Source organism: Pleurodeles waltl, chromosome 12 (assembly GCF_031143425.1).
Source record: "Pleurodeles waltl isolate 20211129_DDA chromosome 12, aPleWal1.hap1.20221129, whole genome shotgun sequence".
Lineage (NCBI taxonomy): Eukaryota > Metazoa > Chordata > Amphibia > Caudata > Salamandridae > Pleurodeles > Pleurodeles waltl.
In genome coordinates, this window is record NC_090451.1 from 687730399 (window position 1) to 687976218 (window position 245820).

A 245820-nucleotide genomic window follows, 5' to 3' on the forward strand; every position below is an offset into this window, starting at 1 on the left:
TATGAGTTTCCCTCTGGGTCAGTGGGCGGAAACTCAGCTTCTACCCACTGGACCGGAGGGAAACGGCCTACAGCATTGTGTCAGGCTCGTAATAAAGCCGGCAGAAACGCTGTAGTGCGTAGGGTGCACCAGCACCTGTCTCAATGAACACTGCAAAGGGGCTGGCAAGGGGTCCCCCTGGGGCCCCCTGGGCCCCCTCTCCATCAACCTTTTCATGGCAGTGCTACCGCCATGTAATCACTGGCAGATTAGGACCGCCAGCACCGCCAGGCCCACGTTAAATCGTAATCTGGCGGTCTGACCGCAAACCTACCACCGGAGTCGTAATATGGCGCTCGGACCGACGCATTGGTGGCGGTCCGACCGCCACCCTGACCCTGGCGGCCGTTTGACTGCCAGGGTCGTAATGAGGCCCCAAGTCTATGAAGTCACCAGCGATCAAAAGGTTTGGGGTGGCTGCTGCTAAATGGTGCATTTTGTTGAACACATTTTAGTGCACAGGAGGGCGCAAGACTGCAACAAACAGTGTCAAAAAATGCATTGTTCCCTGGGGAGAGGAGCCCCTAAAGGCAAAATGCAATTTTGCCTGAACCTTCGAAAATCCTTGCACTGGAGCAAGTCATGTTTTAATATCTGATTTAGCACCCCAGGCTACATTTTGTTTTAGGCTTGGTTACGTTAATTAGCAACTGAATCAAAATTCGAAAACGAAGCAAACTTACTTCAATTCAGAGGAGGGGCAAAGTGTAAAACGCGTTCAAAAAAATTAGTTGCACAGTTTTTCAACTTACTCTCTAAATTACGTCCTATTTTTGAGAGTACACTCAGCCAGCCACGAAGAGCGCTGCATGCACTCAGTTCTTTGGAGGAATTTTGCAGGTAACTCGCAGGTATTCCGGTCCACACCCACCACCCGTATGATGGTTTGACGAGTTTAACTCTCAGCCGCTGAGATATGCATCTGTGGGTCAGGCGTTCATATAATGAGAAGCCTCAACCCTTCCCGCCCCGTTGAAATGAGTATCACTAAACTGTGTAATAGTAACACCTGTTCTTTACAGCACTTAGAAAGTGCAGAAGTGCGGTATAAAGCGCTATGTAAAAAAAAGTTAGTATTAACGCCAACGCTTTCTTTCAGCTTAAAAGTATTTTGAAAAACAGCCGATTGCTCCATATATTTTTCCAGGGGCTAAGGCATGACTTTCCCCTTAAACTATCACAATACCTGCAATTTGCAGATAACTAGATGATCCAACTCTGAGGCAACGATTAAACTTCAGAAAATTTCAGAGCCAATATAAATGTCAGATTTGGAATTTCAACCAAGGGTGGCCAAGGAGGAGCGGTGATGTCTCAGTTGGTATTGTTTACCGAGCAGTGGGCAGGCAATAGGTTCATTTTACACTATTCTAGGGACAAATTAAAGTGAAGGAGTCATAGCTGCCAAGTTTCCCAGGTGCATGGGTGATGTGCTGCTCCAGTGCAGGTTTTTTTTAATGAATTCTGGGACTTGTAGTCCTGATTTATAATGGAATAAATAAAACAAGTCCCAGAATTCAAAGTAAAACCCTGGACTTTAGCAGCACTTCACGCATAACCCGCCTTAGATGTTGAAACCTTCAACTCATCCATGAAAGTTACTTCTGGATCGATCGTGCCATGCCAACTCTCTGGAAATTGCAATAGGAAAATATGTATTTTGTCTGACACTTTCCAAGTTTGTATTATTAATCCTCCAGACGTTTTAACTTTCCTCCTCCTGAGCACTTTTTGTCAGAAATATATTCGTCTTGCAACGTGTAGGACTAGCGGCCATTTTACATTGCAAGTGGTTGATCCACAAAGGCTGCGTTCGTTGTCTGTGGATGGGGAGTGGCCCCTTTTCAGTGTTCTCGGAAGGTCAGAAACATGGAAATCACTAAGGACTGAGGACTAAATGCAACTTAACTTAGGTCTGTTTTCTATCACTCCTTGGCTCTCTTAAACCATGTATAATATTTAAATCAATAGAAGTAAACTAGGATTGATGATGTCTGTTGCATTTATTTTTGAGTGACAATATTGTTACCAGGAGGGGGGACTCGTCTTAGGGATGTGTGTGGCTGGACACTGCCCCCTACTGGACGAGCGATGGTACCGGAAGTCGTGGGCAGGAACAGGACGCAGTGGGCAGGAAATAGGTTATTTGACTTCTTCTGTCACTGAGCTCTGAATTAGGGGCATGAGCGGAGGCAAAATGCCTGGTAAGAAGTAGATTTAACTTGAACTTGATATAAGAAAATACATTTTATATTGAACAAACACTAGGGCCAGTGTTAGGTGGTGGCAAGACATCCATGAAAAATTGACAGATATCCAGTTTCCCTTTATTCATCTAGAGCAGTGGTTCCGAACTTGTGGTCCGGGGACCCCTGGGGACCGCGAAGCCTCCTCAGGGGGTCCGCGATTGCTTAGAAAATTAAATAATATTAACAAATTAGTTGTCCCCAGATTCCAATAATGATTCAGTGGGGGTCGCCGACTTCCAGTAATGATAAAGTGGGGGTCCACAGAAATTAAAATGTTGGGAACCACTGATCTAGAGGTTTAAAGAATGTTGTGTTTCAGCTTGCTCTGCTCTTGGAAACAGACCCATCTGTAGGAATGATATCAGAGATCCACCTACTTCGGGACTTTGCACTGATTTATCTTCTGCCCAGCTTTTTCATGCAGAGGCCTGCCATGCCCACCAAAAAACACTCACACCGTAAGGGACGTTTAGTTATTTTCCAGAAACAAAGTGCGCTTTGATGTATTATTTTTGCAATAAACATGATGACCAGTCATGGCATGCAGGCTGGATTGCTGGCATTGGGATGTTTTTGTAGACCCACTTTTGGCTACAATGTTGTCCTCCAGAGGTGCATGAGACTAAAGAGGGTGCACTTGTTGCAACCGGAGAAAAGGGGGTCATGCCCTATTGCCTCAGTCGTTTGGCCACCCCTTCTCTGACTCTCATTCTCGGATCTGGTATTGTAAAGTGGAGATTCAACCATACCCAAAAGAGTCCGCATGGCATAGGCCATTCTGCCAGCTGATGCCCTCAAAGCCAAACATCCCAGAAACCCTCAAGACAACAAAGATGTCGCCCCCTTTACTATGCATGCATTTCCAGGTCAGATATTGAATACCAAGCACTAATGGCACCTTTTAAATCAGGGGCTGGCGCCATTACATACTGTATGGGAATGATGCCACTTTGGATCCAACATTTTTCAAGGTATTACGCTATTCTCTGACCACTGCATCCACCAGAGATGTTAGCTGATAGGAAGTAGGGTCGTGGTTTGTGATTGGACCTGGCTGTTGTCTCTTCCAGAAGTAGTTATAATAGGAAGGAGTCTATTACAGACAACCTCTGACACTCCTAAGTCTAATTGAAAGCAGCTGACATAAGGCAGACAGTGGAACCTGCCTTCTTAGACACAACGGCTGTCCTTCACAGTAAACCTTTACTCTGAGGGGATTGGTCCAATGCTCTGCTTTCACTGGATTCCCTGGAGCACTCTGGGCCTCGTCAGATTGGTGCTGGAATATGCTGGTTCCCTCATGTCTGCTAACCGAGTGCAACCAAACCACAATTTTTAGAAAGGTAAGTTAATAAGCAAAATACCGCAGCAATGGAATATAGTGATCAGAGGTTACAGCAAAATGAACTGCAAGGCCCATTTGCAAAAATCAGTTTTAGAAAAGGCAGAAGACAAAATTAAATGATCAATGTGTTTTGCTAAATCAGCCACGAAGAGGTAGGGGTGCATTCGTTTTTGGCACTGAAAGAAAGCATCGTCCCTGAGGAAACTTGTGGTTGGAGAAAGCATATTTAAAAACAGTTTGAGCCCTTGTAAAAGCAATGCTGTTTCAGCTGAAGTTCTCGTTAAAAATCACCCCATGAACCAGTGGCCATCTCAACAGAGCCAGTTGCTCAGAAACCAATGCATGTATGAGGTATTTGTAGAGCAAACCTACCCAAAAAGTTGTAGAGTGATGTGCAGTGTCAAAGGCAAAGATACCGTAAAGAAGTGTAAGAGGTATCGGAGGTCTCGGAGCAGAAAGGGACAGTTGTGCATCATGTAGTGCTCTTTAAAGCAGAGCCTCTTCAGATCTTTCCTACATTAGGGTAGGACTGGTGCAGTCACAATGGATTCGGTGTTGTTGTTTCAGATCTTGGCTGCATGGATGGAGAAGGCCTGTTGCTTTTTTTAAGTTGTACTTTTTGTCTCCAGTCGGCTGTAGATGGTGAGCTAGTCGGCAACTTATAGGGGGGTATGGTCCTAATTGCTTTGCATATGGTGCAGGTGGTTTTGACGATGGTTTGAGCAGAGAAAAGAGGTAGTGGAGTGCCATATTTCTTGGGGCGTGGGTGAGACGTGGTGCACTTGTCAGATGCCCTTGAGGGGGCCAGTATGGAGTAGGGGAAACCATGTAGAAGTGTGTTGCCACCATCCAAATGCAAAAGTACAAGGGCTTGACCAGAAGCTCTGACGTTTCTTTATGGGAAGATAGATTTTATGCTGGCCAGTTTAGAGATGGTGCCAGGCAGTCTTTGTTTCCTTGGCAATGTGTTCCTGGAGTTTGAGGATGGGGTCCAGGGAGGATCCGATTTACCTGGCATTGGATGAAAAGTTGGCCTGAATCTGTCCAGGTCCATGTCAGTGGCCAGGCTCATGCAGTTCTGCTGTGTTTGGACTAGTGGTTTTAAGTTGCAGGGGGCAACAGACTAGGGGGCAGGTTAGTGTGGGGATGATGAGATCCAATGAGGAAGTCAACCTGTTTTTGGCAGGAAGAGCAGGTCCAGTGAGTGGTCATTTAGCAGATCCCACATTCCGGTGGTTTGTTTACTGAGGGAGCAAGTGTTGAGGAGCATGCAGACAGGCCCGGGTGTGGTGTAGTGGGGTCCAGTGTTTGGGGTCGTGTGTGTTGGGTGTATGAGGTGCATAGTGGAGTGAGGAGGGTGCGGGAGGGTGTATGTAAAATGGTAGCTGACACAAAAGAACGTACATTCAGTGCTGGGTGATGAGTCTCACTAGCGGTGCTGGGAGAAATGTGATGGGTTTTCAGGGCGCAGAGGGTCACAGTGAAGTAACAGGGGGTGAGGTGGGTGGGAGGAGCACCACAGGTCTTGACGCTGGGCGCGGGAAGAGCGCAGTTGGCTTGCCTTTGGCAGGCCGGTGGCATGTCTGCTGCACAGCAAGTGATGTCACTTACTAAGGAGATTACTGATGGGAAATTCATCTATATCACTTCCTGTGCCGATGGATGATGGGAAGAGTCTAAATAATTGTGCACTTACAAGCAAGTCTGCTGGTTCTCTTCCAGATGAACATGGCATCCAGGGCCTAATTTGAGTGTGAGGAGGGGCCCACCGGAACACCTTTTTAGGAACTGGAACTTATTTTCACAGTCAGATTTGAATCCACTACAAGACATAGAAAGAAGGAGGAATAGAAAGGGAGAAAACAGCGTTAAAGGGAGAAAGTAGATATGGAAATGAACCTGAAAGGATGAGAAAAAGGAGCACGGAGTGTCCAGTGGTGGGTGAAAGAGACATTAGGTGGACTCAAGAACAGATGCCTTGGTATTCAGACCCTCACCCTTCACCAGCACTGGTGGCGGGCTTCTGTGGAAAGCTTTGGGCATCAGCACTTATTGTTATCCAAATCAAGCATTGATGGCTTCTGTCTTTTGGACCTTCTGTCCTGCCCATCTTCAGGAAAGAAGTTTCCCAGGGCAAACAAGCTTTGCAAGACAACTTGGATCCCTAAGTCCAGAGACACAATTCTCTGCACAGTAGTCTGTCAAAAAGATGGGAGAGAGTTGTTCTTCCAGTATCAGCTGGCAAGAGATATGTGTCAAAAATGAGCCATTCAGAGTTTTTTTTTTTTTTTTTAAAGAGAAAACCACTCTGTGACTGGCAATCATCCCTGATCCAATCACACTGAAATTTCACACTCTCATATATTTAACAGTATGACTAAGTTCCTGCTTTGGAAAGATGCTTTACTGAAATACATATCCCAGTGTTCTTTGCATTACAACAGTAGCCTCTTGTCTCTTCAACTTTTTATTTGAACCCTTCTCAAAGATGGCCATTTTCTGACAAAGCGAGAAAATATCCACCATCTGAGGTCCCATACACTACCATCCTGGGCGTCCATGTTTTCACTCGACTGAAGATGGACCATCTACACAAAAAGGACAAGAGACAAGTTTACAAAAAAGTGTGAAAGTGCAGATATTTAAACCTCTGCTTGAACACACTATTACACTACACAAACCTTTTCAGGAGTAAGATTTGAAAAAAAATCACCAATCACGGGGTTTCAAGGGTGCTCCATGCGATTGTTTTCAGGTTCAAGCTTTTCCACAAAGTGGGATGGAATGCGCAGTACAATTCTGCATTGAACTTACAATTGCACAACCAAGCAATGATTTTGATGACATTTCAATGGAGGGGGGCTGTGGTAATTCATCCTCATTCAAGTTCTGGCATTCTCTTTGATTTCTGTTTTTGATTCCGAATTCTTGATTATGAAAAAAAGGCTTGGTTTGGTCAGTAAACTGCATTCCAGCTCCAATTTTCTCACGTGACCTCCTTACATCCTGGATTGCACAGGAATCCTGCCATTTTACATTGTGAATGCTGATAACTGTTAGCAATATAGATATTTAGGGGCGAGCGCAAAGCACTCCATCCCTCTTCTAATCTCTCTTTAGGCGGATTTTAACCACTCCCATGTTACGTCAGTCACTTTCATTGGTTCGTGTGCTTGCCTTTTAAAATCCGCTTTTTTTCATTCGTGAAAGGCATACATACATCGTGCCTTTTCTGGTGTTTACCCCTCCTCAAGAGCACTGGTGAACTACTGGAAACAAACGAGGCTCCATGTTTTCCGTATGGTTTCTGGACTACTTTTTCTCGCAGCACGAAACACAGAGCGATTGCGCTTGTTTTTTTTTTTTTTTTTTTTTCATTTGATGTGCAAAAAAAGTCCGGTTAGGAGTTTACAACACTAATAGCTCTAACTCAATGTAATGCAAGACCCGTTGCATTGCAAATGCTTGTTTTATTTTAAGGTGTCTCGCTGGAAGTTCCTTCACATGCTTTGGGGGCCTTATCTTCCGAAAGCATATGGCCAGTAGCTTTGGAAGAGACACTCTACTTTTTGGGTTCATTTCCACTTCAAGTTCTCTGACATGTCTAAAATCTCCCTCAAATTATATTGCAGTCCTCTGCCCCCTCATGACAGTGCAATCCCTATGGATTGCCTAACCCTCAAGTCCCTAATTGCTTCAAAATATTTTAGAGGTTGCAGAACAGTATACACCTGCAAATAGGCCATTGTTATGTTGAAAAAAAATATAGCAAATGAAGGAATGTACGACGACATTTACAAAAATGGAGGAGTCAAACATAATTTGTTTGGGGATGTGGGCTTAATTCCACTTAATACTTTCAGAGTTTTTGATTTTGGATATTCTGAGTTTTTGGAATCTCTGATGTCAGGCAGCAGGATGGAGCATCAGTCACTGCAATCTTCTGCTAAAATGGTTATGGTTGTTTAACATCAGTGCCCGCTTTTTAACACTGGGACAAATTCTTTGCTGTTGGTATTAGTGGCCATGCACGGTTAACAGGTGAGCACATGTGCACATATATTTGCACAAGTGTGCATACTTGGTGAGGGTGACTGCTGGTTTCTGTACACAGGTAGTCTGTCACATATGGGGCCCTGAATAAATTAGGTATAGGCAGTGAAGACCTTATATATATATATGGTCATCCAAAAAGTTTAAGAATGTAGTGCTTCAATTTATTTACACTTTGGGGGAAAACTACACAATGTAATTTAGGAATGGCTCAATATAGAAAAATGATTAACAAACAAAACAATAATGGCCATTTTTAGACTCCTTTATGTTTTTTGGGTTGGGTTTTGCAACATTCCCAGAGACTGCCTTAATGAGATTGAAGTTTTGAAATATCTTTCTAGGCCAGATTAAGTACTCTGCAGTTATGGGCAAGCTGTGAGTTCAAAAGACTTTCCTGGAGGAGAGACAGGATGTGTGGGATTAGACCTTTCCTGGGAGAAGAAGGGAGTGCAGAGAAATCTGTATAGGATGATTAGATGACACTCGCTGACAATCCTTTAAATGGCTTCTCATAGAGACAAAGGGGTAGCAGGCAGAAATCTGTAAAAAGTCACACCAGGATTCCCCTTCGAAGTCTAGGAGGGAAGTAACCAATTTTGCGGTGTCAGTTAGGGGCCGAGCCAAGCCCCAGGGATAGGTGTTGCAGCCCATAACTTGCTTTTACCATTTTGGAAAGGCCCAGATGTTGCTTAGGTGGTGGGCCTGCTTATGGGCTGCGCAGAGGAAATATTTGTCATGAATAGACGGGTGATGTGGCATCACTGAATTGGGAAGAGATGTCCATCTTCTAGAACTCTCCACCTCCATCTTTAAATCCCGGCATAAGGGAGAGACTTTGAGAGTGGACCACTTAAGAGGTAAGGTGGTGGATCCACAGTGTGGAGACATCCCTCTCAGGAGTGGCGGGACACTCTGGGCATGTGTTCTTGGATTCCAAACAACATGGTTTCCAAGGCCTGTGGCACTGGCCTACCCCGCAATAGAATGAAGCAGACTATATGATAGACAAAAGCCCCTTGGCAGTGGAGTGCTCCATAAAGCCATGTGGGCCTGCATACTTATCAAGTGGTTCCCCAGTGGGAGCGGGGCACCACCACTGTGTAGGGTTGGCACTACAAGGCTGGTAAGAGAAGGGCAGGCTCCACAGGGGCTCCTCCTTACCTTGTGTCTGGTCACCCCAAGCCTTCTGGGTGAAAAAAGCCAGACCCTGCACCCAGGCCTAGCGCCCAATGCCACTGTGGTCCACCAACACACACCCTTTTAGTTTTTTTTGTAGCCCAGCGGATCCATGGTGCCACCACGATTCTCCAGGGGGCCACGATGGGAATTGCGGTGGATCCAGAGAATTGTGATAAGAAAAATTGTACAATTATTTTGACACCCTCAGAAAGCCCAGGGGATCAGAATACCCCCACCCTGTCCCCTTATATCTTACTTCATTTTATTTTTTAGGACTCATATGAAGTATGATACCTTTCTTTCATGTTGCAGCCAGTCAATCACAATGGGCAGTTGACCTTGCAGATTCACCTCAATTAATCTTGGTCATCCTACCAGAAAGAGGGAGCATGCACATCGCTATATATACATACTTTTTAAACTTTAATTTCTCCAAAACACATGGCCAAGTTTACTCAAAACCACACTTTCTGAACAGATTTAGTGTAGTTCTATTCACCCATTTTGGTTGTAACTGCATCTAATTTTCATAAGGAAAATTGTATGGGTATAATGCATTTTGGGACCCTCCACTCACCCCCCCCACCTCACACACACCGCCACAATTTTTCTGGATTTAGGAAGATTCATCGAATAGTGCCAAAGTTATTAGGAAAACAAAAAAACCACTTTGTTATGGAAATGTGAGTCTAACTAGTTTCTCAGAGACAAAAATAAGTTTATTGTATTATATTAGAGACACAAAGAGCAGAAGAAAAAAGTCAAAAAGTCTACACTTTTTTCATTTTCCTCCTCTCTCCTTTTATTGTTTAACTGGTCTATGAATTGTAATATGTTTACCCCCATCTTTATCCCAGCATTTAGCTTAACTTTCGTGCCTGTCTCATATCTTATCTTTTTTCTTTCTTCGATAATTTTTTGTTTCTTCGCCCTCCTTAGTCTCTCAGGTTCAAGGATTTCAGGATTCTGTGAAGAAAGAATGCTTGCTTAGTGTCTGTTCTCTCGAATGGTTCAGTTCTCTGTATCTGTTTTCCACAACCTAGACACCGGCATAAAGTTCTTCAACCAAATTCCTCATTCACATAGTAGAGTTCACCCAAACCAACATTGCCTTGATGACTAACAAATCGCTTAAAAAAAAATCCCTAACAAATGCCATTCTGCTCATCATGCTTCATCTGGAATCTCTTTCTGCATATTCTCCAATCTGTGTCCTCTTGCCCTCTTTAAACTTTTGTTCTTCTGTACAACCTGGCAACAAACACCACATGATTGGCACAATCAATACCAGTACCTACTTCAACCTCTTTGTAAAAAAAAAAAAAAGACTTCTACCATGATTTTTCTTCACTTTATAACCTTTTCAACCCCACATTTCTTGTAGCCTCTCAAGTGCAGAGATGGTCTTGTCCTCAGCACAGCCAGCTCCAACGGTGCTGAGGTCAAGAACAACTGGTCTTTAGCACTAAAGGGGTTAAAAGCATGGATCAGTTCCTACATCGTCAGTGCACTCTTCCTAATAACTTATTTCTGTCATTCCTATCTTCTTTTACCCATTATCTTTGTTCTGTTGTTATTCTTAAACTGTTTCAATCCACCAATTTTCTTATAAACTTTTTCTTCTTCTATGTTCCTCCTGATTATGCATCTTCAGTTTCAGCTTTTCTCTCCCAGATCTCTCTGTCAATCAACCCTTTATCCACTGCTTCCCTCAAACCACTCCCCCCAATAGCAAAACTTTTCCACTACACCAATTCATGTGTCCTAGAATTAACCATGCAAATCCTACCATAAAACGAATATTTAAAATGTGTCTCTTCTCTATCACACTCGTTGTTACTGATTGATTACCCCACATAAGCAATTTATTTAACCCTGAGATGCAGTTTCTTCTACAACCAAAATAATATTTTCAACTTCCACTCCAGCGTTCCCTCCTTATTCCAATTCCCAGGGTTTCATAGCACCATTGAGCATCACCTCACTGACATGTCTTCTTTAACCTTTTCCTAAACAATGACCCCTTCCAACAGTTCCTTCCATCTGCTAACAAATGCACCCTTGCCATGCTATTCTCCTTAGTATTGACATTATTCAAGGCTATTGCAATCAAAAAATATCAACAAGCTTTCACATTTTATTCTGCAACTTACTCTTATCCAAAAACATCTATCTTACCTGCAATCTTTCTACCCCGAGCAAGACCCTCTTCCCTGAAATCCTTCGATTAACATTTACACCTCACTTCTACCCACTAACACTTAAAACTATCCCTTCCACCTTTCTATTTATTAGTCAAATGTTTCCAACCTCTTCCCCATGCCACTTGTTGTTGCATAAAGAGGAGTGACACACTTTCTGTCTATGCTGAGATTAAGGGTCATGATGGGGATCCCATCTAACAAATGATCATTACATCATCAGATGAACTTGCTAACTTTCAGTTCAATTGACTCCTACCCCTAGTGTAAATATGATGGGGAATATTGAAAGCATCAGAATCCTAGCACCACATAGGATCAGGTACTAAATTGGACTATAATCTTTTTCTTGCTGTAGGATTTCATATTAAGTCATCATCGGGCTCTAGAGGTTGTCCATCCCTCTTTTGGGTGCATGTCTCTTGTCCCTCTCCTTTGCTTTCCAACATCTCCTACCACTGTGTAAACAAGCCATGTTTTTGGTGCATCTCTACTGCTCAAGTTCAGTAGAAGGATACACAAAATAGGAATCTGAATATGGAGAAAAGAATACTGTTCTCTCCCGTACACTGTTCACTACAGCCTTTGGATCAGTCTCCTTCATCATTTCCCTAGTTGATCATACATTTAATGTAATGACTAGTATTTCTATTGCCTCTGCAGAAAATATTTAATAAAAGTTTATTAGAAGAGATAAGAGACTTTGAGGAGATTTAAATGTTTTAATATGTCTGAGGAAAAGTATAAGACTCACTAAAGGGGCATATCTAAATGTGGGTCTTTGGAGAAGGTTAATCAGAAGTAATCAAAAAGGAGGTACACAACACTCATTAATCTATCTCCAAGGTAATGAGGTACTTATAACAGATTACCAAAGACCTCTGCACTAGTCAAGACACACTAGTTTATCTTTAAGAACTATACACACACGTCCTTTAAATATTTTCCTACGCAGGGCCATTCAAGTGCCAAACTCAGTTTTAAAGAGGTCTTTTTGATAATAAAAGTTAAAAAAAACCATAAAAGTAATTGCACATAAGCTGAGCGTTCAGGATGGATCCTATCTGTTGGCTGATTCTCCCAGTGCTTAAATCAATGACAATATTATTTTAAACACAATCCTTTAGGGACACACAGATTTCACTCTTTACTTTGAACGTTTGACAATTCAATTTAAGGGTCTCCTACCAGAGTAGCAGATGGAGGGGAGTTTGGCCCCACAGCAATTGTCAGCCCAGCTAAAATTCCTTCCATGCTCTGCAGACACCATGCCACATTTTTCCCATGATTGGTTGCTGGGCTCTCCCTCACTCCAGTAATTGAAGTCAAACGATTGGTCATTGACCCAATACCAGTTGCCATGGAAGCGGTTTCTTCTGAGCCCAAGCCATGCTCCAGGGCTCGTGGAGCCAGATTCCACAAGCAGCGCAGCGATCACGGTCTGTACATCTGTATCCGGGACGCTGGCCAGGTCAGTGTGTTCACTCCTGCAGTGGTTACGGGCCTCGTTCCATGACTTCAGATCGAGGGCAAGGTGAAACTTGAGGACTGGAAGAGAGAATCGAGTGAACAGGAGCATTAGAGACAGCAGGGAACGGTGGAACTTTTAATGGAAGGAGGAAAAGGTTCACCTTTCTTGGGAGAGGTGGTTCCAGAGGCAGGAGTCAGTGAGGCGGCATTGGATGGCACGCTGTTCGAGAGTGTAGGCACATCATTTTCTGCCGAAGATTGAACACTGACCCTTTTCACAATCATTGATGTTGGGCTGAGGGATCCACCGATGTTATTGGGGTAGGAGTCACGGTTGGTGAAGCCTGCGGGGGGAGAGAAGATTCCATTAGGCAAACTTGCTGCTGGAGAAGAGTTTTCAAGTTGGGGTGATGTCGGGCTGACTTGGTTGGAGGGTCCTCGGAAAGGGTAAGAAGCCTGTGTTGTGACCCTGTATGTTGGGGAAGAGGCGCTATTTTGAAGAATGTTCAAACCATTTTCCCTTTGCTGTTCGGTGAAGAGTTGCATCTTTATAGTGATTGGTAATGCAGAGAACCTAGGGCCATATGTAGGAACACATTTTACCATAGAGACAGAATGGGTAAAACCCTTTGATACATCTGGCCCTTAGTGTTTGTTACTCCCATGGTAGGAGAGGGAGTCGGGTTGAAGATCACCAAAGAGGAGGTGTCTATGATACCTACAGAAGAGAAGGTGGCAATGTTCTTGACCCCTGAAATAGCAGAGGTGGGACTTTTGGGGATCCTTGCAAAGGGCTCTGAATTAATGTAATCAACCCCGTTAAGGAGCACAGATACGTGTTCTGCCTCTGTGGAAGCAGAGGGTGTCCATCGCACAGTGGTCGTTGCCCTTGGTCCTGCATGGGAAAACAGAAAAAGCCCAGCATCAGTCATATTCCCACAGCACATTCATGACTGTTTGAGTAGGAGATCCCACCACCCAAAGAACCATCCTTAAACTGGGAATACGCAGCACACGGATAAAGCCGGTCACACTTATGCACCCCACCAGTGATATCTTAATTTCGAAGAGTCACCCGCCACATGTTGCAAACACTGGCAGAAAGCCAAGCTTATGTTCCTTTATTGGAAAAGTGTTCCTCAGGGCTTGACTATGCAGAGAATGTTTGAGCAACTATACTTAAATGTGTTAGGGTCAGGAAGAATTGCTTATTTTTTTCTGCATGGATTCTGTGATATTGCGCATAATTATGTGTGTAGTGCAACACGCAGTTTGCCAAACCGTACATGTTTTTGATGCAAGAGGATATATTGTGTTTAAAAAGAAAAGTCACGTGAGATACCAGCACAAGATTCATTCAACCAAAAAATACATCTCTTGGTGAGACATTTTCTGCAAAAATGGTTTTCTTTTGGGTGAAAATTAAGGGGTGTGCCTTCAGGGGGTGTTTGAGGTGTTACACCCACACAATATATATATATGTGTATCTATAATATATGTGCTTTCAGTAGGGTATTGTGAGATGCCAGTTGGATTTCACCAGAAATTTTACATACCCCCAGACAAAAACACGACACACACACACACTCCCTCTCTGATTTGAAAGTCCTCAAAATGTTTGTTATTTTACAGAATATTGTGTTTTGTCTCTTGGTAGTCCTACCACTCTGCATTCCTGTCCCGTTCCACTGCCCCTTAAGCCCCATTCGTGCACCTTGCTTGTGGTATAATGCATTTTAAACATTTTATGCCAGCCTCGTTCTCAGGAAGTGTGAAGCTCACACCCCTCTAACCTTACTGACCAAGCTACGCCCCTTTGAAGATTATCAGCAATTACAAGAACTTTCATGTAAAGAATTTGTAAATTTTATGTCAAGACTGGAGGCTCCGATCATGTGAAGTCTACTCTATTGATTTTTCAGTGCAGTACCTTAGCAACAAAAGAACACTAGGACAAACAAAATGCCACTTTATTGGTGTTTCCCGAGTAAATAAATTGCCCTTTCTCTGCTTCTTGTTCACTCGGCGTATATATGTTTAGGAATAAAGAAATCTCAGTGACATTGTGCTGGGATATTGACCTATGGTTGGCACCAATGAGAGGAACAATGCATGTAGGCAATCATTGTTTGAATCGAGTTGGTTTTACATGTGTTTGTTTTGATACGGTTTGTTTTGCCCAAATTGGATATTTTGTCTAAGCATGATGGATGATTGACAGCAGTTTTTTTTTGCATGCAGTTTGGAGTGCTGTTGGTGGTTTATTTTTGGCAGAGGAAAACGAGGTCTTTTGAATTTGCCAAAAACAGGGCGAGAACACACTGCCTTGACACCCCAGCACCCAGTTCGTTCAGACTTATTCTAATAAATGCAGTGCTTGGTAACACTTCATTTAAATAAAGAATCCTTAGTTTCCACCGTGGTTGGTGCAACCAGGGCTGGGTATCTCTAGACACTTGACAATCAGCAGAGAGTAACACATACAGTTAGAGGTGCTGGAAATACTGCTCAAATGTCTTTTAATATCACAGTACCACTCCCTGAGTGCAGATGAATCACTAAAATCGTGTCAGTTCAAGGGAGTCTTATCCCACAAAAAAAGTGTGTGGGCGCACACTGCCTTGAGATCCCAGCGCACAGATGCAACCTGGTAAATGTAGTGAATGGTAACACTTCCTTCTGAGTTGCTGGACAGAGTGGTTGGGATGACTGCTTCTGGGATGCACCTGTGCTCCCGGAGTGGTACTAATCCTGAGAAGCCTCTGAGCAGCTTTGCCAGTACACCCAAATGTGTTACTCTATTGAAGAAGGACCACAATCCTGAAACACGAATCCATCACTGGTTTCCCCAACAATGGTGAATACTAAATATTTTCAATAAAAGTGAATGTTTACCTTGCACTGTATTTGCCACAGTGCATCTGGACTAATTGTGTGCTGGTATGTCAGGCAGTGTATTCCCTCCTTTTGTGATTGGCTCTTTTGAAGTTGCCATGTCTGTGACAGGTGGTACTTACATTTGGCCGTAGCGCTAGATCCAAATGCTCATACAGTAAGCCAATCTGGAGATCATTGAAGTAGCTCGAGCCATGCAACTGCACAGTCACATTAGTACAGTTATATAGGATCTTCTGAGGCATCTTCAGGTGAATTTGAAATTCGTGGACATAGACATGGGACTAGTGTCCTACAGTCAGCAGCCATTTTAAGTTGGAATATTTATGGGTATTATGTAAGGAGGCCGTTTTATAATGGGAATCTTGGGTTGATGTTTGACTGACAGATTGATGGTAATTAGCTTTGGCCTTTCTTGCTTTATGGCAGGGTCTGGTGCTAGTGTTTAAATGGTACAGAAACGATGGACACTTTGTGCTCCACAAGTGGTATCATCAGAGAAAAATTAAGGAACATATTTGCCTCAGACTTTTTGAAGATAGTTTCTAACACTGTGAGGGCAGCTTTCACCTCCAAGCCACTCAAGAGGAAATTATCTAAAAGTAAAGTTTTTGGAACAGCCAGAGGAGGAGCAATAATTTTTGTTGTGTGACTTAGGAGGAAGATGCTATAAAAAAGCTGGTAAGGGAAACAGGGTGAGGGCATCTAAAGGATTTCGGACCTTGTAGTACAGTCTTTGCCAGGCAAATATGATATATTATGAAAAAAAGCAAAAATGTTTTTCTGCAAAATAGGTTCAATAGAAAGGTAAGAAACTGCCCACAAGGCGGGGATGAGGGACTCCTTGGGTCACCTTCTGGGGAGATGTTATCAGATAAGAGGAAAATTACCCTATCTGGATCAAATGAGGATTTTCTTCAGGACATTTGTGGCTGCAAACCCCTGAGAAGGAGAAATGTTTGAGACTAGGGTATCGAACACAAGCAATGTAGAAAAATGGTGGCACATTGACAGCAAATTGAAATATATGCATCCTCAAATGTGTAAGCCTCTGAGGTCAGAGAAGATAAGTGTTTTAAGATTAGAATTTTCTAGTCCAGTAGTACGTGAAAAGCATGTGTTACCCCTGAAATAGACCTCAAAATGGCAAAGTTCATGATGAAGTTAGGCAAAGACCCAAAGAAAGGTCTAGAAAAGTTTTTGATAAATAGCCAAGATAGTCCTGTAGCGAGGATATTTTATATGACAGAGGAAGCAGTAATTAAGTGCTTTAATTTAGATCTAGACTGTTTTAAGACGTTGGATTTAGCGTACTGTTTGTTCGGCAATGCATATGTTTCAATTTTGGTAGAAAGACAAACATCTGTTCTAATGAGAATAGATACAAAATTTGTAGATATGGTTTTCACAAAAAAGGGTCCTAAATTGTTTGGAGATAATGTTCTCAAAGATTTGGGAAAGTGTGCAGATACCTTTACTAATCTGGGTAAGGATCAGTAGGCCGTGAAGAGAGTGGAGATGCTGTTTTAGGAAGGGCAAGGCAAGGAGAAGGCTCTTTTCTTGAGCAAGCCCCGTTCAGACCTCAGTATTATCAAGGACAACTGTTGTCAGAGGCAGGGTACTTCTGGAAGTTTCTAAATCTCAATAAGTTTCTAACCACAAAGATGACGAGGTGGTAGATTAGGAGAAAACTGTGGTAGAGGACAAATGACAGACAATGTATCAGATCAGTGTAATTTTACTTGTCAGTTGTTCCCATCCATAAGTAGGAGGCAGATAAGATTATTTGTGCACACGTGACAGAGGATCACACAAGATCCATTGGTTTTAGAAACAGGTGATTCAGAATAGATCTTATACAGGAATCAGTTCAGTTTCATGTGCCATCCAAATTCCAGTTTTGTTTCAGGAGAAAGGTTTGATAGGGAAGGAAATTCAAAGGTGCAACAGAGGTGGTTGGAAGAGACCTGGTGTTTTTCCATAAATTAAACTTTTTAGTGAAGAAAGAAAAAAAGGAACTCAAATCAAGGAATCAGACTAGTCATATTTAAGAGAGCTGAATTAGTGGGTAGTGTAAAGTCGTTTCATGGAAGGGATCCATCATCTGAAGGATATGCGCATGTGCAGAGACTGAAAGGTTCATTTAGTTGTCAAAGATACCTACTTTACGGTTCCTATTCACAAGGATCGTCAGAAATATCTGGTTTTCAGCTAGAAGAATAAATGTTGACAATTTACTTGTTTGCTTTCTGAGTTTTCCTCTGCACTAAGGGACTTTACAAATTGTTGAGACCTGCGGTAGCTTATTTAAGACAACATGCAGTATATTTAATTATTTACTTAGACATCAATTTAATTATGGAACAGCAGCAAAAGAGGATGTTGGAGCATTTGGAAATGATGATAACTTTGTTGGAAGGTCTTGCTTACATTGTAAACAAAGAAAGTCAGTTTTAGAACCTGTTCAGTTTCCAGAATTCCTGGGATGTGCAATAGATTCCAAATGATCCCAGTTAAGTTTTCCAGCAAATGAGATAAGGCAGGTCAGGATAGAATAGCAGAACTCCTTTCCTTGGAAAGATTTAGTTTGGTTAATAGGTTTGTCATCAACCATCTAAGCCATTTTTCCTGGTTCCCTTCATTATTGTTCTCCAAAGAGACTGAAGGGAGAATATTTTCAGAAAGGCAAGTGGTATCATCAGGTAATCTGGAAGTTAGAGAGGAGAGGATCTGCTGATTGAGAAACGTGAAAGCCTGGAACATCAAGGCAATTTTTGGAGGCAAGGTGCTGTAGACTACAGAGTCAGATGCCAGCCAAACAGTATAGAGAGTGACTACTGGTCAGAGCTCAACAGGAAGAAAAAGGTCAATAGGGGAACAGAGTTTACATATCAACTGTTTAAAACTGCTAGAACGCTGTTTTACACTGAAAAAATTGCTGAGGGGAAGGAAGAGGTCAATTCTTGTGAAAATGGACATTGTGTTAGCCGTCTGATTCAACCGTTTGGGAGGTACGAGGTCAATGAGATTGACTGAGTTAGTGCGTGAACTCTGGTATTATTTGGAGCATTTGATTGCTGTCAGAGTTGAGAATGTTCCAAGAAGTTTGAACTTAGAGTTGGATTGGAAATCTAGGGTTTTGACATATTCAAGCAGATGTATGTTGGACAGGAACGTGTTTTGATTCTACAATAAATTGGGATCCAATAGAGGTGGATCTATTTGCTTCAAGACTCCCAAGACAACTTCAGAGATATGTGGAGACCACATCCGGAGGACAAAGCAATATGTTTTTGTAGTTTTGGCCAAAAGCTGGGGTATATGCTTTTCCCCTTTTTCATTGATTCCAAGAGTTTCATTGCAGAGAAAGAGACCAAGTACATCTTGATTTGGTACTTTTTTTGTGCTTGAGTGTGCATGTTTCTCTGTTACTTCCGGTATTTCATAAACTGCTGAGGATCGCTCAAGGGAAGTTCCATGAACTTATTCTGATAAGACACATGATTTCAGAGGTCCCAGGAGAGCCAGTTTTCTTTGGAGAGAGACTTCACAATTGGTCAAAGAATCCTAAACACCAAGACCAAGAAAAACATATTACTCAGCTTGAAAGTCATTGAATGTGGTTTCAATTCCGTGGAGGCACCTGTGGCGGAGATGTTGCATTTTATGGCAAATCATTTTTGAAAATGGTTTCAGTTACCATACTGTCAATATCTACAGATCAGCGAACCCTGCAGGCCATTCTTTAGTGGACAGAATTTCTGTGGGAAATGCTTGTTTGATTTGCAAGTTGATAGAAGACCTCCAATGGCCAAGTATTCTGTTTTGTGGGATCTGAATGTGGTTTTACGATTGTTTATAAGTTTTTAAGGTAATAAGGATTTATCTTTGAAACAGTTGTCTTGAAAACCTTTAACATAACTTTTGTTTGTTTTGTTTTGCGAGTTTATAACATGAGTTGTCTAGATTTATCAAATATGTTCGATGTACCAGAGAGGGTAGTTATAAACATAAGTGGAACAAAAACATGTTGTACAGTGGCGAAGTAGCCATGTTTAGAGAATAACCAAAATTGTGCATGAAGAGATGTGTTAAGGAATATTATATTAGAATACGTGATGTCAGATTGTGTGGTAGGGATCAACTTGTGATTTCATATGTGAAACCTTTCGAACTGGTAGTAGTACCTACTATTGCAAGTTGGTTTAGAAATATAAGAGAACCTGGTGTGAATGTGGAGGAGTACACATTCATCAAGAGGTGTTATGTCTCCTAAATATATATTTCCCGTAACACCGATGCTCCTCTTTTCAGCGGCTCTCCTGCTTTGTGGGCAAGATAGATACAAAGAGGAAATACATCCCTTCCATATTTCTTGTATTATAGGTCAGAGCTGAACTGAAAGCAAGAAGCGTTTCTGGAAAACATTTTAATCCCAATCTCATCATCATCTTTATTCAGATAGCATATTTCACCACAAAAGCACATAATAGCATGATCAATCATCACCCACACCAAAAAACAATAATATATAACTATAAGCAGATACTAAAATAGCTAAATAAAAAAAAATCTATCACATTTAAATTCATTATATTTAACTTTTTCCCCACCGCCCCTTAGAAAAAAATGTCTTCCACAGCCAGAGAGAAGATTTTAAAAACTAACCAACCGAGCAGCAGACATTATTATAAACAGAATATTAAAAAAGTGCAAGTTTGCCTTTGTTGCAAAAGAGACAAAGTGCAACAGTGTTTCATCTGAGCTTTGATCACAGGCACAATTGAATCAAGACTATCATATTGGTCCAAAGGGAAAGACAAGTGTCACTTTATGCTATCTACATGGAATTGTGTCAATAAGTTTCTCTCCTACACTCGATGAACCAGGAAAAGAATAAGGTTCTATACTGGGGTGGGCTGAATAATTACAGCACAATGGGTGTAGTCTTCTCTGCTCTTTCCCTATTCATCCCCACCCTTTCTCAATAAAGCTCCTTAATCTATGCATTCTCTTTCAGGATTATGTTTGTGGGTGATGCAAGCCTGACGTCAGGCCTCCCAAAATTGTTACACAATTGCTTCACATGGTTAATCCAAGGAATTTTGTACTCATGGTTGCATGCCAAGCAAAACGTGGCCTAGTTAATTTGGTCCCAAACATATCTAAGTCCTAGCTCCCCATGGGCAAAATGAAGGGAATTACTGGGTGGTAATACTAGCAGATGTCTACAAATTCTGTTTTCTTCAACTTGAAAACTGTTAATTGTCCTTTACCCCCAAATGGCTGATCCATAGGTCAACATTGGAATAGACTTGCATGCATACATTTTGATGATGGCCTGTATAGGCTTAGACCCACCATGCTTAGCAAGGTTAAACAGAGACCCAACTGATTGATAAAACTTGTTAGACCTATTTAGCATACACAGGGCCTAAATTAGATTCTTGCGGACAGGTTGCTCCATCACAACGATGACCTATATTGCATCCGCCAAAATATAATTCCGATTTTATCCAATAAGAATTAGATTTCAGCTGACAAGTTATTTGTCACTTTTATGATAGAGTAGCCCATTGTGACAGAGTAACCCGTCTACCAGGATCTAAATCATGCCCACGGTACCCAGCTGCATAAAAATAGGTGACTCCAAGATAAGGGATGCTATATGCCCTTTCAGCAGGCTTACCCTAAATATAGATTGGTGTGATTTTTAGAAGGGCTAGTCTCCACTGCTATTTAGTTTGTTTTAGATTGTTTGTCTCCAGTCATCAATGTAAGCCACAAAATTATCAATGAGACCCTTAAGATCTAAAGACATTCGGAAGAGAAACAGCATTGTCTGCATATAGTAAAGCTGCTAGGAGAATTTCTTTTTAAACTATCGGCATGTCTTTTCTCAAATATGTTAGGGCAGTGGTTCCCAAACTTTTTAGACCCGCTGCTCCCTTCACCTATATTTGCCATTGCCCGCGGTTCCCCATTATGTTACTTTTTTTTTTTTTCGGGTGGCCGATGTAAGCCCAGCCTCGGGAGTACTTTAATGATATCAACGAGCATAACATGGATGTTTTGTATGTTTCCTCCTCCCTGCTAGACCACATCTCCTCCAATTCAACCTCTCATTCTAAAACGTCTAAAAAATGTAGCCACATCTCCCCCCTGTGTCACACTTGCTGTCCTCCATGCACGTATTTTCTTCTCTGTTTACAACATCATTACATTGCCTTGACCACACACACATCTCACACCTCACCTTTGGTGCACACATTCTGCCTTCAATCTGGACACTTTCTCCTCTAAAACTACTTAACAGTACTTGATCATTCACCAGTGCTTAATTTGTGCTTGTTGTTTCCGGTGCTAAGCAAGGAAGAGAAAAACGAAATAGTGTCACAATGGGAAAAAACAGAAAGCTGCAAGAGTGAGCTGAAGGGGCAGGGAGTGGCTTTAAAATCATTGAAGAGGCCCGAGATGGCTTCAGTATTACACTGCCTCAGTATTCCATTTTCGCACATTTAATTGCGGCAGCCACATGTTTAAAAGGAGGACTTTGGGCACCGGCACGTTTTTATTTACAAATTAAGAATTGAGGTTCACACTCCCACTCTGTAGTTTCTTGAGAATTTAGGAGGCACTGCTGCCTTAAATTATTTCAAAGGCTTCAGCTTTTGATAACTGTGCTTTCCAAGTTCCACTTGGTCTGTACCTCCCATAGCCGTTTTTCTGGCATCCCAACGAAAATTGCCTTCCCCTGGCAGTAAGACTCAGTAAGTAATCTGATTTGGGCATGCAAGCGAGGGAGGACTGTGGTCCTATAATTTATTTTTAACAATTTACTAGCATTTAGTAAACACAAATGGGGAAAAAAGGAAAGGTGTGCTTAATAATGAGAAAAGGGTGGAAGGCTAATCTTTCACAAAGCAGAAATGCTGCAATTTTCCCCTGGACTTGTCATCAACAAGGAACTAATAATTCTAATAATGTCTTCTAACCTAAATAAACAAACTCAACTTCTGTGTGTGTGCTGAATCAAGCTGTTAGCAGTTTTCTCCTGTCCGGAAACTACACAGGGGCCTCGTGCTCACCCCTGGGAAATATCCATCTGTTTTAAAAACAGAACATTAGTTATTAATAATACTATAACTACTATATCGGCGCTGCTTAGGAGAATTTCCTGCACATTCCTGTGATCTCCGGTCCTGCCGTGCCCGCTCTCTCACCCTAGATTAGAAACCCTAATAGTAATAATTATAATTAGCTGATTATTGTAAATTCAACAAGGAACACGTCCGATGTGCGCACTTCAATGAGGATCCCACGGGAGCAATAACATTCCAGTGCTCTCTTCTGAATTTCCGACCGGCTGGCAATCACGTTTGGTGAAACCATGCTGCAGACGGCAAGACCTTGACAGGTGGGGCTTATGTAACTCCCCCACATAAAATGCTAATGAGTTACTCGGCCGCAAAACACTTTTAACTCGTCATAAACAGGTCATTTATAAAATGCACGCATAAATCTTTTTTAAAATGTTCATATCATGTTTCCAAAATGTGCGGGGCGCCCCTGGCAACTTTTAACGGCGCACCAGGGTGCCGCGGCGCACAGTTTGGGAACCACTGGCCTAACTGGTAACTGAGTAATAGAAAATAAGAGAATATTTTAGTAGGGAAATAGTATATTTTAAAGGAGAAGTAGGATTGGAATTGGATACAGCAATAAAAGGAGATATCTGGTAATAAAGAAAAAAGTGTCGTGAAAAAAATGTCATACATGGAATGGGCACTAACTTTGTGATACATAGAGACCAAAAGGGTTTAGAATGGGCAATGGTTTTGGAGACCTTGGAGGGAGCTAAGGTCACTAACGAGACAAGTCTTTATTTTATTATTGGGATGGTTAATCTGCACAGGACCCTTAAGGGCCTTGAACACTATGCAGAGGGCTTTTAAGGTGATCCTCTGCCTAATCAGAAGCCAGTGAAGCTCCCTTAGATCCTCCGAGGAAGAAGATCGCCTGGGCCTATCCAGAGCCAGCTTGGCTGCTACAACCCGGACTCAATGTCATCTATGCAGTAGATAGTCAGGGCCTCCGAAGAGGAGCTCATTGCAGTAGTCCAACCTGCTTAAATTCTCACTACATACAAAGATTTGATGGATGAGGGCAAAGGGAAGGATTTCCCGCAAGCCCTGTAGCAGTGGGAAACATGTCCCAGCTAGTTTAGTGACATGGGCTTCCAAAGATAATTTATTATCAAGTGTCACTGCTAAATTACGGACAGAGTCTGAGGTGGAGAGCTCTGCCTGAGTTAGTAGAGGCCAAAACTTTGTTGGGAGATTAAAAGGAGCTTTATTGACTGAGCAACATAGAAGCTCAGTTTTGTCTCCGTTAAATTGAAAAGAATTTGCGTTTAGCCAAATGACAATGTCTTCCATAAAATTATGAAAGATCGTGGTCTCAGCCTGATGGTCGCTATCCAGCAACAAAATGTATTGTGTATTGTCAACATAATTCACTATACAGATGTTATGAGTTTTAATAAGGGTCACCAGTGGTCTCATTTAGACATTAAACAGGATAGGGCTAAAAGCAGACCCCTGGGGGACACTTTGCTTCACACTCTTGAAGGCAGACCGATAAGGAGGGACAGCAACAGCCTGGCTGCGTTCTGACAAGAAGGATTACGACATGCTTAGTGCAACACCATTTATTCCGGCTATAGAAAAGTCTTTCTAAAAGAATATTATGACCTACCATGTCGATGTGAAAAAAGTGCACTGAATTCGTCTAGGTTTGCTAGTATTTCAGGGTTATTAACTGCTATAACAGCACTTCTTAGTGATAGAAGAAAAGAAGAACATCTAACGTCAAAGTGTGAAAGGAATCAGTCTCATCCAGTGCTTAATTTGTGCCAGTGTTTTCCGGTGCTCAGTACCACACTTACATCTAAACATCAGCATGCATGCCTCAGAGCCTTTCACAAGGTGGCACTGGGTGTCTTTCTTTGCTTTAGAGGCAGCTGTCCACCCACTTCTATGTTCATTGAAGGGGGTATTACCCTTGAGGTGTAAGGGGTCATCCGTAGAAAGTTGTCATAATCCAACTCTAAACCAAGCTGACCTCAAACAAAGCAATACTCTAGGTTTCTTATTGTTGGTGGTTGCTAGAGATGCAGGAAGGGGATAAGAGAACTGTTTTAATGAATCTTTACACTGATGGTCTTTTAAGGCACAGTCCAGAGGGGCTCTGCTTTAGCAGCAGGCAGAGAACTCCAGGACAAAGCACCCTTAAAGAAGTTCACTCCCTGGAGTACTATATGGCAAAAATCCTGAACATATTTATATATTTTATTTTTGTCAGGCGGAAGGGTAGGAGTACACACTGTAGACCAGTGGCCTTCAAACTTTTAATGTTGCACCCCAAGTGAAAATAAATAGCATTGCCCCCCCCCCCCCTCCAAATTTTTCCTAATTATTCTATTAAATTTGCAATGTTTAAATATACATAGACGTAATTAAACATTTCATTTAAGTTCTGATACGGTTTTAAAAATGCAATAAAATAGATGATGTCAAATAAACTATTCGGGGCAGGCAGGCCTTACTAAGGTGTAAAAGTATTCCCTGTGTGAATATTAGAAGTGAGAGTGGGGGTTTTGGGGGTTGTGAAGAGAATTTGGAGTGCCTTCCCTTTTCACAGACACTCCCAGCTTGGATATAAATGACAACACATGTCAATGATGGCTCATTACAGAGGGGTTTACTGTTGCTCGTTTTTTTCAGCTTACAACAAAGCCCTGTTAGCAGCATAATGATTATTTTAGCCAGAGCCTGGCGTCCCCCCCCCATACCCGGGATCACGTGAGACGCCCTATGGGGGGGGGGGGCGCCCCCCAATTTGAAGACCTCTGCGGTAGACAGTTGCCCATGGGTCTGATTAAGTGTAATTTGTTGGCAGTGTGATGTTTTTTGTTGTTTGCTGGCTTTCATTCGCTTTGTGCATGTCAGTTGTAGTGTGAGGTGTGTTTACATATGCATTTATCGAGGTGTAGTCAGGGTTTTTTTTGCTTTATCACTGCCGTTTGCTTTTTCCTTGTGCAAAGGGAGGAGAGCCTGACCTGTAAAGGCATACTGTCATGTTTTGACATTTCCGTGTGCGTGAGGAATATATATTGCGATTTCCAGGCTGTAGTCACGCCCTGCTTTGTGTTATGACATCTTTTGCGGTGCTGGCTACTGATTCCATGTCAGGTGTGCAGGAGTTTGTGATGCCAAATATCAAATGTCATCAGTTATTAGGAATGAGATCACAATTTGTGTATTTTTAAATACGTATTATTACAATGCAAAATTCTATGGAGGTGCATTTATTTCTGGTCAGCTGCAAAGTGTGCAAGCATTGACAATGCCAATGGGTTTGACTTTGGCGTGGTGCATGCAAACAGACACGCATTAATGCTCACATTGTCATACAACACACAAATATGAACTTGCGCAGAGAAAGCAACAACTGCAGACACCCACCAAACAAAAGAGACCAACAGAATCACATGAGCCCATGCAAACAAGCCAACATGCAGAGGCACATACAGACCCACGTACTGTCCCAAACAAAATACAGCCAGGCTTTCAGACAACTGCAAAGAGGTCAGGCAGACGCTCAATGTGTGCTTGAAGATTCGAGCTCCGTTTTTTTTTTTACTATTTATCAAAGGAGGTGAGGAACATTGTGAAGATTCCGCTCCTCCTTAATCTCATTAAATTAACAGGCATTATACTGGTTTTAAAAATTGCCTTTTATCAAACGAGACATTGCACGTCACTGGAAAGCCTCCACACCCCTTCCTTGGAGGTTTGGACCAGGGCCATAGACTAGTGCGGTAAACGCCAGGTAATGATTTACACAAAATATGACCCTGTTTGGAAGAAACAGTGGAATTACTATGGTCTTGGAAATTAGTAAATACCAAACTACTTGTGATGTATGTTTTTGAGACAGCTTATTTGTTCCTAAAGTTGTGCCTCAAGAGAGGCGCTAGGTGTTCTTGTTGTGACGATAAAGTACAATGCAGATGTTTTGATACTTACACTCAAATGCAAATAAAATATTTCTATAACAAAATTGTATTTTATTTATTTTCTTAGTGCCTCTTCTGTAATTCTATGCAGATGAGCGCCGTCATTCTGCGCGCTCGGTTGATGTAAAATTGTAGTCCTCCTGTTTTATGAAATGTCCTGGTTTTTGATTTTAAAAATCTGGTCACCCTAATCATGAAGGTAAGAATGGAAAAGAAAGAATGAAAAGGTGGCCACATGTCAGGCAAGGTCTACTCAGCCTCAACCATGTCAGGAAGGTAGTGTGGGGAGGGAGGTTCAGACTCAAACAATGCACACATTTATTGACTGTTCAGCCTTTGTTTTTGTTTTTTTGGGAAAAAGGGAAGTACTTTAATCACACCGGGCAATTATATGCACATGGAATATTGCTAAAAAGATGAATATATAACTTCTACAGAGAGGCCTGTCTCCATCTCTCCACACTTTGAGCTCTAGGGCTATACCCTCCAGTTCAAGAATGTAGGCAATGCACTTGCATTGTCTGAGGCAGCTGTATCACAACTTCCACTCTTTGCCCTGTCAATCCAGGGGCAAGCCAAAATTGATCCCCACTGACTTCAGCATTGATGCAATTGCAAAGACTATTGTGTCCTGCTAGAATTCACCATGCACACACTCACTAGACACATACATACCCAGGGATATTAGCTCAAGATCTGGGCATGGAATGTGATCAGAACCTAACATGAGTTTGGCTGTAGGCCTCCCTCTCCCAATCAGGTAAAAGGCCTGTCAGATAGTACGGATTTAAAAACAGTATGCTGCAACCTCTACTTATAGTACATGTTCGTAATTACACAAATAGTAATTTTGTCCACTGGAGAGTATGCAGCTTTGTGTGCCTCTGCTGACAAAGCCAAGCCCAGGGGCTTGTGCTCAATTTCAGGCATTGGTCTCAGCATGGGCAGAAGTTTTCATATGTGCAGGTGTCAAAAGAAAATCAGGATACAGGTTTCACATGCATTTGGGGTACTCAGGGAAGGTGTGTGGGTCTATTTACCATTCAGGATACATTCTTCTCCCTTTCGTCCATCAATGGAAAGAGTGAGAAGCAATACTAAGGGAGACCCTCAGTTTCCGAATCTGATCTGTTACAAAAGAGGATGCTCCTCTATATTTTCATTCCTTTGTTCCTATGTGCCAGATGAATCGGGTGGCAGGGGAGACCACCCTGAAATCTCTGATTGCATAAAAGGTCCCTTACCCGCTAGTACCAGCCGTGGCATGCTTCATCATCGGATCCTCGCCCAGTGGTGCTCTTATCGCCATGGGACCTGTGATTAAAATCGCCTGCAGTTTTCCCATAAATGCCTAGTCTCTTTACGAGACAGGATGTTAGTAGGGTATATTCTGTATCCCAGCACCATAGGCCGACATGTTTCAGACAAATCCCTTGCCCAAGAGGGTGAAATGGCCTTCTTCAGGGCAGAGTCCTTCTCAGATCCCAAGGTGTTCAGTAGTTATTTGACACTGTTTTAGTGCATTAATCAGTTGTGACACTCCCATAAACCCCAACGCATGCAAACCAGTACCAACCATTACTTGCAAATTTCTCTATTTTTTGTATGGCAAATACATATCTATTTTTCCGTAGGGTCTTAGAGATAGGTGAGGAAGAAGGGGGGAATCATACTGAAAGGGAGAAAGAAGCACGGGAGACAGGAGTGGTGTGTGGAGTGCAAGAGAGGAGAGAGGAGCAAGGTGGGTAGAATATAGAGCAAAACTTTGAGGTACTGGGGGAAGGGATCAATGAAAGTTGGCCGGGGGACAACTCTGAAAATCGCAGAGCTGGAAATGTGTCTGCTGCAAAAGTACAGGCTTGGTTTCCATTCCCATATCTAAATTCTCTTGTGCTAATCGCCCCAACCCATGGATAAAAACAAACAAATTACTTGGTGAGGGAGCTGAGGCGAGGTAAACTTAGGCTGGTGCATACAGGTTTGGGAGATGGCCAGGCATATGTGGATACTCTGCGAGTGTTGGGCTCAAAGATAAAAGAGAACTGGTGGACCCAGGTTTGGGAGGACTGACACCAAAAGGAGCTCTGTAGAAAATAGCAAAGGTGGTGTGAAGGGTCTCTGAGTGGGACAGATGTGGGACGTTCAGGAGGCAGCTCTATGAAGTTGAGACATCGTGGATATGCATACATTAAGTACAGGTTTTACAGGAGCTTCAGTAGCATTGCATATACCCCATCATAAGGATGAGCTTCCTTCCTTTGCTCTAATCCTTTGGGTGTAGTTGCTCAGAGATGCTGAGGCAGGAAGAACACCTTGGCTCTGAGCCTCAAGTATAATATAGTTCCTGCTGTCAAACACTACCCTCAAGCAAGGAGAATCCCCACCTCCCAGCGTGATTTCTCAATGCGGGCAGTAGCAGATGGTGGCAACCACCCGCGTTGAGAAATCTTCTGTTCGCGTTGAGGAGGTTACCGCTCGGGTAGAAAGCACGGGACAAACACCCAGCACTAGAAATCAGTGTGAACAGCAAGACCTAGCGCACTCCGCCGCTTGCAGAACTCAGTGTAGCGTGGCAGATGTTTTTTGTCACTTCACAAACTCTGCCCAGGCCTACTCTGCACACTGAGCGCCTGCTGTCCAGTGCTCAGAGTATATGCTCTGATCCCTAAAACATGGAAACTGGCTAAACCCCGATAGCCACAGTACATGATGCGAAAATGCACCCATGGCAGGAAACGTTAACTGCCTCCACTGTAGCACTTATTGTTCCCTAATAATGTGACCAAAAAAACAGACTCAGGCCTGCCCTGTGTAGCCTCACTGCAGAAGTGTAAAACCTGTAGTGCCACCTGACCCTGTTGACAAGTATAAACCTCCCTTTTAAATATTAGTAAGCCATTAATAGGCCATGTAGTACACAAGGTAGGGTGCATGGTATTTAAAAGTTGGACATATAGAAAATTAATATTACCATCTCCCTTCAGCAACAGGGCCCAAAAAGCTAGTTTCACTGGCGGCAGGCCTATCTTTCCTATGTAAAAAAACCTGAGTGCAGATGCAAATACTAATACTGCTAACTCTGGAATGAAACCGGCTCGAAAAATAATTGAACAACTATTTTTAATAGTTATTAAAAATCCAATTCAATGATGCAGGTGAAGCTTTAATTAATATTATGGAAAGACAACTTTTAAAAGTCATCCTTTCCCTGCCTCGAGTTCCTGGAGGCTAATTTGCATTAGCTCTCCAGCCGTTTCCAATCTGTGCTCAACCTTGAATAGGCCTAACAAGGTGTGAAATACTGTATACCTCCCAGGAGCAAACAATAGACTGACCTGAAAGGAAAGATATGACTCCTCTGAACTCCACAGAATATTCTGAGTGAGGGTTGTGGACATCCTGTGACACCACACTTTCAAATCCTACTTGCCAAATCTGTTGCGTTTGTGCAACACCTGGAACACACTTGAAAGAGAGAACAGGATGCTAATACAATTCTTGTGTATCCTTCATCAGGCAGCTAAGAACCCTGCTTTTTTTCTTACCAGACATCTGTGTCTAGGTTTCTAGCGCGTATAGTGCCCCCAATGGGGCCTAGTTCATGCTATATAAAACAACACTATTAGACAAATATACAAGTCTCCTGGAAGAAGGGATCATACCTCCAGAGCAGATGAAGATGTGCCGATTGGCGCAATCCGTGCTGTACCATCTGAGGCTTTGCAGTCGGACGCATGACGGCGTCTGGCTAGGCTCTCCTGTGGACCAATTAGTGAAGTTTAAGCTTCCTCCATCACTCCAAGTCCAGTGACCATTAGAGTTCACGCTCAGTCCAATCCAGGCATCAATAATTCCAGGCACGGCAGCCAATAGGTCCAGGTCAGCCTGGCTTTTTATGCTTGCCAGGTCAGTGTACCTGCTGCGGCAGTAATCTTGAGCTTCTTGCCATGCTTTTCTCTCTGCCACAAGGAAATATGGGCCACCTCCAATAACAGCAGGCAGCCAAAGAGCTGAAGGAGAAAAGAATACCGGTTACTTAAGAGTGGAGATGTGCTTGAGTGCAATGGAGTACCTTCATAACCCCATACTTTGGCATCTTGATGGATCAATGAATGAACAGCAGGTTTGTGTGTTTCTTTACACTCTCAAGGAGTTCTTCTGGCTTATCCATGAGACAAACAAGCCCGTAAAGCATTAAACCTGTCCATCCAACACCCGGCAACGTCTTTAACATTAGCAACTTTCTTTCAGATCCATTTTACAGTAGGCCTGCTGCAGACATCTATTGTTGCAATTCTGTCTGGAGCTCGGTGGCAATGCCCTTCCCTGAAAGAAGTGCCTGTGAACTTTCAGGTAGAGGAATTGTTTTTATTGGCATATGTGGGTGCAGGTTTTTATTTGAGGGAATATTCTGAAGTTCATGACTGTTTGTATACTTGTATCAATTTGAAGCCTGCTTGCACATCAAGAAAATGCAGTTGGAAATTGGGTGGAAAGCAGAGAAGCCTTCACCAGGACAAAGTCTGGACAAGGCTTTGTAAGTACAAAAAAGCTGTATGTATGTGGTGTTTCTATCACACAAAATATCCAAAAAGAGTGCATGTTCATATGAAGATTATAGAGTTTGAGGATCAAAATCCTCAGTGAATGCAGGGTAAATTTTTATGAGTTTCTTTTTCTGATGTACTTGAGGATATGATTCCTAAACTCATATCTTCATAATAAGGTCTTGACAGTTGAATGGGGATTAGGAACCTCACATGATCACCAAAATGTGTCAACACAACTAGTGAGCAGAGCAGCCATAGGTAGAACACTAAAGACTGATTCAATCAAGCACTTTGCTGAACGCACCTTGTTAGAATTGTCTTGATATCCTTTTTACTTCCAATGTCTCCAATGTATGGCACACTGCACCTACCATGGACATACTTTTATGCAGGAAAATATTCAAGGAAACATTCTGTTAAACTGGAGATGCAAGCTGTATGGTTAGGTGTTTTCCAGATGTCACACGGCACACGATTTGAGACACAACGTAAAGATTCTGGATTAATTATAACTTCTTGTCACATTCATCGACAAAAGTACCCATTTGATACCTAAAACTAAAAAACAGATTTCTATGTACATGCACTCACAGCCTGGAAGTCTTTTCCAACCGTTCTCACATTTCTTTAGCAACTGACAAGATCAACACATTTTTCATCTTGCATTTTAGAGCGGAAGTGGACAGATCAGTAAAAATCTTTCTTCTGGACACAGTACCCTGAGGGACACTGCCCTCCAACCACAATATTTACATTTGTAAAGATTCCCTTTAAAACAATCTATTATGTTGCCTCATTAATATATATACGGGTCAGTGGCCCAAGTGTCCATGCTGATGCACACAAATCAAGTTTCCTGGGAGCTATTAGAAATATTACGATAAATATAAGTCATCTTGAGGCGTTTCCTCTGAATCTCTACTGAACCTATATTTTTAATTTATTATAACAGGTTGTAAATATTTTTAAATGCACTATTTAACCTTCCCAACCTGCGTTTTAGACACAGGTGTGCATAGTATGCTGCCCCCCTCAGTGATGCAGAACCTCAGGGTGCAAAAGATTTGCCTTATAGGATATGTTATCCTTCATTAGGTTTGCAATACAACAAAACTACTATTAAGTGTGATCTTCTGAGTTTTGACACAGGAAGTATAGTTGAAACAGAAATGACCAACTGTGAGGTATAACTGTCCTGGATATATTGCTGAAATCTCATAGGACAAATCAGCTTGCTGTATACAGTGGTCATAAATAGTCACCAACATAAATTCTGAGTATGGTAAGTCAAGTTTTTTTCCAGCTTGTAGAGTCATTACTTATTTTTCACTATGTACAACCATCACAATTTACATGGAGATCAAGAACAGGAAAATGTGCCTGAAGGTCTACCCTAAACAGGGCAGGCTTTCCAGCATGCTAATCCATGCTATCTCCTTTCATGTCTGCTATAATACCATGTAGCGCAGACCTGTTAAATAAATTCACAAACCGAGGCAGAGAGAAAATAACTGTTCTTTATTTCCCACTTAAAATGGGGGCAACCCTAAAATAAACGAGCCCGAACATGCCCCTTTTCCAGACACAATTCTTTCCTTTAGAGGGGGGCAACTGGCTCGTGAGGTGGGAGCTAACCATCACTACTTCATGGCTATTATGTACCATAACCTTGTAGCCCACTACTGAGAGTTGTGGCAGTCGTTAGAGGCCTTGAACCCAAGTCACATGTGAGAGACTATAACGAGGGAGCAGGCCTTTAACAACTCATATGGCATAAGGCGGAAGCGCTATAAGGCTATTAGAATATTCTACCCGCTGATGGTAGAATGTTCTAAATTAAAAAGGGACAAACATGTCAAACATTGGAATGTTGGAGTAGAAGGCTTATACCACCTATCAAATACTCTAAAAACTGTGCATGAAAAATTGACCTTGACTTCTTACCCCCTGATTCCTCTAGCTTATGACTTCAGAGTGGCCCTCTCTTATATTTTGTGCTCCTCATGCATTCTATTCCTTGGTATAGCCTCCTCTCAGTCCCATGTTTGTCTGCCTTAATCTCTTATTGTAACTCCGCAATTGGCCGATACCTCATTCTGTAGATCACAGCCTCTCCTACTTTAAAGCGGTCTCCCTGAAACCTAACACTATTGAATCTCCACCAACCATTCACCTGAAACCGCCCGGCCCCCACTAATGATTGCATCCAAGTGGTATCAATATAATCTATCACGACGTAACTGTAGTAAACCAATGCAGTGTTTGTTGAATGCACATGACTAATCACAATAATTAACAATAACCACTGGATTAACCACTAGCCTTGGGTTCTGGAGTAGCGTGTTACTCGCCGTACAGTACTTCAATGTCTCATCAGGGGTAGTAAGTGCTATATAAATGCAATTACAGTTACATTTAGTCACACTATGGCACCTACTTATCCCAATCTTTATTTTCCCAGTCAGTGGCTCCTAGTCCTTCAGATTTGGCCTCCTCGTCCCCGTACTCACAAAAATAACTGCAATCTAGAATATTTTTACAGGAACTATAAAACTGAGTGCAAAGAGAAACCACGAACCCACACCCACGGGACATCACTCTTAGTCCTCAAATCCCTCAAATGGGGCTCAAGTGGATGTGCAAAGAAGAATAAAACAAGAGAAAAGCATGAATATACCATGAAACTCATTACCTCTAGAGCGTTTTCACAGAACAAAGCATGTACTTTGCAATGAAAGTAATTGCAGCCAAGAAAAGAAGCTGGAGTGGGACTGAGACAACTTGTCCGAGCTGAATGGGGCGAGCCCGACACCATTCCTTGCTCAAACGGTGGCAACTGATGGGGATCCCAGACTAGTGGTAATGAAGTGAAAGCCTGGACCGAATGTTTCAAGGAGAAAGGACCCAGATTCCACCACCCTTAGTTTTATTATATCAACACTCTTACAAGGTAGACTCAACTTTAAAGAACCAGCTCTTGCACTTTCTAGCTTAGAACCACCAATCACACAAGGGCTGCCTCTTGACTTTGGTCACAGTACAAGACTTCTCGGATATAGCTATAATGTAGTACAGTAAATGGACACTTACCAAGGCAAGCAGAGAGAAGAAGCACCTTCAACACCATCCTTGGATCACAGGCCAGCTAAAGGAAATAAAATGAGTTATAAAGCACTGCTAGGTCAGGTTGCAGGGATGTAGCTTGGTCAGTACGATTGAGAGGTAGGGGGCGTATGTCCTTCAAATTTTCCAACAGTAACTGGCATAAAGTCAAATACATTATATGACAAGCAGGGCACGTGAGAGGGGCTAATGGGGTAGTTAAAGGGAGACGAATGCGGGTAGGGGGTACTAACTGAGAGAAAACAATAGTTTGAAAAATAGCCAATTTTTTGAAGACTTTCAAAGCAGAGAGGGAGAGAGTTTGGGTACGTTTTTGTCTATGTTAAAAATCCGTGTGAAATCCGACAGACACCTCGCCATACCCGACTGAAAGCAACTGTACCCAACTATTTTACAGAACATACATTTATTAGGGGAGGTGAACCACCCCAAACACCCTCCTCAAGCTGTGCCCGTTGCACCAAATACTCCCAATAGTAAGGAGAGAGGGTAACAAGGAATTACTCACAGACCCATAACTTATGGCACAGTAACCCCTCGCCTGGGAGGCCCTGGTCTGATATAGGTGCTTTCAGCAGATACGTTACCAAACAAGCATTGGTGAAGCCAACAGCTGTGGATTTAATGTGTTAATATGAAAACATGGGCTGGTCTACATTTGCACAGAGTATCTGTGCCTTTTCCATCTCAGCAAACTTCTTTCGTCTGCGGCTTACCTTTTGTTCCCAAGTTTGCAATGCTGCATTGTACCAGCATTGCAACTTTAGGGAACAAACAACAGCACCGCAAGCCAAGGGACGAGACAACACGGTACACATGTAGGCGGAACCAAAAGAGACAGGTTGCAGAGAGACACTGCACAAATAATCTGTGTGCACTTGTGCATGCCTGTGCTTGCGTGTGTTAACACATTAAGACCAGACTAATTGGTTCTGCCAAAGCTTGTCAATATATTTAAGGTCCCAGGTTTTACCACTTACACCACAAGTTTAGCATGGGTAGGGGAGTGAAGGTCAGGGAAGTTACAAGGAATAAAGCATTGGTCTGATCAATCCAACATGAGACGTTGAGGGATACTTGAATGGAAGTCAGGTCCAAGGTAAAGCACTTGCCATGGATAAGTAATGGACAGTGTTGTCAGTCATTGAGCAATAGGAAGCATTTGTGGGCATCTTCATTAGTTTTCCTGTGGTGGGTTGAAGTCTCCCAGAAACATCCGATCATAAGGAGGCGTGAGCTAAGCAGGAAAAAATTAATGCAACAATTAGCAACGTTGCTGTCAAGTGGGAGATATAAGATGCCCAACCCACGTACTTTATGTTTTGACTTTGTAATCTCCCAGTGAGGCACTTGAACAAGGAGTTTGTGGAAGTAATCACTTTGCACTTGAGGCTTATTATGTATAAAGGTAACATCTCACCAGTTCTTTCTGCCCTATCACTATCAAGGCGGAGGGCATTGCACTCTAGTGGGAGGATAGTAGAGGTCAAGTCCAAGTGCATCAAGGTTAGTCTCCTGGATAAGGGCAGATATGGACGTTTCAGACACTGCAGACCTATACTTCATCACATCAGCTTAGGCGACCCTGCTGGAGATGGGTCCCTAGGACTAGGGGAGGTGATTCTTCCTAGTTGGTTGGGAGACTGAGCTTTGTGTTTAAGGCATCTAACTTTGGAGATTGTGCCAATAGGACGTGTTGTGCAATGTGTGGTCATGGAGTATTGCGTGTGGTGTGCTTTTGAGGTATTGTACGTGGAGGAATTTCCCCAAACTGTGTTTTTTGCGGTGTGCTATGCAAACGTAGGTGTATCAAGTTATGAAAGCAGTCTCTAAAAGAAGGGAACTTTAGAGAGGAAGAGTTGGGGAGTACTTTGCAGACTGTGTATAACCTTATGCAGGTGATCCACTTCAGTTTGTTATCACATGCTTCTTTTTGAGGCCCTCATAAGAGATCTGTGCTGTGGTCAGTCGTGACTGAAACGAAGCATGAGGCAAGTAATCACACCACTCATGGGAGCCATGTCAATGAGTGACTGCCTCCTCCAGTGGAGGGCCAGTTTGCATGCTGCTGTTTTGTGGTAGCTGGACTAAGTTGGTAAACCAAAAAGGAGGCATAAAGCCGCAGAGCTGGCTGCAAGGAGGGCTGTGGGTTTATTACTTATTACCTCGATTTATGCTGCCATTTTTGTCTCCGGTTTAAATCCTCTATTTGTTTGTGGGTGTTACTGGGTACATGCGATTGGTGGGGAAGGGTCAGCTAGTGGTGGCAGTATTTAGTAGAGATGCTAGGTGGGGGCACCAATGTTAACATCCCTATCCCTACTGGATACTTTTAGGGTCTCCACTGTATTTAATTATTTGGAGACCATAGGGCAGATGATATCTGGGGGCTCACTCATGCCCTTTGCTTTTTCAGACAGGGAGATGAGTGGGACTGGTTATGGTAACCTAAGGTAGTAAATTTTTTCCTGTCAAAAGAATGTTTTGTTGTCTGAGACCAAGAAGAGGAAGCCCGGCACATTGGTCTGAGTAATTTTGCCTTCATTTATGTATTATTTTTAAGTAAGGCAATTTTAATGAAACCTAGTGTGCATCTGGTGTTGTCACCGAATAAGGTATCCAGGAAGGATATCAGGGATCAGTGTTTCTGGCATTTGAGAGCATTTATGGATGAGCCAGGGGAACAGGATTTGTGAGCTGTGGGTACCTTCAACCTGTAACTGGGTCAGATATGAATCTCTCCCAATTTTATCTTTGGAGGCCAAAACCAGACCTCGTGAAACAATGTGTAGGCTATTGAACTTCAGAAACAGATTCAGTAAGGGAGACCAGCACTATGAAGCCACTGGGTATCACTCAATACAGAGAGAGTAAAATGCCTTCCGATGGATAGTAGGATTTCACATCAGATGTAAAAGGTGTGCATCACTATACCCTTGACTTTAAATTTACAGGATACGGAAGTGCATAATCGCCAATGGAGCAACATTAGCCTCATTGTTACATACAGGAATGAGCAATACATTTTTCTCCGCTGGCAAAATTTTGCCCTCTTGTAACGAGGATTTGGGGGCAAAATCCACCAACCACTGCCTGGCAGAGTTTTTTCTCACATGCAGCTCTCCAACGATAAGTTGGCAAGTGAAAATTGGCATCCCCTAGAGTGATTTTTGGGAGCTAGGACAGCACCCAGCGAGATTTCCTCACCATAAATGGTCGCAACCATTCGTGGTGAGAACGCTGCCACTCGATTAGAAAATCTACTAGAGTCGGGTGCAAAATCAAGTGAGCAGCAGGACCCTGTGGTGCGCCGCATGGTGGGTTTGTCTTTTTTTCAGCACCGAATGAGCTCTTGGAGCTAAACGTCAGCGTGAGCTATGCGACGTGCCGATTTCCACTTGTTTGCGGACCTCCACAGAATATGAGTTTTCATGCAACTCCGCAGAATTCCGCGGAGTGACACTTCGTGTTATGCCCACCCCTAGCCATAAACTCATAGCTCAAATCACATTCATCCACAAAAATCAATTTTAGGCTCAACACGTCAGCCTCGTGCGACATCAACAGGAGAGTGGAAACACTTCTTGGAGCAAAACCACATTTAAGAGAAAACATCACATTTAAGCACACACACACACAAACATCTAGGTGCAGTTTTATGCCAGAATACCGAGGTGAAATAGAACGGCATAGAACAATATTTACTCCACATCATTAACTAGCATTACATCATTCATCTAAGTAGAAATAGGGAAGTGTAGGTTTAATACCCATGATTCCACTTCCACTCACCTTGTAGCTATTGTACCACATCGTAGGTGAAAATGCACCCTTGGCTTAAATCTGCAGAAGCAGTGTCACTTTCTTGTGCAAAAACATCAATTTCAGAGAGAAAGTGTTGTTGTAAGATGTCAGACGCGGTATAAAAGGTATGCATTAGAAGAACATCATATTTTAGTAAAAATATGAGTAAAAGGCATTGGGGTGCACGTTGCAGCCTCGGAGCAATATCAGTATGAATGTTGGGGGGATAAATACCATTTAAGTGTAAAAACACTTTAAAGTGCATAATCGTACTTGTGCAAAGTAATCAGCAATTTAGTATGCCATTTAAGGGCAACATTATGCTAAGGTGAGAAGTGCAGGATACTGGAGTGGGTGTAATATTCTTCCCCTCGGTGAATGCCGAAAAAGGACGGCACTGACAACTATAGGTTGGGATGTGTGGTTTGCCACTTTGTAGAAACGTTCTCCATAGGGCCCAACATTTATAACCATGCTTAAGCCTGAATGGCAACCGCTCAGGAAGTTACACTGTTAACTGACCTCCCCACAATTATGGACTTCAGTGAAAGACAGGGGACTTTAAATGAAGTTGAGGTAATTTAGCAAATGTTAGAAGTCGATAGCCATGGGGCGATAATACTATCAGCCCTGCCACCCTCCCCCAAAATCTTACTCACGATAGTAAATTAAATAAGAAACTTATCGATCCGATTCGTGACCCTGTTTTAGAATGCAGGGAAGCTATAACAGGTAGAAGTTTCTAAGTACTCTGATTGGTTGAGCCAATCCATCTTTCCATCTAGGGCGGCATTCATTTTTATGGTACCTTTATAAAGTGCTTTAAATGGGCAGGTACTGAGTACCGGCACTTTATTTTGAGAGGGAGAGTACCTGCACTTCAAGGAAATCGTTATAATTTTCATTGGAGAGTACCGGCACTTCTCAGAAACAAGTACTTCTACTTTTCCATTTCAAGCACTGCTTGTTATAAAGCCATAGTAAATAGCAGATGAATATTACCTAAAACAATGTTTATCATTTTATCAACATGTAAAGGACGAAAGGCTACGCTGGCCCCATCACAATGAAGATTCCAGTCAGTTCTGTGCAGTAGCTGAATTAACCCAATGCACAATTTGAGCACTTCTCTCCAGAGGTAGATTTAATCTCGGGGTAAACGTCCTGGGTTAGTTTTTGGCAAGTTTAGCGTCCACACTTACCTGCCACCGACACCGCTCGACAGCCACGCTTCAGTGCAATAGACAGGCTGATGAGCTACTCATTAAATACCGCCCTTCCCCTGCAGCCAGAGATTTGCTTTTTAAATTGCATCCTGTGCCTGTATTCAAAGTGAGTCCACAAGAATTTCCCTGGATAATTTTCATAGTCTAACTACCCTATTGGGACATTTAACAGTTTCATTGCTGGACAGACCCACGCACCTCTGCACTATGACCTCCGGGATTATAGGAGAGGAGGAAATATTAACCCTTGCTGCGCTGAAGAGAGATTGTGAGAAGCATAAACTGGGACAGGCCAGACAGATAAAAGTAGGATCCTACCTGTAACCGAATGATGCTACCGCTCTCACTATACTTTAGCAAACATTAATCAAGGGCATCTGCAATTAAAAACAATTATTTGCAATGCAAGGGGTCTCACGTTTACTAGAGTTAAAGCTATTAGCGTTGTAAACTCCTAACCGGACTTTTCTTGCCACAAACTGAAAAGTAAAACTGTTTCATGTAAGCGAGCCGATGGCCACGTAGCAAACACACAAAAGGAAACAGAAGTTCGCTCGCACTGAAACGTATCAGCAAAAGTGCAAATATCCATGTAACCTACAAAAGCGCAAATATCCATGTAAATAAGTAGTCCAGAAACCATGCTGAAAACACAAAGCCTCGAATGTTTTCAGTAGTTGGCCGGTGCACTCGAGGGCTAAACACCGGAAAAGGCATGACATATACATGGCTTTCACTAATGAAATGAAGCGAATTGTATAAGGCAAGCCCACGAACCAACCAAAGTGATATCCCTGACATGGGCATGGTTACAAGCCCGTAGAGAGAACAGGGACAGAGCGATTTCTGCTCAACCCAAATTATAAGGCCTTAAACAAAACTGTTCAGCCAGGAAAAAGGGCAACTCTGACTAACGGCTCAGACTTTACTTTGCTAGCAGGAATTTAAGTTCTTCAGAGTAACTGATCTTGAAAATTCCTAGGTTTAATAAGAAACAAGTGCAGGACTGCGTACAGGGCTGGACGGAGACCCCAAAGCAACCCTGACAAATTGTGTAAGACCAGCCTTATATGGTGCATAGCAAGTAAGACCGACCTCTACAATGGGGCTTAGGGGGTTTTCACACCAAGAACATTTGGAAACAAGCATTTGCAATTCAATGGGTCTCGCATTTGCTTGAGCTAGATCAATTAGCATTGTAAACTCCTAACCGCACTTTTCTTGACACAAATTGAAATTGTAAAGTACAACAGTTTCACATAACTATCTGGACTTTTCTTGCCATATAAACTGAAATGTTAAAGTTTCACATAAGCGAGCTGACACTGCCATCAATGCAAAGCAGACACACAAAAGGAAATAAGTTAGCTCGTAGTGAAACCTATCGGCAAAAGTGCAATTACCTAGGTGACAGGATCGATGTCATGCAATGTGCTCAACTTCTGCCCAGCGAGATCGCACTGCGAAAAAAGATAAAAAAGTAGTCCAGAAACCAGATGGAAAAATTTGAGCCTCGTATGTTTTCAGTACTTGGTCGCGGTGCTCGAGGAGGGCTAAACACCAGAAAAGGCATGACCTATGCATGCCTTTCATTAATGAAAGCAGCCAGAGTTTAAAAGGCAAGCCCACGAACCAATGAAAGACTGACGTGACACGGGCGTGGTTTGAGACCCAAAGAGAGATTACAACATGGGACGGAAAGCTTTGCGCTCTCCCGTAAAAAATGACAAACTGTGCATTCTACAACACATTTTTCAGTACATATTCAATTATATTAGTTTTTAAGGCATAGCAAACAATGATCTTACAGGACACAGTAATCTTTTTTGGGGTTCTTCAATAATTCCATCACCGTAGTCCCTCTGACAAGAGTTTGTTTTATAGTGCCTCTCTTACCAGTGTAGGGTGTTGGAGCACTTTACATCACACACAAACACGTTCAGAGACAGTGAATCATACCTATGTAATCAGTGTATAGAAAATGTTATATAAGATAAAGCGAACTGCAAGGTGTGGGATTCACATGTCAATCATACTGGTAGGCATTTTGTAAGAGTGCTTGGTGTGAGGAAGCATAAACTCAGGATTTCTAACATTGGTTAGGGTTGACTTTACTAATAAATTACCTCTCCCCAAACAACCTTTTTTTTTTTTTTAGCAAAAGTAGGATAATCAAAGACTGAAAAACATAACTTTCTAACATGTACCATGCAGTTTGCAAGCGGCTCTTTGGCAGTTCATCGCTCACTGTGCTAGATGATTGTAATTGATGAACTGCATAGTAACAAAAGGATATGTGACACTGAGATGCACATAAAATACAGTTCTGTGATCTGCATAGCACACGTTCTTTGCAGCAGGCACACAAACCCTCTGTGTTACATTAGATGAATCAAAGCAGCCATTAGACAAAACCTGAGCTCTCTCCAGCAGGTGGTACGTTTATCACCAGAGTTATTGTGGCACTTTTGTTGTGGTCTGAAATCTGTTGCACATACAAGGTACTCTGTGGTGCTTTTAAAATTGCAGCACTGCTACAAAACCGGCACCCTACCCTTCCAGTCTTCCCGGGAAATGCCTGATGCCGCAAGGAAATAGTCACTGGTATAGCAATATTTCCAATTTCTAGTGAAATCCCGCAAAACTATTGGTTGGCCACCATTTTGCAAGACTATATTTGAGTGTACAATATAAAAAAAAAAAAAAAAACACTTGGTACACTCCTGATAAAAATATTCTATCCCTCCTATACCTAAATATCTGCAATGTCAGCTCCCTGCTCCACTGCCTGAATCACATCTTCAGCTCATTCTAGGCTCCCACGTCACAAAGAAGGGTGCACTATGTGCAACTGTTTAAAGTGACCTCAGTACAAGAAGGAGCCATCCTATTACCTCACAGGCAACACCAGTGGCACTCATTACAAGCAGAGACTTCCACGGAGAGGAGGGGGTAAGGTGGAACTGAGAAGCAATACATAACGTGAGACCATCAGACAAGGGGTTAACGTGAACAATGATCAGACCTTGCTGCCAACATTAGACCTATCAGTAAGTCAACTTGTGTTACGACTCACCACGAATCAAAGGTATAAAGCAAGTGACTTTTTCCCCCGCAAAAAGAAACAATCCATAATCATTTCATAATTGATACTATAATTGAAAACAATTTAAAAAAAAAGAAGTCTTCACGATAGTCTTGGGAAATGACTGACCTCAATTCCTGATGTATCTAACATTCGCCCTCTCTCAACCCTTAACCCCAATTTCCATAGTAACAATGCTCCGATATCGACATCCGATAACCTAATACTTACTGGTCTGGAACGTTAGTTATGTTAAAAGTACATTAAATTCAATAGGACTGGAAATGTAAAACTGGCACTTCAAGTATCATCCAATGATTGACATCAAACTGAGGCGTGGCGCCAAAATACTGAGTTTTAAGTATCAACCTGCACACACTTTCCAGTACTGACTTGTGAAGTATGTGCGGGTAGATACTTAAACCTCAGGTGAGTAGATGTTGAGCTTGAATAGTAAATCCACGCTTCCCTAAGCATGCTTAAATTGACACCAAATAGCAGTATTTGATATTTTAGAGTTTACCTACGTGTAAGGTTGATACTTTGTACTACAACCCAAGTCCTCCGACAACAGAGTTGCCACTACAGTTCAAGACCGGACTGAACCAGACATTTTCAACTATGAAAAGAGCTGGAGACTGGCCCATGATATCATTACCTACTGTGGTTCGGTAGCTCACTGTTCATGCTGCGGAGAAGGACTGGCTAATGAAAAAGTATTCCTTCTTAAATGACACCCATCACATGATTCAGTTAATATATACTGTTAGCTTTTATAAGCATTTACCTAATGCTTCTGGTAGGTGTCAAAAGCGTCAAGAAACAATATTGGGATCATTGGCAAAATGCTGATGTTTCATCAAGCAATATGTCCATTCAACTCCGACCTTCATCAGGGCAAAGAAACATTATTAATCTTATAGAAGAACATCAGTTTCAAACATGGTGTGACCCATTACTATCGCTATGCTAATCCACCACTAATTCCTCTTGGGTTCCGGATTAGCGTGCTTCTAGCTGAAAAGCGCTTTGATGCCTTGTCAGGGGTAGTAAGCGCTATATAAATAGAATTACAATGACATGCTCCCTAAAAGGGCAAGATTCTTAACACAGCTGCTCAGGAGCTGGAGTACTGGTGGTATTACATGGCTCGATAAAAAAGCAGGTCGCTTCAAGTGTGATTAGTGCTCGCTGAGTAAATTTACTAAACATGTAGGTAACATATACATATATATATATATATACACACACGTATGCTCTGTACTAATCTACAGAATGCAGTCAATAACACTTGAAAATGGAAACCCTTGGATTTAAACTGAAAATTATAATTAGGTTTGTTAGACCCCTGAATATTCATTATGCGTTGTACGCTTAATTAGCTCGTAATAGGTTTACATTTTTCACATTAGAAAGCCAATTATAAAGTTAAAGTATTATCATAGTTAGCTTTATACAATTCACTTCTAAAAAGAAAGTATATTCTGCCTAGAAACAATCCGTGCATGTTCGTCATGAGCTTCTCAGTAAACTCATTGGTTTTAGAACAGAAGCACTTTGAAATGTATCAGCAATGTCAAAGTAATCTCACTTCCTGGAACACACGCCTTTAAATTATGAACAATTGGGTCTTTGCGTGGGAATTTGGAGTTATGTGCAATGTAATACTTGGGTTAAAGAGTATTGTGCAATTCCAAGAAATTGCACAACCTCGAAGAATAAAATGCAAACGCGCCGCTGTCCTCCGAGTGACAGCACTTTACTCAGATGCCAACATTTTGCTCTTAATTCTAGGGATGTGGCCACATCTAAAGGCATTGTTTGGTAATTGGCTGTAATTGGTTGTACAATGCAGACGCGGTGCTAGCTGTTCTAGCAGCTTTATCACCTGTCCTTGGAATCTATATTTAGCAAACTTTATTTTTAAAAAGTTGCGATTGTCAATTTTGCACTACAGATAACCTCCAGACATACCTTAAAATACTAAGATTTATTCTACTTTTGCTGTTTACAAGTGTGTGAAATTAGGAACCCGCATTAATTCATAAAACAGCCAAAGATATAAAGAAACTTCCAAAGAAGAGACTAGGCCCTGCACTCAACTCATGAAGTCTCTGCCCTCGATAACATCAGTCCTATTTCAACATATGAGCCTTAATTTGCAGCTTGTGTCTCCAACATCCATATCTGTCACTGAAACTCAACACATTTGCATGAGTCTGGCAAGCTGGTCTTCTAGGATCCCAGCAGACATGCCAGTTCAAACAGTTGGCAGTAAGTACACAGAGGTAACCCCCCCCCCCCATTTTCCTACTGTCTGAGTTTACCACCACTTCAATGTACCTTCTAGTTTTCCTACTACTTGGAAAGCGCGTCATCTGGATTTTTCCAAAATTATCAGTGAATATATATTCATTTACTTAAAAAAAAAAAAGTTACAGGGACGCTATAGTTGGGTTCTGAATTTACTCACAAAACCATAGAAATTCAGCAGTTATTTCAAGTAACTCTCACCCCAAGGGGACTAACTTGCGCCCCTGACATGCAGTTTTTCTTCCAATATTTTGACTGCTAATGTTCCATTTATATTTTTAATGATGTTCTAAAAGTTGTCATGAGTGCTGTAATAGCTGCGGTGATTAGCAGTGCATGGCGAAGGTGCGAGTTATAGTTAGCTTAGGCCGTAAGTTAGTTACTTGAAATCGCTCCAACTATAACTGGAGAATTTCTGTGGTTTTGTAATTATACCTCCAATTTACCAAAGGCTGGTGATTCTGAATATTTTGTGCGGGTGCATAACAGTAGGACTTACTGTGACAGCCTGACAAGCATCCAAGAACCTCATCACAACGTTGACCAAAAGCAAATGCAACAAACGAGTCTTGAAAATTGAAATATTTATTTGGCACTGTAAACAATTATAGGTGCGAGAAATTGTTGAAAAATAACATCAGACCATAATAAGGGCAAGCAACAAGGCAAATTAAAAAATACTGCAGAACACAAGCACTAAAGCGTAGCGGCACATTTTGAGAACTTTACGTGATGAACAATACAAACAGATGAGGGTAATTGAGAACTTGGTGAAGCAGTCAGTCCAATCATGTATTTTCAAATAATTCATTAGACCAATCCATCCAAATTACAATTGTTCGGTTGTTTCAATACAAAAATTCAATTCCAGTAGGTTTCATTAAAATCTAAATTGCTTTATGAAATACATTCAAAGGGCTCTTCACATAATCAACAATTGATTCATATACATTACAAACCCCCTTACCCTGCTCTCAATACAAGGGTATAAAAATGAACACTCATCTTAAACATGATTTAGCTCATCAAAAGTTTCCACCTGAATGGGCATTGGCATACTTTCCAAAATCAGAACATACAGATTTTATAAAGTATATAAACAAAAAGAGCAAAAACACGGAGGGGGCTGGAGAGAGAATACAGAAGTGTTGCAGAGGTACTAGAGAGCATTGGCCGATTTATGAGCGAAGAAAGACTGTATGCCCATGAAAGACTTGTCCACCTGGCCCAGTGTTGGATTGAAAGCCCTGAAAAAGACGATCTATGGCCCTAGGCCAGAGTGACAGTCCCCTGCCTCTCAAAGATCACACTACAGCATACCAGGCTGCCCAGCCAGTGCTAGATGGAACATGCTTTAGCAAAAAAACACTCTCCAACCATAATTAATTTGTAAACAAATGAGTACTGGTGCCCAAAGCCCTACTCAGAAGCCTGTGGCTGGTGCTGTTGAAAGTTGGTGCGCCCAATACTAAGGCTGTATATAGGCTACTTCACCTCATGAGCTATAATCTAGTCTCTGCCGAGTGGCTGCAGCAGTCTACCATTTTAAGCAACATCAGACAAAAAAAGAAAAAAAAAAAATACACTTTGCTTGCAGGGCACTTCCCGAGACAAGGTATGTCAACAAAGTGATGAACTAGTAACTTATGATGCAGGCTGTTAGGGTGGGGTGCACACTCTTCTAGGTGCCCTCATTTAAAAAAAATAAAAACAATTATATATATATATATATATATATATATACACACACACACACACATATATACATATACACACATACATACATACACACACCACCTTTTTGGTAGCAACCACTCGAGTCTGCAAGTTGAGCAAACAAATGCACCTGACCAAAGCCAGTCCTGGGTTGCTGGTGTTCCGCTTCAGGTACGAGCTGGGATTAGAGTGATTTGCATGTAACTGGGTCCAAATGGATTTGTGTGCAAAACAATGGATTAGGACGCTGCCCAAGTAATTACCAGTGGCTAAGTGTAATTCAAGCATTCCATCCATTACTTTTTTATATACTTTAGTGTGGGTATGATCAGACGTGGGTCACTGGCATGGGAACCAAGCTGTACCCAGTTGATGAGCCCCTAACTAGGGTTAAGCCAGTCCTGAGTTGCTTGTGTTCTGGTTTGGGGAGGTCCTGGCTTGGCAGTTTAAGCTGGACAGTTCTGATTGGAGCAGGGTCAATGCTGATTTGCATATAGCTAGGTCCAAACTGAGGTGACCGTGTCCAAAGTAACTATTAACTTGTATGCAACCCAGAGTAATCACCTGCAACTGAGATTACTTCAAGCACTCCATTCATCACTTTTTTGTATACTTTAACAAATGCACCTAGGTCACACAGGAAGTTGACCGACTTCCCCATATTCAATTCAGACTATGTTATACTTTAGACAGTTCTCCTCCATCCAGACCTCTAGTGCAGCAGGACCAAATGTCCAGGACCCAAATACAGAGTTGACTTGTCAAATTATCCATGATGGGAGTAGGAGCATAGCTTCTACTGGTGCACAGAAGCATTGAACCTTGATTATTACTGAATCTGCTTATTCGAATAGTAGCTAGGGTTCCCATTTCCTTCCTTGCACTAGGATCCATGAGAACTGGTTAGGCTACTTGATGGGCATGCATGTGTTAGTATACGCTATTCAGGGAGAAAAGGTGTGCCGAATAGTTCTCCAAAGCACAGACCAATTAATGCTAAAAAGAACCTGTAATCTTATTGGGGTTTTTATTGAGTGGAAGCTCAAATCGGTGTGCCATGAAGAGGCCAACAGGAAGATCAAAAGTGTGCTTTTATTAACATCCTCCCGTTGGTTCCCAGATCCTTTGTCACAATACTTTGGTCAAAAGTTCCTTGTGGCACCATGAACTATGCGATCCTATCCGACATGGTGCCCTTCCTGCCCAGTGGACTAGGGTATACAACCCATTGGAAGGCGCTCCACAGACCTTCTGTGATCGCCCGAGTACCAGAATTCCATAGTTCTAGAGTGATAGATTGGTAAACCACCCCCCCCTCACTCGACATGCAGGTGTCAACAAAAATGCAAATGCACAGGCCTTTTGCCTCTACACTCCAAGGCAGGATGTGGACTGGCTATTACAGTTCAAACTGATCAGTGTCAATGTTGTGTGGGTGCACAGTGTATGCTGCAGACCAGCAAAGCTGGTGAACTTTAAGGACATTGTGGCTGTGATCAGACATGCAGGGAACAAAGTCTATTAAAGTTTCCAGCTCTGGGGCAGAACCTTTCTGCACTCAAAAACATGTAGGGCCTTGCATACTGTGTGTATGGCTTTAGGCTCCTACCACAAAGTCACAGCCTGCCCAACAAAATGTGACCTGAAGTTCTAAGCGAAAATGTGTATCCTTCCTGGGCAGCGGAAGGAGCCCAACCAAAACCATCTGAGCTGTGTGGATGCACTGCCTATCCCAGACCATTTACTGTTCTCCCTTTTCACATTCACTGCTTTTGGGGAAGCCAGAGTCCCAGAGGCAACTATTTGAATTTCCAGGGTGAGAGTACTCGGATTCTCCCTACAATGTCCCCAGCTTACATCTCCCTAAACGCTAGTGCTTTCCTTCTCCTCAGGTGAATGAAAAACACCTAAGATCTTCTGAGAAAGTTGGGGATGAGTTGCAGTCCTCTTGTTGCTTTTATCCTGAAAGAGAGCAAGATCAACCTTACTGCACCCATCTGTCAGAAGAGGAGAAAACCCTGGGGAGAGAACCAGTCTGTCTTGGACACAACCAGAGTAATAGCCGACATGACTGCGATAAGCACTTGCTGGAAAAGAAACCACAAAAACAACATTTAGACGATAAAGTCTAAAGTGCAACCCGAAAGAAAAAAAAATAACCAGCCAAGATTCCCATGTAAGAGCTACTTGGTGAACCAGCTCCAGTTCTGTTATGTACACACCTGACATGCGCATACCAGGATTCAACATGATTTTTGTACCTCGTGTGAACATGGACTGGAGGATCTAAGATTATCTCCTGAACCTCAATCCAATTCCCTCTTCCAGGAGAAATATGGCTTTGGTAGAGTCCCATACCCCATTCTCCATAGAATAAGGTAGCCCTCCTGTGCCCAAACTTCTTGACTTGCTGCCAACAGGGTCAATATTGTCATTCTTTTCAGAACTGTGGTTCAATCTCTATATTCCAAATCATGCCAGAGATGGTGTTGACTATTAGCATGGTTCCCTACTTGAATTACAATCTAGCTCAGTCACTACCTATTGGCACAGAGACCAGTGCTACAGAGTGATGCTCGAGTGAGTTACTGGATCAAAATCCTTGATCTTGACTGGTACAAGGCATACTTAAAAATCTGCAGGGCTCTGTACATCAAACCATGGAAGAGACTACTCTGTGCCCAAATCTTTGTTCTACAATTACTTTTCTGCAATTATTAGTTCTCTGTTGTCTCTTTGCAACTATAAAGATTGCCTGTCTAGGGATTAGTTTGATGTTGGGTCTGTGTGTAGTTTGCAAATATCAAGTTGAAAAAGTTGCTCTGGGTTCTGATCAGCCTAGGAGCTATTTGGTTTTTAACTCAACAAGGCACTGCTGTACCAGTGCCCCCTTGAAGTCACAGTTACAAAGACCAATGTTACAAAAGGACCAATAATGACCAAGGAGAATTCTCCTCATCAGTGAGTGCCTTTCTGCTAGTTCGACACAACTGTAGTCATGTCCTCGGGGCACTGCAGAGAGAATGCAACAGAATGACTACCACTTACGAATGGTATTTGCATACAATTAACTAGGGTATCAGTGAGCAGAGTTACAGCATTATTAACACCTAGAAAGCAAAGCTAAACCACTTGGGATGCAAGGATCTACTGGTTTGCTTTTTTGATTATTTATTCTATCAATTAATAGATTAAAAGCGAAGACCTGTGGTTTGGACCAGAGGTCACCAACCTTTTCTGAAACAAGAGCTACTTATATTAAATGAATTTCATCCCAAGCTACTAATGTTAGTGATGTAGTAGTTACCACACCATCAAGACTGTCAGCAGTGAGCACATCAGCGCATAGGTAGGGTTGCCAGCAGTAAAGTAAAACAGCATTATCAATTAAGACTGTCTCTACATGGGTAATACATAACAGAAATAACTGGAATGCCCCTCACACCAAAGTAATGTGAGTAATAACTCTCAAACCCAAAGAATAGTTTTAAATACATTTTGAATGTTCAACCATTTGTCTCCAAACACCTTATAAGTAGTGAAAATGCACACATTTTAATTTCCAATATATGCTCTTTAATTTTGATATATATATAAAAATCCATCTGAAACTGCTTTTATAGTAGTAGCCTCGGCTGTACACCAGAGAACTACTCACAGGCTGCTGGAAACTACTAGTAGCTCACAAGCTACTCACTGGAGATGTCTGGTCTGGACATTGGAATTTCATTCGATTGGGTCATACTCCAATTTCCTAACCCCAAAAAACTGTCCCACGATTAGGTCCTGACGACTCTATACGAGTCAAGATCCAAAAAGGATATTTTGCCAAAGAACAAAAGAAACTCAAGTGAGAACTGCCTAGTAGCCAATGATTACCACCATGGAATGGGGAAAATACCCCACAATGCCTATAAAAAAATTCAGATGAACTACAAAGGTTGTATGCGGATGTTTGAATCTCAGCCCTTGGACATCAGCGCCCTCTGCAATATTTTATCATCCTTCTTTCACATCAAGTGGCTATGTATTTACTATGCCCGCCTCACTCAAATCCTTCCGGTCAGTCTGATCACACTTGTGCGTCACCAATCTTCCTCAAAGCACTTTGTTCATAATCTCGACCACATGCGCAGTAAGTACTATCCATTCCTGACAGCGTCACATCACTGTCACCAGCAGCCTGGGTGGTCCCTCTTCCATCCACCACCCCATGTGACCATTCCTCCAACCATCCCATGTTACCTGCCCTCCATCTGCCGCCTCCTATAACCAATCTTTCACCCACTACCCCTTGTAGCTACCCCATCTCCTACCCGTTACTACTCTCCTCTCGACAAAACCTATAACTGCAATCTTCCCACCACCCCCTTTAACCACTCATACCACCAACCTGTGTAACCACTCATCCTCCCACAATCCCAATTGACCACTACCTCACACCCTTTGTTAGACAATCCATATACTAACCCCACAAGCCCAAACCCCCTTCCAAGAAAGTTTTGGATTCCCCCTCATTTTCTTCCCACCAATCCTTGTGAATGATCTTAATTCACTCCCTTTTCCATCTCAGTTCCCATACAATACATCTGTATCTCGGATCTCCTTTCCATTCTATCCAATCCTCCCCTTGCTACCCAAATACAGCAAAGTCTCATCACTGGGAAAACCTTTCCTCCTGGCACAAGTGATAGGGACTTGCCCACATAACCCACCTTTGGAACGTAAAGAACAGTATTAGCAGGAGCCTACAGCGGCCACTGTCTAGAATGAACAAAATTGCGAGGCAATTGAAAAATATTTAAAAAGCATAGCACCTAACACACGGATGCCAAGTGGCCTTTGTGCATGTGTGATAACTTCAGCTAGTCCTGGCTTTCTAGCCAGGAAGTTGGATGTTAAGACATTTTGGTGCATATACGTGATAACACATGGAAGCTCCCCCAAGTGCGTAAAACAAAATGGCTCAAAGCGCCACACATTAGAAGGCGTTATTTGTCAGATAAGGAAAAGGCTTAAACACACAAACTAAAAAGGGGTAGAAAAGAAGGTTGAGTGTGATCCAAGAAACGGGAGGCCATGAATTCCAAACTCGTGGTGCGGAGAGTCTGTCTGGGAAGTCAGCCAATACAAGGAGGCACATAATGGAAACTAAGGGATATTAGAAGGCAAAAAGTGTATAATTGGACTGAAAAGGGAAATGCGAGACACTGCATATGGTAAAATGCGAGGGTAGAAAGGGAGAGTCAACATAAAATATTCATAACCGAATGGGACCATCCTTACAACTTCGCAATTCAGTTTGTATAGAGGACAGATCAAAAGCCTGGTAGAAACTGGCAGTCTGGGGGAAAGCAGAGTCCATGCACCTGAGATTAAGGGACAGGTAAGTTATGATTATTGAAGTTGGAACAATATCAAGGTGAGTCATAAGAAGAGTTGCACTTCTAAGAAAGGTGCAAGTAGACCTTCCGTTTAACATTCAGCTCTGTATGTTATGCAACCTCATCTTCTGAACCTTTGGAGCATCGGAGTAGGAAGCCCTAGTTCAGCAGAATGCCTTTCTAGGTTTTCACTCCGATAGTGGATGTGCATGTTTCCTTTGATCTTCAGGACACTTAACAGTAATTCTTGTGGAGTCCATTACAGGGAGTAGCCTTTGTAGAGCAGTTCAGTCCCTACATGCACAGAGGGAGCAGGCTGCCTAAATGCACACAAAGCAGTCTTTGGAGAGCAACTGATGACAGCAGATTGTAAATGAGCAGACAGTCTTCGTAGAGCAGCTGGGAGCCTGCAGACACCAATGGGTATCTATGTGGGACACCTTGACGCTTTCAGACTTAGGAAGCAGTCTTTGTAGAGAAGAGGTGCCTACAGAAGCACAGAGCAGCAGCATACTCTAAACAGGGTGCCTGTGGTTAAATGAAGTAGTATATGCAGAGCAGTTGGTACCCCACAAAGACAGGAAGCAGTCTACATATAGCAGATGATGCAGGCACCTGCATGAACTAGTGTTTAAAGCGCAGGAGGGTGCCGCAGGACATGGGAAGCAGTCTTTGTGGAGCATCATGGTGCCTGCAAACAGTTGCACTCCTACTTGATCTGGATGCCTGCAACACACAAAGCATTTTTTTTGTGGAGTATTGGAGTGCCCCACAGACGCAAGAAGTCATCTTTTTACTGCAGCAGGATGCATGCAGAGAAGCAAGCAGTTTATGCAAGCATCTGGATGCCTGCAGATGGAGGAAGCAGTATTTCAGAAGAACAGGTTGCAAGTAGGCACAGGAAATTTATGCAGAGCACCCGGGTGCTTGCAGCAAAAGAAGCAATCTGTAGTGCAGCGGAGAGACTTGGCACATGAAGAAATTTTTGTAGAACACCACGCTGCCTGAAGACAGAGGATTAAGTCTATGAAGAGCTGCTAGATGTGCAAATACAGATGACAAGGCATATCACAGTTGCTTTTTGGTGTTCAAGGCTCACTCGTCCAAACATTATTCTGGCAAGATCAATGCAGGTAGCCTCTTCCAATCTGCAAGAGAAACGAGAGCACACGATTTAGAACAAAAGTGAATTGTGAAAACGCAAACTCAAAGAATTCACACAGATGTTCAGTATAAGCAGATTGTACTACCCAGGCTCCTCCCATCTATTTTGCTGTGTGAAGAAAGAAATCCAAGATCCACAAATGGTGTTCAGTGCAGAATTCTCCTTCCTAAAGGAGCCTGCACCCTCCATATTGACTTTTGCTGGTCTGATCAGAATAAGAAACCCCAAAGCTATGTCAGGAATAAGTTGCACGATGCAATCAATATGCATTAGTATTAACATCGCGCTGAGCTGTTGAAGGTTTGATTAAATTAAGCACAAGCATGACCAGAACAAGGTTTGAGTTACTGTACAGAATTCGGTACTTTAGAGTTTGCATCAAGGGAAGGGGTTTGCAGTAAGCATGACCCACGGTCTATAGCACATCATTAGGAATGTGTCATTTAACCACAACAGACATTCAAGTGGCCCATGCAATTACAATGACATCCTTGGGCGAAAAGACCAGGGTAAATCTCTAGAAATGCATCATATCTAGGAATGGATAACAGATCAGTTCCTTGGATTAGGGCCCCCATAGGTTAAACACCCTTAGTTCTCCAAGTCCCTCTGGTCAGGAAAAAGGTTTGGGAGTTAGGTCTTTAGAGGGATGTAGAAGTAAAGTGGCATCTTCAGAAGGAAGGGGATGCCTGCCATCATTACAAACCTAGACATAGGGGACCAATACCTTATGTTGTGAGCTTATCTCCTGCAGGAAGTGCACAATTAGATATTAATCTTTTTCGCATGGTTCCCTTCGTTTTTCTTTCTTTCAAGTACTGAACATACATGTATAACCAATGCCTTGTTTCAAAGGAATCACCACTTAAGCTACAGCGTATACATATTCATACCTTTTCAAATCTAAATATCAAAACCCTCAATGTACCTTGACACCCCCCCACAAATCACAGATAAATCTCAGGCTGCACATGCCATCACCATCAGAGTTTTGAGAGACTACATTGTAAAGGATTTCTTATGCATCCCCCGTGCTTTGAATATGTTCTTCAAGTTAGCACAAGGATTAACTCCTTGAGTCCTCTCCAAAAGTGAAGGGCCAATGCCCGCACCCAAACGATGGCCACCAAGTGCTTTATTTGACATTGTGCCCCCGGTGGAGGGGTCACTAGCCATGTGCACCTGCTTTGTGCACCCCGGGGTACAATGGTGTTACCGATGCGGGCGATCAAGCGTCTGTTCATTCTGTAACACTGATCACCCACCCAGGAGCACATGCAGCACCTGCACCATCAGAGCGTTCCCTCCTTTGCATGGGAGTGAGGCCTCATTTAAATGAAGGAATCAGTTTGCCTCTGCACCCACGCTACATTACCGACATGGGCAAGGAGCAAACAAGCCTTTATGAGGCGCAATCGAAGTGTGCAACGAAGTAGCCTCCTACAGGGAGCCCTCCGCGGGGTGTGGGAATTAAAAGGGTTCCAATGAACCCCCTCCCCAAAGCCCCCTGCAGACTGGTGCAGTCACTCTAGGGCTCTAAATGCTGTTCCATGATTCACAGTGCAGGTGGCATCTCGACTGCACTCTGAAGGGGGTGTGCTAGGCAACCGTCACATTCCTTACCTGGTAGGCTCAACATCTATCCTCTCACGGTCCTCGCGACGCCACGTTCACCAACACCTGGAAAAGGAAAGAGACACAATATTAGAGGAAAAGCTGCAGGCAGATGAAAACAACAAAACACTAAAGCCTCTTCGCGCTACAAATGGAGAGGGTGGGGCTGCCCTACGGAAGAGCAGAGTCGTCAATCTGCACAGAACAGGCTTCCCAGTTATGTATTAACGATTTTTATAATCAAGAAATCCCCCATATCCCAGATGTCTCGCGTAAAAGGCAGCTCTTCAGAGGATTTTAGTCTGGTAGGGCTACAAGTGTATCCCGATAGACACCTAGGGCATGGCTAAGCTGTAAAAAGTGATAAAATTGACCTATGAAGGTGAAAGTCTGCCACCAGGCCCTGGAAGGACAGGATGGTGGTGCACAGGTAGTGCTAGCACCACCATGAGAGGGTGTACCCTCATTTGCATTGGGGGCGTGGCCTCATGCAAATGAGGCAATCCCATTCGCTCTGTGCCGTCACCCGTAATATAGGATGGACGCAGAGGCGAACATGTCTTTAGGAGGCGCCAATCCTCCCAGTTTAGAAAGTGCTGCAGGTCCCACTTGGTAAAGAGAGCTAATGCCACAGTTTAGGTCAAATGTGCCTGCCTCAGTGAAGTTGCTGCTGTTAACTTACCATGTCAATACATATGTTTCAGTTCTGCATGCCAACAGAGGACAAGGCGATAGGCAACAGGTGGGAAGGCATTGGCGGGGGCTGTGGTTTACCATACAATTTAAGAACGCCATGTAGACTGAGGAACTCGATTTCCAGTCGATTAGCAGAGTCGTCAACAGGCACTAGGTGGGGAGAATAGCATAGCTTAACCCATCCCATCCCAGTCCTGCCTCATATGGGGTCATCCGATACATGAAGCATGGAAGTGAAACCATCATGGACAACCCTTCTGTGTGCCACAATAAGTAGCAGTGGTGCCAAGTCTGAAAATCCCATTTCATCTTACGAAGCAGTTTTGTCACATTTAGTTCCCAACAACACTGCTGAAGAAAGGCTACAGTTATGCCCAAATATTGGACATGGTCCTCTGTCAGAGCTAACCAAATGCTCTCTTCTTCTTTCACCAACACTAACAGATTTCTCCCAGCTCACCCTGAGCCCAGGTGCATCACCATAGAGCCATAAGATTTCAACCAGGTGGGGGACCATGGTCTCAAGACTCTAGACATAGAGAAGAACACCATCTGCATATAGGAAGACCCTCTGCTCCAGTCCACTCTGCCATTGAAGGCCCCTGCACCTTAACCTCCACGCTGATCAACTTTGCAAAGGGTTCAATCACTAGAGCAAAGTGCAGAGGGACCGCTAGTAAGAAAGGCTAATGAACAGAGTGAAACGAACACTCTACATCAATCAGTAAGGGCGCTGTCCTGAACGTTTGTCCCTCCATGCGAGTGCCAGGTGGAGGGAGCAAAGTGTCTAGTGCTTCTGCCCAGCTTACAGCCAGTCTGGTGTTGGTGGATCAGGGACCAGAGCACTTTTGCTAGTCGCATCACTTTTTGAAGAGTATTTTCAATTCTATGTACGTGAGCTTTATGGGCAATATGAGACATACTCCTCAGAGGGTGTGCTGTGTTTAAGGAGGACTGTTATGGTAGCCCCTCACCCCTGTACCACAACATCTTCGAATAAGGCCGGTGAATGTGGAGTAAGGAGGAATACTTATAATACGTTTTTTTTAAACTGCAGGAGGAAGCCATTGAGGCCTGATGTCTTGCCCAAGGGCAATGAGGCGATAACCTGTTGCACCTCAAATATTGTAATAGGAAGGTCCAGGTCAGTCCTCTCGTCCAGGGAGTCTCTTCACTGGGACATTATCACGATTGGGTGGTTTCTTTCAGCAGGGGTAGGCACACAGTAAGTGTATTTGACTCCACAGTGGGAAGCAAGTGCAGCTACTATGGGCAGCGCTACTCACCGCTGGAAGTGCAGGGCTCAGTTACAATTCCACAGACCCTGTGCGGGCTTGTGAGCTATTTGAGCAGTTTCCCAGCCTTATCTCCCATTTCATACTCTCCCCTGGCGGTGAAACAAACCCAAGCAGGCAGAGCCTAGGAGCATTTTTTGGAAAGTTGAATAGGCATGCCCGAGGCCTGCTCTCCCCTCCCCCAGTGCCTGCCCCCATCACCGCCACTGAAGGCAGAGACAGGTTGCCTCAATATATTCCATGTGTTTCCCCAGGTGTCAACAGGCTGCGTCTTGCCTGCCACTTGGGCAACCTCCTAGATGTGGTGAAAAACTGTTCTGCCACCCCGGTCATGCCCTCCTGAGGAGATGAGGTGTGGATTACCCTGCCTCATCCAAGGGGAGGCTGCTGGATTTGATAATGACGGATTTAACGGAACGGTGTGGCCAAAGCTTGAAGATGGTGGACACTTGCTCATGAGCCATCATTATTTTTGATCACAGGAGCAATTAGGCTGGACCTCTAGAACTTTGGTCCTATAAAAAAAAAAAAAAAAAGGAGACCCTCAGACCCCTACCTTCTGATCATTTCTGGGCTTGTCAATGTCTCAGGAGGAAGATTACTCTGCTGCAAGAAGGACCACCCAGATGCTCAGCACCTTGAATGCAGGCCCACCAGTGACTTCACAGGTTTGGTGGCTGGCCTCCTGCCTTGAGCTACAGAGACAACAACCTCTAACAACCTTAAACCCTGCACCTGGACTCTGCCTGCTGTGAGTCCTAAAAACCCAAGTGGTGCTTCTCCAGTCCTCAACCCTTGGAAGTCGTGCTCTGCCAGTCCAGTTGTGACCCACCTCATTACAGAGGCAGCCCTCACAGCTCCTCACCGGAACAAACTCGGCCAGACCCAACACGATGCGGACCTCACATCACAGCTGTCAGTTCATCAGATCCAACGCAGCGCCATCCAGTGTGGACCTCACATCACAGCTCCTCCCTGGAACCAATGCAATGTGACTCAATCCAATGCAGGACACCGCATCGCTCATTGGAAATGGCACTGCATGATGCATCATGACACTGGACCTTGTGTTGCTTCTCGAAACGGCCACAACACCCTGCATCAAAGACAAAGTACAATTCTCATCAGGCCTACCCTGATCGGTACATCCCCCTGCACTCCATCTCTGGTGGTCCGAACTTGCAACTTTTTTTACCAAGTCCATCGTAACCAGATAAATGCACAAAGCACCAACTGTGGTTAAGTACAATTTGTACCTAAACCTTTAAAATTGCACTACAAATTTGACTTTTGTTGTGTTGGTTTCAAATCATTAAACAACTATTTTTCTAAATTGGTGGGGGATTTATTTTTATTGTGTTTTCACTTTATTACTGTTCAAGTGCTGCATAAATTCTTTACACATTGCCTCCTAGTTAAGCCCAACCGCTTTTGTGCTAAGCTACCAGAGGGTAAAGCACAGGTTAATTTAGTGATTTCTAGTGGTTCACCCAGACTAGGATTGTGGTTGTTGCTCGAGTAGTGTTTTACCCTCTTCAACCAACAACCCAACATAAGGTGGCCATCCACATTCACCAAACTGATGAAAAGCTGTGCTTTTGCATTACATGAATGCATTGCTGAAGTGGATTGAAAGACTTTGTTTTAGATAATAGTGCATTCTGCAGTTTAAGAGTTTTAACAGATTTTGTTAACCCTTTTATGCTACTCAACTAACCCACCTCAGAAGTACAGATATCGGAGCCTGCCCTAAGGTCCGCACCCATAACATCCAGAACACTGCAATTGTAAGCTGTTAACATTCATCTCACTAAGACATACCAACTTGGTTTCATCCAGAGGCGTTTGGGTTCATGTTCTTCAGAAAAAAGCTGTGCCTTTAACTTCAGGGACCAGTTCAAGGAAGACTATCTTGATAGAAGATCAACGGCAAACTCCTCCATTCAAAGAGCAGGGCCAAATATTGTGCAGGTAATGAGTTTCTTCTTGAGTTTCAAAGGGCATGAAGTAGTTGTATTGTTTGTCCCAAGTCTTCGTTCAAGAACTCATCATCTGCTTTAGAACTGCTCAATGACGGCAGCTGTTTCAATCTAGAATTCCTTCAGCATGGGAGAGCAGCGCAGAGGTTCTCAAGCGGGCTGGACCAGTCAGTGAAAGCGGAGAAGCACCAGCATTATATGGAAAGGCTACTTTAAAGAAAAGTGATTTTATTTAGAAATAATGTGTTATAAATAATACTAAAAGTCCACCAATAAACTTCAGTTGAAAAGGAGACATGGTTATGCATATTCAACTCTGTCCTTTACTTTGGTGCTAGTCCTGAAAAGCCTTGTCACTAACAGCAAAACATAAACCAAGCAAGTATTTCTGCTGTGAAGGATTCAAGACTTTACTTTAACCTGCCCTCCCTACTGAAAGGGTGCTGCACAAAATCATTCATCCTCTTACAAGCCGATGGGCACATTTAGTTTTACATGTATACATCCCATACAATATCATGGTCCACCAGAACAAAGAATCTCCAAGCTTTATAGCATTGCTCTGCTTAATGGACACTGGCTAGAAGACACCTGCAGTTATTAAACTATACAAAATTTAGATTAGGACAATAAACATTCACAAAACAGTGACTATTCTAATGCAGGGACCTTGGCCCTTAGTAAAATTAATATAGCAAACTGAACCTTGTGTACTGAGGTGGACACTCCCTTCTAAGCGAAAGTGCTCCTCAAGCCCACACAAGAGCTATGACTGTACTCTTCAGAACCTTAGATTTGGAAAGACAAGAGCAAACATGCAAGGCAATCCTGTTTCTTTAAGAAGTTATAGAAATGTAATTGACGTACCAACCTGAATTTGTCCATAAGCAGAGTTACTGGTGCACATCATAAGCATCCTTAGAGGACATGGCAGGTCGATTGGATATTACAAGAATTTCCTTCATCAGGCTGCAAACATCTTCAGTGGTCAGGATGTGTTGGGTGATATAATCTTGATAGGTTAGCAATGCCAGGGAGGAATATGAATTTGCCCCACATTCACACGATCATACTCTTTTGGTGGTAGGAGTAATTCCCCGTGCATTACATAAATGATTATCAGACGTTCTGCCTCGTTCCGACACTGTAAGCAAATACACAAAGCAGTTTTGACTACTTGTGGTGCTCAGTCAATATATAGAATTGCAGGTTACAAGGTTTATCTAGACACTGTTTTGCAGCAATGGTCACCGTGAGCTTCCTGTTGACAGGGTTGCCTCAAAGTGTCAGTCATGAGAGAATGTTCAACACCAAAGGGTTAATTTGACATGAGACTTCAGCCCACTGTAAGCAGTGAACCAATTACGTGCAAGTACAATATTTTGACATTTTAATTGCCACGTATTCGATTAGCTACTAGACTAATTTATTTAACACTATGACATACACCAAGAGCACTGCAAGCATGTAAAGACATCACAAACCAACAGCTAAGGAAAGGATCATAGCTGGCACATGCATTACATAGTATTTGCACTTAAATATTACTTTGTATATCGGAAGAAGGTCTTTTTAGACAAGTAGCAGAATACTGCATGGGCATTTCTGTGGGTGGAAGACTACGTAACGTAAACCCACTGCAATTGTATCTGTAGGCAGGTCTATGACAATCCTGAAACAAGTACATCCCCCAGGCATCTGCCCTCAGGAATTCCAAACACCAAAGGAAAACAATTCAAATTCCATAATAAACCATTCTAAATCCCAGACCGATGAAAGCATGTTAACAAGTGCCAAACACAGCTCCCCGCTTTACAAAATACATCAAAGCAAAATAACAGAATAGAAAAATGAATACAAAATAAAGAGTAACGAGAACAGCAGCATAATATTTTTCCCACATACTTGAAATAGAATGTACTTAAAACAAAATTGTTGCATAACTTTGTTGCAAGAAAAATATTTAAAATACAGCATACCTAAATCATGCATTATAGCAACGCAAAAACAAGTGCTTAACACGGTTACAAAACCTACAAGGTAGTATTTTTGTCTTGATTGAGGACCACAGTAGTGCTCTTAATGTGTTTTGATGCTGTGCTTCTATTGGAAGGGAAAAAATAGTAAAAGATAAGGCATGTAAGCATTAAATAGGTTATGGATGGATAGAAAGCCAGCGAGTGAAGTAGAGCCTACCTGGGAAGCTTTTAGGTGAGGCATTTACAGCAGCACAAGACAGAAAGGAGTGATGGAGATGGCAAAGGAGCAGATGAATGAGAGGGCAGGCTTGAGGCTAATGTCAAGCGGCCCAATCTCAGCAGCTCACCTGAGATGGAGACCACTGTGTCAAGTAAAGCAGTGAGTGCTAAGAAATGCTACGCTAGAAGACCCTGGGGAAACAAACTTGGCATGTATTCAGCAACATCACTAGAAAGTTTGGAGAGAGATAGTTGGTGACCAGTGATACATAGCATGGTCATCTGCCACACTCAGGAACAGTACTGTTTGTTTCCCTAACAAAAACCTGGTGACAGAACTCAACACTACCGACCAAACACCTTGCTCCTGTTCCTGGCCAAAGCATTAGAAAAAGCCATCAACCAACAAGACAAGACTAATTTCCAAAACCATAGGACAGACGTCACCAACTGGATAAAGGACAACTGTCTGAAGCTAAAAACGGACAAGATAGGTACTGAGCTTAAGAAACAAGCTTCCCATGGGACACATCCTGGTGGCCCTTAGAACTGACCTACTCCTACCACCACTGACCATGTCTGGAACAAAGGCATTCATCTGGACAACTACCATACAATGACTACTCAAAATCCACTCCATCTCCTCCTCCTGCTGCTTCTTCACCCCTTGCATGCTTTGTAAGATTTTCAAATGGCTAACCCCAAAAGCTCCAGATGCACCATCACCCAGGCCCTCATCTATATCCTACTGGACTGTAGCAACACTATGCAGGGATCGCAGCTCACCTCCATCTACAGACCATACATAATGCAGCAGTCAGGCCTGCCTTGATTTCCCTGGACAAACCCCCATGCCCCCCCATCTCAAGGTACTCCACCTGTACATTAGATGCCAGTTCACGCTCCTGACCCATGCATACAATGTCCTACACAACTGCAGAACCATCTACTTGAACCACCACCTGAAGTTTCATTAACCCACCAGACGGCTCTCTATACTCCCCTTTCTCTAACCCTCCCCCCCCCTCCCCCCCACCAATCCAATGTAGAGGAGGCAGAGATTGCTGCTCCTCCTACCTAGCAGCGAAGACAAGGAATGAGCAAACCTTTAATCTTCAGACCTTCCCATCCCTTCTGGAGTTCCAAAAGTCCACCAGGACCTTGCTTTTTAGCTAATCAACTGAGACCTGCCAAAGCCTGGATACCATCATGTGTGGCAAGAAGCACTGTACAAACCTACCGATTGTGGAGACTACACAGGATCGGACCAGATTATATCAAGGTCATTCTATGCTACCCCGTATGCAACTGAGCAGACAAGAATGGCTGACTCGGGTGATCCTAGGCCCTCCGAAGAGATAAGCAGGCCACATGACCATACCCTCTAGAACCTATAGTTTACTAAATTATTTCCTATTCATATTTTATTTGGACACTAATTTCTTAAACAAGTTGAAAAACCTTACTGATGTTTGGGAACCTGCATCTGCTCACAAAAAGAATATAAAGGAGAAAAAAACATTTATACAAATGAATGCATTAGTATGAAAAAATGTTTGAACGACTCACCTCAGAATAATGTTTCAATTCATGGTATTTCTTTATGGCCCGCTTCACATCACACGATAAGGATGTAGTCTTGACTTTCTTGAAGAACACTAGTGTTTTCTCCACTTCACTCAAGTTTCAGAATGGTTTGGTCTCTTCAATGCTGGTGCGATTATGTCAAGTCTTATATCACTCTTCTTGGAATCTAGAGCACAAATCTTGCAATTGGTGTGGAAAAAGCACTGCTGTCCTCCGTGAGAGCCGGCCAAACCAACATCGATTCAGCCACAAGTTATAGCAGAGTCATCTCCTACTTCACTCACATTCCAGCAATACCTCAAACTTAGAATGATCACCAACCATCTTGGACAGGTCTGCTCAAGTGTTGCTGCAGTGATTTATCGCTTTGGCCTTCGCCTCTACTTACTGACCTTTGCTGCTGAAGAGAAGACTGGAGAGGCCATTAGTTATAAGCAACTTAAGAAAATTCACAAAACCTAAATTGATCAAATGAGGATAAAAGCCATTGTTTCTGCTCCCCAATATCAAGATAACAGCTGATGAAAGGACAAAACCCATGAATGCAAGACTCCACACAAGTTCACTTCACTGCTACATGGTCCCTCATAGCAACCCTCCCAAACCATAGAAAAGGGGGTTGTTTCACCATTTTTTTTTTTTTTTTTTTTAACCCTAACATTTCTATTGTCATTTTCTCCTCTAACCATTTGTAAATTGTATTACAAGAGCGTGGCGTATTATGCAGTTTCTTATTTATTGGTAGCTTTTCAACAGACTACATGTACCATAATGCATTTCTCTTTCAAACCAGGAAATAGCAAAATACAACAAATAACTTGCAAGATATAAGTGCCATGAACTGCTGGCCCCACCTTTTTCTTGCTGCTTGAAAGTGAAGCTCTTGAGCCGTCTATTTTCTGCAGAGTGGATTCAGGGAGGACATGATGTGGAACAGCAGAAGACCTGGCCCTTAGACCTCACTCATTTCAGTTGCCATTATTAGGTTGCCAGAGACTTGTGTCTGCTTGCACCCTCACACATTACATCACTCATGACACGTTCAATGACTGCACATCAATGAGCACAGTATCACTGGTGAGTGAATGGGGTTGACAAGGGATACTGACCAAATCAGACAACAGCACTTAAGATGGGGGGGGGCTGGGACCCCGAGCAACACACTGCTCTGGGTTCCAAGCCCCTCCTACCCCACAAAACAGAGGTTAAATATAGTGACCGGTGATGCACCAGCTTTGTTTACTCCCCAGTAGGGGAGTAAGTAATTTGACAGTCACAGCGCAGGTCATGCTGGTTTCATTTTACCCCCAAGTAGGGGTTTAAATAATGTGCAAGATGGCGGCCACGCAATGTGGCTGCTTTACATACCTTGGGCAGCGGGTAATGTGTGTTAAATTAAGGCATCCATGCGGGAGACCCCTTGCTTTGTCCCTGGTGTGGGGGTGGCCAGTGTGAAGTAGATGTGCCCAAAGCAGTACAAGGCTCTGCCTCAGTTAACTCCCTCCTATGCAAGGTTGTCCCATAGCCCCGTCCCTAGCACGGGATTGAGAGCATGTTGGGGGTGAGGACAAAACCTGGAATGGATCCCAGGATCTGGCAGCCATTCCATTGTACATATATACACAATTAGCTATAATGTTTCAAATTATGTGCTATATACTTTATCATGACTAATTATGTGGCATTCTAAGGCCTATAAGAGATACTGTAATGCGAGTAATATAGTGCAGTGAAGGCTCTGGAGCCTTATAAATAATGCCATATTGAGAGATTCCTATATCTTATGTTGTACAGCAGCGCCACCCTGTGGACTTCGTGCTTAAGAGGCTATGTTCAAAGTCCTTTCAGAACCTTGTAGTGGCATAGATGAGTGAGGGTTGATAGGGTACTTAACAGATCCCATATTAATTTTAATAAGCATTATCTCTCAAGATGTTCTCAATTGTGTATGTAAAAATGTATTTTGAAATTCGACATATGTATTAGTATATACCTCTAAAAGTATGTGCACCCTGCTATTGAATAAAGATTAGTGGATAGGAGGGGTGACGTTTCAACACTTGGGACCTCATTAGGACATTGGTGGAAAATCCCTATTACCGCCACGCTGACGGCCGCCAACTGATCGCCGTGCTGGCGAATATCCATTCACCATAGGACACACACATATCCCAATCCGACACAATACAGCCACGTACACAAATCCGCCAGACCAAAGGTCTGTGATAAAGTGGCGGTCCCAAAACTCACCATTACAGCAACAGAACAACACCCATCACATTATGACCCGCAAATCACCACAGCAGACATTCAATAGCGGTAAACCATTGGCGGTACACACCCACATACCAAACACCACTACATTGGACAATACCAAATACACATATCCGACACATACTCATCACACCCACACCACTATAAAATACACACCCATATTACCCACAACCCCTTACAAACACCAGTTGCCACTAGGAGACTGAGAAGAGCACAGAGACAACTAGACACACACCACTGACACCCATCACGCACTCCACATCACACACCCCACCACATTACCCTACACACCCTCACCAACAAACATCACAATACCCATGGCACCACAAAGGCACCCCCGTTTCACTGAGGAGGAATTAAGGGCCACAGTGGAGGAAATTTTCAGTTTAGAGCCACAGCTCTTTGAAGCACAGGTACAGCAAATATCTATAGCAAGGAAGATTGAGCTATGGCGGATAATCGTGGACAGGATCAACGCTGTGGGACAGCACCCAAGAACAAGGGACGACATCAGGAAGAGGTGGAACGACCTATAGGGGAAAGGTACGTTCCATAGCAGTAATACAACAGCTCGCCATACAGAGAACTAGCAGTGGACCCCTACCTCCTCCCCCACAGCTCACAGCTTTGGAGGAGCAGGTACTGCCAATACTGCATCCTGAGAGACTCGCCGGAGGACTGAACACTGGTATCACCCCCCCCCAAGACCTGCATGCCATCACACTCTCACCACCATCACTCCACCACGTCCCACGCACTCCAACACATTTCACTAATCCCAGTGCCAGGCCCTGCATGCTGTACTAAGGCATGGACACGCGTCACTAAAGCATGCATAGCATAGGAAAAATAACATTCCCACAATACATTACCATACACAAGCAAAAGCTGGCAGGGTAACAACAACTATAGAGGGGAAACTACAGAAGTACAAATGTCATACACTTGAAGCATAATACATCATTTACATCCCCACAGGTACCCCAGTCAATGTCACTGGAAAGGAGGTGCCACCACAATCCAGTCCCCCAACAAAAGAGGGCCCCAATGATGACAGCAGCTCTGCACTCCTGTTACCCTAGACACCCCAGGTTTTCAGAGGAGGAGCTAAGGGTCATGGTGGAGGAAATCATCCGGGTAGAGCCACAGCTGTTCGGATCACAGGTGCAGCAGACGTCTGTTGCTAGGAAGATGGAGCTATGGTGGAGAGTCGTGGACAGGGTCAACGCCGTGGGACAGCACCCCAGAACAAGGGATGACATCAGGAAGAAGTGGAACGACCAACAGGGGGGGGGGGGGGGGGGGGAAGGTGCGTTCTGTGGTTGCAAGACACGAGATAGTACAGAGGACTGGCGGCGGACCCCCACCTCCTCCCCCACAACTAACAATATGGTAGCAGCAAGTCTTGGCGATCATGCATCCGAAGGCCCTCGCAGGAGTAGCAGGAGGACTGGACTCTGGTAATTCACTACTATATCCCCCACCCTACCTGCATGCCATCACAAACTGCTACCCCTACCTTCACCCCCATCACTCCACCACCTCACATTGTTGTGTAGCCATTTTAAGTATAGCTCCATGCACGTTAGTTTAATACACTAGTCCGCTGTGCACCTTGACCTAGATATATTTTATTCAGCTTCGCATTGTTATTTTCACAATAACCAGTTTTACTGTCTTGTTTTAATTTCTTCTATCACTCTGTTTTGCTTAGTTCAGCACTGTTCTCAAACTTCGCATTCTTGATCACCTTGTGCTTCAGTCAAGGCTACAGTCTGGTACATTGCCGGTAAACGTGGTAGAAGTTTAGTCTCCAACGTTCGTAGAAAACACACATCCTTACGTTAGGACATTTTCTTAGAACATCTGCTGTGTTAGTTATAAAAACACTTTCTAGTCCTAGTACACGTCATGAGGGAAATTCCAGCCAGGGAACCACAACTGTATGCTCCGTTGCAGATGCTGACGCAGATTACAGGCCTTTGATCAGGTACGAGGGTTGATGTCCTCCCGAGGGAACCTGAAAGGCAGGATCAGAGCTTAACATGCGGTGCTCGAAATATGATTTAGATAGGGAACAGTCCATCGATCCTAGTGGCACTAGGATTGCATTATTCTGATGCTTCACTCATCATCACTATTTTAATATTGTTGCGTTGTATAGTTCTGGTTATTGCAGCTCACGCTTTGCTGTCCAAAATGCAGTTGTTTTATTAAATCAATCTATAAAACGTATACTGCTTCAATTGTCATTTATATGTAAGACCGCACTGTGTATGAGAGAACCGGTTGTGAACTGAGTGACCACGACTTCCCTGAGAAGTACCAATGTGTCATGCGCTCGGCTGCCCAATCGTCTCCACCTTTCGGGAGCGATGAGGCACTGCTAGTTAGCCGGAGCAAAACCCGGATTTGGAGCGACAGGTGTCATCCACCATGGGTCAGACTTAGTCTCCCACACTGTGAACGATCTTGCTGCTCACAATCCAGTATTCTCATTAGAATAATGAGAGCCTACGCGACAACATATACCCCACTATCACAACCCACCCATCCCAAAACCAAACCCTGAATGTAACACCACTCCACGGACCCCAATAACAGACCTGCATGGACACCCATCACCACAGCATGCACACTAGAGACAATCACCTAGCTCACAAAATAACTACGCACACAAGGTAACGCTGAGAGGGCTATCCCAGCCATAGAGGAAAACAAACCTGTGCACAAGATGGCACACGCAGACAATAACTCTGCATTTACATCCCCACAGGACCCCTACTCAACGTCACCGGACAGGAGTCGCCAGCAACATCCAGTTCCACCCCCCCCCCCCCCCCCCCCCGAAGAGGGGCACAGTGATGACAGCATCTCTGCACGTCTGGATCACGATGACCAACCTGGCCCATCAGGGACCTTTGGACGATTGGTTACCCAGGCCCAGTCACACACCACCACAGAGCCTCCCCCCTCAGGAAACACCACCACAGCACCCACCCAGCGTGCCACTGTCCCCAGGACACGTCAACCAGTGTACACTCTTGGTGAATCTTTTCCTCTTTTCTAATTGGTAAAGTCTTTACAGTGGCACTATATAATGGACAGCATTAAAACTTTTGGGTTCAAGGAGGATGATCTTTCCAGACTTCTTGCTCAATCGGGCACAGGAGCGGTGGGAACCTTGGGTTTTAATCAACCTAAATGAGGTTGGTATAAACTAATGGAACTTAAGAAAAAAGCAAAACGAACTGAGCTACATGCAGATTTTATCTTAGAATACTTGAGGGCAGGGGTTATCCCAGCAGGTCTTAGAGTAAGGAATATACCAGGTTTGTTTGTGGAAATTAAACAATTCCTTGAAAAGTGGTCACTGATATCTAATCAACGCTCCCGGGACTGGATGATTCTCATTGTAGAAACAGCAAGGGAACTAAATGGAAATATTGTCAAAAGAAATTCAAACCTTAGAAGATGAATTAAAAGTACAGGACTCCATACAGGAAGCTAAAAATCAACTATAAACTATCAATCAAGAGTTAGAATCTTTAATCTATACTTGGTTAAAAGAAAGACAGATAAACCGAGAAAAGATATTAGGTGGTTCTCTAAAGAACGTGCCTATCCATATCTATCAGAGGAATATTACCAAAATCAACAAGTGAATGGCCCTAACAGGATCATCAGTTATGGACTAGTAAAAAATATTGTGACCTTTTCTGACACTTCTGAATCAGATGGGGCAGGCAATTCAAATCATTTCGATCAATATGGCAATAGAGTAGGTCAAAGTGAGGGATTAAATCGTCCCAATCATTTTTTGTCCAGAAGAGGCACACATCGGACCAGATTCAGGAACTCTCAGAGAGGGAGGTATTACAACACCGACAATACACAACATGTATTGCAAACACGAAGACAACAATACAGGATGAATTTAACTCTATACCTGTGTTCAATCTTAGTTCTGTCCGATGGATAAGGACGTAGAAACCTTATTGAAAGAAGGACTGTCGTTTGTTCCCAGTGCTCCCATCAATCAATTTAGATTGATTTCAGATCTCTTTGCCTGCTTTAGGCGTATTCGATTGAAAATATTTTTTTGAAGGGAGATCTACTAATATGGAGATTAATGTATCATGTTTAAAACCTGTTTCTACCTTTGTACCAAATCAGGACATGATAGGACCTGAAATTAAGATCTTCGAGAATGTTGTCTTAGAAAGTAATCAAAGCCATGTTTAGATTTGTACCACGACCCCCTCAGAATCTCACCAAATGTGAACGGGAACTTGTGGGGCTCCAACAAAATAAACGGATCGTAGTAAAACCCTGCGACAAAGGGGGTGGTATAGCTCTGATGGACAGAGTACAAACAAAAGATGCAATTAATGTTGAACAATTCGGAACACTACATTATTTTTTCCCTTAATTGGCAAACTCATGTAAAAACAATGACACATAAAATCAGTGATGAGGCACGTAGTAGGGGCATCATCTGTGAACAAGAATACCAGTTTTTGAATCCGTCAAACACCAGGATCCCGGATATGTATGGGATACCTAAGATACACAAAAATTTGGACGATCCTTCTCTTCGACCCATTGTGTCAACTGTTGGCTCACTTACGGAACCACTGTCGAAGTATGTAGAGAAATTCCTAAAACAGAAAGGGGTGGACTTGCCTGCGTATATAAAAGATACTGCACAGATCTCCAAATTGGAAGGTATTTCGTATAATCCTATTACTCAGATCTTAGTAACTATGGACATTGAAGCTTTATACACTAAATATCCTACAGAGGGAGGCATGGCAGGCTGTTGCTGATCTGTTTGAGAGAGAAGGTTTGACCGACCATCTAAAATTTGTACTTCAATGTTTAGATATTGTCCTTCAGGCTTCTTTGAGTTCAATGGAAAGATATATCAAAAAAGAAAAGGAGTTAGTATGGGGGCGGCCTGTGCCCCCAGTGTAGCTAAAATCTATGTGGGTAACTTTGAAGGAACCCATATTTATAATGAAGTAGCTCCTTTTTATGAGAATGTTATTTCCTGGTCTCGATATAATCAATGATATTTTTTTCATCTGGTTGGGACCGGAGGAAAACACTCAATGAGTTTTGCGAATGGATCAAGGTCTGTGATCCCAACTTGATATTTACCATCCAACAGAGCAGAGATAAGGTCGAGTTTTTGGATAGGACATAATTTCGAACTAGAGATGTCCTTATACACGAGAAGTCAAAAACAGGGAATACCATTTAGTCAGTTCCTACGTATCCGTAGGAACTGTACTAATATACAGGATTATGATTATCAGGCGAATATTCTACAACAGAAGCTTATTACGAGGATATCCCAAGATAATAATTAGGGAATCCTATAAGAGCTAAGTATTAGAACATGGAGAATTAGTTTGAGAAACACAACCAAGATTCTAAATCTCAAATGGTATGTCATACAACATTCTAATTTAAATGATAAAATTAGAAAAATCATTTTGAACAACTGGCACATTCTTAACAGTGATCAAGAATTACCACCTCTAGAACGCCCACTTCTTGCCTCAGAAAAAAATAAAAAAAATAAATAAAAAAAAAATAATCAGAATATCTGCAACAAGTTAGTAAATCTAACGTGTCAAGTGATCCAGACTTATGTCAAAAATCAATAAGGGGACAACAATCCAAAGGTAATCATAAATGTGGGACATGTAAGGCATGCCCTGGAGCTATTGTAAGTGATACATTGCAGTGGAATCGAAAGAGATCTAGATTGATGGATATGACAAATTGTCGAACAGCTAACTGCATATACCTGATACGTTGCCCATTTATGCTAGGTTATGTAGGTGAGACTGGACGAGAGGTAAGGGTAAGGATTTTAGAACATATGTCAGAAATACTCAAGAATAGGGAGGGAGCTCCCTTAGTCCAACAGTGGACAACTTTGGACATAAAATAGAGGATTGAACCTGGATAATCTTAGAAAAGACTAGAAATTTGAGTGGTATTGAGGTCGATAAAATCCGGAGGAAAAGAGAAGTATATTGGATTTTTACTTTGGATACCTATAAAAATGGACTCAATGAACATATTCTGTGGGAAACTGTTTTTGATTAAATTTCCCTATAGGCTAATGAGTTTCTGGTTCTATGTATTATGATCTTTGCCATACGCCATATGACAGTCCGGCACTATAGAATAATGGTGACATTAATTGGAAAAAGGTTTAAATAGGATTTGTGTGTCTAGTTGATTTTTTCTGATTTAGTTTGATTAGAAAGAAGTTTTTGTGGGCTGCAGTTTACTATATATCCATTTTTCGATTTACGTATCAGACATATCTCTCTATATAGCATAAAGCCTCCTATTCCATTCCAATATGGCGCTCGTTTTTCGTCTCTTTGGCCCTATTCAAGCTAACTGAATTGTAGATTGGCGTGCCGTGTCTTTAAGGCATTATAGAATGATGGTGACATTTATTGGAAAAATGTTTAAAAAATATGTGTTTAGTTTTTTTATTTAGATTAGAAAGGAGTTTTTGTGGGCTGCATTTCATTATATATTCAATTTTCAATTTACATACCAGACATATCCCTCTATGCCATAAAGTCTCCTGTTCCATTCCAATATGTTGCCCGTTTTCGTCTCTTCGGACCTATTGAAACTAACTTAATTGTAGATTGGCATGCCGTATTCGTAAAACTGATACAATCACGTGATTGAGAGGCTAAAAAGGAGGGCATTTCAACCCTCACGTTCACAAGAAAGACGCGCAGACTAGAATCATTCATGTTTTCTCGTCCAGGACAGTAAGCGTTTTGAGTGAAAGGCTCTGTGGTGGGATTTTTAATGACAGCAATCGATAATGCTGAACCTACATTTGCAGCTTTTTCACTGTGGTTCAAATAAAATGAAAAACACAAGTGAATAGCTTGCTGTAGTATATTAGAAACGGGCAGGCAAGCCATTACAATTTGGAAGTAGAGCGATATTCAGAACTAATTGTTCTCACGCTTCTATGTCCGCGCGTGCAGTTAGCTTAGACTAGGTCTTATTGTTTGCTCCTAGATCCATATAGATAATGTCTATGTGAAAGCGATGGAGTTAAATTATTACTCCACTTGGGGACAGAACGTCTTCATCTAATGAGCGACAGAATTAAAAAGGTAACCCTAATATTATTAGATTTTGGCTCTATTATGCATATTAATCATTAGCCATACTGTATTCATTGCTGGAGCCATTCACTGCTTGTACCTTTTAGGTAATCCAATATATACAACACTGTTATGGACAATATGGTGGATGTCAAGCAGTCCGCAGATTCTTCCAGTTGAAAGACTGCCTATTTACCATTATGACATTAATGTAAAAACATCATCAGGTAAATGCATGATCATAAGATGTAAATGGGATTAGGCAGTCACTAATCTCATGCCACTATAATGGTTAGAATTGAGCTTTTTGGGACTATATGACATTTGTTGGACTAATGAACATCACAGTGCCTTCTTAAAAATAAGAACATGAGATGCATGGTATGGATTTGATGGGAACTGTCTGGTGTAAAACAATATTTACTTTTTATCTTTTACCTTTTACCTTGGTCTCTTTTTCTGGTCTCTTTTCAGGTGTCTTTTAGGTAAATTATAATTGCAGTAATGGAGTCTTTTGGTATATATCATAGCCAGTGGCATTGTTAAACCTTATTTTATTCCTGCATGTCCAAGTATGTGTAGCTTATAGGGTGTGAATATATATGTAATGATTTGTATTTAGTCCATCACAATTATAAGGCTATGTATTTGATGTGTTTTATATATTAGGTATCACCCTATATGACCAACAACAAGGCATCGACATTTGGTGCAATATAAGTGTCCACCCCAAGGCAGTCGTATATTTTTGGGAACGAAAAGTTGGGAACGGCCCTGATGAAGGTGGCCTCCATATGAGAGGATCCCCGAAACGCGCGTAGGCTCTTGGTTCCTACTAGGTGTTTTGTAACGTGTATAAAACCCATGATGTATTGGAAACTATTGCTATTTGTATATAGATTTATAATATATTATATTGTTACTATAATATTTTTTGTAGCTATTTTTGTATGAAATCTGTAAAACTTTATATACATAGGAAATGTGTGTGTATGTGGTATGGTTGATTTAATTCATTGTTAATGTTCTTGATATGATATCACAAGACATGAATAAAATTATCATATGCCTTCACAAAATGAGATTGATTTATATGAAGGTCATGATTTGAATGGAGCCTAGGACTGGACGTGTAGTTATCAAATGTGGACATACATTATCATATGAAGGTTGATGTATTATGATTCTTTGTTGTATATTTATACACAAAGTACAATTATAGAGTAGCTTTTTTCGTGTTTAGATTTAGCTTCTTATTCCCTGGACTAGCTACTCTATTGTTTTCAGGGCCCCTTTTGTCTGGAAAGAAATACTAGAGACAATCACCTAGCTCACAAAATAACTACGCACACAAGGTAACGCTGAGAGGGCTATCACAACCATACAGGGAAACACACCCGTGCACAAGATGGCACACGCAGATACAATAGCTCTGCATTTACATCCCCTCAGGACCCCTACTCAACGTCACCGGAGAGGAGTCGCCAGCAACATCCAGTTCCCCCCTAGAAGAGGGGCACAGTGATGACAGCAGCTCTGCACACCTGGATCACAATGACCAACCTGGCCCATCAGGGACCTTTGGACAGTCAGTTACCCAGGCCCAGTCACACACCACCACAGGAAACACCACCACAGCACCCACCCAGCGCGTCCATGCCACTGTCCCCAGGACACGTCAATCAGCGGTTTGTCCACCACTACAGGGACCCCAGGCAACCCCACAAACGCAGGACGATCAGGGACCTGGGGTCAGTGGGCACACGGTTCAGGGGACAGAGGCACATGACAACATGGAAACTGGGAGGACTGCTGTGCAACAGGGGAGGACAGGCCCAGGGAACCGAGACTCTAACATCCTGGGAGCATACAACCATTCCCAGGAGACCATGGGCCAGATACTGGCCAAGATGCAGGAGACCCAGCAGCTGCAGGAGTGACATTACCAGGGGATCAGGGAGGACCTCAAGAACATCTACATCATCCTGGTCACCATTGCAGGGGTGCTGGCTGACATGGGCAAGACCATGAGGGAGGTAGTGGCACAACAATGGGCCCCTGACACTTCCGAGGGAAGATGGAAGCAGCAGGCCAGGAGAGACCCCAGGGTGTCCCCAAATACCCAGAAATCAGCCAGGAGGAGACACAGATGTCCCAGGGGAAGGAAAAGAAAAAGCACAAGTGTCAGTTTAGTGAGGAGCATGAGATCCTTGTGAGAGGTGACGGAGCACCAACCCCAGCTATTCATCAGTTCCAAAATGGCAATTGGCAAGAGAGGCAATATGGCAGCAAATAGTAGACAAAATCAACAGTATGGCAGAGGTGAAGTGAACTGTCACCGATTGCAAGAAACACTGGCATGATTGTAAGCCAAGAACTAAGGAGAAAATGTCCAGGAACAAACAGGTAACACTGCAGACTGGAGGGGTAAGTCCTGCCCCACAGGAGGTCCTGGATGAGACTGTTGCAGGGGTCATCATGAAGAGCTGCTCACAGGAATACAATGACAGGACAGCGCCGACTTCCAACAACCACCACAAATGCAGGGTAAGTTGCATGGGGGAAAGCACTACCAATTTTTAAAAAGCTAGAACGAGGAGGCACCTAGGAGACACTCAATGCATGCGAAAGGAGTGCAGGGGGACACATTGAATTATGCAACTTAATTCATGGGCAAACATAAGCAACACCTGTACAGACGCTTAGGTCGTGCCATGCACCACAACACAGGAACAACCTGGACATACGTCAATCACTAGGGCTATATACCAACAAGTACATGTGCAGCACATAGGATGGAAGGCATGTCTAATTACCCTGTCTGTCTAATTACCCTGCCTGTGTCATCACAACACCTTTTACAGACAGTCAAACCTACCCTTTCCACACTAGGACACACTTAGACACTAGGAAGTCAGTCAATACCAATATTGGGGTAACGTCATGGTGGTGTCTCTTACAGAAAGTCTTCGCAACTGCCATGTCCCATTGTCAAAACATGTGTGCTTCATCTTATAGCACACAGTAAAATGGCACCTTAGCTAACATTAATCAGACATGCGCAGGAACCAACACCAGCTCCACATAAAAAACATCCTCAAAAAGCAGCCACTTCATCATGCTACACCGATGCCTGGCTGGGTGCAGGGAAAACAAAATCTGTGCAGCTGCTGGGGGAAATCGCAGGCCCGTCCTGTATCACTGGAAACATGGCACTACCCTGTGTAACTAACCTGGGGCATTGCCAGTCTGTAAGCTGCCGGCAACCTGCCAGTGCCAGGCCATTGGCCCATGAGACATTCCCCATGGCCAACTTGCGACACTTCCACCTGCGCTGTTGGCAGTGGTCAAATTGCCAATGGCAGTCAGGTGGTCATCTGACTGCTAGGCTTGTAATGAGGGTCCATGTATGTACCAGTACAACTAGCTGCAAAATTTCCATCAAACTAACTCGAGACACCGAACAAAGTTGAAAATGAGTCAGCTGGATTTGTGCCTAATTTGGTGGCATCAGGCACTGTCATATAGAAAATGATGTTCAGATCAACAAATGATACCCCTGTGCCAGTTTTAAATTAGCCGCACTGCCACAGTGCTGCATCCCTTGCACCATAGCGCAAGTTTGACTGCATTAAGGGGTAGACAGTAGGAATGGAGGAGGAGCACCTTCCAGCACAGCCAGAAACTGACATGGCAATCTGCTAGGTCCATGTGTGCTGTGAAATGTAGCACACGTACAACATGAGGAGCAATCAAAGGAAACTACAATATTGCACCTTGGTAATGCCATCCCTGGGGTGGTGTAAGGTTTTGGTGTGGCCCTGGTGTATGAAAACATGTAAAACTGGGACAGAGGCAAATTGCAATGCGTCTTGTTGTGGCTTGACCACTGCAACACCCATTGCAAGTCCCTACCATGCAAAGTGATGCATAGGAAGGGGCCCCAATAAGATGGTGTCAAGCCACCAAAAGGAAATGCATCACACCTTGTAAATATGACGCAGCCTATTGCGCCACCTTCGCTTCCCTTTACGGGACAGGTGGTGCAAAGGGCTGATAAATTGGTCCCATAATGTACAAGAACAGTGCCTGGGGTGTAAGTGGTCACTGAGCCTCCAATAGCAAATCAATACCGAGACAAGCCAACTGACTTAACATAGAAAGACTGATTTTATACTATCTCATTGCTTATCTAACTGTCCTGGAGTCAGCCGAGAGACCCTCCAAGATATGCTGTATCCCTCCAGGTACCACCTTCAGTTGCAAGGACGACAAATAATGTAGCAGACATCCCAGATGCCCCACCCAACACCCCAATAGTACAACCTGCCAGCACCAAAACAGCTGAGAACTCGGAGGACCCAGGGACAAGCTTTGAGAGGACAGTGGTAGGAGTCCAGCAGGAGCTGGCCAAGCAGGTGCGGATAGGGATTGAGACTCTCGCAGCCGGCCTAGAGGGAATGCGTACGTGCCTGGTGACTGCCAATGAACAAAGCTGCCAAACGAGGCAAACACTCCCCCCTGCATGGATTCCAGCAGTGTCTGAGTGGCATAGCTGCTGCCATAAGGGAGATGCCACAACAACTGCCCTGACAAACTGGCAGCTGCGTGATTGAGAGCAAGCTGAACTCCATGCAGCAGGAAGAGGCCTCCTTCAGGGCAGACATGGCTGCCTACCACTGGGATGTTGCTGCTGTCCTGAAAAATCAGCAGCTTCTCCTTGCTGCAGTGATGCCACATGTTCCACAAATGGCAGCTGCTGGGAATTGGGATTCCAAATCTTCAACCACTGAATTGTGTGTGACCCCCTCTACCTCCCCATCACCATCAAGAGCAGAGTAGACACCACACATTGGAGGATGAATATGTGGAACAGATCAGCTTCACTCAAAAGAGTTCCTGGTAACAGGATACTCTGCATATACACATCGTCCAACGCCAATAAGGAATCCAACCACGCCAGGGGAAGTCCGCTGCAATGATGCCCATATAAGAACACAGCATTTAGCGGAGTAGGCTTTTGGGCTCCTGAGGGACAGATTTAGATGTCTGGACAGGTAGAGCCCTCCTCTACTCACCCAGAAAAGTGTGTCAGATAACTTTGGCGTGCTGCATTCTCCATAACATTGCTCTGAGGAGGAATATCCCCTACATCCCAGGGGAGGGGCAGCCTGCAGTGCAGCCAGATGAAACTCATGAAATGCCTAGTGAGGATGACATTGGTGAAGAGCAAGGAGCTGACTTGCATGAAAACCTCATCAATCGCTACTTTGAGTGCATGTCATGTGATGTAACGACTTACTGACTGCAGGAGCAACTGTAGTTAGAATGTGTATGGTATGGTAGAGTGTTTTGGCATTAACTTGAAGAGAATTAAAAACAAGAGGAATGGGAAGACAAAGGAAAACTTGACGTTAGCGGAAAGGAAAGCATTGGACAGTTTGAAAACCATTGTGTTAATAATGAACCCAGCTGATAAAGGGAGCAATATAGTACCACTTAATAAAGAGGGCTACATGAAGGAAGCCAACACACAGCTAAGACGAGAAAGCTTACAAAAAGCTTGCATACAATCATTAGAGTGATGAATTAAAAAAATAAAGGATGGCATGATGAACAATTATTAAAATGATGAATGTGTTCTTGAGGGCTTTGAATCCAATAAAACCATCAATATATTTTCTAAAGAAAAGCCACAAAAAACGCTGGATAATCTACCAGGTAGAAAGATTGTATCGGGATCCATTTTTGAGAACACATCAAAATATGTTGACTACTATATCGCACCTTTGGTAAAAATACCCCTATCGTATATCAAGGACTCTGGCAATTTCTCTGAAAGAATATCAGATGCATAGGCAACGGAGCTTTCCATTAATAACAATCGATGTGGTTTCATTAAAACACTTCCAACAAGCATGATGTACGTTTGAATACAGAGGATTATTTTCTCAAACAAAGAAACAGAAAACACTAAGCTTTTGGAGATGATTGAGACAGCAACAAAAAATTCTGCACCCATTAATTATACCAACAAGTGCAGGACTCAACAATAAAACAATTGTTAAATCCTTTGGTAAAATATCTCTGATAAGGATTTGTAGTATGCATTTACTTGTAAAGAGTGCCTCACACTTATGTTTCATTAGTTTTGGTTTACTTGTAAATCCTTAAGGGTTGGGTGTAGTTCCTTGTGAAGGCACATTTGAGGCCAGACCTTCCCGGAGCGCCTTTTCTTGCTCCTTATTATACACCTCCCCTTTTTTTTTTTTACCAGGATACAATAGAAACTCCCTCCCCCCCACCCAGCTATGCAAATCTTACAATGGACTGGAGGGAGAAGGAGATCGCTTGGGATGACAAGTATGAACAACATCTGGCTAGAATGATCATATGACTAAGATATATCGACAATCTGTTTTTTGGTATGGAACGGAACAACTGTTTATGCAATACTTTCAGGAACTGAATAAGAATCAGTATGTCCTGAAATTCACCTACGACTTGGGTGATGAACACATTGACTTCCTGGATATTAGGGTGTATGTTCATGAGAATAAACTGGAAACACAAATGTACAGAAAACCCTCAGCCACCAATAGTGTATAGCATAGCACAAGTTTCCATCGAAAAAGCCCTGATTAGAAGCATCTCATATGGAGAGTTTATTTGCATAAAACAATTGCTCCAGGGAAGACATGAGAATCCAAATCAAAGTAGTAAGAGGTTTTACCAAAGAGAATACTCACAAATCAGTATTTAGCAGGGAGCAAAAAGGGTTGACAAAAAAAAAACTTGCACAAAATTCTTATTACTACAGAATCCAAGAAACAGCAAGATCAGAATGATTTAAGGATGATCACCTACAGCAGGAAAAGTACTGAAATTAAGGAAGTGTTCCAAAAATAATGGAAGATTTTGCTTAGGGACAATGGGGGTCATTCTGACCTCGGCGGTAAAAGGCCCTTACCGCCGGTCAGAAGACCGCCATTACACCGCTGCGGCCGTGGTAAACCGCCACGGTCATTCTGACCTCCAACTGCCAAACCGCCAAAAACCCGACATCCACGGAAGGCCGCCTCATCAGCAGGCAGCGATAAACTGGAGATGACCAAACCTCCACCGTCACGCCAACACAAACACGCCCATGCCATTACGACCCACGAATCCACGCGGCGGTCTTTCAACTGCGGTATTCCATTGGCGGTACACACCGCAGCGCTCAAAATACACACACATACAAAACACAGCCACATTGGACAATTCGAAATACACACACCTGATACACATACACACACCACTCCCACACACCCATCCCCATATAAAACACACCCACATGAACCACAAACCCCCACAAATTGAAATTCAGAGACAAGGCGCAATACACAGAGAGAGCACAGGGAACGCAAACCACAACACACACAAGAACCAAACATCACCCACACCACATCTACGCACACATCACCACACACCACCACTCACATCACCACAAACACCACCCCACACCTCATCCACACCACCCCATGGCACCCCAAAGACACCCCAGGTTCTCGGACCAAGAACTCGGGGTCATGGTGGAGGAAATAATAAGGGTAGAGCCCCAGCTCTTCGGCACACAGGTGCAGCACACCACAATAGCCAGGAAGGCGGAGCTATGGCAAAGGATCGTTGACAGGGTAAACGCTGTGGGACAGCATCCCAGAAATCGGGAAGACATCCGAAAGCGCTGGAACGACCTACGGGGGAAGGTACGGTCGATGGTCTCAAGACACAACATCGCTGTACAGAAGACTGGTGGCGGACCCCCACCCACTCCACCCGAATTCACAGCATGGGAGCAAGAGGTCTTGAACATCCTGCATCCTGACGGCCTCGCTGGAGTAGCCGGAGGAATGGACTCTGGTAAGTCTAATCTCAACTACTTCCCCCCCCCCTCCCCCACCACCAGCATGCCAACCCACATCCCCACCCTCACCCCCAGCACACATCCTCCCTGCCAATGTCTCACCAGCACAACCCACCGAACCCAACACAAAACCCTGAATGCCAACACAAACCATGGACACCCATCACCTATGCATGACCACTGCACATACCCATTCCCCCCCCCCCCCCCCACAAACCACCCTCAACTCCTCCCACAAGGGAATGCCAGCACTGGGGGACAAGGGCACCCACAAATCGCACGCCATGGAACACACAGAAGCAATAACCATACTCTTTTACCCCTGCAGGGCCCGAACGCCAACACACCGGCCAGGAGGGTCCAGATTTGTCCATCCCACCCCCAGAACAGGCCCCCAGTGATGACAGCAGCTCTGTTGACCTAGAACCTGATGACCAGCCCGGCCATCGGGGACCTCTGGACAGTCGGTTCCCCACACACAGACACAGGCCACAGCAGACCTAACCCCCTCTGGGAATATCAGCACAGCTCCCACCCAGCGGGCCCATGCCTCTGTCTCCAGGACGCGTCAATCAGCGGTGTGTCCGCCACTACAGGGCACCCAGGCTGACCCAACAACAACAGGGACCTGGGGGCAGTGGTAGTGGGCACACCGTCCAGGGGACAGAGGCCCGGGGAAACGGGGGAACTGGGAGGGCTGCTGTGCGACAGGGGGGGGGGGGGGGGGGGGGGGGGGAACAGGCCAAGGGAACTCACTCTCCAAGAGGCCCTCACCGCCATCATGGGAGCATACCACCACTCCCAGGAGACGATGGCGACGGTACTGGCCAGGTTCCAGGAGATCCAGGCACAGCAGGAGGAACGTTACATGGGGTTCAGAGACGAACTCAGGAACATCGGTTCCCCAATGGGGACCATCGTCCTGGCCCTCAACCAGATAGTCACCACATTGCGGGGCCATGTGGCACCACAAAGGGCCCCTGTCACCAGCCTGGACCAGGAACAGCCTACCACCTCCGCTAGTGGACAGGAGGCCCCCACACAACGACAGGCCACCAGAACCCCACCTCCTGCTGAAGAACAACCACCCCGCAAGAGGAACCTGAGATCACAAAAGAAGACAGAGTAGGATGCCAAGACCCCCGCCAGCATAAGATACCCCCTGATGTCATCCCACTGTCCCACATTGTCACCCTGTCCAACCTTAAACAGCCCCTGCTCCATCCTTCCACAGGCATATGGACAATGCACCTGTGAAACTGAGAACTGGACTCTGCCATGGACATTACTCCACCCCCACCCCTCACCGTTTTACTATCATGGACCTATATGTAGCACTTAAAATAAATCACCAATTGCACTTCAAAAATCCGGAGTCTGCTTGTATTCTTAACAAATGTATTACACATAACGGTTCAATAATGTTCAGTTATTGTGATGACAACATAGCAATGTCAATGAGCTTTAGTCCATGGGCAAACAAAGCAGAAGTCACGCAGTGGGTCATACAGCTCTGAAAAGGGAAGGGGAAGTCACAAATCAGTTAAAAGGAACTGGGGGGGAAACACAGAGGTGGTCATTCTGACCTCGGCGGTAAAAGGCGCCTACCGCCGGTCAGAAATCCTCCATAATCCCGCCGCGGTCGCGGAAACCCGCCACGGTCATTCTGACCCGCAGCAGCCAAACCTCCGAAAATCCGACAGCCACAACAGACCGCCAGACCAGTGGTCGGCGGAAAAGTGGAGGTGACAAAACCTCCGTCACGCCAACAGAAATAAGCCCATGCCATTACGACCCACGAATCCACGCGGCGGTCTTTCAAACGCGGTTTTCCATTGGCGGGACACACCGCCGCGGTCAGAATACACACAAACGAACAAAACTCAGCCACATTGGCCGATTTGAATTCCACACACCTGATACACATACACACACCACTCCCACACACACAATACAATATAAAACACACACCCACAAACCCCTACGACCAAAAATTCAGAAAGAAGGCCAGAGCGAGACACCACCATCCACAAACTAGCAGCCACAGCCACTCAACACCATCACCCACACAATATCCACACACAAAACAACACACACCACCACACTCAACACACTTAACTACACATACTCCACCCCACACATCATACACACCACCCCATGGCACCCCAAAGACACCCCCGCTTCTCAGACGAAGAACTCAGGGTCATGGTGGAGGAAATCGTTCGGGTAGAGCCCCAGCTGTTCGGCACACAGATCCAATACACCAGCATTGCCCGGAGGACGGAGCTATGGCAGAGGATTGTCGACAGGGTCAACGCTGTGGGACAGCACCCCAGAAATCGGGAAGACATCAGGAAGCGATGGAACGACCTACGGGGGAAGGTGCGTTCCATGGTATCCAGGCACAACATCGCCGTGCAGAAGACTGGCGGAGGACCCCCACCTCAACCCCCACAATTTACAACATGGGAGGAGGAAGTCTTGAACAGCCTGCATCCTGACGGCCTCGCAGGAGTCGGCGGAGGAATGGATACTGGTAAGTTGAAGCTTCACTACTGCTTCCCCCCCACCTGCATGCCAAATCATACCCCAACCCTCAACCCCATCCTCGAACCCCACCCTCACCCCCACCCCCATCACCATCCTCACCCCCATCCTCACCCCCACCCCCAGCACACCTATTCCCTGCCAATGTCTCACCATCACAACCCACACATCCAAAACCTAGGCCTGCATGCGTCCACTAAGCATGGACACCCATCACCAAAGCATGCCCAATGCATATACACATCCCCCCCACAAGCCACCCTCACCAAAGCCCCCACACACGAATGCCAGCACTTGGGGACACAGGAACCCACAGATACACCCATATGCCACACATTGAAACTATAACCATACCTCTATACCCCTGCAGGACCCGACCGTCAACACACCGCCGCGGAGGGCCCAGAATTCTCCACCCCCCCCACCCAAGAGGCCGTCAGCGATGACAGCAGCTCTGTCGACCTGGACACTGATGACCAGCCCGGACCATCGGGGACCTCTGGACAGTCGGTTCCCCTCACACAGGCACAGCCCACTACAGACCCAAACCCCTCTGGAAACACCAGCACAGCTCCCACCCAGCGGGCCCATGCCTCTGTCTCCAGGGCGCGTCAATCTGCGGTGTGTCTACCACTACAGGGCACCCAGGATAACCCACCACCCCAACAACAACAGGGACCTGGGGGCAGTGGTAGTGAGCACACCGGCCAGGGGGCAGAGGCCCAGGGAAACAGGGCAACTCGGAGGGCAGCTGTGCGACGGGGGGGGGGGACGGGCCCAGGGAACCCACTCTCCACGAGGCCCTCACCACCATCATGGGAGCATACAACCGCTCCCAGGAGACGATGGCGACGGTACTGGCCCGGTTCCAGGAGATCCAGGTACTGCAGGAGGAACACTATCGGGGTACAGGGAGGACATCAGAGCCCTCACCTCCACCCTGGTTACCATGGTAGGGCTGCTGCAGGACCTCATCAACACCAGGACGGACACTCAACAACAACAAAGGGCCCCTGCCACTAGCCTGGACCAAGAACAGCCAACCACCTCCGCCGGCGCTAGTGGACAGGAGGCCCCCGCACAACAGCAGCCCACCAGACCCCCACCTCCTGCAGGAGAAGAACCACCCCGCAAGAGGGCCCTGAGATCTCGCAAGAAGACAGAGTAGGATGTCAAGACCCCCGCCAGCAAAGGATACCACCTGATGTCATCCCACTGTCCCACATTGTCACCCTGTCCATCCTTGAACTGCCCATGCTCCATCTCTCCACAGGCCTCTGGACAATGCACCTGTGTGACTGTTACTCTGGACTCTGCCATGGACATTCCTTCACCATAGCCCCCACCCACTTGAAACCACCCATCCCATTTTGAGCACTGAAATAAACACCTATTTTGCACAAAACTATCTGGAGTCTGGCTGTGATTTCAAAATATTGTAATTGACATGACAGTGCAAATATGTCCTTGTACATAGTGAAGTCAACAAACAGCTGCCACAAAGCTGTAGTCCATGGGGAAACGAAGCACAGGACTCGTAGTGGGGACCCCAGATCTGAAATAGGGAGGGAAAAGCCACAACTCAGTCATCATACACTGGGGCAAATAGACAGGCAGCAGAGATGCAGGAGAGTAGTTCAGATTTACTAAATTATCTTTGAATTGTTACCTGTGTCCTATTGGAAGTACTGTTCAATGATTCTGTCCCTGTTGTCTGTTTCAGCCCCGTCGTCTTCCTCCTCGTCACTCTCCACAGGTTCCACCGCTGCCACAACACCACCGTCTCGACCATCCTCCTGCAGGAAAGGCACCTGGCGGCGCAAAGCCAGGTTGTGAAGCATGCAGCAGGCCACGATGATGTGACACACCTTCTTAGGTGAGTACATTAGGGATCCACCTGTCATATGAAGGCACCTAAACCTGGCCTTTAGGAGGCCAAAGGTGCGTTCGATCACCCTCCTAGTACGCCCATGGGCCTCATTGTACCGTTCCTCTGCCCTGGTCCGGGGATTCCTTACTGGGGTCAGTAGCCACGACAGGTTGGGGTACCCAGAGTCCCCCAATAGCCATACACGGTGTCTCTCTAGCTGTTCCATCACGTAAGGGATGCTGCTATTCCTCAGGATGTAGGCGTCATGCACTGACCCTGGGAATTTGGCATTTACATGCGAGATGTACTGGTCAGCCAAACACCACCTGGATGTTCATGGAATGGTAACTCTTTCTGTTCCTGTACACCTGCTCCCTGTCTCTTGGGGGAACCAAAGCCACATGGGTCCCATCAATGGCACCAATGACGTTGGGAATATGTCCAAGGGTGTAGCAATCACCCTTCACTGTAGCCAATTCGCCCACCTCAGGGAAAATGATGTAGCTCCTCACGTATTTCATCAGGGCAGACAACACTCTGGATAACACCTTCGAAAACATGGGCTGAGACATCCCAGAAGCAATTCCCACTGTTGTCTGAAATGACCCACTTGCCAAGAAATGGAGTACTGACAGGACCTGCACCAGAGGGGGAATCCCTGTGGGTTGGCGGATGGGGGACATCAGGTCGGGTTCCAGCTGGGCACACAGTTCATGTATAGTGGCACTGTCAAGACGGTAGGTCAGGATAATGTGGCGTTCTTCCATTGTCGACAGGTCCACCAGCGGTCGGTACACGCGAGGATTCATCCGTCTCCTCGCCAAACCCAGCGGACGGTGCCTAGGAAGGACAACATGGAGCACACAGTCAAGCAACCCACAGGTACGTACTCACAGCTAGCACAGTAAACGATTCTCTATGCAGTGAATGGCGTGTCTGAGTGGCTATGCAAGGCCTAGGCCTGTGTGACGCAGTTGAAATTGAGCCATGTGGACCCTCGAAATGGCGGCTGCCTGACCTGTGAAGTGTGACAATGGGATGTGAGGTCAATGCGCTGGCGTGGCACACCGCGGCGGTCAGCGGTCGAAGACCGCGGCGCGAAGCCGCATTGGTTAACATTGAAGCCTATGGGTTTCAGGAGCCAATGGCGAAGGGCGCCGGCGGTACGCACCGCCGCGGACGTGACCGCCATTTTCTATCTACTTATCCACTTGCGACTTGAACTTTCACAGGAGAGGACCTATACTGCAAGTGTTGCTGTGACCTCGGTCTGGAAGGGACGATGGCTGCTGCGACTGGGGAAAGGGCCCCGTCTTCACTGGAGAGGAGTTGGAGAAACTTGTGGATGTGGTCCTCCCCCAGTATGCGCTACTCTACGGTCCTCCAGACCAACAAGTGAGTTTAATTCAATATGGATTTGGGGCCACTGGCTGGCTTGGGGGCCTGGCGGGGGGCCTGGCGGGGCATGTTGGGCCTGGCGGGGGGCATGGCGGGGGGCCTGGCGGGGGGCATGGCGGGGGGCCTGGCGGGGATGGGGGGCATGTTGGGCCTGGCGGGGGGGCCTGGTGGGGATGGGGGGCATGTTGGGCCTGGCGGGGGGCATGGCGGGGATGGGGGGCATGTTGGGCCTGGCGGGGGGCATGGCGGGGGGCCTGGCGGGGATGGGGGGCATGTTGGGCCTGGCGGGGGGCCTGGTGGGGATGGGGGGCATGTTGGGGCTGGCGGGGGGCATGGCGGGGGGCCTGGCGGGGATGGGGGGCATGTTGGGCCTGGCGGGGGGCCTGGCGGGGATGGGGGGGCATGTTGGGGCTGGCGGGGGGCATGGCGGGGGGCCTGGCGGGGATGGGGGGCATGTTGGGGCTGGCGGGGGGCATGGCGGGGGGCCTGGCGGGGATGGGGGGCGTTGGGCCACTGGCAACGAATATGCAGACAAACTTGAACGTGGTATTTCTCCCTCCCTGTACGTGTCACATAGGTCCGCGCCCATGAGAAGATCGGGATTTGGCGTGCCATCGCCAAGGAAGTCCGGACCCTGGGGGTCCACCATCGACGGGGCACCCACTGCCGCAAGAGGTGGGAGGACATCCGCCGCGGGACCAAGAAGACCGCTGAGTCTCTGCTGGGGATGGCCTCCCAACGTAGGCAGGGTGCCTGCCGTCAACTGACCCCCCTGATGTTCCGGATCCTGGCGGTGGCCTACCCTGATTTGGATGGGCGCGTGAGGGCAGCACAGCAGACACAAGGGGGTGAGTCCAAGCATTATCTACTCTGTTGTCGCGCAGTGGAGGTGTCTGGGTGGGGGAGGAGGGCTGTGGGTCCCCCTAGGCCAGGGCGATATCTGTAGGCTGGGCACCCCCGTAAGCCCCTGTGTCCCCAGCCACCACCCTCAGTAGTGTGTCAGTACAGCCATCCCTGGGCCGTGTCATCCATGGGTGCAGTTGTCAACTCTAGGCGTGTAGGGCATGTTCCACGGAATGCGTAGCGGACCCCAAGTGCGCAACTTAGTGCAGGGGGCATCTGTGTCTGTCATGTCCGCTAACTGTACCGGAGATCCATGTACTCAATATCCCTTTATTTCTCTCTCCCCCCCCCTTTTTGTTTGTCTTTCTGTGCTTGTGTGCATCAGCATCATCAGGCGGAGGAGAAGTGGCATCGGGGCAGGAGGGAGCTGCATCTCACATGGCCCAGGAGGGCCATGCCACAGAGTCTGACTGGACCAGTGAGACGGAGGGCGAGGGGAGCTCCACAACGGGGACGACTGGACCCTGCAGCGACACGGACACGTCCTCGGAAGGGAGCTCCCTTGCGGGGGTGGCACCATCCGTGCCCCCCGCCATTACAGGTACAGCCGCCACCCAGCGCACCATCTCCGCCCTCCCAGCAGCCCCTCAGCGTTCGCCCCGTGCCCGCTCTGCCAGGAAGCCGGGCATCTCCTTCGCCCCAGGCACCTCAGGCCCTGCCCCTGTTACCCCCGCTGCCCTCAGTGCAGAGCTCATTGACCTCGTGAGGACGCTCATTGTTGGGCAGACTACCCTTTTGAATGCCATCCAGGGGGTGGAGAGGGAGGTTCATCGCAGCAATGCGTACCTGGAGGGCATTCATTCGGGTCAGGCTGCCCATCAGCGATCGTTCCAGGCTCTGGCCTCAGCACTGACGGCAGCCATTGTCCCTGTCTCCTGCCTCCCTCTACTAACTCCCTCCTCCCAGTCTCCTGTTCCTCTGCCTGTCCCACCCACACCATCAGACCAGCCTGCACACACCTCAACACCCAAGAGAAGCTCATCCAAACATAAGCACCACAGATCACGCAGACATTCACACACGCAACATTCCGATGCAGACATGCCAACAGTCACTACCACCTCTGTGACCCCCACCTCCTCGTATCCCTCCTCCCTCCCTGTGACGTCTACACTTACACCTCCATTCACCTCACCATCAGCCAGTGTTTCCATCACCAGCACACCCTCCAGTCCAGTCCGCACACGTGCAGTCACCACCCCCACTGCCATTTACACGTCCCGTGTCCTCTCCCACTGTGTCTGTCACCCCCTCTTCCACACCACACAAACGCAGCCACCCACCCACCCAACAGCCATCCACCTCACGACAGCCTATCCCTCCTGCACCTGCACCCAAAGACAGCAAACGTGACTCACCTACAACCACATCCTCTCCCTCCACTCCCATTCCCACTGTACCTACCACTCTCCATTGTCCCAAGAAACTCTTCCTCGCCACTGCTAACTTCTTTCCTGACCCCGAGCCCCCCCCCTCCTTCTCGTCGGGGTAAGAAGAGCACCTCAGCCACCACCAGCCCTGCAGCCCCCTTGACAAGGGTGCAGGGGTATTGGAGCCCACCAGCCCGCATGTCTGGATCTTCGCCCAGCAGCAAGGGGACAGCCAGCCCACCCCCTGGGAAGAGGAGCAGAAGGCGGAAGGGGCACCGCAGGAGCCCGGCTTCTACATCCCCCCCGGACACCACCCAGACACAGTCACCAGCCACAGCTCCAAAGGGAGGAAAGGGCCACAGACTCCCGACTAAGGAGGGCAAGGGCAGCAAGTCGGAGAGGTCAGGCTGCAGGCCTGCTGCCCAGGAGGAGCCCACCACCCCCATAGCCACTGGCCAGGGAGGACCCAGCCCAGCTGGCCAGGAGGGCCCCACCACCCACAGCCCAGGTGGGCATTGAAGGAGCACCATCCCCGCTGCCCAGGAGGGCACCACCAGGCAATGAGCAGTTGGCCATAGACCGGCCGCCGTCTCCAGCACCGCTGAACTGGGCCCCGCCGTCTCCAGCACCGCTGAACTGGGGACCGCCGTCTCCAGCACCGCTGAACTGGGCCCCGCCGTCTCCAGCACCGCTGAACTGGGGACCGCCGTCTCCAGCACCGCTGAACTGGGGACCGCCGTCTCCAGCACCGCTGAACTGGGGACCGCCGTCTCCAGCACCGCTGAACTGGGGACCGCCGTCTCCAGCACCGCTGAACTGGGGACCGCCGTCTCCAGCACCGCTGAACTGGGGACCGCCGTCTCCAGCACCGCTGAACTGGGGACCGCCGTCTCCAGCACCGCTGAACTGGGGACCGCCGTCTCCAGCACCGCTCCGCTGGGGACCGCCGTCTCCAGCACCGCTCCGCTGGGGACCGCCGTCTCCAGCACCGCTCCGCTGGGGACCGCCGTCTCCAGCACCGCTCCGCTGGGGACCGCCGTCTCCAGCACCGCTCCGCTGGGGACCGCCGTCTCCAGCACCGCTCCGCTGGGGACCGCCGTCTCCAGCACCGCTCCGCTGGGGACCGCCGTCTCCAGCACCGCTCCGCTGGGGACCGCCGTCTCCAGCACCGCTCCGCTGGGGACCGCCGTCTCAAGCACCGCTCCGCTGGGGACCGCCGTCTCAAGCACCGCTCCGCTGGGCCCCGCCGTCTCAAGCACCGCTCCGCTGGGCCCCGCCGTCTCAAGCACCGCTCCGCTGGGCCCCGCCGTCTCAAGCACCGCTCCGCTGGGCCCCGTCGTCTCAAGCACCGCTCCGCTGGGCCCCGTCGTCTCAAGCACCGCTCCGCTGGGCCCCGCCGTCTCAAGCACCGCTCCGCTGGGCCCCGCCGTCTCAAGCACCGCTCCGCTGGGCCCCGCCGTCTCAAGCACCGCTCCGCTGGGCCCCGCCGTCTCAAGCACCGCTCCGCTGGGCCCCGCCGTCTCAAGCACCGCTCCGCTGGGCCCCGCCGTCTCAAGCACCGCTCCGCTGGGCCCCGCCGTCTCAAGCACCGCTCCGCTGGGCCCCGCCGTCGTTCACGCTGCACTCGGGCACCCTGCCTCCTCCATTACCTGTGGAGTCTGTAATCCACCTGATGGCCTGTGTCTCTGCACTCCCCAGGATGGCACAGTGGGCAGACCACCCACTGTAGAGACTTGTGAGACTGTGGCTTTGCACTCCCCAGGATGGCACAGTGGGCATGGTGGACCCTTCGTGGATCTGGCGTCGTGGACTCCTGTGGCTGAGTTGACCCCCCCCCCTTCCCTTCCCCCTGAGGTGCCTGTAGTTTTGTCATCTGATGCCCCAGCAGTGTTCTCTCCAACGGACTCAGGTCTCCTGTGTGGGCTTTGCCCGTGTGTTGATAAATTTCCACTGTCCGTGGGCCAAAGTGTAAGTGACTGTGCAGGACTTATTGCCTATATTTATCGGTTTCACAATGTTCTTACTTGATTTTTTACAATTCATATTGCTATTTTACCATGACTTCAAAGAACCTATTTTATACATAAATTTAGTTTCTCACTTTAATTATGTCTTTGCATTATTCCGGGGGGTTTGGGTGGTGTCACTGTGACTTGGTGCTCTGCATTGGTGTGTAGATAGTTGGGGGGGGGGGGGGGGGAGGGGTCGCATATGTGTGCCCCCGTAAGCTTTCCTCCTCCCCCCTCCCCTGTGTCGTAGGTGCAGTACTCACCGTTGTCGTCTGCGCCGGTGTTCGTACTCGTGGTAGATGAGCAGGTAGACGATAGCTGGTAGGATGTTTAATTCGGGTTCCATGCTGTTCTCCGTCCTCATGGAGTGTGTTTCGGTGAGCGTTTTCCCGTTCGTAGTCTGTTTCCGACGTGTTTTTATCGGCGGGGCTCCCGCCCCGGAAAAGGTGGCGGATTGGCGAGTTGGAATAGTGTGGGCGGTACATTGTCTGCCGCCTGTCTGTTGGGAGTGACCGTCGCGCTGTTTGTTTGTACCGCCGTGGCGGTCGGAGTGTTAAGGTGGCTGTCTGTGTTGGCGGTTCCCGCCAGGCTCAAAATCCCATATTTTTTACCGCCAGCCTGTTGGCGGGTTGGCCGCCGCTTTAACACCGACCGCCAGGGTTAGAATCACCCCCTATATACGGTTCTCCGAGCTTTTAGACAAGGTCAAATCTCGCACCCCGTCCACCGACTGGTGGACAGAAGCACCCTTTCATAACAGCCACATCGAAAATAACCCGTGTCGCATGAGACTGACGAGACGAGAAAAGAGACAAGCAAGACAAAAATATCTGGCCACTGGACAAGGAAAGGTCACCGAGAAAGTAGTGGCCAATATCATCACTCCTTCACCATCATTTCGAGCTAGTCAACGAGAAGACCCAACACTGTCATGCGTGGAGGACAGCAAAATCCGAATCCACAAATGAGGGGGGGGGTCCCTACTTTCTTATCCAAAATAACCTCTTATATAGGGTCATAAAATCCAACAACATTGAAAAGAAACAATTAGTAGTACCCAAACCATACCGCGTACAGGTCCTTTTTTTGGCACACAACAAACCGGGGGTGGGGGGGTTCACTATGGCAGGGAAAAGACCAAGGAATACCTACTAAGAAGGTTTTATTGGCCCGGGGTCTATGGGCAACTCAGAAAATACTGTGTACAATGCCCTCTGTGTCAACTGATCCATTCCAGACCCCACAGGAAAGCCCCACTTCAACTCCTTCCTATTATTGACATTCCCTTCTCCCGGGTCGGTATGGATCTGGTAGGCCCCCTATTACCCTCCACCAAGGGGTACACATATATATTAGTCTTAGTTGATTATGCTACGAGGTATCCCAAAGCCAGTCCCCTCTCTAGCATGACCACTAAGGCAGTGGCACAAGCAATGATCACGTTCTTTTCAAGAGTGGGATTTCCTCAGGAGATCCTGACGGACCAGGGAACACCTTTTATGTCCGCCGTAATGAATCATATCTGTAAGATCCTTGGGATCAAGCAGTTAACCTTGGTTTATCATCCACAAACGGATGGCCTAGTCGAACGCTACAACCGTACTATCAAGACACTACTCCGGAAGACGGTCTCCGAGATGGGAAGGGATTGGGACCAGAAACTTCTTCTAGTCCTATATGCTGTAAGGACCCACGAGCAGGCTTCCGCCGGACACAGCCCCTTTGAACTGGTCTTCGGGAGACAACCCCGCAATCTCTTAGATATGGCAGCAGAACTGTGGGAAGAAGAGGGCGGGGAGGAGAGACCCCTGTTAGAATATGTACACAAATTAAAAACTCAGCTCCAGTCTGTGTGGCAAGATGTCCGTAAACACTTAGAAAAAGCCCAAATCAGTCAAAAGAAATATTATGATCAAGGAGCCAGAATCCGCTCCTTTCAACTAAACGATAGAGTCCTAATATTAAGGCCCTGTTCTGATAAACTCTTAACCATGAGGCAAGGCCCATACACCATCTTAAAACCCATATCCGCAGTCACGTACTTGATTGAGCTGTCCTGACACCCCAAAAGAACACAGATATATCACGTCAACTTATTAAAAAAATGGGAAGAACCCAATGAGACCCAACCAACGGCGGCTATGGGGTTTTTAGTAACCCCTGAGAACCCCCTAGGAATAGAACTATATCCCACAAATCAGGAGGAGATAGAGAAAACTCCACACATCAATGCCGATCTTACAGAAGGTCAGAAGAGCCAGCTCGTGGGTCTATTAAAAACACATCACAAGTTCTTTTCCGGAAGCCCCGGAAGAACCAAGATAATCCAGCATCACATCAGGACCCCTGAGGGACAAACGATAAGACTAAGACCCTACCGTATCCCTGAGGCCCGTAGACACCTCATTGAAGAGGAAGTACAAAAGATGCTAAAATTAAACGTGATAGAGCCATCAACTAGCCCGTGGTGTTCCCCAGTGGTCATAGTGCCAAAACCTGACGGATCCATTCGTTTTTGCATTGATTTCCGTCGACTGAACAAAATATCCCTATTTGACACCTATCCCACACCCCGAGTTGACGATTTACTAGAGAAGTTGGGGAAAGCACAGTATATGTCAACCCTAGATCTAACAAAGGGATATTGCAAATTCCTCTCGCACCCGCAGATAAGGAGAAAACAGCGTTTTCCACTCAGTCAGGCCTTTATCACTTTACAGTTCTTCCTTTTGGCCTACACGGGGCTCCTGCCACGTTCCAACGATTAATGGACCATCTGCTAAAGCCATTCCAATCTTTTTCCACAGCATATTTAGAGGATATTGTAATATTCAGTAATACATGGGAAGAACATCTAAAACACCTGAAGAACATCTAAAACACCTGAAGAACATCTTCCACATCTTGCATCAGGCTGGTCTCACGGCCAATCCTAAGAAGTGCAATGTCGGGAACAATAACATTGCATACCTAGGATACTTCATAGGAGAGGGTAAATTACGGCCACAAAACAATAAGGTGGAAGCCATCCTACAGGTGCCCATTCCCACTACTAAGAAAGGGCTGCGTTCCTTTTTGGGACTCGTAGGATATTATCGTCGTTTTATTCCCCAACATTCAACGTTAGCCGCTCCCCTCACTGATCTCCTTAAGAAACAATACCCGTCGAAATTACCACCCTTCTCAGATACGCAGTTATCTAGTTTTCACCAATTAAAGAATTCCCTCACTACTGAACCGGTCCTGCGATGTCCTGACTTTTCCAAAACGTTCCATCTATACACGGATGCTTCCAATGTTGGACATGGGGTGGTGCTCACGCAACCAGGCGAGGAGGGACAAGACCACCCTATTGTTTACATCAATAGGAAGTTGCTACCCTGGGAATGTAATTATCCCATTATCGAACGAGAATGCTTAGCTATTAAGTGGGCAGTGGATAGCCTGAAATATTATCTACTAGGTCGCCCTTTTGTACTGTTCACAGACCATGCCACCTTAACTTGGTTGGCTTCGCATAAGGACTCCAACTCCCGGGTGCTTCGCTGGTTTATGGAACTCCAACCTTTTTCCTTCCAGATCCGACATATTCCGGGTTCTCAACAAGGTCCCGCCGACTTGGTCTCGTTTTCCAGATCCTACGGTACTGTATCACTCCCGATCTTGGGATGGGGTCTGTAGCCGGTTGTCTTCCAACGCGGCTCTGGAATCCTCCGATTGGCGCTGTGCGCGCGAGGACAGCGTTCCCCGGACTACCAGGTGGCCGGCGCCTGCCCCATGACCCCGGAGTTCCAGGGAAATTAAATACTGAGGACGGACTAGAGCCCGAGGCCCAAGACGCGGAGGAACCGGCAGAGGCGGAGAAAGGCGAACCAACGGAGAACAAGAGAAGACCTGGGGACCCCGGCGTTCCCAGAGAAGCAGCGGACCCTGAGGAACAGGAAGGGAGTGAGGACACGCTCAGAAGCCGCCACGTCCCAGGAGGGGCGTGACTGACCAAGGTACGGTCCTTTCTAAAGGGCAACATACTGCTAAAACGGGAGAACGGTGGCAGGAGGGTAGGGACAGTGCGGATGGGGTTGGAGAGGGGAGTAGCTGGGAGGGGGCAGGGAGGTGACGGGAGAAGAAATGAACAGGACATCAGAATCCATTCTAATATTGGTTATAGAATTACCCTAAAGAGACCTTAAAATTTTAAAGTATTCTACACGGCAAGACACAGAAGGGTGACTGTATTGACAATATATCATTCTTACCTGACCACACACTCACCCGGGCTCTCTCTCACACTCTCCCTTCTTTTCTAACATTAGTTACGGTCTGTGTAAATACATACCCTGACTTACCTTCCCTTTCGTTCCTTTCCGGTGCGTCTGGGAGTCTAACAGAGGATCGTCGCCAGTCAAGAGGGGAGCTGGGAAGAAAAGACAGGAGAGAGACATTACGGGACAAAGGACACACCAATGCACACTGTTGACAATATCAGAACCTGTAAATAAATCCACGTTTTCACTCACCTGAGCGTCAGAGTTCTTCTTATCGCCTACCCCACTGTAACAGTAACTTTATGAAATGATGAAGAAGTTTGCCTTTTCTTGCTTTCCTCAGGCCATTGACCTATGTGGTCACATTCTGGTTTGCCAAATCAGTGAGATGGACTAAAGTTTGCGCCTTGACGGTTTGTCATGTTAAAAAAGATGATTTTGCTTTGATCCTTTAGTCCCACACTTGCAGCCTATTGAAGTCACTAATTAATATTTATTGCTTGAAAATAGCATGGAGATTTTTGCTTTATTTATTGATTGATTTGTGCACTTGCATGGGGTTATTGGGTCTATATACAGTTGAGGTTCTGTTCTTTACCGAGGTAGATCTTTCTTGAGGTGGAGGTTTCTAAACTCTTCATTCCCATTTTCTATTATTTTTTCTTATGATCTTACTGGGAGGCACCCCCAGCCACATTGCAGTTTTTTGACCACTTGGTGGCATGAATTGAAAGCACATATAAGACATGCACTATAAAACTATTTAGAAGATACAGAGTTTGATGGTGCTTACTCTATTCCCCATAGAGATGATTCCAGCCGATTGGACGCAATTTTGAGTGCAGGCCTGAGGAAAGTCGTAAAAAAAAAAAAAAAAAAAATCTATATTTTGGCGGAATCCACCAAAACGCGCATCGGCGAGTAAAATTAGGCCAGGCAAATAAAATCCAAGTAAATTGAATAAACACGTTTCCAAACGTGAATAGTATGGTCTCAGTTGGTACTGTATACTACACCTAATTCCCACTGGAACGTATGGAAATATGTTTGAGACTTAAGGACGGCGAGGAGAATTTAGGCTGTTACAACAAATTATTTTTTTGAACTCGGTGGCCATCACTATTGAAGCGGATATAGGAGTTTCGCAATTCATTGAGATTCATGTTGAAGAACAGTGTTGATATATTTGATTGAGTATATACGATTTAATGACTCCAATAAGCAAAACAGGTGGAGCATATTGAATTCCGGAATTAAAATTTGGATTTGTAAATTTTGTATATGGATGTAACATGTATGTGTTTTGTTAGGTTTGGAAGCGGTTATATTTGTTGTCTTATGTGTATTTTGTATGTGATGTCTTTGTTGTGTCTCTTTCATGTCCTTAGTTTAGTACTAAAGTTTTTTTGTATATTTTTTTTCAAAATAATTAGAATAAATATTTTTTCTTATTTGGGAGTATAGTCGTTTAGGTTTATGACTATATACAAAAGAGGCGTTTTGTAGTACGAATATATTTCATTCCCTGGTACTCTTTATTTGGTCCAGGGACCCCTTTATTTTGGTTTCGTTTCATGCACTGAACATTTCTTTCTTCTGTCTCCCCCCCTTTTTTGTGGTCTCCCTGTTCGTGTGTGCAATAGCATCATCAGATGGAGGAACATTGGCACCAGAGCAGGAGGAGCTGCATCCCACTTGGCCCTGGAGGGTGAAGCAACAGAGTCTGAATCCACCAGTGGGACGGAGGGAGAGGGGAGCTCCACGACGGGGACTGGAGCAGAGACCAGCAACAGCTACTCCTCCTCTGATGAGCTCCCTTGCAGTGGTGGGCCCCTCTGTGCCCACCGCATCAACAGGTACAGCCGCCACCCCCCTACCAGCACTGCCCTCAGCGTGTGTCCCATGCCCGCTCACCCAGGAGGGTGGGCATCTCCTTCGCCCCAGGCACCTCAGGACCTGCCCCAGTCAGCCCTGCTGCCCTCAGTGAGGAGGCTATTGACTTCCTGAGATCCCTCACTGTTGGGCAATCTACCATTCTGAATGCCATCCAGGGTGTTGAGGCATTTGCAACAAACAAATGCATACCTGGAGGGCATTCATTCTGGCCAGGCAGCCCAACAGAGAGCATTTCAGGCTCTGGCCTCAGCACTGATGGCAGCCATTGTCCCTGTGTCCAGCCTCCTCCCTCCAACCTCCTCCACCCAGACCTAATCCCCTGTACCTCAGCCTATCCCAAGCACACCATCAGACCAGCATGCACACACATCAACACACAAGAGTGGCTCAGGCAAACATAAGCACCACACATCCCACAGGGACTCACACAAGCATTATTCCCATGCACAAATACCAAAATCCACTTCCTCCACTGTGTCCCCATCCTCCAGGTCTCCCTCCCAGTCTCATCTCCACTCACACCTCCATGCACTACATCCTCAGCCACTACCTCCATCACCAGCACGCCCCTCACCACACACCGCTCACGTGCACTCATCACCCCCACTAGCATTCACACATCTCCAGTGTCCTCTCCCAGTGTGTCTGTGCCGCCGCCTTCCAAAGTACACAAATGCAAGCACTCGGACACCCAGCAGCCATTCACCTCACGACAGCATCCAGCCCATGCAGCCAAACACAGAACACTGACGCCTACCACTACTCCCTCTTCCTCCACTCCCAAACCTTCACCCTCTTCCAGCCCCAGGGTCCCTAAAAAGCTTTTCCTCGCCACCCTTGACCTATTACCTGCCCTTCCCCCCCCCCATCCTTCACTTTGGGCCAGGGTGGTCAGGACCCAGGCTAGCACCTCAGCCACCCAGTCCACGGCCACTGTCTTTTCTGCAGCCACTGCAGTTAAGAGGCACCGTGAAGACACCCGTCCGCACAGCCAGTGTGCCTGCACAAGCTGCCAAGGGCAAAAAGGGAGCACCAGCTGGCAAACACAAGGAGGCACCACCAACTGCCAAGGGCAAAGAAAAAGGCACAGATGCTGCATTCAGGATGGATATGGAGCCTGGTGCTGGGGAAGCATCTGGCCAAACACCAGCCAGGGCACTTCAGCCATCCGAGGCTGTAGGGGAAGGGCTGAATCCTCCCCCCCACCACTGGCAGCACCGCCGCTAGAAGCAGCAGCCCCAGTGGGCAGCCATTGGAGGCTGCAGGGGAAGGGCTGGAGCCTCCCCCACCACTGCCACTCGCGCCACTGAGCAGCAGTCACTGCCAGTAGGCAGTGTGTAGTCGTGCCTCCATGGGCTGTAGTGCGCCCTGGCCCCTGCAAATACTGTAGGTGTAACATTCAGGTGAGAGACTGATCTTGCACCCTTCAAGATCTGCATAACTGGGCACCAAGCCCCCTCCAGAACTAGTGGAAGAAGGCATCCACTCACCCCCTCCTTGCCAGGATGGACACACTGGGCACAAGGCCCCTTCCATAACCAGTGGAGAGGCCATCCACTAGAGAGACTGTGGCTTTGCACTCCCCAGGACATTGCAGAAGGCATGTAGCCCCCTCCAGGGGCACTGGCGTTGTACCATCTTCTGTTTGAGGTGCCCCCCTTCCCCCTGAGGTGCCTGTGTATTTTCGATCTGATGCCCCAGCGGTGTTCTCTCCATATTGGGGCAGGAGTCAGGTGGGGCCTTAGCCTATGTGATATGGCCCTGTGGGCCACAGACATTTTGGACTGGGCAGTGTCCCACCATTTGTATATATTGTAGATACTGTTTTGTGTTTGAAGGATAGATTTCTCGAAATGTATATTATTACACTGACTACTCACTTCCTTTTGTCCTTACGTTATTCCCGAGGGGTACGGGGTGGATATGAAATGTTGTTGCATCTCTTTGTGTGTATGGTGGTGGGGGTGTTGCATATGTGTTTGTGTCACTCTTTTTCCTCCCACCCTCCACTGTGTGCGGTAGTCACCGTGGTCGTCTTCGCCGCTGTTCGTGTTCCTGGTGTAGGAGGAGGTATACAAGCATGGGTAACAACTGTAGTTCGGGCTCCATGGCGTCGTGGTTCTTCCTCAAGGGTCCAGAGGTGAGTCGTTTCCCTTTTGTGTACGGTTTCTGCGATGCTTTTGATGGCTTTGGTACCGCCCCAGAAAAGCTGGCGGATTGGCTTGTTGTAATAGGGCGGGTGGTACATTGTCTTCCACCTGGTTGTTGGCGGTTACCGCCGCAGTGCTTGTTGATACCGCCGTGGCGGTCAGTGTGTTAAAGTGACTATGTTGGCGGTTTCCGCCGTGGTCATAATTCAATTTGTTTTTACCACCGGCCTGTTGGCGATATTACCGCCACTTTATCACTGACTACCAGGGTTGTAATGAGGGTCTTTATACCCTACCTCTATTCTATACGCTTTTCTCATCTCTAGCTCTCTCTACCTCATTCTGAAACTTTGCTCTACCTCTCTGTAGCTCTCCTTCTGGCTACCTCACCTTTCTGCCTTTACCCTATGCATCTCCCTGCATCACCTCTCCCTGCGTCCTCTGTATCTCCTTTCATGTTCTACTTAACCTTGCCCTCCTTACTTTTCACTTCACTCCTATTTCTCTGGGTCAGAGGTAACTGTGTAGCCAGAAAAAGAGTAGACATAGAAACCTAAGTGGAGTAACTAAGTCAGGAAAGCAAAAATATAAAATTTCACCCAAAAGAATGCTTTGATTTTCACTGTGGCAGCAAGAATGCAGGTCACTTGAAGGGAGGCTTGGGATTATGAATATGAGTCAACTAAGACTACAACTGTATGCATATTTTATTATTCACTAGACCACTCAATATTCACAAAGTTCCCTTTATTGTACCCAAACTAGAATAAGATGGAGGGGGGGCGGGGCGGGAAGAGAACAGGCTCGCTAGACACTGATATCTAAAAGGATGATGTTCTTAGTAACCAAAAAAAAAAAATCTAGATCCAAATTGAAAAAAATAAATGACTTTATCAATGCTTGCTCAAGCTTTCTTTTGGAATTACTTGACTGAAGTACACCAGGACACTGCACCCCACCAATTATTTCTACAATTTTAATTTATAATTCAATATTGTTTGGTGTCATAAATCGGGGGTGGTGAGGAGGCAAAGTATTGTACAGAACACACACAAAAAAAAAAAAAAAATCCACACATGCACACCCACCAACAACCATCAATACATTCTTCTTGAATGGCTCAGAAGTAGCGCTTCATTCTTCACTGGGCTTCAACCAACAAATTAATGAAAATTTACATTCAGCAAGATTTACCATCAATTAGCATGACCTATCACCACCCAAATTGTGGAAGAAAATAAATTATCTTTTAAATTAGGCTTTTACGTTCATTAACAGTAACGTCCACAGGGTGGAAAACTGAGTGGTACAGTAAGTGAGTAGCAGGATATTAGATATGACCAGAATGGCTCAAGTAGGGGGCATAGAGATGTTAGCCACCCCATTGCAAGTCGCTGCATACATTAAATATAATTAGATAATTTATTCCCTTGGCTGTGGTGTAATCTTCTGATGTTTCATTTGCACAGTGGGTTGGAGGGGGCAATCCTGATGACAGTCAGTAGACCCAGGACAAACTGAACCACGCATTTCGGATTGGAAAGGTCTCTACCGACAACTAGCTTGACATATGCACTTCAGGCCTCCTGAACCTGTGCTGTGTTAAGAAACCACAGTGGGTGGAACATTGCACAGACCCCAGTCTCCCCCTCAGAGGTACACTAATCTACAGACCACCAGGACCATGACACGCCTTCTGCGACACAATCAGCTCGCACGCCCTCACCTCCACAGACTACATCATCCACGGTGATTTAAACTTTCACTTGGAGAACCTTCAAGACCACAACTCTACCTCCCTCATAGACTACCTCACCAACCTCAGACTCAAACAACAGGTCACCACACACACCCACTCAGCAGGACACATGCTCAATACAATCTTCACCTTAAGCCAACACATAGCCTACACCCACATCACCGAACTCCTCTGGACTGACCACCACTGCATCCACTTCTTCTCCAAACTCCCCCACACACCACCATCAACACACCACACCCTACCACATGTGGGACAAGATCCCCACAGAACGCCAGAACTCCCAACTGGCTCACAGCCTTTACCCCCCCCCCCCCCCACCACCAACAACCCCAACACAGGAGCACACAACCTCTCTAAATGGATCACTACCTGCGCAGACACACTAGCCCCCCTCAGAAAATACATCGCCACCCGCAACATCAAGAACGCCCCATGTTTCACCCCCGAACTCCAAGCGCAAATGCCGCCAACGGAGAAAATATGGGGACAAGAACCCTCTACAACCAACTTCTCCACCCTCAAAGCCACCATTCTCACCCATCACCAACACATACGCACCACCAAAAGAGACCACTACAAGACACACCTTGACAACAACTCTCAAAATAGCAAAGAACTCTTCACCCTCATTAAAGAGCTAGCCAAACCCAAAGCCAGACCCCCCACACACACAGTCCCTATGGGACGCCCTCTCCAACCACTTCCACCACAAAATCCTGGACATCCACAACAGCTTCATACCACACACAACCACCACTCACCCAACTCAACCCCCACCCATGACCCCCCCCCCCCAACCACACGGGCCCCCACCACACACGAAGAAACCATGAACTCCATCCACTCCGGATCCCCCTCCGACCCCTGTCCTCATCGCATCTACAACAAAGCCAGCCCAACCATCACCCCCAAACTCCGCAACATAATCAACTCCTCTTTCGACTCCGGCACCTTCCCAGACCCCTGGAAGCACGCGAAAAATCACTGCTCTCCTTAAAAAAAAAAATTAAAAAAAAATAAACCACACACACACACACACGACCCGGAGGTCCTCTCCAATTAACGCCCCATCTACCTCCTCCCTTTCCCCAAGGTTGCCGAGAAACTAGTCAACGTCCGCCTAACCCACTTTTTCGAAGAAAACAACACTCTTGACCCCTCACAATCCGGGTTTCTGCAAGAACCACAGCACAGAAACCGCCCTCATCGCATGCACTGACAACATCAGGACCAAAGTCGACAAAGGCGAGACCGTCGCACTCCTCCTCCTCCTAGACCTCTCCGCAGCCTTTGAAACTGTCTGCCACCACACACTCTGCACACGCCTCCACAACATAGGAATTTGCCACAAAGCCTTAGACTGGCTCACCTCCTTCCTCACAGACCGGACCCAGAGAGTCCGCCTTCCACCTTTCCACTCCACCGCTACCAAGACCATCGGCGGAGTCCCCCAAGGGTCCTCCCTCAGCCCAACACTCTTCAACATTTACATGATCCCCCTGCCAACATCCTCCGACCACACGGAATCACTATCCTCTCCTACGCAGATGACACCCAACTCATCCTCTCCCTCACCCGCAACCCCACCGCCAAAACCAACCTACACGCTGCTCTACTCGACACCGACAACTGAATGACAACTAACCACCTCAAGCTTAAATCCAACAAAACCGAAATCATCATCTTCGGCCACAACAAAACCATATGAGAACTCCTGGTGGCCCACCGCCCTAGGCCCCGCACCCACCCCCGCAAACCACGCACGCAACCTCGGCATTATCCAGGACCCCTCCCTCTCCACGACACAGCAAATCAATGCACTAAACTCCACCTGCTTCCACACACTCCGCACTATAAAAAAAAATCCTTCAAATTGATTCCCCCAGAGACCAGGAAGACAGTCACCCATGCACTAATCAGCAGCAGACTAGACTACGGTAACACCCTCTACGCCGGCACCACACTCAAACGCAAACTCCAGAGAATCCAGAACACAGCCCCATGCCTCGGCCTTGGCCTCCCTACCACGAACGAATCTCGCCACGCCTCAAATCCCTGCACTGGCTCCACATAGACAAGAGAATCACTTTCAAGATCCTCATCCACGCACATAAATCCCTCCACAACACCGGCCCGACCTACCTCAACGAAAGAGTGAACTTCCACACTACCACCCGCAACCTCCGAACAGCCGACCTCGCACTAGCTACAGTCCCCCGCATCCAACAAACCACCACAGGAGGCAGGGCCTTCACCTACCTCGCCCCCACAACCTGGAACTCCCTCCCCACCAACCTCTGCAAAACCAAAGACTACCTGCTCTTCAGAAACAACCTCAAGACATGGATGTTTGATCAGTATCCCCTCCTCAACCCCAACCAAAAGCAACCTTGAGACCCTCACGGATGAGTAGCGCGCTCTATAACTTTTTTTGATTGGAGCACTGGGTTCACCTTCCTTGCGATGCTCTCATGATCTTAACTAAACCCCAGGTCCACCTGTCCTTATCTCCTTCTTTGATAGGGATTTCTCCATGGGAGGAGGAGGGGAGAAGAAAAAAAAAAAAAAAGAAGGGGGGTGGGGGGGGGGGTTGGGGTGCAGGGAAGAGCTTCATCCCTTGACTGGGCAGTGAGAATGTTTTCTTCTCCGCGGCTGTGCCCACCTGTTGGGCTGTACACTTGACATCCGGGGAGCCGGACTGCCATTGTTTCCATCTCTATTTGCTTTTGCTTACGGGGCTTCTCTGGGTGTGGAGTGCGGCCTCAGCTGCTATCAGACACGCTGGAGTGGTTAAAATTTGGAAGATTGGATTGCAGGTGCTGTGGTCATGTCTCTCTGCTAAATCATGGCAGGAACATGTGTTGACATGGTGTTGAGATCAGTCAGGCCCCTGTGGGGCAGGGCCATTAATCGATTTTCCAGCATTTTTTCAGTCATTGACTTCTGTTTCAATGAGGCAGCCCCTGGGTGAGTGCCGTAAAATGGATTTATGGCATTGGTGCAGCATCATCTATTTTCTGGTGCGGTTTACCGGTGTGTGTGAATATGGGGAAACACCCATACGAGGAAGCAAGTGGAGTTCTTTTCCACTGTTTCTTCCTCTCTTGATAGGTCAAGGAAGCTCTGGAGGAATAGCGAGGACCATCCGCGGAGGCTGATTAAAGTTTATTGGAGATGAGGGCAGGTCCTAAATCTAAGATCCAGCTTCTAACAGGATATTCTCATTCTTCTGGCTTTGAGGAGGAGGGTCTTAGTCCAGAGGAACAGAAGGGGAAAGGTTTTTCTTGTGACTTGCAGCCTGGTCTGGTGAAACATGTTAAAGTCAACATGGGATTTCCTGATGGCAAAATTACTGACACCTCTCCGGGGTCCTTGCTCCCCCTGTTCCAAAATACTGTTGCGATTCATCCATGCATTCAGGAGGTAATTAAATGGGAATGGCGTGATCCCGACAAGATTCTTCTCCCTTGTTTCATGGCTAAATTATATCCCTTGCAGGATACGCACTGATTCTGCTGGATTCCATCCCTATTGACTTTTGTGGGAAGGACTTCACAGGCTGAAGATGCAATTGTTAAAGATGTGGTAGATAACAGGGTGGATGGTTCGCTTAAGGTTTATTCTGGGGCTCATTTGGCTTTGAGGGCTAGCATCTATGGCATGTATGTTGCTCAGTCTCCGATTTCAGATCTCAAGTCCTTATGTCATGCCTTGGATCAGTCTTTGGACTGCACAGGGTTGCTTGAACATCGAGAGACAAGTGGAGTTCCTCTCAGATATCTCTTTTGATGTTGTGTGGGCTGGCATTGACTGAAGGTGCCTGTGTGTCGGCTCAAGGAAATCTGGTTGAGAGACTGTAGAACAGATGCTGGTCAAAAGTCAGCTTTGCGACTGCCTGTTCAGGGAAATGTCTTGGGTGGAGCTGAGCTAGAGGAGGTGCATTGACTAAAGAAAATGAACATTCTTCTTCTCTTCCATCAGTCTTGGGTGACAGACAGCGTTAAGGAAGAGGTCCCCCTTCCGTACGCCTTCCTATACAGAAAATTGTGTGTGGTCAGGGATGCTTTCCTGCTGGCAGGGGTAGATACAAGAAGCCCAAATCTCCCCTACATAGCCATATTCTTGACTATATAACAATTCAGGATATGGTAGTGGGCAGTCTGTTGCAGCATTTTCTTCTGACTTGGCTGTATTCCACTTCAGACGCTTGTGTTCTGGACAGCATCCACCATGGATGCAGAATAGAGTTTGGGATGGTCTTGCCTAGTTCAGGGGTGCATCCCACTCCGTGGCCTTACAGTTGCAGCACAAGGATGGCATTGGAGTTGGTTATTCCACTCTCTAGTTCAGAAGAAGGCAGTTGTAGAGGTTCCTCTGGTGGAAAGGGGCAAAGGAATCTATTCCATCTTTTTTTAGTGCCAAAAACATAGGAGGCGTCCGGCTGGTTTTGGATTTGAAAGTTTTTAAACAGAGACGTTCTCTACATCCCCTTCAATATTGAGACCTCCAGCAGATCATTCAGTTTGTGGTTCATGGTCATTTTATGTATACCTTGGACCTGCAGGATACCTACTACCATGTCTCTGTTCATCCTCTCTGCCAGCCGTTTCTCAGGTTGTGTGTGATGGGACTCATCAGTTCAGGGTTCTCCCATTCTGCCTTCGGTCAGACCCAAGTCTTCAAAGTGGTGGCCCCTGTTGTCACCTCAGGGGGATTTATCTTTACTCTTATCTTCATCTTGGCATCAGACGTTATTGGGGCCAGGTTTCACACAGATCAGCAGGGTGTTCTCCAGGAGAGCAGAGTCCAGGCGTTGCAATCTCTGGCTCGGGAGGTGATGTTCCTGTTGTCAGCCCCTTACGGAGGTGGCTTCAGTTGATGGGCTTGAAGGCAGCTGCAGTCTTTACTGTTCCTTGGGCACGTTTTCATCTCAGGCCCTTGTAAGTTCACCCGCTGACTTGTTGGGAGCCTCTCTCCAGGATTATGTATTCGTACCAGGGCTGTAAACGAGGTGGCTCAATTATGGTTCTAATGGGGGGGTAAAACAGCACCTTCAATCTCTGGCTGCTATTCATGAGAGAGGGGCAGACAATGGTGTGGCGGAGGCTCTCAGCAGGTGCTTTCTTCCTTTACAGGAATGTTCTCACTCGTGATGTGTTTATTGGAGTGTGAAAGAAGTTTGGTTTAACATACTTCTACCTCTTTGCTTCATGGCTCAATGCTCAGGTTCCCCAGTTCTGTGCTCACAGTCCACAGGTAGGTGCTTGGGAGTGGATGCTCAGTCAGTTCCCTGGCCAGACCGTCCGTTATATGCTTTTCTTCCAATTGCCCTCAATCCCAGGTTTCTAGCACGGATACTTAAGGACAGGATGGTAATTCTGGTGGTTCATTTTTGGTCCCTGGCAGTCCCCGTTGTCAAGTTGTTGGCAGTACAGGGTCCTTGGTTCCTTATTGGCTTCCCCACTTCGGTCACTTCCAGCACTGGCTCTCCAGAAGCTTGATCTGTCGGTTTGGAAGTTAAAAGGCGGGGCTTGCAGCTCAAGGGCACTCAGCTGTGGCAATTTAGCAGTCCCATAAGGCTTCTACCTTGTAGTCCTATTCCAGGCATTGGGGAAATTTCCAGCGTTGGTGCGTGCCTCTTTAGTGGTCTCTGTCGGATTGTTCTTGGACTACTGCGCTTCAGTTCTTGTTGGAAGGGTTTGAGAAGCATTTGTCTCCACCTTGAGAGCACAATGGGCCGCTGTCAAGGCTTTTCATTCTCCTTGGGGCAATCTTGATGTGGATGGTTTGGTGTCCCTTTAGTTGAGTGTTTTTTTTTTGTTTTTTTTTCGCTAGCCCATCCGTTGGTGAAACCTCAGTTTCCTTTTTGGGATTTACCATTAGTGTTGAGGTCTCTGGTGTTGGCCCCATTTTCACCTTTGGAAGGGGCAGACATTCAATGTTTTACTTTCAAAGTGGTTTTGTTTGGTTGTCATTACCTCCACAAATGCAATGGGGAGTTGGGAGCCTTTATGGCTAGGGAACCCTTTCTGTTTTCTCTGCAGATGGTGTGGTGCTAGGCTTGGATTCTTCTTTTTTCCCCCCGCTCAAAGTTTTTTCCCCCCAGTTTCATCATTCTCAGGAGACAGTGCTTCCTTCCTAGAGTGTGGCTTCTGCAGTGGAGGATGATTTGAAATGGTCCTTACTGGATGTCAAAAGTGTTGTTGATACATCTAGATAGGATCAAGCCGTTCAGGAAATCCGACTCCTTGTTCCTTTTTTGTGTGCTTTTTCCAGGGGTGAAAAGGCTTCCTCTGTTTATCAGTAGGTGGCTCAAGGAAGTTATTAATTGGCATATTCTCTGGCTGGTGTTCCTCCTCTGGCAGGGGTTCAAGGGAGCTCGACCAGGGGTATGGGGGCTTTTTGGGCTGAATTGAAGGGGGGGGGGTATCCATTGCTGAAATTTGTAGGGCTGCTACATGGGCACTTTCCAGTACTTTTGTCCACCATTACCATCTTCAAAATGTGTTGGAGGATGAGATTAATTTTGGTTTAGGGGTTTTACATGCAGTTTGCTCCTGAATTTTTGTCTTTGTATTCGGTTTTGATATTCCTTAATAAATCACTACTGGGTGTTGCTTATGTTATTGTGTGCCAGTGTGATTCTTTTTTCTGGGTTCCTTTTGTTGCTCAGGCAGGTCTGGTTCTTGGCTTGGGTATTCTCAATCAGTAATGAAGGGGACGAGGACTGGTGGACCTGGGGGGTAATGTCCTTTAATGTACCAGTAATCTCCATTACTCCTGGTCCTGTAGTCCTCATCCCATTCATTACGCCCCACCTGGTGACCGGCCTTTGGACAATTGGCTTGGTAGCTCAGGAGGAACGCAGGGATTGTACATGTTATGTAGTCCCACTTGGGAAGGGGGGGGGGGGGGGGGGGGGAGAGGGGGGGGGGCGGCGGCTTGGAAGGTAGTGCATTCTTTGTGTTCTTTTTTCTGTCATGGAGATAGAGTTCTCTCCATCAGTAATGAATGAGACGAGGACTACAGGACCAGGAGTAATGAAGATTACAGGTAAGTAATAGGACCTTATAAACAGTATGAGAAGAACACTGGAATTGGTGATGGTCACCAACATGCAGGTGAAGATCGCCTCCTCCTGCGGACACTCCGCAAACTACGGAAGATCTTCAGATGGATCTTAGCAGACTGTCGCAGGACTGTCAGATCAAGCTCGATTACGGTATTGCCCTCTACGCTGGCACCTCAACTAGGAACATTAAAAAAAATGTAAACTCATCTAGAACGCTGCCGCCAGACTCGTTCTCGACCTCACTCGCCGAGGACTCATCTCCCAATACCCGAGGACCCTCCACTGGCTACCAGTCGAGAAGCGAATCACCTTAAACTTCTCAGCCACACATACAAGGCCATACACAATGCAGGACCAGCCTACCTGAACCACCGCGTCTCCTTCCACACCACCACAAAATCCCTCTGCTCAGATGGCCCTGGACACCATCCCTCGCAGCCGCAAAAACCACCACCTGAGGACGATCTTTCACCCACACTGCAGCAAAGAGCTGGAACAACCTCCCCCTGCATCTCAGACAAAGCCGATTGCTGCCCATCTTCAGGAAGAACCTCAAGATGTGGCTCTTCGAAAGGAGGCCACCCCTCCCCTTCCCCCCCCCCCCCCCCAGCACCTTGAGACACTCACGGGTGAGTAGCCGCGCTTTACAAATATTGATTGGTTGATAGAGAATGAGAACCTACATTTAATATGTTCAGTGCGTCGGCACTAACCTACCTAGTAGCTGGAATAGTGATCAACAAATGAAATGAAAAACCATACTTTGATGCAAATCAGAATTGAATAATCAGAGTGTAAATGGTCAAAGAACAGCCTGTGTGCTTCAAGACAGAAGTATGCAAATGAAGCCTACAGCAGCCTATTTCCTCTCCCAAAATATTTGGAGTCAGTAATTATTTTACATACGGAATACGACTAGGAGTACAGGAGTCACAAAAACAGCAATTAGGTCTTAAGAATAAAATGATGCAAAGCAGGATGCCGATTTATAGAGCAGGTAAACTTCACTTTGGGGATCTTTGCTACCATCTTAAAGCATTTCAGAACAGTCTGGAAGCAGACCAATAGATTCTCAAAAAACATTGGCCAATAGGGCAACACTTCTCCAGACCTCACACACAAAAAAAAACAGACAATATAATAAAGCAATTTGTTTAGCAGACCTCATAAGTACGAGCTACTGTCTATTAGACTTGGATTGTCAAGGACAGGTATCCTGATCAGATGTGGTAATGGGGTGCACATTTTTATGGTGGGCAAAGCAACCTGTAAGGACTTAAGTTGATGCCAAACCAAGTGTTTTTTTGGTTTTAATACAATTAAGTGAACTTCAAATTTCGTAGTATAGCTACTACATCTTGTGGTATCTCAATCAAGGCCTTGTAGAAGCTTGACAAAGGGGTGCTGTTGCGTATGAGGTCTCAAACATGGGACAAACCCCACATTGGAGAGGAGCCTGTTTGGCCAAGATACAGTATTCCCTTAAGGAGTGAAACACTTGCTCATGGTGTGCTGGGCTAGAACAACCTCCTAAGAAACAAGTCAGAGCAGATGAGAGATTTTATTCTGAAAACAGGAGAGAAGGGTGACATTGTAGTAAGTAGCTTTTGTTACAAAATGCGAAGCTTTATCTGTACCCTAGGAGTGTACTCAGTGATTCTGTTCACTACTCAATTATAGGTTTGGCTGCAAAATACTAATACATTACAGGAAAACTGAGTTATATTGATTAAGCAGCATACTAGTGTAAATAACAAAGGAACATAACTTCAGATATTAATGCAATAATAACGCTTTAGCAATGCAAATAACTTTGGTAGCTGCAACAGTAGAAGTTAAAGAAACATAGTTCAAGCATTCCTCTTACACAGAAGCAGTACCGCAACCTTCCTTCAGACACAGTAGAGGACGTAGCAGTGCAAGCCTCTTTTAAGAAGGGCACCACTGCAAAAAATAAATATTCACACAGCTACCTCCATTTACGTGAAATGAGGATGAAGGGTCAAAAAGTGCAGGGATAGAATTAGCCTGCAAGGAATTTTTCTGACTGGAACCTCAATAAATGTAGGCACCAAAACCAGAGTAACCCTGATGAAAGTGTGTGGTGGAACAAAGTTCAGATCGCCAATGTCTCCTCCCTAACCACTCCAGTGTCAGAAGCTGTAATGAAGTGTGAAGTTATTTCAAATCCTAACAAACCAAGCCACAAGCTGGAATCCAACTCAAACACCTGGGTGCAAACTTGGCATGCCTGGCCTAAAACAAACAGGCCAATTTGGCTTCTTAGGGATTTAATACCATCAAAACCAGGAAGGCTCTCAAACATACAGATGGATTTCCACAATAGATGAATATATCAAAGGCTGCCATTGTATTGAATATAGTTGAGTAAATGGTGCCTTTGTTGGGGCGGAGAAACAGTTTAGGATACCATAAAACAGTATTTGAGGAAGGCTGGAACCCACTAAAGCAAAAGTGAACTTGTGTGAAGTCTTACCTTGTGGGTGTCAATACCCTATAGCAGCTAGAAACTGAGACACAGTTAATGTGTTGGGGGAGCCTGGGCAGCTGGTGCCTGGTTTTCAATCACCGAATGCTGCACACTGCCTGTAGAGGTATGCATTGAACGCGTCAAGCTCCCTTTAGGGAATCTCCGCACAATGGCTCATGACTCTGTGCACTGCTGCAAAACAGATCAGGACATGAAGTCTCCATGGACCAGAGATGTTGGTCGATTGAGGGTAGAAGGATGATCATCTTCTCTAGGGGGATGTAGATGCCTCATGTGTAGATGGTACTGCTGCCATCCTGATACGGTGTACAAGATGTCGTTGTCAAGGCCCTGGCTGTACCAGGATCCAACAGCATCTGGAATCATAGAATCTCCATCCTCACCATGAACAGGCCCTGCTGGAAAATATGTACAAGGTAGTGAAAAGCCAGTTAATCAACAGTCAATATGTTCACTATCGCAGCTCTTCACATTACTCACATGTTGTTAATGGACACCCATTTCCCACTCTTTCCCCCACAAATTGTCAAAGATTTTTCATCACCCCCACTCAGATGTAATCTGGAATATTAACTATTAATCGCACAAGGTTCTTAACTAAGTGCTCTCAAGCCACTCTGACCAACTCTGCCCTTGCCCCCACCCATGGAAGTCTTTTGGAATTAATCCTCCAACTTGAAACACTCCACTCAGCCTTTGATCTTTTGCTATGATTTACACAATTCTGAGCATCCCAGTAATCAAGAACCAAATCACCAGATGCAGACATGCAATAGGTCAGTTTCTGCATGTATGCAGAAAATATAAAAGGCACATTGAACAGCAAATTTACGAAATAAAATGTACATTTTTAGCCATACTCAACGCTCTCTATTAATGTGAACTACATAGGGGTTGGCATCCAGCGGTGATTGTGCCACCCACAGTGGCAGTGAATAACTTAGATTAGTTTTTCACTACTGCAAAGACATCGGGTTCCCTTATTACATTTAATAAGTGGAAACTTTCAATTTGGAGCAGGTAAGAATGTCGAGATCGGTGTTTTAATAACTAATTCTAAAAACTCTTTAATGGTGAAGTTAGATTCAAGTCACAGTTCTGAAAATGCCACTTTTAGAAGCTGGCATTTTCTTGTCCCAAATACTTTGTGCCTGCAGCCTGCTCCTGGGTGTACTTGGCCTTTCTGTTTTGTTCTCAGACAGTGAGACAAAGGGATAATAGGTGTGCTATCCCTGACTTGAGGGAGAGGAGCGGTCACCTGCCACAAATGCTCATCACAAAAGCTCTGCTTGAGCACACTCACAAAGGGTTGACACTAGTCTTTTGTGTCCCCAGACAATCTGGGACCAGGGCAGGGAAAGAGAGCAAACTCCAGACACCTCAGAGGGTGGAAACCTCCAAAACCCTATACTGCAAAGCACCTTTTATAAATATTGGACCCTCAGAACCAAATCTTCACTACACCTACGGACGTGTGGAAGACTCAGAAGGACTGATGTGCTGCTCCGTAGGGATTGCTGATCTGTTGCCCCGCTGTGTGAGTGAAAGCTCTGGACCTGCATCTTCAAGCCATGACTACCCGCGGGACTCCAAAGGCTGGTTGGCTGGCCTCCAGGGCAGAGGAGGCTCCAGCCACCTTGAACCCAGCAGCTGGGTTCTGTTTGCTTAAGGATGTACACCCTTGTTGTGCCGACCCAGTGTTGGATTCTTGAAAGTGGGCCTGAAGGTGCTCTGCCAGCCCAGCTGTGTTCCTGTGAAACAGAACCAACACAGAGCGACGCATCTTCTTGTGGCCACATCGGAGCTGCCACACAGTGACGTCCCTGACACCAGACCTTACAGTCTCCTCAGAACAACTGCTGCATCTTCGACACAAGGTGTCAAAGGCCCCTCGTCAACAGTATCCTCCATGACAGAGTTGGACTCTGCACCACAGCCCCTCAGAGCCGCCACAGCATTTAGCATCCAAAACAAGGGATTTCGCAATGATCTGCAAACTGCGATTTATGGTACTTTTGACCAGCTGGGCTAACTTACTCCCTGTATCCGCCCTGTGCTACATCGTGGTCAGCCTGACTTGTGACTATGTCCTGGTCCAGCCCGACCCAATAACCACAGTTGGCGCTTTGTGCTTTTAGGCACTATTTTTTTTACTGGAATCTTTAAAATTGCCTCTCTCTCTGGTTCTAATTATTTGATTTCTGTCATTTTGGACAGAGATAAAAGGTATTAAAGTATAATCTTTTTCTAAAGTGGTGTGGGATTTTTCTTGTGTCGTTTTTTCACTTTATTACTGTTTGAAGTGCTGCACAATGCTATAAACATTGCCTCTAGGTTAAGCCTGACTGCTTTTGTGCCAGGCTAGCAGATGGTTAAGTTCAGGCTAAACTGCGGCTTTCTAGTGACTTCACCCTAACAGAATTTGCTGTTGCTCCTGGCGTATCCCCCCCCCTACCACCAGTATCCCAATCTTCAACATTCCCCAATCAATCACCTGATAACGGGACATGATGTAGGACCAAGGCAGAGAGAGCTTAATGGCACGATACACCATAGCCTCTAGTGCTCTCACTAGATACTTTTTGCTGGAGAGAAGCCTCTTTTATACCAGGAAAAAAGCTGAACGACAGGGTGCATGCAGTTCATGCTGACTGATTGTTAGGTTGAGCCTACCCGAGTGCAATTTGCTTGGGTGCCAGCGATCTATTATGGGTTACCAAGAACTTATGTGGCTTATCGAAGGCTCATTGATTACCTGCGGTTGGCTTTACTATCCTGCTCATTAGATTTCTTCTTATAGATTGCTTTACTCGTCTTAGCTTGCCCATCTTGTGTTTGTCCCTCCCCTGGAGCATAACCTTTTCACCATATCCTATTGGCTGCATTCTTTCCTTCCACTGCTCGCTGTTAGGGAGCCATTTCTTTTTATCTAAACACTCCTCGAGAGCAGGTGTTTCTCAGTTCCCTCCCTTATGCGATTCCCCCCCCCCCCCCCCCCGCGAAATATTCCCACCTCTCACACCATATTGATTCCTTGCTCACGTGCTATTCCTCTTGTGCTGCTTGAGGTGTATTACCAGTCTGCAATTGAGACCTTAGAAGATAAGCGACTCAGAAACCAAAACCAAGTGGGGAAGGAGCCAGTTTCAAGTTCAAAAGTAAAATCTGTCTTCTACTGATTTGGGACACTCACTTTTACTTGTACAGTAAGTGAAGGTATGCATCTGCACCAGACAGACCAACCATTTACTGATATGCCTTTTGCACTTGATTGATAAGTCTCCAAGGAACAGGATCATGACTCGATAAATAAACAAATATTAGATGCATTTTTCGCTAAAATGATGGCATCTGTACTAGACTGCCTCAGTTCTCACATCTCAATGATATTTATTGTCCTTGACATGAAAGGTGCCCCTCCTCGAGCTTTGGGGCCCTGCGCATTTTACTCCTGGCCTCATTTTCTTCAAACTTCCAAGAAATTTAAAACTTTTCCAGTTTTTGTATGAAAAGGCCACAGGCAGCAACATCACCATAGGATTCGAATTACAAACTGCAGTGAAGGCGCATGGCAGCCAAGGCATGCACAAGAGCCATAACGAGGTTGGGACCGTCTGACATACTGTCCCTTCCCTGGATGCTCTGACATGCATTTCACCAAGCCCAGATTAATTTGGAGGGACGCTCTAGCTAACTAGAGTACGCATGTTACCTACCCTTTACTATAGATTGGACAGTGATTCCTAAACAGGAAGATATACTGTGGTTTACCAACAACATGAAGGAGCTTGGAGCCCACACTTTTTATTTTTTTACAATTGGTTTGCTTTCTTTATCACCCTTTCGTCTGCTTTTTGATTGTGTTAAAGCTTGTCAATCTTCTGTGTGTCCCTCCCATGGAGTATTTTTTTTCAACATTGTTTGGATTGGCTTGCATCTCTGCTTGCTTTTCAAGCACCAGTTTCTTCTTTTTGTGCTAAGCACCCCTAGAGAGGGGATGTGTTTCTGTTGTCTCCCCCTGCAGTCCGTGTTGCTCCGTCACTCACGTGCTTCACCCCATTTCCCATCCCTGTTGCAGTGGTCGAGGGCTTCTCCATTGCCTCCAACCATCCCCTCCGTCTCCCATGTCCTCAATATTCCTTTACAAGAACCAGGTTACTTCCTATTCCTCTTCCCCCCTCCCCCCTCCCCATGTGGTTTCCTTTCCCACTCTTCTGAAAAGAAAAAAAGAAAAGAAAGCTTTCACCCATTTAATGTTTAGCTCCGATTCAATGCGGATCCATATGTTAAAAGAAAAAAAAAAAAATATGTGCCTGGGACATTTTGTAGGCTCACGCTTGAGTGGGCGCACAAAATGGCAGGTGAGGCGCCATCAAAGGCTATTCTTTCTCAGCTTTAGCCACGCTGTACAATAACTGGGATGATAAACACAGACAAACCCAATAGGTCACACTGGTTTTACCTACTGACTTTGCCATTTCTCATTTGTGCTTTGATCCCAATAATAACCTTCTAAGCTGTAGGATTATCATAATACATTTTATTCATTCATTCATGCATACGAATAATTTTAGATTGGACTTCAGCCCTGACGGTCGGTTTAAAATTCTTCGCTTGTCCAAAGCATTAAGTCCACATTTGCAAATCAGAGCAGTTCTAAACTTAAGTGGTTTATTATGTGGTTGTGAGATCTCACCTGCAATAAAAACTCACTACCTCTACTGTGCGTAGTCAAATATGTTTAAAAAACCTTAAGTTAACAGCCCATGACCGAGGCTCTGAGCAGTCAGGCCTTATACAAAGTAAATAGTGTAAAGCCTTCAAAAGTACCAAGACTGCCAAACAAAAAGAAGATTCACTAAAAGAAAATACATATATGAAAATGTGTTTTAGCTTCTAAATAAATACACACCTCAACGACAAAAATCCACCGGAGTGTTCCGGAGATATAAACAAATAAATCAATGCTTTTTCACTCAGCGCAATAAACGACTGTACTGTAAAGGACAGCTCAATTTCCAAAAGTTTTAAAAAGTTATAAACTACTCCGACCTGCTTCGGGTGACTCCAGCAGGAAGGTGGATTTTCCATGAGCCAAGAGGCCCAGGGCCGTGCATGGGACACGTCAACCAACCAGGGTAAAATATAGAGTTTTACTGCGAATTGCCCCTTTCAGCGTCACTTTTTTAACTCTGGTTAATTTGACCTTAATTAAAGCCCGGAGCAAACTAGCATGGGACCTAATGGTAGCCTTAGTCACACAAAGAGCGCTTTTCTCAGGCAAAAAGAAAGGGCAAGTCACAGAAGAGGTGGTAGATTCAGTGCATAATTTGTTTAAAATATTAATAATAATACATGACAGGGCAAACGTTTTGTTTACAAGTCCAGGGACGGCGGCAATGCGCGTCGGCTGCTGAATACGAAGGCCGCGTAACATCGATTCCACCTCTTTAAACCACCACCAACCACTCCCCGGACCCCGCCGCTTTATCTCACACTTCCAGCTCGCTACGTTCTCCACCTGTCACACACTTTCCGTCTTCCCACTTTCTGCCTGTCTTGAGTCATGTTTTCACGCGGCTGCTCTGAGCCAAAGTCTGATGAGGAAAAAATAAATGCGTGTGGATCCCAAAGCCACCAACCACCGGTTCAAATTAAGCGCCGAGGGAAGGGCGCATTTTCTGACCCTGCACCAATTTAGGACGCTAAATCCATTTTATCCACTGTCTGCCAAAAAATTAAAACAAATTCATCGTGTTCAACTACTGCTCACCACAGAGTGTACTTACCCAGCTTATGCGCTCTCACGGCGTTTTTGAGACCCCCACGTCCCCTGGTCTCATCTCAACATGACGCTTCACCGCGCGCTCACCTGCCCAACAATTCGGATAGCCGCCCTCATGTGCCAACCCTCAACCAATCAGAGCCCTCAATTAGCTCACAAGCCTCACCTGCCTGCCCCCAGCTCACGAGCCTAGGCTGCCCTCGCGCACAACTCGCAGGTGCACGCGAGAGGTCCACGCGCTTCTCCAGGTGCACGGCGTTCTTTCATTGCAAGACAGGCTCGCGCCGAAGTGCATTCAGGGAGATCCAGCACAGGGAGCAAACGTTGCTACCTACATGGACCGGCCAAGATCTGCACAGGTGCATCAGTCAATCCATGTAAAGATTCTGCTGCTGGTTTCTTTCAGTCCTGCAACAGCGCCACCCCTGTAAGCACTGAGGCCCACCACACGCACAGCCTCACCCGTTTACCTCAGCACTTTGCAGAGGTGCAGCAGCGAGGTTGGGAGTGCATAGCGCCTGGTGCACACGCATTAAAAACTCCTTTGAAGAAGTTGGCACCTGTGTGCATGCCTAGAGCCTAGTTAATTAGGGTGTGACTGGACTGCTCCAAATAACAATGACCATCTAGAGAAGGGCTGCTTTGAGGATCTCAAGGCGCTGATTAGGCATGGGGAGATTAAGGGCCAGATGTAGCAAAGGTTTTTACCCATTATGTGTCTATGGGAAAAAGTGTTCGTACATATGGCCCCAAGTGATTTGCCCAGGATCACAGGGTGTTGAGCTGACACAGACACTGGACCCTGATTCCCCAAGCTCCAAAGTCACCAGCTCAGGCCATTACTCCACATCCTCTCCTTATGCCACATCCTCAACAAACACAAATAAAGGTGAAAAAAAGAAACATAAGAGATAGGAACGCCAAAGTGAGGTTCAAGTTCAAGTTTATTTATTTCATGAACTGGAACTCCTAAGATGTCCACAAGCGTACCAAATTCAAAGTGACAAAAAACATCAAGAATAGGATTTCTTAAATTATAATAAAATGTCTAAAATGTAATCACAGTAATACCCCTCAGACAATAAAAAAACGAAATGTATCACAATGAGCAGAATAAAATATGTATCAATATAACAAATTAAAAACTAGGAACAGATAGACTCAGCCCTTTAACTCATTACAAATAAAACCTTAAAGTGCATCAAATAATGCAAGACAATACGTTGAAAGACACCTCACTTAGAAAACGGCCCCAACAGACATTAATATTTTGTATAAAAAAAAATTGGGCAATATGCGTTTACATTCCAAAATGTAAGGCAATCTTTTAAATCCCCAAAAGCCAACCCGCAGCCCATCTGGGCTGCATTATAGAATATTATCATGCTCCACCCTACAACAGAATGGAAATAGAATAAATCTTCACTCCATTAATGTATGAGATAACAACTGATAATAATTCTGAGAGCTGCCTTAATAGGTCGCTCACGGTTATCTTAAGTTCAAGAAACATTTAAAAAGGATTGGAAGAATTTAAAAATCCTAAAACAAAATAATTAATTTGGGGGATTAAAAACAGCTTCCATGGCCTCTCCAGCAGAACAAATATTAAAATACAGACAGATAGGTTTTAACAATTTTTTCCTGAATGCTGCTAGAGCCGGACAGACAAATAATACATGCTTTACATTCTGTATTACCAATTGACAAAGATCACAGTCATTATCGGATCCCATCCCATTTAGAGGTAAGCTCTCTAAAAGGTCATTTATTCAATCTCAGCAAAATGAACAGGCGCTTCACCCCATGAGGAAGGATCCAGGAAAGGTATGGCTGAGGTTGTTTAAAGGTTGCTGTTTTAGTAAGCGTGGCCAGTCTCCACTTTGAACGGCAAATACCTAAGTCCAAAGTGAGGTTCATGAGAGAGGGTGGGAAAGAACGAGAGACGAAAACTGTAGGAAAGGAGAAAATGGCTAGAGGTAGAAGCTGGAGAGGGATGGTGAGCGAGCAATATAAATATATAATAGAGGGAGAGGCAGTATAGGGGCACGTAGCAGTAGAGGAGCAGAGCAAGGAGAAGCAGAGAGGCGCTTTTTTTTGTTTTGGTTTAGCCGTTTCATCTTTACATGGGCCATACTGGGAGCATGTCCCTCCCTCCAACCCCTTCCCCATCATCAGAAGGTAAGGTCTTTGTAGTGGTATAGGAAGGGCCTAGCTTTTGACAAGTGTTTTTGTGAATGGCAACAACTGTATCCAAATTAGATGACAGCAGCAAGGCTGCAGAATATGACACCCTAAGTTGCAGCAGGTCTCAGTAACAGCATCACTTTCATGATGTGACCTGAGTGAAAATAATGTTAGAACACACAAAGCCAACGTAGGAAATCTGCCTTTTCTGTGTCGCCGCCCTGGATTCTTTGCCTTTAGCTGGGCCCTACATTTTCACTGGCTTTGGAACTCTGTGCACCTTACTCCTTTTAGCCAGTAGTAAAGTCCCTGTCCTACCATTTAACCATGGTTGAAATGGCATATTCTTAATTAGAATATTGAACTTTCCTATAGGTTCCAAGTACATGATGCAAAGTGTACCCAGGGCCTGGAAAGAAGATCTACTCTGTGTAGCCTGACTGTAAGAATGTAAAAACTGCAATTCGACGTCTCAAAATAAATCCTTTTGCCAAGTCAAAACCTTCCTTTTAACCCTAATGTTAGCCTGGAGCCCATAAGACAGGATGCATGGTATTCAACAGGAGGTTGTGTAGAAATTTAACGTTAACATGTCCCCTGAAACACCAATATAAAACACAGAACAAAAACAATCCTGAAATTGGTAGAACAGCACAATTATAGATTTTCAAGTCCCTTAGTTCGCCATACAAGTCATGATTAGCTCATCGAGTCTGGGTGTTCCTTTGCTTTTTGGCACTGGTAGGTCTCCTTTTATAGTGGGCAACTACATGTACAAGGATGTAAAGTAAAAAACACAGGTAAGTAGGAAGACTTACACTAAACATCTGACGAACTTGCGTGCTTTGGTTTCAAACAGAATTATGGGGGGAAAAAGTCAAAGGCTGTTTACCAAAGAACATGCTCAATTTTCATCCGTAGTAAAACCTCTATTATTATACAAGTATGGGTTTCTAAAACACAGGGATGCAAACTCCAGATTGTCATTGGACCCATGTCATGTATGACACTTTGAGGCACAATTTTTTTTTTTTTTCCAACCAAGTGCACTTTGCGTGCTGGGTTTTTTAGGTCAAGCAGAAGTGCAGATCCCAGAATGTAAAGTGCTCTTGTCTAGAAAAAAAACACTATTGACTCATTGTCTTTCACATGGCATGAAAGAAAGAAAGCCAGGCCTCTCTCAAGTGATAACCGCTTATCTTTTTTCACAAAAAAGGGTTTCTAGCAAGTCTGCTTTGCCCTGAGCAGGGATTGGATTTAGGTACAGTCTACTAGGAAAAGAAGCCCTGATAATCTGGAACCCCACACTGACTGTATTATCATGACGTTCATATCTGCTTCCAAAATAACCACCAGGAAGCACACCCAAAAGAAGCACCAAGAAGCACACCCAACAAGCACACCCATAAGTACCACAAAGAAGCACACCCAAAAGAACCACCAAGAAGCACACACAAAATAACCATCATGATGCACACCCAAAATAACCACCATGAAGCACACCCAAAACAACCACCACGAAGCACACCCAAAACAACCACCAAGAAGCACATCCAAAATAACCACCATGAAGCACACCCAAAAGAACAACCAAGAAGCACACCCAAAAGAACCACGACAAAGCACACCAAAAAAAACACTTCGAAGCACACCAAAAGAACCACAGAGAAACACACCCAAAAGAACCACCATGAAGTACACCCAAAAGAACCACCACAAAGCACACCCAAAAGAACCACCACAAAGCACACCCAAAAGACCCGCCACAAAGCACACCCAAAATAACCTCCATAAAGCACACCAAAAGAACCACCACAAAGCACACCAAAAGAACCACAGAGAAACACACCCAAAAGAACCACCACAAAGCATACCAAAAAGAACCACCAAGAAGCACACCCAAAAGAACCACCAAGAAGCACACCTAAAATAACCACGACAAAGCACACCATAAGAACTACCAAGAAGCAAATCCAAAACAACCACCAAGAACCATTGAGCCTCATTTCCATGTTAACCGCAGCACCTAAATATTAACTTGCAGGAAAGTATCCTAAAAACTGTTGAGCTGGAAAATCAACAACAATCTGTGCACACAATATTATCATTTATTTGTAAGGCGTAAATATCTGCATTAACTTTCCTTTGGTTCATCATTCATTGCTGCTCATTAACTTAAGTTTCTTCTTTGAACAGAGGATTCGTGATATAAGTCTTAATATATCCATTGGTCTTTATGTATTTCCATTCCAAGCCCATACGCATCTCAAGCCTCGGCTCTTCACCATGGGCCTGTTTATGGTTACTATGTTTAGTTGTTTACTTTGCTCTCACAACATTCATCTGCTCCCTTTGAGATACCAATCTGCTGTTGCAGTAAAGTTCAGCTTAGGATTGAGTTCCTCACTGGCTAAGAGATCTACATTTGTTCCCTATTAAATCTTTGTAAAGCTCCTCTTGTTTTGTATTCCGTTTACATTCTGGGAACTATAGTTTTGCTTTCTTCAACATCAATCATAAATTCCACAATACACATTAAAAACAGGACTCCATAAACCCCTCACATCTGAGTACGCTCTTGATTTATTGATTGTCTCTTTAAGTGAACAAGTCACTTACTCACGTTCTTGGACAATAGTTTGCAAAGTTTTGAGGTTGCTAAAATGTTGGTTGCAACCACCAGTGTGTGGGTGTCTGCTAGTGGGGCTTTACGTGCCAGTGATTAATGTCATAATTAATTAAAATCTCTTTTTTTGTGGTACTAGAGATCAGAGTTGCATTCACACCAAGCCACACAAATAGGTATGGGATCTATGATTGTGTTTAAGCAGCTGCTATTGTGATACTCAGTGGCATAGATTCCATTGTTGCAACAGGTGCAGTGGAAATGAGGCTCAGAGGCCTGATGGGCCCTCTGAACCATGACTATGGCTGTAATGTACAATTCAAGCAGCAGCCAGGGACCCATTTCTTCCTTGCACTAGGGTCATTGACACACTGGCTGTGTTGTTGGCAATACTAGCCATTAACATTTATAGCACCCAAAGCAAGCTCACGAGATACAGACAGCACTTAGCATACCAGCTTTGCCACAGTAAAGGACTGGTAGCTACCACAATTCTACTACTGTGAATCAGATTTAGTCACAGTGTCAATGGGAAAGTTTCTTTCTGATACCAGTGCTGACGAAATGTGCGGCATTGTAGTATTACCAATCCACATAAATGCTGCAGTGCACTACAAGCAAGCAGTGCTTTTCCCACATGTTTGCAGGCCATTTTAAGTCAAAGGCTCTTGTTAGGGATGGGTGTAACCGGCGTGATTCTCTCTAACATAATTACCGCAAAATTACTTCTAATTGTGCATAATGGTGTTAGAAGTTAAATTCAGCATTTGGTGCCATTTCCTTACTGCAAAATGCACCCTTGCGACCAAAATGGTCCAGAAGACCCATTCTGCGCAAGAAAATATGACTAAATGCTACAAGATAGGAACAGCAGTAGCCGGCAGAAGCTCACTCCCTCTTAGTTTGTTGTTCCTGTGCTCTTGCGGTAGGATTTGTGCCCCAAATTACTTTTAATTCCTCAAGCTTTCAGTGATTTCACATCACAATAGTAATGAGTAATTACTGAAATTACTCCAGCCTAAATAAAACTTTGCCCAGGCCTAGCTCTTGCCACCTGCCTTTGAGTTTGAGGGTGATACTAAAGGTAGCCCCAAAGGGTTAGGACCATTGTCCCAGGACACGAAGTAGGACCAGTTTTCATGCTTGCATTATGGTAACCTTGCTGCACACTGCCTGAAAAGTAGTTGTGAATTTAAAATTTAGGGCCTACTTTTGATTGTAAAGGAAGAAATGGTAGCTTACATTTTAGTATACTGTACTTTGTTATCCCATTGTCAACATTGCAAAAGACAGTCTATCGGCCAAACAGTCATTCTAAAGAGCAAGATGCCATTGTTTTGTTTTAAAACGTTCAAAGGTTTTTCTCAACAATGCAAATTGCGACGAATTGTATGTGCATTTTTTTCACTTAATATAAATAAACAAATCAAATTTAAAAAGAAAAAGTAAAAAAATAAAAAATTGTAAGGGAAGGCATCCTCTGCTGCCTGCATCTTCCAGTGCTAGGTATCTCATCACACATAGACTATTGGAAATGCGTTTGCTTGAGTCTCCCAAAATATTGTAGGTTCAGCATTTCCAGAATGCTGCTGTGAGAATGGTGCGTGAGTCCTCAAGAAGGCAGCGCACTTCCCCATTAAAAGCACAGCTGCAATGACCCTCAGTGGATGCATGGCTTTAGCTTAAATGGGCAATGAGGTAATTGATGCCACAAAACTGAAGGGGGCGACAGACAAAAAAGGAACATTCTTGAATACCTATTGATGACCATTGGTAGCAATTCAGAACTACGTAAAGACAGCTGTTTTTAGTCTGCACTGGATGGCCTTTTTAAGGTGCTCTTTGTCAACCGTAGAGACCCCTCAAATGTGGTTGTTGTCTTCCAAGCTGCACCTTTTGAACAATATGCCCCTAATTTCCTTAATAGAGATGTATGATTTCTGCAAATGTTGACCAGGTGGTAGGGCCTCCTCTGTTCAGGTATTCTTTCTGGGCAAGTTTGCTGGGACTTTCCCTTTGGGCTTACTTCAAATGCAACAATGTCGCTACCTAAGAATTCCCGGAAAACAGAACACCGCTTTTTCTTTTTAAAAAAAAAATCCAGAATGTTCTTTTCTTGACCTCTTTAAAGAAATAGACAAAAACATTGTATCTGTTGTAACACTCTCTTCTTCTGTGTGCTGATACTTTCTTTCCTCTGACAACCCACTGTTGTTCTTGTAAAGGAACAGACACTGACATTTTTAATTGCAATAGACGTCAGTATTTACAAGGCAGCAGGGCCTGACTTAGACTGGGGCACTCTCTACACACACTACACCAGTGCTTAATTTGTAAATAAAAACGTGCCAATGCCCAAAGCCCTCCTCTTAAACACACGGCTGCTGCAATTAAATGTGCCAACACGGAATACTGAGGCAGCATAACCCTGAAGCCATCTCGGGCCTCTTCAATCCATTTACAGCCACTCTCTGCCCATTCATCTCACTCTTGCAGCTTTTTAATTTCTCCCTTTGTGATGCGTTTTCATTTTTCCATTCCTCCATCTTTCCCATATGTGTCTTTTGCTCACAGTAAATGCTTGAGGCAGAAGAATAAGCCCCGGCCCTCAAAAATATGTGCTGGTGCTCAGCACCGGAAACAACAAATACAAATTAAGCACTGATCTACACCCACACTGCGCAGTGTTAGGCACCCTGCCTCGGGACAACTCAGAGAGGGACGAGTCAGAAAGACTCTTTGGGTTGGTTTGTCCTTTGTTGAGGACTGTGAGAAGAAGAATTAAATGCAGATTTTTTTCTTGTTTAGGTCAAGCTCGAGGGATTAATTGTCTTACAGCTACCAGTTAACTTAAAACAAGTCCATGAACTCTTTGTGGGTTCGAGGCACCTTCTCGCACATACCCTACCATGAAGATGTCCCAGAATTTGTGTTTCTACTGTTTATGATGTACCCTTTAGGAAATCTGGGGCACATCACCCCAGGATTGCCGCTTCCAGAAAGAACTTCTTTACTGCTGGAGAGATTTGCCATGGTTTGTCTGTTGACCCATCAGCCTTGGGGGTGCTTCAGTTCTTGACAGGTAGAAGGCGAGTATTTTTATATACTAGGTAAGAAGGTGAGTATCTTACCAGGGTAACACTGCACATACTTCTACAAAGCAAAAAAGAAGAGACTTTTTGTAGAGTAAACACAAACGCAAGAAGGTTAACGTTATATAGTCTAGCACAGTGGTTCCCAACCTTTTGAATTCTATGGACCCCCACTTGATCATTACTCGAACCCAGGGACACCCAGTGAATCATTATTTGAATCCCGGGACCCCCCACTGAGCCATTACTAAAACCTGGGAACCTAAACTGTTAATATTATTCAAATTTCTAAGCAGTTGTGGACCCCCTGAGGAGGCTTCGCAGAGCCCCCGGGGTCCCAGGATCACAGGTTGGGAACCACTGCTCTAGCAGGTAAAGGCAATAAAATAGGCAATTGTTTTATATTATTTATAACTATTGTTGTACATTAAACAAGATCAGGAGGTATTTTTATGTTGTAAGTAAATAGATAATTATTTTTTATATACAGCATATAAGCATGTGAGCATATAATTAGGGCTGAGTGAAATTTAAATTTGGCCTGTATGGGTAACGACACAGTTCAATGAATTGACACACCCATACGTGTCCTTTGGCTGGATTGGCCTTGAAAGTGAAACTTCACTGGTGATTTTTTTCCAACACAAAGCTGCAGCTCTCCACAGGAAGGGCCCAGCTGGCATCCAGAGTCTCCTCTGCCCTGGAGGGTGAGGCTTTGTCCCCCCTTTTGCATTTGCCCAGCTCTGCCTTTGCACCCCAGCCAGGCTGACCCAGCCCTTAGAGCCAATCCTTATCCTGAAATTGCAGATCTGACTTGCTGACATCCCTTACCTACATTGTTCCAACATCCCAGAGATTTTTCACCTTGGAGACCTAGTGATATGGCTACGAACTGGTGTGAGATTTACACCATCTTCCCTAGATTTTTAAGGACTAGCATGAGCTAACCAAATGTTGCCAGAACCACAGCACTTTCCAAGACTCGGGCTCCTCTCTCGGGATTAACCCATTCCATGGTGCCCTGCCCTTCGCAAGGAAAAGAGAACTCTCTGAGAATGTTTGTGTTACCAAACTGGATGTCACAAGGGTGCCAATAGCCAGGCTTGGGGATCAGAACGTAACACCATTTCAATCGGCCAAGGGCATTGCCTGTCCCTTTTTTAACAGTGTTTGCCCATCTCTCAGGACCAACTGACCCATGTTCAACTGTTGTTCATATGACATCCACCTCCACTCCAGCCTTCAACATTCTCATTTGTGTATTTGCTCCTACCACAATTACCATCATGTGTAGTGGCTTCTAGGGCTTCCCTGTGCACCATATTGATCCTCCTACTCGCTGCGACTTAGTCCCAGTGGCTTACAGCAATGGTGATGGCTAGGTATGGGCCCGACGCTCCAGCGCCATCCATATTCAGGGCTAGTTGATTTGGCAGGTGAGTTGTTACACACTCCTTAGCCGATTCCACTCTCTACCAACCAACACATTTCTGGAGTTTCATCATCGGGCCCCTTAAACCGGCATTCAGTTAATCCAGTAGCTCGAGTTCTGCTTACAAAAAGTGGCCAACTATACATTTGATGCCCAGCTCCACACCTGTAACCTGGGCTTCTAACCCATTTAAGATTTGAGAATAAGCTGAGATCGTTTCAGCCCTAAAACCTCACTCAATTTACCAGATAAAACTGGGGCTTCTGAGCACCAGCTAACTTGATTGAAATGTCTGTGGGAACCAGCTACTAGATGGTTTGATTAGCCTCTTAACCCCTATACCCAAGTCAGATGACTGATTTGCAAGTCAGAAGTGCTATAGACTTCCGTCAAAGTTTCCTCTGACTTTGCCCACCCCAGGCACAGTTAATCATCTTTTGGGCACTATCTCACAGGTTCATACTCCACCCTCCTGACTGACGGAGTGAGACAGGACAGTGGTGTGGCCAACGCAAGGCCGCAACAGAATCCCACCTCAGCCCGGGCATGCTGGCCCTCATCTTAATTGTGCCACAGGATTTTAATTTCCCATCCAATTTGTGCATGTGTTAGAGTCTTTGGTCCATGTTTCAAGGAATGTCATGTGGGGAAACAACATCACTGCAGAACCCGGGCACCCAGTATGGCCCCTGCCCTTTGCAACCACCCATCGTTGCTATTAATTGGATGGTTTAGTGAGGTCCTCTGATCAGCACTGCCAGTGTCGGAAACAACCATGGTGGAGAGCTGAGAAGATGATTAAACCTGTCTACCTTCACTGAGTAAAAGTCGTAATGTGGTTTCTGTAGGTGAACATGCACAAGGATCATTAATGGTGAGCAGCCCCAGTGTCTGACACACCAGCCCGAACTCTTGACCACCTTCCAGATGGAACCCAAGCACAGTGGAGGGTTTTTATAGTAAATAGACCATTCTTATTGTCCCGATGAATGAATTGAAATAATCTTATGCATTGGACACATGTACTAAAAAGCAAAAGAAAGCATCAATACAGACTACACTGATTGGGCTGTAGCTGTTATTTGACCTTCGAAAAGGCGCCTGTATCAGAATGCAGTCGCACAATAAACTTGTATTTATATCACTGCTGGGAGGATACAACATCTCTTATGTGTCTCTTCTGGGGGGAATAGGACGTCGTTTGTATATTAAGGTCAAAGAATATGATACAATTATCAGTCAAAAGGATGTGACGTAGTACTTTCCCCAGGAATGTAACGACCACCATATTTTAGATTCTGTGAAGTAAAAGGTCGCCATTGTCCGAATAGCCTAAGACAAACTGGAGCCGTAGGTTGGGAAAATGGAGTCAGGCCATATGGTCTACATGATAAAGCCCCTCTACACTAACTCTTTGCCACTCTATGTCACTCCATTCAACACCACTTCACTCCATGCTACTCCAGTCTATGTGACTCTACACTAATACACTATTTCCACTCCATGCCACACCACTCTACTCTATGCATCTCTACTCTACACCATTCCACACACCTTTCCATTCCACTCTACGCATCTCCACTCAATGCCACTCTACACCACTCTGTGCCACTCCACACCACTCTATGCCACTCCACACCACTCTATGCTACTCCACACCACTCTACTCTACCCTAATTTACTTTACTTTACTCCATGCCACTATAAGCCACTCTACACCACTCTATGCCATTCCACCAGCAAGGTTTTAAGGTATGGGCAAAGTGGACACTGACCCACAGCCCTAGTCTTTCAGTGGGGGTCTGATAGCCTTCTCATCTGTCTGCCTGAGCCGGTGGCAGAAACCTGCCTTAATGACTTTGAATGATTATTAAAGGCTGATTGTTTAAATGCCATGTTCTTTTCATGTAATTTTTAGTAATTTAGTAAGGGGGATGTGTGGGAGTTTCTTAGAGAAATTGCACAGAGAAATGTTGTGCTATGTTTTTTAAAGGCATGCAACAGCCATAAAAACTTTTTGAATAGTTTGAAACAGTGCTTCCCTTATAAGAAGTGGAAGAGGGGGTCGTACTAATTGTTTTCTAGAACACTAGTGAGCTGCTGCTGCATCACAGTATTGAAAAAAACACAGCACTGGACTGTCTGCTGAAGCACATATTCTGAGTGTTATATATAAAAGCTTGTACATGTAATGGGTGGCACATTTCACATTTTAACATTAATAAAGCAGGCGTATCTCCTCTACCATTACAAAAGCCTCCTGAGAGCAGCTTCCTCTACAAGGTCACTTTTTCAATATATATATTCCTACAAGAAAGCCAAACACATTCAGTCCTGTTCAGGGTCCACATTCCACTTTCAAGTGCAGTGTGCACCTGTTCTGCTTTATGTGCTGAGCCTATGTCTTTTTTGTGAGGGAAGCTTGTTTGATGCATGTCAGAGAGAGAGAGAGAGTGTGTGCATGTGTGTGTATGTGTGGGTATGTGTGTAGATGGGTGTGGCTGTGTGTGTGTGTGTGTGTGGGAGGGGAGTGTGGGGGTGTGGGGGGGTGTGTGGGTGGGTGGGGGTGTGGGGGTGTGGGTGTTGGTGTGGCTGTGTGTGTGCGTGTGGGGTGTGGGTGTGTGTGTAGGTGTGTGGGGGGTGGATGGGTGTGTGTGGGAGGGAGGTGTGTATGTGTATGGGTGTGGGTGTGTGTGTGTGTGTGTGGACAGTTTACAGTGCCGCTACCGATACTGTGCCTGTGAGAGTGAGGGCTGCACCTTCCTCTGCCTCTTCTGTGTGAGGGAAGCCTAAATCTTGATCCATCTTCCTTGTTTCAGGGACATGTGCTGCTGCCCTCAAGGGTGTGTTGCCCGTGTTGTAATCCTTCCTTTGGATGGTCAGTTCTGTGTCTGAGATACACTTTCTCTGGTGATGCTTTTTGGTTCCTGACGGAAACCCGGGTTGTTGCTGCCTGTTACTTTTGTGAGTTTTGTTTGCACCACTGCTACCTGGACTGTCCAAGGCGGATGCTAGCTTTGCTGTTGTCTCTAATGTGACTGTTCTCTTTCGCAGACAGGCGGGCATTCACTGCTGCTGTTAATGTGCCCCTTTCAGAAAGGTTTAGTGCTCAGCATTCCACCAATGCTTAAATGTTCCGGGTGTGTATCCCCTTGAAGCTACTTGAAACATACTGGAAACTTACTTTTTTGCTTCTTTCACTTTTTTTGGGTTATTGAAATGGATCGGATGCAGAAGGAAATTTGTTATTGGCTTCCAATCTTGACATCCATAATAGTTTCCAATGATCCAGTCTTCAGAGCGCTGTATACATCTCCCCACTAGCTAGATGTTTCCCTCATTAGTACTTAAAGATAACTTTATAGATGTTTATATATCCTGTGTGATATGTACCCATGTAATATCTGCTCAGGGTAGTTGTTCTCTTTCACTTTGAGACTGCAAACTGCAAAAAATGTTTACCCTGACATACTTTAGCTGTAAGAAAACTGATCTGGTGGGATGTGCATAAGATGTACTCTTGTTTGATGGTTTAGCTGGTGAGAGTTATGTAACCTAAGGCGCATGTTATGTGTCTGATACCTGAACCAGAAAGATTTTTTTTATTTAACACAGGGGTTAGCATTGCTCTCAATTGCTGATCATGCATAATGTGGGTAACCAGTGAGACAGCTTTGTTTTCAGATGCTTGAGCATGTAAAGTTATTGTAATCATGAGAGTGCCAAGCTGCCTGAGGACTGAGTCTCTAAGATCTGTGTTATTAGAGGGTTAGCTGTTAGAAATGGGGTCTTTGGTTGGCCGTCAGGTTACTTACTCCCTGTCCAAGCAAGGACCCTCACTCTAGTCAGGGCAAGTCACACACATTCCAAATTATGCTGTGTCCCCCACCCCCTGGTAGCTTGGCACTGAGCAGTCAGGCTTAACCTAGAAGGCAATGTGTAAAGTATTGGTGCAATAAATCATGCAATACACAGTATAGCACCACAAAAATACACCACACAGTGTTAGAAAAATATATAATATTTATCTGGTTAAATGCAGGTCAAAATGATCAAGTTCCAATAAGTACCCTGTAGACAGTCCCCACAGTATAGACACTCAGGAGAGGTAAATTTGGGTTTTTGAGGTAAGTATTTATTAGTAATTTGAAATAAGAACTGATGAAAAGTCAGTACGACGTTTAGCGCCAGTTTCTTCTCTGGAGTGGTGAATATCTTCCTTCTAATCTGTGTCCCTTTTCTTCCTTTTCTCTAGGTGGCGTACCGGATCGTCCTCGTCAGGTCCCGGATGTGACATATAAGAAAAAGGGAACACATACCGCTGGTGAGTGGAACGGACGCCTTATACCACGTCTTCTACTTATATGTTTTACTGGGAAAAGGTTTAAGGAGGGGGGGGGGTTTATGTGTGATATAGGTGCCAGTGAGGACTTCAGGGCTTGTGTATATTCCGTATTTTACCCTTTTGTGCTCTCCCGGTGCTCTCTAAAGTGCCCTTCTCTCCTCCCTCCCCTCACCCTGCCTTCCTCCCTTCCCCAGCGTTTCTCCCCTTTTATTGTGCCCCTCGGTTTGTCCAGAAGGACCGTACCTTGTAGAGCCACGACCCTCCAGGGTCGTGGCTGGCTCTGTGGAGGTCCTCTCGTCGGTCTGGGCTGGTCTCCCCTGCTTCCGGTCGGGCGCTGTTCCTCTGGGTTCGGGTTCCGCCGCTTCCAGGCCACTGGGGTCCTCCTCCGATGTCCTTGTCGCCGTCTCTCTCTTCCTCCTTCGGTTCGCCGCCGCCGCCGTCGTTCTCCTTCCTCTCTTCCTTCCCGGCTCTCCTCCTCTCGACCGGAGCTTCCGTCTTTTGGCCGCCTGGTGGCCAATCCGGAGCCTCCTCGTCACCGGAGGTTGCCGAGGCAACCTCAGGACGCTGGCCTCGTTGCGGACGCGTTTCCAGGGGAACCTGGGAACGCGGCCGTAGCGGTTCCGTTTCTGCCGGTTCCCCGCTGTTGCCCGGGGCGGCCCGGTCACACACCCTTCCCCAAGAACTGTCCTGTTCCAGGACAGGCGAAGACAGAGGAAATCGGGACAGATAATCAGCGGGGGCCTGGTGAGATCCAGGGACGTGCCGAACCTGAAAGGAGAATGGTTGCAGTTCAAGGAACCATCGCAGTATCCTGGAGTTAGAATCTTTATGCGCAGCCAGCCACGTAAGAGGAGCGTGATCCGTGAATAGTATAAACGGCCGCCCTAGGAGATAGTACTGCAAACAGTCAATGGCCCACTTGATAGCCAAGCACTCTCTCTCTATAATTGGATAGTTACGTTCCCGGGAAAACAGTTTTCTACTGATGTAGACCACCGGATGGTCAAGCCCCTCGCTATCTGGCTGAGTCAGAACCCCTCCAAGCCCAACATCCGATGCGTCAGTGTAGAGGTGAAACGGCTTCGTAAAATCTGGGCAGTGCAGGATGGGATCGGAGGTTAAGGAAACTCTCAACTGTTCAAAACTCGCGTTTTGCGTCTCCGAAAAAGGCAAAAGTCGATTGGGATATCGTTTAGTGAGTAGGTCCGTAAGAGGTGCTGCTAAGGTGGAGTAATGTGGAATGAAGCGCCGATAATAGCCCACTAATCCTAAAAAGGAGCGTAATTCCTTTTTCGTGTGTGGAAGAGGGGCATGTAAAATGGCATCCACCTTCCCATTTTGAGGTTGTAGTGTACCCTGATTAATCCGATATCCCAAATAGGAGATGTCGGTTTTACCTATCACACATTTCTTGGGATTGGCCGTCAAACCAGCAGTTTGAAGGGCTTGGAATATTCTCTGTAGGTGTATTAAGTGGTCCTCCCATGTTTCACTAAATACGACTACATCATCTAGATACGCAGCGGAGAATGCAGGATAGGGTTTTAGAATCCTATCCATCAACCTCTGAAAGGTTGCAGGGGCTCCATGAAGCCCAAAAGGCAGTACTGTGAATTGATATAACCCGGACTGGGTAGAAAAAGCTGTTTTTTCTCTATCTGGAGGAGCTAAGGGAATCTGCCAATACCCTTTAGTTAGGTCGATAGTAGACATGTATTTTGCTTTCCCTAGTTTTTCGAGAACATCGTCCACCCTAGGGATGGGATAGGTGTTGAATAGGGAGTTTGAGTTCAGTTTGCGGAAATCTATGCAAAACCTGACGCTACCATCAGGCTTCGGTACTAGGACAACCGGTGAACACCAGGGACTAGTGGACGGTTCGATGACCCCTAGGGATAACATTGTTTTGATTTCTTCTTCGATTATGTGTTTTCTAGCTTCTGGAATACGATACGGGCGTTCTCTGGTGATCTGCCCGGAGCTTGTGCGTATATTATGGTGAATTAAAAACGTCTTTCCTGGTTTCTCTGAAAAGAGTGGTTGCCATTGTTTTAAAACCTTAAGGGCTTGTTGCTTTTGCCCTTCAGGTAAAATATCGTCTACTATGGGTAGGGTACTTTCAGTATCGGGGTTGGTAGGGTAGAACTCGATATCTAGGGTCTTGTCGGGACACACAAACTGACCCATTTCTACGGAACGTTCAGGTTGTGCGGGGGTCTCCCATTTTTTTAGCAGGTTTACATGATATATTTGTGTTTTTATTGGACGGGAGGATATTTCGATAAGGTAGGTGACAGGGGAAACTGCTTTGATTACTCGATATGGGCCCTGCCATTTGGCCAGGAGTTTATGGTCGGAGGTGGGTCTCATTATTAGGACCTGGTCCTCGGGTTGGAAAACCCGTAGTTTACTTCCTTTGTCATAATAGGACTTTTGTGTTTGTTGGGCCTGTTCCAGGTTTGCGTGTACGTCGGTCCATAAGCTGTGTAGGTGGTTCCTCAATTTTTCCGCATATTCTAACAAAGGAGTCCCTGCTTCCTCAGCCTCGGCCTCCCAGGATTCTACCGCCATGTCTAAAAGGGACCGAGGTTGGCGTCCGAAGACCAACTCAAAGGGGCTATGCCCCGTGGATGCTTGCTCATGTGTCCGTATGGCGTACAACACTAGGGGTAACTTTTGATCCCAATCCTTCCCTGTCTCATTGATGCATTCCTCGATTAACCGGGGCATTATCCCCACTGGGAGGAAGTCCTGATAGGGTCCCCACCTGATCTGGAGTACCTGTATAGGATACTGGGCCTTGTCCCCGTGTATGCAACATATAGATACCCATTGTTTCTCTTCTATATCATTATTTATCAAGTCTTTCCTAATTACTGATTGGCTGCAGCCGGAGTCAACCAGGGCATATACACTTTTCCCGTCCACTTGTATCATCATTTTAAATTTTAGGGCGCCCTTCCCAGTACATAACACCCTTCGCCTTGTCATCCCTATCTCCATGGGTTCTCCCATTTCTTGTTTCTGGGGACACATACGTGCGATGTGTCCCCATTCACCACAACTATAACATTGGGGTCCCATGGTAGGCGGGCCTTCAGGAATCCTACGTGGTACTAGATAGTCGGGTGGACTTTTTACAAAGGTCTTTGGGGACGGTAGAACTGGTTTAATGATACTTCGCGTGGGACAGTTTCTGACATCGGTGGATCGATGAAAAGCACAGGCCAGATCGATGGCCGTCTCAGTATCCACTTTTGGGTGTTGTCTTATCCAGTGTTTTGTGGATGGAGGTAGACCATCTAGATATTGTTCCAGTATAATGGTTTTGATGACTTCCTCCCGACTATCTCCAATATGGCCTAACCATTTTAATGCTAGATCCTTCACACGAAAATAAAAGGTTCTAGGGTCTTCGTTGGTGCCCCATTTGACTTTACGAAATCTCATCCTGTAATATTCTGTGTCGTGACCCACCCTTTCTAGTATACTTGTTTTTATGTCTTGATAGGGGTTGACACCACCTGGGTTAGCGGCTTGATATGCTGATTGTAAGAGACCGGTGAGCAGGGGGGCCACATATTGTCCCCATTTATCTTCTGGCCATAGGGCGGAGGAGGCTACCCGTTCAAAGTTGGTGAAAAAGGATTCCGGATCCTCTCCCTCCTGATACTTCTGTAATACGGAACTAGGTACATTCGGATGTACCTTACTAGCGGCGATAGTCTCCGTTAGTTTTTTCATCGCACTTTCATGGACTAACTGGTTGTTCGCCAGTATGGTCGCCTGGCTCTTCAGCGCAGATTGTAAGGTTTCTCGGTCTTCTTTGGCCTCTCTCTGTTGGGCCTCCCATACTAGTTGTAAGTGTCTTTGCCCTTCCGCTAGTTGCTTAATCACGGTCTCTAACGATGGACTCTCACTCATTGTGTATACTGTCTGGACTGTTTTATGGAGAGGGATTAGAAACAAGATCCCACTTCTGACACCACTGTAGACAGTCCCCACAGTATAGACACTCAGGAGAGGTAAATTTGGGTTTTTGAGGTAAGTATTTATTAGTAATTTGAAATAAGAACTGATGAAAAGTCAGTACGACGTTTAGCGCCAGTTTCTTCTCTGGAGTGGTGAATATCTTCCTTCTAATCTGTGTCCCTTTTCTTCCTTTTCTCTAGGTGGCGTACCGGATCGTCCTCGTCAGGTCCCGGATGTGACATATAAGAAAAAGGGAACACATACCGCTGGTGAGTGGAACGGACGCCTTATACCACGTCTTCTACTTATATGTTTTACTGGGAAAAGGTTTAAGGAGGGGGGGGGGTTTTATGTGTGATATAGGTGCCAGTGAGGACTTCAGGGCTTGTGTATATTCCGTACTTTACCCTTTTGTGCTCTCCCGGTGCTCTCTAAAGTGCCCTTCTCTCCTCCCTCCCCTCACCCTGCCTTCCTCCCTTCCCCAGCGTTTCTCCCCTTTTATTGTGCCCCTCGGTTTGTCCAGAAGGACCGTACCTTGTAGAGCCACGACCCTCCAGGGTCGTGGCTGGCTCTGTGGAGGTCCTCTCGTCGGTCTGGGCTGGTCTCCCCTGCTTCCGGTCGGGCGCTGTTCCTCTGGGTTCGGGTTCCGCCGCTTCCAGGCCACTGGGGTCCTCCTCCGATGTCCTTGTCGCCGTCTCTCTCTTCCTCCTTCGGTTCGCCGCCGCCGCCGTCGTTCTCCTTCCTCTCTTCCTTCCCGGCTCTCCTCCTCTCGACCGGAGCTTCCGTCTTTTGGCCGCCTGGTGGCCAATCCGGAGCCTCCTCGTCACCGGAGGTTGCCGAGGCAACCTCAGGACGCTGGCCTCGTTGCGGACGCGTTTCCAGGGGAACCTGGGAACGCGGCCGTAGCGGTTCCGTTTCTGCCGGTTCCCCGCTGTTGCCCGGGGCGGCCCGGTCACATACCCTTTGAGATATCACTTAGGAAATGATAAAATAAGTCTTTAGTCTTTAAAAAGCAACAAATATCTCTTGCAACCACAAAGTACCTTGTTTGTGTTCAAATTCTCCGCAATGGATCGCAGAGGAGGAGATGCATGGAAAACGGGGAGGTGTGTGTCGATTGTTACAGCACACACAGACAATGTGTCAGGAGTTTTCACGCAGGGCAGGCTTTGCGTCGATTTCCGGCCCATACACTGGGATCCTCTTAGAGTTGCGGGGTTTTTGGACGCCCAGGGATGATGCGTTGAAATCCTGGGCGTGCGAGACAAAGTCACAGGGGCTGCGTCGATCCGGTGGGCGATGCATGAAAATTTCTGCCGCACAGCAGGCGCTGCGTCGATTCCTCTCAGGAAGTCGGGCTGCATCATTCCGGGTCGGCTGTGCGTCGATCCAGTGGGCCATGCTTCGAAGTTCCGGTTGCAACGCTAGCGCTGCATCGATCTCCTACTCAGGAGCCAGGCTGCATCGATCCGGTTTGGCGTGCAATGATTTTCTCACCGTGATGCAGGCTGTGCGTCATTTCTTGCAGGCTGTCCATCAGTTTTCGCCGCACAAGGAGTCCTTTGCAGAGATCAAGTCTTTTTGGTCCTGAGACTTCAAGGAACAAAAGGCAAGCTCTATCCAAGCCCTTGGAGAGCACTTCTCAGAGCCAGAGGACAGCAAGGCAGCAGGGCAGCAGTCCTTTGCAGGAAAGCAGTCAGGTGAGTCCTTTGGGCAGCCAGACAGTTCCTCTTGGCAGGTTACAGGTTCTGGTTCAGGGTTTCTTCTCCAGTGGTATCTTGTCCAGAAGTGTCTGAGGTGGTAGGGTCAGAGGCCGTGTTTAAATACCCAAATGTGCCTTTGAAGTGAGGGAGACTTTAAAGAGAGGCTTAAAAATGCACAAGGTCCCCGTTCAGTTTCATCCTGTCTGCCAGGGTCCCAGAAGGGGGTTTGCCAGTCCATTGTGTGAGAGCAGGCCACTGTCCTTTGACATGTAAGTGTCAGGCCCTCCACCCTCCCAGCCCAGCAAGACCCATTCAGTATGCAGATGTGTGCAGGTGTGACTGAGCATCCTGTGTTTGGGGTTGTCTGAGTGAAACGCACAAGGGAGCTGTCAAGTAACCCAGCCAGATGTGGATTGTAAGACACAGAAGGATTTCAGTGAAGAGAAATGCTCACTTTCTAAAAGTGGCATTTCTAGAATAGCAATATTAAATCGAACTTCAACAGTCAGCAGGATTTGGTATAACCAATCTGGCGATTCTAAATATGACCTTGTTACTCCTTTCAGATCAGAATCTACCATTCAAACAGTATATGAGGTTAGCCCTGATGCTATCCTACGAAGGGAGCAGGACTCACAGCAGTGTAAAACGAATTTAGGAGTTTTACACTACCAGGACATATAGAACACACATGTTCATGTCCTGCCTTTTACCTACATAGCACCCTGCCCTATGGGCTACCTAAGGCCTACCTTATTTTTAAGTTTACTGATTTTTAAATCTGTCTTCTATGTTTGACACACTCTGGTTGTAGTTCCTGTAATTCAATGTGTTCTTTTAAATTGTAGTCCTTCCAACTTAGTCAAGAATTCAGATAGGGAAACTGCATATTGGAGATGCACAATTTGTGCAAGTTAATAAGTCTAAATCTTTGAAACGTAGGTCCAATGTTTTTGTTTGGGCCAGTGGCCCTATCGAGGCACGGCCAGTGAACTGGCCTAAGTGGGTATGAAAGAGTTGAAATTTGATATTAAATTCAAACGATATTCTTATCAGGGCCCTCCAAAATATGTTCGGCCCAGTGATCCCAAAATCTATAAGATGACCCTGCACTCCACCCCCACTCTATGCCAGTCTGTTCTATGCCAATCTACACCACTCTAGTTCACTCCACTCTATGCCACTCTACTGTATGGCAGAATGTCCTAAGTCACTCTACTCCTCTGTCCTCTCCACCATTCTCCCCTTCACAGCTTTACTCTCTGCCACACCTCTAACATTTAGCCATGCTGAACAGCAGCCATGCTACTGAACACCATCTAAAAGGCTAAAAGAGATTGGCAATAGCTCTCACATAAGTGAAAACTATTAGCTTTGCCAATGCTTGCTTTCAGTTGGTCTGTTGTACTGTCATTCACATTTTGATTTCGCTTACCACAGCATATGGCATGGGGCAATGGGTCATCCCACTTCAACTGTTTACACACCTCTCTCGGATCTCCAGTTTTGGGGCTAATGGAGATAATTTTCCAGTCTCCAGAAAATAAACAAATATGTGCCTTTAGTGAAAGGCACTGGAGCTCTCCTTATCATTTCGCACTGGGGTTCAGAAATGGGAATAGAGACATTTTGAGTTCAATGCAGAGGGCAAAGAACGTAATGCTCCCACATTCTCTGTAATCACCCCTTCTAGAATCCCCAAATCCCCTCTTGAAAAATATGTCAAATGTCTGCAAATAATTCAGTGACATCCATCTACTAGGAAACCTGAATAACCTCAATGAAGCTCTGTCCTTTTTCACAAGTTACATTTGTTTAAGTTTAGTTTAGTTTTATCACCTTAATATTGTGCTTAATGATGACCACTGGAGGGATTCGGACCTCTGCGGCGAATTTAAAAGTCACGTTCATATCTAAATCTTTTTTGACATGTGTGCATATATATATATATATATATATATATATATATATATATATATATATACTAGAAGAGTGGTTCCCAACCTGTGGTTCGGGACCCCTGGGGGTTCGCGAAGCCCCCTCAGGGGGTCCGTAACTGCTTAGAAAATTATATAAAATTAACAGAGTAGGTCCCCAGCTTTCAGTAATGACTCACTGGGAGGCTCTCTAGATTCCAATAAGGATTCAGTGGGGGATCCTGGGTTCCAGCAATGATAAAGTGGGGGTCCACAGAAGTCAAAAGGTTGGGAACCACTGTACTAGAATATTTCTTTAAACTTTTGCACTATTAAGTTGACTCTTTGCAATTAAACCCTAGGTGGCAACAGTAGCGTCTCTAGAACTGAATTTTAACAGTGTCACACCTTGGCCACAGATAAACGTGCTGAGCCAACTACAGAGGTCTATCTATCTATCTATCTATCTATCTATCTATCTATCTATCTATCTATCTATCTATCTATCTACATACAAAGCCATATTTAGACATTTTAATCATGTATTTGGACAAATTAATGTGTGTAGAAATGTGCAGTGTCTGTTTTTCCGTGCAGCCTCCTATCACATTCAGCAGCAGAGACGGTGGGGCATTTAGGGGGCAGGACAAATAGAGCGAGGGCCAGACCCCACATGCCCCCACTTCATACTGTGTGGTCATTGAAAGCTAGTGGTCCGGTCTCAGAGGCTAACAGGTTTGACTCTGGCATCCCACACCCCATGAAAGAGAATGAAGAAAGTAGATGGGACTTGCACTCCCCCATCCTCTGACCTGTCTCTCCATCTAGGTGCAGGCCACTCCAGTTTAGATTCAGATCAGTTCCTAACATCCTGTATCTTCCAACGAAACCACACAAAGTTATCTTTTCAGGTCTGGGTGTGACAATGCAGCTGACTTGAAAGGTTTATTTCAATATACACACAGCGGTTTCTGGCAATGCTTTAATAAATGACATCTGGCGTTTGCACTCATTTGATAATTTGGGAGGCAGAGGTGCCAGTGATGAAGTGAATGACTCCATCACTATCACTGCCAAACCCTTGTCCACCAATTTAAAAAACGCCCCCTACTGAGCTAAATAATGCACCAAAATGCAGTAAGAAAATCACTAAAAGTTTTTGTCAGTTGTTTTAATTTTCCACATTTTAAAGGGAATGTACTCTTTGTTTTGAAAAAAAACCATAATGCTAAAATTATTGGTTTACCTTGTGTCAAATTTAACCCCAATTTATTTTTCAATCTAATTTAGTATTAACATTCAAGGTAAAGTAAATGGTTACATTTTCCTTCGCCCTTTTCCATTCCTTTTGTTAGCTAACTTTGTGCTACAAAGATACCACACACCTACAAACAACGTTCGTATCCTTGACTTTGAACCTGTACAGTGCTCTGCTAACTTTCTTTCAGGTTAATGGTACACAAATACCAGAGGCAAGCAGTCATACTTCCTCTCCTCCAAGAAGAACGGAAGACCTTTCCTTTTGCAGCATTGATGCTATAAAGGATCTGCTAAATGTTTGAGCAATTGCATAATTTTTAGGATACTTCCAAGAAACTTAAAATACACCTGAAAGAGAAAGGAAGTGATAGGACAATGGAGTAGAAGTTAAAACAAAGATTTTAAGGGAAAACATATTTTATTTTTCTTAGAAAAATGTGTATTCCACCCCAAAGGATGTGAACGAAAACTACCATGAGATTGCCACTGACAACTAATACTCCTACAATGTTCTCCTCTGTTGCTTAAGCTCTTATTACACTGTATTGTTCCTCTTGGAATAACAGATGAAGGGTAATCTGACTCCACAACATTCATCCTCCCAAGTGAAGTTCTTTCCTGGTGATCTGGAGACCATCCCACATCTTTCAAAGGGCGGATTATTTGGCTCTCCTTTGCCCCAGTAGTTGAAGTTCAATGGCTCTTCATCCACCCAGTACCAGTACCCCCAGACTCGGCTCCGGCGCAGCCCGATCCAGGCCCCCGGGGCTGAGTCTGGATACATGAGAAGCTTGGAGATTGCCCATTGGATGTCTGATACGGGAATACTGGCAAGGTTGGTGTATTTCGAAATGCAATGATTGCGTGCCTCACTCCACGACATCCGCTCCCTGATGAGATGGAGGTTGCAGGACGAGCAGTTTCCTAAAAAGAAAGAGACTGCTGATCAGTCACTGATACTCACAACACAGACAGGCAAAAGAGAAACATTCACTCAGTCCAGTCTTCAGTCATTATTAGATTTCAGATGATGCTTGACTGTTACCCAGCAACAGGGTTAAATGGTGAGGGGAAATGGAAATACACACACCTTCCACTCAGTCTGGTTGACCCATAAAATAACAAGAAGGGCCTTTTTTGCCTAGCAAGCTAAAGTACAGAAGGTATTTAGTATTAATTTTACAAAATCAGGGGTTTAACATCACGCAGCTGAAAATTCCCTTTTTTTAAATACAGATGGCTGTGACTAGCACACACTTTTGATTTATCTAAAATTCAGATTTTATCTGGTCATTTATATATGCTTGCTGGGGTGTAAGGTCTACCTCTTCTGCCCAGTAGTGAAGCCTGCCCTGTCATTTCATGGGGGTCGGCCTGTGTGGTGATCTGACTGCTTGGCAGTTCTGCAAGTGATGGGAGTTTCCAAGAGCCCTGATTGTGTTGCATTATGCCAGTGTCTGGGGCTGGCATTTGGGAAACCTTCATACAACCCTCTGTCAGTTAAATATATCAGGAATAAATATGTCACTTGTTGATACATCTGGGTAGGCATTTTCTCATTTGAATGGCTGTGCTGGTATGCCACAAAAAAGGAAATTAAACAATAAAATATATAGTTACTTCTAAGATTCATTACACACCTATAGCCATTATCTACATATCCCACTTCTGACACCATATGTAACACATGAATGATAACCAGCTCAACATAACACAATACAGCCACATCAATTGGCCTCTAAATGTTAGACATGATGGAATCAAAAAAATCCAGTAGGAAAAAGGAACCAAATATACGTTTTATAGGGAATGTGATGTGTTTGGTTAAATGTTCCTTCCTCTAACTAATGTATCTAAGATGCTGAAGCTATCCGTGCACAATTAATATTTTTAAAGTTATTTCCAATTCTAAGCATTCTATTGATTTTAGCTGTTTTGCTTTTCCGTAAAATGTGTGCTATGTCAACACATGATAAAGAAACACACCCACTAAACTTTGTTACATGCACCATTAGTGTATTTTTTTTTTCTCCTTGGTGGAACAAGTTTATCAGATTTGTAGTCAAAACAAGACAGGCAGATCCAGACCACAAACTCTGCAGAACTGTAACAATAACTGATTATACAAACAACACCTCCTCACGAGCTCTAATAACCATACAATAACAATAAAACGCATCACTAGGTTACCCAGGTGGAATTGGGAGACATGAATATTGTACGCAAATGGTTTGAAGGCAGATGTATTGGATGATAACAATCTGAATAGTGCACATCGAAGAGCAGGGAAGGATGGGTTCTGCTGCGGATGGACCAAGGGATAAAACTAACATCATGTACATAATGTTCCTTCTTCAAACAATAGGTCTTTCATAGGTGTCCAACAAAGGTCCAAGGAGGCCCCAGGTATAACAGATTTTCATTATAACTGCACATATGGAGATTAATACAATTTGATTTAACTATGGAAATGCATTTCATGTAGATAGCCTCATATCTAACAAGGGTCAGGCCCGTGTGGATCACCTTTGGGAAACCATGTTGATCCGAGTCCCAAGATGGCTGCCAACACTTCCTGGTTTGAAGTGTTGGCAGCCAATCAGAGCTGTGCATTTCCCTGCACAAGTTTGTCTTTGTTCATGAATACTTCGCAGCAAGAGATATACAAATTTGAATTTTCCAAAATTTCTCAAAAACTACTGAACGGATTTACTCCAAATAAGCGAAAGTGTTATCTGCGTACCAACAGCTAGTTTTCTGTCAAATGTGGTGTAATTTCGTCCAGTGGTTCGGACTGTACTGGTGTTTAAAGAATGCTATGGAAATTAACGTGGGAAACGCAACATTTTTTTAGCCCCCTTTTTCTCGGCCCCTGCTTGATGGATCACCCCGAAACTTTCCATGCGCAACAAGAATCAGCACAACACTTTTTTGGGAAAATGTCGTTATGATTCGTCAAACGGTGCCAAAGATATAGGTTAGTCAAAAGATGCCATTTCTATGGAAACATGGTCCTAACTATAACTACCTAATGGCAACCGCCAGTAGGTAATACACACATATATATATATATATATATATATGCATGAATTTCACTGTGCTTATCCTGTGCTTAACAGCTCAGCTAGGAAAAACAGATACTTGAGGAGAGCAGATTCAGGGTGTCAGTGGTGTTGTAGAATTCTCCATCTAAATGAGCTGATCTACACCTAAACTTGGGAACTACCCAGAGTTCCCTGCTTCCTCTTTCGTATAATGATTGCAGCACTCTAAGCCAGAAAGGATTTTGACACGACAACAGCCAGAACCACCGGACAGGAATGACACCAAATTTAGCAGAAAGCTAGCTCTTGGTCCAGACAACGTACTTTTTGTGACTTGGTGTACATGCTTTCAGTAGTTTTAGAGAAATTAAATGAAAAAGATATATAGATATCATTGCAAATCAGCAAGCCGAAGAAAGGCCTGATTAGCTGGTCACAATCTTAGTGAAAAGTTGCGGCTGCCATTTTGTTTATTGGCTCTGCGGGGGAAAAATAGCAGTGAAAAGTTAAATAAGGGGTCAGGATAGAGGCCCGCTGGGTTAAAAAAAACTATCGAAATTACCTGAAGAAAACAAAGGTTACAGGGCTGTTATAGTTAGGAATTAGCATAAAAAAAACATAAAAATTCACTGAAAAAAACAAAGGTTACAGAGACGTTATAGTTAGGTTCTAAATTTACTCGCACTAAAAAACAAAGAAATTCAGCTGTTATAGTTAGAGTTATGTCAGGTAACTATAACTGGTGCCCTAAGCAATTATAACTGGAGCCTGAACACTTGCATAGTGTTTGTATGAAAAATTTTACAGCAAATTTTACAGTGATATTATCAATGATGTTATAAAGGATCTCATGAGTGCTGTAATTCATGGGGTAATTAGCAGTGCCCGGAGAGGGCGTGAGTTATAGTTAACTTAGGTCAAAGGTTATAGTCACCTGACATAACTAACTATAACAGCTCAATTTCTATGTTATATATATATATATATATATATATATATATATATATAAAAAACTTGGCGGTAGAGGTAGTTATAGTTAGGAAAATAATTTTTTGTGTTGCTAATAACTTTGCCACTGTTTGACAAATCTCCACAAAATTTTGCAAAAAGGGACTACTTTTGACCAGTGTGGGCATTTCAAGTGGGAGCCGAGAAAAAAGGGGGAGTCTGAAAATGCAAAATCCCCATGCATTTTCCATGGACTTCTTTAGGATGGGCTACCATAAAAACTGCTGAACGGAATTACACCACACTTGGCAGGAAGATAGCTACTGGTCCCCAGATTGCGCATTTTGTGAATTGGTCTAAATCCCTTCAGTAGTTTTTACAAAATCAAGAGTCAAATGTAATTGTATATCTGGTCGTTTCAGATTAGTGTAGGGAGCTTTATTTGCCCTGGGCCATTTTGCTTCCACAGAAGTCAGACTCCCGCAGGAGCGAGCGTTCTGATTGGCTGCCAGCAACATGAGAGAAATGTTGTTAGCAGTCATTTCGGGACTGAGGGACTTAGTACCCTGTCCTGAAGTAAAAAACGAAAAACAGTTAAAAGGGGGCAGGCTAGGGATACCTTTAACCCTAGGCACCATAACGGGGACCAGGAGGGACTACCCTGGGTGCAAAAACAATCCGTGAAAAATGCTGCGATACTGCAGGACTCCCACATGATTGAAAATAAATATGGCGGAAGGGCTGCAATTTTTAAGTTCATGCCCTGGGGAACCCACCCCTGGAGCTGTATTTATAAAGGGGAGGGGGCTGTGTCACCCCCTTTCCAGAACCATTAAAGGCCTAGGGGAGCCCACCTGCTCTGCCCATAATGATGAAAAAAGGGGCAGAGGTGCTGCATGGCCCCCCCACCCCAAGCCATTAAAGTACCAGGGGAACCAACTCCTGAGGCCGAAATGTGCATGCAAGGGGGGAGGCATGCAGTCCCCCCCCCCCAAGCCTCTAAAAAACCCTGGGAGCCCACCCCGTGTGTGAAATTAGTTTATATGAGAAGGGGCCGCGGGGCCCCTCCATGAGCCCACTCCCAGGTCCAAAATTACTTAAAAAGGGTACCGGGCTGCCCACCTTCTCTCAGTGAGCCACTAAAGGCCCCTGAAGCTTATTATTTTAAGGGAGGGCAGGGCCGCGGGAACCCCATCTTGTAGGGCTGGTTCACATGCTATGTCCCGGGGAGCACACCACAGGGGCATAGCAGTTTCCCACCCCCACAGGCATGGGCAGGGAAACCTGTGCCTGCTCCTGCAAGTTGGCAGCATTTTTTAATCTCCAGCCATGCAGAAGCAAGCATCAAGTCCACCGCCGATGGGCGAGAGCTTTAAAAGCCTTTATAATGCACTGAAGCAGGCAGGGAAACAGATCAAAATATTGCTGCCACCAGAAGGAGCTGCAGTTGTAGCTGCTCCCTGCAGGCGGGAGCAATGCGGGCACAGACAGCATAGGGGAGCCAGCTTGGGCTACGGGGGCCTTAGGGCTTCCCCACAGCACCCAACTAGTATATGTTGGGCACCTACCTTTTAGAAATGCTGACACTGGAAGATGGGGTCCCCAGGGCTGGAAATGGCTTGGGGATGGGGCCACGCTGCTGCCGCCCCTTTAATTAAAATAAATGGCACTTGAGGATGGGGTCACAAGGCATAATATGGTTTAGGGGCTGGGGCCACAAGGCCTTCCTCCTCTTTAATTAAAGAAAACTCCCCTTTCATAAAAATGGTCCTGGGAGTAGTGTCCCCAAGGCCTAATAATGCTCGGGGAATGGGGTCAGGTGGCCCCCCTCCCCTTGAATTAAAAATAACAGCCTAATAGGGCACAGGAGGTTTGTAAAGCATGTCCCCTACCCTTTAAAAAACTGGGCCCAGGGAGATGCAGTCCCCAGGGCCTAATAATTAGGACTGAGTGAAACTCGCAGAGTTCCGCAGGGGTACAAAAAATTCTGCTGAATTCTACGAACAGGAGGAAACAGGCACATTGCGCTGCTCGTTCTGTGATTTAGCGCCAGGAGCGCGGAAGCAAGTTGAAAAATCAGGATGAACTGCACCACGAGGCATGCCAAGGCCACAGCTTCTCCAGTTGATTTTGCTGCAGCTCGGGTAGATTTTCTACTAGAGCAGCAGCTTTCTGACCGTGAACGGCCTCGACTGCCCACGCACATCAGGGAAATATTGCTGGGTGCCCTCCTAGCAAACTGAAAATTGCACTAGAGGATGCCAAATCTCCCTCTTGCTCGCCAACTTACTGTTTTTGAGCCACAAATATAAAGTGGAGTGGCCAAATTTCGACCAATTCTGCTGCTGGAGCAGAATATATCACCCACCCGTAATAAGTTTCTGGGAGGAGGGTCACTTGGCCCCCTAACCTTTAAAAAAACATAATGTCCTAGGATCCTGAGAGCCTAATGGGCTTAATTAGGCTCAGGGAGGTGGGCCACGTAGTCCCCCTCTCCTTTAAAATACATAGGGCCTTGTGTCCACCGCCGTGCACACCCAAAGGGCATGCGAGGCACGGGGTTTGGCTTTACATATGGCAACAAAAGATTACACTATGTTTAAAAAAAAAAAATCACTGAAAAAAAACAAAGGTTAAAGTTTCAATAGTTAGATGTGATAAAACGATTTTTCATTTGAGATGTCATGTGTGGTTTGATAAATGATGTCATAGAACATGTTGTGAGTGATGTAATATGTAAGGCCAAAAGCAGTGCATGGTGGGGGTGCACATTATAGTTAGCTCTGCTAACTATGACTGGTGAAATACTGTGTTTATCTTTAGTTGAAATCAATAAGGCTGCCACTGACAAATTACTACATTACTTTAACCTTAACTTTTCAGTAAATTTAAATGAGCCAACTAGGTGAAACCAATTTTACCAATACTATTTTAGGGCCAGAGTATACACACTGTGGCGCTGAAGAGCAGTGTTACAATACAAGGAGCCCCAATACCAGCAAAACCAGAGTCCAGAAAAAAGGCAAATACAAGCTGGAATGACCAAGCAGGAAAGGCAAATTTGCTACACAGTTATTCCCACCTCACCTTCAGTATTACTGGACTCCCTGGTGTTAGGAATTTTTTGGGTGGCTGGGTGTAAAGCCCACTGTTATTCTGGCCACTCACGATGACGGCCTTCATATTTACTTGTGGTTTCACAGTGTTTTTGGGGTTGTGGTCTGCCACTTCTTGGTAGTTCACCAAAATTCCTTCCCTTTCCAAGCAAGACTTGGGACACGCTTCCACTGAGCACAAGGAACATCAAAAGCTCCCTCTAATTCAGATTAGCAATGAAGACCTTGCTGTTTGTAAAGCTAGGCCTACTCTTAACCTCACTGGCTACAACTTGTACCGGTTTATATCTGCTGAATACAGAGCTATCTCTCACAGTATCTTTAGATCCCACTTCATTCACAAGGCAACATGCCTCTGCACCAGGTGTGGAGCACACTCTCCAGAGCTGCATAAAATCAAAACACATCTCTACCGACACCCTTCTACCACCATGCACAATAAAAGAAGCACCACAATCCAACCAGAAAGCACGTTGAAATCTTGTGGAAGAGGAGAATATCAACAATACTGGACAATGTTTTCTGTTTTACCAAGGTAGCCCCCTTTTATGAAATAATTAAGACTTCTAGCACTATACAACTTGTCATAGGGTTTCAGCAATCAAAAGATATGCCTCCATCTCAGGGTTGCATGACCATGCTTGGTTTGTCAACCCTGGATTCTGGTATCTGGAGTTAGAATGAGAGAGGCAGAAACACCAGTACCAACTGTTTGACCAGATTATCAATACCAGCTCCCACCATGGAATTCATGGCAGTGATCATCTGAGTGCAATCTAGAGTACTTGGAGCCCAGAAACAAAGGACATGATGCATCAGACAAATGGAGCGCATCTAGACCATGCTACGACACAAGAACAGAATAACTCGTTTCTTTGAAAGTGAATCTTGATATCATAGCAGTACTCCCTCATCAATGGTCTGGTAGATACTGAGTTAAATAGCACAGAGAAAATACATCTGATCCAGTTTCACGGAAAGCAGGTCCTTAAATGATTTCCATGGTTATAAAAATGGCAAACATTCCAAGGCTGTGAACTAAACACTGTCAGTTTGTTGTTTTCGCAAATAATTAGTACAAGATAAAGATGGTATAACTTTGTGAGGCCACTGAGTGATCAGTATTTAGTGAAAGTTGGGTGTATTAAACAATAAATATGTAAAGCCAAAGTAAAAACAATTATTAGAAAAGTCATTTAAAAAGCTACAACCTTAGTATAGTAACTTCCATATAAGTAGTGAGTAATCTGGAACTACAATGTTCAGGCATTTCGCCCCCAGAAGAAGAATGGGAATGTTCTTTCTCATAATTTAAAAAGAGAAGAAGAGAAGTCACCAATCAGTGTTCAAAAACCAAGAACATTGAAGTATCCAATACAAAAATAACTCTGTAGGACCATCAGTCGAGCACACAGTAAGAATGAGGCAAAAAGACTGGCCATAGAAATGTCTATGGGGTGCTCTCATAAGTCCAGCAAGCAAAGTAGCACAAGCAGAGAAACGCACCGGGCGCTAACAGTCCATTTGAGCACCAAGAGAGTTTCTTGACACTGTTTATCAAGATTTATTAATTTATTTCTAAGGAACTCGTCTCACCTGTGTCTGCTGATGCTGTCTGATGTTGAAAAGGTGGTGGGATGGACTTGGAAGAAGATCCAGGGGAAGGTGATGTTTTCTCTCCCGTCCAAGGAGAGTGGTCTGATGGACGCGTCGATGTACTTCCAAGCAGGGTAGACATCTCTGAGGATTGGTAAGGGCCTTTCGCAGTTGTCCTTGTAGGGAATGTAGAAAATCTACTTGACATCAGTGGAATGTGGGACATGGTGGTGTTCTTTATTGAGAAAAATATTACACATGAACTTGCTGCTTGTACAGTAAAAATGATATTAATACATTTTGTCATTTAATTAGCTATGACATCCGATCTAGCCGCCAGGTATAGGTCATGAAGCACACACCACAAACTCAATGCCACCAACTTCTTTTTCCTGCCTTCTGCTACTGCAGTGTAGCCGTTTGGTAACTGTGTAACTACCACTTGTCAATATTACCAAACCTATTTCTACCCACTGTATTGACTTCAGAAAGATGTCAGATGTGTTGCTGCACTGACCTATGAACCTTTGAGTGGCAGGATAGACATAGATCTCAACAGTGAGGCGCAAACAAACATATTATTAATGCACAACTCAATGGTGAATATTTTATCAGTTTCTGAAGCATCAAAGACTTAGGGCCTGCACTTATGTTTGGGGGACGCTACTCTGTCAGGGTGGTGGAAGACATTTACTCTACCATCATGACCAGCTATGGTAGCTCCTGTTTAGTCCACCAGGATTTTCTCTTATGTCTGCCCGATTTTAGGTTGAGCACAGCAGCGCGCATGTGCTCCTTTTCCAACTTGTTGGTATGTATCTGGGCTTATAACAACACCCACCTTACGCCCATCACCACCACTTTTTCGTGGGCTTGCCCCTCAAAAATCTTTTGATTACATTGTTCGTTCGTTCGTTAAACTTTATTTCGGCAAATATTGCCATAAAAGTCAAGACAAGAGATAAATACAACATACATATATACATTCCACAATTAAATATAGGATACGATACATACAGTTGGCAAGAAGTATATGGATGTCTCCATGATTAAGCAGTACCGCGTATAAAAATATAAATAACAATTTATAAATTAATTAAAAGCCAGAACTAAAAAAATGAATTAACTTGGATCGAAGAAACAGTGCATCATATACCTTTACAAGGAGGGGGAAGAGCGGGCCACCTAACAAAATATTACAGTTTGTGACCAAGTCGTTTTCTAATAAGGTACACATTAAATAAAAATCTACTCGTGCCAAACACCACTAATTGTGAAGTATTAGACTGAAATATGCGCTCTGCTTTTTTGAAGGATCTAACCCCCACATATTTACAAACGGGTTTGATCCAACAATCCCTTGGTTTCTTGTATACTGGGCAAAAGAAGAGTAGATGAACAACATCTTCTTTAGCCCCTAAAGTACAGAGAGTGCACAGTTCACAACCTTTTACCCCTCCCCAATTGCATGTGTAAGCATTAATCTGTAAGACCCCATACCTAAACTGTAGATATAGGGCCTGATTCTAACTTTGGAGGACGGTGTTAAACCGTCCCAAAAGTGGCGGATATACCACCTACCGTATTACGAGTCCATTATATCCTATGGAACTCGTAATACGGTAGGTGGTATATCCGCCACTTTTGGGACGGTTTAACACCGTCCTCCAAAGTTAGAATCAGGCCCATAGTGTTTTTGCCAGTGGAGGACCGACCTCATCCAAAAATTGTTCGAATTTAGGTGTATCTTTTATGTTCAAAAAATTCAAAGACAGAATACCAATCGATGAACTATGCAACAGCTCTCCGTTGACATAAGACCAAAAGGTGTCCTTTACATATTTCCCGGTACATGTTGTCATATTCTGAGGAACTTCCCATAGGTGTGATAAACCTAATCTCTCATACCACTTAGATACATATTTTAACCAAGGGGTACTCATATGACCATCTATCTGAGTTAGTTCAGTCAATCCACTCTTATAATCACTCAACTCCGGAGTTACCCATAACCTAACCCAATACAGCAGTGGTCTTAATAATGCTTGATAGTCTGCTCTTTTAAGATTAATATCAAGGAAAACAGGGACTAGAGGAGTTCTTGTCGGTATTTTAAGTAGCCTTCGTATAAAGTGGTTTTCAGTTTTTTCAAAGTTGTTGTTACAATAGTAGCCCCAGAGTTCAGCACCATAAAGGGCGGCCGATTGGGCCTTCGCTTTATATACTTCAAGTGCCGGTGAGATTGCTTTAGAATAACTAGCTCCGTGTACTTTTAAAATAGGCATTGAGTTTTGTTTAAGGGATAAGATGCTTTTATCCATCTGTCCTTTCCAGGACAGGTTACTATCCAGCATTAACCCCAGATAATTAAAACTCCCTACCTGTTCCAGTTTTTGATTCTCCAAGAACAGATTATTCCTGAGGGATTTCTTGGGGTTTATGGACATATACTTAATTTTGGTAGGATTTATTTCTAGCCCTTTCCCCACACAATACTTCTGGAAAGAATCCACCAAATTTTGCAAACCTCTTGGAGTTTGAGAAATAAGGATGGTATCATCGGCAAATAATAATGCCGTAACCGGCTCACCACCTAGCTTCGGGGAGTCATGTACACAATTCCTTAAATAGCTCGGAATATCATTAACATATAATGAGAAGAGTGTAGGTGCTAGCACGCAACCTTGGCGCACACCACGGTCTACAGGTATGGCCCTTGAGGTTTCACCTTCTTTTCCCCATCTAATTTTTGCATAGTTCCCGGTGTGAAGCTTGATAAGTTCTTTAAGTAGTTCCCCAGGGACCGCCATGTTCCTTAATGTAATCCACAACAAATTGCGCGGACCAAGATCAAAGGCGGCCCTTAGATCCACAAATGCCACATAGAGACTACCCTTCCTTATGTTCATATACTTCCAACAGATGCACATAAACCTAAACACCTGGTCAACCGTACTGATTTTTATTCTAAAACCAGCCTGATATTTGGTTAATATTTTAGTCTCTTCAATCCAATCTAAAAGCCTATTTAAAATATGTCTGGCATATATCTTTTGAAAAATATCTATTAAACTTATTGGGCGGTAATTACTTGGATCATAGCGATCACCTTTTTTAAAAATTGTTATAATTTCTGCCCCTTTCCATGAATTGGGGATCGGTGTGCCTGCCACAATGGAATTACTCAGATAATTTATATAAGGCCCCCACACATCCACATCATATTTTAGTAGATCGCCGGGAATTTTATCAGGGCCTGGGGCTTTGCCCATTTTCACAGCTAATAAAGCCTTATTAGTTTCTTCTAAACTAAAAGTTAATGGAGCAATACTCATTTATAAGTTTGTCTCATAGTCCCCGAAGGGCAAACTCTCCTTTTTGTTAGCATAGAGCTTAGTGAAGTGATCACACCAAGTATTTTCATCTAGGAAAATATCCTTTGATGATCTGCCCTGCTTATTTCCCTTAGCGATTAAATTCCAGAACATGCTCTGATCCCGTAACTTAGCTGCATTCAAGAGATCCTCCCAAAAACTTTCATCCCATGCTTTTTTAGCTTGGGCCATAGTGTTTTTGTAGGCAAGTCTACCGCTTTTTATATCCAAACAATTCCCGGATTTTACTGCCTGGATCAATCTTGATTTTGCTATTCGACAATCTTTATTATACCATGGGTTCGCTGTCTCAAGATGGTTCCTTATCCTATTACCATCTTTTTTATAGATTTTACTCAATAGTGGAGTTAGTGCATCTACCAGCTTAAGATGTAAATCAAGAACACCTTGTGTTCCCACTAATGCTGACTGTAAGTCTCCTACCATTTCAGTAAATACATTGTAAATATTTATCAGCGTCTTTTCTGTTCCCAAGATATATGGCCATCTTAGAGCACGCCTGTTATTGGTTACCTCTAGCTCCGCGACCGTGGCATTTAATAGGGTCTCTTCTTCGGATCTAATAATAAATGATTGAGAGTCTAGCCATAGTTGGAGGGGGAAATGATCACTCTCCGTCCTATGGTCTATCTTGAAATCGATTATTTGGTCCCATATATTCCGGGTAGCCATTACAAAATCTATATGTGACCTGGAATTTCCCTTAAAATAGGTTGGAGCTGCTGGTCTGTTTGATCGAAATCGACCATTACAAGCCCTTAGATCATGTACCACAGTCAACTGTAAAATCTGTAAGGCGGCTTTTGTGCTTTTAGCTGAACTTGCAGATTCTAAGGGCAAGATATCATTAGCAGCATCTTGTTCATCAAGTAATTTTTCCAACCCCAAGACAGGCTCATATTTACAATTAAAATCCCCACCAACTAACACCTTTACATTATCTCCTAATGAATCTAAAAAGGAATCCAGGAGTTCTACCACCTCTGATTCCTTGTTAGATGGGGACGGTCTATTATATATATTTATAAAATGTATAGTTTCTTTCCCTCTTGTATCAATTTTAAGGCCTAGTAGGTCCGGAGAGGGGATGGATAACTGGGTGACATCTATTTCTAGAGTCACTTTAACCCAGATAACCAGTCCCCCAGAGGCTCTACCTCTAGTTGATGGAATAGCATAAGAACAGTATGTTTTATACCCCAACCTATGGGGGGTTTCTACCATCCAAGTTTCCTGTAGGAATATGATATCGTAATTCTCAATATAGGAACACCATACCACATCCTCAAGGTTCCTGGCTAAGCCAGCTATATTCCAAGATATCAGTCTAATATTTGTTTTCCCCTTTTACACAGGGTGAATCTAATAATATAGGTAAGTTGTCTTTTTCTGTAACATCCTCTAGTTCAACTAAAGGATTTAACTCTTTGTCTTGATTATAGTCTTTACTAACGTCATTACCCTCCATAGTCACTGTGAGGCACTTATCAGGTACGCCCAAACTGATTACCTCACTCAAAATAGAATAAGGGGGTTTAACGCTATTTACCAATTTAACTGTCCATGAATTTCTGGGGCTCGAGGATACTATAAGTTTCGGTTCTAAATATTCTATACTCTGTTTTTGTTCCCACGTCTGGGCATATACTAACATTTCTGTGATAAATTCCCCTGCTCGTGGGAGTCAATCGTTTTCATCCAAAGTACTCAGTACTGAAAATCTATTTTCAATTGGAGTATAACATTTTTTGTTTCTTCTATTGGTCAAGAGTCTGTGTTTTTTTAGAAAATTCTGATGTACTGGCTAAATGTCTATAAAAATAACCCAGAGGGTGCACACCCACGTCAGACTCCTCTACATCCAAAGAAGCTGCTCTAAGAAGAACAGTTGCAACATGTTGAGGGTGCCTAAAATTAACAATTACACAATCCCCCTTACATTTTTTCCTCGCGTTTCCGATCCATGGTACCCGTCTAGTAGACAGTATATGATCGGACAGATGTGGGGGGAAACCACAATTTTTGTGTAACCAAGCAACTGATTTCCGTTTGAGAGAATCATGTGATTCCTCACGGAAATTCATTGCTGTTGGGTCTAAGGGAGGAACATTCGAAAGGACTATGACATATGGTTCACAATCAGGTGGAAGATTAATATGATTTGTTCTGTTCACGGGAGTAGTGTACCTCGCAATATTAGATGCAGCTGCTTTCATATGAGAGGTACTATACACCATACATGGTGGCTCCCTAGATTCTGGTAAACATGACCTCTGTGCTACAACCAATTGTGCAGAGTTACCGAATTGGACGGGTAGCTCAGACTGTTTCATAGTCTGTTCCTTACATATCTTATCTAAAAGACCACCCAACCTAGATACCTCCGTAGATAACAATTCAATTTTTTCCATAAGAGGTTTAGTCATATGGTCTAGTTTTTCCTCAAATAGCTTAGCGATGTGTCCCAAGAGATCACAATTCACAACGTCCTTATCAATTGTAATCTCGTTATTAGCTACATTACTTCTATGACCATATTCAATCGTTGGTTTAAGATGTACGTTCCCCCGCTTAATTTGCGTTTTTCTGCATTTTCTAACAGCTCTCTTAGGAGGAGAGTGAGACAATGCAGACTCACTCGGGGGCTCCAATGGGTCTTGAATTGGTGGTTCTAAAACTAAGGGTAAAATGGCTGGGTTTTCCAAAGGGAAAGCTTCAATATTAAGGGGATCCACCATAATAAAACCGCTTCCATCATCTACAGGAGAAAAAATTTCTGAGGTGGACTCCTTCCCTAAGGATTTCCTTCTATCAATGTTAATCTTGCTCACCATTTTAACCAAGTAATTATCCAGGGTGGAAATATTTTTAGCCATTCTACACCACCCTCACGTATATAACAACCACTACTAGTATTGATAAAATACTCGATGGACTATCTAATTTTATAGCCCTGCCCTACACAGAGCTTTTATATCGTAACAAAGTATAGGGCACCTACATATATCAGCAATAACACAGAGCAACAAGTGTATATGACCCAGAAGACACAATAACTCAATTAAATGGAGCCCAAGTATACAGCTTACTAAAGCGTTATCAGATTAAATAAAAGCAATTAACAGCTTAGCGAATTGGCCCAACCCGACCCCTTCCGGCCCCCTAACGGCCACACAACGGCTTAGCCCGGCGTGGTCCCGCTCAGCCAGGGGCAGGATCAGTTTTAATAGCGCCTTCGGGCGCGCAAAATGCGTTGGCTCCGCTTCCGGGGTGCAAGGGGACCTAGGTAATGTAGTCCCGTCCTGTCCCGTCAAACGCTCCCCCCACACAACGGTCGCGATGTCAGGCGACGGCGGGGGGGAGACGAGGAGGCCAGCCGAAGGAACAGCAGCCCCGAGGACCACAGGGGCACACAGGTATGCAGCACGATGCGGGCGTAGGTAAATTCACTGTAATCTCTGACTTGGCCTCGTGACGTAAGTGACCAACCAAGACGTTTCCAGTTCCGTTGTTTACAGAAAGGAGAGGCGTGAAAGGAGACTTGGAGTTTTAGGTAACCAAAAACGAGGATGGAGACAGTTCCAAATGAGTAAGGACGACAAGCTGATAGACTGTAGTTTCAACCAGACTGCGCCTTTAGCAGACGTGGTAATCGCTCCTCCTATGGGGCAGTAAATGTCTTACTACATATGTGGCAATTTTCAACAAATACGCATGGTCTAGGGTTTTAATTAGAGAAATTATAGTCCTGACGATTGCTTTCTCACAGTCACATTCACAGAGTACTATATAAAAAGGGGCGGCTCCCAATTACCCCCCAAGTTTGAAAGTTGAAGGTAAGGTTTACCGATCAGGGTTATATACCAAAAATATTGATGTTAATTTTATATCCCCCTCAGAACTATCTCCGGTAATTGTATGAAGTGAAATAGTTGTGACTACAATATGGCCGCCACAAAGTGACACATTTTTTGCATTCTGTTTCCTGTAGAGTGGAGTGGAGAAAATCGAATACACCGCCCGCCTGCACGTTCACAGGAGACCAGAGCATCGGAGGGAACACGACTGGAAAAAAACAAGTTCCAAACTACATGTTGCTGAGTCCTCACGCCGGCGCCGAAAAGAGCAGAAGCCAACGAAACCGTCACGGCTGTCGATGAAATCCAGCGCGCCCGTTCCAGGTAAGGCAGCCTCCTCACCTCTAGCGTCCGTGCCTGCAGCGGCTGCGCCGGTCCCTCTGCCGCTCCCGGGTGTGGCCGCCGGTCCCGCGCTGCACAGTGATCGGGACGCAGACAGCAGCAGGGCGGGAGAGACAACGGGTGGTTGGGTCAGCAGCAGGCAACGACCTCCGCAACCCGGCCCCCTTTCCTCCGGTTTCGGATCTGCACCACGCGGGCAGCGCCTCCGCTTCTCCTTCTCGCGCTTCTCTTTAGGCCTCCCTTGAACTAGTGGCCTCTATGCATATGCCAAACGCGTTCTTCCTCCTTTCTGGCGAGAGCCAGGCCTTCTCCTCGGGAACTAGCAGCGCGTTCTGGCTCCGCTCGAGGCAGCGCCTGGACGCGATGTGTTGGGGTGGTCAAGGCGCGTTGAGACAGACCGAGTCTGCTTTTGTATTTTCCCCTCCACGCTGCTCCCTCCTCCTGGTATACTGTTGTCTCTGACCTGTGCACACAGGGGTGCGAACCGCGTCCTCCGGACACCACCTCACAGCACGGTAAATGGTTTACGTTTGTCCCTCCTTGGGGAGGTTTTGTTACGCCTTGGCCATCGCCCCTGTTACATGGCTAATTGCACTTTTGCCAATAAGTTTGACTGCGAGTGAACTTCCTTTTTTTTGTGTCTCTTCACGCCGATGCTCATGGGGGCAGTGGCGCTGTGAATCTGCTTGCTTATGTGAAACTGTTTTACTTTTGATTTTCAGTTTATGTGGCAAGAAAAGTCCAGTTAGGAGTTTACAACGCTAATAGCTCTAACTCGAGCAAATATGGGACCCATTGCATTGCAAATGCTTGTTTTAATCTTTGTTGCGGGTGAGTGGATGGTAATTGAACTGAGTGTGTTTACTGCCACTGCCCACCTGATAAGATAAGACCATTACTGTGCAGCTAAGGTAGGGGTCATTGGGTTGGCTACATGTGAACATGTTTTCACACGTCTGTGCACACGTGTGTGACTATCATTGTGGGAGTCCATTAACTGCACACAGGTAGCCTGGCACAGAAGGGATTCTGTGCCATTTGGTGCAGTAGGCTGTATAATATTAGTAGGCATTCATCGATGGGTTAGTACAGTTTATTGGAAAATCTGTAGTGCTTTCACTGTATTATACATATTGCCTAAATCTATCACACTGTGCAGTTTTGCTCCACTTAGGCCTACACAGTCCATCAAGATGTCAACTGGGGTAAAACATGCATGCCAAGTTTAATTTTGCATGTCCTAACACACTAAATCAACATCTTTTGGGACTTCAGAAATTGTCAGATTTCTCTGGTTCCACTCATAAGCTGATTCCACACCTTTATTCATCCCTAACAGGCCAAGTTAATTACAAGTCTTCCCAACAAAGGGAACAAAGGCCTCCCCACAAACAGGAGTTATCAGTTATTATCTCAGTTTCTAGATAGGACGGGGTGCAGAGAAAAATCTGCAAATGATAACTAGTTTGTCATTGTCACACTGCACCTGGGCTGTGACTGGCCAGGCACATCTGAACAAAGGAGGGAGTCCTGGGTGTAATAATGCAAGAATCAAGTTGTGAGGAGCCCTTGTTTACTTCACATAACCTTTTCAAAGGACAGCGCACTCAGAATAACTGAAATAGCACATGCTCTTGCCGTATTACATGCCAACATTGCATGGAACATACCATAACAAACAGGGAATGAGGAGGGAAGGAAAGGAGGTGGAAAGAAGGATAAGGGAACAATAAATTCAAAATAAGCTGAACATTTCAGTTAATATAGCACATCTTTGTCCTTTACAAAAAAAAAGTATCCCAGCAAAATATTTCATAAGGTGACTCTTGTTCTGGAAGATGTCCCAACTCTACCAGCAATGGTCAATGACAAGCTGTGACAGGATGGGCACTTGATTGCCTACCTGATCCCCACAAGGTGTGAATTTTCCTCAAGGTAAGCATCATCAGTGGATGTGGTATGTCGCACCGATGAAGGTGTAAAATTAGGGTCAGGATATGAGTGCTCGTTTTGAACATCTAGCTCTCCTTTCTCAGCAGTACAGCCTCTACCATTCACACACACATGGTTACCCTCCAAATGATCCAGCTCTTACCATCTTGCTTGACTACACTTCCCTTGTTAAAGTTTACAACCTTCAGAGGTTTGGAAAACTTTGACTTGTCCTTCGCCACTCTCAGTTGCAAATTATGCGCACCACATCACCAACAGACAGGTCATGTGATTTCAATTTGTTGGCATAGTTGTACCTTTGTTTGGCTGTCCACTGCTTCCTTTTCCTGCTTTTCTATTGTGACCATAATCTACATTTCCATTATTTGAACAACTTTTGAGTAACCACCATGGGCAAAAATCAAACATGGGAAGTCTTCTCAGTAGCCTAAATGAACTAATGTGGTATGCCTACAATTTTTCCCTGATTACATAATGGTGCGGAATTATGTTTTGTAAACCCATGTGAAGCAGTTAAACCTTTCAACAAGAGCTTTAGATTGTGGGTCATACACAGCCATAAATGTGAATTTGATACTATGCGAGTTGAAGAAATTCATTACCTTGTTAGTTGTAAATTGAAGGCAATTGTCAGTAACAATGAATTTGTGAAAACTTCCCCTAAGGAATATCTCCTTCATAAAATAATGATGTTGTCAGTAGCCACTATTTCTACAAATAAATTACCTCCGGCCACTTGGAGTAATAATCTACCATGGCAATGGTGTACTGCATATTAGTTGTAATCCTTAAAGGTACCTGCCATGATAATTGGGGCCATCAGACTGGCTGCCACATGGGGGGATGTAATACATTTAAAGTTTTTGTAGTAATTAGAACATTCTACATCACTCTTCACACAATGGTCAGCTTCCCGGTCGATACTAGGCCAGCAAAACAGGGCTCTCAAGGGCTTTTTCATGGATGACATGCCATGTGACCTTGATAGCTGGCATTTATGATGATCACTATGATTGATTCTGTGGGCATACATCTGTCCTTAGTATCTTGTTTTTGGAATCTTCTTTGAGCCACATATCTTCTGATAGCATTATATTCTGCACAGCGCAAATTTCTTTCCATATGTATTTGCAGCCAACACAGGAGGGGCTCGCCTTTGACATTTTGGTGGGAAGGAATCTAGCAGTGATGCCAGCTAAGGGTGGAGCGGAGGTCCTCACAGGAGCTCTTTACAGAGAAAATGTGACGGTGCCATGTTGGATTGTGCGACAATGCTGTGCAGGGTGGTTGGAATGGGGATGGAGGAATTAAGTGACATTCTAGGATTGGCCAGGGGTGCCTAGCATCTAGAAACTTCAACCCCCACTTAAAAGCCCCTACACAATGAAGAGACAGATGAGAAGACTCTGGACCTGGGAGGCAACAACAGAGTTAAAATGACCAGCTGGAAAGGGAAGCCACCTGATGTCCTGCAAAGACGGACTAGGGATTTTGACTCCTGCTGAGCCCAGGGCTAGGATGGGTCTCTCCAGGGCCAGTGGCACTGGCTCCTGTATGCCTCCTGAGGACCAGTTGGGGGAAGACCTAGACACCTATCCATCCCCCATCACCATGGGAGCCTTTCAAGACAGCCAGAAGGGTGTTCTACTGACTTGTAGCCAAGGGACTGCACAAGATGCCCCCATCAGCTGCAGAGGAGCCCCAGGAGCCAGGAAAAGGAGACGTCTGGTCATGGAGCCAGCAAGTCCAGCTCTTGGCAGATGGCACCCCTTTAGAGGCCAGGAATCCTGATGAAAATGCTCCTGGTGGCTAGAGCTCAACACCATGAGCAAAACGGACAAGAAATGTTCATCTTCAAAGACTTGACCTTTGATCCTAAACAAGGAGAAATGTGAAAATGGAGCACTGACATACTTTTTTTCCAGAATTACTCCTGGGGTGGATCAGGGTGTGGGGTTTGTGTATATTTAAGTATCCTCAGTAGGGAACGTGTATGGGGACTACTCCCTGACCCTGATCCATCGACCCTGCCGAACGGACCCGAGATGCTCCAGACAGACAGAAACCAAGAAGGCCAATTGCCATGGATCTGACCAGCAAGAGTGGTACTTTTCCTGCCCTCTATGCACGTGTCTGGGGTCGGGGTTGCTCCAATTTTTTGCACCCCAGCCTGGGCTCAAGCAAGGGAGACAGCACGGCTCCCATTGGCAGGTGGGAACAGAAGCATAGCAACAAACAGCTGTCAGAGCACTCACAAGAGTAAAATTTAAGAGTACGGTGATGTAATAAATCCTCTGTGTGAAGGGCAATCACGCCAGGCTCTGGTTCAGGATAAATTTATTTCTTGAAGTAGTTCAATCATGATAGGAAAATGTCCTTGAAATCATATACAATTAGCCTCCACAGCATAGCTTGCTTCTGCAGCACTGCAGTAAAATTTAAGAGTACGGTGATGTAATAAATCCTCTGTGTGAAGGGCAATCACGCCAGGCTCTGGTTCAGGATAAATTTATTTCTTGAAGTAGTTCAATCATGATAGGAAAATGTCCTTGAAATCATATACAATTAGCCTCCACAGCATAGCTTGCTTCTGCAGCACTGCAGGAGCAGCAGAAGAGAGTCCAGTTCCCACACAAAGCACTCAAGGTGTGAGTGCACGGAGCCGGGTAAAGCTGTAGGGTATTGGGGTTCCCTACCAGAGCCAAAAATTATTATGGTTTCCTAGTTCGGGAAGCTGTTGATATAAATATACACACTCAGGCTGGAGTGCTCCATAATGCCCTACGCGGGGAGCTATTTCCCTACTTTTCTCATTAGTGGTGGCCCAAGGGTGGGCAGGGGCCTGCCTCTGTTATGTGATGATATTTTGGGGAGGGGCCTGCATGATGTGCAGCAGCCTCACAAAGGGTTTTAATTAAATTAATGTTAAGTAAACAGGGACCTTATAAGCCTGACCCTGGATAGGTTTGGTATGTTTTTAAGCACTCCAAGAGCTTGAGCTATTGCTCCTTGACTCCTATGACTACAACATATGGCCTGAATAATGTTAAAGAAGATTTATATATATGTTAGAGATGTTTTGATTGTCAATGTTTTATTTATAATCCTTTATTAATAAATATTGCAATGCTTATATTGGTAAATAATGTAATTGAACATGGTTGGGTATTCAATTGCCTTTAATGATGAATCTTAACATGTGGGTACTGTTTTATTACTGTGACTCCTTCACAAGGCCAACAGGCCTACCAAATATATTTTGATGTTGTGACCCCCTGACAAAGCCAATAGGCCAGTCTTATACATACATTAATGTAATAATCCCATGACAAAGCAAATAGGTCTGTCTTATCTAGTTTATGTGGTGACCACTTGACAAAGCCAGTAGGCCCGTCTTATACATAATGACACACCCTAATAGTGTGATGTTATATCTGGTGGGGGTGTTGTCAATCTGGGGTTCACTACACACTAATTGTGAAATGTGATGTAAGGGTGTCACCAATGGTATTTCTGTCTGCCCAATTTACATATTTGTAACTTAATGTGCAGTATTTAGTAGTGTGTGTGTATAATAAATGTACTTTTCCTCTTTAAAATGAAACACATGACTGGACAATCATTTATTAAGTGTGTTGCTTACCAGCGAATTGGGATTGCTGTCCCACACCACCTCCCCTCAGTAGACCTTGGACTGATCTGCTTCACTTTCCTGAGAGAATCATGTGCTACAATGGTGTACTTGGTTCCCAGAAAGGAGACACATGTGTATCTATTACTTGTGAAGGAATCACATCCTTCAAACTAATAACCCAATTTCTTACAATTACCATCTGTCAAATTTAAAAATCACCGCAGTCTCAGCGGTCTTCTCTTCACCCTAAAGTGAATGTCAGTCATAGAAATTCCCTTCAAGATACAAAAAGATGGGTGATGGCCAGTACTGATTTTGACGGCCGTCAATCAACATTTTAACATTGTTTTGTGTTTCAAAATCAAACTCCTAAAGTGTGAGTTTGTTTTTGAAGAACAAAAACCTAACTACCTCTGCACCTTGGGATGTGTATCCCATGGTGTGAGAGCCATTATAGTTTTCTTTCTTTCACAGGTTTTTGTTTTATTGCAGTGATTGGGATAGCTTAGTCAACAGAAATGTTGTGATATTCCCATCTCTAAATGAGGCAGGGGAACCAAGAGTTAGGCAGAATTGGTACTCCGTCACATTTGCAACAGAATACCCTGCACCTCAAACTCTAAATCAGCCAATGAGTCTGCTGTACTTGAGACATTCATATTAAATCCAGATGTCTTCACTAGGCACATGATTGCAATGAGTGTCTTACCAAGATCGGTTCGGTAGTTGGGGTGCGCCGTGTGGTTTGCAGAGATGTGCTTCTTGTAGTGGTTTTTGCTTGTGTTCTAGTTGTGCTAACACGGGTGGACGTGGTTGAATAGATAAGCTCTTCACACGAAGAAGGAAATTCAAAAGGACCTTTATTCGTGGTTCCATCTGTAAAGGGGGTCATTATGACATTTTAGTGACAGCGGACAGAATATATTATTGAAAGTACATGCAAATCAGTCTTGGCAGAAGTGGTCCACGGTATTTTCTTTATTTATAGTTAACTATATTGGTTTACCCAATTTAGCCTGCAGCGGTTAGGTTCTATTATAGATCATCATCATCATCATCGTCACTCATTTTATTCTATATGATTACTGGACACATTAGACTTGACAGTATGCTTTGTACCTAAAGAAGAAAAATGTTTGCCTACAAGGGGATGTTTGGGATTTATCATCACCAAATGGTTATGTATGGGCAAGAAGAAGGTTCTAGCAGTAATCCAGTGATACAGTCCTCCATCAGTGTAAGACGTAGAGAGCTTTTTAAGGTTTGTCAACTTATGTACATGATTCGTAGGGGGTTTCTCACATATTAAGATACCTGTTATGAAATTATTATGTAAGGAATACATTTCTCTTGGTCCCCAGAGAAAGCATTTGTTCACTTGAAAGAATGTTTGCGACCACACTTGTGCTACCTCAGTTGGATATCTTAGGTCTTTTTTGTGACACCTTTATGCTTTTGACCTACCTAATTGGGCTGTTTTTCCTTCACAATATCCAGAGTCTGGTCAACTATGTCCTGTGGCCTATTATTATTATTATATACAATTGAATCAGGCTGAGCAAAATTACACAGTCAGGTGTAAGGAATTAATATCTGGTAAACTGGCATTTGAGGAGTGGGAATATTATTTGAGTGCTCGGCATCCCGCTACTGTTTATATGGAGCAGGTCATTCGAATGTCTCTGCCCTGCGCTAAAGCCCTGTCAGCTTAACACTTAGACGGTCCATCTTTCTTTCTGAATTTTGTAATAACGTGCTGTCCAGGCCGTCAAATCCACAAGGCCGATGTACTGTCCAGAACCAGAGATAGAGAGGAGAAACAATAATGTCTTCAACCAGAACCAATTATATCCACAAACAAAATACTAATGGCAATGACCAAAGACAGTTAATTCCTTTACCAACTCCTCCAAGCCCTTTGTATACAATCTGCTTGGATTTTATTACAGACTCTGTGCAATACAAGTCCGATTTCCCTAAGAAACAAACAATAAACTGATAAATTCTGTGTGAAACTCACAGTCAGGCATCTTGATGTGTATGCTATCTAGGTTAGTTTTGGGCATTGCCGACCATTTGGTAAAGGGAATGTGTGAAAAGACCTGCCCATGTACATGCTTGAAGGGCTTCAATATGCATACCAGGCACTTTATAGCATAGAAAGATAGGAAGCTTAAACAGATGGCATACTGACAGCGTATGGACTAGGACAGGGTTCTGTAAAGTCAGTCCTGGAGAGCCGGGTCCATGCCAGATTTTTAGCATATCCACATTTAGAAAAATGTAGATTTCTGAAACACCTTTTTTCTAAATGTGGATATGCTAAAAACCTGGCATGGACCCGGCTCTCCAGGACAGACTTTGCAGAACCCTGGACTAGGACAATGCTTCATCGTGAGCACCTTCCTTATTTTCCAAACAGTTTGTGGTCTGCAGAAGCAGCCACACAGCAGGTAAGCATGTGTCCGATTAGGCTCTAATATCTACTGCCGTGCTGCTCAAGCCACTGCTTGTGGAGCACAGTTGCTTTTTGTAATGTTTACTTGTATGCATGCCCTGTACATTGGTTGAGTCAGTTTTGATGCTTGGTTACCCGAGATATGTGGCTGTTTGGATGCATGGAGTGCAGCTCCTACACTTGACTACTGGCGCTGAGATGCCCAGGTGCTCCACCAAAGCAGAGGCATGGACAGAACACAGTATATCATCAGCTGGCTTGCAAACGCAGCTCTAGGTCACAGGCCTGGGAAATCAGGGATCAAGGTCATCCACAACAAGGGCAGCACCATGAGTTAAGCAAACATCCCACTGACGCCACTTGCCGAGGGAGTATATGCAACTAAGCAAACCTACCCACAGCCACCAATGGTGCGATGCTCCCAGTAGCCACCACTGAAAGCATCCGAAGAGTAAAGTGACGTGATTTTACTGGTGTTCCCTGCTCCATATCCTATGAGTAAACTCCCAAGATGTTATCCATCATCATTTTGTCATCATTGGGTCTCCTTCGTCACATGCTCCCCAAAGTGGAAATTACAGGGGGACAGGCTGGAGATGTACTTCACAACCATGGTGTTTCAGAGACGGGGACGAGATACCTACTTCTATACCGGGCAGAGGAAGATATTTCCAAGTTGGCCTGTCATTTTATAAAAGCTGACCTGTCACGCACTTACTCAACCCCTGTGAACTCCCTGAAGGAACATTTTGCACCCACAGCAAATCCTGATTATGAACCCTGAAGTGTCAGTACATAGATTTGATTCTTGTCTGAAAAAATTGGACGGTACCTTCACCCTAGAGATTGAAACTGAAGAAATCAGAGCCCAGTTCATTCAGAGTTGCGCATTAGCAAAGCTAATGGTGCAGATTCTGCAAAAACCATGTAAGTCATTACCATGCGTTCTGACACTCCCTTGAACTCTCAAGAGCCCGGCTCACCAAGCCTGTCAAGCTGACTCCCATAAATATCCTTTCGAAAACACCCTTGCAACCCAAAGTAGCACCCAAACTGCCCCAGACTCATAACTTCCCCCACAACACAGCGTGCCCAGGCCATGGCAAGAAGCGTGCTGCCTGCAGTAAGATTAATCATTTCGTGAAAGGATGCAGATTGCCTAGACCATCCCTAATGTGCAGGAAGTACAGTGTCAATTGCATCGCTTCATCACTTGAAGACATTTCAGTGAATTACATGAATAATGAGGACAAGGAAACAGAAGAACCAGTACACATTATAAGTGCCATACACCACCCAAAATGTACAGAACCCCAGTGCAAAATCCTGATAGAGTTCAGCCAAATCAAGGTTTCTTTGACATTCGTGCATCGATCAACGTGAAGACCAAAGCTACCTTCTCATCACTGACAACTCGGTCAAAATTAAAATGGATGAAAGTAAAAATCTGAGCCTAGGGTCATCAAAGCCCACTGCCACTGAAAGGAAGAACTCACCCATGACAGACTCACTATCAAGACAAAGGCCTACATTACAGATAATGGGGCGGGCATGCTCCAAAGCTAAGCTCCAAAGACTGTAGAAAACTTGCAGGTATTCCAGTTTGTCTACAACGTACACATTGCAGAGCAAGAGGATCCTCTTCAAGAGTATGACAAATTGTTCCATGGCATTGGCTACCAGAAGGGGAAGGTGGTGTGACTACAGTGGCTCTCCGTCACTACAGGATGGCTTTACCGGTCATCCAAAGGTAAAAGACGAATGTAAGAAGTTAGAAGAGGCAGACATCATAAAGCAAGTTGAGGGGCGCACTTCATGTGTGCCCCCTATCACTGTGACCAGAAAACCCAAGCAGCCCAGAGAAGTGCCAATACGTGTGGACATGCGCTTCCAAATGAGGTAATCAAGAGGTAACTGCTTATCACACCAACCTGAATGAACTTGTGAGGGAAATCAATTGGGAGTGTTGGTTTTCTAAAATGCATCTGTGCAAGTTGGGGTACCAGCAGATTTTGCCTGGCCCCACTTGCAAATATCACAATGTTTTCCACACACCTAGGTCTGAAGACATACAAAAGACTAAGGGCCTGATTTAGATGTTGGTGGTAACGGTCCTGCTGTCAAAAAACCGTCTGATTTCCCATCCGCCACTTTGGCGATCCACCAGCCCGATTTAGATGTTGGTGGGACCATAAGCGAAAGCCTACCCGAGTCCCACCAACTACAACAAGGTTTTTGACAGCAGCATTGAGAATAGAGACTGACGGCGGGTCTCCAGCCACCTTTACTGCTGAGCAGATTTGGATGTGCCTTACCGTCAAGCCAACTGTGGCGGTCCGACATCCATGTCTGAGTTGCGGAGTGGGCGGATGGGTGACGTGCCCAAAACTCAACTTTTCCCGCATATTTGTTTCAGTTTTTGACTGGACACAACTGGACAACACTTTCCATCGCTGCTGCCACTAGACCGTGGAGAAAACACAACCCCCCCCCATCGCTGGGCCTCAAGGTAGGGAACCTGCATTGGCTGCATACGTTGAGTAGGCACTACAAATGTGTGCAAGACCACTGCAGGCATATACATATGTCGGTAATTATTTTAATTTCTGTGACAAGCATATGTCGGGGACACATTTGTGTGGGACATGGATGCGGACACACTCGTACATGACACATAACATACACATATGCAACTGTCATTGTGATGTCAGTATTCATTGTCTAATGAAGGCTGGCACCACTATGATGGCATTTTTACACCCGTCAACTATGTCCATGTGTACACATTGAGATGGGACGTGTACCTGTGATGCTGTGCTTCGAGTTGTGTATGTGAGTCAGTATGTATGTGTGTGTGTGTGTGTAATATGATTGGGTGTTTGAGGCAGAGGAAACTAGAGTGAGTGATGTAGTTGTCTGTGGGTTTGATGTTGTGTATGTTTGGTTGCGTTATATTGCTCTGTGTCACATTCACATGATTGTTGTGTGGTTGTCGTGATGTGTGTAGTTGTGCTTGTGTGTGAGTGCGTTTGTGTAGATGAGTGTGTAGATGTGTAGATTGTTGTGTTGTGTGTGGTTGCAATATGCATAATGTGTGTGTGTTGTGTCATAGATGTATGGCAATGTGTTTCCGACATGTCCGTTTTGTGTTGTGGTGGAATGACAATGGATTTTAGTGTGTATGAGTTGTGTAGTTCCAGGGGATATATATGGCTAAAGTACAGTGTGTATGTGTGACTTGCCTCTATTCCAAGGCCATTGCCATTGTCAGATGTCCATTGGATCGAGCAACGGTCTCCCTCCGTCAGAAATCCGCCGCCAGTACACCGCCTGCAGGGCTGTAACATCTAAATAGGCTTGGTGGGAATCTGTCAGCTTGACGGCTAGGAAGAGCACTCAGTTGTGGCAGTCTGCAGCTCAGCCGCAATACATCTAAATATAGCGGGCAGAATTCTGTTGACTGTCTTTTCAGGTTTGCCGCCACAGCAGATTGGCAGTAACACCGCCAAGATCTAAATCAGGCTCCTACATTTTGGGTTTTCAGTGCAGCAGAGGTGTTTGCAAACACCATCTATGGAGTCCTCTCTGGACTGACTAGGGTCAACAACATCAGTGATGACACACTGGTGTTCGCCCGGGTGCTAGAAGATCATCCCTGTACCTCAGAAATGGTCTACATCGCCTATATAACAGTGGTCTCATACTAAATCCTGCTAATTGTGAATTCCAAAAGCAGGACATCAGTGTTTTTTGGGAACAAGTTTTTCTCAAGCGGCATACCACCAGTCCCAGCATCAAGTCAATCCTGCTCCCCACATCTACAACTGGGATAAGACGTTTCCAGGACATAGTAACAAATTGTGGGTGATTCATAAAAAACCTGACGGCTTTAACTGGCCTCATAGGAGAACTCACAAAGACCTCTAGGCCATGGGCATGGGGAAAAGAAAAGCAGAGAGCTTATCAGCACACCAGGGATGCGTTGCCAGTTGTTACGATGCTATCAATCAATAAATTCATCCTGTACTAGGTCTCAAACAAGGTAACTAAACAACAGCAATAAAAACTAATACATCAGTCACTTCCCAGTTGCTTCCTGGATCTAACAGCCACAGGTAAAAAAACAAGCAACACAAAAACAAATAAGCACATCAGATGATAAGTGTAGACACATCAATGCAGGCCTTACCTGGTTAAAATGCTTATCAGCCAACTGGGGAAAAATACAAAACTTACGCAAAGTTTTATAAAAAAGAGCAGAACATGGTAAAGTATCCTGAATGGAGTCATGATCACATTTATATGGTACAGGGTTAATTAGTACTTTAAATGGATACACAGAAGTGCTTCCAAGAAGTGCTGGTACTTTCCTATTATATGTATTGCCACAGCGCTGAGAAGTGCAGGTACTCTCCCTTACAAATTGAAGAAGTGGAGGTAGTCAGTACCGGACAGTACCTGTCCATTTAAAACACTGGGGTTAATACCAATCGCTCTCCCCTTACGAGTGGTGAATAAAAAATGAATCATGTTCAACTTAAAAAGAGCGAATAAAACACGGTGTCAGTTAGGCGCATCCCGCAATATTTATATTTCTTTAAATAGGGAGGATTTAAAGCAAACAAAAGCTCTTACAGATGACCTATACAGCATCTCTGGCCACTGAAAAATGTCAGGACACCGCAGCAACTTGGTAAAGTATAGACATAATTCAACCACGGAATTTTATGTGCATAGTCAGGGAACATGCAATCTTTTATGATTTGGCCATTACACTCTGTTTTAATTCTCATCCAGACCAAACTCCTGACAGGGTGGCTGCCGCTGTAGCGGCGACCACCCTGCTGGACCTATTAGGTGTTTCCCACTAGGCTGATGGGCGATAACTGAGATTTCCGCATGTCAGCCTGGCAGACAGGTGGCAGTATTGTCTCTGGCTCAAAATCTAGCTGGCGGCAGTGCAGTTGCATGCAGGGTGCCCCAGCACCCTTGCAATGTTCACTGTCGGCATATCAGAAAGTGAACATTTCGAATGTGTAGGGTAAGGTACCCCTGCACTGCCCATGCCAAGTGCATTGGCAGTGCAGGGACCCCCCAGTGGGCCCTGCACCTATTCTTCGCCAACCTTTTCATGGTGGTAAAACCACCATGGAAAGGCTGGCGGAGAACAAGGTCGTAAACCGCAGCTGCCCTTGCGGATTGCGACCATCACCCACTGTCAACCTGTCGGGATCACCGATCCCGGAGGAGACAGTGGAACCCTGACGGTCTGACCACCAGGGTTTTAATGTGACAGTCGGACCGCAACAGCAGCGGCGGTCCTGACCCCCACCAAGAGGCTGGCAGTCTTAAGATTGCCAGCTTCGTTAAGACCGCCAGCTTTGTAATGAGACCCTTAAGCTTGTAGAAGGTTAACATTACCTCTAAGGGTTCGGGACCCAATCTGACTGCAAAGTCGAAAACTGATGTTATGCTCGTAGCAAAGATGTGTTTTCTAGCTTCTAGAGATTATCAAGGAGGACCGAAAAGTGGCAGAATCAAACATGCCTAAATAAGGAAAAGTTGCTACACGGCGAATGGGATGGCCTTTTACAAAAAAGTCTCTGGTTTTAGCTCACTGAGGGCCAACCACCATGACATGAGATGTGTTAAAATTAGTGGTAGAATCTAGACTGTCTATAAAACTCACAAATGAATCAAGTAAGTGCTGTACACTTAACGCTTTCCTAGACAAAAAGACAACATCATCTGCTTAACGCAATGTTCATAAAGGCTGCATGCCAAGCAGGGGCAGATCCCTCTTTCCCATGAAGCAAGGCCCGTTTAGGATGATTAATATATAATGTAAACAGGAAAAGAGCGGTAAGATGCAACTTTGGCACACACCACGGTTTCAATTTAAGTGCTCTGTGAATTTCCCGTTATCCCCATACCTGACTGAGGCAGACAAATTTAAGTGAAAATTGTGGAGCAAATGGACTACGCTGGCCTAAATTCCCAACAATGACCTATAATTTCATAGTAATAAGTGTATAATACAAACAATAATATAATGTAAAATATTTTTATTAATTATTTTGCACTACATATTTTTATAAAACTTCAAACATATATACAAGAGTGTGTTTATGTGAGTAAATATTTATATACACTAACAGATATTTTAAATATTAGTGGCATATATTTTAAAATATTTAACATTTACCACTTTAAACTCTACTTATATTACAAAATCGATATTTTTGGACAATATTATTGTTAACAAACTTTTTTTCCAAATATTTTGTACTTACCATTATAATTATAGGAGCACGATACTGTAGCAAACAATAATTTTGACACTAAATGTTTGTCTGCAATGTTGTTTACCAAGATATTGTGTCAGTGATCTGGCCAGAGGAGTTGCTTAACTTTATCACAGATAGACATAAAAGAGTTAACAATTAACTCATTGGGGGAAGCTATCTCCAAACAAATATCAAAACACATACAACAGACAGTAAATAGTTCAAGATGGAAAACATCAGGCAAGACCTTGGCCCTTCTAAGCCTACGATTCTCGGCTTGAATGGCCACAACATAGCTTGCAGGACAAAATTGGATAATTTATTTTTAGGGTGCCAGGCAATGGAAGCAGATAATGGGTTATAGTAGCTCAGGGTGTCACATAATACCTCAAAATTATTGAGTAAAAGCATCAACGTAGGTGAGACAACAAGGAAATCAATCACTGTGGAGCATGTAGTATGCATTACACAGCATATAAAAGAGAACAAACATAGGCAATCCTTGAGATAATCATTTCTATTTATTTAGATTATATTTCCAACAAAGAAACTCTAACCACTTTTAGCATCCAGCCACCCCATCGTCGTCTTCTCCTTTCTCTTCCTTCCCATTCTAGAATGTCTACATGGCACAGTACAATATCCCACAGGAAAGGGGAGAGAGGAGCATACCAACTATAACATAACAACTTTACATAGCTTAAAGAAAGAAACATACACAATTATAGAGAACAATACTACACTACCCCCCCCTTTAAAACAGAAGAAAAATATGCTTAAAAAACAATAATAACTAAGATGAAGAATCTCAATTTAGTTTGACAATTCTGTTCATATCCCAAATACGAACATCATCCACTTTGACAGCCCCTTTAAATACTTTAATCACCTTGAATATTTTACTAAAGTGAGAATGTTCATTAGTTGTCTTTCCTGGTAATTTTATTTTAACCAAATCCCCCACCTTCACTTCAACTCTCATGGCTGATTTACGAATGTCATATGTATGCTTTCTCTTTTTTTTAACATGTTTTTCTTTTCTCAAAGCAATTTTTTTTCATTCCTCACAATCATATGATAACATACAATTTAATCCATGGTGGGCTTACTTTTGTGTGCGGTACCCATTTTCTAAATAGAACAAAAGGTGGTTGACCGTTGCTAGTGTGATGGGAATATCTGTATTCTTCCACTTTTCAATTTAACCAGTTCTATCCAACTGACACTCATCTGTTTAGCCAATTGAACAGTTTCTTTTAGAGTCCTGTTAAACCGTTCAACCATCCCACTGGTTTCAGGATGATATAAAGCACATTTTGTATGTACAATACCTATTGATTCAAGTAAATTACTCATTAACTTTGATGTGAGCTGAACTCCATTGTCTGTCAATATAATCTTTGGGTTCCCTTCCCTCGCAAACACTTCAGTTAAGAAACTCACAATTGTCATGGATGTCACATCAGAGGTTACCAAAACTTCCGGCCAACGAGACAAAGAATCCATCAAAACTACTACATACTTCAAAGCAGATCCACAATTTAAGGGACCCATGATGTCCAAAGATACTTCTTCCCATACTTCTTTTGGAATCTTCCTTATGACCATAGGATGGGTCCTTGTCTTCAAAGTCTTGTCAGCCACTCTACATTCTACACAGTATGTGACTTTTTGTTCCACAGCTAAATCCATACCAGGCCACCAATATGTGCTTCTTAATCTTAATTAAGTTTTACATATACCCTGGTGACCTGAATGTGCTAGACAAATTAGACGTTCTTGTAGATTAGTGGGAGGAATTAACCGACTTCCCCTCAATATTAAACCATTCTCGACTGAAAGCTCATTCCAAATCTTCTTAAATAATAACATACTCCTATCCTGATCCATTGTCATGTCACCAGATACAACCATATCCCAAATTTTCATCAATACCCCATCATTCTTTAATTCCTCAACCCATTCTTTTACAGAAATGCATCCATCGGTGATACCACAAACTTTGATCTCGTCTTCCATCCACCATGATGTCTCTTCATCTCCAACATCCCCACATTCACTCCGCATCCTAGATAAACAATCTGCAGTTTTATTTTCACACCTGGGAATATATTTCACCACAAATCGAAAATCTTGTAATCCTACTATCCACTTACATATTCGTGATGAAATACAATCCAAACCATTTTTCTCAAAAACTTCTTGCAACGGTTTATGATCAGACTGCACTACAAAGCGTAAACCCCACAGAAACTGTTTGAACTTCTTGATGCTCAATAAACAGCTAATGCTTTCTTTTTCAGTAGTAGAATACCTGATTTCTGCTCCTCTAAGTGTCCTTGAAGCAAAGGCAAAGGTGATCTCTTCCCCATTATCTGATAAACAAGGCAGTCCTGGCTGGAAACTCTTGAGAGATTGTCCTGAGAATAAGGCATGTTTTATGTCATCAAAACTCCTCCTGACACTCTTTCGACCAATGGAATTCCACTCCTTTTTTCAGTAACTCCCTGATCGAAGAAAACCTCTTAGCAAAGTTTTGCACATACCTCGCATAAAACTCTGCCATCCCTAAAAAGGCTTGAACCTCCTCTCTTTTCTCAGAATTGGTAAGGTAAACTATGGATTTTACTAAGTCATCCTTAGGTTTCACACCCTCAGCTGATACAATGTGGCCCAAATAGGCTATTTCTGACCTTGTAAATTAGCACTTTTCCCCCTTTCGAGTAATGCCTTTCAACTGAAAAATTTTCAGCACTTCTCTAACTTTTAGAACTTGACTTTCTAACGAATCTGTGAAAATAAGCACATCATCCTGAAAAAACTTGACCTCCTCAATTTCTCCAAGCATCTCATTCATTAGCCTTTGAAAAACTGAAGCGGCAGAACAAAGACCAAACGGCATCCTGTTAAATTTGTAAACACCAAATGGAGTTACAAAAGAAGTCAACAGTTTAGATTCATCACATAACTGTACTTGATGATATGTGGAACTCAGATCCAATGTAGTAAAATAATTTGCATTGCCCAAGGAGCTGACCATTTCAGTAATATTGGGTAGCAGGAATTTAACCTCAATTACCGCTTTATTAAGCCGCCTGAGATCAACACAAAGTCTAATGTCACCAGAACTTTTCATAGCTACCGCAATCAGAGCAATCTAATGGTCTGCTTCTACCTCTTCTATGATGCCTTCCGATTGTAATCTTTTGAGCTCCAATTTAACTTTCTCTTGTAAACTAAAAGGAATACTTCTGACTTTGCAAGCAATTGGTTGCACCCCCTCTTTCAAACAAATATGATGCTTATAACCCTTAATGCATCCTACTTTAGAGTTAAAAAATTCATTCATCATATTACCACCAATGTTGTTATTTTTTTTAACCTGCACTTGTGGTACCAAATTAGGATTCAAAATAATTCCCAACAATTTTTGATGAGGCCAACTCAAAATAGTATCACCAACTACAGGTACATATACTTTTCCTAACATCTTGTTTCCCCAAAATACAATGGTAGCATAAAAATACCCCTTCAATTCAATTAGTTTCCCACCATAGCTGTAAGGAGTAACGTCAGGATCGTGAAGTACTACATTTCCTTGAAAATGTTTAAGATAATCAGACTCAGAAACCAGCAACAATTTTGCTCCTGAGTCCATCATCATCGAAACGTTAACATTATTTACTTCCACAAAGTCAGATGGGTACTCACTATGAACGCTGGACACACAGTTGACATCATTCACAACTTAAAGAATGAAATCATGCTCTCCCTCACACTCAATTTAATTGATTTTTGTTTTAGATATCACAGATGACTTACAGCATTTAGCAAAATGTCCTTTCTTCCCACTTCTGTTACAGATAATATTCAGAGCAGGACAATCTTTGTTATTGGCCAGATGAGAGAAAGATCCACATCTAAAACACAACAATTTTGGTTTAGTGGTCAACTGACTCTTATTTTTTGATTTTACATCAAGTGTCTGCACATTTATTGAATTATCTTTCAGTTTGTTCAATTCATGTCATTGAGTGCTCCACTTGTTTAGCCATCATTAATACCTCATCTAACGTGGGATCACTTTTAGACCAACATACTTCTCTGACTTTGTAACTATAGCATGAATTGATCACAAATCCGCTCATCTACAGTCTCACCAAAATTGCACAACAAAGCTAGTTTACGTAACGCTGTTACAAAATCTTCAATTGATTCATCTTCATTTTGTTTACGCTTACCAAAATAATATCTTTGGAGTATAATGGAGATTTTAGGCAAATAATGCTTATCTAATTTGAGTAAAGTAATTTCAAATTCATTCAAATCACCTTACACACCATCCGAGGAACTAATAGATGTAATGTTTATAAAACTTCCTGTCCTTCAGCCCCAAGACAATGTTGTAAAACAGATGTTTTTCTTTCAGAGGACAGGTTGCTGCCACAAATGCGTATATACGTTAAGAAAACGTTTTTCCATTTAGGCCATGGAATGGGTGGATCACTATCAACAGATAGAAAGAATGGGGGTGGAGTAATGTTTTGCATTTTATATGTGGTAGCAAATGTAGAGCAATACCTGAAGAAAATGACAGTTAGTAAAATAATAACTTAAAATAAAATTATAGACAAAAAATGAATAACAATTAGATGTGAACCAAAGAAATCACATGAAATGGAGTAAAAGTCATGTTTCTGATAAAATACAATGTAATGATGAGATGATGAAAAGATGAAATCCTCTTTTCTTCTAAAACGTTCCGATGAGTAGAGCTGAATAATTCTTCTTTTTAATGTTCACATAACATAAATAATTGAAGCACACATAAAAACATGCGTAGATAACACTCCGTAAGTGTTAAAGTCAAGGAATTCCACAAAGAATTACTGATCTCGATTAGAGCATCCAGCAATGTGCTGAGGCGCGTAGTGGAACATGCGTATTTAATACACTTGAAATGTTAAAGTCAGTGTATTTTATTACGGCGGCATGAAGGTTCCAAAATGCAGTTTATTGGAGATAATGATGAGCAGGAAGGCCCAAAGAACATTGCAATGGCAACACGAGAGCGATGCAATGACAATACACCGCAAGAAATCTTGTATTCCGCTCAGCGTGCGGAGTGTTTATATTTGAGTGCTTGTGACGTGCACTCAGACATTCAACGTTGCGATGGAAATAAAAATCTTATAAGGCCGGTGAAGAGGGCAAAAATATTTTTTGAAGAAGTGGAGATATAATCATTAAAATAAATCCACAGTACCTATGAAGTTATTTTCCCGCAATTATGAGTGTTGACGTTTCTTTTCAAAGTAAATGTTGCGTGAGTTCAGCCGGATCATCGCCAAGTTGTAGTTTGCCTTTCAGAGCATATAAAAGGGAACAAACGCAGGTAATCCTCGAGATAATCAGTTGTATTTATTTAGATGATATTTCCAACAAAGAAACTCCAACCACTTTCAGCATCCAGCCTCCTCATCGTCTTTTTCTCCTTTCTCTCCCTTCCCATTCTAGACTGTCCACATGGCACACTACAATGTCCCACAGGAAAGGGGAGAGAGGAGCATACCAACTATAACATAACAATTTTACATAGCATAAAGAAGGAAAATACACAATTCTAGAGAACAATACTACAGAGCAGTCTCTACCATTAAAAGGGTGGGGGGGGTCCGCAGTCGACATAACCTCAAGACATCATAACTAATAGAATTAATCTATTTCCCCAGTTGAGTGTGGATAAGTTTCAAAATAATGGATAAAATAGTCCCAAATGTGAAACGCTCTAGGAAGCAACACCTGGTACAAAGGTGCAGATTAAAATCACCCACCGATATACCTGGAGTGCTTACAGTATCAGAAAACAGAAATCTCTCCAAAAGATCTCTACGAAAACATGAGCGGGTGGCTGCCCCATAACTCAAGGGGAGGGGTGGGGACGGAGATGAGGTAAAAATATATTTTTTTAAAGCACTTACCTTGCCTCCGACCCTGCCACCTCCTGCTGCCTCGCGCTCCTCTTCTTCAGGTGTCCCAACATTCACTAGGACACTAGCACAGGCTCCCCAGCAATCCTGACGCCGCTTTCATGCAAAACCTTGCATGAAAGCAGCGCCAGGATTATTCTGAGCGGCACTGACTGCTCAGACACAGCCATGGGGTCTGTGCCTTTTTCTCCAGCCCGGCTGTTAAGCACAGCCGGGCTGGAGAAACCATAGATGGCCGGCCAAACACACATGCTCACTTAGGTGTACTCTACCCTCCTCCCACCTCCTGTGGCCCAGCCCTGACCCTCCCTGCACTCCTGACTGTGCCAGAAGAAGAAAAATAAAACAATTGTAAACTATTGTTTTATTTTTCTGCCTTTGGTGCAGCCAGTGGGGCGATGCTCCTTTGCCATAGCGAAAGAGCCGCCCCTGGAAAACTTACATGATCTAGGTAAAGCTGCTTGCAATTAGCAATATAGAGGTTAACAATTGGTAATCCTCCTGAATTGGCAAATATTAGTAAAATTGCAGCCAGTTTCTTTGAGCCAATATTAATCATGTCAACTTTGCAGTCAAAATTCAAAGCAGTAAAAAGAAGAACAGTTGATTAATACTCTTTCGATATGTCTGTGATACTGATCTGCTGTAATTTGATTCAATAGTACCAATTATGTTGTTTTAAGTGATCCAATGTTATATTTCGATTTATATTTATTTGCGCATGGTGTGACTCACATATCTCTCCTTGTTTAGGTGTGGGCGGGGGGTGGCACTGGTTAATTAATTGCAATGTTATTTTGTTTTTAAAATTAATACATTAAAAAAAAACAAGAAGGCCACCTCTGGTCCTCTGGGATTTAGAGGAAGTGGCAGGGAGTGTGGAAAGAACTATAACCATTAAAGAAGAAACTATTGTCAAGATCCCGGGTTTCTTGATAACAAAGTGCACTGAATTTCTTGAACAAAAGACAGCCACTCTCATCAACTATTTGCCCACAATTTCAACTACATCCCAACACAGTGAAATGAATGTGTTAGCAGTGACTGCATTTGGCGTGACAACACTCTGATTACTGCCCGGGCACTTAAAGGTGTGAATCTGTTGGATACTTCATAGGTTGACCCTTTAGATATAATACTAGCTGCAAGGATCATATCCACTGCACACTTTCCAAGGCCACTAAATATGTGCAGTTTGTAAAAATAGGCTAGGAGGAGGGCCAGAATGCCAGAAAAAGCCCACTGTATGGCTAACAGTTCGAATAACAAAAGGCCAGTATTGTTAATGTTTACCACAATGCAGTCCCCTTCTAGGGTTTTGGGATGACTGCAAACCCAAGGTGCTCTTCTAACCGGCGCTTGTCAATAAAATGGACTACCTTATTTATAAACTGTGTGAAATGGTCAATTGGATTTTCTCTCAAGGGAGGAACCTTGACTAGAACAAAAACATAGAGTGTAGCTGCAGGAGGTAGATTAAAACAATAAGGTACAGATAATGATTTTACATCACTGACTGCTCCCCTACTAACTGGAAAAACAGCATAATTGCTGTGAAAACAAGCTGATGGCCAGCATTGGATCTGATAAAACTATGGCAAGCTAGAGGTAGCAACAGCAGAACTGCTCTGCGTATGGACGGAAGTTAAGTCAAATACTCCATTATGGACCCCTCGAAGACCACCAGTATGCACCATATGGTTGGAGGGTTGAATAGCATTATTGGCTGGGTGCCAAGTAAAACAAAATCAGATCTAGTCATGGGTTTCTGTACAATCGGGATCCAAAGAATATCAGTTTTAGCAAAGAGCTAAAATGCTCTGTTAGCCGGCAAGTAGCAAGTGGCAGCCGAACGAGCGTCCTGAGCTGCGGGGTCAAGGCTTGTGTAGTATTTCCTCTCCCTACCTCTAAGTCCAATGGGATTATGGGCCTTGTGATCCTGGCTCAGCAGCCAAGTGGCAACTGGCAGGTGAAAGTGAGTCTCTCATACTTCAACCATACTTTGACTCAACCTAGGTGCTGTACACTCTCTAAAGCAAGAGCACAGGGAATGGGCTCCTGTACCCCACACTAGCAAGGCACTGTCTGCCACAGAAAAACTTTATTTTCAAAAGGAACTGGAGGCTATTGCCATCCATTAGGGCAGCAGACACTTCCATCTGCATTTATATGGTCAGTCATTTGTCGTGTGCATGGAGCACAAAAACCTTCTTCCACAGTTTCAAGGATCCTCGTCCAAGCCTCCTTCTTCAATCAAGAACTTGATCCTGCAATTAAAAGAGTACTCCTTTTCAGTAGTCTACTGACCAAGCTTCCTCAACCTGAGTGACTACCTTTCGAGGTATCACAGTTCCGCAACCAGTGACAAAGAGGAAGGGGCACTGGATACAGAGGAATCCATAAGCAAGGTGATAGATATGTCTCGGTCACAGTTTTTAGAGAACATCGTAACGACCACCATTTCTGATGATTGCCTCCAACTGGCCACCCCAGCCATCCAATCCGGAGAGTGGTAGAAGCTGGTGGACATCCTTGCAGCCTGCACTCCAAAAGCAAGACAAGGCTTAACTTCCCTGTATAATGCCAATACTAAACTGGTTCTTTCCCCTGAATGGTGCCTGCTCACAGGAAATCACTTAGTTATTCCCCCAGATGTTGATACTGCTGGCACAGCAGCAGTCTCATGTGAGCCATCATGGAATAGTAAAAATAAAGAACGTACTTAGAACCAAGGTGTAGTTCCCCAATCTGGATGACCTAGTGGGGAAGACTGTAAAAGAATGTGTATTATGCTAAGTGGCAGTGGAAGAAGAATGAACATCACCTTAGCAAAAGAAGTGATTTCTAAGTAAGAGAAAATAATGACAACCCATTGTGTTTTCAGTGAACTTAGAAGTGACAACAGTATACTGTTTTAGAGCAAGAGGTGGCAGACTACATAAAACATTTTCACTTTGAGCATCAAAAAGTGACACCTCAATGGCCCAGAGCAAACGGGGAGACTGAAAGATTCATGGGAACTGTTACAAAAGTAATTTAAGTAGCTCCAACTGACCAGCAGAACGCCTACTAGACTACTTACTTCTCAAGGGTGTACAGTTTGAAACCTCACACCACGATGGGATGCTCCCCCACTTCACTCTGCAAGGGTAAGGTTGGAACAGATATAATCCCACATCATCTGCCACAAATCCTGAGGCCGCCTGATGAAGAGACTGTGACAACAAGTGGGAGAATGCCCAATGAATAAGCCAGTCAGAAGCACCGGGTCAAGGACTCTGACCTGGAAATGAATGACCTAGTATGGCACCCACTGAACCAATTTGGTCTCTGCTATGAATAAGCTCCTTGGATAATAATCTGTGTTGATTGGACTATGATAACAGCTATAGGAAAATGCCATTTTTTGTATGGTCACCTCCCAAATTTTGTTGGATTTTATTGCTGGTTTTTAGACTCTGTGTACTGGGACTCTGCTAAGCAAACCACAGTGCATTTGCTCTAATGCTTTAAAACAGGTTGAATTGTTATGCTCCTAATTGACATATCTAACGTACTTGTAGGTCCTTAGAATGTGGTACCAGTTGTACCCAGGTCCTTTAAGTTAAATGTCACTAATAGACTGCAGCACCTATTGTGCCATCCACTATAATGACAATGCAAACATGGCTTCAGGCCTACCATTGTAGTCTGACTGTTGCAGTTTGAAAACTGCAATTTGACCTGTAAAAATGACCCCTTTTAACAGGGCACAATTGTCCCTTCAAATAATAATGTCATCCATATCTAGACCATATAATCCCAGAGCAGGGTTTATACTACCTAAAAGTAGGAGATGTAGAAATGTAAAGTAAAACATGTCCTTGGAGAGACTAGCACCTCAAATCTATTTTCATGGTAGGAAGGCTTGCTGTTTCATAGGAAACCAATGGGATGCAATATTTATTATCAATACTGTATCAAGGATATGGGACAAGCTAGAAATATAATTATTCAACTATTTTTAATTGTTAATGAAAATACAATTCAATGGTGAAGTCGATTTTTTAATACATTTTTGGAGAAGGTACTTTTTCACAAATTAACCTTTTCCCTTCCTGAAGTTCCTGGGGGCTAATTTGCATTTGTGCTCCAGCTTCCCCTAGTCACTGATTAGCATTTGAATAGATGTAGGGTGTGAATTGCCTACCAGGAACAAACAATTAGCTGACCTGAATGGGCAGAGAAGACTCCTCTGAATCTCCCGGAATATGTAGGGTGAGGGCTGTGAGCATTCCTTTTGACATCACTGTGTCAGATCTTGCTTGACAGCTCCATGAGCCACATGTAGCATGAAAGGCAGGAACAGAATGCCAAGACAACTCTTGAGTACCTACTGTCTGTTTGCTGAAGAACTCTACTTTTGTCCTACAAAAGATTTGTCTCTGGGTTTTACATACAACACTGGGGGAACACCTGGAAGGCAGGGAACAGGATGCCAAAACAATTCTTGTGTAACCACTATCTGGTTGCTAAAGGACTCCACTTTTGTCATACGAGACATCTGTCTGTATGTTTGTTGTAGGTAGAGTACCTGCCTCACACTGGGCTTTACTGTTGGATGTTGGAGGACAGTAGAATTGTCATAGTACACTGCCCCATAAACACACCCAGCCCTCACATTACAGGGTTAGTGTGGCCGAAGACCTTAAACATGTCTAAAGTGGGTAGGTTGGCACTAAGAACGTTTACCCCATTGGTTAGGGCATTTCCAGGAGCCATTCCCACTGACTAGCTAGTGCCAGGCATAACTGTGGTACCTCTAGGTACTCACTTCAGCACACCTCCTGTATCTGAGGAAACCTGAGAGGAGGTCTGTAGGACTGGACCTCCTCCATCTTGTTCCCAGGATAAAGAATTGGACTATAAGGTTCATAAGGCTGACCTCCTGTTCAAGTGGCAAGAATATAACAATCTACACTAGGCATTTCCAGCACCTGCCCAGCTGACCAATGGCAACTGGACCTGGACTTGACCCTGCTGTTGGTCTTTGCCTGGCACCCTGTGAGTCTCTAAATGCCTCCCCTAAGGTCCTAGAGAACTTTAGAAGTGTCCTGCAGTGAGGGTTTGGGTAAAAGATAAAATACTACACACACTGAATAAGTGAGAAGGTAAAATCTTTTACCAGGACACACCAGATTGGTGTATCCAACCAGCATTCCATCACGGTCAGCCTCAAATTGTGCCCAGGTACCAGTCTACTGCAACCAGTTGACCAGCAGTGGAGCTTTCATTCATATTTCTCATTCTGCTTATTGGATTTCTGTCATTATTTTGTTCATTAAGTTATTCACTATCTTTATAAATTGAAGAGAGTGTTTTCTTGTGATGTTTTTTCAACTTTTTAACTGGTGTGGTACTTCTAAATGCTTTTCACATTTTCTCAAGTTAAGCCTGTGTGTTCCTTGCCAAATCTACCCGGGGTTGAGTTCAGGTTTAAATGACTGAAAAGTTTACAGGACCTAACAAGAACAGTGATCATCATCCATCCTAATTAAAAATCAACATTCTCACAATGGCCATAAGGGGACTGAAAAATGTGACAAGGAATGTCCCAGTTTTCAAACGTTTTCATGGAACTTACCCATCTTCTGAACCACCAACATGAGAGACCCAGGAAGAAGGTGGATATCCCACAAGAAGTGACCCATTCAGCAGTAACCATGGGCCCTTGGACCAATGAGAGTCTGCACTACCAGCAGGTGACTGGCTAACAAAAAGTGCTACGGGGTCAAGGAAGTTGGGTCCCGGAGATATGTGTATAAGAGGGACCTAGCAATAGGGGAGCTGCTTCGGCGAGGTCAGACCATCCCCTCTACTGTCTGCAGAACAATCGAAACCTGTCCCAGTGCTAAATAGACTATTAACAATAGACTGGGAGTGGAGCAGGACTACACGCTGCCAGTTCTGGGTTAGTTTGGGGGTGTTTTGTCTGTAGTTGTTAAAGTTTTGGAGGAATTACTGGGAAGATTTACAAACATTTTGCGCTGGGTTAGCATCAAGAAGTGTGCTAACCAGCGCAAAAAGTTTTTTTTACTAATTTACTTTTCAGAGCAAAACTTGTTTTGCGCTGGAAAGTACCCTACTACTTTGCATTACTTAGCCCATTACATGGGTGGCTTATGGGTGTTCCCATGCAACCACCCATGTCTTTTTATTTACAAACAATAATAGACAGCGTTTTGCACCAAAAATTAACGCCATTTGAAAGCAGGTTTGAAAAGGAGAAATGGTTTCATTTCTCATTTCTTTTCCGATATCATGTGCGTCCTGCACTGTACAGCACGCATACAAAGTAGGACAAGTTTTAGAGTGTGTCTACGCATAGCATTTTGTACTACGGCACATATGTGTGTGCGTGGGGCACAGCAGCTAAAATCAGCGCCGGCGCTAAGGAGAGCGGAGGATACACTCATACTCATATACTCATTACACGTGTGAGTGTGCGTGCGCCACACAATGGATGAGTCAGTCTGCAGTTGCTTTGGATCACCCAGGAGAGAGGGCTGTTTGATCTCATTATGCTAATATAGGTGGATGAAAGCCCATCAGCAACTATCCCGTCGTGCACTCTATAGCTCTGCGGTGTATTGTCCGGCAACGCCACGTTCTCGGCACATACAGCGCAGCAGTTTTTTATCCTTTGGGGAACTCTGCAGGTATTTGTGATGTGCAAATTGTAGTAAATCTTGGCCTCGGACTCTCTCTCTCTCACTGTCTCTCTCTCTCTCTCTCTCCAACTCTCTCTCTCTCTCTGTAGGCCTCTCTCTTTCTCTGCAGCTCTCTCTCTCTATGTATATCTCTCTCTGCAGTTCCCTCTTTCTCTCTCTATGTCTTGCTCTCTCTCCCTCTATCTTCCCCTCCCTCACACTCCGCCCTCCCCTCCCTCTTCTCCGCTCCCCTCCCCCCCCTCTCTCGCCCCTCCTCCCCCTCCCTCCCTCCCTCAATCTCTCTCTCTCTCCCCCCTCCCTCCCTCTCTATCTCTCCGTCTCTCCTCTCCCTCCTCTTTCTCCCTCTCTCTCTCTCTCTCTGCAGCTCTCTTTGTCTATCTCTCTTTGTCTCGCTCTTTCTCCCTCTCTCTTCCCCCCACACACTCCGCCTCCCTCTTCCCCACTCCCCCTCCCTCCCTCTCCCTCAATCTCCCTCTCTTCTCCTCCCCCCCCCCCCTCCATCCCTCGCTGTGGAGGTGCTGGTATGCAGTCTGTGGCCAGCCCTAGCAGTACTAGCCTTACCGTGCCCGATGGCTCCATGTCAACAATGACACATGTTTCTGTCTTGTGCTTCGAATCATTGTGTTCGTGGGTTAGTGCACTTGAAATGAATCAGGACTACAACTCCCAGAGTGCATTAAGTTGTTGAAAGAAAAGCCCATATTTGGATAACGGTGTTCCTGATCACAGCGAGTCATCTGATGCCCTTACAAGAGCCACAAGTTCAATGAAAATACTTGCAATGCTAAGAGGCGGGGCACACTACCTTGGTAACAGATAAACGGGCGGGTATCCTCACATCTCTCAGTCATCCATTTGCCATCATCCATCTTCACGCAGGCTTTATTTCTGTCGTTTGAGGGTTCGTTGTTATCCCAGTGCGTCATCGTGGTGGTACCACCATTGCTCCACAGCCAGAGGTTACCGGAGCACCGGTACAATCCGATCCAGGGCCGCCGGTCCCTTACTTGACGGGATGCCATCTGGGTAAAAAAGGCATACATTAACAACCTGCTCGACCTAAGACTGCAGATCGCAAAAATCAGAGATACCTACATTTCAGAGCCTTAGCACAGACATTATTTGCGGGCCCCATTTGGGAGAATGCAGACCTAGCGCCTGTTTTAGAGTTCAGCTGACAAGTTACTCCATCACAATGTGACGGGTATCCTGCCCACCTAATCACAAGCGCCTTAGGATATAATGTGCCTGATTTATAGCCCGGAGTACATAATTTATTCCATGAGGGCGACGGAATAAAATATTCCATTGCCTGTGATGGAGACCCATACTCCAAATCTGGAGATGTCCGCGGCCCTCTGGACATCTCTTATCATTGGTAGGACCCCCCGTCACACTTCTTCCTGTCCAAGTATTCAAAGTATGTTGGCGTAACTGTCAAAATGATGGTACCGTTTGCCAAACATTTAACATGTTTTTGTTTTTTTCAAAGACAAAATCACAAAGCGTGATTTTATTTTTGAAAAAACACCAACTAATGACGCCCCGCCCAAAGAATTTTCTCCCATGGTGTTGGGGATCCTTTAAAAATTACAGCCACATTTTTCACAGCAGTAAGGTAGAGTAAAAACTTCCCATTCTTCTAAATCAATAGTTCCCAACCTTTTGATTTCTGTGGACCCTCACTTTAACATTAATGGAATCCAGGGACCCCCACTGAATCATCATTGGAATCCAGGGACCCCCCCACCTGAGTCATTACTGGTAGCTGGGGACCGAATTTGTCAATATTTGTTAATATTTCTTAATGTTCTAAGCAGTCGCGGACCCCCTGAGAAGGCTTCGCGGACCCAAGGGGTCCTTGGACCACAGGTTGGGAACCACTGCTCTAAATCAAGAGGACGATCGTATCGCAAAACCCACGACGGCGCTTACTCCCTCAGGCCATCGTAAGAGGATGCTGGAGACGGAGTTGTCTCTATTGCTGAGATACTTAAGGTGTGCTGGTCAGTAAATCAGGCTTTTCGACCTTTAGTTTGATGGCGAGGGTACTCTGTCGCCACAGTGACAGAGTACCCTCACCTCCAAACTCGAAATCAGCCCCTATTTACTTGTAACAAGGCGGACATAATATCTGGTTTACAAAGGTTTGTAAACCTGAGGTTACATCTCCTAGAGGATGCCATGACAAGGAGAAAAATATTTTTTTTCTCCTCAATATTTCTTGTTTCTGAGTGATGCATTCTGCATCCCACAAAGAGGAAAATGCCTCTTTAGGTTGTTTTTTGTGGGATAGGGGTGTCTACATTGGCGCTAGATGGCACACAGTGCACTGGTGCAAGGAATGAGCAGAAATCTGCAATATCTTAGTAAATATGATGCATTTCTGCTTTCTTGTTTCATGCAGTGCAGCAACTTTGCATGCTGCCTTTTTTTTTTACGTGAGACATTAGTGAACATGCCAAAGCACGTGACAGTGAAATTTACACTTGTGCCCTCCTTGGTGCCGAGTTCTAACCTCTGTGGAGGAAGGCCACGAGGAGTGTGGATGTTAGTGTAAGAGGTACATGAGCCCAAGATAAATCATACAAACTTAAGCTTTACAGAGCGTCAACCCTCATGTAGAAAAGCTGCCTTAAAAGCTAGAGCACCAGCCTCAGTTGATTGATATCTTGCAGGCTCAAAGCACTCACTCAGGTTACATAAACTGTGGAGAGTCAGACTTCAGACAGCAGCTCTGTCCCCACCTTTCCTACAGGTATCTCAAGCCCAAGTCTTAGAAAGCAAATCTATCATTCAGCTGACAGAGATTGTTTAGGATAAGGAGTTACAGAAAAGAGAAATCCATCAGGTTACACGGTTGTCGCAGGGCGAGGTTTCAGATGAAAAGCTAGGCCTTGCGTTATGAAGAGTGATTGAAACAGCCATTCATTCTTTGATAGCACCTTTCTGTAGCTCACACAAGCTATTTGCCACTGCGTATTGGCACTGCCTGAAATATCTGTCAGGAAAACTAATGCCCAAGTCTCACAGTGATTTTCATAAATTTGTTTCATATCAGCCTACTCAAATATTGTGTCTACAGTATCGACTACCACTATATCTAAGTACCTTGATTTGGTGTTAAGAAGTTTACTCATGATGACGGCCTTCATATTTACTTGTGGCGTGTGTCCAAGACGTGGGGTTAGGCCGGTCCTGTACCCAGGTACCGGGTGTGAAATCCCTCTCCTTGGCTTAACACCTTCAGCAGTTGGTGACCCACTCCCAGGTGTTGGAGGCCTGGTGCTGCTTACACCCAATGAGTGGGGAATATTCATACTGCTCAAGCTTGTACGATCTCCACACTAGGATCAACCTAGTTTATTGTAGCCATGGGGCCATTTCCAGGGTGGCACGGGCTGAATACCTTGGGTGGACCTCGTCTAACCACAACACAATCCAGCTCTCTTTATCTTGGAGTCAGGGCAATCTTGTATATGTACATGGAGCCTACTGGTGGAAGTCCTGCAGGACGCGGCATTCTGAGCAACTCTCTCTGAGCACATTGATTTCTACTTTGCTGAGAATGGATGCCAGGGTTGAATGGGATGCATTTAAAGTGGTCCTCAGGAGACTGGCAGTCAAAAGGGTCTATGGCTCCAAATTGGTCCTGTGTTGTAAACTGCACAGCTTGGAAGCAGAAATCAGGGCATGTGAGTTACTGCTCCCCACGGATCCAGCAGCCACTCCCCTGTTGGCACAGGTGAAGCTCATGGACAATACTGCTCTACAGAACCTGGGCACCCTGGATTACCGGGAGTATATGGCTATGAATCACGCAGAGGTGGCAAGGCTGGCAAAATCCTGGCATGGCTCGTTCAATCTGACTCTCCCGGGGTACCCACTACGGCCATCCAGGACGAGGCTGGCACCATTGTTAACATGCAGGAAGAGATTAACCTTGCTTTCCGCACCTACCACGGCACACTATACGCGGCTCCAATAACATATGACTCTTCGGCATCAAGAACATTCCTTAATGTACTGCAGCTCCCATGGATACTGGCATCTCACTGTGTGGATCTGGAAACCCATCTTACGGGTCATGGAATCTCCTAGGTGCTTAAACTAATGGCACGGGGTGAACTGCCAGGAGTGGGTGGCTGCCTGTGGAATTCTATGCTGCTTTTGCGTCCCAGTTCACTGAAAGCCTCCTAGGCATATGAGAATGGAATACTACCCCAATCTTTAAGGGAGGTAGTGCTATTAGATTTCCTAAAACTGGACAGGGACACTCTGCTGTTGGGATCCTATCGCCCCCAGTCCCTCCTAAACGCAAACTACAAGGTCTTTGGGAAGGTGCTTGCCAATAGGCTGATACCCATAGTATAACAGTTAATCGACCCGGATCAAAACGGTTTCATACCTAGTAGAAAAACGTTCCTAAATCTACGTCATCTTTTCATGTTAATGGACTGGGCAAGGTCCTCTGGATTGACTTCCTGGGTCACTTCCCCAGATATCAAAAAAAGCATTTGACACCTTGGGGTGGGAGTACCTGACGGAGGTCCTCCAAATGTGTGGGACCACATTTCGTGACCTGGGTCTCACTGCTCTATAACACACCGATTGCCAGGGTGAAGATGGGCACCACCATATGTATCCCATTCCACATCAGGCGGGGCACTCAGCAGGGCTGTCCTTTCACCGATCATCTTCAGTCTAGCCTTGGAGCCCCTGGCCTGAGCTCTCCAGGATAGGGCTTCAGACCGGGGTCTCCGGGTCGTGGACAGATGGCACATTTCCCTCTATGCTGATGATGCATTAGTATATCTTTGGGATGGCATAGATAATATCCCACACCTTATAGAGCTCCTTCACGCTTTGGAGAAGCATCCGGGCCCAGGATAAACTGGGAAAAATCTCAGCTTTTTCTCCTGATGGCAACTACAGAAGTTCAAAGGAGGGGACACCCCAACACTCCCCTTCCATGGAGTTACGGCCTATTCAAATATCGGGGAGTTTGAGTGTATCACTCTGACAAAGATTTGATTCACAGCAAGATAAATAAGGCACTGACAGCTTACGAAACTCCATACCATTTTGGACTTTGCCTGCCATTGTCTCCTATGGATGCATCACCATCTCCAAAATGCTAGTGCTTCCAGGCAGAGCTATTATTTTCTGCCATCCCAGCCCAGTCGACCAGGGGGTTCTTGATGGGACTTTGTTCACTTTTGATCACTTTGATATGGGGCAAGAGGCAGTGGCAGGTGGCGATCTTGAAATTGTTTGCTCCTCGGTCTGAGGGTGGCCTAGAAGCCCCAAGTTACGAATACTATCATGCCGCAACCCAACTGCAATGGCCGGCACACTGGCTGGCTGATTTAGGTATGTCAGAGTTGGGCAACTGGTTCAGTGGATCATTCTCCAACAGAGGTGTTGAGGTGCTTGCTAGGCTCTGAGGCACTAGCTCCTAAGCGACATGGTAACATTCTTACGTGGGAAGCCATGAGCTGCTACAACACTTACACCACTAAGTGTCACACTTGTACCCCCTATCCACCTGCCCTGCCCTTTTGGCTGTCTTACACTCCGTTAAGAGCAGGAGGTGACCCAGTGAACGGAGGCGGGCCTCACTACATGTGGGGCCTATATAATGACAAAGCTTGGTACACACTTGAGGGACTGACAGAGACATACAACATCCCCCCGGGCTCCTTCTTGATGTATGCAGCACCCACATGACACCTGCACCAGGTCTGGCACAGGGTGCACGATGAACCTGTGACCTCCCACTTCTTGCAAACATTACTTACACATGAGGGGGGTGAGGCTTGTATAGCACCTTGCGCACAGACAATACCACACAATGAATATTCCCAAAACTTACTGATAGACAACTCTGCACACACCACTAACGGATAGACAATGGGAACACTGTACAGTGGTGACTAAAATTGTCTCTACGAATGCTAGGCTGAAATACACTCAATTTAATTACCTTCACCATGCTTACCTCACCCCAAATGGATAGAACGGATGTATCCTGGTGTTGAGGATACCTGCTTCCTCTGTGCACCAGAGGACGCAGGTTTTATACATATGGTATGGGATTGCCCCACCATTACTACATATTGAGATGCGATACACATGTCTGGGAGGCTGTGAGGGCCCATTTCCAAAAAGATGTACTACATAGTATACTTGGCCTCACTGTGTGCACTGCCATGCGTAAACCTCTCAATTAGTTTATTGATCTGGCCCACATTCTTGCCAAGTGAAATAAAGCCCTGATTTGGAATCTCCCTCATCTCTCCTAGAAAATTAGGGCTTGCTGACTTACGCTCTGGTATACTGGCTGAGCTGGAGTGCTGCGTAGATTGTCCACAGGTTGTGGTGGGCCATCAAACAACAGAAAAAAAGAGGGGCTGTAAGGGAGGTGGGAGGTTCGGAATAAATTCCTGGTCCTGTGTGTACTACTCCCAACAATGTCTTAATCAATAAGGTACACACAGTTCCACACAAAGTGTCTCTGGCAATAACAGGTTGCTAGGAATATAAAAATATTTGGAGCAAGAGCCCTCACTCACCCCACGGTGACATGCTTCATCATCGGGCTATGCTCCTCGTCAAAGCCGGCGCTGCAATGCCTGACAGGCCCCGCAAAGGGGCTCTTTGCCGGAGATCTTCTTTTGTGAACGAAAGACGGTCAGCAGAAAATGCTAATATAGGATTGGTATGAAAAAACTGTTTAAAATGACTAGAGGTAAAACGTAATTTATTAGAATGTCTGACCTCTGTCATGATTAACAGAACAACGGGGGGAGAAAATAAAACAATGTTTAAACTCCCTGAATCACTAAACAATGAGAAAAAACACTAAATCACTCAATACAGAATTATAGTGAGAGTAGACACAAGATCCCCTGTGCTACTTCTAAAAATAGGTCAACATGTTTCTCGCTAATTAGTCAAAAATGATCTAGTGCGATTCATCAGGACCATGACACCTACCTAATCCTTAAGTAATTAGAAACCCATATTAGGGAATCAATACTAGCAGGAACCTGAAAAAAAGACAGAGAACATGAATCATACAAAAACAACCAAAGTTTGCTCAGTGTTAGCAATTCACATCCGACACACGTGGAAATCTCCCTTCAGTGAAGTGTGCCAAAAGTTGTGTCAAAATTATTTATATAACAAAGTTAAAACATTGTGCTTACCCTCCATACGCTAAAAGATGGGCCCCATCGAGGAGAACACCAGGCTTGAGTGGTCCGTAAAGGTCTGGATATATATAGAAACATAAAATATCTTCAGATGTTAATAAACATTATATCCAAGGACAGCCATATTGTAAAAATATAAAGGCGAACATCCTGTGGCGAAGTTGTATATAGGATATGAATAACATCCTTCTCCAGTCCATACACACACATATATATATATATATATATATATATATATATATATATATATATATATATATATATATATAAACCCCATGTGCTGAACGGAACCAGTAAGGTAAAAATGAACACTGCAGCCCAAACTTGTTAACTACTCGTAGGTGGATACAAATACATATTTATAGTGTGGCTCAAATCTAGCTTACTATAAAAATATATACCGGTGGCACCGAAAAGTAGTAGCAAGAAAAACGAAATAACGCTCAATTTCTCAATTATGAATGTAGGTATTAGGCAAACTGCCTCGAAAGCAGAGAAAAGTGGACAATGCGCCCCACCGATCGCCATTATTCAAGAACTAAACAAATCCTACACTGGGAGACGGTAGGATACCAGGAATCCGTAGAGTCAAACTGGGAAAGGGAGAGTGAACATTAGGGCCGGCAAGAGTGGCGCGTTCAGGTGAATGTTACGGAGCGCGCTACAAATAGAAGCGCGGCTCAAGCGATCAAATATCTCCAATATTTTATAGGTTTAAAACAAAGAGAGGTCGCCGGTTTGCACGGAGCGTAAAAACAATCAACATTACGGAGCACGCCAAAAGTGCCGGTGCGCGTAGCGGCTCAAGCGCTCCAGCATATGTATACTTTGGTATGCGGAAGCGACGAGGATCGTAATGATCTCGTAAAGCAACTACAATTTGTAAATATCTACATAACAGTATATAAGATCACAAAATAACATACTAATCTGAAGTACCACGTCTGCCGGCACACCTGCATGCCTTCTATGCTCCCGGAATACTGGGGCTTAGCAGAGGGAGGGGCCTTAAGAGGACGGTAGGAAGAGCCACAGAAAGAGAAAAAGGACTATGCAGAAAATGTTGAAAAAACATAAACAAAGGACAATGTATTCTGTTCCCAAAACGAGGGTAGTGCCAAACAAGGAGAGACTCTCGCAGTATACCCTATGATAAAAAGTGAGGGGGGGACAGTTCCAAAGGAAATTGAACAGGGTTTATGTATACAGTTAAATTGGAATAAATAACAAACAACCCTGCCACATCTATTTAGGACCTAGTTATATTGGAATAAAGAAGGGCAACTCCATAAACAATTAGAATCCACTTATGTATAAAGTTTGTCCAAGAAATGTCATCGTTAAGCCCATTGAGATGTGTTTTTAATCTGTACACCCAACGTTGTTCCTTCTCAAATAACCTGTTGGAGCAGTCTCTATTGTCTTTGATGGTTTCCAAAATGGCCCATCTACGGTCTTCAGGGGTATGATGTTTTTCAATATAATGATTAGTCAGTTTAGTGGCAGTTCTTTTACATCTAATTGTACTTTGGTGTTTGTTATTATGTGTCTTTACCAATCTTGTAGTCATGCCTATATGTCTCAAATCACATGGGGATAGAATCATATATATACAGTTTTTAGTTTGACAGTTAGTGTGTGATCTTAATTGCCATTTCTTTGGTTCACCCAAATCCAATTCTTGCATGCTTATTGTTAATGGGCAGACATTACATCCACCACAATCTGATGTTGGGAAAAAAGGGTTGTGATGGTGTAAGTATATGTCGTTGTTCAAAAGTGTACATATACCAACACGCAAGACTCTGTGCAAAGGTACTTCCCATGGAAGTACCTTGTATTTGATGGTAAAGACTTTCTTCAAATTGGAAAACGTTATTTTTAAGAGCTACACTGGTACACTGCATAATAAAACTGATAGGGGTGTTGTAAGACCATGTGTTGGACCGGAGTAGGTCTTCCACTGCGGTGAGAGTTGCCTCCTGGGGTATATTAGTGTATAAAGCCTCAACGTCAAGGCATATCAGCATGTCAGTGGTGCCAGTATTGTTAATATCCTCTAGTAGAATCAAAGTATCTTTAAAAAATGTTGAAGTTGCTTGAACAATAGGTTTGAAAAAGAAGTCACAAAATTTAGAGAGAGGTTCAAGGAGGGAACCTATCCCTGACACTATAGAGCATCCCGGAGGAGGAGTACCCTTGTGAATCTTGGAAGACAGTAGAAGTATGGTACCCTCGGATTCTTAGCGTCTAAAAAATCGGCTTCATGTTGTGTGATCCAGCCAGCTGATTCTGCTTCGGTTAACATCCCACGAATCATGCGTTGCAAACCTACAGTGGGATCTGTAGATATACGTCTATAATAGGTACCATCACTCAGCAATCTGAGGCATTCTTGTCTGTAGAAGGTTGTATCTAGAACCACAATAGCACCTCCTTTATCTGCAGGTTTTATAGTGATCTCCAAATTATGGGATAAGGAGTGAATGGCTGCCCTTTCCAGTTTGGATATGTTCTGAAAGGGATGTGGGGATTCTAGAAGTTGTATTTCATTACGTACCGCCTTCTCAAAGGTAAGTACTTCTATAGGAACCAAGGTATTTGATCGCTTGAGCCGCGCTTCTATTTGTAACGCGCTCCGTAACATTCACCTGGACGCGCCACTCTTGCCGGCCCTAATGTTCCCTCTCCCTTTCCCGGTTTGACTCTACGGATTCCTGGTATCCTACCGTATCCCAGTGTAGGATTTGTTTAGTTCTTGAATAATGATGATCGGTGGGGCGCATTGTCAACTTTTCTCTGCTTTCGAGGCAGTTTGCCTAATACCTACATTCATAATTGAGATATTGAGCGTTATTTCGTTTTTCTTGCTACTAATTTCCGGTGCCACCGGTATATATTTTTATAGTACGCTAGATTTGAGCCACACTATAAATATATATTTGTATCTACCTATGAGTAGTTAACAAGTTTGGGCTGCAGTGTTCATTTTTACCTTAAGGGTTCCGTTCAGCACATGGGGTTTACATATATATATATATATGTATATATGGACTGGAGAAGGATGTTATTCATATCCTATATACAACTTCGTCACAGGACGTTCGCCTTTATATTTTTACAACATGGCTGTCCTTGGATATAATGTTTATTAACATCTGAAGATATTTTATGTTTCTATATATATCCAGACCTTTATGGACCACTCAAGCCTGGTGTTCTCCCCGATGGGGCCCATCTTTTAGCATATGGAGGGTAAGCACAATGTTTTAACTTTGTTATATAAATAATTTTGACACAACTTTTGGCACACTTCACTGAAGGGAGATTTCCACGTGTGTTCGGATGTGAATTGCTAACACTGAGCAAACTTTGGTTGTTTTTGTATGATTCATGTTCTCTGTCTTTTTTTCAGGTTCCTGCTATTATTGATTCCCTAATATGGGTTTCTAATTACTTAAGGATTAGGTAGGTGTCATGGTCCTGATGAATCGCACTAGATCATTTTTGACTAATTAGCGAGAAACATGTTGACCTATTTTTAGAAGTAGCACAGGGGATCTTGTGTCTACTCTCACTATAATTCTGTATTGAGTGATTTAGTGTTTTTTCTCATTGTTTAGTGATTCAGGGAGTTTAAACATTGTTTTATTTTCTCCCCCCGTTGTTCTGTTAATCATGACAGAGGTCAGACATTCTAATAAATTACGTTTTACCTCTAGTCATTTTAAACAGTTTTTTCATACCAATCCTATATTAGCATTTTCTGCTGACCGTCTTTCGTTCACAAAAGAAGATCTCCTGCAAAGAGCCCCTTTGCGGGGCCTGTCAGGCATTGCAGCGCCGGCTTTGACGAGGAGCATAGCCCGATGCTGAAGCATGTCACCGTGGGGTGAGTGAGGGCTCTTGCTCCAAATATTTTTATATTCCTAGCAACCTGTTATTGCCAGAGACACTTTGTGTGGAACTGTGTGTACCTTATTGATTAAGACATTGTTAGGAGTAGTACACACGGCTTTGGAGCCAACTCCTACTCATTGATGGCTGCCCCTTGTCGCCCTGCTCGGACACTCCATGCCTCGTTCCACCTTTGCTATTTTCTGGCTCCCCCCCCCTTGCCTGCCTATTGCACCCTCCCCTGCCAGTCCCCCTCTCTGTGCAGTGGATGGTGTGAGGGCTTCCTGCTTCTCCCATCTGGAAACATCCTTTACATGCACACCCATGGTTGTACGAGCTTGTTTCTATTTTTTGCTACTTTTTATTAGGTACTACAAAAATTATCAGATATTGCACTATGGCGACCACAGCTGTTGAACGTTCACTGGAGGTACTAAATCCACAGCTGTATTACTACATGTTTCACACCCGGGCAACATACAAGATCTGTCTGCGCTGTGAATGTGAGATGTTCCCGATTATACCAGGAATATGTGTATTCTTTCAAATGCCAATAAAGTATTTTTTTAAAAGAAAAGGAATCCCCCGGGGTTCTATACCGCCCTGTCCTCTGCAACCTCTACATGGAGCTTCTCAGTAGTCGTCTGCATCATGACGCACCAATATGCTGATGATACACAACTGAACCTGAAATCCTCCTTCGTTTCAGACATGCGACTCCTCAAAAACTACCTGCACATCACCTAGACCTGTGTGTCCAGCACCCTGCTGCATGGTCACCGAGACTCTTCCCTTAAGGGGATCATCTCATCCCGGGCCTGAACTGAAGAAATATGAACACGTCATCCCCATGCTTGTGGAACTCCATTGACTTTCCTTGCTAGTCTGCATGATATTCAAAACAAGCTGCATCATTTACACGGCCATCATGACCAGCACCTGAGCCTATTTTGAAGAAGATAGTTCTTGGTGCCCCTGCAGCCAGGGCAAGTTTAGACTGCAGACTGAGGGCCTGATTTAGACATTGGTGGTTGGCTTAATCCATCACAACTGTGACGGAAGCCCTGTCCGCGGAAATCTAAATCCCATAGGAAGTAATGGGATTTAGATTCGGCAGACAGGAGATCCTTAACCATTGTGATGGAGTAACTCAGCCACCAATATCTAAATCTGGCTCTAAGAAGTGTAAAAAAGGAAAAACAAGGCAGCATGTGTTCTCCATCTGTGCACCCAGGATCTGGAACAACATCCCCAAACACCAAATGAACACCCCAAAACTGCTCCGATCTGGAAACTAATTCCCTCTCCTATCCCTCACTGAGGTTTTGCTGGATATAGACCATGAGCAGCACTCCGATTCCCTCTACAGAAATACCACATACGTACATACATAGATACATAACACACACATACAGAGAACATTTTGCATGCACGATTATGTTGTATGTTCACCTCATTATGTTCTACTTCAGTGTCTGCAAAGGCAAGTTCATTATAGAACTGTCGGCAGTATTCTCGCGCTTGCACCCACGTTTTCTCAGTCGAGATGTAACTGTAGTTTCTTGATGCACCTAATTCACTGATGAAAGATGCACAAATTGCTGCGGAGAAGAAGAAGAGGTGAAGAATTTGAGGCCAGGGAATGGAGATACCAGTTAGGGCTACAGTACGTGATCTGGGGTTAGAAAGAACAAGAGCTGTTATCTGCACACAAAAAAGAGGCCTTGGCCTTGCAATCATACAGAATCACTTGGCCTTCACTAGTCTTCTAAATAAATGGTTGATTTCCAGCTCTAGACAAGTCCAACTTTCAACAAACTCTTCTCATGCAAATTTGTTCCTAGCCACCAGAGCTACCTCCCAAGATAACAACAGAGGACATCCACAAATTCTCACAGCAGTGCACTGGTCATAGTACTTGACGTCCTCACAAATCTTACCTCCCTCAATCAATCTGCATTAAACTGGTCACACCAATAAGCCACCTCCGACCCAACCACACACCATGAATCACTGGCGGACTAAAGCCCTATAAATATATTCAGAAATAAAAAGAATAATCTGATCATTTACAGGAAACATTTATCTTCCAGCTATGACTTTCTTCTAGAGACACTTAACTGCGCTAAGATATTGATGTATGTGGAAGGGCTTTCCTAATAAATATGTACATATTACATAGAAATCAGGCCTGCTTGCAAGCTAACATCAGGTAAACTAACTCCTTAAAATGTGTGTGTGCAAGACTCAGGGCCTAGAGAAATGATACTTTGAGTGGTAATAAGAGCTAACAGAGGATATTATTGAAGAAACTGGTAGAAAGTACTTCCACTAACAAAAATAACAGAAACATAGTGAGAGGAATCTTCCGCTCTGTTACTCGGAGAGCTATCTATAGTGATTAGCATTGCATGGACCTTGCATAAAACAAAGGCCCCACACTTTCTAAGGTTTGCGGGAATAAGGACGTGACTTGGCATAATTTAGAGAAAATACTAATCATTCAGCCAATGTAGCAATCATGAGTTGGTCATACATTTATGTAATGGTTAGGTAGGGCTTAGACTGATTGGTTACAGGTTGTTGAGATGTGTGATATGAAATGCTTTGGGTTTTTCGTATGTTCATCTGGTTCTACATATTCACCCCTAAGATTACAATAATAATTGCTGTCATTCTTGTAAACTAGGTTGCAATGACAATTGAAATACCCCCATTTCAACCAAAACGCTTATGGCATCAAGCAAGTAAAGCGACATTGCAATCCTCCTCAGAAGAGCTTGCTTGTCTCTTAAGTCCAAGCATCTATCCATTCACCTTTTCATCCTTCCATCCACCCGCTGATATCCACCCATTTCACCTTTACGTCCTGTCATCCATTAAGTCCTTCATCCAACATTCAGTCTGTCACCATTCCACCCATCTGTCTGCCCATCCATATCCAAACCTATCCATCTATTTTCAACCCTATCTATCCTTTCATCCAATCATCGATCCTTTTAGGTATCCATTCCCCCTTCATCCATTCATCCATCCGTCCTTTCAGTCATCCATCCTTTCGCTCATCCATCCACCCTTTTACTCATCCATCCACTATTTCATTCCATCCATTCATCCATCCTCTCCGTCACTCATCCATCCATCCATCCTTTCACTCAACCATACATACTTTCACACATCTATCCACCCATCGACCCATCCATCCACTCACTCATCCATCCATTTACCCTTTCACTCATCCAAACCTTGACTTACTTATCCATTCACCCTTACACTCATCCGCCCATCTACCTTTTCATTCAGCCATCCATCTACCCTCCCGTTCATTCATCTATCCTTTCACTCATATATCCCTATATCCATCCTTTCACTCACCCATCCGTTCTCTCTTTCATCCATCCACCCTTTCACTCAGTCCATTCATCAATCCACCCATTTACACTTTCACTCATCCATCGATCCTTTCACTGACTCATCGATCATCCTTTCTCTCATCATCCATCCACCATTTCAGTCATCCATCCATCCATTCGCCCTCCCCATTAGCAGTTACAGTAAGTAGTAACCTTTTATTTTAAAACACCAACAGCTGCATGGGTCTACGATTTCTGTCCTCCAGGGGGAGGTCTTGCATTTGCAAATAAGCCCTGCAAATAAGGGTTTCTGTGTCAGGGCTGTGTGACTAACACCCCGAACGGTGTAACAAGTGCATTATCACTAAACAAGTGCCTCAAAGACCTCAAAGCACTCTAAGCAGCCTTCACAACAGGCAAACACAACAGAACCAGAGTCCTGTCCAATATAACCTTATACCATGGTGCAGGGAAACTCTTGCAACAACACTCTTTCTAAGGCACCCAAGCACTGCTTCAGCCCTCCCCAGGGCTCCCCCCAATCCATACTTGGTTCACTCAGTTCACAAATCTACGGGCGTTGCTCATTACTCCATAAAGTGCACCTCTACCGTACATCACAATACGCACTGCAGACACAATCCACGCCCCGCCCTCGCACTACACCTCACTTCATTCTCCAGCTTGCGTCAAAGATAAAACTCTCAAGTGGTCCTTCTCAAGTGATAACTGGACACAGAATGCTGGACTCACCCGACCAGGACCAGAACAGCAGGGCTGGCGACGCCATCTTCCGCTCACTGGTACCCTGAGGAAGGAGATGCGGAAACAGCAGGGTCAGGCGACTGCAAGTGAAATTGCTCTCTAGCGGAAAGTGGTAGCGTGGCGCTCACCTTGCCCTTGGCCTCTAGGCACGGCGCCACTGCACCTGCTGCACCAATGAAAGCCACACCTCTGGTTGGTATGTATACACCAGGCTGTTGTCCTACCTGAAGCAAAAACACTGCACGCGCTTGCTCCACATGATTCAGAGCAACTATAAGTGGTGTCCACGTCATTTACTCTAAATTCTGCAATATCTGTCCGGCACACAATTGTACCAACGGTGGCAGGACAGCTATCCCCACACCTCCATTTATGCCCTTTTACTCAGTGCAAGCCGTGACCGACACTGACTTTTCAAACTAGCTTGTCAGGCATTGCCTGGTTGCCCTGTAGGCTAGTGCGATCTTGGTTACGCCCCCCTAATAAATATATTCCCTGGTAAATAGTTGTGTGCAGGTGCTTTCTGTAGGCTATTGAGCAGTGTCTGTCACATTTCACCTGGGATTTTTACATGGCCGGACATGCACACACTAAAACACACACACACTCCCGCTCCTCTCTGTTTTGAAGGTCTTAAAAAATGTTGGTTATTTCACAAAATATTTTGTGTTAAGCACCACTACCAAACCACACTGCTCTCCCTTACCACTGCCCCTTAAGCCCCCACTCATGTCCTGCTTCGCAGATAATGTATTTTACCATGATATGCCAGCGTGATTGTTGGGACCAAGCTAGGCCCCTGTATGCACGTACCAAACAAGCATTGACTCTGCCCTGGTGAACTGGAGAATGTCATAAGGAGTCAATGGCCTGATTAATGAATGGATGAGTGAATGTGTAAGTGACTGAGAACCTTGATGGATGGATGCAGAGTGTTGGAAATTACTATCATTTGTGTGGTATTCTCCGGTATTCTCCCAGATTTTTTGACTGAACTGTTTTTTCGACTTTAAACTCTGCACGCATTACTCCTATTAGGAGTAGTAAAGTGCTGTGCTCTCCCTTAAAACATGATGAAATTGGCATACACCTGATTGGCACATTTAATTTACTTATACGTCCCTAGTACATGGAACTAGAAGTTCACAGAGCCTGAAAAAATTAAATGCTGATGAAGGGCTGCAGCACTCATACTGACACCCACCAATGAAGCATGGTAAAGCAAGTCTCCGGGCATGCCAACGCAGCCTGGCTATGCAGTTTTAAAACTGTCAATTCAACCTCTCAAATCACCATTTTGACAGGGTTAAATCTTCATTTTAAATATTCATAAATCACCCCTAAGGTAGGTCTTATTGCTTGTGCCTAATTTGTAAATGAATGAGTGCCAGTGCCCAAAGTGCTGCTCAGAAGCCTGTGGCGGGTGAAATTTAATGTCAGCATTTCAAACACCAAGGCTCTGCAGTCTTAAACCCACCTCATGCCTCTTTAATCCAGGACCAGACACCCCTACCCCTTTATCACACTCTGGTAGGTTCCTACTTTCTCCCTTTGTGACTATTTTGCCATCTGTCTTTTCGCCCATCTTTCCATTTTGTGGGTCTTTCCTCTCTCTTTCTATTGTTCTATGTCTAATGAGGAAAAATGTGTGTCAGTCCTTAAAAATGAGTGCCACTGCCCCCCCACCAGCAACCACCACCTCAAATTAAGCACTACGTATTAACCCATAAAGCAGAGTACATGGTATTTAAAAGTAGGGCGCACAGAGGTTAATTATACATGTACTGATCCTGAAGGTGAAAAGGCCTCAAAAGTCTTGATCACTGTGTCAAGGTTAGCTGCCCTCTAGGAAAACAAAGGATTACATTATAATCAGGGCCACTGAATTATGCATCAGGGGAGCACCGAATTATGTGTCAGGGAGCACCAAAGTAAGTGGCAAGGAAAGCCAAATGATGTGGCATAACAGCACATTTTTTAAAGTATTACTTCATTATTTTGTAATTTTTACACCTAGTAATACTATCTGGACAACACTTTCACCTCATTAGTACAAATGTAACAACCAAAGACATAAATAAGAAACTGACAGATGACTAGTTAACCTTTGCGAAGGGTCTTCCAACACATGCAAACACATATCGCCGCGTATTTTATTAACATTTGATCCATATGAGCTGGAAAATATATTTTTTTTAAATCTGCAAATTATGCAGCAGATGATGGGTTATGTGGAAAATGCAGTAAACCCTTAATTATGCAAAAAAAACACAGCCACATAATTGCATCTTCCAGTGGCCCTAATCATTTAACAATAATTCGGGTTGGAAGCAAAATAGAATCTGAGGGCTCATTTTAATAGTTATTCAAATTCTGCATTAATGGTGGAGTCGAATTTAGATTAACTATGTTGGAAAATGTACTTTTAGAACATATACCTTTCCTTGCCTAAACCTCCGGAGGCCTTTCTGCGGTTATTCAACTGTCACCTATTTGTTGATGGCTCCCCTGTGGTGAGATGTGGATTGCACCCAGACAGAGGACAAATAGCTTGGGTGTGAGGGTGTATTGGTCTTCTCTTGACAGGATGGTCAGGGTTTTGTACACAGGGGCTAGTTACACATCAAGCAGGGCTTATCCTGTCACAAGCAGAAGAACCTGACACCAGGCCTGCCCTTGTCTTTTGTCCCGCTCGATGGCTAGGCTCCAAATCCAATGGATGTAGGTAGATGGAGAACTGTGGGAGAGTTTACAGTGAAACACACAGGCGATGCTGTAAAAGTGTATAGGATCATCATCTTTGAAAGCTCTCACTTTATTTTCTACGTTGTGGCCAGTGGTTGCCTCTACCCACAGGCTGGCACTTGGCATAAATGTGGCATCCACAGTACCCTCCCCAGAACACTGTTGGACTGGAGAAGAATCAGAAGAAGGACGATCCTGCTGTTTGAAAAACCTGAAAGAAGTCTGTCCCCTCTTGCCATGAACCCAGGACCAAAAAAATGATTCCAATGGGCTAGTTGCCTGACCTCCAGTAGGAACTGCAGAATAAAACATACTTTAAGAGGGCTTTTCCTCCTTTGTAGCTGACCAGACACAACTTGACCTGACATGGTCTCCTCTGCTGCCTTCTATGCGAATGAGTCGTGATCCCCCAAGTACTGTCCCCAAGGCCTAGACCTCTGGCTGTGGTCAAAGTATACTTTTCACTGCCTAAATGAAAACTTTACCAGACTCAACAACAATCATCAACACCAGCAACCTTTATCCAGGGCTTCACTAGATTTGACAAAAGGAGCACTCGATCACCAGCTTCCCCAGTCTCAATGCCGAGCACTTGACAACCCCGGCAACTTTTAACAATAGCTTTACCAGGTCCGTAACCAAGCAGCCTCTGATCTACTCCAAGATCTCGAACAGCGGCTCACTGTCATTGGTGAGCCCTTCCTCTGATCCAGTCGGCTGCCTAGTTCCACTGAAGACTTTCTACCTCCATAATAGTTTCTAAGTGAGAAGGTAAGTTTGTGAACCTGGTCTTTGTTTCAAACGCACTCTCCATCGCGGTCGGCCTTAGTCTAACCTTTGTCTCAGTCTAGCATGACCAGTTGAATGAGGTTGACACTTAGTGCTTTTTGGCGCAATTTTTAAATGCAGACTTTAAAAATTAATAACTCCGCCTCTACTAATAGAATTTTTGATGTTTTTCTGCCATTTTATTTATTAAAATCTTCTCTGTTTTTCTAATTTGGATTTTTTTGTGTGTGTTTTTTTCTGATTTGCTATTTTACTACTGCATAAATACTTTACACATTGCCTCTAGTTAAGCCTGTCCGCTCTATGCTATAACTAGCATGGTGTTCAGCTTAGGTTTATTTAGTGACTTTAGTGGTTCCCTGTGACAAGGATTGTGCTTATTTTTAAGTTGGGTTCTGTCTCTAGTGCCTCAGTTTCTTACATTGAGTACCTGCCTAGATAATTGAGAGCTTGGAAATATTCACAAAAGATTCACGAGTGCATGGATGTGTAAATAAAAATAAATACACCCTATCCTCTGTGACCTTATCTCACTGCTGGAGCAGTGCAGGTACCAGATTCAGACACTTTACAAAATTTGAATGCAGTAGCAACCAACCAAATACCTGATGGATGTGGGGCATCAACACCCGCTTAGACCACACAGTATTGATTGCTCGAGCAATGACATGTATCAGTGGCTTCAGACAGTGTACGCATGAGTGGTCATTGTAGTACATGCCTTTACAGTCCTGATTGTCAATAACATAAGGCATTAAGATGCACCATTAACAAAAGAGAATAAGAGCAACGATACTTCCAAGAAGTAATGCTCATCAACGGCCCCAGACAGAATCAGCATCAATGGCCCAAGATTGTAATGAGCGTCAATGGCCCAGCCATTATGAACATTAATGGACCAAGGCAATAATGGGCCAAATCAGTAAAATCACTAATTGGCAAAGGATGTAACAAGCATTGGTGGCTTCAGACAGTAATGGGGGACACAAAAAGGTGAACAGCTTGAATTAATCCCAGCCACTGTAAATTACTCTGGGCAACATTCCAATTCATTGTGTTTTTTTTCCCACCACATCACTTCAGACAGTAATTCGCAATATGAAAATCCACCTTGCTCCTGCTCCAATAGGCACATACCAGCCCAAGGCCAGCCTCCATCTGAACAGGAACACAAGCTGCCAATGACCGGTTTTCTGAGCTTCTTCAGTCAGGTGTAGCTTTAGTACTGTGGCACAGTAACACAGTGCCCCATCATCTGGACATAACTCGGTGCACCTAGGCGTCGCACTGAGGTACACAAAAAAGTGATTATTAAATTGCTTGAATTAACCTCTTCCACTGATAATTTACTCTGGGCTGCATTCCAGTCCATATTTCTTTTGCCCATCGTGTCACTTCAGAAAGGAACTAGCCATAAGCAAATCATTCTTGGTTCTGCTCCAATAGAGACAGTCTAGCTTGAACTGCCAGGCCAGGTTCACACTGAATGGGCACCCAAGTAACCCAGCACCGGTGTCAGCCTATTTGGGCCTCTTCCATCGGTTGTAGCTTGATGCCTATGGCACAGGGAGCACAGGGCCCAAGTCTGGGCACAGCCCTTGCACAAAGGGCATCACACTAATGGGTGGAAAGGTTGAAGTAATCAAAGCCACTGACCATTACTCTGAACAGCGTTCCAATCCATCATTCGTGTGCCCACCAGGCCATTTACTACTGGAGCACGACCAAGGTTGATTTGCATATCTGAGAACTCATGATGGGTAAAAAACGTCAATCTCTGATTCAATGTCTGAGATTGTAAAGATAACTAATGGAATATTGAAAGGCCCCCTTCTGGATTGGGAGAATGTGTGCCCGCTGCACGCTCACCATAGCAAACTGTAGATTTTTGTCCCATACCTTAGTATACATGATGATCATGCTTGAGCCAGAGGCATTAGTGATACAGATTGAGACCCAGAGTGGGACTCCATTGTTTAAAGTGACACACTATGAGCAACCTCCTTACTGGGCACAACCACTAGCAGCTTGTCGGACTGTAGAGGATTGACATTGGTACCAGCAACAATGATTATAGCTGCAAGGCAGGTTATTTTAACATTGCCTGCAAGAAACAGTCAACTATTGGTCTCTCCCACCTTTTTTAAATTGGTCTGCCAATTGCATGCCACACAACAAAACAGAGAATTTCTCCTCCCTCGTCTCTCTGGCATACTGCATGCTGCCTAGAGCCAACACACGCACCCTTGCACCATAGTGTAAGGGTGCCTGCATTATTTGCAAGTTTGTTTTTCTGCAGAAAGAAGCATTTTCTCTTTCCAACTGTGATGTAGAATGCATCATTCATAGAAAGAGGAAATAGCAAGTAGAATGAAAGATTTCTATCCTCCTAATGACACCCTTTGGAAAGCATACCAATATGACACAATAACAGGTTTACAAACCTTTGTAAATCTGAATGTGTCAAATCCCTGGTTGGATGCACAGAGACATCCATACCCCATCCAATTCTTGTATTCGGATAGAGTTGAACCACATTGTGGCATTCCCCACAATCACACCCAGATCTAGACGACACAAAAACTCATGTAGGAAAGTACACAACAAATTGATCCTACTTTGTACATATTCCACTAACTATTGTGACTCTCATGAAACCTGGGCTTAGGAACCACTGCCTGCCCTGAAAAAATGAAAAGAAAACTTTTCATTTTTTGTTTTTGAAATGCATCTCACTTTCCTTTAAGGAAAACGGGGTGTATTTAAAAAAAAACCTGCTTTATTTAAAAGCAGTCACAGACATGGTGGTCGGCTGTCTCCAGCAGGCCACCATCCCTGTAAGGGCGGCCATTCCCAATAGGATCACAAATTGCGACCTACCTCATGAATATTCATGAGGTAGGTCATTTGCGACCCCCTTGTGAATTGCAAACAGCGCCATTGACACTATTGTACATAAGGTTTTGCGAGTCGCAAAACCTGCATTCCGTACATCCACCATGGCCCTTGGTCTCTTAAACTTTCCTTTTAGACCCTTTTGTGTGTACATGTACATTAGCATTAACACTGTCTAATGTAGATATACCGAGAACTGTGCCTATTTTGCACAGAACTCTGAATACCACTGAATATGGAGTAAGTCAACATCTATGCACAATCACACACATAAGGCAAATATGATAAGTTACCCTCTGTGTCTGCCTCCTTTCCCTTGTGCTGTGTTACCTCGTGGAGCTTTGACTCAGCAACAACTTCACAAATACAGACCATAAAAAGAGAAGGGGAATTTCTATAAGGAAACATGCATTATTTTTATCTATGTAGCTGAGCACTACAGGCAAATTCACAGTCTTCCTTCTCTTACATTCAAAGGAGCAGGAAATGAAGCATTGTGACAGGACATCGCCAACAAGATAAATGCATTGGGTTGGAGGTACACCTGATTAGAGACACCAAAAACATTTCTAAGACGAGAGGAGGTATGTGAAGGGTATGTATGCCATGACAGAAGTGGCAAAGTCACTGGTTGTGGCCTAGATCCTGCGTCCGTCTCTCCTAACTGGACCCACACATCATGTCCACCATGTATCCAGACCAGGTCCATGACCTTCTGTTTCGGGAACCCTAACGTCAGGCCAGGCATGACAACACAGCTCCACCTGTACTTTATCCACAAACTCCCATCTATTATCATCAGGTTCATATAAGGCAGACATGTCAGGCATGAGACCTACTGCCAAAAAACTCTGATAATGGTTCCACCACAAACCCGGTACACAGCAATAAAAGACTTATGTTGACTTGTCTGTCCTTAACGCAACCCAGACTCAATGCGCACAAAAGTGCAAGCAGCAGCCACCACCCATAGGCAAGGTCACCAACATGAATAACATAATATCATATCCCTATCACCCAGCTAGGTGTATATCAAATGAGTGCGTGTCACAAACACACACCTGACAAAATTGCAAATTATATTATCCAATGCTACCAGTGTCAGTGCATCACTGTGGTATTGCTGTGGTATGCCCTTCCACTGTCAATGTCAATACACTCTAGAATATTTCAGTGATACCTCACCACTGACATACATCCCCATCACGTTAATGGCACAGTTGCATGTTCTCTATTGCAAGACCCTCATGCATGTGGCACCACCTCTACTGCCATTCCTCCAATGTGGTCTGGCTACTCACAGCCGATGTGTGACAAAGCCTGGTAAGTTGCCCCATTGTGGCCCAGGACATGTCAATGCATGTCTTGGTCAGGATGCTGAGGACAAACCTACAGCCAAGCATCACTTCAGTACATAGAGGCAAGCGATAAGCATGTACCCGGATTCCATGGAATTTGTGTCAAGCTGTTTAGTGTCTGCTGCCTTAACCCACCACATTCTCCAGTGACATATGCACAATGGTTTAATGAAGCCCTAAGACTCGATTAAAACATTTGTACCAAATTGCTTTTCAACATTATGCAACTGACAACTATGATATGTACCTCTCTCTCTGTCATGTCAATTAAGTGCTGACTGGTGTAGATACAAATACCTTATATGACCTGAACTACCAATGTACCATGGCTATTCCACACAACTAACCAAAGGCAGCACGGCATGAATATCTAGCATCTGGATCTCAACTTTGGCAAGGTACAATGGCTAAGATCGAAGGATGTGTATGAAAAAACAACAACTGAAAGAAGTATCCTCTGATGATAACATGCAGGTATTACTCGTTAAACCTGCAGTTGTCCACTTTCCCATTGTCATAAAATTGGGTTGCATCCCTCAGCCCACATCAGTCCACATCTCTCTTGCAGAGGTCCCTCATATCCTTGCCTGTCGTTCAGTCGCGGCTGGCAGTTGGGAAAAGGATCGGGGTGGCGCGTGGCAGTGGGGTAGGGGTGAAGGACAAACAAAAAAAATAATTTAGAGAAAAAAAAAGTACCTTCCTTGCCGCTCCTCTTTCCTCACAGCAGGCACAGGCTTCCCGCCTGTCCTGCGGCCAATCCTACTGCTGCTTTCACTCTCCTGGCAGCAGGAAAGCAGCGGTAGCACTGGAGGGAGCGCCCTGGCTTAGAACTCCGAGGCAGAGTGGGAACCTCTGCCTGCTGTCTCCAACCCAGTAACACAGTGCCGGGTTGGAGAAAGCCCAGTGGTCATGTGTGTTTGGCCCGCCCCAGACGGCTGGCCAAACATGCATGCGCACTGAGTGAAGTACACAGAGCACTCCTCCTCTGTCCCTGTCACGCCCCATAGCCCCCGCCCCTTTGCAATAAAACAATAATAAACTTAGTTTATTATCTTTTTATCGTAAAAGGTTTGCAGTTGCTGCTGCTGTTGGGGGACGACGCCCCTCCACAATAGTGGGGGAGACGCTGCTGTTAGTCATATATATTTTTGATGGCCTAGACCACACACTGAATTGTGGCACCTTCTGCATCACATTGTGCCACCAATTCAGTACTTTGTGCGTGCATCTATATTAGTTAGCACTGTACACTTAACATACTCTCTTCTGCTTAAAAGCATGTAAATAAAACAATAGCAGCTTGGCACGGTAACGCTTTGCTCTGCGACACTGTTGTTTCACATTTTAGCATTTCACAGGTGAACTATGAACATCCACTGTCCACCAGCTCCCTAGCTGCAGAAATGGAGAGGAGTTTACACCTTAGGGTCCATCAACACCAGAAGCACCTGATGTAATCTCTATATTTTTCTGTTTAAGTATTTCCCTTCGCATTACATACATTTAAGTGCATGTCTTTCAATAATAAACACAGAGCAGACTGTAGCGCCAAATATTGGTTTCTCTTCAATGTGATAATTCAGACTGTTGTTTAGAGTTTGTTACTGTATAGCCTGCTAGCTCTTTTTGTTTAATGTTGGGATAGTTTCAACAATGTTGCCAACAGTTACTCTTTCAAAGTCAATAATGTTTCCTGCTGTACAATATTTGTATCAGCAGTTGTTCAGTTATTTGTACATGTAAGTTAAATAGTCAATAACTGACCGGTCCTTTTTCAAACTATTTAAATGAAGTTTTTAAGATTTATGTAGACAGTTGAAGAAGAACCTTCGCTTCCAGGGAAAGCAGGTTTTTTAAACTCCAGCAGATGGTACAGCGAGCACCGAAACAGGCCTTATCGGCTTGCCGGTGGACCCCATAGCTGTAGTGGACAGGGAGAGAGATAGACAACATCTGTTCTTGCATGAAAAAGAACCTCAGTTGTTCCTCTAAGGCATGCGGGTGAAAGGCAAGGCCACCTAAGAAATTCACAAAGGGTCCTTTTGATGCAAAGATTAGCTTTGCTAGAAGCAATAGGTTGAATCCTCTTAAGAAGAAGTATTGCTGTGAGTCTCATAGCACTGATTGTTGCCTAATACGGAACTTCCTCCTGTAATACTCAGTACATTGCACGGCTTACAGTCCACCGGATTCTCTATCTCATATTTATAAGTTGACTAAGTCAGAACTGTCCGAGGCTCTAAAGAGCCCACAGCTTGGCCTGTATTCTTGATAAGTTCCAAGAAAAGGTTTAGGTGCCTTTGCTTCCACTGTCACTGGGCTCATCCTAAGTTCCATGTACCCACAAATGCAGGGGCATAGCCTGGAGCAAGGCCTGCCCTCTATCCGGAGTTTTGTGATCAGTAGGCCTCTGTGTGATGTGGATTCCAACACAGGGAAGCATCCATGTGCCCTATCAACACCCACCCCAGAGACAAACTCCCATCTGAAGCACCAAACTCAGATGATGGAGAGACACAATCAGGTACTGGTCAACGTTCATGCATGCTCCAGGATTTCTTTCATTTGGAATAGGAACGTTTCTGGGTGATGAGGGAAGACAGTATAATGTCAACTAGAAGTCAAAACAATCCAACAAAATGACAACGTCACTGCCCAAACCCAGACCATGGTCCAAACATGGCTTTCTTGGGTTGGGGTGCACAAATTGCTGTCCATCCTTTAGGTCAGGATACAGGATGACCTTAAACATCTACTTTGTCATTAGTATGTTGTACGAGTGGATAGGACCAGACACTTCCTAAGGTTTAGGACAACATGGCGGAAGACCTGGCCGAACACACACAGGTGATCAGTTGGTGATGGGCACCACGGGCATGAACAGGTCTTTGAAAGCACGCTCAATCATTGAAAATTCCATGCTCAAAGACCTGCATTTTGGCTATCTGCTGTGGGACCAATCGGTTGATGACATCCTGGAAAGCTTCAAGAGACACACGAGCGGGAGAGTGGAGGGGCACATAAGATGGCGCTCTTGGACATCTGAAAAAGGCACCCCCTTGGCAGGGGCATAACTTGAGAGGTTGTGTTTGGGGTGTTACACCTCCAACCCCTAATACATGTATTTTTGGGAAAATAGTTGAGTACAGGTGCCTTCAGTCGGGTATGGTGAGGTGCAGGCTCGGTTCTAGAAATGTATTTCTGGATGGGCCAAGGGTGCGTTTGGGTGGGCCAATGTGTGCCCAATTTTTGACAGTTCTGTAGGTAGCCGACAACCTAGGCTCTGGTGTCACTGCACCTGTTGCATCATTGGCAGGTAAACCCCTGTCTCCTCTTCCTCAACACACACCTCCCCACTGCAGCTCACCTCAGACATGAGCTAAGATCACCGGGCTGTTTTCTTTTCACGGACATGTCCAGAGTTTTGTCTCAGACAGTAGAAAAATAGGGAAAATCATCTAAAGGTGGTATTTTTCTCCATTATCAATACACAAATAAAATAGCGAAAATTAAAACAATGCACTATAAAATGTATTCTAGAGATTTCTCCCTGACCACTGACTGATAATTAAAGTAAAAAGAAGCACAAAAAAAATCACATTTGCCGACATAGAGGAAGCACTTAAACAGACCTCTTACGCTGATATTGGGAGGGCGAATGGTCATGTTTGGGTGGGCATGGCCCACCCGCTAGAACCGGGCCTGGTGAGGTGCCTGTCCTATTTCACAAGGAATATTTTCACTCACAGAGACAAAAACGCATACACACTCTCTCCCTGTCTGCTTTAAAACTCTTCAAAAATGTTGGTTATTTTACAAAACATTGTTTTTCTTCTCCCTTAGTGCTCCTACCAATCTGCATTCGTCTCCCTTTCCGCTGCCCCTTTAGCCCCTCTCATGTGCCCCGCTTGTTGTATAATGCATTTCGACATTATATGCCCGCGTGATTGTTGAAAAATCTGAAGATCACCCCCCCCCCCAGTCTTACTGGCCAAGCTACACCCGTGCCCCTGGGCTGCTGCTGGTCTTGCTGGTGGGCAAACTCAATGGGAGGAGAAGGGATGGGAGGTGTTGGGCATCTCTGCAAAGCTAAGTATACTATTTTGATGTGAATAGTGGAGGAACCAAAGGCAGTTGCAGGGAAAATGTTGAATAATTACTGTAAAACGGATGGAGGGATTTGGTAAGTATATCCTAACACAGACCACACACTCACTGAAGAGTAGGACCACTGCAAAATCAGAAACTACATCTTTAAAATTAGTAATGCCCAAATAGTGGAAAAACAGGTGCCCTCCAGCCCAGCTTGGAGTAAGTCAAGCATCACACACGGCCAACCACTGGGACTGCAACACATTCCCAAACAAGGAATTCAAACTAACACCTCTTAGAAATTAACATTAAATCAATTATTTTGATTGTACCCTTAAATTTCATACAGTGGCCTACGAAACCGGCGTGTGGCAGGGCCGCACCCATGTCAATGAACTCAAAGGCTCCTTTAGCCCACGAGGAACAGCACTCCACCAAGATTGCGACTAAAAAAAACAATCTTCACTCCCACCAATGAAAGTCGGGTATTTTTCATGACGAACTATTCATACAAGATGGTGTGGAATTACTTCCTGTTATACGGTGCATCATGACTAATGTGACCAGATTTTGAAAAATAAAAACCGGCACAGGTTAGACATAAAAGTAGGACTAAAACCTTTAGTCCACTTTTATGTCAGGCCTATCCTGTAAGAAGAACAAAAAAAAAAAATATATATATATATATATATATATATATATATATATATATATACACATATATACACACATTTATATATATAGATAGATGTATACACAAGGGAAAAGGCAGCAGTAAATGCTTGAGGTAGAAAAATAAGCGCCGGCACGCAAAAAATAAGTGCCAGTACCCCGCACTAGAAACCACCGGCTCAACTTAAGCACTGCGAATGTTGCAGGAATATATTAATTATTTTTCCTAGTTGCCATGCTGGTTTGTAATTATTAGTTCTAAATACTCTGCATTAGTTCTAAATACTCCGATGAACTATGACCTCACAATTGGGCCTAATCAATGTACCAATAACCTGGTACTAAGCACAACGTCCCCGCTGATATTCAGTCCCTTCCAGCCTCCCCTCGCTCACCTCCGCCGCTGCTCAGTCTCTCCTCCCGTCTCCCGCGTGAGACAGGTTGGGTGACTTTTAATGAGGACACGGGGTCTCCCCCCCCCTCTCCCAGCACTAGATAACTCGAGGGACCACATACTCAAACAATTCATCATTTGCTTTACAAATTTGCTCCGACTGGTATGCAAGTGAGTCAACAGCGAATTTCCCTTACCTTGGAAAAAGGCCTGGTTCTTTTGAATATTCGTAAGCTTGCAGAGAAACAGGAGTATCCTCTGTAAGACAGCGCATCTGAAAGGATGGGAGGGGTGGGAGAGAGTCAGTCACATGTCAGCATGCCTAACGTGATGGGGTAGCTCACCTTAATATCGACTCTAAAATATCGTGCTCACAGACTACAGTGGATAAAATACTGAACTCCAGACACACATGTACCTTGATGACACACATTTAAGGTAGGAAGATGTCGAGTTGAGAAAGGTAAATCTATACTTACCTATATGCACTTACCTTTTCGACATTTTGGTCAGTGAAATTTTGGCCACTATATTTTGGTAGCACATTTCTGCAGTCGATATTTCAACAGAGCAAAAGTGTGTCTCAGTATGCTTACTCCGTTTTGCGTAGGCACCTCTGTCTCTGGGCACAATCCTAAATTTACTGTCAGATTGTGCGCAATCTGTGAATTATAGTGTGAAATTCCCATTAGCATAATGATTTTTTATCTTCGAAAAGAGTAAGGGGCTCACTACGACTTTGGCAAGAACTTAAACCGCCAAAGCCGCTGGGAGGAGGCAGCCGTCACACCAGCGGCCTCCCCCTGGTCATATTATCATGTTTTTGCCGGGCTGATGGGTGGGAACATCATAACACGATGTTCCCGCTCATCCACTGCTACGGTATTGGCCTCGGCTCCCTTAAGGGCCAATACCGTTGCACAACACCACACTCCGAATGCACACTGTCTGCAAAACATTCCGAGGGTGCTGGGCAGAGGGGCCCCTGCACTGCCCAGGCTCTGGGCATGGGCAGTGCAGAGGCCCCACTGTGGCCCCATGCACTGTGTTTCCGCCAGCCCTTCCATGGCGGGGTCCCCACCATTGAAAGGCTGGTGAAAATAGGAGTTGTGATCAGCACAGCGGTGCTGAGTTCAGCACATCCGTGGCTGACCAGGAGTCCGACTGGCTCCAGCCCATCGAGAGCAGTGACAGTGGTCCCCTGGCGGTCTGACTGCCAGGGTCTTAATGTGGCGGTCAGACAGCCTGGAGGGCAGCAGTCCTCCGTCACCGCGGGGCTGCGGTCTCAAGACCTCCAGCCTGGTAAGGAGCCCCTTAGTCCTTTGGGTTGCAGACCCATAGTTACAGGAAAGTAACTTGCTCATACTATTCACCTAGTTTATATTCACTTTTTCAACTAAGCCTTTTGCTCACTTTATACTACCTTGTGAATCGTTGATCACAGATCCCAATGTGAGACCTCCAATCAACAGAGGTGAAAGCACAAGTAGTCGAATGTAGGCTTTGACACCATGGATCTCCAGAAGACGCTTGTGTGCGCTCAAGGGATTGTGAAGTGGGGTTGGGTGGGATGCAAGGTAGAGCTGCTAGTTATCAGGACTCTCTTCAACAAATAAAGACTGGGCTAGTCACCCAGGTGTAAATTGAAGTAGAATGCTTCCAACTTACCAACTCTGGTACTTTTTCCCTGTGTGTCTGGCTATTTTGGGTGATCATCTTTGTGTTGCAAAATTATTGTGTCAAGAATATAGGGATGTCAAAAATGCAGTGGACAGGAATATTCAGGGTAAGAGCATTGTTTTGAGAGTTTTTAAAATCGGTGTAAGAAACATGGTTTTAGAAAATATTATTGTTTATAATTTGGTTTGGCAGTGTTATTTTCTATGTATTTTTATTGTATTTGATTTTAAGCGTTTATTATTTGTTTATTTGTGCGTTTAGTAAGGTAATTTATCAATTGTGATTTTTTTTTCAATTGTATTTTTAGTTGTATTATTTGTAAAAATAATGTATATGTTTTTTTCCAGTAGCAAAATGTTCGGTTTTTGTGGTGGGGAAATATTTAAAAAGTGAATGAATATTTTAATGTAATTCTACTGCTGATTATTTTGATAGTATGTACATTAATATTGTTTTATATATATATATATATATATATATATATATATATATATATATACACATATATACATACGTTTGTTACATTATTAATTTTTAATAAATAATAGTTTATAATTATTTTGAATGTATTGATAAATTATGTTAAATTGAAAATATTGTAAATATCTAAATAGATATTTCCATTAAAGAAATCGTGGACACAATAAGAAATTCTGAAATTTAAATTTAGTAATGCAAATATTTTGTACATTTCGTTTTATTGAATAATTGTGGATTTTTTGAATGTTGAAAATTACAATGCAATTGTTAGTAAAATGTTGGAGAAAATAATTTTATTTTTAATTATATTGAAAAAATATTTCAAATGATGTATAGTTGGATTATGACAATAAAATGAATGTTTATTATTTATGATGCTTCATTTTAATATATAATTTGAAACTTAGTTTGATATGTGCCTTTTATCCAATGATTTTTAATTTTTGATTATGATATTTTTATGTTATGTTTCAAAGTTTAGAAAGATTTATAAATATTAATAAAATATATTAGTTATAAATACTCATTAACACACAATTTTATGTATTAATGTTTAATTTTAAATATTTAGGTTTTTAGTTTGGGTTAGTGTGTCTTCTAAGCAATTTTTATTTTATTTTATACATACATTTTATGAGTATGGAGTGTTGATTGTGTATATAAAAGATTAGGGGCCTCACTATGAGTTTGGTGGTCGGCCCTCCAAAACCACCATAGTGGCAGCTGCCAAAAGACCGCCATGTTGGCGGTCATAAAGACTCCTCCCAGCCCATGGCCTCTACATCTCAGGCAGCCAGTCGCCCCTAAACCTGTGTCCCGAGGACAGTCCCAAACATCTTGTGCCCCCAAGTCCAGGTTCCTGATTCACAGCCAGCCAACATTGACAATGAAGGAGCTGGAACCAGTGGAAGGGGGCAGGCTGCACCACGGGCGCAGGCATGTGAGGGTAGGGTGCATGGGAGGGATGGTGTGGCCCAGCAGCAAGAGGTTGCTGGTGATGCCCCTGGCCAGGACACCAACAACCAGGTCTTGAGAGCCTACCAACATCCCAAGTTGTGATGGCCAAGTACTAATCGGATTCAGGGAAATCAAGGAGCTGCAGAGGGACTTCCATCTAGAAACGTGTGAACAGTGGGAGGCCCACAATACCTACATGGCCTCCCTAACAGGGGTGATGAGGGACCTTAACACTACCCTGAGCAGGGATCGACAACAACATTCCACCCCTCCTTTGGCACATCTACACCTGGCCATTCATCGGTGCCAGTCATGGGAATGGAGGCCCTGTCAGGGGAAGCACCCACCTCAGACACCCTTGCCTGTGTATTTATGGAGCCCCCCTGTGAATGGGGATGTCCACCCTAGACTCCAGAAGCTGTGGATGGCAAGACACCAACCACTGCCAGCAAGTGACCGCTTCCTGATGTCACTCCTTTGACTGCTCCCTAACTACTTTCCATTTTCCATGGTAGAAGGACACTGGACTTTGGACTTCAAATGTTGTGACCTCTACTGATTACACCCACCATGACTGATGCCTTCACCTCACTTCTTGTTTTTCAACATCACTATTATTTTATTCTCAGCATATATGTTACGGAACACACCTATCACTAAAACACTACCTACTAGCTCTTTTTAACTTTTTGAAATATGGAATGGTAATCATATGTGAAGCACATGAGTAAGACATGGGGAGGTAATGGAAGGAGGGAGATGTCTCAGGTAGTATCATGCTAAGGATGACTAGCAACACAACGACACAAGTGTCTGCTCACACTAAACATTTTATTTCACTATAAAGCACATAGGCTGGTAAAATGTCTGGACAGTCAAAGCCAAGATCATCTTAGACATATTGAGTCAGGTCACATATCCCAAAAGTACTGTCCGTCAGACCACACAAGAAAGGCCTTTGTCAGACCTTGTTCCGTAGATTAGGCTAACAGAGTAGTGGATGTTTACACCAGCTTGACCCTTATCATACTAAATCCAGGTCTGCCAACTTAACATGTGCCATGGCACAGACAGAGGGCAGTACAACATTCCCTGACCCTGGGTCCATCCTATTACAATAAGTAAACATCTGGTGGAATGTTCCAAACCCGTGTCAGTGTGTGGCACAGGCACACTGGCCTGCAATGAGGAAACACATCGACAGTCACAAAAAGATCATACGCGATCAATGTCAACACAATGTGAAGGGAGAATGCCTGGATTGCACAGGATGACATGTTCCAAGGCCATGTGATCACATACATAAGACCAGTGGACCAACACACCACAGCAAACAAGTGCATTGTCAATGTCATATTCCTACCCACCCACTATCCAGGCTGCATTGGCACAGTACTCATACACCCCAAATCTGTGACCAACATTACCTGGACCAATCCATGTCCACTTCTTATGTCAGACCTGCAGCAGATACCTACCAATGACACAACTCTGAAATGCCCACTTGAGGATGGCATGGCAAAGACACCAGGTAAAAGTATACATGTGACCCAAACCTCATGTAAATAGTCATTTGATCCACTGACAATGTAATGAGACTGACCCAAACAAAACAGATCATGAAGGAAGTCACATGTTCAAGTCTGACTTAGCTACCAAACCTTGGCTGTATAATGCATAGCATGAGATGCCCTGTCTCTTGGAAAAAGAGATACCCTACTCAACATATCCCGACCCCCACAGTTCCCCATACAGTCACAGTAATCACATAACATCACATACTTATACTCAAGTGAAGTAGTGATTGATGAAATCAGCCCGCATATCTCTACCTTCTTCCTCATCACCGTCATTCTCACTTGGCATTCCCAGAGGCTCACCTAGTGGCACTGTTAGCTCCAGCTCATCTGGAATATATGGGATATTTCTCCTCAGGGCAATGTAGTGGAGCATGCAGCAGGACACAGTGGTCTTACACACTTTTCCGGTTGGCCGAGGAGGGCTCCACCAGTCTTTTTTATACAACAAAATCTGGCTTTCAGGAGCCCAAAGTCCCGCTCCACGGCATGCCATGTTCTTCCATGGGCCTCATTGAAGAGGACTTCCCCCGGCATAGTTGGTTTCCTCACCGGTGTCATCAACCATGGATGGTTTGGGTATGCAGAGTTCCCTGTAAGGAAATGGGACATATGTGCAACCATGAGTCCAAATCATCTTCTCTATTGCAGCACACATAGGATACAAACAAACAGGTCTTTTGTGACTTACCAACCAGCGAGGCCCTCTCTGGGTACAGTTGTGTCATCAGCAAAGGAATAGCGCTGTTCTGCATGATGAGGGCATCATAGAACCCGGATAACCAGCACAGACCTGTGAAATGTAGAGGTCCGCCAAACAAACAACTTGGACATTGATGGAATTAAAGGTCTTCCTGTTCTGATAGACTTGTTCATTGCCATGCATTGGACCCAAGGTTACATGTGTACCATCAATGCCACATGTGGGATGTGTGACAAACCATAGAAGTCATCCTTCACATGGGCGAAAACCTCACGTTGAGGGAAACAGATGTAGCTGTCCAGGTATTTCAACATTGCTGAGAGTACATCCTTCAAGACCAGACTGAACATAGGCTGGGACATCCCAGCAGATAGGGCCTCTGTATTTTAGAAGGACCCTGTGGATAGGAAATGCAACACTGCCATGACTTGAGTGATGAGTGGTATGCTATTTGGATGACTGGGCAGGCATCAGATCTGGCTCCAACTGACTGCAAAGATCTACGATTTTCTGTCCATTCAGGTGGTAGATCTGGATGATGTGTCAGTAATCCATTGCCTAACGATCTGCCAGGGGACGGTACACAGGAGGTTGTCTGATCCTTCCCTTCCCAGGGTAACTATGTAGGACAAAAGCAGAGTATAACCATCATTCAATGTGTCCTTTGCAAAATGCATAAAGCATGTCATTGACGAACAGTGACACAGCATGTGAGTTACAGAGGACATGATACACAGCACACCGCACCATTTTTAAAGCCAGAGAAGCAACACATTTCCCCCCTTGCATTTCCACAAATGTGCACACATCATGTAACTGAACAGCAATAATATGTGCATGTGACTTGCCATTTGGACTGTGAGTTAATGCCCCAAAACTGATATTGCCCTAAAGGTTCAGGGTGGGGGCTATACCCCTAATTACATTGTCACATAAGCTTGGTGTCATACCAATATGATGTCAAAGTCGAAGGACCTAAATGACAGGACAAGACCAGCACTTATAATTCGCCAGAACAACATTTGCGGAACTGTGACACATCTAAAACAGCTACAAATGGCATAGTAAGCCTCTAAAATGGCGGCTGCCTGGCCTACTCCACTGGACATTAGAAAGCACCCACGACTGCCAATGGAAGTCATCATGGAGGTAGACAGTTGCCACTGCAGCAGACACAGCCATAGGCAAACGTTGTTGCCAGTGGCGGTGTTGTGCCAATGTCTGTGTCAATTTTCAATTTGATTTATTTATGATACGGAACTCCCATGGAGGTCCACATAAAAACACACAAAAACATACAAAAGAAAGACCATAGAAAAATGACATTAAAAAACTACACGAACAGTATAAATTCCCCATTTCTTACAATGTAATTCGATTATTTAATTAATACAATTTAAAAAGCATTTACAAAAGTTAAAAATTCTGCAGCAAAGCAATTCATTTGGAGGGGTAAAAAAAGGCCTGCAGTAGATCTGATGCAGTACGTAAAGAAGTTAAAGGCAGATTCTGCGTAACCATCTACGACGAAATAACAGTAAGGTGGGGCAAATGAAAACAACATGATTCAGGTCTTGGACGCCATTTTGACAGAAATTACAGGTCGCCGAAGATCTATACCATCCAGCCGATAATGTATTGAGCGGGAGCAGCCCCTGCTATGATAGGAGCCAGAACTGTTGAATCCCATGAGGAAGGTTCCAGATAAGATGGGGCTGCATTTCCTTCAATAGTACAATATCTGTTACAGATTGGAGCCCTTTCTGTGCATAGGCCTTTTAATCCTGGCTAAGGCTTGCAGACCAAGTTGCTTGTCTAATAATGGGTTTTAGCAGTAACAGAGAGAGTGTACAAATAGAGGCAGGATCTAACTGTAGTAGGTCTATGGTATGTATGAAATTCCTGCCAATAGTGTATTTCGCCCTGCTGCCAGCCAAGATTTCTTTCTTTAACAAAGTCCTCAAAGAACCGTAATCACTCTTCTCCAGGCTAACCACCCTTGCTGCTGAGGAGGCCAAGTTAACAGATGTTCATTTCCTAAGGAAGCGGCCCTCTAGCTTATCTAAAAAACCCTATTTAGAGACTCCTACTTGCTCCAAACCATAAAGACTTTGTAATCTTTGCTCAGTATACCTCTAAGAGATGTTTAAAATGTCTCCTGCATTAGCTTGAGATTGTGCCTTGCTTAGGTTATGTTCTATGTGCGCCCTGTCGCTGAGGTTCCCACAAACATTTTTTCCAAAAAAAGTGTACAAGTTTACCCTTTCTAGCTTCTGTGTTCCCAATAACCAGCAGAACTTGTCATACTTAAGTTTCTTTTCACCATGGAAGCACAGAATTTTACTTTTAGAGCAATTTATTTTTAGAAAGTGGGCCTCTGTTAATTGCTGTAAGGCCTGCAGGTAATTATTAAACCCTTTTGGAGTGCAATCCAAAATGATTATACCATCAGCATAGAGTAAACAGGTTATTGGCCTCCCCCCCCAATATGGGGGCGAAACCCTCGCTGCAGGTTAGGTGGCTAGGTAAAACTAAACTGTGTCCGCCGGCTGTGACAGTTGCGTACGTGGCAGACATGAATGCCATGTTTTGCCGAATCCCTCACCTGACTCCTGACACTGCTACCAGCAAGACCTCCATTACCTGAGCTGCTGTGTACCACCTCTGGGAGCAATCATGCCACATTCAGTAGGTGATAGGGCCACTGCCTTCTCCCCAGAGGAGCTGGGGAAGCTTGAGGGGGAGGTCCTACCCTTGCACTGACAGCTCTCTGGTGCACCAGAGGAGCAGGTAAGTGTCCATGTGCACAGTTCTCTCTGTACTTCGACATATCTTACCTTTAGCCAGCCTAGAGTTTGGCCCAGTTTGTCAGATTGTGGAGTCAAAGCCCTGTAGGTGCTGTCAGTGTGCATAAATCGGTGAGTCAATGGGTATGTTTCTGTGTGAAGTGACAGGTTTTGAGTTCTGACAAACTGTGGTGAGTGTGTATTGAGTGTTCCCTGACCAGCTTGTGCTGGATGCACATAACTAGGTGAGGTGTTATAACAGCAATCCTAGTTATCTCTTACCAAAAGATGTTAGTAATGGTGGATCATATGTGACTGCATAGCAGCAGGAGCTGAGAATGCATGTTGTATGTGTCAGTTTTTGTAGGCTGAGCTCTGTGTATGTTGGCACAGTAATCTCAAACCACATCTGGCCTTGTTATACTGTTGTTTGGAAGCCAGATCATGACTTACTATGCCACTAAGGTTGGCACATAGGCACCACATGCCGATTGGCTGCTGGCTACATGATGTACAGTTATGCATGTGAGTGTCGGTTATGGTGTTTCATGTATGTCTTTCTGCTCAGCCTGCAGAGACCAAGGCCTGTCTCATGTTTCTCACACTATCTGTCGAAATCTGGGCTGGTATAGAATCCCTTTTGCTATGCAAGTGTGACACTGTGCCCACACCCTGTATCCCTGCACAGCATGTTATGATGCCAAATCATGCCTAAGTGCCAATATGCAGCTTATTGAGCCTCTGTCCACTGATTAGAATGGAAATGGTATTAGGGGCAGGCTGGTGATCTGTGACTGATGTGCTCGTATCATCTTTGTCAATGTGTGTTACCTAGCCTTGACAGGTCCCTTGATCCTGCAGCACTGTTGTCAACTTCATACAGGTCACATGTGTCCTGTGCTGGCTCATTGCATTTCAGTCATTGCATAAGTGGAAACAGTGGGTTGCTTACTAATGAGTCATAATATCTGACAGTTTAGGCACATAGCAGGACATGTACAATGCATGCCCATGTCTTTCCGAAGGTACTCTAGGCTTAGTGAACAGACTTGTAGAAGTGTGTTTTGTCTTGTTGATGAGACACACCACAGATCCTCCCCTCCCCCGAAATGGCATGTGCCTGCATCTGTATCTGCACATGTCCACACATGGACAGGCTTGACTCTTTGTGAAGTCACAGTAGACCTACCTAGTCAGTGAAGGGCCTGAGCTGGGTGGTGCATAGGGCAGTATATTGGGGAGTTTTTGTAGTCATGTCCCAGTGTCCAATGACTGCTATGTGCCACACAAGGGCAGTATGATCAGGACAGGATGTTCCTAGCTTGGCACACTGACATGTATGTGACTCAGTCACTTTGTATGGGACTTGTTGACATAATTTCCTGTATTGTCTTTTGCATCCATGCAAGTCAACGCCCATCAGAAGAAGGGGATTTGGAGAGCCATTGCCAAGAAGGTGTGGATCCTGGGGATTTACAGCCGGCGGAGCGCTCACTTTCGGAATAGGTGGGAGGACCTCAGGTGCTGGGCCCAGAAGATCGCACAGGCCAAGCTGGGGCTGTCCTCCCAACGTGGACGGGTGCCCGTCGGACAAAGACCCCCCCCCCCCCCCAATGGCCTACGCAGAGTTGGATGGACATTTGAGGGCAGCTAAGCATCCACAAGGGGGTAAGTGAAAGGCAAATTCATGGTTGTCCCTTTGCCACGTGATTGAGTGAAGGACTGACTGCTCCCCTTGACAATGAGAGATGTGTCATGTGTCACAGATCATAGGGGAGCTTATTTGTGTAGACAGGTGATGTATGTCCAACTGGTGTGCTTTACCTTTTGGATCTGAGACTTAGGACAAAACTGTGGGTAATCCTTAGACAGATTGCTTAGCCACATATGGCTGTGTTAAGTGAAACAACATTTACTATTTGTTTTTCTAGTGAGTGTTCATTATCTCCAACAGATCCCTCCTCCCAAATGTTACAGGCCAAAGGTAAGTCAGATGTGGATCACTGTACTCTGCCATGTGTCTGGGAATATGTGTAGGTTGACATCTGCCACCCAGGAGCTAGTTATCTTCAGTGTATGATGGGTGCAGGTGCCTCACTGCAGTCTATGATGCGTAGTTGTCCATAATACATGTGACATGACTTACATGGCTAATTGTTGGCAGCTGTAGCAAACTACTTTCCCGTGGTAAGTGGGGACTGTGCTTTGACGTGAGTGATGTGTCATCACTGTAGCCAACAGTCCTTGTGCCTACATGTTGGCATGTGCTCCATTCCCCTTAGGATACATATCTATGCTGCTTTTTTATGCATGTGCTACCCATGTTGATGGGATGATGTCTGTAGTCTCTCACATATATATGCATGGGGAACTGTTGCTGTAATGGTACATTTACAATGGTATCCATTTCATGTGGTTCCACAGACAGGAGTGTGTCACCATCATAAGTCATGTGACAGATACCGTCATGCCTCATAGTATGTCATTAGTCATGTAGAACTGCAGCAGCAACGAGGGACATGACAAGTAGGGCCAGAGTGTGAATCCACTTCATGTTCATATGTACCCTTAATGTGGAATCATGTTTGGAGATGCACTGCACCTGTATAATGATTATGGATTGTGCCCTGACTGTTGGAACCCATCATGGATTGACTTGCAGTGATGTTTGCTTCACATGTGTTTGGGGTCAGGCATTCATCCACAGACAGATGCCATGCTTGCCATGTCTGAGATGTGGGTAGTGATGTTGCTTCTCATTGGACAACAAGTTGTGGTCCTCTGTTAGTGATTGCAAGTTCTGTGTCTCTCCAACCTGCACGGTACAGTTGTTTACTACAAACACACTCAGATGTAAACATAGTAATGGGTGTTAGACATTGATGATGGCTACCCTGGGCGTTACAAAATGATTGTTGTGTGTATTCTGGAGACATCCCTCCATGAGATTTTGAACCTGACTTCATTGTCATTCCTTGCAATGTCTGAAAGACATTGCTACTACCACCTTGACTCAGTTTGGACAGGTGTCACTTGTGGAGCTGTACATTGTTGTGATGTGTTCATAGTGACATAGGTATTTCCATGTCACCTACTCCAGGATATTGCACATTTGTACCTGTGTTAGCTGCCTTTCCTTTGCAACATCTGATACTGTTGGTACACCACGTCAGTGCAAAATAGATGTGTGCATAAGCATGTGTCTGTGTAATTGGTAGGGTACCTTGCAATGAGATCCAGTTGTTGGCTACTAGTTCACTGGGGTCTGCTGCACGTGGCACAGGTTAGAGGATGGAGTGGTCACCTAGTTGTGGTATGGTTAGTGTGGTTGCTAGACTTCATCCATGCTATTGCAGTTGTCTGAGACCAAGATTGTCTCATGTGTTACTTTTGTACTTCCAGATGGCATGCATGGTTTTGTATTGGTACATGATGGTGCCACTTTGCTGGCATTTCATGTGGGAGGCCGTTTGACACAATGGTATGTTTTGTATCTCAGAGTTGTGATTGAAGTGTCTTTGTGTCCATGTAATGACCTTATTTCTTCTCGACAGCATAAGCACCGGAAGGCAAAGGAGATAGGCCAAGCCGAGTGGCAAATCATCTGGCCACAGGTCCTCAGGTCAAGACACCACGACACAGAGAGACCCACTGGCCCGAAGGGTGAGGAAACTGCCACAGGGGAGACCGAATCTGCTTCTACAGCCCCATATTCCTCCTCCACTGGCCACTCCCTAGTGGTGGCCGACCCATCAGGGAATCCCCCAGCACCATCTTTGTCCACCACCCCCTGTTCTATCACCGCCCTCCCTTTTGCTCCCCACCCAATTGACCATGCTCCCTCTCCCAAGACGGCGGGCGCATCCTTTGCCACAGGCACCTCCCCCCGAGACCCGGTTACCCCTGCTGCCCTCAGTGAGGAGGCTATTGACCTCCTGAGAAATATCTCTGTGGGTCAGTCCACCATAATGAATGCCATCCAGGGACTAGCGACCCAACTCCAACACGCAAACATGTTCCTGGAGGGCATTCACGGTGCAATGGCTGGCCTACAGAGATCTTTTCAGGCTCTGGCCTCCACACTGAGGGCAGCGAGTCACCCCTTGTCTTTTGTACCCCCTCCACCTCCCTCTTCCCAATCCAAATCCTAATCCACCGTCCTCAACCTACCCAAAGCACACAAACAGATTCCCATGCATCCACCTCAACAGACACACCGAGCGCTCACAAACACAAGCACCACAAGACACACTGACATGCACACAAACAACATCCACCCGCAGACACAGCAACAGTCACAACTTGCCCTGACACCATCCCCACCCCCAGCATCCCACACACAACATCTGGCATACTTACAGACACCACCACAACAGTTACGACACAGCCACCACACCCATCCTACTTGCAGACACCACCCCAGCAGACCCTCAGACATCCACCACAGCCCCAAACCCACAGACACCACAACTACAGACAAACCTGCATGTACCACATCCACAATACCTGCAGTCACCACACCAACAGGCAGGCATCCCCCAGCACCTCCACCCACCCTCAACCAAAGACACATAAACACCCTCACTCACCCACCCAACAGGCATCCACCAGACACAAGCATACCTCCCAAAAGCAAACTCCCACGACATCCACTACTTCACGTCAGACAACCATTCTCTCAACCGCCAAATCCCGACCCCCTCCTGATGCCCGTCCACGAGTCAAATAAACTTTTCCTTTGTCACCTAGACCTTGCCCCTGTTCTCTCCCCGAACCACACCCAAGAGGACCTCTGTCTTGGCCAAGGTTATCCCTTCCATCTCCAAGACCTCCCCTGCCCCCCTTGCAAGCACCCATACCTCTTCCCCGCCAAGAAGCCCACCCCTCTCAAAAAGAAGCCCCCTCCAAGCCCAAACCCTCCCCAGCCGAAACCCAATCAGCCCCACCCCCAGATAATCCCTGAGGTGCCTGCCTGCCCCCTTGATGCCCCTTACTGTGGAGGTCACATGGCAGTTAGGAGTCAAGTTTGGGCACAACACAGTGCCATGATTTGGACACTCTATGGACTGGCCTATGGCCTTGAATGAATAGACCTTTAATTTAATAAACCCAACCAGTTGTTGGTTTGTTGGGTACACCTTTGTCCTTCAATTCCTTTCCAAGCTTTCTGTTGTTCCTGAGTGACTTTGGTTGTGTGACTGTAGCTGTGTGTGTTTGAGCCTGCTTGCTGCTCTATGTGGTGTTGTTTGCAGTCTGTGAGTTTGTTTGCAGTGCTGTTATCCCCCCAAGAGAAGTGTAAATGTTGTGTGATAGGTATGTGTGTTTAGATGAAATGTTGGTGTCATGCCATTGTGTACTGTTTGGTATGGTAAGTATTTATTTTTGTGTTATGCAATTTGGGTATGTATGGTGTTCGACTTGTCCCCCTTATATGGCTATTGTATACAAGGGATGTATGTCTTCTTGTATTTTGTTAGTGCATACATGGAGTGTGTTCAGATCTGCTAGTTTGCTTTGAATTTGAGTGTGCATGTGTCCATTTAGGTGTGTGTACCTTGCAGCTAGTTTGTGCAGAGGTATGTGCCATGGTCTAGGATTTATATGTGATTTGTAGCCTTGCCCTTCACAATTGTGTAGCTATGCATGACAATTGGTTTTGGGATCCGTGTAGGGCCATTTCCTGTGTGCATGTTGTTTGAGAGCCCTGTTCAACGTGATATTTGTCTCAGTGCAGCCTCCTTCCATGTATGCTCCTGATGCTCCCATCCCAACTGTGCAGGTATTGTTGTTAAGGTGCTCCTTGTCTATTTTGTCTATTTGTTTCTCAGTGTTTTGTGCATGCCATTTTGTTTCCATTGTGCTGTTTGTGTGATGTGTAGGTCCATTGCAGTGTTGTTTCATAGTGGTGTTGTATGTGTTCCATGCCACATTAATGGATATGTGTGTTGTATATGTAGGCAGTCCCCGGCCAGCGTTTGGTGTGAGTGTGTGAATTGTAGTTGTATATGTGCAGTAGTTGTGTTATTGTTGCTGTGTGTGAGAATGTTGTGTGGCCTTCAGTGTCCCTGTGCCAGAGCTGTGTGGCTGTGTGTCTTTGTGTAGTGTTGCAGTGCAGTGTGTGTGCTGATCAAAGTGTGCGTATTGTGAGTGTGTGTGTGTCTGTGTTGATGTATGTTTGTAGGTGTGTGTTGTATGAAACGTGTAGTTACTGCCTGTGGAGTCTTCCCCATTATGTGTTTCCCTGCACTACATAATGGTTTTAGGGGTTAATGATACAGGTAGGTGTGTGTACTTACGGTTGCTGTCATCCACGGCAGCATTGATTTAGTTGTCTTTGGATGAGTAGGAGCAGCGGCATTTGCGAAGGGCTCCATGGTGGCTTTGGACATGTGAAGTCGCCTGCAGGTGGGTGTCTCCTTTTATACTGTTTGTTTCCACCAGCTTGTACCTGATGGTTGGACCGCCACGGTCACATTGGAGTGTGCAACATCGTAGTGAGTCTGGTGGAAATATGGTATCCGCCAGCCTTTTTGTGCTTCCAGCTGGCTGTGGCGGTCTGTACTGCCTGGCGGTGGACCACTGGCAGTCTTCTGTGGGTACGGCCACCAAACTCATAATAGGGCGGTCCGCTCCGCCAGACCTTTGGCGGTCAGATCGCCATCGCCAATATGGCGGTCCTTGGACCACCAAACTCATAATCAGACCCTTAGTTTCCAACACCTAAAATGGTTTAGATTTGAGGGGAAATTGGAAATGTCACCCTTTTAGTGACCAACCCTATCCCCAGATTGGTTTAGATTGGAGTGGGAATGGTAAACACCATGTTAGTGTCCAACATTTTCCTCAAAATGGTTTAGGTTGGAGTGAGAATATTAAGTGTTGCCACTTTTGTGTCCAACACCTTCCCCAAATTGACTAAGATTGGAGCTGAAATAGTAAATGTCACCCCTTTTGTGTCCAATACCTTCCCCAAATTGGCTAAGAATGGAGTGGGAATAATGTCACCCCTTAATTGTCCAACACCATCTCCAAAATAGTTATGATTGGAGTGGGAATAGTAATGCCACCCTTTTAGTGACCAACACTTTTCTCAAAATGATTTAGGGCTTGAATACAAATTCGGACCGCCAGACCGCCATGTTGGCGGTCCTAAAAAGACCTCAGTGCTGGTGGTCCTGCCCACCATATTGTGATGGAAACAGGCGGAACCACTGCTCGCCAAGCAAAAAGGCAGGCCACCAGTGGTGCACAGGCTTCTATCTAGGTGGTCCGACCCCCAGCACCGTCAGGTTTGCGGCCAACCACTGAGCCTATTACAAACACACAGTTACTGTGGCAGTCCCCTTGCGGTGGATAGCCATTGGTGGTCGACCACTGCGGTCCACGTTCAGGAAAGTACCAGATAAGTGCACATTGGATGAATTCAAAACAACAAAGCTGACACACATTGGTCCAGTGGACACACCTGCATATCACATCATAAAACACACACGCCCTTACCAGACCACAAGCCTTTGCATTTCCATTGGAAGACAAAGAACACCGACTACCATTTTTTTAATTTTCCGTAGATTAGACACCCCCTTTTTCACATTCCCATTTAACACCTTAAACACACTTTTGTCCATTCACTCCCTATTGCACTTCCCCTGTTAAGTCCTCTCACCCACTTTAGTTGTCCACCATGTCACACAACAAAAATCCCTGTTTTTCTGTAGATGAGTTGAGAGCCATCATGGGTGACATCAAGAGTAGAGCCAAGTTGTTTGGAGCCCAGGTCCGGCATACTCTTCTCAGTAGGAAAATGGAACTGTGGCAAAGGACCGTCGACAGAGTGAGCGCTGTAGGCACCATCCTGCAAATAAAGAAGGACATTAAGAAGAGGTGGAACAACCTGCGAGGCAAGGTGCATTCCATGGCCTCCAGGCAACAGATGGAGGCCAATAAAACTGGCGGTGGCCCCCACATTGTCCCATTAAGACTCTTTCCCTGGGATGAGAAGGTCTTGGCCATCCTGCATCCTGAGGGCTTGACAGGAAAACCTGGGAGAGTGAAATCTGGTAAGTACCACACAAAAACTGTTGCAAAACCGCAGTGTCCTGCATGCTTAAAGCTCAGCCTTTGCCACTGTGTTGTTCATATACTTCACCAATATCCAATACCCAGAGTATCTGAGATGTAACACTGTCAATGTGTATTGTTGGACCCAACATTACAGCTACCAAGGCCCATCGCATGCCGTAAGTCAAATTAGTGCCTGTAAGTCTTTCAGTATCAAAAAATCATCCCAGGACTCATGGTGTCTCAACATGTAAATGTATGCTCAAACCTAAATGCAGTCTGCCTACAGATATGTAATACCCAATATTTGTCAAGTGTGTGAAGAGAGGGAGTGGCCTGACTACAATTCCCAGGAGGCCCTGTGTCTGCAATTCCAACAACCGGCTCAGTTTTCACTTGCCCATATACCTGTTTGTTAACTCTCAATTGAAGTGTCTTACCTGGGAGGATACCATTTGTCAAGTGTGTGAAGTAGAGGGGCTGACCTGTCTGCACCTCCCAGAAGGCCCTGTGTCTGTAATTCCAACCACCAGGCCAGTGTTCACTTGCCCATGTAGCCCTGCTTGCTAACTCTCAATTAAAGTGTACCTCACTTGGGCGGATACCATTTGCCAAGTGTGTGAAGTACAGGGAATGACATGACTGCAACTCCCAGGCGGTCTTGTGTCTATAATTCCAACCACCAGCCCAATGGTCACTTGCCCAAATCTACCTGTTTGTCAACTGTCAATTGAAGTTTACTCACCTGTGAGTGAGCAATATACCGATCATGCAGAACTCACAGATGTGTCTGTCTACCTAGCTCCATCTCAACCTGTTATCCCAAGAATGCGGCATAGATAGAAAGAGCAAAAAACAAGGAGAAATAAAGGTATTTCTCTTTATTGCGCCACCTTAATGCCACCCCTGGGAAGGCGTAGAAATCTGATGCATTCTCAGGTTTATTACGCCTTGTAAATCTGGGAATGCATCAAATTCCATGGGTGTTGCTTGGTAACACCCACAGCAACACCCATGGAACGCCCCTTTCACGCAGAGTTATGCATGAAAGGAGCCTTATTTACAAGGCCACAAAAAGCCAAGCATTTGTGGCTTTACGTAGCCTTGTATATATGTGCTTGCACACTCTGCTGCCGGAGAGTCACAAAAGTGACACTCCGGTGGCATTATTGTGCCGCACAGGCAATGTAAACATGTCCCTAAGTACAGTATAAGTAGTACTACTCACGTTCTATGAAATTATATTCACTATCTATAGGCAGAGACTTCTGCCTTCCCTATCTTTTCCAGGCCGATATCTCTGACACTGTGGCAGAGACCGCTGCACATATACCCTCTAGTAAATGTGGGAAGGATGGTGAGGGTTTGCTGGAAAATGAGGAATACTTACTACAAAATGGGACGGGTTTAAGGCAGGACATGCTACTACAAAAAACAATCAATAAAGAGTAGGCCTATTTTTATTCACAAACTAAACTTCTCAAGTTACTATAGCTCTAAAAGTGTCAAAACAGTAGTAAATGTACTCCAGCCTAGTCTTGGAGTAAGTCAAGCACCACACATGGCTACTTACAGATAACGCAACACACTCCCGTTGAAAAAAGAAGGAGACATAAAGTTAAAAAAACACCTCATAGGAACTATTGTTGAATAAATACAATTATTTAAACATTTAAAAAATTTATATTTTGGTTAATATAAAAAACGTACATAATTATTAAACAATTACTTTATTTTAAAATGTAATATTACATTTAATTTACCATACAATTATCCTAACATGTTGCTAAACAATTACAATAATTTAAATTAGTTCAACATATAACTGTTAGCAAAAATTAAAACATAATAAATACAAATGAAAATGTTACTGTGGGAAGATTTTTTCATTATTCTTTAAAAAATAATATTTATAAACTAAATACATACTTGTTAATTATTTATTATGCATATAATTTAATGAGTTAATCTGTAACATTGTGTTTCATTAGTTCTCAGATAAAAATAATATATTTAATTATTTTAAATATATTTTTTATATGAAACTATATTTTAATAATTTTCTTTAAATATTAAACTTTAAACAGTTACCTACACTTTCCAATAGTGGGATCTCCACCACAGTAGCAGAAATCCCCACCTATCGATAAAAAGTTACAAGTAGTAACTTGTTGCAAGAAGGATTTATCAGGGGTGGAGACATGCAAGTCTACACTTAGATGTAAATCTACTCAAAACAACAATGAATTGCAAACCAATGTTCATTTACACATTAGTGTATCCATAATTATACGTGTGACTAAATCTACATATTTATATTTACCTCTGTGAATACGCTCCACAATCTTCAGAGACTGAACTGTTTTAAACTTAACTTTGTGCACATATTTAGGCCATCTCTGACGACTCCATGCAGATAATAACTCACTTTATGCACTGCCTAATACCGCAGTTTCTGAAGTTTCTAATTGCTTTTAATAACCACTATTTGTATCACTTTACTTCTTTTCATGCTCCTTCTGAGAGATGAAAAGCTGTAAGGAATCAAATTTGTAGATCAGTGACAGAATATCAATAACACAAATATAAAATCATGTGGACAGAATATTAACTCAAACATATTGAGGACAAAAATATTGAGAATGTAAGTGCAAGTAGATAAGTATAGATTTTCCATTCTTAACTTCACATCTACGTACCTTGAAGATATATATGTCTCGTCAAGATATATATATATATATATATATATATATATAGATGTGTGTGTGTCTGTGTGTGTGTGGGGGGCGTCATCTATAGTAAAGATTTGCTTACCTATTGAAACTTACCTTCACAATATTTTTATCCTCGCTATTCTTTAAATTATGTTTTGTCAGCACTGTTTTTTCTCCAATATTTTGTATGCACACCAAATTTGTGACCTGCAGATCACTTCATATGTTTGCTGTAAGCATTTAACACAGTGAGCCTTCCCTGCTGGAGGACATACTATTTTAAACTTCAGTTTTATTTTGCATACAAAGATAGCCTAAAATTCGGGGCCAGTTAACATGGTCCGGATTGCTTTTGGTTGATTGATAATTGAAAAAAAAAAAATCAAAGAGTTCCACACTGCTGACAGCACTGCTTACGAGGTAACATGTGGCAGTAGGACGGCGGTTCTATGCCTCATTTCTGTGTGTCAATCCTGTTTGATTAATGCCTTTTATTTCCCTCCAGAATAGTCTTTACAGCTTCTTATAAGGTTCCATTATGTTGGCCTGCTGTAAAAGATAAGACAGAAACAAATATAAGATGCTCTTATTGTTGGACTCTGATGGAGCGAACACACACACACACACACACGCATGCATATACACACACACACACACACCATATATTCTTGAGGCTCTAAATGTTGAATGTCGGGATGAATGACAGAGCTCGCTAACTTCACAGGCAGACACCAAGGTATCTCTATCATGAATTTTTTAATTATATTGTCCAGGCCAAATCTTACACTGCAATAGGGGTACAGCTAGAGGGACAAATAGCTGCCTAAAAGTTCATCTGATCCTCTCACAAAAGGACTGGATGGTCTCTGGGTAATACTTGAAAGTCTTATTGTTTCAACATTTTAACATTGATTGTTTCTTGAAAACTGAACTTGTATAAAAGTCTTTCCATTTCTCAGTGTTTGTACATCATCCTTAATTTTTTATTGCCTAATCCATTAATCTCATTTCTATAACTTTAGTTTTTTGTGTTGTGATGTAATGAAATACTTATTTGTGGTGGGTTTTTTTAAAAGGCATCTTGTAAGCGTTGCATTTATTTAACAAGATGTAAGTGTGATGATATGACCATTCACATGTCTCTATATTGCAAGGTTACCCAATCAATTTGAGTGTTCCTCGGACGTAGACAGTAACAAAATGGTAGCATTCACTTGGCTTTGGCTAAATCTTTTTAGGATATTCTCAAGCCCAGAAAAAATCATAATAAATAGACATTGCATTATGATTATGTGTGATTTTCTACAAGCAAATGCCTGTGAGAATTTGTAATATTTCATGAGTTCTGTTTTCATATATTTATGTAGTATTTGTCTTGTGATATCTGTCTGTGCATGATTTTTTGGTCTATGTTATTCTGTTTTCGTTTTGGGATGTGAGTTAAGTGGTTTGTCCATTGTTTTGCATGATTGTATCTTTGTAAGTGTTCAATATATTTTGTTTGGTTGGTATTATTATGTAGGGAATTGATGCTGTGGTCTTTTTGTATCTAGAAATTGTATAATTAAAGATGTTGTTGTTTGGATTAAAACAATGATTGTTTTTTTCAATACGTATAGCAGTGACTAATGATTGATATTTCTAATTGAATAGGAGAGATATAAGTATTTTTCTTTGTTTAGAAGGAAATACAGAGACAGCTATTACGGGTGGGGAGATGCATAAAGGGACAGAAAGACAGTGAGGTAAGTTTGAGTGTGAGTTGAAATAGAGCAGCTACAGGGCGAGATTAGAGATATCGGGCAGATGAAAAAGAATTAGGGATAGAGAAGTCGAGAAATTAGGAAGATAGTGAGAGATGTGAAGTACACGGAAGAGAAAGAAAAGTGAATAGAAGTGTTGAGGTAGCAATTTTATGGTGAGGTAAACTGAGATGTTAATGCAAAGGAGACAGGTGGAGAATCAGAAATGAGGTAGTGGATGTGATATACCGAGGAAACTCAGGTAGAGAAAGAGATATGAGTCAGAGATTGGTGAGGCAGCACGAGGTGTGAGAGAAAGGAAAGGTATAGAGGTATAGAGCACTGGCAAGAGATTGAGGTAAACAGAAATGAGTTTGGAAGTGAAGAACTAGTAGGAGTTAACTGTCTGAAGTGAGTTGGAAACAGAGTAGTGAGGTGCAGAAGACGTGTGAGGGAGAGGTGGGTTGTAGAGAGATGGAGATGTTAAAGTATTCACAAGGAGTGGTCTAGTGAGAGTAAAAGAGAAAGAGAGAGGTCATGAAAGAGATGTGGGGCGGGCTGGGGGAGAGAGAGAGAGAGAGAGCTGATTAGAGGAATGTACAGAAGGTCTATAGAAATATCAAGATATGTGGCGAGAGAGATGATGTTAAGAAAGAGGCAGGAGACATTGAAGTAGCTGAGGCAGAGAAAGAAAGGTTGCAGGTGGTAGAGAGAAGTAGTCAGAAGGAGAGATGGAGACAAGACGTAAAGAGAAGGGCAGGGACTTAGTGACTGGAGAGGTAGAGAGAAGGGGACACGACACAGGTGGAAGGATAGGAGGAGTAGTGAAAGGTGAAGAATAAAATGGGGAGCTAGAGAGCTAGAGAGAGAGGCAAGGTAGACACAGGGGGTGACACAATGTTGAGAGAGACCTAAGAAGGGGAGAGATAGTCTGGGAAAAGCAAGGAAAGAAATAATGGTTTATAGAAACGGAGAGAATAGTGAGTCAGGGATTGGCCGGAAGAGGGACAGAGGCTGAGCTTTAAAATGGTAAGAAAGAGAGAGAGGGAGAGAAAAAGCATTTGGAGAGATCACTTTATAGGGGCCCACTGGGAAGCTTTGGGGGGGGCGAGGGGGGGGTGCAGTGCAATTGCTCACTTTGCCTATGCCTTAAAATGTCTTTAAATAGGTGTCCCTCCTGAATATTAAAATCTCAGTATCAGTGGGACACACTATCAAGGACAGAATTTTGAAAATAAAATATCAAAACATAAGTAAGCCTAAATATACTATACCTAACTTCACATATATGTAACTACAAGGTATATTCAAGGTCCTTGGATGCGGAGTTAGGACTAGTAAATCTATCCTTCTCTATGTGCACTCACATTTCGATACTTTGTCCCTCTATATTCTGTCCTCGATATTCTTGTACCAGAAAATTGTTGGTGTTGATATTCAGTAGTACAATCCTCTAGATCAACGGTACTCAAAGTACGGCCCGCGGGCCGCCAGCGGCCCCACGGACCTAGCTTGGCAGCCCGCGAGACGCACACCAAACGCCACATCATAATGGCAGCAGTATGTAAACATAGAAGAGGGCCGCGGGAGCCTGCTCCCGCGGCCCTCCTCTATGTTTACATACAGCGGCCATTGTTTATGGCGTTGCCCTGACGATCCTGGAAGCCAAAGCCCCATAAAAGTCAGCGCTTGCAGCTAACTTTTATGGGGCTTTGGTCGTCTGCTTCCTGTCACCGGCTCCACGTCTGCTGCCCGCCTGCCTGCCTGCTGTTCCACATTTGTGGCATCTTTACAGTGCTTTGAGTCAGGTAAGGCTCTTTGGTTATTTATTTATTTGTTTTTAATGTAGTGTGTGTTACTGGGGTAGGCGTGAGAGCAGATTGCGCTGTGTGTGTGTGCTGTGTGTGTGTGTGTTACTGGGGTAGGGGTGAGAGCAGATGGCGCTGTGTGTGTGCGCGCTGTGTGTGTTACTGGGGTAGGGGTGAGAGCAGATGGCGCTGTGTGTGTGCGCGCTGTGTGTGTTACTGGGGTAGGGGTGAGAGCAGATGGCGCTGTGTGTGTGCGCTGTGTGTGTGTGTTACTGGGGTGGGGTGAGAGCAGATGGCGCTGTGTGCAGATGGCACAGTGTGTGTTACTGGGGTAGGGGTGAGAGCAGATGGCGCTGTGTGTGTTACTGGGGTAGGGGTGAGAGCAGATGGGGCTGTGTGCAGATGGCGCTGTGTGTGTTACTGGGGTAGGGGTGGGAGCAGATGGCGCTGTGTGCAGATGGCGCAGTGTGTGTTACTGGGGTAGGGGTGAGAGCAGATGGCGCTGTGTGCAGATGGCGCTGTGTGTGTTACTGGGGTAGGGGTGGGAGCAGATGGCGCTGTGTGCAGATGGCGCAGTGTGTGTTACTGGGGTAGGGGTGAGAGCAGATGGCGCTGTGTGTGTGCGCGCTGTGTGTGTTACTGGGGTAGGGGTGAGAGCAGATGGCGCTGTATGTGTGCGCGCTGTGTGTGTTACTGGGGTAGGGGCATTGTTTTGAAAAAGGGGGTGGGGTGGTTGTTCCCCCTCTAAGCCCCGCCCCCTCTAAGCCCCGCCCCCGCTGTCACTTCAGTGCGGCCCTCGGCCGCAAACCATACTGCAATTTTGGCCCCCGAGAAAAAGTTTGTGAGTACCCATGCTCTAGATGGACATGCAATTTAATTGCCATTTGTTGTCTCGCCAAGCTCTTATGTTTGACTTCACATTTTGTTTATGAAAGCCACCTACTCACAAGAAAGCATGCATAGAAGTATTTAAAAGCTCATACAACTTCCAAAATGCTAAGGTATGGGCTTTCCCACACAATCCCACCTGAAGCTGAGTACACATGCTTTCTACTGAAAAACTGGTGGTGTTCATGGATGTCTGGTATCAGCAAGAGACCTTGGGACAAAGTGACCCTGTTCTACTGTAGCAATTACCTTAAAAGCAGATGAAGGGCAGTTTTACTCTGCAGCACTCATCTTGCCATGTGTAGTTCTTTCCAGGGGCTCTGGATACCATGCCACAATTCTCTGAAAGCGGCTTACTTGGTTTCTCCTCTCCCCAGAAGCTGAAGTCAAACACATTTTGGTTGACCCAGTACCAGTATCTATAGAGTCTGTTCTTGTGGAGACCAATCCAGACACCAGAGGCAGTATCTGGGTAAATGAGCAATTTGGCGACAGCCCACTGGACATCAACCACAGGAATACTGGCAAGGTCTGTGTGTTTAGATATGCAATGATTACGTGCCTCCTTCCATGTCATTCTCTCCAAAATCAGATGAAGAGTGTACGAGGTACATGCTCCTGCATGGAGAGAAGAAATATTGCAGATCAGATCTTTATAACCATATTGCAGATAGGCACAGTTGATAATCTCCCACTTCAAGTATTTCATGGCTAATTCAAATGATGAAGAAACCATAGTAACTCACATTCATTGACTTAGGTTAAAAAGGCAAGGAACGTAAACCTCAGTTATGCTGCAAATGGGTTATGTCTATTGTTTGAAACTGGGTTGTTGGTTGACTGGGGTGTGAGCCCTGATCGTGCAGCACCCATAATCCTAGCCGGGCCATCAGGCAAACCCTAAAATGTCCTGTGCTCACCCTCTGGTAGCTTGGCACAGAGCAGTCGGGCTTAACTTAGAAGCAGTATGTAAAGTATTTGTGCACCACTTCAAACAGTAAAACAGTCAAAACACCACACAAAATGAATGCACACCAGTTTAGAAAACGAAAGTAGACTTTTATAGATAAATCAAGACCAAAAAAGACAAACATCCAGTAAGAATACACTTTAAAATAACACTTAAAAGCAAGAAGCGCAAATATGGGGATATCTTGTCGCCCAGGACCAGGGCAAATTCAAAATTGCAGGCCAGCCATGATAGAGTGTGGGACGGCTACAGGAACCCAGCTATGCCCACTGAACCAAAGTACCTGAACTCCTAGTTGTGGAGCTTTGCATTGGTTCCAAACAATGCAGTAGAGGTGATGTGTCGTTTTTGTCCACACAACAGTGGCAATGTGTCACTTCTGAAATACAGCTGGGTTAAGGTGCAAGTTCCTACTGCGTTGATGTCATGGACCCAAGGCACCAGGACTTGCAGTGCATAGACCAGGGTCAAGAATGAGTTATGCAGTCAAGGCAATGCATCGGTTCGGAAGAGCACAGAAGATGCAATGCGGAGAATCGGCATTGTCATCAAGGCTGCCATCGACAGGGATGCACCAGGAAAAGCATTGCAGTGGCGGTTCCGAAAGCAATGCACAGGATTTTTTCCATGCTACAGCGGTGATGTGGCAATTCTGCTCCAGCAGCAGAGTATGCATCAGTTCTGCAGGAGAAAACACCTTAGGCCCACTTCCAAGGGTACAAAACTGGGATGGAACCATTTGGCAGCATAGAGACCCAGATGGCAGAGTCCAGGTGCAGGATCAGTGTGGTTGGAAGTCTTTTATTACCCTGATACTTCCAATTAGGAGGCCAGCTAGATAGCCCTTGGGGTCACTCTGGATTGAAGTGATATAGGTCCAATCCTTCTCAACCAGGCAAGAGAGAGCAGCAGGTAGCAGGGCAGCACAGCAAGGCAAGAGTCCGAGCAAGACGCAGTCCAGCAAGATGGCAGTCCTTCAGCAGCACAGCAGCTCTTCTTCCTGGTAGAGTAGCCAAAGGTGCACCTGGGTGGTGGTGTCAAGGGTCCACCAGAGGGGGGTATCCCGCTCTTTGTGTGGGGACAAGACACAGCCAATTCAGGTGGAAGTGAGGCCCGGTCCAGATCCTCCATCCCTCCCATCCTCCCAGGATAGCTCATCACCTCACACCTAAGCTCCCATTGTGTGTGGCTGTAGAGGGGAAATACGAAAAGCCCAGCCAGGCTGTCACCCACCCCAGAAAAGAGATCAGAGACAGGCAGTAGGCACCAAATGGCTAAAATGCGTAAATGCCAAAAATGACAACAAACTTGAAATGTTTAGCTCTTCCAGATTGTCAATTACACTTATAAATTGTAATAAGGTAATCCCAATGCTATCCTATGGGAGAAATAGGGCTTGCAGAGAAAAATGAGTTTGGGAGTTTTTTCACTACCAGGACATGTACAACTTCAAAGTATATATCCTGCCTTCTAAATACATTGCACCTTGCCCTTAAGGTTGTCCAGGGCTTACCTTAGGTGTGACATATATGTATAAAAAGGGTGGTTTAAGCCTGAGAAAAGAGTTATTATGCCAGGTCGAGACAGCAACGTAAAACTGCACATACAGGCTCTGAACTGGCAGGTCTGATACATGGCTAAAGGGTTACTTAAGTGGGTGGTACAATCAGTGCTGCAGTCCCACAAGTAGCATTTAACTTGCAGGACCTGGACAGATCTAGTGAACTTTACTAAGTGCTTCTAAGTTAATTAAATGTGCCACATGGGGATAAGCAAGTGTTACCATGTTTAGGGGAGAGTGCACAAACACTTTAGCACTGGTTAGCAGTGATAGAGCGGTAGAGTCCTAAAGTTAGCAAAAACAAGGTCCGAAAAGTGGAGATGATATGCAAAAGGTTGGGGAAAGACCACCCTAAGGCTGTCAGGTCTATCAACTATTTAGCAAACCAGGAATGTATGTTTTTAATCACCTAGATTTTGGACCTTTATTGTGAGTGAATCTCACTGCCTTTGTGTCTCTCTCAGTAATTTCATGATAATTGGACAGAGCATGTTTAATACCAGTGTCTACCTTTTGAGGTAATGGTGCCACAGTGCAGCTAGGGTAAGGGGGATGGAACTGTCTACACCTAAGCACGTGTGCACATGCATGCACACACATGTGCGGGCTGCATGTTACAGACTATGGTCCAGTGCAGCCTTGTGGCTGCACACAGGTAACATGCATGTGGTAGTTTTAAACTGCTAATTTGACTTGACAATTAACCCCTTTTACATATTAATTAATCACCCCTAAGTAGGACTTATTGCCCATAGAGGGAGAGTGCAATGCACTTAAAGGAAGGGCATTTGGACATAGTAGGAGACTGGGCTGCATTGTTACATCTAAAAAATGCTATATTCTGTTTGGTAGTATCTAGAGAAATAATCCAGGGACTACTTTTTAAAGTTATTCAATATCCAATTTAATGTGAAAAAGAGAAAGTTGTCATTTTCCTGCCTAAAGCTTGTAAGCATTCATTTATCACCTGGCAGCTGGATGGTATCTCTATGGTGAGATGTGGATTGCTCCCAGAGACAGGACAAAGGGCTTCAGGTGTGAAGAGGTGCTGGCCTTCTCTTGACACAATGGCCTGGGGTCTGTGTACAATCACTAATTGTTTGTGGTCCCCCAAGGAGGGGCAGGGGTGCCATCTATGTTCTTTTGGAGTGTTGAGGGGGCTGCAGGGAGTGCAGCAGCCCCAGGACTGATTCCAGAAATTATCCTATGTCTCCCAGCTCCTTGGATGCATGACCTGGGGAGACTTTTCACCATATTTTAAGTATTTCTGGGGCTAGACTTTGGTGCTATGCAGCTCTGGAGTATTAGGACGTTACTGTGTGCTTCTATATATGCATTATGCAACCTGAAGTGGTTAATGAAAGAATCTGACATAGTAACAGGTATTTTTAAAAAGTGACAGTTTTGATACCTAAATCCTGTAAGCATTCAACTGCCACCTGGCAGCTTGGTACCGCCCCCATGTGGTGAGATGTGTATATTTACCCCACAGGGGACAAAGGGCTTGGGTGTGGTGGGTTACTGGACTTCTTTTGACAGGATGGCATGAGGGAACTCACCAAGAACTCATCACATTTCAAAGTGGTCAACCGTGTCACAAGCCTGCCCCCTTCCTTTGCCCATCCAGCTAACTTTGCTCCAAAACCAGTGGGAGGTGGGGCGTCCCTAGAGGGATTCCCATTATCATAGTTGCACTGCTGGGTGGGCACAGGTGCTCCGACCAGCAGAAGTGCTCTGCTATATTGAATTGTCCCCAAATGCTGTGCAGGAGGTTTGGGACAGGGTTGGAGGGATGATGTGGCATCCTTGGATTAGCTAGAGGTGTTTATCATCTACAACTTTCCATCTACATTTATAAAATGCTGCATAAGAGAGAGACAGAGAGCAAGACCCTGGATCTGGGTGGCAACAACACCAAGCTCATGGATCACCGGAAGTAGAAGCCCCCTGATTCAACTGATAAACTAAGGACTTTGCCCGCAGCTGAACCCCAGGACTGGATGGGTCTCCCCATTGCCACTGTATGCCCCCTCAGGACAAGTTGGTGGAAGACCTGGAGTACACTGCCATGCTGGGTGCCCTACAATATGGTCTGGAGGCCATGAGTCATGATGAGTCATGGTGAGGTCAGGCAGAGGAGGAGGCTGGTGCTCAAGATCAAGAAAATTGGGTGAACTAGGTCCAAGTTATGCACCTGGGAAGATTGTCTTTAACATGCTTTAAAACAGAAAATGGAGCTCATGTGATTCTGCTGCTATATTCTAACTTTCTCCCTGGGAGGGCCAAGATGCAGTGGATCAATGCAACTCAGTTTTATTTATTGCTATGGAAGCAGGTGTCTGTGGGGCCTCCTCTCCTTTTCTGCATTAACCCCGGTGGGCCCCACCTCTCCCAGGGCTGGCACATTTCTGGTGGGCCAAGAGACCTGATCCTTGGGGTCCAGAACAATGAGCACAGCCAGCCACACAAACTGCAAGAACATCAATAGGAATGCTTGCTCATGCCAACTGCACCTAAGGTGGGCATCAGCAGAGCGGGGAACTTACCAGGCATCCGGGAGTTGGCTACCTACACTGCCCCTGAATTGCTTTTCTGCACTTGGGTACCCAATAGGAATGGGGCACCAGGACTTGACTTAAAACCTAATTAAAGAAATAAACATGTAGTATGACACCTTACATGCTTGCAGCCCTTTTATTTACGAAAACAGGCTTCGCAAGGCCTTTGTTTGAGTTGTTTGCTTCTTTGTGATGTCTCAAGAATGGGCAGAACCAACACCCATGTTCTTTTGGAGCATTGTGGTGGCTGCAGGGAGTGCAGCAGCCCACCCAGGATTGATTGCACAAATGAACCCTATGTCTCACGGGTCCCAGGATGCATGACCGGTCGAGACCTTTCACCATGTTTTAAGTATTCTTGGAGCTGTGGCTTGGTGCTGCTGTACAGCCTGGGAGTTTATGCACCTCTAGTGGTTGGTCCTATAGCTGCATTATGCTGCCTGTAATGCTTAACGAAAGAGACTCTGACACAGTTTAGTTGAATTCTATTTTTTATTTAACATATATTGCTGACAATTGGATTTGATGAACATTGCAATGCATATATTGTTATTGACTCCTCCTAACACGTGATTATGTTTTTTTTATTAATGTGGTGACTGACTGACAAAGTCAGTAGGCTTGCTCTATATATTGATGTGATGACCCCTTAACAAAGCCAGTAGGTTTGCCTTATATTTTAATGTGGTGACCTCCTGAACAAACCTAAAAAGCTCTCCTTATATTTTAGTTTGGTGATTCCTTAACAAAGTCATGACCCATAGGGGTCACATGTGATTTGAGAAGGTCACCAAATGTATTCAGTTTACCTCTTGTATGTAAGTAAAATAATGTGTAGTACTCAGTTGTGTGTATGTGATAAATGTACTTTTCATTTTTCATTGAAAAGCACTTATTGACCATTGTAATTCAGAGATAGAGAAAGGAGATTATTAGCCCACACCACCTCCCCTGAGTGGGGCTTGGTCCCTGAGAGAGTCATGTTCTACAATGGGGTACTTGATTCCCAGTATGAAGATGATTGTGGATCTCTTTTTTGTGTAGGCTTCACACCCTGCGCAACTATACCCCAATTTCCTACAAATAAGAAGACAACATTTACAGCTTCCCATTCAGAATGTCCAACTGTCCAATCACATTCTGTTTCTGAATTGTATGACCTTTGAATTAAGTATGGTACATATGCTGAATGTTCTCAGCATCTGTCTACCCTTAAAGAACATATTCCCCAAGTGAGAGGAAGATAGCTAGTGGAATGAGTGGCATGTAAAGTCTTGAAATCAACCCTGACTGGTAGCTCTGCAAATCAATTTTGTGCCACAATGTGGCAAAATGAAGTTTGTATGTTTCTTAAAAGGTTTAATTTCCACCATCTTCTTCCAAATGTACTCTACCCACCCATGCCATCGGACTGTTAGTGCTTTTGTTTGGAGTTTGACCTATGAAGCTGGTAAAGCAAGGTCAATGAGCAAAGGTAACTTTCACTTTCAGGAAAGGGGTCAGTGAATTTACCTGTGTTTAATGAGTTTGGTCCAAGTCCATAGGGATTTCCAATTGAGATTCCATTTAGGTTTTCGAAAAGGGAGGACAAGCTGTCATTGGTTGATCCTGTAGTAGATAAGGAGTCATTGCCTAAGTAAGAAGATGTGTCGTTGACCTCCGAAAGTGAAGACGCTATCCCTGAGTTTGAGGTTTGGGTATCAGCAGCTGGTGTTGTTGCATCTATTGAGAAAATAAAGAACAGCTCATATAAGAGATTCATAAACATATAAGAGATTCAGAAAGTATTTCTTAGAAACCATAATACTGAGCAGAATGGTACCTGTTATCTTGAAACAAATGCAATGTGAAATAAGCTAAAACATTTGGAGTGTGAACTGTGGCTTTTATGGAGTATGACTGCCTGTGATTTTTGGGTCCTGTTCTTCTGTTACAAAATGTATTTAGAAACACAGGCTTGACCTGATCCTAACATAGCAATGCCATAAAGTGGCACCAAATACTGCATTTCCCCATTCCCCGGGAAGCACTTTTATTATACAAGGCGCTCCTTGGATTACAAATTAGAGAGAGGTCCCAAAAAGTATTTGCCCCAGGACCCACAAATACTTCAGACAGGCCTGGTTGGCAGGCTGGACGCTTCTCTGGTCTCACTGTCAAAATTTGCAACAGCATGCCCCTCCGTCTCTGCACCCAGACGGTCCTGAGGCATTCCAAAATCAACTTACAACTAGCCTTTCGTATGATTTGGCTATCCTGCTTTAGGTTTAAACCTGTAATAACTGACAAAACTCTACCGATGAGAACAAACCCTCATCAGTGTAAATATATTAACACTGATATACACCTGGACAGCCACAACTAAAATGCCATTCAAAGAAAGGAAAGGGAGAGAGAATGAGTCAGGTCATTTTTAGCTTTTCTTGAAGGGGCTCACACACTGTAACTTTTGTTAGACAGGGTAGCACCCAGAAAGACTTGTTTATGATTATCCTGCTTGACTTTTGATGTTTAGGTATGTAACTGAAATATTTTTTGTTCTTTCTATTGTTTCCTCCCATTTTCTGTGCTTGCATTAAACATGAAAGATTTAGAAGCATGTTTTAGGACTGATCTCAATCTTTTATACACTGTAGAGAATTTGGGAACATTAAAGTGATATTTTGGCAGTGTTTACAGTTTCACTGATTGGGGAATTATCTGGGTCTTGAGCGTCTTGGCCCATACGCACTATAACACTCAAAGGGTTAAATTCTTTGGTGCATAAGCCCCCTTTTCTAACAAGTCAGTATTAATAGCAGGTCAACTGCCAACCACCCTAGATTTTAAACATTTAATGCTTGGTGTAGTGGTAGGTGCCTAGGAGAAGAGTGCTCTCACTCCATACCAACAAAATGTGTAGCTGAAAGAGTCTCATTGTTATTTGTGATTTCCTCAGCTAACCCTGGATTTTTAACCAAGCTGCACTCTACAGTTGGGGTTTGTGGGCCCATAGTTACACTTTTGATGGCAAACTTTCAAGTTCCAAAATCCAATGTGATGTGTGTCAAAATCTTAAAGTGCGACATTTGCCATGGGGACACTTGGTGGCTACAAATGTCCAAGGAACAGCAGTACCACTTTAATGTAATCGGGGAAAGTGTGCAGAAAAGAAGTGGTGAGCTTGCTTAGGGCATCTTTTCAGCTGACTTGGGGTGTAGGACTACAAATTTATATGATGTCATTCACATTTTTAAAGGTTTCACAAGATACTATGCTATTGGTATGGTTGACTACCTCTACAATGCCATAATATTCATTTAGGAGTAGGTGAATGACCCCAACTGTGTCTATGAATTTGTTTATTTAAGCATTTGAATATAACACACTTACCTTTTTAATCCATTAATAGTCCTGAAAATCAGAGTCCCTACAGAGTCATTGTGAGAAGTAATAAGATGTGAGAGAGGGTAATGAGGTGTTAGTGGGAGTGCAATACATATACTTTCCATGCTTAAAACAGTATAACATACGTCCATTGGACACGCTAACAATTGGAAGGCACTGCATACCCTGCATTATTACTCCTTTAAATTAAATATGTGCTTTATAGCAACAGCTACAAAAAGCAATATGTTTTGTGAACACTGGGGATCCACAGTTTTTGTCTACTTTGGGTGTTAGGAAGCTGAATAAACATTGATAAGGACTGATTTCAGAAGGTTTGGAAAACATTGAGAAAACAGTACTGAAATCCCAAAATTAAAAACTGGAAACAGGACAGCCTCCTTATGAGGTGCCATACTTCTGACCTGATTTGATTTATCTGTCGTTTCTGTGCTAGGATTTCTTTCATGGTTAAGGTCCCACTTTATAAATTTTCCACTTATTTGTTCATTCTACCTCTCTTTCAAAATTGGAGAGTGTGCCATCTAACTCACAAAATATTACTGTGTCTCACACAAAATCATCTCTATTCACCCAGTGAAGAGCCGGAAAAACACAGTGAGCCTGATTCACAAAGTTAAACGTAGTCACGTTGGGGTAAGTCAACAATTTTTTTGTATTCGGAAACTACGAGCTAATATTAGGTTTATGACTGTGGAGACTCTGCACTTAAAAATATATGCTTGCCCTACCTTTTTAAGTGCTGAGTTTTCTGCCCTGTAAACGTGCTACTAATTTGTTGTTTGTGAATACAAAAAAAACAGTAAACTTAGACAAACGTGTAAATTACCTTTGTGAATCATTCTCAATGAGTCCAAATTAAGCTGGAAATCCCTGCACAGTGTTGGTTACCAATTTGTGTGTGGAGACCGAGTTCCTTACATCTAGGGTTTGCAGCATCCCTGGACATGGGATGCAGTATCAGAAGCCTTGGTAGTGTTTTGGGGAGAGGACAGAGTGTCCCCTTAAGCTGTGCCAGCTCTAAGCCTCACTCCCTCTCCTTAGCCATATCTTCAAAGACCCCTACCAGCACTGGAAAAGTAGTGATGTCCCAAAGATCCACTTCCATTCCATGCCCCACATATGGAAGGCCACCTCCCACCCCCAAGTCCCCAGGTCTGAATTACTGTCACAAAATGTAAACATATTCATTACTTCCTGTATAATTATTTACTGCTTTGTACTCTATTTTAGCTTCTGCCTTGTTTGTACACAAACTCACTTTTTTTTTTTATTTTGATGGATCTAGTGACTGTAATTCTGCACTCAACTATTTATCGTGCCATAAAATGTTCAACCTATTGTTACTTGTGATAGCCTATGGTGGAGAGGGTAGTGTGAAAACTCTCGGCATTGCTGCCAGAGGTCGAGATAACCAAGTTCATCTGATGACTTAGGCGTGAGAGGATCCATCACATACTCATACCGGTAGAGCAGAGAAAGTAGTACTTGTTCAAGCAGCTTTGACTGTGCCATTGGCCACCTTTCAAGGTGCCACACGACAACCCTTTTTTCCATTCATTTGATGCCCAATCTCTGTAGGAGAGGCTTGCTCCACTGGTCCACTTCCAGTCGTTATACCAAATGGTGTACAATCCAATCCAGACCTCTGTTCCCTCTGAAATGCTGACAGCTAGAGCTTGTTCAGTGGAATTGAGGATGGTCATCAGGTTTCCCTTGAGCTGATATCTACAATGATCACTGGCTTGTGGGAAGTTTTTCTTTGCGTTAACGAGAACATGCTTTGTCTCGGCGATGGTCATATAGAAGGCTAAAGTGGGAAGCAAATAAAGTACACATTAGCGGCAAGACCAGGAAAAGAGGTCTTTCAGGTGTCAATCAGAAAAGAAAACAGATCTGACAACTATTGATGATCAGAGTTTTTGTCTACTTTGGGTGTTAGGCAGTAGAATAAAAACTGATAAGGACCGATTTCAAAAGGTTTGGAAATTTTTTTATAAAACAGCACTGAAATCCACAAATATTAAACACTGAAATTAGGACAGCCTCCTTTTGAGGTGCCGTACCCCTGGCCTGATTCGATTTGTCTGTCTGTAGTTTCTGTGATCGGATCTCTTTCACGGTTAAAAGCTGTCAATGAGAAGGAAAGGGATGTTCGACAACAGTGAGGGAGAAGTGCAACGAGATCAGATATCTATCAATTAAAAGAGAGAGATGACCAGACAGCTGTCAATTATACAATAAGGATGAGTCAAGATTTGTAAATGAGTAACTAACTGAAAATTGACAGCTATCCATCAGAATATTGAGGTAGTTTGCAGAAGCCAAACATAAGAGAAAGAAGTGTAACAGGTGTTTATTGAAATAAAACAAAAAGTATGACAGTGGAATAGAATAAAAAGGAGATCCAGCACCTGTAAAACTAGCAAATAGTCTGAAGACATCCAAGGTCTAACGTGTCATTCAGAAGACAAAAAGAGGCCCTGAATCCCTACATCAAAAATAAAACAACATCTAAAAGATGTCAATACAAAGAAAAATCAAGTTTGACAAATATTTCTTCAAAGGAAGAGTAGCTCTGATAGCTATCAACAAAAAGGAAAAGGTCACAAAGTTGTCAACCACTATTCACTAAATAGAGCCAATGATGCCCAGCAAACAACAAACATGACCACTCTCCAAACCAATCCCAGGCTGAGATGTCTTTCTCTACTAATCGACAGACATCGCTTAGCATTTTAACAGACCACAGAACCTCCTGTCTTTTGGTCAGGTTTATTAAGAGTTAAAATACATGACATATGCACTTACCTATGCAGCAGGACAGAATCAGAACCCAGGACGCCATCTGCAGTCACACGGAGCTAAACAAAAAAAGTAGCCAAATGTTACGTCCCTTACGAAGAATGGATTGTTAGTTAAACCACCGAGATGTACATCCCCTCCATTTAAATCAGAAAGTGTCCCACTGTAAAGACAAGCATAGAAACCATAAAGTCATCCCAGTCCTCCCCCCACCAACATCAACCACAGAACAGCATACAGGGCCAGATTTAACACAGCTGATGGGGTAGCCTGCTCAAACTACAAAGGGGCATCCCCTGTGTCAGGCAGATTATAATCACACCTAGGGGTGGCCTTTCCATTGTCCAAGTAGTCAGGATGGAACAAATCCCAGTGGGGTGAAAACCCGTTACAAAACTAGTTTGCAGGGGGAGTTTTGCTTTACCCTAGACACACCTCGGATATAATCCCAGAGCTCTGACCAGGGGAAGACAGGTTTTGCTATGTTGGATGTTGGCAGACAAGGACACTGTGGATTTGTCTAGGGTCAAACCCACATCAAAGGATGCCAAAGAGACGAGGGATACCCTGGGTATCTTTTACCTACTGGTCAGGGAGTTTTGTCCCACCCACAAACTAGTGCCAGGCATAAAAGTGGCACCCCTGGGTATTTTCTTCAGAACACCTCTTGACCTGTGCAAAACAAAATAAGGTCTGCTACTGATGTTGAACCTTTGGAGAGAATCCCGAAGGGCTGGACCTGCTCCCACTTGTTCCAAGGACCGAAGAGTGGACACCAAAGCCTCGGGTTAAGCTCTAAGAACACAAAAGCTGCAAGAAGTCCACGATTCTGATGAGCCTAGATGGTCAGTTCAAACTTTATTTGCCCTGGACCCTGCTGGTGGCTTCTAGATGTTCAGTCCCAAAACCAAATTGATCCCCCAAAAGGTCCTGAACCCTTGGTTGGTGTTAAAGTGTACTTTACTATTTTCCCTTGCAATGTTGCAAGGCTAGACACTTAGAAACGTTTTACTGATCTTGTTATAAGAAGAACGAAAGGCTACTGCACATCCGAATCTGCTAATGTCGAACTGCCAGTCGAACTAATATTGCTGGTCTGCCCCGCTGAAAGGTTTCTGACTTCTAGAAAAGTTTCTAAATCCAAATGTAGCGGGTTTATCTGAGTCTAACACTGAGTAGCACCCCGTCGTCAACTATGCTTTCCTGGGCCTGGACTGTTAGGAAGGACTGATCTGTGCCAACAAATTCCACTGGAGCAGACGCAAATTCCACAACCCTCACCACCCGTGCTCACTCAAAACTTTTACTATCCAGTTACACAAGTGAAGGGGATTGGGAGGGAGAGAGACTGCCTACAAAATCAGGTGCACTTCTATTCCAGTAATTTTCTTTTCTTCTTTAAACCATCCAGGTTTTCCTTAATATTAAGCGTTCTGTAGCACCCACAGTAATGACAACAACAATGCTCTAAGAATATGCATTTCCTATTACTGTAAACTCTATTCCCTCAACAGTTCATTCATACCGCTACCTTTTAAACTCTGTAGACTAGCTTCTCTCTAAAATGGTGATTCATTGAAGTCATGCAATTATTCAATGGTAAATAGAACGTATAACCTGTAGTTTCTGTTATTTTACTTAGCCTCTGAACCTTTTTCTTTGAAGACCTCTCAAGGAGACACGCAGAACCAGAATCTGAATTGTCTTTAACTGTCTCTTGTATGAGCCGAATAATTATTGAATACTCTGTAAAAACTTGGAGCTTACTGTTTCTCCTCTATGGTGTTCGCTGGGCAACTTTCTTCTCACATGTAATCTCTAGATAATTTCCTTCTTGCTGGTTTTCACCCAAAAAATATCTTCAGGAGAGTCTTTCACGATTGAAATATTAACCCCTAAAAAAAGGAGAATAGCTGTAGTGTGTACACTTGGGGGCTAAGAAGGCGAAGTTTCAAAATCAAGAATTCCTGTC

The 245820-nt window shown here is 44.4% G+C and overlaps 1 protein-coding gene and 1 long non-coding RNA gene across 2 annotated transcripts; both read right to left on the bottom strand.

The window, feature by feature from the left end:
• Positions 1-9662: 9662 nt before the first annotated feature.
• On the bottom strand, positions 9663-196265 carry LOC138267267 (macrophage mannose receptor 1-like). Its single transcript, XM_069216125.1, has 12 exons — positions 196215-196265; positions 193561-193709; positions 181800-182016; positions 160259-160425; positions 146369-146603; positions 138204-138588; positions 71285-71423; positions 34155-34209; positions 30177-30524; positions 12701-12883; positions 12258-12617; positions 9663-9834 (listed from the first exon to the last, which is right to left on the bottom strand). Exons 1-12 carry the CDS (start codon positions 196249-196251, stop codon positions 9827-9829), a joined length of 2283 nt encoding a protein of 760 aa, XP_069072226.1. The 5' UTR covers positions 196252-196265; the 3' UTR covers positions 9663-9826.
• On the bottom strand, positions 45213-65281 carry LOC138268753 (uncharacterized). The gene is made up of 6 exons (XR_011200060.1): positions 62232-65281; positions 59336-59608; positions 58307-58671; positions 57351-57581; positions 54504-54560; positions 45213-52863 (listed from the first exon to the last, which is right to left on the bottom strand). It is a non-coding gene; the product is annotated as an uncharacterized lncRNA (long non-coding RNA).
• Positions 196266-245820: the final 49555 nt, after the last annotated feature.

What these genes read in the sequence shown, in the direction of transcription:
- LOC138267267 (XM_069216125.1), bottom strand. Translation starts at nt 196,251, where the DNA reads ATGGCGTCGCCAGCCCTGCTGTTCTGGTCCTGGTCGG. An exon ending in GACAGCATCAGCAGACACAG is followed by an intron (nt 138,589 to 146,368) that starts GTGAGACGAGTT and finishes CTTTCTTTTTAG; the next exon opens with GAAACTGCTCGTCCTGCAAC. An exon ending in TCTTCTCTCTGCTTGCCTTG is followed by an intron (nt 30,525 to 34,154) that starts GTAAGTGTCCAT and finishes TTTCTCCTTCAG; the next exon opens with CTCTTTGGCTGCCTGCTGTT.